This window comes from Marmota monax, unplaced genomic scaffold, assembly GCF_021218885.2.
Source record: "Marmota monax isolate L192 unplaced genomic scaffold, Marmota_monax_Labrador192_F-V1.1 WCK01_AAM20220418_F8-fsc00001, whole genome shotgun sequence".
Taxonomy (NCBI): Eukaryota; Metazoa; Chordata; class Mammalia; order Rodentia; family Sciuridae; genus Marmota; species Marmota monax.
This window is the reverse complement of record NW_026693777.1, coordinates 22,760,469-22,997,699: the sequence shown is the minus strand read 5'-3', so window position 1 is coordinate 22,997,699 and position 237,231 is coordinate 22,760,469. Positions and strand designations below refer to the sequence as shown.

Here is a 237,231-nt window from a genome sequence, read left to right as displayed (position 1 = left end):
ATGGAAAACATGGTGCTAAGTGAAATGAGCCAGACTCAAAGTTAAGGGTTAAATGTTTTCTCTCCTATGCAGAAGCTAGAGCAAAATAAGGGGAAAAAAGTGGAGCGAGGTCCCATGAAAATAGAAGAAAAATCAGTGGAGTAGAGGAAGGGAATTAAGAAGGGGGATGGGAAGGAAGGAGGAATAGTAGAATGAAATTGACCAAATCATACCATGTACACATATAAAACATTGTTATGTATGCCAATAAAGTACCAATTTTTAAAAAAAAGCATTAAGTAAATAGTAGACCAGTAAGTAGAGGAAGAAGAACAGGGAGAGGGAGGAAGGGAGGAAAAAGAGGAAGTACTAGGAACTGAAATGGAACCAAATTGTATTCCATGCACATACGTTTATGTCAAAATGAACCCCAATATTATGTATAGCCATAGTGCACTAATAAAAACATTTTCTAAGAAGTAAAACAGAAAAGGACATAAAATAAATACACAGCAAATATCTGGGAAAGCATGTAGAATTATAGAAACCCAGAATAGAATGATTGAAAATCAAAATAACCCCTGGCTGTCTTCCTATAAGAAGAATTATAAGTTTCAATTTGAAATGTATCTTTCTCAGGAATTTCTCTCTCAGATATTTTTGCTTTAAGGCACAGATTTTAAAGAGTTCATTTTTCATCAACTTGAACCTTGTAGCATAAGCACCTCTTAAATTCAAGCAGGAACACAAGGAACTTAACTGTCAGTGTTCCTTACCTACAGATCAGAGCGAGAGGCTGTTCTGCCAAGTCACAATATTGAAGATGAAAGGAAACAGAGAGAGTACGGTGGTGCCATGAAGTGTTTCATTTTCCTGTTAAGTATGACGTTCTTTAGGGGACCATATAATTATTAGGCTGGGCAGTGTCTCCAGGCAGTTGTGGATTTTGTTACTTTCAAGACTGGATTCACTTAAACCAACTCAAATAGGTGGAGACTCTGTCATTGTCATAACTCCTACTGGTTCACAAACCTAGACCACAGCAACAAAATTCAAAGAACAAGCTCCCTGAAAAATTGGATAAGATCGTTGGAACAAAATATAGCAAGTGGTAATGATGGAGATACCTTTGAAATGCCATTTGTCCTTCGAATAAACTTGAGGAGTAAGCAAAACTCAACCTTCTCAACAGAGGATGAAGGCCAGCCTTAAGCGTTCTTCCTTTGTAACATGGTCACCAACAAGGACAAGCATGGGGCCCGGGGGCCCACTTGAACCACGTAAACTGTGCAATATGGAAGCCGCAGTGGTAAAATGAGTTTGCAAAACCATCAGTGGACATCTGCTGTATGACCAAGCTGGAGACTTGATGATCGATCTAGGCAAATAAATCTTATAATCGTATTTTTAGATTCATAAAAATAAACAAATTATTGATATAAATGTCATTGATTTAAAAGGACATTTTTCAAACATGTGTTAATACTGAAGGACTGACACACCGGAGGATGGTCCAGGGAATGTCATATAGGGTCAAAGTCACTCTTCCCTGAGACTCCATTGGTAGCTATGCCACTGAGAAATAAAAAGTTAACTGTAAAAGCTAAACATAGAAATAGGGGCTTTTAACACAATGAATTTTGATAAGTTCCACTGAATCCTGACAGAGTGTTCTAAAAACCAGATTATTCAGTAAATGATAGGAACATGTTTCTCTAATGACTGTAATCATTATCTCATTAGGGATAATTAAAATAACTCACGTCTGTATTTTGCATCACAGGGTAAACCTGATTTTCACACTCATAACTTTTCTCAAGTCTCCTAAATCTTCCCCCATGTGTGGAGCATCAAGATTCCTATTTTCCACATGAGAGACAGAAGCACAAGGAGTTAATTAGCCTGACCAAGACAACACAGCTAGTAAATGGCCCAGCCGACATTTAATGTGTTATGTAGTCTCACAAGTACGCTTGAAGAGCACAGAGATGACATATATAATAATTTCATTTAAAAGTGTCTTGGGATAAGAAATATGAACACAAAAAAATGTAACAAATACAGAGGTCATCATTTGGCCACATAAGGTCAATACAGAACAATTATTATCACTCATTAATGGAAAATAATTATTCTCTGGATATACCAAATATATTAGAATGTTATTAAAGCTTAGAAAACACTGAAGAAATTTATTGTGTGGCAGTAGTGTGTATTACACATAAACCGAGGGAATGTTCTTGCCTTGGTTGCCTGGCTTTTCTTTTTAAAATTCATTGTCTTTGCGTGGCTCAGTTAATTACACTTTGAAGTTCCATAGTTCAGAGAAGCTTATGTTGCAACTAAGCCGGTTCCAATAGGTTTTTCATTGTTTCTCATAAAGACATGATTTGCGGTTACAATGTTTTCCTTCACACAATGCTTTCAGATGATCAAATCCTCCCCTCAAGAAAAGAAACAAAATCAGCCAAATTGCCAGCATTTGTCACCTCTGCCTCCACTCCAGACAGCTAATTTGCATGTTGCAAAGAAAGCTTTTATTAGCTCTTTTTTTCCCCAGAGCCTTATCTTGATTCCAGAATACTTTAATGTAATCTTAAAATAAAGAGACATACCTCAAGTTCTATGATTTTGATAATGCCCATCCTATAATGTTTGATTTGGGGGCTTTTTGTGTTTTGTTTTGTTTTTGCTACCAGGGATTGAACCCAGAGAAAGGGACATGTAACACTGAGCCACATCTCCAGTCCTTTCTTATATTTTATTTTAGAGACAGTGTCTTGCTAAGTTGCTTAGGGCCTCATTAAGTTGTTGAGGCTGGCTTTAAACTCATGATCCTCCTACCTCAGCCTCCCGAGCCACTGGGATTATAGGCATGTGCCACTGCACCTGGCCCATCCTATAAAGTTCAATGCAATCCTGACACTATTGTTTTCTCAAACTAGATTGTGAAACAATTTATAGGTATTTTTTCAAATTATTTATTTAACAAGCTCTGAAATATCTCTCTAGTACTCAGAATGAGCACCTACTGGGAGTTTTTCCTTGTCTGAAGTTACTCATTGATTAAGTTACTTCTTTTTTAAAAAATATTTGCTTTAGTTGTAGATAGACACAATATCTTTATTTATTTTTATGTGGTGCTGAGGACTGAACTTAGTGCCTCATGCATGAGAGGCAAGCACTCTACCACTGAGCTTCAACTCCAGCCCAATTAAGTTATTCCTTAATCAATATAACCAAGATTCTACAATATTAAATAGATTCATTCAGATTCAAAAGACCCATCAGAAAATTAAATCCTCTAATAGCCTAAGTAACACCTGAGCAGAACCAGAGATGCAAAATGGGGCATTTCTGAAGGGAGATGGGGGAAGGATTGTACATACAGTGCTGGTGTTCTCATTTTCGAACTGAGCCTTGGTGATGCCCAGATACCAGGAAGAAGTTAGCAAAACTCAGAAGGTAAAAGCCATAAGAAACCCCTATCGAGGTACAATTTGAACATGAAGTAGCAGGAAATGGTAGTGGAGAGCAGAACAGACCCAGACACCATGCACAGAGAACAGGCTGGCAGAAGTTATTTTCCCTCCTGAAAGCCTCTGCTGGGGCCCAGCTGAGAAGAGCCAACTGCAGGAGGAAGCCAATAACTGCAGGATGAGCCAGTCCCTTCTCCCACCTCTATCAACCCAAGAGCCTGGTTATCAAAACGGTGGGACACATTCATTAGAAAAGAAGAACCTGTGGGATAAAGGAACAGAGAAGTTCCCTGAGAGGAAGGATGCATTGGGATAGGTTCAGGTAGAGGGCAACAAGGAATTGTTAATATCAAACTGAACACAGGAATTTCTCTGCCTTCAAGCATGTTCAATGTAAGCAGAGTAAAGGTAACAATGAAGATAAGAACACAACAAAAACACAATTAAAAATGAGAAAATAATGAAACCAAAAGCCAATCAACAAAATTAAGGTCTATCCACACTGTTCAAGAACAGGAAAGAGAGCGCTGCAGTTTCTGCCAGCCGTGCAAGCACCGTACTCAGGGCTGAATTCTAGGTTCGAGACGGGGGAAGGAAGCGGTCCATCTCGGTTCTCCACACCGGTCAGACCACAGAGGAGGCCAGCGGCCACCATGTTGGAAAGCTGACGTCATTATCCCTGTTTTCGACTGACCACAGCTCATTCAGCCATAGAACAGGTAATTTCAGGCTGCCATTCGCCTGCGGCTTGCAGACAGATTGCTCGGGCTCAGTGCCTGGGTGCTTCTTAGAACCTGCTCTTATCAGAGCGAGCACTGAGAGCGGGGCGGCCAAGTTCTGGCTCCTGGAACCGCCCTGGCCCAGGGCTGGGGAGCCTGCGGAGGCTGCTTCTGGGAGCCTGCTCTTATCAGAGCATACACCGAGCACGGAGCGGCCGAGTTCCGGCTCCCGGAACTGCCCTGGCCCACGGCTAGGAGCCCCCGGAAACTGCTTCTCGGTCCGGGTCCTGCTGAGGGCTGGTCAGGACTCACCCTTTGCTTTGGTTGCCCGGCAAGGGGAACAAAATGCTGCCATTCACATAGGATACCAACATGGCAGAGGTCTGATGTCATCAGAAAGCGGCGGAGGAGAGAACTTCATCAATACCAGCGGCGACAGAAACAGTTGGTCTCCTGGTAGGGGGGGTGAGGCACAGACACCCGAGTCTCCTCGATTTGTCGTCGAGCCAGAGGGGAGGAGCCGGGCCGCCGCCAGCGCCCGGAGCAGGCCCAGAGGCTCGCTGGCGTGGTGACCGCATGACACCAATTGGAGAGGGGGTGGAGCGGAGCCGCCACCCGTGCCCGCAAGGTGGGCAGACCCGCGACCCAGTGGTACACGGGCGTGGTAGGAGGGGCAGGGCAGAGCCGCCGCCCGCGCTTGCTAGGTAAGCAGACCTGTGACAGACTGGCGGGCCAGGCCCAGTGGCCTGCCAGCGTGGTACACACGTCACCACAACTGGAGTAGGGGCAGAGCAGATCCTTCGCCCACGCCCGGATCAGGCCCTGCCAGTGTGGTGGTCACGTGACCCCAATTGGAGTGGGGGCGGAGCGGAACCACCACCCGTGCCCGCAGGGTGAGCAGACCTGTGACCAACCTGCAGATCAGGCCCAGCGGTCCGCAGGCGTGGTAGAAGGGGCAGGGCAGATCCTCCGCCCGCACCTGCAAGGTAGGCAGACCTGCGACAGACCGGGGGATCAGGCCCAGGAGCCTGCCGGCGTGGTACACACACCACCCTAATTGGAGTAGGGGCAGAGCAGAGTCGCCGCCCGTGCCAGGAACAGGCCCAGCGACCTGCAGGCGGGGTAGTCACGACACCCCAATTGGAGTAGGGGCAGAGCAGAGCCACCACCCGTGCCCGAAAGGTGGGCAGATCTATGACCGACCAGCGGGACAGGCCCAGTGGCCTGCCGGTACAACAGACACGTCACCCCATTTGGAGTAGGGGCAGAGTAGAGCCGCCGCCCGCGCCTGCAGGAAAGATACGCAAGCAGTATGAAAAGACAAGGAAAGAAAGGACCACAAGCAATGCAGGTCAACGCAACTTTAGAAGAGGTAACAGCTGCAGCAGATGGAATGTCAGATAAAGAATTCAGGATATACATGCTTCAGATGATCTGGAGTATCAAGGAAGACATTAGACAGCAAAATCAGACAATGAAAGATCACTTCGACAATGAATTACGCAAACAAATCCAGGAAGCAAAGGATCAACTATACAGGGAGATAGAGGTTATAAAAAACAAACAAACAGAAATCATAGAAATGCAAGAAGCAAAAAACCAACTTAAAAACTCAATGGAGAATACTACCAGCAGAGTAGAACACTTAGAAGATAGAACATCAGACAATGAAGACAAAGTATTTCAACTGGAAAAGAACATAGACAGCTCAGCAAGACTGTTAAGAAACCATGAGCAGAACATCCAAGAAATATGGGATAACGTTAAGAGACCAAACTTAAGAGTCATTGGGATACAGGAAGGTACAGAGCTCCAAACTAAAGGAATGAGCAGTCTATTCAATGAAATAATAAGAGAAAAGTTCCCAGACTTGAAGAATGAGACAGAATCCCAAATCCTAGAAGCCTACAGGACGCCAAATGTGCAAAATCATAAGAGATCCACACCTAGACACATTATAATGAAGATGCCCAACATACAGAATAAGGAGAGAATTTTAAAAGCTACAAGAGAAAGGAAGCAGATTACATTTAGGGGTAAGCCAATCAGGATAACAGCTGATCTTTCAACACAGACTCTGAAAGCTAGAAGATCCTGGAATAACATATTTCAAACACTGAAAGAAAATGGGTTCCAACCAAGAATTGTGTATCCAGCGAAATTAAGCTTCAGGATGGAAGATGAAATTAAAACCTTCCACGATAAACAAAAGTTTAAAGAATTCGCAGCTAGAAAACCATCTCTTCAAAACATCTTCGCCAAAACATTACAGGAAGAGGAAATGGAAAATAACAATGTAAACCAACAGTGGGAGGTAGGACAGTAAAGGGGGGGGGAATAATCAAAGAGGAAAACAAACCATGTTTAGTAACAGAAATAAACAAATATGGCTGGAAGAACAACCCATATCTCAATAATAACCCTAAAAGTTAATGGCTTAAACTCACCAATTAAGAGACACAGGCTAGTAGAATGGATCACAAAACAAGAACCAACAATATGCTGCCTACAGGAGACGCATTTGATAGGAAAAGACATACATAGGCTGAAGGTGAAAGGTTGGGAAAAATCATATCACTCATATGGACTTCAGAAACAAGCAGGAGTGTCCATACTCATATCAAATAAAATAGATTTCAAGCCAAAGTTAATCAAAAGGGATAAAGAGGGACACTACATACTGCTCAAGGGAACCATACACCAACAAGACATAACAATCATAAATATATATGCCCCAAACAATGGTGCAGCTATGTTCATCAAACAAACTCTTCTCAAGTTCAAGAGTCTAATAGACCACCATACAATAATCATGGGAGACTTCAACACACCTCTCTCGCCACTGGACAGATCTTCCAAACAAAAGTTGAATAAGGAAACTATAGAACTCAATAACACAATTAATAACCTAGACTTAATTGACATATATAGAATATACCACCCAACATCAAGCAGTTACACTTTTTTCTCACAGCACATGGATCCTTCTCAAAAATAGATCATATATTATGTCACAGGGAAACTCTTAGACAATATAAAGGAGTAGAGATAATACCATGCATCTTATCTGATCATAATGGAATGAAACTGAAAATCAACGATAAAAGAAGGAAGGAAAAAGCATACATCACTTGGAGAATGAACAATAGGTTACTGAATGATCAATGGGTTATAGAAGACATCGAGGAGGAAATTAAAAAATTCTTAGAGATAAATGAAAACACAGACACAACATATCAGAATCTATGGGACACATTGAAAGCAGTTCTAAGAGGAAAATTCATTGCTTGGAGTTCATTCTTTAAAAAAAGAAAAAACCAACAAATAAATGATCTCATACTTCATCTCAAAATCCTAGAAAAAGAAGAGCAAAACAACAGCAAAAGAAGTAGAAGGCAAGAAATAATTAAAATCAGAGCTGAAATTAATGAAATCGAAACAAAAGAAACAATTGAAAAAATTGACAAAACTAAAAGTTGGTTCTTTGAAAAAATAAACAAAATCGACAGACCCTTAGCCATGCTAGCGAAGAGAAGAAGAGAGAGAACTCAAATTACTAGATACGGGATGAAAAAGGCAATATCACAACAGACACTTCAGAAATACAGAAGATAATCAAAAACTATTTTGAATCCTTATACTCCAATAAATTAGAAGATAGTGAAGGCATAGATAAATTTCTTAAGTCATATGATCTGCCCAGATTGAGTCGGGAGGATATAGACAACCTAAACAGACCAATATCAATTGAGGAAATAGAAGAAACCATCAAAAGACTACCAACTAAGAAAAGCCCAGGACCGGATGGGTATACAGCAGAGTTTTACAAAACCTTTAAAGAAGAACTAATACCAATACTTTTCAAGCTACTTCAGGAAATAGAAAAGGAGGGAGAACTTCCAAATTCATTCTATGAGGCCAACATCACCCTGATACCTAAACCAGACAAAGACACTTCAAAGAAAGAAAACTATAGACCAATATCTCTAATGAACCTAGATGCAAAAATCCTCAATAAAATTCTGGCGAATCGGATACAAAAACATATCAAAAAAATTGTGCACCATGATCAAGTAGGATTCATCCCTGGGATGCAAGGCTGGTTCAATATACGGAAATCAATAAATGTTATTCACCACATCAATAGACTTAAAAATAAGAACCATATGATCATCTCGATAGATGCGGAAAAAGCATTCGACAAAGTACAGCATCCCTTTATGTTCAAAACTCTAGAAAAACTAGGGATAACAGGAACATACCTCAATATTGTAAAAGCAATCTATGCTAAGCCTCAGGCTAGCATCATTCTGAATGGAGAAAAACTGAAGGCATTCCCTCTAAAATCTGGAACAAGACAGGGATGCCCTCTCTCTCCACTTCTGTTCAACATAGTTCTCAAAACACTGGCCAGAGCAATTAGACAGATGAAAGAAATTAAAGGCATAAAAATAGGAAAAGAAGAACTTAAATTATCACTATTTGCAGATGATATGATTCTATACCTAGCAGACCCAAAAGGCTCTACAAAGAAACTATTAGAGCTAATAAATGAATTCAGCAAAGTGGCAGGATATAAAATCAACACGCATAAATCAAAGGCATTCCTGTATATCAGCGACAAATCCTCTGAAATGGAAATGAGGACAACCACTCCATTCACAATATCTTCCAAAAAAATAAAATACTTGGGAATCAACCTAACAAAAGAGGTGAAAGACTTATACAATGAAAACTACAGAACCCTAAAGAGAGAAATAGAAGAAGATCTTAGAAGATGGAAAAATATACCCTGTTCATGGATAGGCAGAACTAACATCATCAAAATGGCGATATTACCAAAAGTTCTCTTTAGGTTTAATGCAATGCCAATCAAAATCCCAACGGCATTTCTTGTAGAAATAGAGAAAGCAATCATGAAATTCATATGGAAAAATAAAAGACCCAGAATAGCAAAAACAATGCTAAGCAGGAAGTGTGAATCAGGCGGTATAGCAATACCAGACTTCAAACTATACTACAGAGCAATAGTAACAAAAACAGCATGGTACTGGTACCAAAACAGGCAGGTAGACCAATGGTACAGAATAGAGGACACAGAAACCAATCCACAAAACTACAACTATCTTATATTTGATAAAGGGGCTAAAAGCATGCAATGGAGGAAGGATAGCATCTTCAACAAATGGTGCTGGGAAAACTGGAAATCCATATGCAACAAAATGAAACTGAATCCCTTTCTCTCACCATGCACAAATGTTAATTCAAAATGGATCAAGGAGCTTGATATCAAATCAGAGACACGCCGTCTGATAGAAGAAAAAGTTGGCTACGATCTACATTCAGTGGGGTCGGGCTCCAAATTCCTCAATAGGACACCCATAGCACAAAAGTTAATAACTAGAATCAACAAATGGGACTTACTCAAACTAAAAAGTTTTTTCTCAGCAAAAGAAACAATAAGAGAGGTAAATAGGGAGCCTACACCCTGGGAACAAATCTTTACTCCTCACACTTCAGATAGAGCCCTAATATCCAGAGTATACAAAGAACTCAAAAAATTAGACAATAAGAGAACAAACAACCCAATCAACAAATGGGCCAAGGACCTGAACAGACACTTCTCAGAGGAGGACATACAGTCAATCAACAAGTACATGAAAAAATGCTCACCATCTCGCTGTCAGAGAAATGCAAATCAAAACCACCCTAAGATACTATCTCACTCCAGTAAGATTGGCAGCCATTATGAAGTCAAACAACAACAAGCGCTGGCGAGGATGTGGGGAAAAGGGTACACTTGTACATTGATGGTGGGACTGCAAATTGGTGCAGCCAATTTGGAAAGCAGTATGGAGATTTCTTGGAAAGCTGGGAATGGAGCCACCATTTGACCCAGCTATTCCCCTTCTTGGTCTATTCCCTAAAGACCTAAAAAGAGCATGCTACAGGGACACTGCTACATCGATGTTCATAGCAGCACAGTTCACAATAGCAAGACTGTGGAACCAACCTAGATGCCCTTCAATAGACGAATGGATAAAAAAAAAATGTGGCATTTATACACAATGGAGTATTACTCTGCATTAAAAAATGACAAAATCATAGAATTTGCAGGGAAATGGATGGCATTGGAGCAGATTATGCTAAGTGAAGCTAGCCAATCCCTAAAAAACAAATGCCAAATGTTTTCTTTGATATAAGGAGAGTAACTAAGATCAGAGTAGGGACGAAGAGCAGGAGAAGAAGATTAACATTTAACAGGGATGAGATGTGGGAGGGAAAGGGAGAGAGAAGGGAAATTGCACAGAAATGGAAGGAGACCCTCAGGGTTATACAGTGGAGGGGGTAGAGAGAGAGGAGGGGAGGGGAGGGGAGAGGTGGGGAGGGGGGAGGGTGGAGGATGGGAAGGGCAGCGGAGCACAACAGACACTAGTATGGCAATATGTAAATCAATGGATGTGTAACTGATGTGATTCTGCAATCTGTGTATGGGGTGAAGGTGGGAGTTCATAACCCACTTGAATCAAAGTGTGGAATATGATATGTCAAGAAATTTGTAATGTTTTGAACAACCAACATTCAAAAAAAGAACTATGTAATGTTTTGAATAACCAACAATAAAAAAAAAGAACAGGAAAGAGAAAATTACCAATATCAGGATGGAGAAAAGATCATAACTAGAATTCCTACTCACACTCAAAAGACCATATGTGAATATTATAAATAATTTAATCCCAATAAGTTTGAAAACTTAAATCAGTCTAATTATATGAAAAACACAAACCCTCAAAGTTTACCCAAGAATAATCTCAATAGCCTAGTATCTGTTATCTACTGAAATCCTGCCAATATGGTTTCGGTTCTGGTAAGGGTCTTCTTTCTGGCTTGCAAATGGCTGCCTTCCTGCTTTACAACTTTCCTCATGAAGAAAACTCCAGATGCAGAGTGATTATTGATTAGCTGTGACAAATATTTAGAAGAAATAATCTTAAGCTCTTCCAGAAAAAGATGACGGAACACTTCTCTACTCATTCTATGAATCCAATCTTACCCAGATGCCAAACCAAAGATAGTGCATAAAAGTAAATTACAAACAATTCCCCCTTGAAAGTCCACAACAAAGGCTTAGATAGCTGACTCCAAAAATTTGTAAAGGGGAAATGACATCATGACCAAGTAGATGTCATGATGACTAAACGTGAAAATCAGTAACTTCAACTTACTTTATTTACATAATTTACTCTAGGTGCTGAAAAATATTTGACAAAATTCAACATCACTTTATGATTTAAAAAAAAAAACTCTCAGCCTACTATGAATAGAAGATGATCTCAACCTCAAAAAAAAGAATATTTTAAATGTTTTGGAGCATTATGAATGTTTGGGTGAAATTCTAAATGTTTGAATGCTTTTGTATAAGATTTGAAACAAGCAATGAATATCTTCTCTCACCACTCCTATTCAACATTGCACTAGAAGTCTTAACAAGTGAAATATTTTTAAAATATAAAAGACATGCAGATTATAAAAAGAAGAATTAAAACCTTTTTAATCATAGAAAACTGATCATGTATGTAGAAATCCTAAGGAATCTCAGAAGTGAATTTAGTAAATGTCATTTCAGGCTACTATAGCAAAATACCACAGATTAGGTGACTTAAATAACAGAAATTAATTTTCTCACAATTCTGGAAGCTGGAAGTTCAAGAAGTTTCAAGCTGGAAGTTCAACCCTCCAGTATGGTTGGGTTCTGGTAAAGGACGCCTTTCTGGCTTGCAAATGCTGTGTACTCGAAGGCTCTTCCTCATTTCATGCATAGGGAGAGAGCAAGGTCTCTGGTGTCTCTCTTTATAGGGGAACTAATCCCATCATGAGAGCCCCACTCACAGGATTTCATCCAAACTAGCTTACCTCCCAAAGAGCCCATCTTTAAATACTATCACATTGGGGGTTAAGGTTTCAATATATGAATGGGGGAGGGCATGATACAGTCTGAAGCAGAAAGATTTCAAGTAATATACAGATATCAATTGCATTTCTCTATAATAGCAAAGAACTTGGAAGTTAAATTTTAAAAAATATATAGTCACAAAAACAATGAAATAAATACATAAAATTTTAACAGATGTATAAGACATGAACCTTGAAAACTAAAAAAACGAACAAAAAAAAACCTGAATGAAATTATAGAGACTTAAGTATAAGAGTTAATTATCATTTTATGGACCAAATAGCTCAATACTAGTAAGTTTTCAATAAGTTGGCTTACAGAATCAACAAAATGCCAACATAAAAGCCCAGCATATATACACACATACACACATATATTTAGGTTTTTTCCAGAACTAGAGAGTCCTAAAATTGATACATACATATATGATCAAATTGTTTTTGAAAAAGTGATAGGGCAATTTGATGGGAAAACACTATTTTTAACAAATAGTGCTGGAGTAGATAGCTGTATGCAAAACAGCATATGTATATGTGAACATTGTCTCATGCCTCATACAATATAAAAAAAAAATTGACTTGAACAGGATCAGAGACCTAAATATAAGAGCTACAACTAAAAAATTTCTGGAAGCAAACAGAAGAAAATCTTAGTGATCTTGGTTTAAATAAAGATCCCTTCCAGAAGACAGCAGTAGCATAAACTACAAAAAGAACAAATCAATAAACTGAAATTCACCAAAATAAAAAAAAATTAAAACCAATGAATTACCATCTCACACCCATTAAGATGGCCAATACTGAAACACACACACACACACACACACATTCACAGAAAAATAAAGTAAGTGCTGGTGAGAAAGTCAAGAAATTGGAAACCTGTACATTGTTTATGGTCATGAAAATAATGCAGTTGCTATAGAAAATGGTATGGAGTCTCCTCAAAAAAATTAAAAATAGAAATACCATTTGACCCAGAAGTCCCACTTTTAGATATATATCCAAAATAATAGGGGACAAGGTTTCAGAGAGACATATGTACAGCCATATTCATAGCAGCAATATTCACAATATCCAAGAGGTATGAACAACCCAAGTGTCTATCAAGGGGTGAACAAACAAAATAGTCACAAATGCATACAATAGAATATTATTCAGGCTTAATTAAGAAGAAAATTCTAACACATGCTACAACATAGTTGAACCTTGAAGCCATTATGCTAAGTGATATAAGCCAGTCACAAAAAGACAAATAGTGTATGATTGCATTTGCATAAAATACCTAGAAGAGTAAAATTCATAAAGACTGGATAGTGATGGCCAGGGGCAAGGGAGAGGGAGTAAAGAGGAGTTATTGCTTAATGGATACAGAGTTTCAGTTTTATAAGATGAAAAGAGTTCTAGAGAAGGTGGTGGTGGTAGTTGCAAAATAATGTGATTGTATTTAATACCACTAAACTATGCACTTAAAATGGTTATAATTTATAAATTTTATGTTATTTTACCACAATTAAAAATTTAAAAGTAAAATACTTGCTCTTCAAAAGAACAAAATAAAATGGCAAGCTGTGATCTTGAAAAAATATTTGCAAACCTATATCTGACAAATGGTTTGTATCCAATATACATAAGAATTTTTATAACTCAATAACCCTCCAAAAATATATAAAATATTTGAACAGCTACTTCTCCAGAGAAGATAGATGAATGGCAAATTAAGTACCTTAAAAAACGTTCAACATCTTTAGTCATCTTGGAAATGTAAACTACAATCACAATGAGATATATCTATTAGATTAAAATTAAAAACATTAAAATTTAATCCTGGCCATACCAACTATTAGCAAGGACATGGAATGAGTGGAATTTATGTGGGAATGTAAGATGGTACCATCTCTTTTGAAAAACAGCTTGGCAGTTTCAGACAAAGTAAAAGATAAACTTAGGATACACTATACAAGGAGAACTAAAAACATGTCCATGGAAAGACTTGTACATAAATGTTCAGAGCTGTTATGCACAAAATGTGTATATTGCCCCATCCCCACCATGGTAAAGCCCTCATGAATGGGTTTAATGCCTTTTACCAGACCAACAGCATGCCAGTGTTCTCCCCCACACCCCTACTCCCGCTCCATCATTCCACCATGTGAAAATGCAATGGTAACTCAACAAATCTGAACCTAGGACTTACAGCCTCCAGGACCATTAGAAATACAGTTCTGTTTTTGACAGGCCACTCAATGTCTATAGTAATTTTTATTGCAGCCTGAACTAAAACAATAAAAACATTATTTGTAATAGCTAAAACCTGGAAAAATCCAAATGTCCATGAACAAATGAATAAACAGAGTATGATATATTTATACAATGTAATAAATTTAAAGTTATTGATCCATGCCACAATGGACAGATCTCCAAACCACTATGCTGAGTAAAAGCCAGAAAAGTTTATATACTGCATGATTTCATTCATATAAAATAATGTATCATTTAAAACTAGAGTGATAGAATCTAGACCAGTAGTTGTCTGTGAATGGGCTGGATGGTGTTATGGTTTAGCTATGAGATGTCCTCCCAAAGGACATTGTGAGACAATGCAAGAAAGTTTAGAGGTGAAATGATTGGGTTTTGAGAGCCTTAACATAACCAGCACATTAATACCTGATAGGGATTAACTAGGTGGTGAGTGTAGGCAGGTAGAGTGCAGCTAGAGGAGGTGGGTCACTGGGGGCACGTCTTTGGGGTATATATTTTGTCTATGGTGTAGGGCGCTCTCTGCTTCCTGGTATGATGTCCCCAACTGCTTTCCTCTGCCACACACTTCCACTGTGATGTTCTGCCTTATCTCAGGCCCCAAGAAATGGAGTTAGCCATCTAGTGGGCTGAGACCTCTGAAACTGTGAGCCCCAAAATAAACTTTCTTTCTCTAATTGTTCTTGTCAGGTCTTTTGGTCACAGCAGTGAAAAGGCTGACTAAAACACATGGAGCCATGGATTATAGAGGAAAGGAAAGAAACTTTGGGGAACAATGAAATGTTTACTATTATTTGATATTGTGAGTTCATACATGTACACTTATGTTAAACTTCATCATGCTATAGTTTAAATATGTGCGATATATTGCACATCGCTTACACCTCAATATAGCCGTATTTTAAAAAAAAACTAAATATGAAAGGGCAAACAATAAAGCTAATAGGAAAGTACGTAAGAAAGATTTTCTCAACTTGGATGCTGAGAAGTCTTTCTAAGTCGCTACCTTTCCCAAAAAAAAAAAAAAAACACATACCAAAAGCTGAAAAAGTTAAAAATTAATATATTAAAAATGTGAATTTTATTAAACAAAGGCACTACAGGCAAGTTAACATACAGGTGGCAGATTTGGAGATGATAATTACAATGTCAAAACCGACAAGAAGTTACTACATAGAATATAGGAGGAATTCCTAAAAATCAACACAATTAAGACAAGCAAATACTTCACAGAAGGAAATATTCAAATGACCACCAAGCATATGAACAGGTGCTCAGTATCACTCTAATTAGAGAAATGCCACAGTGGCAAAAACTCAAAAGTCAAACAGTATCAATAGGTGCCAGAAGGTGGGAGATGGGATCCCTCCTACATGGTTAATGTGATTGTAAATTAATATGATGATCATCCTCATGAGAAATTTGATAGAATTTAATGGAATCAAATACATGTTTCCCTATAACCGTCTAACTTTCTCTTCAGGATTTTCAGAGAAACTCTTGCCTGTAAGCACAAGGAATATATCCAAAGATATTTATAACACAGTGCCGCGTAAGATTGTTTGTGGAAGCAGGAATTAAAGGCCAAATAAGAGTCATCGAAGAGTAACAAAAATATTATTAGTTCTCAATTTTACTTGTAACCAAAAATAATAATGATAATGATAGATTGATTTCATTTAACAAAAGCAAAAATAGGATTTAGATTGGAAAAGGAGGGGACAGTGAGGAAGAAAACATCCTGATCACTTTGAAAATTATTGTTTTTCTTTCCCTGGGTATGTTGTTGATGAGCTGTGGGTGAGGAGTGAGATCAGGCAGGGTCATGTACCCCTAGGGAGCAACTGGATGGTCAGAGAAGACAATTTCAGTTGTTTATGTATTCTCTAGAAGGATCTGGGGTGTTTAAAAGTACACACAACAGGTCGGGTCTTAATGCACCTGTTGGTCACAGGCCCAGGTGTGTGCGTTTCCCTAATTAAAATCCTGAGTTCACCACCAGAAGGACAGGTAAGTAAAACGTGGGCAAGAACATTGCACAGCAACCGAAGTGTGACCTAGATCTATATTTGTTAAGTGAAACCTAGTAAGAAATAGAATATGTAGAACAATAGCACAAAGAGAAACTATAAATACATACACACAATATCTGTCTTTGAGGGATGTATCCATAGGATGTATGAAAGAAGACTGGAGTAGGCACAGGGAACAAAATAGAGAAATGAAATAAAACAAGACTAGAGACCACTTGGCATAAGCAGCCTTGACGGTGTGCTGGGAACAGAGAAGTAGGTTTCAGCAACACCTGAGGTGCAGACCCCATCACAAAAACCAAAGGAAGATGGTCTCTGCCAGGGAAAACACCCCTGGGCATGGATCAATAACGAGAGCTCCAGCAGCTAGGATAGAGGCAGGAGGCTTGACAGGGGACCTGCAGAGAATCCTGCTGGAAGGGTGTTGACAAGGGAAAGGACCAAAGGCTTTGTGGCAATATCATCAGGGTTTCAGGGGACAGCTTTGGAGTCGGAGTCCAGTTCTACCATGTAGTAGGCTGTGCATCCTCAGCCAAGAAACCTAAGCTTCCTGCGCTTCCCAATTCTCTTCAGAACAGATATTCAAGACTCCTCACCTTGAGGGGAAAGAAAAAAGTATAAAGGATTTAAGTGGTTCCTGAAACTAAGATCGATATTTTACCTAAGTTCAGCCTTCACGGCTGCAGGAACTTTTATATCTGATTTCTGCTTTCCACCAAGTGATGTTCTCAGAACATTTTTCTGAAATCTCAGAAGTAAAAGATAAAGGCAGTCCAGGAGCCCCAGCATGACATTTAAATGTTTTGTGTAATCCAATCACTTCATTCAGTACTCTTATTGAGTATCTATCTCAAGATAATAATTAAATGAGATAATGTATTTCAAGCAGATTTCACAGTGTCTGTGACATCATCTAAGCTGAAAAACATGATTGCTGTTGAAATTTTTTGCAATTGCATTAACATTGTTTTTAATCATATTATCATTATGGCCCTGAGACCATGGCTGGAAAGCACATGCTGGGGTGCTTTCTGGGCTACCTCCCTTTTCTCCAGAGCTCTGTTTGGTTTTTTGCTTTTTGTTGTTGTTTTTTTTTTTTTTGATATATCATATTGTTTTCTTGTTGTTGTTGTTGGTGGTGGTGGTGGTTCTTTTTAGTTATACATGACAATAGAATATACTATGGCATAATTATAAAAGCATGAAATATACATTTATTCTAATTCGGTCCCTAGTATTTCACCTTCCCCTCACTTCACCCCCAACCCCTGTTCCCTTCCCTCTAATTTATTGATCTTTCTACTTATTTATAGATTTTTAAAAATTAGTACCTTGTGGATGTACATGCTGGTGAGAGTCACTGTGGCATATTCATATATGTACATAGGAAAGTTAGGTCAGATTTATTCTACTGACTTTTTATCCCAACCCTCTTCCCTTCCTTTCATTCGCCTTTGTCTACTCCTCTGATCTTACTTCTATTCTTTTTTTTATCCACCACCCTCCTAATTTTGGAGCAGCTTCCTCATATCAGAGAAAACATTTGACCTTTGATTTTTCACAGAAATAGAAAAGGTCATCATAAAATTCTTTTGGAAAAATAAGAGACCCAGAATAGCCAAAGCAATCCTTGACACATCATATTCCTATAGGAGCTCACTTAAGTGAGTTCTTACTCACTTAAGTTCTTACAAGATCCCTGCCTTAATCTTATATATTAGGAAAGCCACAGCCAAGTCCCAAAGTCCTGTTCCTATGAATGTGAACTTATTTAGAAATGAAGTCTCTGCAGACATAAGGAAGTTAAGGATCTTGAGATGAGATCATCCTGGATTAGAATGGATCCTATATCCTAAATCCAAAAACAGTTGTCCTTAAAAGACACCAAGAAGTTGAAGATTCTCAGAGGCACACAAGAGAGAGCTATGTGGAGATAGAAGTAGAGACAGACAAAAGCCATGCATCCACCAGCCAAGAGCATCATGGATTTCCCACAGCTGCCAGAAGCCAGAAAAGGTATAGAGTAGATTCTTCCTCAGAGCCTCCAGAATGAATCAGCCCTGCAGACACCTTGGCTTCTGGCCTGCAGCAATGGAACAGAGTAAATATCAGTAGTGTGAAACCACCATGTCCGTGCTGACTTCTTAAGGCAGCCCAGGAAAGTGATGGAGCCATGTGCCAAAAATCCCCTGTTGTGATGAAAATTCAGGCCATTGGGTGTTTCTGCAGCCTGCAGGGCCTCGCTTTCAATCAGCCAAGAGAGCACCAGGAAGTGCTGCCTTGGCCAGAGGATCAAGGAAGTTCCTCTGTGCTGCTGAGAGCCCCCTTTGTATTTCCTTCGTGTTGTCACACTGTGAACAGATAGCCACCTGAACCTCCAACCTTCAGACTTCAGTGTTTATATCACCTGTGCCAGGACAGAGCAGGGAGAGCATGTGATAACGAAGGTCAAAGGAGGAAGGTCAAAGGAGTGAATGAGAAATGGATGAGCCACCTCCCATGACTTCCCCTCCCTCAGCTTTAGCAGACCCTGGAGTGTCACTGGAGAAACCCAATCTGCCAGTATTAACATGTCCAAGGTGCAGGGCCACTTGATTGACAAATATAATTCAGTACAAGACTTTGGGCAAGCATCACTACCCTTAATTCAGAAATGAGAAGTCAAACATTTTTTTTAAGTCTTAAAATTTGGCCAAAGTCATACAGATTCTCTATTTTCAGATCCATTATTTAAACTCAGGTCACGAGGGCTCTAAAGATTATTCTCTAAGTATGTTCTTTACCATACTGGATTTTTACCATTTCTGGATTTTCTTTTGGGAATACCTGACAAGCAGGATCCATGGACAGGTGTAATTCAGATGCATTTTGAGAATGGGAGGTTGCTGTCTTGACCATCTTCCCCGAGGTAGGACCAAGCAGGAAAGATCATAAAAGAGTCACTTTGTCTTTTCTAGTCACACTCACTCTGTCCCTCCAGCTCTGTCAGATAATGAACATAACCCCTTTTGCTTTGATTTCTATGCAAAATACAAGGCATGAAGACTGCTACAGTGTGGATCTTAAATATCCTTCAAAGGTCTATGTCTTAAAGGCTCAGTCCCTGCCATGGCACTAACTGATAACTAGTGGGAACTTCAAGAGTTGGAGGTTCTAGGTTATTGGGGGTACATCATCCTTGGAAGGGACTATGGGATCCCAGTCACTTCCCCACCATGAAGGGAATGGCTTTGCTCCTATATGCACTATCACCATGATGCTCAGGCCCAAAGCAACAGGGCCAACCAAATCATGGACTGAAACTCTAACACTGTGAGCGAAAATAAGCCTTTTCTCTTTATAAGTTGATTACCTCAGGTATTTATTACAGTACCAGAAAACTAACACAAATATTGAGGATGCAGGACAAAATTTGAATATTAGTCATTCCCTAAAGACTCCATGCTTCGCTGATTCTCAAGCTGTCTTTCCTCTGGGATTTTTCAGAACTTCACCTCCCACTTCAATGTGCAGAACACTTTAGGTCCCTGCTCCCTGTGGCTTGGTTTGAGCATATCACTGCTTTTCTAAGAGTTCTTTGCTCAACAGTGTACCAGCTTCTCTAGGTTCCCTAAGGTAGATGTCCAGAAAATGAGGACAGAGGCTCAATGGCTTCTTTTTTCTTTCCCTCCCCCTCAGTTCCCAGTCCAGGCTTTTCTCTCTCACTTTTATCAAGTATTCTGCCCACTTAAAAAAGTCAGCTGATGCTCATTGTATTTGGACTTTTACTTTTTACACTGACAGACCTTAGTGTTTATACCTTCATGGTTTTAACTTATTGATACCTTCATCTGTGCAGAATGGAAGTAGCAAGAGCGCTCTTAGTAATTCTCCAGGAGCACTGGCAAGCCAATGCAATTCTCAGGTTGTAACATTTTGGAGGGAAAGTATCATGTTCATTCCAACCAATGCTGTCAATACACCCTCCAGTGAATACTTTCTCACAAAACCTTCAGTGATAACTGTTCAAAGAGGTTGGGCTATATGTTGGCTGTGCTGAATGAGAGGCAGTGTCAGAGCTTTGAATCCTACAGTGGTCAATCAGATGTCCCCTCCCCCAGGTGTGAGGAGAGCTCCAGAGAGAGTATAGCTGGGAACTGGTCAGCTCCTCACTTGTAGATTACAGAGGAAAGCAGGGAGGGGAGTGAGCTCCTTTGAAAAAGAGGGGAGAGTTGAATGTGGAAGAGAGCCTTAGAGTGCCTTATTTCCCCCAATGCAGGAAGAAGTAAGAATATTTCTACTGTTACTAAAAAAAAAAAAAAAAAAAAAAAAAGGCATGATGCATGGTGCATGACTATAATCCCAGCAATTTGGGAAGTTTAGGCAGGAGGATTAGAAGTTCAAGGCCAGCCTCAGCAACTTAGTGAGACCCTGTTTCAAAATAAAAAATAAAAAGGGCTGAGGATGTGGTGTAGTGGTTAAGTGCCCCTGGGTTCAATCCCTGGTACCAAAAAAAAAAAAAAAAAAAGATTTAAATGGTTCCTGAAACTAAGATCAATAGATCAATGCTTTACCTAAGTTCAGCCATCACAGCTACGGGAATTTTTATATCTGATTTCTGCTTTCCACCAAATGATGTTCTCACAACATTTTTCTGAAATCTCAGAGGTAAAAGTTAAAGGCAAGCCAGGACCTCTGCATTTGTTAAAATGTTTTTTTTTGTGTAATCCATTCAGTTTATTCTGCTCCAGGCAGGCTGATTTTAATCCTCGTATGCAGTCCATTGTGACCCTTCTGCCCACAAAGATAAGAGGAGCAAAGCTTTTACAATAATGTAATATCATATCTGGAAAGGATTCCACAAATCCTCCTGTAAGATTGCTCCGAAAAAAATCCAATTTAGCAAAAGCTTTAAGCACACATGCGCATACACAAGATATAGTATACCTTCAATCTATGAAGCTTATGGTTGACAAGAGGTCAGGGAGAGACACAAACCTGTAATTCCCCCCCGAAAAAAACAAATTTCTTCAGAAGACAATCTTAATTGGGCAAATTTTTTAAATAGACATTGAACAAGTTATTAAATGACCATTAAGGGCTAGGTTGTGGCTCAGTGACAGAGCGCTTGCCTCACCTATGTGAACCCTGGATTCAATCCTCAGCACCACTTAAAAATAAATAAACAAAATAAAGATATTGTGTCCATGTGTAACTAAAATAATGGGTATTAAAATCTTTAGGCTTTCTTTTCTCCCCTATATGTTCTAAATATAAATTTGGGAGATTTACCTGAGGGATTTCCCAATTTTTTCAGAGAAAACAGTCTAGCTTCAGCAAAATCCAGTTTGTTTTCTCTTCTCCTTTAAGATCTATCCTATGATTTCAGAGTAAATTCTGAAATTTTTCTGATTTTTTTAAGCTGGCTCTTTTATGCTTATGGTATTATCCAGATTTAACACAGAATTACCAAAAATGCATACAAAACTACTTTGATGGTTTGCAGATGGACAGCAGTACTGATAAAAAGCAGTGTGCCTCCCTGGGACAGATTTTAACCAACATTATCACAATGACCTTAGTCTATAAAACAAAGTGATCAACTTCCCCCAAAGCAACTGCCCCACTACCTGCTCAGGCTGTTAATCTCTTTCCATTGCCTACACTTTTAATCTGCTTTGTGCATGCCCATAGTTGCCTTTGAGCTACTGGAAAAGAGCCATAGCCATAGAGCCATGTGCACTCAAGGAGAAAAGAAAAAGCTGTTGCTGTGTATAGCAGGGAGGGTTTTCGGGGTTTTTTTAAACAAGGTCATAGAACCTTACTTCTTGTGAGAGCCAAAGAGTAGCATAAACACTTTAAATACGATTCTGTCTTCTCCCTGGAGAAAAATGTATTGCTTATGTATTTGATAGGGATTTCTTTCATGAAACCAAGTATTAATTGGTAACAGAGTTAACTGCTTCCTAATTGATCTCTTGTAAGTCTAGAACTTTATTTGCCGGCATTTGTTAAAGTCTGATTTTTCTCACAGATTCAGTCCACATCTCTTTTTGATCCTGTCACCTGTTCTGCACACACAACAAACTCACTCACTTATTCACAAAAGCTTTCTCTGGGTCCTTGGTCCTTCACCCACCTTCCCTTCCCTGGACCATCTTCCCTCGCCGCGTCTCCTGACCTGAGGCCCTCTGGCTTCATGTCCCAACATGTACTACAGTCAGAAGTTCCTGTGTCTCATCTCCCTTCCAAATGATTGTCTCCAATGCCATCACCCAGAGCTTACAAATGGGCTCTTAGAGTCAAAACATGTAAAGGCCTTGTGTAGCACATAAGACTGTCCAGGTATTTGCACCAAGTCAGCCTTATTAGTAATCTCTCTTGCCTACCACCAGCTACCTATGGACCCATATATATTTTATTTTATTTGGTATCAGGGATTGAACTCGGGGGCACTCATCCAGTGAGCCACATCCCCAGCCATATTTTGTATTTTATTTTGAGACAGGGTCTCACTGAGTTGCTTAGCACCTCATCCTTATTGAGTCTGGCTTGAACTTGCAATCTTCCTGCCTCAGCCTCCTGAGCCACTGGGATTACAGGTGTGTGCCACCATGCCTGGCCCCATATATATTTTAAAGATCTGATTGTGTCCTCTGAGGCAGATTACTTATCTAAGGTACAAGCTTTCTGTGGCTAATTATGCTCAGTGCTAGTTTCCTTTTTAACTGGTAGCTCTCCCAGCAGTTCTTTCTCACACCTCTGTGTTTTGCACACTCTCTGCCTTCTTGGAAGACTCCCTTGTATGACTACCTGTACACTGACTCCCACCTCATTTTAAGGACCCTAAATTAACACCTCTAATCCCAAATTCTCTCCTGACCCCCAAACCATGCCCCCAGCTGCCTTCTTAACAGCTCTACCAAAGGACCCTAGAAGCCTATGACACTGATCTAGATGAAAATGTGATGGTGGCCTCATTTAGGACTAGAGTAGTGAAGATGGTAAAAGAAAAAGAATTTGGGCCCCATTCTGAGAGTCATGTCAACAGGCATGTCAGTGACTTATGGATGCAGGTTAATTCATGTGATATGAAGCCTGACAGGACCCTGAGAACACAGACTCAACCCTCTGTTAATTTCACTCCTCTTTATTAGGATCTGGTTAGACATCCCAGGAGTGTGCCTGCCTATTTAGCATGCTTTCAGCCACAAAGAGTTGACCACAAATCACAAATCACTACAACTAAGGGAACACCAGATAATATATGTTCTTTATGTCTTCATAGACTTTTTTAAGATCCAGGCTCATGTGTCCCCTTTCCTTCTTAATATTTCCACTTGAATTTCTCCTATTTATCTCATCATTAACAGGTCCTAAACTGAACTTTTGTTACTTTGATTTGCTCCTTTTCCATTGTTCCTTACCTCAAATACCATACCATCCTCCTCCAGGGGTCTCCTCCAGTGCCACCCAGGTCCAACTGATCACCATGACTAATAATTCTACCACTAAATTATAGCTTGAAGTCACCTCATTATCTCCATTTCTATGCTACCGCCATTTTTCAAATCAACCTCGTCTCCCCTTGGACTGTGGTGAATAACTGCCCTTTCTTCTTCCACGCTAGACTTCTTTCAATGCATTTTATACACAGAAGCCAGAGTATCCGTTAAAACTGCAAATCTGATTATGTCTCCCTCACTTAAAATTCTTCAGTGCTTCTTACCGTTTATGGAATAAAATTCAAAATCCTCAACCTGACCTACAACACTGTGCATAATTTGGTTCCTGTCTCTCTGACTGAATCTCACAACACAGCTCCCTATGTTCCAGCCACACCGAGTGCCTGTTTCTGCTCTATCCCACGCTGTCAGCTCCTTATCTGTGCTCTCTTCTTCTCCATGCTCAGCACCTTGGCAATGCTCACTGCATACAGTTTCCATTAATATTTATTGAGTGTATAAAGGAATGAATGGGTTTTCAGGATCATAACCTTTATGACAAGAGAAGAGTTGAATCAGTTATGATCCTTTTAGCTGCAAGTAATGGAGGATCCAAATAGCAGAGGTTTAAACAATAAAGAATTTTATTGTATCATGTAGCTAGAAGCCCAAGGATAGGGCAGCTTTGGGTCAGTTATTTCAGCTACATAATAACATCTTCAGGCCTCCAGGCTCATCTCTTCTCCCTGCTCTATGATTCTTAGCAGGCAGCTCCTCCCTTGACAGTCACAAGATGACTAGGGCATGGACATCACTGGGAGATGACAAGAGCCAGCTAGTGGCAGGTGTGTAAACTTCATGAAGCTTTTTTTAATTGTTATTATTAATGAGAAAGGCCTTTCTCAGAATCTTCTCCGCAGAATTACCTTGAGTCCTATAGACCAAGACTGAGTTACACACCCTACCCATCCCTAATGAGATCACCATAACTGATTTGGAGCAGGTGTGATTCATGCCCTGGAGCTGAGAGAAAGTTCGCTTTTCTTGAGCATTCAAAGAAAAAAAGAGCAAAATCAGAACTCTGCCAACGATGAAAAGTCGAAGGGTAGGGAGAAATGAGATGAGATGGACAAGGAAGGGTGGTTGGCCTTGACATCACAGAAGACCATCACTGTCATCACCATTATCATTGCTATGCTCTGATGATGGATAGCATCCCCCAAAGGCCTATGTGCTGCAGGTTTGGTTCCCAGGGGGTACTAATGGGAGTGGTGGAATCTTAAGGAGGTTGGGCCTTAGGGGAAGTCCTTAGGTCATTGAGGGAAGAAGCATGCCTTCCAAGGGGATTATGAGATCCCAGGTTCTCAGGGTTTCTCAGATTCCTGGCTCATAATGAGAGCAGTTTGCTTTACACATCTCTCCACCATTGCTGTCTGTCTGGCAGGCTCGCCAGAAATCCAAAGCCATGGAGCCACCAGATCATGGACTGGAACCTACAATACTAGGAGCTAAATGAAACTTTGCTCTGTATAAGTTCACTTCCTCAGGTATTTCATTGCTGTAGAATGAAGCCAACTAAAACCATCAACATCAGATTGGCCAAACTATATTTCTCTCAGTGAACTCTCAACACTTGGGTCTATTTAAGTAAAAACTTAACATTCAATTCTAAAAACATTTATTGGGATAGCATGATATTTAAGAATATAGGATTTGGTTACATGTGACCCTATTTCAACCAAAGCAATTATAGCTTTTTCGCTATAGTATATTGAGGTTCCCACATACTATATCATTTGAGAAAGGAGTTCTATGGCTGAAAATAAAATTACTGATCCAGTTTGTCTGATATTTTTAAAATGAGAAGTTGAGACCTAGAAAGGTTATATCTTTTGTGTAAGTCACAGATTGGCCAAATATCCTGGTAAGACAGAATATGAACACAAGCCCAAGTCCCTAAGCAAAGCAATATACCAGACTCAGGACTAATAATCAAAGTCAATACCTAGTAAAGGCATACATCACCCCAAATTTGTAGGATGGCTCATGTTAAGCTTCTAGGTGATTATAACCCTGGATCAAAGGGAAACATTTGAGTGTTAAGATAAACAAATATCTCCATCGCTTCTTTCCCAAGCTTCAGATTTGAATTTGCAATCACCTCCTGGTTGTCTCCAAGTAGCCCACAAACACCCCACATCCATACATCTAAAGATTCACCCAGAACATTTAGCCTCCCTTCTCCACCCAGATTAAAATGTCTTCCCATAGATAACACTCAGATGGGCACATTGTCCAGGCCCCTCTTTTCCTTATCTACTCATCTAATTGTGTTGCCAATGTTGTCACTTCTAACACCCAAATGTCTCTTGCATCAATTCCTTTCCACACTATCTCCTGCAGACTACTCTCATCATTGCTTGTCTAATTTTTTGTAGTAAATCTTTTGGCAGTATATCTGCCCCTATAATCCATCTTACATCCTACAACCACGGTAATATTTATTTATTTGTTTGTTTGTTTTAACCAGGGATTGAACCCAGGGGCACTTAACCACATCCACAACCCTTTTTTGTTTTTTATTTAGAGACAGGGTCTCACTTAGAGCCCCACTAAGGTGCTAAAGCGGCTTTGAACTCACAATCCTCCTGCCTCAGCCTCCCAAACTGCTGGGATTACAGGTGTGCACCATCGTGCTGGCTACCACAGTGACATTTCGAAAATAAACATGAAAAGTTATTTTTTCCTGAGCTTCAAGATAAAGTTCAGACTCCTCAGAGAACCTAGCAAGCCCCACCATGATTTGACTCTAACTACCTCTCCAGTCAAATCTCTCAGCCTTTCCTACACAGGGGGAGAGGTAGCCTTACTTGTTGATTTAGGCCTCAGCTTCAGTCAGACTGAGCATGAATCTTGGCTCTGTCATTTACTGAGTTACCTAAATAACTTATTTCACCTCTCTGTGCCTTTGACTTCCCATTGGTAAGATGGAGATAATAATGTTCCTCCCAAATTAGGTGACACAATATACATAGAGTATGAGGAAGGATACACATTGGCACATTGTTAGGTCTCAACTACTGTTACCATCACTAACTTTAAAGTTATCAATTATCTATGAACCTGATGCAATGTTCCTGTCACTTCATCTTCCTTGAATCCCCTTCCTTGTTCTGTTTGCCAGCAAAGCCCTGTTCCCTATTCCAGGTCACTTTACTAGACATTTTTTTATTTGTTTTTAAATTTTTAGTTGAAGATGGACATAATATCTTTATTTATTTATATGTGGTGCTGAGGATCGAACCCTGTGCCCCACACATGTGAGGCAAACATTCTACCACTGAGCCACAACATCAGCCCACTTGACTGGACTCTTAACACTTCAGGAACAAATGATGGAGCCTGTGTCTCCAATCAGTTTTTAAAATGAGATTAAAAACTTACGGAAAACTTATTCCAGACTGCTGATGTTATGCCAGATTCATGGGACCCCAATAGACCTCCAGGAGCCGAATCCGATGCAATCACACAAGAGTCTTTATTGCAAGCTCGAGCCTGGACTCACAACCGTTCCCGACACAGCGGTCCCAGGGAGTGAGTCCCGGTCCTTTGTCCAGTGAGATTTTATAGGTTTTGGGGGGATACTCTATGCATCACAACATCACACAGCAAATCATTCCATACTGCGGGAAAGTCAAACAACAACTCTTAACATTGATTAGCACATTCACTGGTGGGAACAAGTTGGGTAGGGGTGATTGGTCAGTACAAGAGGGAGATTCCTTTGAACTGATTGGTTTAAGCCTCAAGGGGTGTACGTGCTGAACTACATGGTTTCCCAACATGTTATCAACTACCATAAACTACTGGGGGGTCATTTGGTATCCCAGGTATTTTCCCTGTCTCATGCTGATTGGAGGTTGCTAGGGGGGTTGCTATTGGTCCTCACCTAGCCTAACTGAGTCAGGGGCACCTGGCGCTGCAGGTCTCTCCTGTTATTTACGGAAAAACAATTCAGCAGGGTGGGTATGTGCCTAGGAATGCTCTGTGGGTTTTTCCAAGGACCAGGGTCATGCCCCCTTCCTTGGACAGGCTTTGCTCTGAGGTAGAGGCTGGTGTCTCAAAAATGGACTCACATTAGTTTCTCACTGAAACCTCATAAAGGAATTCTTTGTCAATCTTTTATTCATTCATTCATTCAACAAGCATTTATTAAGCACCTATTAGAGTGCTTACAGTAAGAGAAGGGAAAATAAAGATTATTAATACAGGAATTCACAGCCTAAATTCTACAGCAGAGCTGTCCACAAGAACGTCTATGGTTACAGAAATGTTTTGTATCTTCTCTGACCAATATTATAGCCATGAGCTAGATGTGATTATGGAGCATTTCAAATGGGACTCATGCAACGGATGAAATGAATACTTAATTGTATTTCATTCTAATTAATCTAAATATAAGTAGCTATATGTAGCTAGTGGTTACCTTATTGGACAGGACAGTCTAAACCAATATATAAAGAAATTGGTACTAGGTCTCTGAGGTAAGATAAAAAGAAATTTTAAAATAGGTAGAAAAGAGAAATAAAGGAAGAAAACAAAAATTTTAATTCAGAATTTCCACAAATTTTTCTGGGCCTGTTGTTCCCTAAGTCAGTCTTATTTCCAGGTCTATCATTCCCAAGTTCCTGAGACATCTGTAAAATATTTGTGCACTGTTAATTAACTCCCCAATAAACAGATTAATTAAAGAAAGTTATGATATTTTGAGAAATCTATATTTAGGGGACTTTCTAGCACTATCTACCGATCAGATAATAAAGATTATATCAGCCTAAGGATTCAGAGATTGACTAGACCATCAGAAACTATTTTGAGATCTCCAGATTGATATAATTTCTACATACCTTCCCATTCACCCTTCCCATGAAGTTTCCTTTAAAAGAGCCAGGAACCCCAATACATCATCTCGCACTCTCAAGATGGCCCACATGCTCCCTTGAATGTGTTTGCCTTACTCTACCCCAAAGGCCTCTCTCTCTTGAGATTCCCCATATCTTTCCTTGAATATGTATCTACTTTCCCAAATAAACTTCTGTCTATGCTTCTGCATGGCATGTGCTGAAATGTTTTTCCCATCACATAAGCAAAGGTCCCCACTGGTCCTGAGTCGAGTTCTCCCTTCTCTCCAGGAACTTCTCAGACACTTTCTTGGAGACACCTCTTCTCTCATGACACCAACATCACCATAGACAAGGTATCTATAAAGTTAACATTGGAGCACAGAAGAATGAGTGATTGTGAGAATTGGGGAGAAGCTTAAAATATCTGATCATGAAAAATGAGTAGGTTCCAGCATAATGTACAAGGGTGGTAAAATGAAAAAAATAATTAAATTCCTCCAGCCCAGGTAGAATACTAAAAAAGCAGTTGCTAACTCATCTAAGACCTTAACAAAGCCCTTAAAGCTGGGACAGTGTCACTGAATGCTTTCTTTAAGAAGTATATACTATTTGCTTGGTTGTGATTCTCCATGGTACTGAAGGGGCACCATTTGGAGGGAATGGAGAGGAATGAATAAAGATGAGTAAACTATGCCCTACATAATAAGGTGAAATATTCAGTTTTAGAGGAATAGCCTCACAAATTATAAAGTAGTTGTGAATCTTCTTCTATCTTGTAGGTTTGTATTATACTCTATTATCTGAGAATTTGCATTGTTTTCAAGGGTGAGTGTACATTTGAGAAATAAGGACAGCAAAAGCATGAGAGGAAGAGGGAGAAAGAAAACAAGCCATCAATCATTCAACAAGGAGCTTAAAGGGTATATCTGCCCTTTGTTATAATGAAATCTGAAAATGGGAAACTCTGGAACTGGGTAAGGGGCAGAGTTGGGAAGGACTGGGGGTGCAAGGGGTAGAATGCTATAAATAGTGATTATGGGTACTCCCGTGAGATCCCAGAAGACAAGAGGACCAGGAAGGAGCTAGAATGTTGTAGAGATTAGCTAAGTGGTCATGACCAAAATGCTGATAGAAGTGAGGTATATTCTACAGAAAGTTGGGGGAAAAGGTCATCCTTGTTATGAAGTAGAAAAGAACTTGGCTGAACTGTGTGCATACCCTAGAGCAACTTAAAGCAGTGAACCAGGATATCTGGTGGAGGAAAGATGTAAACAAAGCCTTAGACTGCGGCTCAGCTAAAGCCTGTGTAATTGAAAGGGAGGCAGAATGGAAAGATTTGGAGAAGTCTCAGTCTATATCAAGAGTGGGGAAAGCAGCTTGTTCAGGAGAGAAGGGTTCAGTTTGCTAAAAATGATCAGCGCAGATAAAAGGGAGCCAGGTACTAATCATCAAGGACATCTCAGAAATGCTTGTGGCTACTCTTCCCACCTCAGGCCCAGAGGCCTACAAGAACAAAACTCTTTCAAGAAATGGCCCCAGGCCCTTTCTCTGGGCTCAATGACCAGGAGTACCTAGGGATTCTGTTCCCTGCTTTCCAGAAACATGCTCCACAGCTGCTGCACCGATGGTTCAAGCAAATCCAAGCACAGCTCCTGCTGCCATTCCAAAAGGAACAAGAGACCAACCTTGGTGGCCTCTCCATGGTGGTAATTGTGCAGACACACAGAACACAAAAGCTGTACAGCCATGGCGGCTTCCACTAAGGTTTCAGATGAAAGCCTGGGAAGCCAAGCAGAGGCCAGTTGCAAGGTCAGAGTCACTGCCAAGACTCTCTACTACAATACCTAATGGAGCTGCAGGAGGAGGGCTGCCGCCCTTGAGACCCAGAATGGTGGAGCCTCCCGCAGAGTGTGATGCCAGCTTTAAAAGGTCACAGACATCAGCATGGCAGCTGTGTGGGCTGCAACCAGAAAAGCCACGGAGAGAGACAGCCAGGCCTTGGGGACCCATCCCTTTGAGGTAGGAGTTTAGGGACATCAAGATGGTGGAGGCAATGAGTCCACATATCCCTGACACAGGGGGACCCAGTACTATAGCAACTCCCACCACAGGTTCTGTCTTCTAGTTAGGCAAAAATAAAGTATCCAATAGGAAGAAATGAGGCAAGGTATTCAATCAGGACTGTGAGGAGAGAATAAGGCACAGCTCAACATTAAGACAAGATTGAGGATGAGCCAGGAGGACCACAAGTTCAAAGCCAGCCTCAGCAATTTAGTGAGGCCCTGTCTCAAAATTTAAAAAAAAAAAAAAAATTTAAAGGGCTGAGGATGTGGCTCATTGATTAACTGCCTCTGAGTTCAATACCTGGTTTAAAAAAAATGATAAAATAAAAAACAAGACAAGACTTTTTAAAATAAAAAGACAAGACTCACCCAGACATGGGCTTTTGAGCCTCTCTCTGACTGAGCCCACTCCACTCTACAGAGTACCACTTTCACTTTCACCTTTTATAAATCTATGCTTTGCCTGTTATTTCTGCATGTCTTGCTCACTTCTTTATTAGAGATGCCAAGAACCTGAATCCCAACTGGACATCCACCAGTATCACCCTGATCCTATGCACACAGGAAACCAGACTTGGAGGTTTAAGATTTAATATCGACCCTGCTAGGTTCACTCTTGCTTTAGGCCTATTGCTCCTTTATACATCTTTATTTCTCCCTTTTGGAATAGGAATGTTTATTCTATCCTTATCCAACTAATTTATCTTAGAAGAAAACAACTTTTTCTTTTTTTAAATAGGGTCACAAATGCAAAAAGTTTGCTTTGAGCCCCCACATGACACTTTTGGACTTGGACTTTTAAGCAATACTGGACAAGTTAAGACTTTGGAACTGTTGGGTTTGAAATGATTGTATTTTGCATTATGAGAAGGGTATGAACCTTGGGGATACAGAATCCTATGGTATGGATATGGTTTGAGTCTATCCTTCAAATGTTCATGTACTAGAAGCTTGGCACTCACTGTGGTAGTGTTGAGATGGTGTAACGTTTAAGAGGTGGCTTCTAGAGAAAGGCAGTTAGGCCATCAGAACACTGTCCTTGTCCTCAGATGGATTAATGCTGGTCTCACAGAGTTAGTTAGTTCTTGTAAGATTGTGTTGTTACAGAGTAGGGCCACACAATATACCTGGTCCCTTCTAAATGCACTCTGTTCCCTTCTGACCATATTGTGATGTAGTTAGAGGACCTTCTAGGATGCCAGCACCATGCTCTTTGGACTCTCCAGACACCAAAAACATGAACCAAATAAACTTTTGTGTTTTATAAATTCCTAGACCAAGATGTTTTGTTATAGTAAAAAATAATGAACTAATACAGAAGACAGACCCAAAGCAGCAGTGATATCAAGTAAATAGAAAAAGAGGAAACCCAAGACTCTGTTCATAACACACACATGCACATACATACACATACTCACACTCATAATTATTTAAATGCTCACTGGAGGATAATGATCCTTAAGTAGAAAAAAGTGCTAATATTCTATTTTAATAATATAATAAATATTTGGGGAGTGATAATGGGAATTGATCCCAGAGGTGCTTAACCGCTGAGCCATATGCCTAGCCACCGCCCCCCCACTCCTTTTTAAATATTTTATGTAGAGATAGGGTCTCACTAAGTTGCCTAGGACTTCCCTAAGTTGCTGAGGCTGGCTTTGAACTTGTGATACTCTTGCTTCAGCCTCCTGAGCTGCTGTGATTATAGGCATGAGCCACTGTGCCCAACCTAAGAAATACATATCAATGAGCTTATATGCAATATATGTAATATTTGAGAACTATGCCTAAATTCATATACTATAATATCTAATTGAAGAAAAATAGCCATCTGAATTAGTGAAAAATCTGAACATGATTGATTTTTAAAGATATACAATCACATTGCTTTTTAGTAAGTTGAACATGCCTAGCAACTGACACGACTCTGCCAAGGGAAGCCTCCAAGAGCTACGTTAATAGTTAGCTTACTTAGCAACCCTGGCAAAACAAAATGATTTACAAGCATTCTGCTGAGGCACTTAAAAATGTCCTCTTGCTTCTTGTTTGACTATTCATTTAGTATTCTTTGTTCTTCATAAATGATACACAGGTAAACGAGCATTTGTTCAAATTTACACAGTGGTGGATCTAACTTAATGAGATTTCTCTCTATTTATTTGGAAAAACACCACCAGCTTAGTAGCCAACAATGTGATAGACTGGCAAGAAAAAGTGATTTGATAAAATTATTTTACTGAGCTGGTGGACAATGCCTAATTGTCCATGTTCTAAATAATACTGCTGCCTCTCTTATATTCAAAATCTGCTATTGCTACACATTTCAGCTTTTTGGACTCATTCTCCTCAGTTTGATCGATCTTGGAGAAACTGGAGCAATCTGGTACACTGAAGTATAAAGTTAGAGCCAATTAATGGGGGTGTAATGAGAATCTCTATGCTTGTTCATCGGAGTATCTGAGAAGTTCTGCAAATTCCAGCCTCCCAGTATGTAATAGGAGAAGGGATGAGTTGGGAGTAATGGAGTGGGTGGGCCCTGTCACTATCCAAAACGCTGAAATCCACCACATGGAGGTCAAATATAATCTATCAATTATTTATTGTTAAAAGAATGAAATGAACATAACCTGATTTAAGAAAACCACACACAAAGTAAGGAGTCAGTAAACACAGTTCCAGACAAGTTTCATTTGAGACTAAGAGGCAGGTAGAAGTTAGAGGCAGGGTCCAGTGATGTTGGGTGGACCAGTAGTTCTCTGAGTGTGATTCTGAATTTGAATTTTGGTTGGTTTGGTTAATGTTAGTAAGACAAATGCAAAACAATTCATATGTCAGTTGAAACTTCACGGGAGCTGGGCTGCGTGCCGAGCCCTGTCCTCCGAAGGCTGGACTGCAGAATCGAGCGCCTCGGTGGCCTGTTCGCCGCTGCACCTTCGGGCAGAGCCTGCTCTGGGGTCGTTCTGCACCCCCCTGCCAGGAGACCCGTGCTCCGGAGGAGGGGGACGGAGAGCCGCGGCGGCAGCTGCTTGGGCCCCAGGGGCCGGGCACCGGGCTGAAGAGCTGCTGAGGCCAGGGCGGCTCTGCTACGGTCGCAGACGAGCGCAGCGCCCGTGAGCGCGGCCCAGAGACGGAGGCGACGGCGGCAGGGTTTCATTTCTAGAAATCTGGACTGGAAACAGAAGCAGCAGTTTGTATAATCCCAAGAACTTGCTTATGCCAGGAAGCTGTAAGGGCAACATGAATATCACTGAGGAGATCTAACATGGTGGCAGGCGCAGAGAGATCAAGTCTCTGACATCTTCAACTGTGCGGGCATAGGGAGCCGTAAACTGTCTAGATGCTGTTTGCTCAGGATCACTAGGCAATGCTGAGCTGACGTGGATCTGGGGTGTACAGGCTGGGCCCCTCAGAACACACACACAGAGCCCGAATCGGAGGCAATTAAGCTCCGGTTCGCCTGCTTCGTGTGACTCAGCACTAACGATCCCACTGAAATAATTGGCCGGCCCTTAGGAACTTACAGAGGGAAAAGCCAACCGAGCCTTCATAGGCAGTGGCCACAGGACTGAAACAGGGATTGGGAGAGACAGTCAGGACCCACCCGTTGCATTGGTCACCCGGCAAAGGGAACGAACGGTCACCATTTGCATGGGAAACCACCATGGCAGAGAAATGGCGTCACGGGCGGAGGAGATAACTGCATTGAAACCAGCGCGACAGGTGTGTAATCCCCTAGCCATCTCTCTCCACACAGCGGGGAAACCTTAAGGGCCACTCCCAGCTCTCCTGTGAACGCAATAACCAGACCGAGGGAATCAGGAGTGGCACGGGACTCGCGGAGGGGAACTCCTGGCTACCGCTCCCACCAGTGCTGACAACTGAGGGCTCTTGCACCAGCTACCGGGGGCGTAGCTACAGGAGGGCAAGCGAATTCGCTGGGGGATCTCAGCCCCAAGCTCTACAAATTTAGGGTTTGAGGGAGGCAAACAGGGAGAGTGAGACCAGGTGTTCATGAAAACAGGGCTCCCAGGAGCAGCAGACCTGGCGTGTAGCCAGTATTGTGGTGAGTGCCACAGGTGAGCACGGCCTGGCTTGAGGAAACACAAGACAAGGCCCTAGACACTCAGGATTGGAGACCCGCCCAGTCTAGGAGAAAGAGCTGCTACACAGTGAATGGTTCCCACCTATTGAGAGGAGAAGCTTGGCCCAGTGGGCACAGCTCCACCTACTGGAAGAGAAGTTAATAGAACTCTAGGACTGCATTTATTATTATTATTATTATCATTTTTTTTCCTTTTTCGTTCATCTTCAATTTTTATTTGTTGTTGTTCTTTAACTTTTTTTCAATGTTTCTAATTTTTTTTAATTTTTTTATTTTATTATTATTATTTTTTTAATTTTAATTTTCATTTTTTTATTATCATTATTATTTTTGTTAAAATTTTTTTCTCATCTTTTCTTTCTTTCTTTATTATCTAATCTTTGTTATTTTTGTTTCTTTTGTCTTTTCATTTCTTTTCAATTTTCTTATTCCCCCTTCCTTGAATTCTACCTGCTACTCTCATTCTCTTTAGTGACTTCTTCCCTTCCCTTCTAATATCTTTCCTCCCAAGCATCAAATAAATCTATAAGAGTAAACAGAAACTCAGCAGTCAAACAGAACAAGAAGTAACATGAGCAGCATAAAAAAGCAAGGAAGAAAAGGAGTACAAACAATGAAGGACAGCCTAAATATTCAGGAGGACCTAGAGTCAGCAGAAAAATGGTCATATAAAGAACTCAAGGAATACCTTAGACAAATGGAATGGAACCTTAAAGAAGATATGAGACAGCAAATCCAGTGAAAGAACACTTTGAAAATGAATTACATAAACAGATAAAAGAAGAAGTTAAGCATCTTTATCAGGAGATAGAGATTATAAAAAAAAACCAAACAATAATTCTAGAAATGAAGGAAACGATAAACCAAATTAAAAACTCAATTGAGAGTATCACCAACAGAGTGGAGCAAGTAGAAGCCAGAACATCAGATAATGAAGACAAAATATATCATCTTGAAAAGAGCCTAGCCAACTCAGAAAGGCTGGTTAAAAACCACGAGAAAAACATCCAAGAGATATGGGATAACATAAAAAAACCAAACCTACGAGTCATCGGGATAGAAGAAGGTACAGAGATTCAAACCAAGGGAATGAGTAGCCTGCTGAATGAAATAATTACAGAAAACTTTCCAGAAATAAAAAAGGAAATGGATATACAAATTGTAGATGCATACAGGACACCGAGCACACAAAATCACAGTAGACCAATGCCAAGACACATTGTTATGAAGATATCCAATATACAGAACAAAGAGAAAATATTAAAAGCTACAAGAGAAAGGAGGCAGATTACATTCAGGGGTAAACCAATAAGGTTAACAACGGATTTTTCATCACAGACGCTGAAAGCGAGAAGATCCTGGAACAACGTATTTCAAACACTGAAAGACAATGGATGCCAACCAAGAATTCTGTATCCAGCAAAATTAAGCTTCAGGTACGACAATGAAATAAAAATCTTTCATGATAAACAAAAGCTAAAAGAATTTGCAGCCAGAAAACCAGCATTGCAAAGCATCTTGAGCAAAACACTACACGAGGAAGAAATGAAAAACAATAACCAAAACCATCAGTGGGAAGTGCCTCTATAAAGACAGAGGGCGGGGGGAAAGCTAACCATGGAGAAACAAACTAAATTTAAAAAAAAAAAGAAGATAAATAATCAAACATGGCTGGAAGTACAAACCATATATCAATAGTAACTCTAAACGTTAATGCCTTAAACTCTCCAATAAAGCGACATAGGCTGGTAACATGGATTAAAAAAACAAATCCAATAATATGCTGCCTCCAGGAGACACATCTGATTGGAAAAGACATACACAGGCTGAAGGTGAAAGGTTGGGAAAAAATATACCACGCACACGGTCCTCGTAAGCAAGCAGGGGTGGCCATCCTCATATCAAATAAAATTGACTTCAAGACTAAATTAATCAAAAGGGATAAGGAAGGACATTATATACTGTTAAAAGGAACCATTCACCAACAAGACATAACAATTATCAATATTTATGCACCAAATAATGGTGCTGCGACGTTCATAAAACAAATTCTCCTCAAGTTCAAGAATCAAATAGACCACAACACAATAATTATGGGTGACTTCAACACACCTCTCTCACAATTGGACAGATCCTCCAAACAAAAGCTGAATAAAGAAACTATTGAACTCAATAACACAATCAATAACCTAGACTTAACTGACATATATAGAATATATCAACCATCATCAAGTGGATATACTTTTTTCTCAGCAGCACATGTATCCTTCTCAAAAATAGACCATATATTATGCCATAGGGCAACCCTCAGTAAATATACAGGGGTGGAGATAATACCATGCATTTTATCTGATCATAATGGAATGAAACTGGAAATCAATGATAAAAGAAGGAAGTAAAAAGCATACATCACATGGAAAATGAACAATATGTTACTGAATGATCAATGGGTTACAGAAGACATAAAGGAGGAAATCAAAAAATTCTTAGAGATAAATGAAAATACAGACACAACATATTGGAATCTATGGAACACAATGAAAGCAGTTTTAAGAGGGAAATTCATCGCTTGGAGGTCATTCCTCAAAAAAAGGAAAAACCAACAAATAAATGAGCTCACACTTCATCTCAAAGCCCTAGAAAAGGAAGAGCAAAACAACAGCAAATGTAGCAGAAGGCAAGAAATAATTAAAATCAGAGCGGAAATCAATGAAATTGAAACAAAAGAAACCATTGAAAAAATTAACAAAACTAAAAGTTGGTTCTTTGAAAAAATAAATAAGATCGACAGACCCTTAGCCATGCTAACGAAGAGAAGAAGAGAGAGAACTCAAATTACTAACATACGGGATGAAAAAGGCAATATCACAACAGACGCTACAGAAATACAGAAGACAATTAGAAATTATTTTGAAAATCTATATTCCAATAAAATAGAAGATGGTGAAGACATCGATAAATTCCTTAAGTCATATGATTTGCCCAGACTGAGGCAGGAGGATACTCACAACTTAAACAGACCAATAACAATAGATGAAATAGAAAAAGCAATCAAAAGACTTCCAACCAAGAAAAGCCCAGGACCGGATGGGTATACAGCGGAGTTTTACAAAACCTTTAAGGAAGAATTAATACCAATACTTTTCAAGTTATTTCAGGAAATCGAAAAAGAAGGAGCTCTGCCAAATTCATTCTATGAGGCCAACATCACCCTGATTCCGAAACCAGACAAAGACACCTCAAAGAAAGAAAACTACAGACCAATATCTCTGATGAACCTAGATGCAAAAATCCTCAATAAAATTCTGGCAAATCGGATACAAAGGCACATCAAAAAAATTGTGCACCATGATCAAGTAGGATTCATCCCTGGGATGCAAGGATGGTTCAATATACGGAAATCAATAAATGTTATTCACCACATCAATAGACTTAAAAATAAGAACCATATGATCATCTCAATAGACGCAGAAAAAGCATTCGACAAAGTACAGCATCCCTTTATGTTCAAAACATTAGAAAAACTAGGGATAACAGGAACTTACCTCGACATTGTAAAAGCTATCTATGCTAAGCCTCAGGCTAGCATCATTCTCAATGGAGAAAAATTGAAGGCATTCCCCCTAGAATCTGGAACAAGACAGGGATGCCCTCTATCACCACTTCTATTCAATATAGTTCTCGAAACACTGGCCAGAGCAATTAGACAGACGAAAGAAATTAAAGGCATAAAAATAGGAAAGGAAGAACTTAAATTATCACTATTTGCAGATGACATGATTCTATACCTAGAAGACCCAAAAGGGTCTACAAAAAAACTACTAGAACTAATAAATGAATTCAGCAAAGTGGCAGGATATAAAATCAACACGCATAAATCAAAGGCATTTCTGTATATCAGCGACAAAACCTCTGAAACGGAAATGAGGAAAAACACTCCATTCACAATATCCTCAAAAAAAATAAAATACTTGGGAATCAACCTAACAAAAGAGGTGAAAGATTTATACAATGAAAACCACAAAACCCTAAAAAGAGAAGTAGAAGAAGATCTTAGAAGATGGAAAAATATACCCTGTTCATGGATAGGCAGAACTAACATCATCAAAATGGCGATATTACCAAAAGTTCTCTATAGGTTTAATGCAAAGCCAATCAAAATCCCAACGGCATTTCTTGTAGAAATGGAAAAAGCAATCATGAAATTCATATGGAAAAATAAAAGACCCAGAATAGCAAAAGCAATTCTAAGCAGGAAGTGCGAATCAGGCAGTATAGCGATACCAGACTTAAAACTATATTACAGAGCAATAGTAACAAAAACAGCATGGTACTGGTACCAAAACAGGAGGGTGGACCAATGGTACAGAATAGAGGACACAGAGACTAATCCACAAAGCTACAACTATCTTATATTTGATAAAGGAGCTAAAAGCATGCAATGGAGGGAGGATAGCATCTTCAACAAATGGTGCTGGGAAAACTGGAAATCCATATGCAACAAAATGAAACTGAATCCCCTCCTCTCGCCATGCACAAAAGTTAACTCAAAATGGATCAAGGACCTAGATATCAAATCAGAGACTCTGCGTCTCATAGAAGAAAAAGTTGGCGCCGATCTACATATTGTAGGATCGGGCTCCAAATTCCTTAATAGGACACCCATAGCACAAAAGTTGATAACAAGAATCAACAAATGGGACTTACTTAAACTGAAAAGTTTTCTCTCAGCAAGAGAAACAATAAAAGAGGTAAATAGGGAGCCTACATCATGGGAACAAATTTTTACTCCTCACACTTCAGATAGAGCCCTAATATCCAGAGTATACAAAGAACTCAAAAAATTAAACAATAAGAAAACAAATAACCCAATCAACAAATGGGCCAAAGACCTGAACAGACACTTCTCAGAGGAGGACATACAATCAATCAACAAGTACATGAAAAAATGCTCACCATCTCTAGCAGTCAGAGAAATGCAAATCAAAACCACCCTAAGATACCATCTCACTCCAGTAAGATTGGCAGCCATTATGAAGTCAAACAACAAAAAGTGCTGGCGAGGATGTGGGGAAAAGGGTACTCTTGTACATTGCTGGTGGGACTGCAAACTGGTGCGGCCAATCTGGAAAGCAGTATGGAGATTCCTGGGAAAGCTAGGAATGGAACCACCATTTGACCCAGCTATTCCCCTTCTTGGACTATTCCCTGAAGACCTTAAAAGAGCGTACTACAGGGATATTGCTACATCGATGTTCATAGCAGCACAATTCACAATTGCTAGACTGTGGAACCAACCCAGATGCCCTTCAATAGATGAATGGATAAAAAAAGTGTGGAATTTATACACCATGGAGTATTACGCAGCACTAAAAAATGACAAAATCATAGAATTTGCAGGGAAATGGATGGCACTAGAGCAGATTATGCTTAGTGAAGCTAGCCAATCCCTAAAAAACAAATACCAAATGTCTTCTTTGATATAATGAGAGCAACTAAGAACACAGCAGGGAGGAAGAGCAGGAAGAAAAGATTAACATTAAACAGATACATGAGGTGGGATGGAAAGGGAGAGAAAGGGAAATTGCATGGTAATGGAGGGAGACCCTCATTGTTATACAAAATTACATATATGAGGTTGTGAGGGGAATGGGAAAATAAACAAGGAGAGAAATGAATTACAGTGGATGGGGTAGTGAGAGAAGATGGGAGGGGAGGGAGGGGGGATAGTAGAGGATAGGAAAGGTAGCAGAATACAACAGTTACTAATAGGGCATTATGTAAAAATGTGGATGTGTAACTGATGTGATTCTGCAATCTGTATTTGGGGTAAAATTGGGAGTTCATAACCAACTTGAATCTATTGTATGAAATATGATATGTCAATAGCTTTATAATGTTTTGAACAACCAATAAAAAAAATAAATTAAAAAAAAAGAAACTTCACTAGTCCCTCTGTGATATGAATTACTTCTTTGCTGAACAAAAATATAACAATTTCTCAATTCTAGAACATTTTCTCAAATTTGGGGGCTATGACAACAAAACCTCACATTTAAGTTGAACCCACATTAATTAGCATTTATTAACACCTTCTTACCTTTAGACGGACAATCAACAAAACAATAACTTAAGCATTTTTTGCTAATTTCCATGGTATCAGCCATCCCCTCCCCACACACACACACACACATGGCCCTTTCCAGCTACCAACATGATCAGCTATTAGAATAGGGAGGAGAGGAGCAGCAGCACATCATTATATAATTTTCACCATACAGATAAACATAAATAACCTCAAGAACAGAGATAATATAGAGTGGAATGATGAGGATGTGCTCATTTTGTGTGTTTATTTCTTTTGTTTTAAATATACCATCATACATCATGGGGACACATGCTGTGAAATGAGCTGTTAGGCAATTTCATTGTTGTGCAAACATCGCTGAGTGTACTAACACAAAGAAAGATGGCTATACCACTACTAGGTGATGTAATCTATGGTACCACCATCATCTCTGTGGTGTTCATTGTTGATCAAAATGTCATTAGGCTGTGCAGCACTGTAATTTATTTCATTGTAGGTTTACATAGTTCAGTTTTTCTTGATGGAAATATTTTACAAATGGCTTAAAAATTACCAGCACTTTAACAACCAGCTCTCAGGGCCCGTAGTTCTACCTCCAGCCTACCACTGGTCCAGGTATGGCCTAAATATGTAAAATATTATCGTGACTAATAGAAACATGTGATCCACTTGGATTCTTCAGTATACAAATATGGATGAGCTTCAGACACTTCAGAAAACAGGGACCTGTAGGAAAGAGACTCAAGGCCTCTCACCCGCCAAAAAAAGGAGAGAGAGAGGGGCTGGGGTTGCAGCTCAGTGGTAGAGTACTCACCTCAGATGTGCCAGGTCCTGGGTTTGATCCTCAGCACCACATAAAAATAAATAAATAAAGATATTTTTAAAATAATAATAAATAGATAAAATAAAGATCATGTTCAACTACCACTAAAAAGTAAATATTTAAAAAAAAAAAGAAAAAAAGAGAATTTTTCTTTTTTTTTGAAAGAGAGAGAGAGAATTTTTTTTTTAATTTTTTTTTTTTTTTTTTTTTTTTTTTTTGTGGGAGCAACATCATTTTTCTTTATTTCCCAATAGGGTTCACACCAATATAGTCTCTAAGAACGTAGAGAAATAGCTGTTTCAAGTTTGGTTTTAGAAAAAAAAAAACTTTCATAAGTTTGAAAAAAAATTTTTAATTTGTAAATGGACATAATACTTTTATTTCATTTTTTAAAAAAAATTTTGTGTGGTACCAGGGATCCAGCCCAGTGCCTCACACATGCTAGACAATCGTTCTACCATTGAGCCACAGCGCTGGCCCCTTTTCATCAGTTTTTGACTTCACATAACAGGCAACTTTGTGGACTACTCACTTCAATCCATATTGTGCCTGGAAAATGAGACATATAGTTTTTGTAAGCCTAGCTAGCAGAATAGTTTATTTTTTGAGTTCAGCAGTCAATCATTTTACGTTGTTTTTTAAAATTTTTTTTTTTAATTTTTTATTGTGGGTTGTTCAAAACATTACAAATTTCTTGACATATCATATTCCACACTTTGATTCAAGTGGATTATGAACTCCCACCTTCACCCCATACACAGATTGCAGATTCACATCAGTTACACATCCATTGATTTACAAATTGCCATGCTAGTGTCTGTTGTGCTCCGCTGCCTTTCCCATCATCCACCCTCCCCCCTCCCCACCTCTCCCCTCCCCTCCCCTCCTCTCTCTCTACCCCCTCCACTGTATAACCCTGAGGGTCTCCTTCCATTACCGTGCAATTTCCCTTCTCTCTCCCTTTCCCTCCCACCTCTCATCCCTGTTAAATGTTAATCTTCTTCTCCTGTTCTTCGTCCCTACTCTGTTCTTAGTTACTTTCCTTATATCAAAGAAGACATTTGGCATTTGTTTTTTAGGGATTGGCTAGCTTCACTTAGCATAATCTGCTCTAATGCCATCCATCTCCCTGTAAATTCTATGATTTTGTCATTTTTTAATGCAGAGTAATACTCCATTGTGTATAAATGCCACATTTTTTTTATCCATTCGTCTATTGAAGGGCATCTAGGTTGGTTCCACAGTCCTGCTATTGTGAACTGTGCTGCTATGAACATCGATGTAGCAGTGTCCCTGTAGCATGCTCTTTTTAGGTCTTTAGGGAATAGACCAAGAAGGGGAATAGCTGGGTCAAATGGTGGCTCCATTCCCAGCTTTCCAAGAAATCTCCATACTGCTTTCCAAATTGGCTGCACCAATCTGCAGTCCCACCAGCAATGTACAAGTGTACCCTTTTCCCCACATCCTCGCCAGCACTTGTTGTTGTTTGACTTCCTAATGGCTGCCAATCTTACTGGAGTGAGATGGTATCTTAGGGTGGTTTTGATTTGCATTTCTCTGACAGCTAGAGATGGTGAGCATTTTTTCATGTACTTGTTGACTGACTGTATGTCCTCCTCTGAGAAGTGTCTGTTCAGGTCCTTGGCCCATTTGTTGATTGGGTTGTTTGTTCTCTTATTGTCTAATTTTTTGAGTTCTTTGTATACTCTGGATATTAGGGCTCTATCTGAAGTATGAGGAGTAAAGATTTGTTCCCAGGATGTAGGCTCCCTATTTACCTCTCTTATTGTTTCTTTTGCTGAGAAAAAACTTTTTAGTTTGAGTAAGTCCCATTTGTTGATTCTAGTTATTAACTTTTGTGCTATGGGTGTCCTATTGAGGAATTTGGAGCCCGACCCCACCGAATGTAGATCGTAGCCAACTTTTTCTTCTATCAGACGGTGCGTCTCTGATTTGATTTAATATTTATTTTTTTTAGTTTTCGGCAGACACAACATCTTTGTTTGTATGCGGTGCTGAGGATCGAACCCGGGCCGCATGTATGCCAAGCAAGCACGCTACTGCTTGAGCCACATCCCCAGCCCAAGAGAGAATTTTTCAATTATAAAAGGAAATTTATTTCAAACACATAAAGGAACATCTATATTTAAAGAAGGCGATAAATAGGTGTCTTTTTTAAATATTTATTTTTTAGTTTTAGGTGGATACAATATCTTTATTTTACATTTACGTGGTGCTGAGGATCGAACCCAGTGCCTCATGGATGCTAGGCAAGCACTCTACCACTGAACCATAATCCCAGCCCCTATGAACAGGTATCTTGCAAAGAAAAACAAATCCATGGCAGGAAGTTTTCCATTTAATTTTGAAGAAAAAAAATCTAAGTTGTGATCAGGAAAGGAAAGGGGAAAGATGGAGAGCTAGGGGAAGGAACACAGTTAACTCAGTAACTCAGGAAAGGCCACTTCTGCTCAGCTTTGTTTACAAATATGCTTTAAAAAAGAGAGAGAGAGAGAGAGAGAGAGGAAAACTTACACTTAATGTTCCAATTTATATAGCTGTAGTCCCAATATAGTTTCTGCACTTGACATGGCTTTAAGTCACTGGCTAACCTGTCTCCAAGGTCCAGACTAGCTGGTCACAGTTTCCAAATGGCAATTCCATGTGCCTGTCTGTTCAGATTCCAGAGGGACTTAGTTTCTGCTCAGTCGTTGGAATGGTTAGATTATTGCCATCCCTCCACAGGCAAGGTGACCAGCTTCTTATGCTCAAATGTATCATTCTAGCCTTTTAAAAATACTTTCCCCGTAAATATGTGCAGTGATTTTAACAAAGGGGCTTTGCGTTTTTCCCCTCGTGTAGAGGTAATGATAAAAAAGACACCTGAATTGGAATCACAAACTACTCCTCAAAAGGACATCAAACTACTAGAAATATCATTCTGGCATTTGATTTGAACAAAAATAATTGGGCAGGGAAGATGAATTATGAACACAAATGATGCAACATTCCAATGCAAAGCAAAGGGTCTTTGCTACCAAAAAACGCCCATGGCTTTAGACCCTCCAGAAACCATCCATCTGTTATTTAAACCTAAAGATTCTATTAGCTAACTTATACAATAATTTTGTTAATAACCTGAGAAGTTAAAATCTCGAATGTGGCAAGAGCAAACCAAGAGAGCACATTTACTTATTGGTACAATGTTATAAAATCATTTTTCCTGGGTAGCCCTGGTTAATAAATCTCCAAACACTAAACTGTACTATCTCATCCTTTGAAAATCAATATGCACATCACATTTGGCTGTATTTCACCAACAAGGATCTCCAAATTTTATCTTTGAATATACAGCCTTTATTTTTTGTTTTAAATAACAATAATGCAACTGACTCAAAATTCTTATCTACTGGAAGTAAAAACCTAGATAAAAAATCAATAGTAGATTTGGCTTCAAGAATAATCATCATGTCAAAGACTACCCAATCCTAGAATTTAAAATATTGATTTGTTGTGTGCTATTTTCACAGCATGCTTATATACACATACACATGCTTATGTGTATGTGTGTGTAACATATATACATATATATGTTATACACACATATTTCTGTTGAAATAATAATATCCCATGTTCAAAAATTGTATCCCAATATATGGAGAAGAGTAAAGTAAGCAGTGCAAAGCAACTTACTTCTTCCTAAAGATGTATTATCATTTCTACACTTTAAGAAATCTGGTATTTTGTGTTTATGAGCACTAGATGTGAATGCTGTACCATTGCCTAGCAGTTTTATTTTTTAAAAAAATGAAAATAAAATGTTTAAGAGTGACCTTTACTCCTACAGAGAATATTAATAACCAAAAAAGCATAGGATTAGATACAAAAGCACTAAGGATATAGAAAATTTGGGGCACCAAGGACCGCTTAGATGAGACTTGCAGTCCCCCCATCCCCAGCACCTACTCATCTGTAGACAGGCTGCCAGCTGCCCAGTCAAGCCCCATTCTCATCTTCTTTCCTGCTAAAAGAACTGTTATATTCACATTGCTAAGCTGTGGAAGCAACCTAGATGCCCATCAATAGATGAATGGATAAAGAAACTGTGGTACATATATACAATGGAATATTACTCAGAAGTGAAAAAATCTGCTCCATTTGTATTAAAAGAGAATAAAATTATGGCATTTGCAGGTAAATGGATGGAGTTGGAGAAAATCATGCTAAACAAAATAAGCCAATTCCCCCCCCCCAAAAAAAACAGGGTCCTAAAGTTTTCTCTGATAAGTGGATGCTAATCCATAATGGGGGTGGGGGCATGGGATGGATGGAGTGACCTTAGATGGGGCAAAGGGGAGGGATGGAGGGGTAAGAAGGTAGGAAAGATGGTAGAATGAGACAGACATCATTACCTTAGGTAATGTATGATTGCATTTCCCTAGGTAATGTATGATTACCCTAGGTAATGTATGATTGTACGTGACCCTACTTAGGTACAACCATAGAAGTGAAAAATTCTGCTCCATTTTTGTACAATGAATCAAAGAGCTTTCTACTGTTATGTTTAACTGATTAGAACTAATAAAAAATATTTTTTATATAAAAGAACTGTTAGTATTTGGAACACCACATGCCTAAGTAAATTTGTACTTATCAGCCTCCTCTGGAGCTAGGGGAGCTTCAGTGACAATCGGAGCTATGGGAAGTAGGAAGTGTCACTCACTGGGTGGGACCTCTGAGAAGGTTCTCTAAAAGGATTCACTCAACTGGCACCTGGTGCTTATTCTTTAGTCTTTAGTTTTGTCTCAAGACCCAAAGACCTCGAGGTTGATAACCCATGCTTTTCTAAGCAAAAAGACAGAGGAAGCCAGGTCCCTTATCACATCACAGAACCACCTGCAGCCCACCGTACCCACTTCCATTTCTTCATTTCATGAGAAAAACAAACAAACAATAACAAAAATAATTAAACCAGTCTGACCTGGATTTCCTGCCACATGCAGGCGACCTTAAAAAAACAACAACAAAAAAAGTAATTAATAAGAAATCAAAGCTCGATGGCTGAGAACAATTGTCCAAATGAGAACCCGACGGAGCTCAGCCATCGGCACCATCGTCCTGGTCTGCAGCGTGCCTGGCTGAGAATCCCTCATTAACTCTCACGCAACTGCCTACTAAACATGTAAGAGAACCGGAGAGAAAACTGGCTGGCCGTTGTTGTTGGAACAATTTGGGAGGGACTTCAGTGGACCGGAAGGCAGCTGCTGTAGGAGCAGGAATGATGGGTGTTTGTTCGTATATCTTTTAATGCGAAAGCATAGGTGACAAAATAGAAGGTAGAGAAGCAACCATCCCCCTGCCACTATCATCCACTGCTCCTTTATTTCCATTTGAATAATTAAATTGGATGATAAAAAATCCAACTAAAATGAACATAATAGTACAGGCAGAGCTCCATCCAAGGGTTGGAATGATATTATTAAGTCTCATTTCCTCTTGGTCTTTGGGTTCTGTTGGCTGAATGGATCTCAGGCTTCCTGTGGTGGCCCTCGAGGTCTTACTGGCTCTGCTCGGGTCACATCTGATCTGTGAATGAATCCCCGCAGTGCTTTGGCCAGGCCAGAGCCACCTGCCTCCATCCTGGAGCCAAAAAGAAAAGCACAGGACTGAGCGGAACAGCAGCCTTCACTGCCAGGTTCCACCAGCAGAGACAGGAGCCATGTGCAAAGCTGTGCCTGGGCCACCACCTCTGTGGATCTCCTTTTCTAAGAAAGCATCACTTTGGGCAATCAAGCTCTAGCGTCAATCCCTGTTCCTGCTTCCTGTCAGCCCTGGAGAATAGAGAGGAGATTGTTCTCTTAAAGAAAAATTGAGTCTGGCACCAGACAAAGGGGCAGACAACATAGGGCCTGGCAAAAATAATGTCAGGTGTACAAATTGACAGGTCAGTGGCAGCATCTTAGAACAAAGCAGCCTGCATGGGAAAGAAACATCAATTAGGGAAACGCCTGTCAATCAGCAGGACCCCCTGGCCAATCCTGGAGTTCAGCCAACTCCCCTGACCAACTCCAGCAGGACAAGGGACTCTAAAACACCTTTTCCTGTCCCAAGCCCTTCCCTTCCTGCCATGAGCCCCATAAAAGTCCAGTCTGGTCAAGCTCCCATGTGGTTTCTCCTCAGACCCTTCTCCTGTCCACTCTGTCAGTCTGATCCAGTTCTGCCTGAGAGTGATATTGAGAAACTGATGTGACTCCATTTTTGAAAACCCAGCTTCTACCTCAAGGTCTGTCCAAAAGGAGGGGGTTTGACCCTTGTCCTTGTAAAAACCCACAGAGCACTCCTAGGCACATAGCCTCCCTGCTGATTTGTTTGTCTGTAAACAACAGGAGAGATCTGCAGCGCCAGGTGTCCCTGATTCAGTTACTCTAGGTGAGGACTCATAGCAACCCCCTAGCAACCACCAATCAGCATGAGACAGGGAAAATACCTGGGATGCCAGATGACCCCCCGGTGGTCTTGGTGGTTGATAACATGTTGGGAAACCATGTAGTTTAGCATGTACTCCCCTCATGGCTTAAACCAATGTGTTCAAAGGAATCCCCCTCTTGCACTAACCAATCACCCTTATCCAACTTGTTCCCGCCAGTGAATGTGCTAATCAATGTTAAGAATTGTGGTTTGATTTTCCCGAGGTATGAAATGATTTGCTATGTGATGTTGTGACGCATAGAGTATCCCCAAAAAAACCTATGAATCCTCACTGAACTAAGGGCCAGGGCTCACTCCTTGGGACCCCTGCGTCGGAAACAGTGTGAGTCCAGGCTCGAGTTTGCAATAAAGACTCTTGTGTGATTGCATCGGATTCAGTTCCTAGAGGTCTACTGGAGTCCCACGAATCTGGCATTACAATATCTCAAATAAAGCCTCTTTCAGCGGCCTTAAATCTGCCTCCGTTGGTTGCTGCCCACCTTGCCTGATCTTACACAAGTGTGTTTTTGTAGGCCATGTGTCTTTTTCCTATTATCTGCCTCCCCAGATCAGAAATTCAGGGTTTGCACTGGTAGAAAACTGAGCAAGTCCCTCTCCCTGAGACACCACTGCCTGTATGGCTCATACAGTACTACGTGTCTTCTGGGTATATCAGGCTACTGCTTCAAGGAAACAACTAAGTAGATGGAGGAAGAGAGCAAGAGGAAGTATTTCATCCTGAAAGGCAAAACCCTGAAGGGAAGTAAAGGAAGGGAGAAACCTGGAAAAGAAGATGTCAGGGATTATAATTCTTCATGTGCCACAATGATTTAGTACAGTAAGATCCCCCTCCACCAGGCCATGCCACACCATAGCAATGCCCACTAGACACAAGAATCCAGCTGGGAGAACCACCTGTCTGTAGCTAGAGGATGGTGTCATATTTATCAGGTAAACAGAAACAAAAGGTAAGCCAGGGACACACACCAATTTCAGACAAAGACTTAAGTAGCACAAAGAGAGGAATTTGAATTGACAAATGGACCAAACCACCATAAATTTTTATAAGCCAACTAATCCAACAAAAAAGTACTATGAATGAGAAGGAAAACCAATTTAAAAGATTATGAACAAAAATAAAATTACTAGCCAGGCATTATGGTGCATGCCTGTAATCCCAACGGCTCAGGAGGCTGAGGCAGGAGGATCACAAGTTCAAAGCCAGCCTCAGCAACTCAGTGAGGCCCTAAGCAACTTATTGAGGCTCTGTCTCTAAATTAAAAATATTAAAAATGGCCTGGGGATGTGGCTCAGTGGTTAAGCACCCCTAAGTTCTATCCCTGGTACCAAATAATTAACAAGTAAATAAAATCACTACATATCAAAACTTATCAGCAATGCAGTTAAAACAGTAGAGGACTGGTTTAGTTATTTATTCCATGATGACATATTTTTAAACATCCCCAGGAAGGACTTTTTAAAATCAGTTCTCTCCCTTTTATCTCAATCAAGTCTTTGGCCCACTGTATTCTTTATCTTTCTCTTTATTGACTTCCAGGCTACATTCTACTTAACACCTATATCATTATTTATTAATATGATCTCACTAATCTATTCTTTTGACTTTTATTTTTATATATTTTATTTTAAAGGAGAATTGATGGATAAGAAAATATCAGGCCAGGGTAAAATATCAAAAGGTCCACGCCTTTGGAGTTAGAAGGCAGGGCTGAGAAAGAGGCAGCTGTGCCAGGTGTATGTTTGTTAGCATTGGTTTAACAAATTACCACAATCTGGAGGCTTCAACTGTTGGAACATACTGACCCCCAGTTCTGGAAGCCAGAAGTTCAAAATTAAGGTGTTGCCAGGGTTGGTTCTTTTTTTTTTTTTCTTATATTTTTAATTTTTTATTGTGGGTTGTTCAAAACATTACAAATTTCTTGACATATCATATTCCACACTTTGATTCAAGTGGGTTATGAACTCCCACCTTCACCCCATACACAGATTGCAGAATCACATCGGTTACACATCCATTGATTTACATATTGCCATACTAGTGTCTGTTGTGCTCTGATGCCTTTCGCATCCTCCACCCGCCCCCCTCCTCACCTCTCCCCTCCCCTCCCCTCCTCTCTCTCTACCCCCTCCACTGTATAACCCTGAGGGTCTCCTTCCATTACCATGCAATTTCCCTTCTCTCTCCCTTTCCCTCCCACCTCTCATCCCTGTTAAATGTTAATCTTCTTCTCCTGCTCTTCGTCCCTACTCTGATCTTAGTTACTCTCCTTATATCAAAGAATACATTTGGCATTTGTTTTTTAGGGATTGGCTAGCTTCACTTAGCATAATCTGCTCTAATGCCATCCATTTCCCTGTAAATTCTATGATTTTGTCATTTTTTAATGCAGAGTAATACTCCATTGTGTATAAATGCCACATTTTTTTTATCCATTCGTCTATTGAAGGGCATCTAGGTTGGTTCCACAGTCCTGCTATTGTGAACTGTGCTGCTATGAACATCGATGTAGCAGTGTCCCTGTAGCATGCTCTTTTTAGGTCTTTAGGGAATAGACCAAGAAGGGGAATAGCTGGGTCAAATGGTGGCTCCATTCCCAGCTTTCCAAGAAATCTCCATACTGCTTTCCAAATTGGCTGCACCAATCTGCAGTCCCACCAGCAATGTACAAGTGTACCCTTTTCCCCACATCCTCGCCAGCACTTGTTGTTGTTTGACTTCCTAATGGCTGCCAATCTTACTGGAGTGAGATGGTATCTTAGGGTGGTTTTGATTTGCATTTCTCTGACAGCTAGAGATGGTGAGCATTTTTTCATGTACTTGTTGACTGACTGTATGTCCTCCTCTGAGAAGTGTCTGTTCAGGTCCTTGGCCCATTTGTTGATTGGGTTGTTTGTTCTCATATTGTCTAATTTTTTGAGTTCTTTGTATACTCTGGATATTAGGGCTCTATCTGAAGTGTGAGGAGTAAAGATTTGTTCCCAGGGTGTAGGCTCCCTATTTACCTCTCTTATTGTTTCTTTTGCTGAGAAAAAACTTTTTAGTTTGAGTAAGTCCCATTTGTTGATTCTAGTTATTAACTTTTGTGCTATGGGTGTCCTATTGAGGAATTTGGAGCCCGACCCCACCGACTGTAGATCGTAGCCAACTTTTTCTTCTATCAGACCGCGCGTCTCTGATTTGATATCAAGCTCCTTGATCCATTTTGAATTCACTTTTGTGCATGGCGAGAGAACGGGATTCAGTTTCATTTTGTTGCATATGGATTTCCAATTTTCCCAGCACCATTTGTTGAAGATGCTATCCTTCCTCCATTGCATGCTTTTAGCCCCTTTATCAAATATAAGATAGTTGCAGTTTTGTGGATTGGTTTCTGTGTCCTCTATTCTGTACCATTGGTCCACCCACCTGTTTTGGTACCAGTACCATGCTGTTTTTGTTACTATTGCTCTGTAGTATAGTTTGAAGTCTGGTATCGCTATACCGCCTGATTCACACTTCCTGCTTAGCATTGTTTTTGCTATTCTGGGTCTTTTATTTTTCCATATGAATTTCATGATTGCTTTCTCTATTTCTACAAGAAATGCTGTTGGGATTTTGATTGGCATTGCATTAAACCTATAGAGAACTTTTGGTAATATCGCCATTTTGATGATGTTAGTTCTGCCTATCCATGAACAGGGTATATTTTTCCATCTTCTAAGATCTTCTTCTATTTCTCTCTTTAGGGTTCTGTAGTTTTCGTTGTATAAGTCTTTCACCTCTTTTGTTAGGTTGATTCCCAAGTATTTTATTTTTTTTGAAGATATTTTGAATGGAGTGGTTGTCCTCACTTCCATTTCAGAGGATTTGTCGCTGATATACAGGAATGCATTTGATTTATGCATGTTGATTTTATATCCTGCCACTTTGCTGAATTCATTTATTAGCTCTAATAGTTTCTTTGTAGAGCCTTTTGGGTCTGCTAGGTATAGAATCACATCATCTGCAAATAGTGATAATTTGAGTTCTTCTTTTCCTATTTTTATGCCTTTAATTTCTTTCGTCTGTCTAATTGCTCTGGCCAGTGTTTCGAGAACTATGTTGAACAGAAGTGAAGAGAGAGGGCATCCCTGTCTTGTTCCAGATTTTAGAGGGAATGCCTTCAGTTTTTCTCCATTCAGAATGATGCTAGCCTGAGGCTTAGCATAGATTGCTTTTACAATATTGAGGTATGTTCCTGTTATCCCTAGTTTTTCTAGAGTTTTGAACATAAAGGGATGCTGTACTTTGTCGAATGCTTTTTCCGCATCTATCGAGATGATCATATGGTTCTTATTTTTAAGTCTATTGATGTGGTGAATAACATTTATTGATTTCCGTATATTGAACCAGCCTTGCATCCCAGGGATGAATCCTACTTGATCATGGTGCACAATTTTTTTGATATGTTTTTGTATCCGATTTGCCAGAATTTTATTGAGGATTTTTGCATCTAGGTTCATTAGAGATATTGGTCTATAGTTTTCTTTCTTTGAAGTGTCTTTGTCTGGTTTAGGTATCAGGGTGATGTTGGCCTCATAGAATGAATTTGGAAGTTCTCCCTCTTTTTCTATTTCCTGAAGTAGCTTGAAAAGTATTGGTATTAGTTCTTCTTTAAAGGTTTTGTAAAACTCTGCTGTATACCCATCCGGTCCTGGGCTTTTTTTAGTTGGTAGTCTTTTGATGGTTTCTTCTATTTCCTCAATTGATATTGGTCTGTTTAGGTTGTCTGTATCCTCCTGACTCAATCTGGGCAGATCATATGACTTAAGAAATTTATCTATGCCTTCACTATCTTCTAATTTATTGGAGTATAAGGATTCAAAATAGTTTTTGATTATCTTCTGTATTTCTGAAGTGTCTGTTGTGATATTGCCTTTTTCATCCCGTATGCTAGTAATTTGAGTTCTCTCTCTTCTTCTCTTCGCTAGCATGGCTAAGGGTCTGTTGATTTTGTTTATTTTTTCAAAGAACCAACTTTTAGTTTTGTCAATTTTTTCAATTGTTTCTCTTGTTTCGATTTCATTAATTTCAGCTCTGATTTTAATTATTTCTTGCCTTCTACTTCTTTTGCTGTTGTTTTGCTCTTCTTTTTCTAGGATTTTGAGATGAACTATGAGATCATTTATTTGTTGGTTTTTTCTTTTTTTAAGGAAGGAACTCCAAGCAATGAATTTTCCTCTTAAAACTGCTTTCAATGTGTCCCATAGATTCCGATATGTTGTGTCTGTGTTTTCATTTATCTCTAAGAATTTTTTAATTTCCTCCTTGATGTCTTCTATAACCCATTGATCATTCAGTAACCTATTGTTCATTCTCCAAGTGATGTATGCTTTTTCCTTCCTTCTTTTATCGTTGATTTTCAGTTTCATTCCATTATGATCAGATAAGATGCATGGTATTATCTCTACTCCTTTATATTGTCTAAGAGTTTCCCTGTGACATAATATATGATCTATTTTTGAGAAGGATCCATGTGCTGCTGAGAAAAAAGTGTAACTGCTTGATGTTGGGTGGTATACTCTATATATGTCAATTAGGTCTAGGTTATTAATAGTGTTATTGAGTTCTATAGTTTCCTTATTCAACTTTTGTTTGGAAGATCTGTCCAGTGGCGAGAGAGGTGTGTTGAAGTCTCCCATGATAATGGTATGGTGGTCTATTAGACTCTTGAACTTGAGAAGAGTTTGTTTGACGAACATAGCTGCACCATTGTTTGGGGCATAAATATTTATGATTGTTATGTCTTGTTGGTGTATGGTTCCATTAAGCAGTATGTAGTATCCCTCTTTATCCCTTTTGATTAACTTTGGCTTGAAATCTATTTTATTTGATATGAGTATGGACACTCCTGCTTGTTTCCGAAGTCCATATGAGTGATATGATTTTTCCCAACCTTTCACCTTCAGCCTATGTATATCTTTTCCTATCAAATGCATCTCCTGGAGGCAGCATATTGTTGGTTCTTGTTTTGTGATCCATTCTACTAGCCTGTGTCTCTTAATTGGTGAGTTTAAGCCATTAACATTTAGGGTTATTATTGAGATATGGGTTGTTCTTCCAGCCATATTTGTTTATTTCTGTTACTAAACATGGTTTGTTTTCCTCTTTGATTATTTTCCCCCCCTTTACTGTCCTACCTCCCACTGTTGGTTTTCATTGTTATTTTCCATTTCCTCTTCCTGTAATGTTTTGGCGAAGATGTTTTGAAGAGATGGTTTTCTAGCTGCGAATTCTTTAAACTTTTGTTTATCGTGGAAGGTTTTAATTTCATCTTCCATCCCGAAGCTTAATTTCTCTGGATACATAATTCTTGGTTCGAACCCATTTTCTTTCAGTGTTTGAAATATGTTATTCCAGGATCTTCTAGCTTTCAGAGTCTGTGTTGAAAGATCAGCTGTTATCCTGATTGGCTTACCCCTAAATGTAATCTGCTTCCTTTCTCTTGTAGCTTTTAAAATTCTCTCCTTATTCTGTATGTTGGGCATCTTCATTATAATGTGTCTAGGTGTGGATCTCTTATGATTTTGCACATTCGGCGTCCTGTAGGCTTCTAGGATTTGGGATTCTGTCTCATTCTTCAAGTCTGGGAAGTTTTCTCTTATTATTTCATTGAATAGACTGCTCATTCCTTTGGTTTGGAGCTCTGTACCTTCCTGTATCCCAATGACTCTTAAGTTTGGTCTCTTAATGTTATCCCATATTTCTTGGATATTCTGCTCATGGTTTCTTAACAGTCTTGCTGAGCTGTCTATGTTCTTTTCCAGTTGAAATACTTTGTCTTCATTGTCTGATGTTGTATCTTCTAAGTGTTCTACTCTGCTGGTAGTATTCTCCATTGAGTTTTTAAGTTGGTTTATTGCTTCCTGCATTTCTAGGATTTCTGTTTGTTTGTTTTTTATAACCTATATCTCCCTGTATAGTTGATCCTTTGCTTCCTGGATTTGTTTGCATCATTCATTGTCGAGGTGATCTTTCATTGTCTGATTTTGCTGTTTAATGTCTTCATTGATACTCCAGATCATCTGAAGCATGTATATCCTGAATTCTTTATCTGACATTCCATCTGCTGCAGCTGTTACCTCTTCTAAAGTTGCATTGACCTGCATTGCTTGTGGTCCTTTCTTTCCTTGTCTTTTCATACTGCTTGCGTATCTTTCCTGCAGGTGCGGGCGGCGGCTCTGCTCTCTCCTTATTCCAATTGGGGTGTCGTGTCTACCACGCCGGCAGGTCACTGGGCCTGTTCTGGGCACTGGCGGCAGCTCTGTTCTGCCACTACTCCAATTGGGGTGACAAGTGTACCCCACCGGCAGGCCACCAGGCCTGATCCGCCGGTCGGTTGCAGGTTTGCCTACCCTGCAGGCGCGGGCGGCGGCTCTACTCTGCCCCTACTCCAAATGGGGTGACATGTCTGTCGTACCGGCAGGCCACTGGGCCTGTCCCGCTGGTCGGTCGCAGATCTGCCCACCTTTCGGGCACAGGTGGAGGCTCTGCTCTGCCCCTACTCCAATTGAGGTGTCGTGACTACCCCACCTGCAGGACGCTGGGCCTGTTCCTGGCACGGGCGGCGACTCTGCTCTGCCCCTACTCCAATTAGGGTGGTGTGTGTACCACGCCGGCAGGCTCCTGGGCCTGATCCGCCGGTCTGTTGCAGGTCTGCCTACCTTGGAGGCGCGGGCGGCGGATCTGCCCTGCCCCTCCTACCACGCCTGCGGACCCCTGGGCCTGATCTGCAGGTTGGTCACAGGTCTGCTCACCCTGCGGGCACGGGTGGCGGTTCTGCTCCGCCCCCACTTCAATTGGGGTCACGTGACCACCACACCGGCAGGGCCTTATCCGGGCGTGGGAGAAGGATCTGCTCTGCCTCTACTCAAGTTGGGGTGACATGTGTACCACACTGGCAGGCCACTGGGCCTGACCCGCCAGGCTGTCACAGGTCTGTTTACCTTGCAAGCGCGAACAGCGGCTCTGCCCTGCCCCTCCTACCACGCCCATATACCACTGGGTCGCGGGTCTGCCCACCTTGCGGGTGCGGGTGGCGGCTCCGCTCCGCCCCCTCTCCAATTGGGGTCACGCGGTCACCACGCTGGCGAGCCGCTGGCCGCGGCCCGTCTCCTCCCCTCTGGCTCGACGACAAATTGAGGAGACTCGGGTGTCAGTGCCTCACCCCCCTACCAGGAGACCAACTGTTAATGTTGCCGCTGGTATTGATGAAGTTCTCTCCTCCGCCGCTTTCTGATGACATCAGATCTCTGCCATGTTGGTGTCCTATGCGAATGGCAGCATTTCGTTCCCCTTGCCGGGCAACCAAAGCAACGGGTGAGTCCTGACCGGCCCTCAGCAGGACCCGGACCGAGAAGCAGTTTCCGCGGGCTCCTAGCCCCGGGCCAGGGAAGTTCCGGGAGCCGGAACTAGGCCGCTCCGTGCTCGGTGTAAGCTCCTATAAGTGTAGGCTCCAAGAAGCAGTCCCCGCGGGCTCAGTTCCGGGAGCTGGAATTCGGCCGCTTAGTGCTTGGTGTATGCTCTGATAGGAGCAGGGTCCAAGAAGCAGCCTCCGCAGGCTCCGCAGCCCTGGGCCAGGGCGGTTCCGGGACGGTTCCGGGAGCTGGAACTCGGCCGCCCCGCGCTCGGTGTTCGCTCCGATAAGATCAGGTTCTAAGTAGCACCCAGGCACTGAACCCTAGCAATCTGTCTGCAAGCCGCAGGCGAATTGCAGCCTGAAATTACCTGTTCTATGGCTGAATGAGCTGCGGTCAGTCGAAAACAGGTATGGTGACGTCGGCTTTCCAACATGGTGGCTGCTGGCCTCCTCTGTGGTCTGACCGGTGTGGAGAACCGAGATGGACCGCTTCCTTCCCCCGTCTCGAACCCAGAATTCAGCCCTGAGTACGGTGCTTGCACGGCTGTCAGAAACTGCAGCGCTGTATCCCTGCGTCGCTATCTCCTCGTTTCCCAGCGCGCGCTGCAGACTCTAGCCGCGGGGCGATTTGCTGAATAAGCAGTGTTACCCTCCGTGCGACAAACCTCTCGCATTTGAGTCCCCGTAGCCGATCCTCGTGCGATGGAAATCCTTCCTCCAGGTTCCGGAGCACCCCACTATTGCTGGAAATTCCTAACAAGATATCCTTTAGCCGTCCTGACTTGTCATACTCCCACACAGTGAAGCAGCACACGGGGGCAATGCACTCCCCTCGCCGCCATCTTCCTTCTCCAGGGTTGGTTCTTTCTGAGGGCTGGGAGGGAAGAGGCTGTTCCAGGTTTCTCTCCTTGACTTGTAGATAGCTGTCTTCTTACTGTCTCTGCACTTTCAAATTTCACCCTGTATAAGGACACCCCGTCACACTGAAGCCAGATTTAAAGACAGGTAGTTAGTGTAGCTAGGTAAATCAGGTCTGAGAAAATGGAGACTGATTTGAGTCCGGGGAAGTCAGAAACCACACCTGGGAGATTGAAATGTCAATGTTCCCAAAGCCTGGCCTAGAGTTAATTAATTCGCCCTGGCTCCCTTCTGGCCCAGATCACACCTCCAGGCCTCTTCGGCCCACCTGTTCCCCATGCTTTTAGCCTGCTCACCTGCATTCCCCATTACACATGCAGAATGAGGGAAAAGATCAAGATAAAGGAGAGGAATATAGAGGGACAAAGAAAACTTTAGATATAAAAGGGATGGACTTCCTCATCCCAGGGATTCAGCTTTTTGGGGCCCCTTCTTCCTCCAGGGAGAAGTCTTGTTTTACTATCCTTTAAATAAAGGCTTTAAATAACTTTCTAGTCTCCACTTGTCTGGAGTGCTTCTCTGGTGTTATACTTCAATTCGAGGAAAGAGTAAACTTTGGTATCAATATTGGATGAACACCCACTCATTAATGACCTCATTTTAACTGGAGTACCTAGGAAAGGACCTTGTCTTCAAACAAGCTCATGCTTTGAGATGCCCAAGACTAGAACTCCAGCCAATTTTCTTTCTTTCTTTTCCTAAAAATGGGGAGATGTCTCAGGGGAATATAATGCAGCCCATAACAGAAGGGGTAGTCTTTCTGAGAATGGACAAGAGTAGAATTGGTGCTTCCTATTGTCCACTGCCAACATCATGATTTTGGACTTCTGGCCCCAGAACCACAAGGTAATATATTTCTGTTGTTTAAACCACTTGCTTGTGGTACTTGGTTAATAAGTCACTTGTAATCACCAAAATTTAGGACACTCCAAGGTTTTGCATTATTATCCCTCAGTTCACACCACCTATCTCCCCTCTCAAATAACTCAACTACATCTATATTTTCCTATCATATTATGAACTGTTTGTCCATTAAAATTCACTTCTTTTTAACAAAAGCCAAACATCACCCATGTGCATAAGAATGGTTTATAGCCTCAACTGTTTGTTACAACTGGAGCCACTAAGTCCCTTCCCAACTCTGAGGCCAAACTTGGTCCTTCATGGAAATATGGGAGTCTGTCCTCCAATTATACATCTAGTTTCACTCATGGAAAACTTTAGCTTGTCAGTAATTGATTTCCTGCCTTTACATACTGAGTCCTTGTGACTAGATCCCTATATTGGACCTTTACTGTTCTTTAACTCAGTTCCCAACTTACAGTCTAGAACCTCACAGCAGAGTTATTGTTTTTTCTCTTCAACAATAAAATTTCCAGTGTCTGAATTCTCTGCCTGCTATCTCAATTTACTGAAGAAATTATATTCTTGCCTTGGACTTCATTCTCCTTAGAACTGAGTCATTGATACAGTTGCCAAAGCTTTATACTGTTGAGTGGCTGGTCCTCTTGAACCTCTACCTATTGTTGGTCCTGTCCCTACTTGGATATCCTAGCACCTGTATGTGGAAGGTATTTAAAAAAATTATTTTTGCTATTTGAATTAACTTTTGTTGGATCTTGAATATTAATGCATGTTGCTTTTTTCCCATTAAAGAACCAATATGACAACACACAACCTCCTTCAGACTCACATTACTTGTCTACCCACCCATGAAAAGTCTTACTTTGCTCCCATGTTCAAATCTCTGGCTTTTGTTGGAATGGCAAATGTCTCCAGATTTGAATTCAGACTTGTTTAGACTAGGATTCATATCAAGTCACTTCAGCCCTAGTTAGACACCGGACCCCTGGTGTTCATTATATTTGCATTTTATGAAGTAATAGAAACTGTTCCATCCTAAAATAAGGAAATGATCAAACATCCATCAAGTAACATTTACTACCACCTTCCCTTAGAGTGGATCAAAACCCATGATCACAGAATCACTTCAATGAAGTTCAAAGAGTGTGTTCATTAAAGGGTTAACTCAGACGTTTTGTATTCCTGAGGATTTTGGCCAAGATGCATCGGTTTGACTTGTGGAGGAGGCCTGCTGTTGCGTGCCTGAGGTCTTAGGCTATTCTGGCTCTGTTTGATCTCACAGGGACTACAATCTGAGGTCAGACCCGTGGGTGCTGAGTACCCACAAGACTAACCTGAAACACTGCAAAGCTCAACACCCTGGGCACCAAGGCTCAGGTAGGCTTTCCCAGTTGGTCTGTTTCCCACATGTTGTCTCTGTGTAATTCCACTGGGAAGGGCTACCTGGAAACCATGCCTAGCTTCTCACAGGCTTCACCCATTTGCTTTTACCTTTGCCAATTTTAAACTGTATTGTTTCATTGTAATAAACAGGACTTTCCTAAGTCCTACAAGTCCTTCTGGCACATCATCAATCTGAGTGTGATCTTGGAGACCTCTGGCTCAGAGCCACTTTGAGTGAAAAAATCAAGATAAGTCAGAATGACCAATTCTTTTAGTTTCTTTATACCTATAGTGCCCTTTCAAAAGAAACTAACTTTATTTTTAGAACCACACACGCCAAACAAAACAGCCTCTCAGGAAAAACCCTCAGAGCCCAACTGCCACCACCGGCTTTCCACAAGCCTCTCTCTCTCACACAAGCTTCTCTCCCCCTCCCACAATCCTCCTGCTCTTGAGGCCGATTGGCTGGGTCACGTGGGCGGAGCCAAAAAAGTCCCCCAATGAGCAGCTCCGTGGTCTGAAAGGGCAGGGAAACAGTCCAATGAGCATCACCGCAGAGGAGCCAATCAGCTAGATGTTGCTGGGGCCGAGGAGCCAATCAGCTAGATGTTGCTGGGGCCGCTGTGAGCCAATCATCAGCCGGCAGCTGGAAGTTTGCTGGGGCCCCTTTGGCTGTGGCTCTCAACACTATAGACTTTGGGTACTCAGAATTCTCATAACTTTTAGATAAATTTACCCTTTTGCCTTGGATTTCACTTCTATATCAAATCTAAAAAAAGAAGAAAAAAAGACTATCTAGAAAAATTTTAAATGCCTAAATATATTAATCAAAAATCTTAATTAGCCTCTACAGATTCAGCAAAAGGAAATGCTCACACATGTGAGAAGTACATTCATTCCAATACTACTTGTAATATTAAGCCCAAAAAAAAGGAGGCAATTTATGTGTCCTTCAACACAGAAAGATTACAATACCTAGTAGATTATCCTTACTATAAAACATTGTCCAATTAAGAACAGATAGAGTGTAATCCAAAAAAGATTGTTGGGGATAAAAGAAAAGGATACAGAATACAGCTCATTTTTTTTAAAATAAATAAATAAATAAATAAAATTAAAATTTAATGCTTTCATTTACACATAAAAAAAACAACCTGAAATTTGATCACGCTGACACCAGTAGTACCAGGGAACAAGAAAGGAAAGATGGAAAAAGAGGAGGTATCTTCAGTGATATTTAAATATTTTCAACTAGCACATCATTTTTTTTTAATGTCACAGATTTTAAAATAGTGAAAATTGCAACTTTTAATCACTTTGCCTGTATGTGCAATGCCAAAACCATCTGGTACTAGTCAGCACAATTCATCAATGTTAGAATTAGTATAGCATTTAGCTCTCCCTCTCCCTCTGGGGAAATCCCACCTGAGCTGCACTCCTGGTGGAGCAGATGGGATCTGGCTCACCGGGTGTGAAAACAGGTAGCTGGAAGGGAACTGACAGACATTCAGCATGAGAACCAGGCCACCAGAAAGTGCTCATTCAACCTTATAATACTTCATCACAAAGGTCTTGAAGCTAAGTCCTAGTTCACCTGTGGTCATGGAACAATAAGGGAAAGGTAAGAATTCCTCCCCCTTTCTCTACACCCTGCAGGGCTGTGGGACTGAGTATGGGCTGACCATTCAGGTAATAAAGAGCACCTTTCCTGATTCGTTTCTCCTTGGCCACTTAAGAATGCAAGTCCATTACCACTTTAAATCTGTTTTCCATGTCTGTAACCAAGGGATCACCAATGATGGTCCCTAGTATCTTCTACAGCACTACAATGCTAATGTGCTATCACAATAAGCTAGCTCCACTGACCTTCACCTAAACACACCTTTCCTTCTGTATGGCTACAGCATCCAACCAAAGACCCTCACTGTTCCCACAGAGAAAGAAGGGGTGGGTTTTTATAAAGATGCCTTGAATCCTATTGTTATGGGCCAGGCTACATGGGCAATGACCAAACAGACTCCATTTTACTCTGAGACTCCATGTCATGTAAGAAATGCTTCTCCCATAGGAACACCCTGCCTCTGTACCCATCAAAAGTTGCTGAGCATAGCACGTTTGGCAACACAAAATGGCAATTCTTATATAATGTGAAATTGTTCTCTTTTTGGTTCCCATTTTTCTTGGACAATGTACCCTGTCAGAGAATGATTGTCTAGATATTAGTGACCATTCTTTTACTCAACTAGGGTCATTTTGACCCACTGCCCCTTCTGCTTATGATCTCATAATGTTTGTTTATGGTTTTGAATCATAGCAACAGCCACTTATGATGAATGTACTGATATGATTTAAAAGGTGTGCTCTAACCCCTGGAGGAGGTCAAAGGGTGTAGACTTGCAGCTTGCTTCTTGGTCAGCCAGCTGGTGAATCTGAACTGCCAACTGAAGAATAAAGATGGTTCCTTCTCCTGCTTAAAGACCGACTTGGTGATTTATTGCCATCTCGCCGTAACATTATCAGGCAAGGATCATAACCCATCATACCACTCCTCTTCTACTAGGAAAATGGAGAAATAAGTTAAATGCTCTTACATATTTAAAATAAAGCTGTCCACTTCTTTTTAGCTGAATTATGCAATTCTAATTCTGATGTAGCAATTTGTCTTTTGAAGTCTATCAAGAAGATGAATTAAAACTTTGATTAATGAAAAGCAAATGTTTCATATTTATATGTCCTCTTTAATCTTTTGTACAAAAAGGGAGGGAACATTAATCTCTGACAAAAAGAGGAATCCTCAGTGTGGACAGAATAAGGAATAGGTCTTGACGTTAACAGAAAAGTAATTCAAAGAACTGGTGATCATTTTTAATTTCTAGCACCAACTCCTAGATATCCCTTACATTTATTTTTGTCTCTCAATTTGAAATCTTGTCAGGAAATACAAGAAGAAAAATATTCACTTATAGTCTTCAATTTCCAGAATAAATTGAGTCTCATTATAAAATGTCCTTATTTTTCTATTGCAATTAATTGGCTCGCAAGGCGGCCAAGGGCACAAAATTAATGGTTCACAAATGAGGGCTGCTCTGCATGGCAATGACCACCCCACCCCAGACATGACATAGCATGACCCAAGTAACCAGCTCTGCAAAATAACCGTAACACCCATGCTGTGCCACTGTTTTCAAAAAAGCTTAGTACTATGAATAATTGCATCCTTAAATGTAATAAGTATACTATTTTACTGTTGAAATTGTAAGTCCCTAAAGGTGAGGGTCATGGGCAAACGTTGGCAAAATCTGCTCTTTAGCACTAACTGCATAGGCAATGGGCACCATATCAACATTTATGGTGTCTTTGAAACTTTTGTTCTTCAAAATGTTTGCTGAAGGAATTAATTTTTAAGTTGAACACCAATAACACTGGGAAAAAATAACCTTGAAAATCATACAGAGAGCAACTCTGAAGGTGATGTTATTTAAATCTGAAATTTAGCTAGTGAGCACATTCGTGGAACAGCTATGAACCAACAGATTGTTAAAATCTGAGGTAGGCACAAACAGCATATATGACAAGGTCCTTTTCTTAAAGAAATTTACCATTTATCTGGGGTACAGAGCATAGGAGGTAACACTGTAGTTTGCTAAGGAAAGGTATAAACTTCTCTGTAATCAAATGAAGAATGTAAATGCCCAGTTCATCAGAGGATATGCAAAGCACCCTGGAAAGTGCCAAGCATGTATGGCCCCATATCAGAGTAGCTTGGTTAGGGGTGACAGAAGACAAATAGGAACATTTTGTGACAGGGGAAAGAACAAAGGTCTCAAGCTTGGAGACTAAAATTTTAAAGACAATAGGGAGGTCAGATAGAAGTAGAAATAAGTAACTTTGTGGTTGGATCTTTTGTTGCCTGGGGCACTGAACAAGAAAGATGCTGTGGATGATATTGAAAAGTACCTGGTCTAGACACTTAGAGCAAAGAGAGGAGGAATGACATTAAACCTTCACTTTATCAAGAGTATTTGTAGAATGTTTGGGGTATCTTGTGTGTATATTCACACTTTGGTTCCACTTTGGAAATGTTAACCATTATAGAATGGTTAAGAGAAACACTATTAATTCTTAAGATCTTCTGTGATTAACCCCAGGCGGTCACTTCTCAAACTGGCTGGTGTGACCAAACACTTGTAAATAATTATACCACAGCCTAAATCATATAGAAAAGGAAAGGGGTGAAAATTACTTATATAAATAAATCCTTGATCTCAGCTTATTTTCCTATTTCTTTCACTTAAAATGAATTTAAAGCCTTCCAAACACAGTCGTAATGGAGAAGCTGGTGTCAAATTACAAAAACTTGAACATAATATTTTCAAATAGCCACTTGTAAGGATTGGAGAGCAGTTCATGAAGGCAGGATTTCAGGGACTTAAATATATAAGAGAAGGAAGGTAGAACTCGTGGATTTATAGAAATATACAACACACCAAAACTGAATCATCAAGAAATAGAAAATCGTTTAGATTTTAGACCAAAAACAAACAAGGAGACTAAACAAGTAATCAAAAACCTTCCAGTGATAAAATGTTACACTCATACTTTGCTGGTAGAATGGCAAATGGTGCAACCCCTCTAGAAAGCAATATAGAGATTCCTCAGAAAACTTGGGATGGAACCACCATTTGACTCAGTTATCCCACTCATAGGTTTATACCCAAAGGACTTAAAAACAGCATATTATAGTGACATGGCCACGTCAATGTTTATAGCAACTCAATTCACAATAGCTAAGCTATGGAACCAACCTAGGTGCCTTTCAACAGATGAATGGATAAAGAAAACGTGCATATACACAATGGCATATTACTCAGCCATAAAGAAGAATGAAATTATGGCATTTGCCAGTAAATGGATGGAACTGGAGAATATCATGCTAAGTAAAATAAGCCAATCCCCAAAACCAAAGGCTGAATGTTCTCTCTGATAGGCGGATGCTGACTCAAAATAAGGATGGTGGGGTAGGAAAGAATAGAAGTGCTTTGGATTAGATAAAGGGGAATAAACGGAAGGAGAGGGAATGGAAACAGGAAAGATATCAATTGGACATACCCTTCCTTTGTTCATATATGAATACATAAGCAGTGTAACTCCACATCATGTACAACCACAAAAATGGGAAGTTATTCTCCATGTATGGATGCTATATCAAAAAATGTTCTACTCTCGTGTATAAATAAAAAATTTATATTTTAAAAAAAACTTCCTATGAAGAAAAGCGTAGGACCTGGTAGCTTCACTGATGATTTGTACCAAGCATGTCAAGAATTAATATCAATACTTCTCAAACTCTTTCAAAAAATTGAAAAGGTAGCAACACTCCCAAACTCATTCCAGGAGACCAGCATTACCCTGACTTCAAAACTACACAAGGATATTATAAGAAAAGAAAATTACAGGACAATATTCCCGATAAAAATAGATACAGCAAAATACCTACAAACCAAATCTACATGATCAAGCAGAATATATTCCTGGGATGCAATAAATAAATGTTATATACCACAATAACAGAATGAAAGTCAAAAACCACACAATTTTATCAATAGGTGCAGAAAAGGCATTTGGCAGAATTCAATACCCTTTCATAATAAAAACTCTCAAAAACTAGGTACAGAGCGAATTTATCTTAGCACAATAAAGTCCATATATAACAAGCCTGTAGCTAACATCATACTCAATTGTGAAAAGCTGAAAACTTTTCCTGTAATATCAGGAGCAAGATAAGGATGTCTAACCCCTTCTATTCAATATAGTATAAGAAGACCTAGGCAAAGCAATTAGGCAAGAGAAAATACAAAGGACATTCAAACCAAAAAGAAAGAAGGACGACAGTCTTTGTTTGCAGATGGCATTATCCTATAAATAGAAATTCTAAAGATTTCACAAAATAAAATGTAGAATTGATAAATTAATTCAGTAAAGTTGGAAGTTATAAAAATCAACATATGAAAAATCTGTATTATCTCTATAAATTTACAATAAACTAATCACACGCACGCACGCATGCGGACACACAAGAAAGCAATGCAATTTATAGTAGCATCAAAAAGAATAAAAGAATTAGGAATAAATTTTACCAAGGAGGTAAAAAAAATCTATATACTGAAAACTTTAAAACACTGATGAAAGAAATTGAAGTAAACTCAAAAAATGGAAAGATAGCCTATGTTCATGAATTGGGATAATGAATATTGTTAAAATGTCAATACTATGTAAAGCAATCTACAGATTCAGTGCAACCCCTAATAAAAGTCCAGTGTGATTTTTCCAGATAGAAAAAAAAATTTAATATGTATAGAACCCAAAAGACTCCAAGTTAATCAACAAACCTGGAGGCATCCTGCTACCTGGCTTCAAAATATACTTCAAAGCTGCAGTAATCAAAACACCTAGACCAATGAGAAGGACTAGAGAGACTGGAAACAAATCCACATGTCAATAGTCAATTAACCTCTGATAAAAGTGCCAATGATACACAATGGGGAAAGGACAATCTCTTCAATAAATGGCATATAAATGCATATCCACATGAAAAAATTAAATTGGACCCTTACACACTATATGCAAAAAGTCAACTCAAAATAGATTAAAGATTTACATTGAAAATCTGAAACTTAAAACTACTAGAAGAAAAAAACAGGAAAAATTTTGGTCATTGTTCTGACAGTTATTTTTTGTAGATAACTCCAAAAGCATGGGCAACAAGCAAAAATAGACAAATGGGATCTCATCAAACTATAAATCTTATGCACAGCAAAGGAAACAATCAACAGAATGAAGAGGCAACCTCGAGGTGGAGAAAATATTTGCAAACCATCATCTAATAGTTAACATCCAAAATATATAAGGTGCTCAAAGACCTAACAGCCAGAAAATAACACTATTCTAAAATGAAAACAGGACTTGATATTGACATTTCTCAAAAGAAGAGAGAAAAAATGGCCAGCAGATACATGGAAAATGCTCAACATCACAAATCATCAGGGAAATGCAAATTAAAACCACAATGAGATATTACTTTTCGCCTGTTCAAATAGCTATGATCAAAAAGACAAGAGATAATCCATGTTGGCAAGGGTGTGAAGAGAAGGAACCGTCTTTACACTGTTTGTGGAATATAAAGTAGTACATCCGTTATGGAAAACAGTAGGGAAGGGCCACAAAAAATAAAAGATAGAGCTAGTATTTGATTCTGCAAACCCAAAGATATATACCCAAAGATTAAAACCAAAAAATATATACCCAAAGATTTGATTTGATTGATTTGATTTGATTCTGTAAACCCAAAGATATATACCCTAAGGAAATAAAATTAGTATTTTGAAGAGATATTTGTACTCCCTTCTTCACTGTAGTAATATCCATAAGAGCCAAGCTGTGGAATCAACCTCAGTATCCACTAACAAATGAAAAGGCAAGGAAAATTTCACACACACCAGCAAATGCACATATGCTTACACACATAGTGGAATATGATGAGGCCTTTAAATAGAAGGGGACCCCATTATTTTTAACAACATGAATGAACCTGAAGTACATTACACTTAATGAAATAAGCCATGTACACAAAAGACAGACACTACATGATCTCACTTATACATGGAATCTAAAAATGTTGAATTCCTAGAAGTAAAGAGTAGGATGAGTGGTGGTTGCCAGGAACTGAAGAGGTCAGATGGAGAGATCCTGGTCAAAGGGTACAGTTTCAGTTAGACAGGATAGATAAATTTCAGAGATCTATTGTACAGCATGGTGACTGTAATCAGTGATAATTTATTGTCACTTGAAAATTGCTGTCGGAGTAGATCTTAATTTTCTCTATACACACACAAAAGATAAACATGTAGATTGATAGATGTATTAATTAACTTGATTGTATAATCATTTCACAGTAAAAATTGTATAATCATTTCACAATAAAAAATCATATTGTTTACTATAAGTATACATAATTTTATGTGTATATTACATCTCAATAAAGAAAAAAATCATAGATGGCAGCCAGTTATAACATTTTTAATAAAAGCATTGCTGCTATTACTTTGAAAACACAGCAAATGGGAAATGATATTTTCAGTCTAAGAGGAAAGAGATACAAATAGAAAATCAAAATTAGTTGCCTTTTAAATTTTAAAACTATGTCATCATTAGCATCAATGAGGAATCATTATGAAACCATTATTTATTTTGCTCTTTCAAATTATAGGAATTATCTAGCTCTAGTTACTTTAAAAGGCCTAGTACACCAACACCCTATAGAAATATAACATAAGCGACTTTTCTAATAGCTATATTTTTAAAATGTAAAAGAAACAGGTGCAATTCATTTTAATAATATCACAAGTATTCTCATTCCCACATATAATCCATGTAAAAATGTTAGAATGGATATTTTTAATATTTATTTTTTTAGTTATAGTTGGATACAATACCTTTATTTTACTTATTTTTATGTGGTGCTGAACATCGAACCCAAGGCCTCACACAAGCTAGGCAAAAGCTCTACCACTGAGCCACAACCCCAGCCCTAGAATGGACGTTTTCAAACCAAGTTTTCAAAACCCAGTGTATATTTTTAAACTTACAAAACATCTCAATTTGGATTAACTACATTTCAAGTGATCAAGAACCACCTGTAGCCAGGCACAGTGGCATATACCTGTAATCCCAAAGGCTCATGAGACTGAGTCAGGGGGATCTTGAGTTCAAAGCCAGCTTCAGCAAAAGGGGGTGCTAAGCAATTCAGTGAGACCCTGTCTCTAAATAAAATACAAAATAGGGCTGGGGATGTGGCTCAGTGGTTGAGTGCCCCCGAGTTTAACACCTGGTCTGCCCCCACCCAAGAAAAAAGAACCTCCTGTGTGTAGAGGCTATTGTACTGAACCTCAGCAGACAGCACAGGTCTATAAAGAAAACCAAGTAACAATGAGCACCCCTGGTGGCCAAGCGAGGCATAACACAGCCGTGGGAGAAACTGTGGAGTGTGAAAATGTCCATTGCAAAAATTTGTAATACTGTGGTTGGGTTTATTTTTTTATCCTTATTTATCAAAAATACACAATTATGTTATTAAGTGTATTAAAAATACTGCATTTGGGGCTAAATGATATAATATTTGGGACTAGTATTAAAATATTTCATCAAAAAAGTAGGAAGAAAATAAAACACTTCAAAAAATAATTGCCAATCTGAGAGATTTTATTATTTTATATTCTCTATTTGTATGTGCTTGAAAATGTTCACATTAAATGATTTAAAAGTAATATAATTTTTTAAATATAAAGAAATGTAAAACAATACTACTATTAATATAGAATTTTTAAAAGTTATAGCATTTATTATTACATTGCACTAAACTACATAAAAATGAACACTGTCCTAACCACAAAATGAGAACAATTAAGTCATTCATCTAAGACTGTAAGCCAATTGTTAGAATAGAAATTTAATAGAAAGCTTATGGACTCTTCCAAGCTTTTATCTTCTAGAAAGTAAAACAATGTAGAAAGGGAATCTTAAATTAGAGATGAAATAAAATAGGGATGGAGAAAGGAAGAAAAGGAGGGAGGGGAGAAGGAATGGAGGGAAGGGGAGAAGAAGGGAAGAAAAAAGGAAAGGAACTATACAGATTCTCAAGAGTAGAACACTATTGATTAGATTTTCTGAACAATGGATATTGAGGCATTGAAACTGCCAGGTTTTTTGGAACATTTTTTAATGAAAATAAATTGAGAACTTTGAAGCCCATATATCATAACTTATCTTTATTAAAAATCAATTTCATCCTTAACCTGATACAGAGCATCTTGCTTAACGGTGAAAGACTGGAGGCTGCCTCACAATCAGGAAGGGAAAGGGATGTCCCTCTCACCAATTCTATATAACGTTGAACTGGAGGTTATATCCAGAGCAATAGGCAAGAAAATTTTAAAAAGTCATCCAAATTGGAAAGAAAGAGGTATAACCATCTCTATTCAATGACAATACAACATGTTTAGAAAAATCCTGAGAAATCAACTAAAAAACTATTAGAACCAATGAGTTTGGCAAGGTTGCAAGACACAAGATCAATATACAAAAACTAATAGTGTTTGTGTACTGGAAAGAAACAATCCAAAAATAAAATTTTTAAAAATCCATTTATATAGCTTCAAGAAGGATAAAATACTTGTGATTAATTTTAGCAAAAAAAAAAAAAAACATGCAAAACTTACAGTGTGAAAACTACAAAAATGCTGAAAGAAGTTACATAAAATCTAAATAAATGGGAAAAACATCCATGTTCGTTGGTAGGAAGATGAAACATTGTTAATGTCAATACTCCCCAAACTAATCTGTAGATTCATACAATCCCTTGTAAATTCCCAAGAGCATTTTTTTTGCAGAAAACTACAAGTTGATCCTAAAATTCATATGAAAATGCAAGAAAACCAGAATAGCAAAAACAATCTTGAAAAAGAAGAAATTTGGAAGACTCACATTTCCTGTTATTAGTGCAGTCATGTGTTGCTTAAGGAAGGGATACATTCTGAGAAATGTGCTGTTAGGTCATTTCCTCTTTGTGCAAAACATCATAGTATGTACTTGCCTGAGCTACATCACTAAGTGAATAAACCTGATGGTAATGCTATTGTATACACTGCCCATCACTTAAATGTCATTATGCTATGATTACTGAACTTATTGCCAATCAACCATAACAAAAACAGTGTAGTACAGGCACAAAGATAGCCATACAGATCAGAGGGATATAATTAGAATCTAGAAATGTGGTATTCTAGGGGCTGGGGTTGTGGCTCAGCAGCAGAGTGCTCACCTAGCACATACGAGGCCCTGGGTTCAATCCTGAGCACCATATAAAAATAAATAAACAAAATAAAAGTATTGTGTCCAACTACAACTAAAAAATAAATATTTTTTAAAAAAGAAATGTGGTATTCTAATCCTATGGTCAACTGATTTTCAGTAAGTGTGCCAAGATAATTCAATTGGAAAAAAAATAATGTCTTCAATAAATAGTGCTGGAAAATCCACATGCAAGAGAATGAATTTGGACTCTCAACTTCACACCTATATAAAAATTAACTGAAGGGGATCAAAGACTTAAATGTGAGAACTAAACTAAAAATTTTTAAGAGGTATAGGCATGAATCTTTGTGACCTTTTAATCTTGTTATGACACAAAAGCACAAACAAGAAGAAATGGATAAATTGAAATTTATCACAATTAAAACTTTTTGTCCTTCAAAAAGTTTTATCAACAAAATAAAAAGACAATTTTAGAATTGGAAGAAATATTTTTAAGTCATATTTGCGAAGGGAAAAGTATCCAAAATATATACCCATAACTAAACAACAGGCAAATGATCTGAACAAACATTTTCCCAAAGAAGATACACAAAAAGCCAATAAACACATGAAAAGATGCTCACCATCATCAATCATTATGGAAATGCAAATCACAATTCTAGAGTATGACTTCACACCCACTAGAATGACCACAATAAAAATAAAGTATTGTGGAAGATATAGATAAATTGGTGCCCTCATATATTGTTGATCAGAATGAAAAATAATGCAGTTACTTTGGAAAACCATTTGGTAGCTATTCAAAAAGTTCAACATAGAAGTCAGGCAAGTCGTACAAGCCTATAATCCCAGTTACTAAAAGGACTGAGGCAGGAGAATTGCAAGTTTGAGACCAGCCTCAGCAACTCAGCAAGACCCTGTCTCAAAATAAAATTTTTGGAAAAGGATAAGGGTGCAGCTCAGTGATAGAGCACTTGTCTAGTATGTGTGAGTCCCTGGGTTTAATCCCTAGTATTGGGGGGTGGGGGGGAGTTGAACATAGAGCTACCACATGATCATCCTGCAATTCCACTCCTAGAAACATCTAAGAAAATTGAAAGCATTTGTCTATGCAGCAACTTGTATGTGAATGTTCATAACAGCATTATTCACAACAGTTAAAATAACTAAAATCAGCATACTATAGTGACAGGTCACATTAATATTTATAGCAGCACAATTCACAATAGCCAAATCATGGAACCAGCCAAGGTACCTTTCTGTAGATAAAAGAATAAAGAAAATGTGGTATGTACACAATGGAGTTTTACATAGCCATAAACAAGAATGAAATCATGGTTTCTGTTAGTAAATGGGTGGAAATGGAGAACACCAAGCTAAGTGAAATAAGCCAGACTCAGAAAATCAAGGGCCAAATGGTTTCTCTCTTATTCAGAAGCTGGAGCAAAATAAGGGAAAAGGTAGGAGATATTATAAAGACATAGGGAAGATCAGTGAAGTAAAAGGAGATCAAGAGGGAGAAAGGAGGGATGCGAAAGGGAGGAAATGTGGAATGAATTTAAAAATCACATTCTGTGCATATGTAAATATGTACCACAGGGAATTCCACCTTTATGTGTATGTATACAGCACTGATCAAAAATAAATAAATGGGCTGGGGATGTGGCTCAAGCGGTAGCATGCTCGACTGGCATGTGCGGGGCACTGGGTATGATCCTCAGCACCACATAAAAAAAATAAAGATGTTGTATTCGCCGAAAAACTAAAAAATAAATATTAAAAAATTCTCTCTCTCTCTCTTTCTCTCTCTCTCTCTCTCTCTCTCTCTCTCTCTCTCTCTCTCTCTTAAATAAATAAATGAGTGAAAGGAAGATCAACACAGGAGAACCTTGAAAATATCATACTAATTTAAAAGATACAAAGGGCTACATCTTATATGATTCCATATAATTAAATATCCAGGCTGGCAAGTCTGCAGCAATAAAAAGTAGACTAGCAGAAGCCAGGAACTCCCAGAGGAGGAGAGATTGGGGAGTGACTGCTAATGGGCATAGGATTTCTTTGGGGGATGATGGAAGTGAACAGCGGTGACATTATTTATAAATAAGCTAAAAACCAGTGAATTGTGCACTCTAAAAGAAAACTTATAGTATGCAAATTATATCCCAATTTTAAAATTAATTCCAGATTTACCAGATTATACCTTAGTTTCTATAGAGTATATGTACATGTACATTGTAAAAAGTATATGTACATTGGTTCCCTGCATTTCCAAAAGCTGAGATACAATCTGTTTTTGTCTGAACCCTTTTGCTGCATTTCTTAAAAATAACTGTTGTTCTTCACCTCAGTTGAGGTCTTTGGAATATGTTTGCAGTTCTGGGAAATGGAAGTGATATGTGAAAATTGATGAGCACCACATTATCACTGACTCTGTCATGAATAAGCAACCCAGAAGAATTCTGAATTTGGTAGGAAAACAGCAGTCTTTTAGTTCTGAATCTTCCCTTTATAAAGACCAGCAAGGAAATGAAAAATGAACTCTCAAACCCTGTTTTTCAAAAAAGTATGAGAGGAAAAAAAAAATTCAGAAAACTCCAAATTGCAAATAATTACTGCCAAAGGTAAAGCAGAACAGGAAGTGAGGAATGTTAGTCTAAAGAAGGGCTACAGAGAATAATCTCAGAAAGAGCCAGGAAATCTACAAAATCACAAAATGGGGGTGGCCTTTGAAGACTTGGGCTCTATCTCTTGTTGGATTATCTTGGTGGAAAGCTGAAGGCTGTTAGACCCATGCATACAGGTGGATTCCACAGGAAGGCCACGGGCTGTCTTTGCTGCAGCAGCAGAAGAGGAAGCCCTGGAATTCTGAAGCCTAGAACTCTACCCTGGTCTTGCCCTCCACAGGAACCTCCAGCTCAACATCACAAAAATACATCTTATTAAAGTATAAACAGAAAAAAGAAGTATGCCTCCATTGACACAGAGACACTGCAAGGGAAATTGTTTGAAAAGATGAAAAAGAACAATATCACCTTCTTACAGATAGTGAAAATGCCAGAGAAAGCACTGAGGAAAAGCAGATGAAATGTAAAATATCACAGCAATTCAAACTATGAAGGAGAAACAGCAAATCTCTAAGAGACAGCTAGGCCAGAGGAACTGACCATAGATAAGAAACTGAAAGAACTTGGGCAGGAAAAATATACAACTATTTCAGAAAGAAAGACTAAATTACAGGGAATACAAGAAGGAATAGACGCCTTAGAAAACACAGTAAGGATATAGAGAACAGAAATAAGAAAATCAAAGTGCAAATAAAATAGAAATAGGGACAGGAAAGTACTACGTAATTTTTTAGATTATATAGAAAAATATGACAAGAAGGAGATTATTTATATACAAATATAAATGGAGATAAAGATCTCTCTCTCTCTCTCTCTCTCTCTCTCTCTCTCTCTCTCTCTCTCTCACACACACACACATTTATATAAAGTTTTTCAATAAAAAAAAAACTTTCCTGAAATGAAATAAAGAAGGAAGGAAGGAATGAAGGGAAGAAGGGAGAGAAGTTGGCACACTGAGTAGATAGAAAGGGTACCCGAAGAATCAAGGGAAACTGACCCAGAATGGTTAACACTGAGACATATCCAATAAAATTATTTGAATTTTAAAATAAGAAAAATAATCCCTTGGGCAATCAAGTAAAAAGAACAAGTCAATTATAAGAGAAAGAAATCAAGCTAGTTCAGGTTTATTGATAAAAATAACATCCAGTGAAAGCTACAGAAGACAAGAGAGCAGCACCTTTAAGATATTTGTGATTAAGAGGGTAAAAGCCAAGGATTTAGAATCCAGTTCAACTCTCCTTTAAGTACAAAGGCCACAGACAACTACAGTTGTATTAAAATTTGTTTGCTGTTACTATGTTGAAATTGCTGAGGCTGAGTACTTTACAAAGGAAAGAGGATTTTTTAGCTCACAGTTTAGAAGTTCAAGGGCCTGGCACTGGTACAGGCTTGGCCCTGGTGAAGACTTCACAGTGGATGGCATCCCAGTGGTGATCTGGAGAAATTGCTTGGTGAGATAGGAAGCCAGAAAGGAGGTAATGGCTAGAAATGACCTCACATGAAGCACCCACCTCTCAAAAGTCCTACTATCTCCTACTCTCACCACACTGGGACCCACCCTCCAGTACATGAGCCTTTGGAGGAAAACCACATTCAAACCATAGGAATAGTTAATCTTCCATACCTTTTATTTATTTATTTATTTAGCAGTAGATCTATTTGACAAAATTGCTGCAAACACTGAATTAGCAAATACTGAACCATTATTCCCAACAGGGTTAGGTTCCTAAAGGCCTCCAGTCACATTTCATCAACTGACCAATATATAGCCTTGTTTTCTGTGTGCTTCTGCTTAAAGACTCCTTAATAATATGTATAGTTGATTCGTTAACCATTACCTCATAACTAACAACCATATAACTCAAGCTGAATAAATTTCATCTAACACATGTATCCATAGGGTACCTCCCTGCTTTCTTGTACTCAGGAACACTAGCAAGGTCTTCAGCACTATGCCTGAGGGCCATTTTAAACAGTGAAATCACCAACAAAACCACAAAACTTCAAAAAAATTTATCACTAAATTGACCATGCAAAAGATATTTACCTACAATACAAGAGTTTAGGGGCATGAGTCCGGGGATGCAGACCTCAGCTGAGACAATGTACACTGGACACCTTGGGCAACTTAGATTTTCTGTCACTCTAAATGTGTCTGTGAGTGATGGATGAGATATGAGTGAAGGATGGATTTGAAATTGCAAATAACTTCAGAAAGCAGCTCATCCTCAAATACAGAATCCACAAGCAATGAGGATCCACTTGCATTTTGAAAATTCAGGAGCTCAGGAAATACTGTTCGCAGGGAAGTTTCTTAAGGAAACCACTAGAGGAAAAACTCCAGCAAACAAAAATATAAATTGGATTAATTAAAATTTGATGGTAATTGGAGGGGCAGAAGAAGAAAATAAAAATTAATTTTGCTATTTCTCATGTGGGAATGGTTACTGTTTTAAATGAGAAAGGAATGAAGCCATTAGTAAAGGTAATCCCTGGGTTAAAATGAACACTTCCTGTATATGGAGGCGAAGGAAATAAAACTGAAAAGGCATATATAGTAAAATCCTTTAAAACTCTTACACATAAACACAGAAAACATAACTAAACAACACAAATGTCGAAGCATTAGTAATCTACTAAGAGGAAGATCTCTTCCTCTTAATAGATAGGACCACAGAATATAATCTAATTCTGTACCATATATAAGAGATATGCCTAAAACTAAACAACTTTACAGCTTACAGATAATAGAATGAAAAATACACATTTAAAAACAGAGGTAGAGAGCTGGTGGTGTAGTTCAGTGGTAGAGTACTTGCCTAGTGTGTGTAAGGCCCTACCGTTCAAAGGGAAAAACAAAAACAAAAAAAACAGAGGTTGAGATTGTCATATTAAACAAGGTAGAATCCAGGTCAAGCATCCAAAGAGACAAAAACCAGCACCATATTACTAAGGGTACAATTCACAATGAAGACAGTAGCCACGAATGTTTGTTCAGCAATCAAGTTGAGTTTATTAATACCACTGTTGTAGGGGAGACCACACTCCATGGAGTACTATATAAGTAAGTTAGAGGATTGGGGTCTGTTAGGTAATTAGGAGGCAGGTTCAAGAAAGTGTGTTTTGATCTGAACCAGGTGAGATCAGAAAGTGGGGCGGGGGTGCTCCTGTAACCAGGTATCATGATGATGTTTATCTGGGAGGCAGGAGGACCAAGAAGAGCTAAAGATATAATGAGCAGTAAAACAGCATTCACTCATGTTAGTGGGCAGAGGTGACATGTGGTCATTTTTCTTATAAGCACAGGCTTTTATTTTTATCATTGCTCACACACAATAACAGAGTGGCCTTGTTTTTGCCACTTTAATGTGGATAATCTATGAAACTAGGGACGTTCAAAGCAGGACAGGTAAGGACAGGTACAAACTGACATCTAATAGGGACTGCTGTTCTTCCTCAATATGCATATACTAAAAAACAGGGTAGTAACTTTCATGAAACAGAAATTACAGGTCAATGACATATGAAGGCACTAATGAGAGGAGACAATTTACATCTCATGGTCTAAGATAGTTAATTTGAGCAAAAAATAAGACTAGAAAATACATTAACAACACCATCTATCATGTAGAGGCGATGGATATACACCAACTTTTGTATCTGAAAATAAAAAACATACCTTATCTTCAAGTGTCCCTGGAGCATTCATGAAGATTGATTACAAATCAGTCCACAAAGAAAACCTTAGAAAGTCCCCAAAGAGAAGAAACAGCACAGAAAACATATTCTCATAATAATTTATAAACTGGATGCTAATTACAAAGGTAAAAAAAAAAATGAGAAGACTGTTCCAGTCTGAAAACAAAAATATAAATCCCTCATCTTTTAAGTCAAACAGCAAATGCAAAAAAAAACCTACAAAATTTCTAGAAAATAATAGTAATGAAAATAGGATACTTTAAGGATACTATAAGGATACTTCAGGAAAAAAAAAGAACTAAAGTAATACTCAGAAGAAAATTCATGGCTTTAATACTTAAATCATTAAAATAATTATAGCTTGCAGCTCAAACATTTTTAAATAGCAAAATAAGCCAAAAGAAAGCTATGGGATGAAATTAACAAAAGGCAAAGGCAAAATGGAACAAAATATCAATTGAACTAATACTTAATAATGATAATAATATTAAGAGCTACTATTTACAAGTACTGTACTCAACCCTGGGAGCACAGAAATGCAAAACAGTTCCTGACTTGATGGAATTTTCCTAATTAGATTCCTTTTCATAGATATGTTTTACAAGCATCATATATTGATACTTGACACTTTATAATGACTTTAATAGCCCAAAAAAATCTTTGTTTTGATTGTCACTGTAAAATACTTCTGAGATGATTCTGTAAACTTTTATATCAGCCTTCCCAGACAGAATCATAGGTTCTGTATAAATCTCCCTTTTTCTACCCTCAGTGGTTAAAATATATGGAACAAAAGTCTCTCTCTCTAAAAATGCAAAATTGGCTACTGCCCATGGGGGAAAAGTTCCTGCTTTCCAGTACCTTAATGTGAGATGGAAAGAATGATAGATGGATGGATACAGAAAGGAAGGATAGAGCGAGATTTACTGTTCATGCTTTATTTTTCCATTGTTGTCTGAAAGAATATGAGTCAGCTATACAATTCATTTAAGCAAGAGAAAAAAAAAAAAAAGGATTTGAGAAAGTCCTGGAAATGAACTCAATAATCAAGAAAACAAAGCATGTCCTTCCCACTGGGTTTTCCCCATCAGTCTGCAGGCATGCCTAGAAATGTACTCGGTGAGTCACTACTGTCTTTGCAAGGGTTGCCATGAGCCTCACCAGCAGTCCCATGAGGACTGTGGGTAAGGCAAGCAGTGCCCAGGGGCCAAAAATTGGTATATCCTACAGAGTTTCCAAGTTGGTTCCAAATAGATCAACCAGGACAGCCAACTGGTTCAAAGGAAGACAGGAAGTGATGTGAAGTGGGTCTGCAGATGTGAGAGGTAGGAAGAACTCACTGAGAAGATTCTGGAACATTCCACAGCTTTCTAGGTACCACCTCCCCCTCTAGGGTGGCATGCTTGGTGGGGGGAGGCAGCTGAAAGCAGTTAAAGCAGTTAAAGGACTCCTCATTTCCATCTGGTGCATCAGGAAAAGGCACACTGATTTTCAGGAGAACCGATATACCATAGATGTCAAGAATACCCCACCTGTTGGTACAGAGCCTCTGTAGGCCTTGGGGTCCAGAGATAAAGTGATAGGTGAATAGATGGATAGATGGATAGATGATGGATAGATGGAGAGAGACAGGGGAAGGGAGAAAAAGAGGGAGTGGGAGAGAGAGAGATATGATAGATAGATGATAGATAATTTTCCTCCTGGGCTGAACCTCTTCTCAGCCTACTACCCTCTGTGCCATTTCCATCAGCATCCATCCTGGATCTCGGTTATTCTGGTTCCCATTCACTTGTCAACCTGATATGTGCTAGCTTTTGCCCCCATCATTCCAGATCAAAATACATTTAAGGTGTACAACATGATAGCTTGATGTGTACACACATTATGAAATGGTGATTGTCACAATCAAGCTAACACATTCATCATCTCAGATAGTTACCAGTGCCTCTGTGTATGCGTGTGCATGTGTGTGTGGTAAAAATACTTGGACCTCGGGCTAGGGCTAGGGCTCAGAGGTAGAGTGCTTACCTAGCATGCATGAGGCACCGGGTTCGATCCTCAGCACCACATAAAAATAAAATAAAGATATTGTGTCCACCTATAACTAAAAAAAAAAAATACTTAGACCTACCCTCTTAGCAAATCTCAAGCGCACAGAGGATACCCCATGTCCTTAATCTGCTCCGATGACTCCGGCTACCTACCTATGGATAATATCCAAATTTGCATCCCCCTGTGCCTGATTTCCGTTTAATCCCATCATTTTGATCTCCTGTAGAAAGGGACAGGAGCATGGCAGCCAAGAGCACAGACTCTAGACTAGGATGCCTGGGTTGTGTGGCTGTGGGGACGTCATCTAATCTCTGTGAGAATTGGAGAGGGGCGGACTAACAATACCCACTTCGTCAGATCATTGTTCAGATTAAGCTAGTATGTATACATAAAATACCTAAGATAGTGCGTGAAACATGATAAGCATGATATGTTTGCTATTTTTTTTAATTGGGCATCATTTTCTGGAATTTCCTGTAAACAGCTCAAGTTTATTTACAAAATCTATCTCCCATACACTCATTTCTCTCCATCGCATGTGCCAATACTCTATCCACTTCCAACTGTCTGCTATTTCAACTATCAGGCCATATTTCTTTCTCTGGTTTTATTTCTGGCATTTCTTCCCTACCACCCCTCCCCTAAGCCTTGACTGCACAATAAAAACTAAAATCCAGATTTTGGTTCCTTAATCATGTCATGTTCTTGCCTCAGAGCCTTTATCTTTTATTCTGGCCAACTGTGCCTGGAACCTCTTCCTCTTTTATTCCTCTCTACATTGAACATCTAATCCCCACTCCATAAAGGGCCACTATGCGTGGTCGATCAGGTTGTGCACTAAATAATTTGGGGGGACTCCAGTCACACTTTAGTCCACACAACCAGAATCCCTGGAGTTGTGTAGTGTCTGTAGTTATATATGATAGCCCTAGTCGACACTGCCTTTTGCTCTTTTAAGTCCTTATTTAGAGGTTTCTCTTTTCAGTTCTTCTCAACTCCTCTTCTGGTCAAAATGAAAGCCTGTCTTCTGCAGGGCACAGTGATGCACGCCTGTAATGCCAGTGGCTCAGGAGGCTGAAGAAGGAGGATCACAAAAGCCAGCCTCAACAAAAGCAAGGCACTAAGCAACTCAGTGAGACCCTGTCTCTAAATAAAATACAAAATAGGGCTGGGGATATGGCTCAATGGTCCAGTGCCCCTGGTAAAAAAAAAAAAAAAAAAGCCTGTCTTCTGCCTTCCTTTGGCACCCCATGCTATTAATCACAGCCCTTTCTATGAAATATTGTAACCATCTCTCCTTATATTAGCACCAACTAGACTATCATAGATTGAACAAGTTCAAATCAAACCCACTAAGTTCTCTTCATCCCAACCCCTTACCCAGTCACTCACTCTCCAACACCCAAACTTCCCATCAATATTCTCTATTTAGATGGAACCATTTATTCACTCAATTTTTCAGCACATCCTCTGACAAATTTCTTGTCTCCCAACCATGATTTGTTAACACACATGGCATTTTATATAGATTTCCATGCTTTTGCATTCCAGCCAAGTTATATTGTAATTGTTTCTTTTTGTGCTAACATCTCCAGAGACCATGAAGTTAATGAAGGTATAGCATCACCTCCTTGTGACAAGAACCTGACATAGTCACTAAAACTGTGCTACATTAATATCTCTAAATATAAAATAAATATACTAAAATAATTCTATGGAATTTAGGATAAACCATAAATCCAAATGAGCTATTGCTAAGTTACCTAATTAATTCAGATGCCTTGAGACTTTTACTATTTTTATTGTGTTTAATTCATTTAAAATAGTGGTTTACATTCAGAAAAATATAGAATGGAAATTTTCTATAATTAAATGAACATCTTTCCCCTATGAGCAAAAAGTAATTTTAGTATACACTCACATATGTCACTATTTGCAAAATCTATTTCAGTACTGAACATTTAACTGGCATAAAGTAAATATTGGCAATTATAGAAAGAAAAGTAAGTTGCTTTGAAGAACACTATAAATAGTAAAGCAATTCAAAAATAAAATTCAAATTCCAAAAAGTATTCCTATCTATAAAATGTGCTTATCACTTTTCTAATAATAAAATATTCTTATTGCTTATAGATGTAAAACCATAAATGTTTCTTTTTAACAATAATGCATGTCCTCCAAAAATGGAAAGAAAGGGGAAAAAGCTATCTATCATGTTTGAGTCTGGGCTCTGACACTAATTTGGGGATCTCGGATAAGTCAAATTAATCTTTCAAAGATTCAGTTTCCTTACATGTAAACAAAAAGAAATTAATAATAATTTGATCTCCAGAAGTTAAATATCAAAATTAAATGTGACTTGGTATATGAATGCTAAACTTTAAAGTGTTAGATGACCATTATTACCACTGTTTACTTTATTCCTACTGGGCAAATTATTTTCCAGAGAATGACTCAGTCCCCAAATGAATTGGGTTCTCATATTCCTCTGCCCCTTTATTGCTAGAGTTCACTCTGGAGGCTAAAAGTGGCAGTTTCTTGAAAGAGAAAAGAAAATAAATTAGTATTAGATGTCCTTTGTATTTGCACTAGACATTTTAATAATTTTTCAAAAACAAAGTCATAGGAAATCAATACTCCAAGTCACCAAATTATATAGAACAGGGGTCAGCAAAGGTCTTCTGTAAAGTCCCAGATAGTAAATATTTTTGTTAGGCTTTGAGAGCCATATGGTCTCTATCACAATTACTCAGCCATTGTGCAAAAACAGCTACACACAATATGCAAATGAATCACTATGTGTTTCAATAAAACTTTATTTATGCACACTAAAATTTGAATTTCCTGTAATTTTCACACATATCTTAGTATGATCAGACTACAACATACTGAGACATATTTTGATCAGGCTACAAAATATATTGGCCTGGGTTATTTATAAGCCACAGATTTATTGCTTACAGTTCTGGAAGCTAGAGTCCAAAATCAAGGTGACAGCAGACTGTGTCCGTGAGGACTCCTTCCTCGTGGACAGTTCCTTCAGTGAACCCTCACATGGCAGAGAGAACAGACAAGCTTTCAGGCCTCTTTTACAAGAACCTTAATCCCATTTATGAGGTCTCCACCCTATGACTTTCCAAAGGCCCCATCTCTTCATCACATGAGAATCAAATTTCAACATATGAATTTGGGAGGGGGGGCACAGACTTTCAGACCACAGCAACATGTCATGAAATATTGTTTTTCATTTTGATATTTTTCAATTATTTAATAATGTGAAAACATATATTTTGTGGGCCATTCAAAAACAGGCAGCAGATCAGATTTAGCCTGTGAGCCAAATCTCAGTATAAAAATAACACCGTATATTGTACTTTGGGACATTTTTTTCCTGATAAAAAAGTAATGCAAGTTAATTCCTTTTGCTGTAGTAATTTAGCCACGGTTGGTAGTTTTCTAAATTAGAATAGTTTTCAGATGATATTACAAGTAAAATTCCTGATTGCTCCTGGGAGCATTGCCAGAAAAATTTGGAGGTACAATTCTAATGGAAGTCATCATCTGTATTAACTCAAGGTCCACCATAGTGGTATTTGTGCATATCTTATTCTAATGGAAGTCATCATCTGTATTAACTCAAGGTCCACCAAAGTGGTATTTGTGCATATCTTATCGCGAATCATCTGCCTTTGGGCATCTTATCACAGACCCTGGAAAGGGTTACATATTTTAAATGTTTATTATACATTTGCATCTGCAAAATCCTTGCACACTTGTCATGTATTCCATTTCCCAGGCAACATAAAGAGTATGGTTTGGAAAATCACTCAAACCAGGATTGCTATGCTCTGAACTCTTCTTCCAGAAATCACCAGTGGAAATATAATCACCCTAGACAGCCTTAGTACATGAAAGCCTTTTGGAGGTGATGAGGCAGGAGGGCAGAGAGGCTCCAGAGTGCCCTGGCTACCATGTGAGGTCACAGCAAGAAGAATCCACCCATGAACCAGGAAACAGGTCCTCACCAGACACCAAATCTGCCTGCACCTTGAATTTTCCAGCATCTAGGACAGAGAAATAGACTTTGGTTGTTTAAAAGCTACAATATTATTTATACCCACATACAACTTTATTTCCACCCAAAGACAGGGCTTAATTCCCAGTTTTTCCACTTAATAGCTGTGTGACTTAAATGGATCTTGTCAGATCCTTTAAGCTTAATTCTTCATTTGTAAAGTGAATAAAGTGATTAAAAATACTTGCATGGTCATTGAATAGTGAAAGATCACATAGACAAAGCACCTACAGCAACACATGGTTTCTTGTCCTCATTCTATTTCTAGTTTCAAAAACTCAAAACCCATCTGTAACTGCAAAGTGAAATTCCATCTTTTATTTCTCCTTCTGTTTGCCATCAGTATGATCATATGAAAAACCACTAATGTTTCTAAAATTCTTATCATATTTTATTATAAATTATCACATTTACCTATCTTTAAAACTGCCTTCTAACTATAATCCCAGTGGCTTGGGAGCCTGAGGCAAGAGGATTGCAAGTTCAAGACCAGGGTAAGCAAAATAGCAAGGCTCAAAGCAACTTGGTGAGACCCTGTTTCAAAATGAAATAAATAAATAAAAAGTGTTAGGGATGTGGCTCAGTGGTTAAGCTCCCCTGTGTTCAATCCCCAGTACCAAAAAAAAAAAAAAACCTGCCAAGTGTTGGGGTTGTGGCTCAGAGGTAGAGCACTTGCCTAGCATGGGTGAGGCACTGGGTTCGATCCTCAACACCACATAAAAATAAAATAAAGATATTGTGTCCACCTATAACTAAAAACCAATTATTTTTTAAAAATGAAGCTAAGTGGTCATTTTATGAAAACATTCTGGATACATCTATCCTTTATGCAAAGGAATTCATAAGAACATATAAGTGTTAAAAGTAAGTGTACAAAGTGTCAAAGTTTTCAGAAATTATGCATACTCCCCTTACGGAATATTAATATCCTTTAAATTTGTTGAAAGTATAAGTCTTCTTTGCTTTTTTTTTAAGATGTACTATTCTTTATAATGTAAATCTTTCCTGTCTACTGGACACCAAACCAAAAACTTGCTGAGAATTTCCATCATACTGAAAAAAACTGATAAAAATAATCTCCCACCATTGAAGAGACAGAATATGGACATATGGCCTATCGGTTATACTTGCCTAGCGCCCTGCTGGTAATTTACTCCTCTCAGGCCAGTGTACAGGTTGACAGCAGCTTGTGAAGCCAGACCACCTCTGCTCAAATCTCAGCTCTTCAACTAGTAGGCTGAATAACCCTGTACAAGTTAAGTCACCTTTGCAATGCCTTGGGTTCCTCCGCCATCATCAAAGGTTAAGGATAGCATTATCACACAGGATTACTCTGTAATCCTGAGAAGCCTGAGTGGGGACTTCAGTTCAGATGGCTTATTTGGGAGGTACTCCAGGGAGATGGGAGAGTAAGGTAGCTGAGGGTGGGGGTACGCCACACCTACTGAAGATGCACTGTTAGACTAGTTACCACTCTGAGCAACTGCAGCTCACTCCCAGAGGGACTTCTGAGGAAGCTTATGCAATGGCCCTCAAAAGCATGCTTCAGAAGGATGAGGAGCTGGGGCACTTATCCACTAACTTCCTCTCCCCATTTGCTGAGATTCACTCCTGGGAACCTTGACTTCTCTGCACAACAGAGGCTTATGTGCTGACAGAGCAGCCTTCCACAGCTTCAGAGGAATCACTGAGGCAGGAAAGCGGAGATATGTCCCTCGAGGTGGGATGATGGCAATCAGCACCGAACTTTTCACCACAGCTGCACTAAAATCAAGCTGAGCTAGGTGATGTGGCATGAGTTCATCAATTATCTGGTGTGATGTAAGCTTAAGGAGTGGGAAATGGTGACTGCTTAACAGATTGTAACTAGTCGTAATAGTAGCATCAGAATCAACACTGAGGTGTCAGAAAGGAGAAACTGGTGCATCCTTTGGATCTTGAAAACTGAGTAATAATGGACAAACACCCAGCCTGGAAATGTAGGCAAGCATACAAGGAGCAGAAAGGCACAAAAATAATGGACTCAATTAATATTGCATGAGGTTCCAGGTGCCCGCAGGATATTGTGTTGGAGATATTAAACAGGAAGACAAATTTGGTTTGGAACTCAGGAGAGAATGAGCGAGAGCCAGAGGTGGAGACTTGGGAAACATAAGTATCTACATTAAAGTTCAAATATTGACATGTGAGGAAGACAAATGGAATGGCGAAAACAGGGGTAAGAGCAGAACCTTTGACAATAATGGTATTTAAGGGACCATGAAGGAATGTGATGCTGGGAAGCAAATGCAAAAGAACAACCCTATCAGGGAGGCAAGAGGCAGGCAGGAGAGGGTGGATGTCATGGAAACCAGAGCAGAGATGAAGAGAAAACTTCCCAGAAGGAGGGAGTTTTCAACAATGTCAAATGCTGTACAAAACAACATGAAAACAACTTAAAAACTCTCACTACATGCATTTTAAAAAGATGCATTTGCCTTCTTAAGAAATATCATTTTAATTGGAAACTTTAGACACAAGAAGAGCATTGCATAAAAATTGAGACACAGGAAGACCATTCAAATTCAATTCAACACAATACACTTTTATTAAACACCTGTAGTGTGCCCAGAGCATAACTGAGACCGATTACCTACAAATCATGTAAAATTAATAACGATCCTTTACATCTGTCCTTCTCATCTCTTTTGCTTCTTGAAAAGAAGGTTCCATATGTGAATGGTGTGTGATAGGAAGCTGACCATGGGTTTCACCAATCACGCACACTACTTGGTCGGCAAGCATTCCTGACCACTCTTTCTCTGCTAGAATGCTAAGCATGTCATCGGAACAATGGATTCAATGCAAGCCAACCTCATTATTAATACGCCCACTGCCTTTTCCAAACATATGCTTAAATATCTTCTTCATTCTAGGATTTGCAAAACAAGAAGCCTCGCTTGTTTCATTGCCATAATAACCAATTGTCTTTTAGCTTTGTGGTCGGGAGGCTGTGGCCACTAGGTGGAGAAAGACACCCAGGGACCCCCTAGGCAAAGACGTGAACTGAATTTTTAGCTCCCCAGATTCTCTTAGTAACTCTCTACACAGTAGGTTAGATTAAGTCGTGAACAAAAGGCATCTCTATGAATGGAGATGGCAAGTATTCCATGCACTCGGGGGTCATTACTATTTTCCCTGGAATCTATGCATTCACTTTTCAAGAATGAGTTCTGTGCTCTTCTGAGCAAGATAACCCTCAGAATTTGAATTAATGAGTCTTATTGTTGTGTCTCTCAACCTTTAGCCTCCCGCACAGCCACAGGGAATGCAGCTCAAGCTATCTCTTTGAAATAAGATTCTGCCCCTTCATCTCCTCCTCCAGTCGCTGCACCACCCTCAGCTACCACCTTTGCCCTCAGAAAACATAAAGAACTGACCATACCATCCAGAATGGCTGCATTCTTAATGGGACCTCAGAAGGACAAAAGGCCTTAGGACCTAAAGGAAGAAAACTCTTAAGGGTGAATTTGAGAAAACCAGAACCAATAGTCCTGACCCATCCTAAGACCTACTTCCAATCAGTAGGTTGCCCATTATCTTTGAATAACTTAAACAAACAATATTTTATAAAAACATCCGATTCAAAAGACATTTATATTCAAGCAAATTTGAGAAAATAAAGAAACACCTTTTTGCAATAGGTTTTCTCTCTCAACTCTTTAAATCAGAGCATGATCTTGTATTTTTTTTCCTAATGTTTTCCTGATTACACGTCTCTCCTGTTTTTAATCCTTAATTACTTTCATAAGAGACTTTAAATATAGACTTTAACCTTCTCTTCAAATAAAGTTTTATATACTTATTATTTTCTTATCCTTCATGTAAACAGTTAGGCATGTCCAAATATGTACACTTTTTACTAGAAAAAGGTTTTCCTGATTTCCTATTGATCAACATTGGCAGAGAGGAAAACAAACAGTCATAACTGTTTCACAGATACGATTATCTTCTTGCCCAGCAATATTCCATCTTTGTGTAAATAAAAACTGAAAAGATAAAAGTGTTAAGAAGGGATGAATGACATTAGGAAGAGGGAAGATAAATATAAAAAAGGCAACTGAGTGAGAAAGAATCTAATTCTGGTCCTGTCATCAGAGTACAGGACACTTCCGCCTGGAGAAAGAATTACCTTCCTCCATGTCTCCTAACGATGGTTGATGGCTTCCAACCTAACTCTTCATGCTTGTCTTATATCAAGACCTTCCTGAAATACTGATCTCTCATTGTCAGGGCTTATACGAGAGGTTAGGACAGTTATTAGCCCAGTCTCAAAATTTAGACTTTTCACTTTATCTCCAAATGAGGTTAAACATTTAGTTACAGAAAGATAGAAAGAAGACTGAAAGACCATACAATTTTGAACTTGGGTCCCTACCAGGCTCCCCTGGAGGGCACCAGGATTTCATGAATAACACAATCATGTCGTGTGATGCTTTGTGTGTCAGCCTATATGTTAACAGCATTTACTTGTTAACATGCGCTTATGTAAACCAGATATTTTGTGAGAAAATAGAGAATCCCTCTAATAAAAACAGAGGAACCATTCACAAACCATTCCACTACACATTCTATTTGGAGCTTTGTAAGAGCATATCATACAGTATTATATGATCCCATTTGCAATCCTCAGAATACCTTATAGCAAAGTCCTATTACACCTAATTCACAGATGAGGAAAGTGAAGCTTAGGTTAAGTAGTCAAGCACATACTACTAGTATATGCATGAGCCAGGACTAGAGAGAACCCACTCCTGGCTGTCACCAAAGCCATGTTCCGTCCCCTCTAGACCACCACCTCCCAGGGTGAGTTAATTTCCATAAAGCGACCCTAATGTTTCAGGAAAATCACCAGGAGGTCTTCAAACTCCTACTTAGTGATCGTCCAATCACATATTAAATTCTTCCCCTTGGTCCACACTGCCCATATATTAAATGACATTGAGGAAGTGAGGTGGCCCAATTTGTCCCAGAGCGGAATGCTCGTACAAGGGCACAGTTTCACTCAAAGCCTAATGTAGTGACGTGAGCACTGCTATTTGATTTGCCTGTGATCCTACATCCTTTCCCCAAACTTCATTCTTAACTCATTGTGGACGTTAGCCGTTTTTTGTCTTTGTTTTATATTATGATCTAGTAAATGGTGTAGTTATGGCTCATTCTTCAATTTTTCTCTGCATTCCCATTTCCTAAGACTCTAAAGTACAATGATTTTGTCCAGAACTCTCTCAGAGCCTGTGAATTGCCAGACTACATCAAAACCTAAAGTTATACAAGCTGTCACCCTAAAACCAGAACAAAGTCAAGTCAGAAGACAGGAGGGTTTGTTTTCAGTATCTCTCTCTACTTGCTCTGCCTCTTCTTTTCTGCTCTCCCTGGTCCTTTTTTACACCTCCATTCTGCCCTGGGTTCCTGCAATTAGTAAGATAATGATATTACTATCTTACAACCATATGTGTTGGGACTGTCCCTGTCCCTTGTTCCTTCAGAGGACTCCTGGGAGAAGTAAAGATATTGGTAGAATTTCAGATATGGCAGAGAGATATTTTCAAGAAAGAGTGTCCACTGTGATAGTAAGTGATCATTTGCTCACACAGGTTGTTGTTTCTTAGAGCTAATTTCTAACATCTATGGCCCAGTGTGTGCCTTCTTCCCTGCAGCAGGATGAAGCAACATCAAGGAAAGAGCAGACAGAAAATCTGACCCACCCAACATAGAGAACTCAAGAAAAAGTTCAGCCCAGGATGCAGAAGCGAATGTCCAGAAGATTTGAGGCATCAGATAAAGGAAACGATCCAGGCAAGCTGTCCACTTCAGGGACACACTCCAATTGGCAGGCAGGTGGAACAATAGGGAGATTCACCCCAGAGCAGGGCACATGCAGAGATCCAAGCGGAAAAGAATCTTCAGGGAAACAAGGAGCAGCGGCCAGGCTAGGGAGCTGGAGCACTTCTGGAACCTGCGGCACGCCCGTGGCCAGACCAAGACAAGTCCCTGGCTCAAAAAGGACCAATACACCAGAAAGATATCAGAGATAGGAATTTAGCTAAGGAAATAAAATAAGATAGTGACACAGCCACATCAATGTCCATAGCAGCTCAATTCACAATAGCTAAACTGTGGAAGCAACCTAGATGCCCTTCAATAGATGAATGGATAAAGAAAATGTGATATATATTATATATTATTCAGCATTAAAAGAGAATAAAATTATGGCATTTGCAGATAAATGGATGGAATTGGAGAATATCATGCAAAGGGAAGTAAGCCAATCCCAAAAAACCAAAGCCTGATAAGTGGATGCTGATCTATAATGGGAGGGGTGGGAAGTGGAGGAACTTTGGGCAAACAGGAGAGAAAGGAGGGGAGGGGATATGGGGCCAGTAAAGATGGTGGAATGAGATAGACATCTTACCCTAGGTACATATATGACTGCACATATGGTGAGTCTCTACATTGTATACAACCAGAGAAATGAAAAGTTGTACTCCGTTTGTGTACAATGAAATGAAATGCATTCTGCTGTCAGGTATACCTAATTAGAACAAATAAAAAATAAACAATTTTTTTTTAAAAAAGAATCTCTCTCTTGAGTATAAGTGGAAGGCCTGGATCTCAAGAAAAAAACAAAAACAAAAAAACAAAAAAAACCTCCCTGATTAGAATGGAGATACAAGTTCAGAGCCAGACTTGTTACTTTGACCCTCCCTGGACAGAGTCCTGCAGACTTTATGGTTTGCAGTCAGGATGGATCCGTCTTTGAGACTGGGTGAGACTGGCCTAAATGAGAAGGCAATAACTCCAGGGAAGAGGTCTAAGATAAGGTCAGGTAGGGCCCATATGACCCTTCATGCTACTTAGCAAAAGACTTCCTCCTATCCAGGCCAAAATAATCCTGTGGGCACAGGGTCTGGCAAGTAGACAGCATCTTTGTTGTTTAGAAATAAATACCACTCCCACTGGGGCACAGGCCTATGTGAGGCATAGCCCAATGTGTGGATAGCAGGCTAGATGATGGCCTCCTACACATTCCTCAACCAGCCTCCCTTGGTCAGTAAACAACCTGTCAAACCACCCCCAGTAGACCTGGAGGGGACAGTGGATCCACAGAGGAAGAAAGTTCATTCCAGAAAGGGCAGGGGAAGGTTTTACTTCTCTAAAGTACAAAGCCTCCTCCTCAAGCCCTCTGGGACCTGAAAAGTAGACTCAAGCAGAACCTGCATTCGAAGCTAATCACCGGGCTTCTTTCCTCCCAGGAAGTTTTGTACAATCTGACTTTACGCTAAGAAATCTGAGAAACTCCAGAATAAATGTTTTGGCAAAAACATTAGTACTTCACGACTTTCTTCTCATGGTCGAGTTATGCTCCGGCTGTTTTTTCCAGGCCTTCATAGCAGAGTTTTTTGTTATCTGAGACCAAGTGGAAGATAAATTGGACAGAAGTACCATTCCGAGGCCAAGTTGTGCACGGCACTTTTTTTTTTTTCTCTAGAAGTAACATCTGGTTCTGTGACTTTCATCCCCTTGGAGACTCCACGGCTGTGGACGTGGCTGGCTGCTTGGCTGGCTCTGCAGCTGTGGGGCTGCATCCCAAGTCACATTTGGCATCGGCTGCAGCTGCACAGCATCTGACTTCATCCTTCCACATCCCCGCCTGTCTTTTCAGGCGGACCCCAAAGAAGTTACAGGAAGATTCTGGAAAAAGATGGGATGGTGTCAGCATTCTGGCCCTCAGCTCTTGGTAGACACTGAAGTGAGACCTGGCCACGTGGGAACTGGCATTCTGTCACCGTGCTGTCGTTGGGAGATGAGGTTTAATCCCTTCCATCAGGCAGGACCCAGGGGAGCTGTGATTGAGGTTCCTTTCTCAGGGGAGAAGAAAATAAAAATCTCTTACGAGAATGAAGCCTTTTTTGTCACTGAAGCCAGAAGGGGAAAAAATGAAGAAAGAAGCTCACAAGGATATTTAGGAGAGAAAGGAGACAATAATCCCAAAGGAATCCAGAAATACCTTTAGATTGGAAGGACTCAGCTCCAGTAATTCTTTGAAAACAATGTCTTCATTTTTCAGATTATATGTACCTATAGAAAAAGAAATGTGTCTGTGTGCGCTGCGCGTGTATGTATGTGAGTGTATTATAGAGGGAGGGAGGGCCATGGGGACATCTCCTTCCTGCCCTTTTTTCTAGGTTGCAGAATGATAGGGGTTTCTCCTCTTAGATTTGATCATACATGATATTAAATTATATAATTTTTGCCATGTTATTAACATTCTTCGTAACACTTTTTCATGGAAGCTTAATCAAGAAATTACATCAATTTTCTAGATCATTCTAAGTGAGATTCAATGAACATTAAAGAGACATTCTAAAGGAAGAAACAGAACCAGAAAAAAACTTAAAAATAATTAGGTTTGAACAACAGGAAGGAAGAAAATAGCTAAACCCAAAGGATTATATCACCTGCAGACTGCGGGTATGGCAATACCAATGGCAGAGTTACAGAGGCCAGAAGGAGCCTTCAAGGTTACCTAGTTCCTGGCTACCCAAAGTGTGGTCCATGAGCCATCAGCAACAGCATCGCCCTCACCTGGGAGTTATTAGAAAAGCAGGATCTCATTCTCCACTCTGACCTGCTGAGTCAGAGTCTGCATCTTAAAAGGACCTTCAGCTAGTTTATATGCACAATAAAGACCAGACTCACTGGTCTAATGTAATGCTTTCCCTGGCCAGAGAGACACAGTCTAACCAAAGTTATACAGCTAAATAGCAGAGATGGTCTCTGTTTCCTTCCACTAAATCAAAATTTTTCTTATTCAACTAATAAGAAGGAAGAAGTAGAGGAAGAAGGAGGAGGAGGAGGAAGAAGAGGGGGAAGAAGAGAAGAGGAGGAGGAGAGGAAATATTTATAATTACTGTGTACCAGAAATTATTCTAATTGCTTTATATAGAAATTATTCTAATTGTTTTATATTTAATCTTTTAAACAACCATATTAGTACCTCTATTTCTTTTTTATTTTAAATTTTAAGTATTTTTTAAGTTGTCAATAGACCTTTATTTTATTTATTTATATGTGGTGCTGAGAATTGAACCCATGGCCTCACACATGCTAGGCAAGCACTCTACCATGGAGCCACAACCCCAGCCAGTACTTCTATTTCACAGATCAAAAAACTGTGTGTTCAAATAACTTGACCAAAGTCACATGGTTAGTAACTGGCAGAACTGAGATAGAATCTCAGGAGACTGGCTCCACAGCTTTTCTCCTAACTGCTAAACTGAACTGGATGGATGGACAGACAGACAGATCAATGGACCCTTTTGCTACACTTTAACCTCTCAGTTACACTGACAATTAGCATATTTCAGTACGTTAATAAAATACTTAATCATGCTAGAGACAGTATGCATAGTGATATGAATTTGAATCAAAGAAGCCTAATTTCAAAGCCCCCTTTTGCTCTTAATCAATCAGTATACCAGAACTGCAAAGGAAAACAGTACACTAGAGTATTGTACCTAATGGTTAAAAATCATTATCAGACAATGTAATGAGTTTTACCTTTCCAAGGAGTTGGCTGAATGTTAAGCACCAATCTATGGGGCTTCTCTTTTCTACTTCAGTATTTGCTCCCAATTTACTCATTCACTTTAATCTTTATCCTGCCCATAATTAGTTATTATGGGATTACTCGGGATATTGTGATAATCAAAACAGACAATCTCTTTGGGCTGGGGTTGTGGCTCAGTGGTAAAGTGCTTACCTAGCACACATGAGGCACTGGGTTCGATCCTCAGCACCACATTACAAGAAAAATGAAATAAAGGTATTTTGTTCACCTACAACTAAAAATATATTTTTTTTAAAAAAAGTCTCTGCGCTTATAGGATTTACAGTCTAGGAGGAAAGGCAGATTAAATAAATAATTGCACAAGCATATTTTCAATTCCAAGTTCACACCTAGTTCACCCTCTTCCACAGTTGCCTCTCCACCCAAATACCATGCTGTTTGCAAATATTCACATTCTTCCAATGCCTAACTCCTCCAATTAAATTCAAGAATGATACTAGTTTCCTACCACTGCTATAACAAATCACCACAAGATTACTGGGTTAAAAATAAAACAAATTTATTATTATTATTTATTATTCATTTAGTTCAGGAGACAAGAAATCCAGAACAGATCTTACTGAGCTAAAAGCGAGGTAATGGCAGGACTGTGCTCCTTTGGGAGGCTCTAGGAAAGGACAGGTTTCCTTTCTAGAGGCTGCTCCAGTCCCTTGGCTTGTAGCCTTCGTATACTGGCCATTTAATCATCCCAATCTCAACTTCTGTCATCACATCTCCTCTGACAATTCGTGAGCCTCCCTCCTTTATTGATAAGGATCCCTATGATTACATTGATCCCACCCAGATGAGCCAGGATCATCCTCCATCTCAAGATCCTTAATTTAATTGTATCTATAAAATCCCTTTTGACTTGAGTAGTGACATTACTAACAGCTTCAGGGGATTAGGATGTGGTTCTCCTAGGGGCCATTAATCTGCTTGCCACGGTGTTTTCCTTTATCTCCTTGCCCTGTTCCTGGACTTTATCAATATATTCCCTTCATCCTGTTACCCACTGTGTCCTTCTCATTCTTTCCCTCATAACAAAACCATGTCATGATTCTAGTAACACATGAGCCAAACAGGAAGAAGGAAGTATTCTGGGTCAGCCCTGAGCCATGACTTCTCCACTGGAGCCTCACCTTGCTTTTTTTTATTATTATTTTTTCTTTTTCAAACAAAGCTTTTGTCTTGAATTTGATTTTCTGAAAAATCAAAACAGCACATTTCCTGGTTCAGAATGTGCCTCCAGAACAATAGAAAGGCTGTCATTTTTTCCAGGTATACTTTAGAGAGGAAAAAGTTACATAGAAATAGTTCATGAAATGGGATAGCCATTGAGAAGTCAATTAGGAAAAATGTAGCAAGAGTAAATGCAATCCCCCAAAAAAACTAATCTTAAAAAGCAATTAGGAATGGGCACAAACAGAGGCACAATGGTGAATAATGAGAAGGAATATAAAACAAACTAAATGCTCAAGGTTACAGAATTTCATGAATTAATGTCTATCTGTGCAGTGATTCACTATGCAGTCTTTAAAATAATATTGTAGCACACATTATGTGATATGGAATGATATGGAAACAGGGCAGTGATATTAATTTTCAAAACATGACATTATGGTTAGCTATTATATTATATTATATCTACCACAAAGATTTGGGGGTAAAGACTTTTTATCTGTGGTTTTCTAACTGTCCCACAATAACTGACACCACTAAACATCAGGGTTTACTGATGAAATCATACAAATAAATAAAAACTTAAAATAACAATAATAACCAGCATGCATTTAGTTCTTTGCACTTTGAAAAGCATAATCTAACTCAAATTTCATATCTGTAAAGTAATTCCTAGCCAGGAATATGTATATTCAAAACAATCAGGAAGAATCCACACAGCATACATAGCAAATACAAGACCACCCTTCTCTTCCTGGCCTGCTGTACTTTTGATCATCAGTATTGTGAGACATTTTTCTGTTGGTCTCTAACACTTCTTCACATCTTGCAAAGAGAGATACTGATTCTCTTTGTTCCAGGCTATCTTTTCAAGATTGTTTGTATAGCAAACATCCTTATAAGACAGAGATAATATTTCCACATGGAGCTAAGAGCAGGTATGCTACAGCCTATCATAAAAATATTTGGATTCCCTCAGCTCAGCATTCCTTTCTTATTTTTTTTTTGGTAGTGAGTTTTTTTTAAATTTTTTTATTATTAGTTGTTCAAAACATTACAAAGCTCTTGACACATCATATTTCATACATTTGATTCAAGCGAAATATGAACTCCCATTTTCACCCCGTATACATATTGCAGAATCACATCGGTTACACATCCACTTTTTTACATACTGCCATACTAGTGCATGTTGTATTCTGCTGCCTTTCCTATCCTCTACTATCTCCCCTCCCCTCCCCTCCCCTCCCATCTTCTCTCTCTACCCCATCTACTGTAATTCATTTCTCTCTCTTGTTTTTTATCCCCTTTCCCCTCACTTCCTCTTATATGTAATTTTGTATAACAATGAGGGTCTCCTTCCTTTACCATGCAATTTCCCTTTTCTCTCCCTTTCCCTCGCCCCTCTTGTCCCTGTTTAATGGTGATCTTCTTCTCATGCTCTTCCTCCCTGCTCTGTTCTTAGTTGCTCTCCTTATATCAAAGATGACATTTGGCATTTGTTTTTTAGGGATTGGCTAGCTTCACTTAGCATAATCTGCTCTAGTGCCATCCATTTCCCTGCAAATGCCATGATTGTCATTTTTTAGTGCTGAGTAGTACTCTATTGTGTATAAATGCCACATTTTTTATCCATTCATCTATTGAAGGGCATCTAGGTTGGTTCCACAGTCTAGCTATTGTGAATTGTGCTGCTATGAACATCGTTGTAGCAGTATCCCTATAATATGCTCTTTTAAGGTATTTAGGGAATAGTCCAAGAAGGGGAATAGCTGGGTCAAATGGTGGTTCCATTCCCAGCTTTCCCAGGAATCTCCATACTGCTTTCCAAATTGGCTGCACCAATTTGCAGTCCCACCAGCAATGTACAAGTGTACCCTTTTCCCCACATCCTCGCCAGCACTTGTTGTTGTTTGACTTCCTAATGGCTGCCAATCTTACTGGAGTGAGATGGTATCTTAGGGTGGTTTTGATTTGCATTTCTCTGACTGCTAGAGATGGTGAGCATTTTTTCATGTACTTGTTGATTGATTGAATGTCCTCCTCTGAGAAGTGTCTGTTCAGGTCCTTGGCCCATTTGTTAATTGGGTTATTTGTTATCTTATTGTCTAATTTTTTGAGTTCTTTGTATACTCTGGATATTAAGGCTCTATCTGAAGTGTGAGGAGTAAAAATTTGTTCCCAGGATGTAGGCTCCCTATTTACCTCTCTTATTGTTTCTCTTGCTGAGTAAGTCCCATTTGTTGATTCTTGTTATTAACTCTTGTGCTATGGGTGTCCTATTAAGGAATTTGGAGCCCAGCCCCACAATATGTAGATCAGAGCCAACTTTTTCTTCTATCAGACGCAGAGTCTCTGATTTGATATCAAGCTCCTTGATCCATTTTGAGTTAACTTTTGTGCATGGCGAGAGAAGGGGATTCAGTTTCATTTTGTTGCATATGGATTTCCAGTTTTCCCAGCACCATTTGTTGAAGATGCTATCCTTCTTCCATTGCATGCTTTTAGCCCCTTTATCAAATATAAGATAGTTGTAACTTTGTGGATTGGTCTCTGTGTCCTCTATTATGTACCATTGGTCCACCTGCCTGTTTTGGTACCAGTACCATGCTGTTTTTGTTACTATTGCTCTGTAGTATAGTTTGAAATCTGGTATTGCTATACCGCCTGATTCACGCTTCCTGCTTAGAGTTGCTTTTGCTATTCTGGGTCTTTTATTTTTCCATATGAATTTCATGATTGCTTTCTCTATTTCTACAAGAAATGCCGTTGGGATTTTGATTGGCATTGCATTAAACTTAAAGAGAACTTTTAGTAATATCGCCATTTTGATGATGTTAGTTCTGCCTATCCATGAACAGGGTATATTTTTCCATCTTCTAAGATCTTCTTCTATTTCTCTCTTTAGGGTTCTGTAGTTTTCATTGTATAAATCTTTCACCTCTTTTGTTAGGTTGATTCCCAAGTATTTTATTTTTTTTGAGGATATTGTGAATGGGGTGTTTTTCCTCATTTCCGTTTCAGAAGTTTTGTCGCTGATATACAGGAATGCCTTTGATTTATGCGTGTTGATTTTATATCCTGCCACTTTGCTGAATTCATTTATTAGTTCTAGTAGTTTCTTTGTAGACCCTTTTGGGTCTGCTAGGTATAGAATCATGCATTCCTTTCTTATAACAGAACTTACTGGATGTTCAGACATCCTCTCACTCTCTGTGCATCACCCTATGGGAACTGGGACCTGGTGAACTGACATAAATGTGCTGATTCTCTGGCTACTGCTACTGCTGCAAGTAATAAATTATCCTTCATCTTTGATCAAGGAGTTTCGTGTCATCTTCCTGCATCCATGAAGCTGTGGCAGACTAACTTGGTAGTTTGCAACCGGAAAACCTCAAACACTTTAAGATCTTAGACAACCAAGTAAGTATTTGGGCTTCACTTTCAAATATGTTTTATCCACCATTCAGTACTGGTTGAGCCCTGGAATCAGTCCCACAGTTATGTGTAAAACAGTACAACCTCTCTCTGCTTTCCAGCCCCTTCATCCACTGTCACTTTCTCAACAATGTCCAAGGATAGTAGATAAGAGCATAATTTTGGACCTTGCAGTTTGCTTTTGTCTTTAGGGTTCTTCCCAGATTCCAATCCACCTGACCAACCCACAAAGTCATCTAGTGCTTGACTGATTTCTCCCCATGCCTACATCTTCTTATATGGCAGGTTTTCTGCTCCATTTTCCCAAACCTAGGGCGGTGACCTGCCCCAATTAAGAAGCTGCCTCACTTCTCACTTACCCAGGGCTTCAATCTATTCTCCCCTCTTCACTAGCTCATGTAACAATAATAATTTTACCTGGGCTTTTTGTTGCCCTAGAAATGAATCTTTCCTCTTCTCAATCATAATCAGAAGTAGATTTTCAATCCTGATTCTTTCTGATGTACACCTTTGCAATATAACATATAGAAATTCCAAAGGTATTTTATACAAATATTCAAGGGCTGCACCAATGTTCTTGGGTGCATGTACCCAGCTGTGGTTCAACAATACAGAATATTTTGACATAATTAATAAACCATAAACATTCAACAGTATAAGTTAAGGATTATTGATAACTCCTAGCAAGGTCAATCACTAATACTCCACAAGGATTTTTTTTACTTTGCATAAAATGATAAACATCAGTGACCAAAAAGAAAAGAGAAATTCTAAAGTTAGATTCAATTGCATGCTTGAAACTAAAGATAGATAAGAACTATAGAACTGATATTTAGAAAAGGCCTTTTTAACATTGTATTACTGAAAAAGACTTTAAAATACTGAAGTAGTTTTTGAAAGTCAATAATTCACCACAACTGGGATTAGCCACCTTCAAAATTTGGGAATTTATCAGTACATTTAGAAAAAGCTCTTTAAAATGTGCCAATATTTGAAGCATTTGTATTTCACTGAGAGTGGAATTATGTGTAGAAATGCCCAGGGATACACTTATGGAGATGTCATTTCTGGTCAGATCAGAGGCTGTAGCAGAGAAGTACCAAAGCTCTTTTAAATACCCCTTTCCATAAAATGGGCAAAGACAAATCCCACTCTGATTTTCAAAATTACAAATTCTGATGATCAATAACAAAAAAACCTTTTGGCCTTTTCATTACTACTCACTACAACTTGACAGTATCAATTGAAAACTTCTTTCTTCTTCACTGTAAAATTCATTTCTTGAATAAACATTTATGAGTGACTACCATGTGCAAAGCATCAATTTGCATCTTGGGATATAAGAATAAATAGAATACCCTCTTTACCCTTGAGGATTTGGGGACTAACTTATCTCAGGTTTCCATCTGGACTTTCACTTCTTCTCAACGTCCTTCTCTTCCCACCCCATAGTCCCCCTCCCCTGTCATCCCCAGTGAGCCTTTCTTCCACTGTGAACTGCTCTCACATCCCTATTTGATACAACACTATCTCCTCTGTCTTGCCCTAGACAGTCCAAATGCCCTGTTTCTCACCAACTGTCCCCTCAGAGGCATCCCAGCCCCTATGACCCAGGTCTTTTTATTTAAGAAAGATCTTCCCCTGGTTACATCCTCCATGAAGTCATTCCCAACCTCAGCTACCCTCTCAGGAACACAACTAACAAGATTAACTAATTAGGCTCTTCAGTCTTTGAACACACCAAATGTGACACATTATACCACAGGAAGCCAAGGGTATGTGTCACTCATTCTTATTTAGTCTCAGTCTAATCCTGCACACTTCCTGTCCTGACCTTCCCTTAGGGTAGAATGAGAATGGAAAGAGATCACTGAACCTCTACAGCTCCCATGTCAATTTCAGTTCTGGATCAGATGCTCTCTCAGATTATAATCTCCCTAGGTGCTCCCTAGTCCTGATCGATTTTGAGAAGTAGAATTGCCTTGTAGTGGTAAATTGTTTTAAAAAATGGCCTCAACAGTAACTCCCATCCTATTTACCTTTTGCAATTAGAGTTTCCCACTATTCTCATAAATCTGTGGAGTCTCCCCCGAAAACTGCACTTTTAATTGATTTTACTAAAAGAATGCAATAGAAGTGAGGATGTCTGATTGCCAATGCAGGCTCTTGGAAGCCTTGCAGCTCTTGGTTTCATGCCCCCAGCATATTCCCTCTTTCAATGCTGCCTTGAGAACCCCATCCTGTGGAGAAGCCCAAGCTGATCATATGAAGAAGTCACAAAAAGAAGAATCAAGTCTCCCCAGTTGACAGCTCCAGATGAATCCAGTCTTAACCAATCTGACAGCTGAACACAGCCCCATGCATGGGCCAGGTGACAGAAGTACCACCCAGACTACCTAAAGAAGCAGGACAACTATATGTTGAAACAGTTGTTTTACAGTAATAGAAACTGAAACAGCATTTGAGGTCAGCTTCTCTGGAACAAGACTTTCTGGTTTCGAATCCCAGGTCTTCCCCTTACAAGCTACACAACCATAAGAAAGTTATACAATATCTCTGTAAAGCTCAAATTCCTCACTTCTTCCAAACCTACAATTTTTGGTGGGTATACAACTGCCCAGGTAGACCCAGCTTTCTTATACTAGTGATCATGTGACCAAGGCATGTGAGCAGAACAAATGTGTACATTTCTTGGTCTACACTTAAGATGTTGGGCATATACCTCCTCATACTCTCCCATTTTCAAAGTACTAGTAAATAAATAGATATGTCCACAACCTATCTTTAATCATGAGATAATGGAGATGAATGGGACATAGATTCCTGAATGACTACATGGAATAGACCTGCCCACCCTAGTCCCACCAGACTACAGGAGAGATATAAGCCTCTATACCCTTTAAGCCACAGTATCATTCCATCTTGATGTTATAAAACCTTATTTTTTTTTCTTAATATGCTCTCTGTGCCTTAGTTTCAAATAATATTTGAGGTCAATTTGAAATTGACTGATATTCTCTTCAGAGTAGAAAATAATAGGAACATTATAAATTTATTAGAGTTTTCAATACTCCCCTACAGTAAAAGTATATTATTTCAATTGAACACAATAAGATAATATAACAATGTTAAGCAAGAAAATTTCTTATAATTTGTTATGTATTCCATAATAAAATGTTTTTGTAATTTTGACTTTAGTTGAAAAATATTCAAAGAGCACTCAAAGAATTCATCCTAGTATTAGGATAAGATTAGTTGCTCATGTTAGCAATGCATATTTCTGAAGTGTCCAATCTTAATACTTGACCAAATGAGGTGATGTTTTAATTAGGACATTCAATATTTTAAGTCTATTAATGCTAAATAAGGTGATTGGCTTTTACCAGTTGATACATCATTCAAGAGCATCAGGACACTTTGCTCTCTATTTTCTGGCTCATTCCAGTATCTCAAGGGTCAATCATGGAGACTATTTTTAAAGCAATCTCACTCATTTGATAATTAAACAACTGGAAATATAAGGAAAAAAATGGATTGTTTATGAGAGAATTACGCACAAATACTTTATTTAAGTATTCATGATTAAAAAAAATTCTCTCTGAAATCTCATATTTAGCATTATTCTTTTTTTTTCTTTTTCCATATTTTTAATGGTGCATTATAGTTGTGCATAGTAATGGGATTTGTTGTTAAATATTCATACATGCACATACTGTAACAATGTAATCTGGCCAATATCATTTCCTAGTATTTCTCCTTTTCCTCCCCTCCTCTTTCACCCAGTCCCTTTCGTCCACTCTACTAATCTTCCTTCAATTTTCATGAGATCTGTCCCCTACTTTTCTTTTCTTTTTTCCTCTTTGGCTTTAAAATATGGAAGAAAACATACTACCCTTGACTTTCTGAGTTTAGCTTATTTCTCTTAACATAATGTTGTCAAATTCCATCCATTTTCATGCAAATTACACAATTTCATTCTTCTTTTTGGCAATAAGACTCCACTGTGTGTATATATATACCATATTTTATTTATTCTTTCATCCACTGATGGACACCTCAACTGAATTCATAGTTTGCCTATTGTGAATTGTGCTGCTATAAACATTGGCATGCATGTACCACCATGATACACTGTCTTTAATTTTTTAGGATAAATATGGAGGAGTGGTTTATAGCTGGGTCATATTGTGGTCCCATTTCTAGTCTTTGGAGGAACCTCCAGATTTGATCATATAGTTGTTCTATTTTTAACTATTTTTACTAATCTTCCATAGTGGTTGTATTAATTTACAATCTCACTAACAGTATAAAAGTGTTATTTTTTTCTCCACATCCTCTCCAACATTTATTATTGTTTGTATTAGCATCATTCTTACACAGCAGAGTTTTGGTAAATTTTGTGCAAGCTTTGAGCAGATGTGAGACAAGACAAAATGTGACCGAATGTTACCAGAGTAAAAGAAAATTACAGAATTGTGCTAATTTATACTCGTCTGCCAAAATTCATATTTGGTGATTCACTAGAAGTTTATAAAATTAAAAAAAAATGGGTAAAACATGCATAAAGCCTTCCACAAGTATGTTGTTTTTTCTCATGTTTTTGTGGTTGTTACAAGTTTTTTAGTAACTGATGCCATGCCTAAATAAAACGAAAACAAGCTGTTTATTCCTTCAGATAGATACACCAATAGCTAGACAGATGTGGATATAGGTTCTTGATATTTTAAGGTCCATTTTAGTATCCTAAGGTTGATAAGTTTGGAAGTTAAGAGATAAAGAAGAAAAGTCAATACCTAATTCCAGAATCCTTGTGAAGAGGGGAGAGAAGGCAATGTCAATTTATGCAAAATAATTTGGATATTAAATAAACTCTTTTAAATTGAGTCATGAGGGAGAGCAGAGATGGTACAAAGACTAAATGTTTTCTTATGTCTACCAGAATGGGCTGGAAACACATCAGGAATATGGTCTTATCTCACTACCTTCCAACCTACACCTCAATATGATTAAACAATGCTCATGATAAGCTGAACAAATCACAACACCAGGTTAAGTCACCAGCTGTGAGACTCCTGATGCATCCTTCTCCTGGCAGTTAGCAAACCAGCTTTCAAGTTAGAGTTGTTGCTTTGGGGGTAAAGGTTTTACTTTAAAAACAAACTTCTTGGAGAAGACGAAGATGGCGGCGAGGGGAGTGCATTGCCCCAGTGTGCTGCGTCACTGTGTGGGAGTATGACAAGTCAGGACGGCCAAAGGCTATCTTGTTAGGAATTTCCAGCAATAGTGGGGTGCTCCGGAACCTGGAGGAAGGATTTCCATCGCACGAGGATCGGCTACGGGGACTCAAACGTGAGAGATTTGTCGCACGGAGGGTAACACTGCTTATTCAGCAAATCGCCCCGCGGCTAGAGTCTGCAGCGTGCGCTGGGAAACGAGGAGATAGCGATGCAGGGATACAGCGCTGCAATTTCTGCCAGCCGTGCAAGCATCGTACTCAGGGCTGAATTCTGGGTTCGAGACGGGAGAAGGAAGCGGTCCATCTCGGTTCTCCACACCGGTCAGACCACAGAGGAGGCCAGCGGCCACCATGTTGGAGAGCTGACGTCACCATCCCTGTTTTCGACTGACCGCAGCTCATTCAGCCATAGAACAGGTAATTTCAGGCTGCCATTCGCCTGCGGCTTGTGGACAGATTGCTCGGGCTCAGTGCCTGGGTGCTTCTTAGAGCCTGCTCTTATCGGAGCGAGCACCGAGCGCGGGGCGGCCGAGATCCGGCTGCCGGAACTGCCCTAGCCCAGGGCTGGGGAGCCTGCGGAGGCTGCTTCTTGGAGCCTGCTCTTATCAGAGCATACACCGAGCACGGAGCGGCCGAGTTCCGGCTCCCGGAACTGCCCTGGCCCAGGGCTAGGAGCCCGCAGAAACTGCTTCTCGGTCCAGGTCCTGCTGAGGGCCGGTCAGGACTCACCCGTTGCTTTGGTTGCCGGGCAAGGGGAAAGAAATGCTGCCATTCGCATAGGATACCAACATGGCAGAGATCTGATGTCATCAGAAAGCGGCGGAGGAGAGAACTTCATCAATACCAGCGGCGACAGAAACAGTTGGTCTCCTGGTAGGGGGGGTGAGGCACAGACACCTGAGTCTCTCTGGATTTGTCGTCGAGCCAGAGGAGAGGAGCCGGGCCTCCGCCAGCGCCTGGAGCAGGCCCAGCGGCTCGCCGGAGTGGTGATCACGTGACCCCAATTGGAGAGGGGGCGGGGCGGAGCCGCCACCCGCGCCCGCAAGGTGGGCAGACCCGCGACCCAGTGGTACACGGGCGTGGTAGGAGGGGCAGGGCAGAGCCGCTGCCCGCGCGTGCAAGGTAGGCAGACCTGCGACAGACCGGCGGATCAGGCCCAGGAGCCTGCCGGCGTGGTACACACATCACCCTAATTGGAGTAGGGGCAGAGCAGAGTCGCCGCCCGTGCCAGGAACAGGCCCAGCGACCTGCCGGCGGGGTAGTCACGACACCCCAATTGGAGTAGGGGCAGAGCAGAGCCACCACCCGTGCCCAAAGGTGGGCAGACCTGCGACCGACCAGCGGGACAGGCCCGGTGGCCTGCCGGCGGGGTACACTCGTCACCCCAATTAGTGTAGGGGCAGAACAGAGCCGCCACCAGCGCCCAGAATAGGCCCAGTGACCTGCCGGCGTGGTAGTCACCACACCCCAATTGGAATAAGGAGAGAGCAGAGCCGCCGCCCGCACCTGCAGGAAAGATACGCAAGCAGTATGAAAAGACAAGGAAAGAAAGGACCACAAGCAATGCAGGTCAACGCAACTTTAGAAGAGGTAACAGCTGCAGCAGATGGAATGTCAGATAAAGAATTCAGGATATACATGCTTCAGATGATCTGGAGTATCAAGGAAGACATTAGACAGCAAAATCAGACAATGAAAGATCACTTCGACAATGAATGATGCAAACAAATCCAGGAAGCAAAGGATCAACTATACAGGGAGATAGAGGTTATAAAAAACAAACAAACAGAAATCCTAGAAATGCAGGAAGCAATAAACCAACTTAAAAACTCAATGGAGAATACTACCAGCAGAGTAGAACACTTAGAAGATACAACATCAGACAATGAAGACAAAGTATTTCAACTGGAAAAGAACATAGACAGCTCAGCAAGACTGTTAAGAAACCATGAGCAGAACATCCAAGAAATATGGGATAACATTAAGAGACCAAACTTAAGAGCCATTGGGATACAGGAAGGTACAGAGCTCCAAACCAAAGGAATGAGCAGTCTATTCAATGAAATCATACGAGAAAACTTCCCAGACTTGAAGAATGAGACAGAATCCCAAATCCTAGAAGCCTACAGGACGCCGAATGTGCAAAATCATAAGAGATCCACACCTAGACACATTATAATGAAGATGCCCAACATACAGAATAAGGAGAGAATTTTAAAAGCTACAAGAGAAAGGAAGCAGACTACATTTAGGGGTAAGCCAACCAGGATAACAGCTGATCTTTCAACACAGACTCTGAAAGCTAGAAGATCCTGGAATAACATATTTCAAACACTGAAAGAAAATGGGTTCCAACCAAGAATTGTGTATCCAGCGAAATTAAGCTTCGGGATGGAAGATGAAATTAAAACCTTCCACGATAAACAAAAGTTTAAAGAATTTGCAGCTAGAAAACCATCTCTTCAAAACATCCTCGCCAAAACATTACAGGAAGAGGAAATGGAAAATAACAATGAAAACCAACAGTGGGAGGTAGGACAGTAAAGGGGGGGGGGAATAATCAAAGAGGAAAACAAACCATGTTTAGTAACAGAAATAAACAAATATGGCTGGAAGAACAACCTATATCTCAATAATAACCCTAAATGTTAATGGCTTAAACTCACCAATTAAGAGACACAGGCTAGTAGAATGGATCACAAAACAAGAACCAACAATATGCTGCCTACAGGAGACGCATTTGATAGGAAAAGACATACATAGGCTGAAGGTGAAAGGTTGGGAAAAATCATATCACTCATATGGACTTCGGAAACAAGCAGGAGTGTCCATACTCATATCAAATAAAATAGATTTCAAGCCAAAGTTAATCAAAAGGGATAAAGAGGGACACTACATACTGCTTAAGGGAACCATACACCAACAAGACATAACAATCATAAATATATATGCCCCAAACAATGGTGCAGCTATGTTCATCAAACAAACTCTTCTCAAGTTCAAGAGTCTAATAGACCACCATACCATTATCATGGGAGACTTCAACACACCTCTCTCGCCACTGGACAGATCTTCCAAACAAAAGTTGAATAAGGAAACTAAGAACTCAATAACACAATTAATAACCTAGACTTAATTGACATATATAGAATATACCACCCAACATCAAGCAGTTACACTTTTTTCTCAGCAGCACATGGATCCTTCTCAAAAATAGATCATATATTATATCACAGGGCAACTCTTAGACAATATAAAGGAGTAGAGATAATACCATGCATCTTATCTGATCATAATGGAATGAAACTGAAAATCAACGATAAAAGAAGGAAGGAAAAAGCATACATCACTTGGACAATGAACAATAGGTTACTGAATGATCAATGGGTTGTAGAAGACATCAAGGAGGAAATTAAAAAATTCTTAGAGATAAATGAAAACACAGACACAACATATCGGAATCTATGGGACACATTGAAAGCAGTTCTAAGAGGAAAATTCATTGCTTGCAGTTCATTCCTTAAAAAAAGAAAAAAACCAACAAATAAATGATCTCATACTTCATCTCAAAATCCTAGAAAAAGAAGAGCAAAACAACAGCAAAAGAAGTAGAAGGCAAGAAATAATTAATATCAGAGCTGAAATTAATGAAATCGAAACAAAAGAAACAATTGAAAAAATTGACAAAACTAAAAGTTGGTTCTTTGAAAAAATAAACAAAATCAACAGACCCTTAGCCATGCTAGCGAAGAGAAGAAGAGAGAGAACTCAAATTACTAGCATACGGGATGAAAAAGGCAATATCACAACAGACACTTCAGAAATACAGAAGATAATCGAAAACTATTTTGAATCCTTATACTCCAATAAATTATAAGATAGTGAAGGCATAGATAAATTTCTTAAGTCATATGATCTGCCCAGATTGAGTCAGGAGGATATAGACAACCTAAACAGACCAATATCAATTGAGGAAATAGAAGAAACCATCAAAAGACTACCAACTAAAAAAAGCCCAGGACCGGATGGGTATACAGCAGAGTTTTACAAAACCTTTAAAGAGGAACTAATACCAATACTTTTCAAGCTACTTCGGGAAATAGAAAAAGAGGGAGAACTTCCAAATTCATTCTACGAAGCCAACATCACCCTGATACCTAAACCAGACAAAGACACTTCAAAGAAAGAAAACTACAGACCAATATCTCTAATGAACCTAGATGCAAAAATCCTCAATAAAATTCTGGCGAATCAGATACAAAAACATATCAAAAAAATTGTGCACCATGATCAAGTAGGATTCATCCCTGGGATGCAGGGCTGGTTCAATATACGGAAATCAATAAATGTTATTCACCACATCAATAGACTTAAAAATAAGAACCATATGATCATCTCGATAGATGCGGAAAAAGCATTCGACAAAGTACAGCATCCCTTTATGTTCAAAACTCTAGAAAAACTAGGGATAACAGGAACATACCTCAATATTGTAAAAGCAATCTATGCTAAGCCTCAGGCTAGCATCATTCTGAATGGAGAAAAACTGAAGGCATTCCCTCTAAAATCTGGAACAAGACAGGGATGCCCTCTCCACTTCTGTTCAACATAGTTTTCGAAACACTGGCCAGAGCAATTAGACAGACGAAAGAAATTAAAGGCATAAAAATAGGAAAAGAAGAACTTAAATTATCACTATTTGCAGGTGACATGATTCTATACCTAGCAGACCCAAAAGGCTCTACAAAGAAACTATTAGAGCTAATATATGAATTCAGCAAAGTGGCAGGATATAAAATCAACATGCATAAATCAAAGGCATTCCTGTATATCAGCGACAAATCCTCTGAAATGGAAATGAGGACAACCACTCCATTCACAATATCTTCAAAAAAAAATAAAATACTTGGGAATCAACCTAACAAAAGAGGTGAAAGACTTATACAATGAAAACTACAGAACCCTAAAGAGAGAAATAGAAGAAGATCTTAGAAGATGGAAAAATATACCCTGTTCATGGATAGGCAGAACTAACATCATCAAAATGGCGATATTACCAAAAGTTCTCTTTAGGTTTAATGCAATGCCAATCAAAATCCCAACGGCATTTCTTGTAGAAATAGAGAAAGCAATCATGAAATTCATATGGAAAAATAAAAGACCCAGAATAGCAAAAACAATGCTAAGCAGGAAGTGTGAATCAGGCGGCATAGCGATACCAGACTTCAAACCATACTACAGAGCAATAGGAACAAAAACAGCATGGTACTGGTACCAAAACAGGCGGGTAGACCAATGGTACAGAATAGAGGACACAGAAACCAATCCACAAAACTACAACTATCTTATATTTGATAAAGGGGCTAAAAGCATGCAATGGAGGAAGGATAGCATCTTCAACAAATGGTGCTGGGAAAACTGGAAATCCATATGCAACAAAATGAAACTGAATCCCTTTCTCTCGCCATGCACAAAAGTTAATTCAAAATGGATCAAGGAGCTTGATATCAAATCAGAGACACGCCGTCTGATAGAAGAAAAAGTTGGCTACGATCTACATTCGGTGGGGTCGGGCTCCAAATTCCTCAATAGGACACCCATAGCACAAAAGTTAATAACTAGAATCAACAAATGGGACTTACTCAAACTAAAAAGTTTTTTCTCAGCAAAAGAAACAATAAGAGAGGTAAATAGGGAGCCTACACCCTGGGAACAAATCTTTACTCCTCACACTTCAGATAGAGCCCTAATATCCAGAGTATACAAAGAACTCAAAAAATTAGACAATAAGAGAACAAACAACCCAATCAACAAATGGGCCAAGGACCTGAACAGACACTTCTCAGAGGAGGACATACAGTCAATCAACAAGTACATGAAAAAATGCTCACCATCTCGCTGTCAGAGAAATGCAAATCAAAACCACCCTAAGATACCATCTCACTCCAGTAAGATTGGCAGCCATTAGGAAGTCAAACAACAACAAGTGCTGGCGAGGATGTGGGGAAAAGGGTACACTTGTACATTGCTGGTGGGACTGCAGATTGGTGCAGCCAATTTGGAAAGCAGTATGGAGATTTCTTGGAAAGCTGGGAATGGAGCCACCATTTGACCCAGCTATTCCCCTTCTTGGTCTATTCCCTAAAGACCTAAAAAGAGCATGCTACAGGGACACTGCTACATCGATGTTCATAGCAGCACAGTTCACAATAGCAAGACTGTGGAACCAACCTAGATGCCCTTCAATAGACGAATGGATAAAAAAAATGTGGCATTTATACACAATGGAGTATTACTCTGCTTTAAAAAATGACAAAATCATAGAATTTGCAGGGAAATGGATGGCATTAGAGCAGATTATGCTAAGTGAAGCTAGCCAATCCCTAAAAAACAAATGCCAAATGTTTTCTTTGATATAAGGAGAGTAACTAAGATCAGAGTAGGGACGAAGAGCAGGAGAAGAAGATTAACATTTAACAGGGATGAGATGTGGGAGGGAAAGGGAGAGAGAAGGGAAATTGCATAGAAATGGAAGGAGACCCTCAGGGTTATACAGTGGAGGGGGTAGAGAGAGAGGAGGGGAGGGGAGGGGAGAGGTGGGGAGGGGGGATGGTGGAGGATGGGAAGGGCAGCGGAGCACAACAGACACTAGTATGGCAATATGTAAATCAATGGATGTGTAACTGATGTGAATCTGCAACCTGTGTATGGGGTGAAGGTGGGAGTTCATAACCCACTTGAATCAAAGTGTGGAATATGATATGTCAAGTAATTTGTAATGTTTTGAACAACCAACAATAAAAAATTAAAAAAATAAAAACAAACTTCTTCAGTTCACTTAATATTTATAAAGGAAAGATTATAACTTTATAGTAAGGAAATTTGGCAAATATCATCTGATCAAGTGACCACAGGTTAACATCTTTTTCATAAGAATGCTACCAAGAATACAAGACCTGAAGATAACCTTATTATGCATCTGAGTAAACATGAGATAAACCTAGAGACATTTTATTAAACACTGACCTACATTCTCCAAAAGTGACAAATGGCTTTAAAGACAAATAAAGGCTAAGAGACTTTCCAAACTAAAGGAGGCTTAAGGAGACATGATGGAGAAAATCCATGCATGATCCTAGTTTAGATCCTCTATTGAGAGGGTAATTGCTACAAAGAAATTTAAATATGAATTGTACAGGATAAAATGGTATGATAAAAATGTAATAGTTACTAAATTTGATCATAGTACTTTGGCTTTATAAGAGAATGTGTTCATTCCTAGGACATACAAGCTCAAGTTAGGAGTTAGTGAACAAGGACATACAAGCTCAAACAGGAGTTAGGGAACACCTGGTTTTAACATATTCTCAAAAGGTTCAGAAAATGTTAAATAGATGTAAAGAAGTAGGTATGATAAAGAAGATGTGGCAAAATGTTAATAATCAATGAATCTGGATACAAAATTTGTGAGAGTTCTTTGTATGATATTTCAATTCTTTAATTTTAAAGTTGTTTTACATTAAAAAGTGTTTAAACTTTTTAAATATGAGGTTTTAAGTCTCAAAAGATCATAAAAGTTATCATTAGCTTCCAATACCCACTATCTTGGCTAATAAACTTACCAGTTCTGGAGCAAAAAAAAAAAAAAAAAGATGTTTATTTTTTAGTAAACTAATTAGATAATTAGAACTACACATTAAACTGACCATCTTAGGTGTTGTTATATTTGTCCGAAGTAGATATTTTTCAGAGCTCTTCTCTTTCACAGTAATTTCACTGGAAATATCTAAGAAGAGGGAAGTTTTGAATAGACATTATCAACCCTCAAACATCCAGAAAGCTAACCTTTGAATATCAGAAATGCCTACTATAATAAGCACTCTAAATCTGAAGATCCATGGCTCTCCTATGAATTTAATCCCTCAGTATTAATGCATCCCTGTTATATGTCTGGTACCATGTTATCTGTGGATCAATCTAAATCACAACCATAGTTTTTGATAAAGACATGCTACTCAGCCCAGACCTCTCTCCTGAGCTGCAAATCCACAGGGGTCACAGCCCACTGCATAGTTCACTTGGATGCTGCATGAACATCTGCATCTGTACCTGCCAGACTGAATGCTTAATCTCCCTCCTCCAAATCCATGTATCCTTCAGCCTTTCCATATTGCAATACATGTTGAACCTCTCTGGTCAATTCAGAGAGAAACATCAGGGTCACTTCTGCATATGCCATCTTCCCCCCACCCACATGCAATGAGTTGCCAAGTCCTCCTGATTCTATCTCTAACTATATTTGTGATCTATTAACTTCTCCCATTTCCATCTAATAGAGGCAACTAATCTTGCTGACTGAAAGCACAAATTCTCAAATAAAATGACATGGATTGAAATCCAAGCTGTGACCTCATGACCGTGTGATCTCAGTCAAGTTATTTTGCCTCTTGTCATCTGTAAAATTAGGACCAATAATCATATCTATATGATAGGATTCTTATAGTGAGTCCTCAACAAGTCATAAATCTTACTGCCTCCTTTGCCACCACTAGTCCAGCCATCATCTGTTCACTAGACTAGCCTTTCTGGGTCTCCTAATCCCACATTTGTCTTTCTCTAATCTACACAACTACTAGCAGATCTTCACAAAACACTATTAGAAGCATGCATTCCCCTGTTTACTGCTTTTCTGCAGTTTCCCATTGTTCCTGAAGAAAATACAAACATTTCCCCAAAGCTACCATGTCCTTGCATGAACTAATCTATTATTTCTCCAACTGAAGAACATATTGTGGGTCCCTCAGTTGGCACACTGCTATCAAAATGTTAAAAAGAGAGAACTAAAGTCTCATCCAAATATTAGGTAATGAAAACATCATTTAAAAATAAAAATGATAGTGGATATACAGAAGTGAGAGAGAGAATATGGTTTGACATCTTCACCCAAGGCACCCAGCTCCACACATATTTAGTTCAATTTCCATCCACAGGTTAGATGGTTTATTTTCTTATGATTTATTTTTAATAAACTACAAAATCTTAAATCACAACTGCAGATCATCAGGAATGCCAATCTAGAGTGAATCTCTCAGAGAGCTCATAATTAAGTAGATAATCCAAAAATTATAGGGTAATTTTTCACTGAAGTTCACTTCCAAAGCTGTCAGATGTTGAGTCAAAGAGCATATCACACAAAAAAGCTGAAAGGTGAGCAATATGAATCAGCTCCCAATCCACTCTGACAACATTCAATTTTGGCAGCATTTCTTCTGGGCCTATAGTAGCATTTAGATACAGTTTTCAACTCTCCCTAAATAATATATTATCACTTTTTTTCTGGGACAAGAGAAGTACATCATCATGTGCTAGGGGGAAAATAATCAAATTCTTAGCAATCAAGGTCACTTTTCACTCTAGGTCAGTCTTTGTAACAAATCCTGTTATTTTACCCTCTACATTAAATATCATGATGTGCCATCTTTCCAATAGATCAGGTTGTTTGAGATTATGAGATGACTGAAACACACCACTTAAGCAAACCACTTTGAAACATATTCCAGTGACACAATGCTGTCATCAGATCATCATAAAGAAATTTTTTTTATCTCTTCCCTCACTGCAAAACTTGTCAGCACCTTTCTTCTCATCAGCAATTCTCCATCTCCTGTGTCATTATTTTTTTCCTTTTTATTACATCATTCGTATCAGCATAAAAACATGCTGTAATTTTTTCCTCAAAAAAAATCCAGTTACTCTGATCCCTCCTTACACCTCAATTTTACCAAAACCACTCTTGTCAAAAGTACCAGTCACCTCCACATTACTAAATCCCAATGGTCAGCTCCCCTCATTCTTGAACATCAGCCGCATTGGGTGGAATTTTCTTTTTTAATTGACACATAAAAATTGTACATATTTATGGAAGATCACCTGATGCTTTGATGCATGTGTGCATTACTTAATTTTCAAATCAATAAAAGTGTATCTATCTCCTTGAATATTTATCATTCTTTGTGGTGAAAATATTAAAAATCCTTTCTTCTAGTGTTTTTTAAATATATAGTACCTACTTCAAGAAACACTTTTCTTCACTTGGAGTTTTAGTCCACTTTATGTTGCTATAATGAAATGCCTGAGATCAGCTGATTTGGATATAAAGTATAGAGTTTCATTTAGTTTGTGGTCTAGAGACTAGGGAGTCCAAGAACATGGACATCAGTTCAGCATCTGGTAAGGGCTTTCTTGCTGCATCATAACATGGTAGAGGGTATTATATGGTAAAATAGAGTAAGCATGGTAGCTCAGGTTTCTCTTTTGTTGTTGTTGTTTTATTTTGCAGTGCTGGGGATCAACCAGGGCCTTTCACCCTCATTAAATGTTCAGACTTCAAAACCCCTCCTCTCTTCTGGCCAGTTATCATTACCTTGCTATATAGGCTTCTTATTTTCCCATAGCACTTATCACCATTAAAATAATTTATGTGTTTACTATGTTTATTATTTATCTTCTCCCACTAGAATGTTAGCTTTGAAAGAACAGTGATTTTTTTATATGATTTGCTCATGACAATATACTGGGAATACTCAATGAATATCTCTTACAGAAATCAACAGACCTATAATAAACTCTTCTAGACATTTTCCTATATATTTATACTATATATTTTAAATCAAATAAACAATATTTAATTCTATAAAGACTTGAAGAACAAGTGAGATATGGTCTTAAGATTCAGACTTGAACTTGAATCTCTGCTCCATCATTTAACCTACCAGTTGTGTGTCGTTGGGCCTGAACTTCCATTTCCACTTAAGAAAAATGAAAATCATGACCCTCACCTCTCTGATTACTGAAAGGATTAAATGTGATAATTGCATAAAATTTCTCAACATCATGCCTAACACTTAATAGTTGTTCATGAAATGTTAGTGAGCTTCATTTCCCATTTCTCCTTCTTCTTTGATTCCAGGCACAGTGAAGGTTGTCTAGTGAAGGTTGAGTAAGGCTGGAAAAGAATTTTACTAGGTTGAGAAGGGTTTGGTGGCCAGGTCCAGATTCAGCCATGATAACTACCTTAACGTTGGAGGAGAGGATGGTAGCATCTGAGCAGAATCGACCATACTGTATTTAAAGGTTCAGCCTACTGCCTCCTAGAAGAACTTTCTCTGTCTCAAAATGCTCATTTGGTTTTTCTGTGCATGACCCTGAGGGAAGCTGTGTTATAGCAGCATCAATTGTAGAATCATTTCTGAGGTTCAGAAAGGCTTAAGGAAAGACAGTGGAAAATCTGTATTTCTACAAAAGCTTATCAAACCAATTGAGCTGTCACTTCATCTATGGAGTACCTTCTTTCAGTTTATTCAGCCCTGGATTTAAGACCACAGAAGGCTAGATAATCAGGCTTCACAAATCCCATGCCCTCCACAAGATTTGAAAGGCCATCTATTCTAAGAAAGCTTTACTCAATGACATAAAGAGAATTCCAAAACTTTTTAAAAAGATATTCAGTCCAGAATAATTTAAGATTAAGGTTTATATTGATTCTGGTGGTCTAAGAAATACTAAGAACAAGTACCTGAGGCAGCTACTAACTGAACAACAGAACATCAGACATGAACATAATCATTCTTCTAAGACGCCACAATATTCGTCAAGTTGTCTTGGCCCAGAAACAGTACCTCTTATGTTTTCATGTTGCAAAGGATGTGATGGCTTAATTTTTAAAATATGTATTATGTCCAAAATATATTTTGGAAGAAATAAGAGTAGATAAAATGGTATTTAGTTACCCCCATCAATAGTAACAAAGGTAGTCAACTTATCTGGTCATGAGCTTTTATAGCCCAAATAAAAGGAAATAAACATTTCCTATCATGTGTCAAATTTACCTACCAGGAATAACAAAACAAAACAAAAGGTTAGATAGCTCCTTTTCTATATCAGCTCAAGATATATGTAGTTAAAGATGTAGTTATTATATCCAAGCAATGAAGTTTCACACTTACAAGCTCAACCCTGTTTTGATTATGTAAAAGATAGCCAGGAAAATTGGGGGAAATGTTATTTAAGTGTCATCCTTAATTAAGGAATGGTTGACATCAGCTGCAGAGATTAACATAGCCAATGCAACAGTGCAAGTTCTATAGCCAGAGGGAACATTTGAGCCCTGGCCTGCTGCTTTCTGGCTGTATAAATCCAATTGCTCTGTTTTAATTACCTAATCTGTGAAATTATTACTTGAGGGTGTTAGGGTCTGTAAACAAGTCAAGATGGCGCCTGGCATTTTGCCAGAGGGAGTGGTTTGTGAAGTAACGCCAGCGAGCCATTAAGTGTGGAGATTCCTTATTGGTTGACTGCTGTATCTAGTTTATGTTAATTAAGATAAGCTGTGTGGAATGTATATATACCCCTCCTGTCCTACAATAAACGGCTTCCACTCCTGCTGTATCAATCTACACAAGTTGCTCGTCACCTCCCGGCTATTTTGCCCAGCCAGCCGGGCTGCAGCATGAGGGTACCTATCTTATAGACTTTTGATAGGGATTAGAAGTGTTAACGAATGCCAACACATAGTTAAGTAGTGGATTGTTAGCCATTATTATGATTGTCATTGTTATGAATACTACTACTGCAAGGCTAGTATTACTAGTACAATTTCGACTATTTTTCAGTCTTCTAACCTCAATATCATCAAGAATGAGAGATGGAGATGAGAGTTTCCTCTCCCATCTCCATCCACCATTTGAAGCCCTGAAGTTTGATGGATACCAGAGGTGGGGCCTGACTGACTTAAACCCATCAGCATATCTCAACCCAAAACAAAGAAATCTGGTCCTGTGCAGGAAATGCTAAGATGTACATTCTCCTCTTTATTGGGCTGAAGATGTGAAGCTTACCTCCATTGTGGCTGTGGGTGACTAGAGATGCCAGGTGTCCACTTGCAGAACCTGAGAATGGAGCCAGACCAGAATAGGAAGTCAGGAATGGATCTTAATGGCAACATTGAGTCCTGGATCCGCCAAACCCAAAGCCAGCTTCCCTGGACTGTCCAGTCACAGGACCATAAATCCCTGCTATTGTAGAAATGTTTCTGTTCACCCCCACACGTATGCACAAAGTCATATGTTGAAGCTCAATCACCAAAGCACTAGTTTTAAGATGTGGGGGTCTTTAGGAAGTGATTAGGTCATGAGGGAGGAGTCCTCATAAACAGGATTAGCATCTTGAGAAAGAAATCTAAGAGAGCTGGTTTCTCTTCCACAGTGAGAGGACACATAGAAAGTACCTCCTATGATGAACAGGCCCTCACCAGACACTGAATTTGCTTACACCTTGATCTAGAACTACCCAGCCTCCAGAACTACAAGCAATAGATTTCTGTTGTTTATAAATTACCAAATCTAAGGTATTTTGTTATAGCAGCCTGAATGGATTAAGCCAATCTCATTTAACTTAAGCTAATTTAGATCCTTTTATCTTTTCTTTTTATATATTCATGACTATATTCTATAAAGATGTGATTAGTATGCTTTTATTTGAAAGACAAAAAGTCATTATTTAATGAGAATCTATCAGGAGCCCACACAAGCCAGGGTTCAAGAGACTTGGACCTAGGTCTTAACCATTAAATACTAAAGAGTAGATTTGAGGAGAAAATCAACAGAGATCATCCTCACATGTGCCAGGATGCTCCCGCAGCTTTCATAGCTGGCTTAAGCAAGCATAAACTCGTTAAGAGAGTCATCTCTACATGCATTGTCTCAAATATCACATGGAAAAACACAGTTTACCCAAGACTTCCCATTTTTCCTTCATGCATTATTCAGGGCTCTTTCAAGTGCAAATAATGGAAATCCATTCCAAATTAATTTAAACCAAAAGGGAATGCATTGGCTCATTACAAAGGGAAACCCCAGACTATATAAGAAATAGCTGGGTCAAGGGCTCAAATAATGTGATCTGGGATCTGCTTTTCATTCTCTTTCAGCTGTGTTTTTCTGTAGCGTAGTGGTAAATATTATGGACTCTGGAAGCAGGCTGCAAGGTTTAGAATTTTGGGCCCATTACCTGCTAGCTGTTTTATACAAACCTTATCACCTAACCTCACCTGTGCATTTTTAATCATAAAATGAGGATAGGGAGGGGTGGGGCTCTGGGGATGGGAAGAACAGTAGAATAAGACAGACATTATTACCTTATATACATGTATGATTTTTTAAAAAAAATCAGAGACCAAAGGGCGGGAAGCAGGGAGGCAGTGGGGAAATGCTGAAGAGAGTTATTGGCCAAATTATACCGTTATATCATGTACATGTACAAATGTAACAACAAATCCCATCAATATGTATAACTATTATGCACCAATAAAAATGTGGGAAAAACATGAAGATAATAATAATGTTTACCTTCTAGGTTTTGGGGGAGGATTAAATGAGTTCAAAAATATAAACTACTGTGTCATGATTCATGATTATCAGCTTCAGGCAGGCACTTTCCATCTGGTGGCAAAGATGACCCCCAACAATAAGTTTATGTGATCCTCAGTGTAAGAAATTCCATGGGACAAGAATACCTCTTTCCGAAGAATTTCAGGAAAACCCCCAGATATAATTCTAAGTTGTCAAACCTAGCTTGTGTGCCCACCCCCAGATTGCAGGGCTGGGTGACAGCCCCAGCTGAACAGCTTGGACTGAAAATCCCTTCCTCAAAGAGAAACTGAAATGCTATCACCAAAAAAAGGGGGAAGAAATCATGGGCAGAAACAACCAACATCCACTACAGAACCAACTACATCTTGATTACTAAAATAGTAAATAATGATTGTTGCTGTTTTGCATGGTGAACAATGGAGTTCATGAAAAGGACACAGCCTATGAGCCCTATTTTTAAAAATTCCTTTATTGCTTGGGAACATGGATTTAATAATTATAAAAGTCCTTTTACAATTCAATGAGATTGAGGTTTAGAAAGATTTTGAAACAATAAATAAAAATAGGAATAAATCTTTGGGTATCTACATACAGAGTGGGTACCTATTACTATGAAGGTTCCACATTCAAGATAACAAATGATGCTACTTTGGGTTTTGCTACACTTGGCATTAGCTAATGAATGCTTTATAGATGTGGGCAGTTTTAAAGGATCATCTTCCTTTTGATATGGAAGGATGAAATGAAGGTTGGATAAAAGAGTGTATATGAAATTTATAAAAATCAAAATATTTCCAGCATATTGCCTGTCCTCTCATTACACAGTCACTAAAAATTAATTTTGTTTTATCTAATAAAATTAAAGCAAAAAGAAGTTACCTTCAGACTTTTAGAGTAGGCAAGAGATACATTTCACAAAACCAATTATAATTTTTTTTAATTTTCCAAAAAGGGAGGTAAAAATACCAAATAATCTCCAAATATAATATGGTCTAAAACAATAGAAGCAAATTTTAAAAAAACCGACTATTTAACACTGAAAAACCCAGAATGCTTTCAATAAAACAGCACAATAGTAAATAGAAAAACAACAAAAAAAAAGGAAGTATCATAAACTTGACTGGAAAATAAACACATTGCAAGAATGCTCCATCTTGACAATAAAGGGATGGGGAATCTTCTCTGGGACTTAGCCTGAACACTGTTCAGTCTTCCATACTAAAAGTTCATCCATCCTCTCTTTCTCTTTGGAAGATTTTAATTCTCCCCCTTCTTTTGTCCTAGGAGTTTTAATAGATTTGTTTGATGGTATTTTCTTGATTTACCTTCTTCTTCCACTTATCCCACTGAGAGTCAATTCCAAAATTTTTTCTCACAGTCCCTACCATGTGCAAGTATGAAATCTGAGATTTGAGCTATAATCTCCTTTAAGATAAGATTGTCTTTATGACTCTCTTTCTTCTGAAGCAAGTGAATTGTAGATACAGATTAACCAGCAAATGAGCTGTTCAAATAGTCTAACCAGACATTTCCATCCACAGAGAATATGTTTTCTTCCTTATTTAGTCTTTTACCAAACAGAGGGTTAGTAGGTATCATGCAGGTTCTCAGGAGGACTCCTTTTGCATTTAATCCCGTCATAACTAAAATGCATACTTGCATACCAGAGAGCCCCATTTTCCCAGTCATTGTTGAGATGCTTGAGGTTTTCAAATTTTCATTCTATATATTATTTTTATATGACATTAATGCTATCAATGTGTCCAAAACCAAAGGCAAGTTTGAGCTGTTTTCTAGCAAAAGTAGAAATTCTTCACCGATCTTTCTCACTTTTAAAATATATCCCATATACAAAAAAGAACAGTAGACTATGACATGGCCCTGTGCCCATAGAATTTCAATCTCTGGCAATTATACCATTGCCCACCCAGACAATGACCAATCCAATGAACCTAGCCTTCTTGGATTCAAATCACTAAATAGAAAAGCAAACACCAAAGATCTCTGTTTATGTCCAAGAGAGCTATTTCTACAAGCTATTTCTATTCATGGCATTGAGGGAAAAACAACCCAGCACCATCTCAACCTCAAATCTTCTGCCTTTCAAAACTTCTCATCTGGAAGATCAAGAATCAGTGGAAAGTTCTCTCTAAACTGTTATTCATCTCCATATTTTCTGGATAGGAGGAATTTGAATGGTTCCCTAATTTCTGGTTTTCTATGAAGACCAAAAACACCCAATGGATAACCCACAAGACTCTCTTCCTCTTAGACAAGTTTTGGTATTCAGAGTTAAGCTATGAAATATTGCAATATACAAGAAACACACACAAAGCTCTTTATCATTACTGACCAAATGGGCCTCTTTCTTCCTAGGACCGAAAGGAGTCCCACCCACCTAAGATTGGCAAGCAACCTATTTCTCTTGGAATTAATATATTAGAGGAGAAAAGAGAAATCCTCCAAATAGGAAAAAGAAAGCCATTTATAGAATTATGAAAAGATATTATCCAAGAAACTGTGGCTGATATGGTATATATATTATATATATGACATTATACTAGTGCATGGAATGGGCAATAGCCAGAGACTGAGTACATGTGACCTAACAGATGACAAATAGACACATGAGCATGCCTGATGGCAATGGCTCACCCACCTTGGGGAGGGGCAGCTCCAGTCCAGGGCAGTCCTAGGATATCCTGTTCAGTTTAACATCCTCAACTGATCTTGAAGTTTAGTCTCAGAAGGAGAGGTGGAACAGCACCCTTAGAACTTGAAAACACTGCCCCTCTCAACTCACACCATACCCACCACCATCAGAGATCTGACTTCAGATCAGCCCCAGAGAATGTCTTCCCCCAAGTGGAGGTGACCCCTGATTCTACTGAGCATCCTGGTACCATGGAAACCATGGCACATCCCACATTCCTAAAACTAAAATCAAAACATTCTCCTCCATACAGACCAGTCCAAAATCCGAGTTTCTAATCCAGTTGCATTACTTCCTCATGTAACTTCTAGTTTTAAGCATAAAAGAAAAGAAAGACCAGGGAAGTTTAAGCTCTTCTACTGAGTTTTCTCTGAAAACTGGAAGCAATCAAAGGAATCAGAATTTTATAAAAAAAATAAAAAAAAAAAAACCTGCTGGCATTTGCAGAAACTCATGGGAAGCCAAAGCTCAGAGGACAAGAGGGATTCAGTGCTTAAGATCTCTTGGGAAAAGCAGAAAATATCACCCAACAAGATTTCACCACATGCTGGTAAGCTTGTATAAACTTGGTGGTGAAGTAAACCAAATAATTAATGGCTATGTAACCACCACTCAATCATTTACATGGCCCAAGACCCAAAAGTACAGGCATCTGGTAGAGTATTTTACACAGTGGTCTTCATACCACTTCCAAACTTAGTATATGTTTAAATCTTTGGAATCAAAGTATATTCTTGATCATTCTACCTGGGCAAGCAATCATAATTCTATGGACTCCCAGACCTCTGAAAACAATGCTGAATTGTTTTTAAGAATTTGTTATCCTGGTTCATGTCAGTCTTTTGATATTTAAATATTTTAAAATATTTATTCTCATGGACAATGTGATCCCCTTTGCAGGCTGAGATATTAAGATTTTAACTTTTGTCATTTTTACTAGGATGTCTCAAAAGTTTTCTTTCTCCATAAATATTAAATTTAAGAGGCAGTAAACAATGATAAAAAAAACAAATCTAATCTGAGAAATAGAGCTAACATTCTCTATAGCCAAAACCAATCTTTGTATATAATCCAATCTGGCAGATTGCCAATCCTTTGAGTTCAAGATAAAGGACCCATAATTAGCTGCTTCAAATCTCTCAACTGGCTCAAATCACTGTCCACATAGTAACCAGAAAGGACTTGAATATTCTTGTCTGATGGTGCAAGGTCTAGGTTATACACAGATAGAGCAAAAATTCACCTCCATCCAATTTCTCAGTTTTTTTCCTAGACCAACTTCTCAGTGCACAGGAGCATGTTTGTGGTGTAGGGACACAGGCTTTTAGTTGGCCAGGCTGGGTAATGATGTTTCAGTGCTCCATGAATTAGGTATCATGCCACATTTACTGCCCAACCTCAGGAGTAAGGTCAAAGTTCCACCAAACACATATCATCACACTGTGCTCAGAATGATCTTGTTCATCTTCAGGAGGGATCCTCAACACTGCCAATCACTTCCTCACCTACACAGACTGATTTGGCTACCACATTCATACTCAAGCCTTTTTCTAGAAATAAAACACATATTTTCAAATTGCAATTTTATTATCACATATTCCAAGTATTCTAGGAAGACTAAATTAAAGAAAAATTTGTAAATCACATGTAATCATACATGTCTTCAAATGCTTCAGATTGGCACTAAACATAAACCATTCAACTTTCATATTGCAAATATTCAACTTTCATATTGCAACTCTCTGGTTATCATTCAGACTATTCATCAATATATGGTTCCCAACACATGGTAGGATTAAACTTCTGATCCTCCTGTTGAACCCAGCACAGACATATCACTGGCTTTAGTCAATAGACATGAACAAAAGAATAATGTCCAGGAAGATTTAAGAATCAATGCCTCTACCATACTCATTTCTTCTTCTGCCTCACTGATCATCAACATTCTCAGCATGACTACTTTACCAGCCTAGATCCCTGAATAAAGATGACAGTGATACAGAACAAAAATACAAGGTGAGCAAAGAAATACATGTTATTTTAAACCACTGAGGTGTGGGGATTGTCTGTTATTGCAATATAACCTAGCTAACATACCATAACCTAACTGAAACACCATTCCTTTTTAGGAAAGAAATGTTGGGACACTACACATTATGGAAAATGCTACTCTGATCTAAAACAGAAGAAATTTGGTACTATATTAGATGATGGTATATGTATGATACGTGGGTATAAATATTATAGATAACCACTTATGAAAACAGACTTTTCCCACCTTGCCCCCACCCAGAAAAACTTTTTTATTTAATTTTCAAAGCAATTAAATAATGTGAATCCTTCAAAATCTCAGAGAAATCCATTTGTCAAATCATTTGCAGAGTACCACTTCTTTTCCAAGACCAAGTACATTAATCAAATGCAGAACTTCAAAGGGGCTTCATTTTGAGAGACCCAACCGACAAATAAATTAGCTGCCAATGACTCCTTTGTAATTGAAGAGGGCCAGCCTGATCCAAGGGGAGAGGACTAAATCAAACACGGGATCCTCCAAGCAAAAACAGCACTGGGGACCCAAATCAAAAAGCCATCCTTCACCCTCTTGTTTCCAAAGGGTGTTAAATAGGAGCCAAGCGCATGTGTGTTTATTTACTAATAAGAAAATGCAAACATCCCACCTCTAATTGATTTCTTATGTGCTACAATCATAAAAAATGTTAGTGTCTGGAATACATATCTGAGCATTGCCCTCCAATGTGGCAGCTTGTAAACCTGATCACATGTACTATAGGTACCTATGACCTATAATAAAATTTTGCTTTTGAAACTATGAAACTCTGGAAAATTGTCTTCTTTATTGCAAAAAGAAATCTCTTGAGGGTTCTCATTTTAAGAAAGTAAAAGAAAAAACTGTCCGTTTTTAATTTGCAGAGCTTTTCACTGGTGATTCAGTGAGGGATGATGTCATATGTTATCCTTCAGTTGCTGGTGTGGTTCTCTCTGCTTACTCAAACCGTTCCCCCTGTTTCTGTGGCAGACAGTTCTCCGGGTTTCCATCCTGTCGTCGGCTTCTTCCCAGCCAGCCACAAGCAAACAGCCTGACTAGCAGCGGGCAGAACAGGAAGTCTGACCGCTCGAGTCTGCAATGGGACCCCTAGTGTTTTCCCACTCCGTGTCCTGGCATCCTTCCCCAGAAGTACAAACACACACACACACAGAGCTCCCATTGTTGCAGCCCTCCCCAGCCCACTGATCCTAATATGGAATGCAGCAGGAAACCCATGATTTCCTGATACTCGGCAAGCTGGAGGAAGCAGGGGGAAATCTCCATTTAAAAGCGCAGCTTTCCTCCATGTTAGATGTGAGGTGGAAAATGGGAAAGATTTAGCAAAATTCCTCCGTGCCTTCAGCCAGGCTGGAGAGGGCGAGAGCAGAGTGAAACCCTCAGGCTGCTGAAATTTCTGAGGTGTAGGGAAGCCTCTAGAATTCTACGGGAAGGAGCGTTTCCTAAGTGGAACTGATAGGGAAGAGGAATAGACCCTTTTAATAATTCCCCCAAGTGTGGGCTCCCTTACTTTACTAGAATGGTAAGCAACAGGGCATCCGCGCGCCTCGGACATGCCTGCATGATCCAAGGTAGCCAAAGTAAGGCAGGGTAACTCCAGCCTGGCGCTCACTTCCCACCGCTTCATGTGCTTTGGAAGCAGGAGCAGCAGCAGCAGCTGGAGCCGCAAGAATGAACTGCAAAGAGGGAAATGACAGCAGCTGCAGTTGCAGTGGCAACGAGGAGAAAAAGATGCTGAAGTGTGTGGTGGTTGGGGACGGTGCCGTGGGGAAAACCTGCCTGCTGATGAGCTATGCCAATGATGCCTTCCCGGAGGAGTACGTGCCCACTGTGTTTGACCACTATGCAGGTAAGAAAAAGTGGGACTCGTGCATCCAGATGCACAGCGTGGGAGGCCAGACCCCAAGTTCAGAGGGACCTGGCTGAGTTCGGTGTCAGTATTAGGCACAGGCCTGGCAGGCACTGTGGAGATCACTAAAAAGTACAATCAAAGACTTTGCCAGAATTGTGGGGAGAAGGATTTGTGCATCAATTTGTATTGTAACACCACCCCCAATCAAGGCAAATGAATAACCCTTGGTAAAATACTCTGAACTGCCCTCTAGACTTTGGGGCCAGAGATTTAGTCATTTGCTTGAAGATTCATCAACTTTTTATTGTGAACATTTTAAGATATAGTGTAATTGCATCACAATTTTTCCTATCCCAAAAAAAAAAAAACACCACTAAACACACAACTGATGAAAGAAATGTCTTGCTATGTTTCCTCTATTCATCTCATGCTGTTTAGAAATGAAAATGATAAGATTAATAAATAAAACACTCAACTTTTCTATAGTACTTGGTACCAAAATACTGTACTTTCATTTTCTTGGGATTTTAGATGGAGAGAAAAAGTTTTTGAAGTTTTGAAATATTAATTAGGTAATCTGTATCTCAGATTAAAAGAAACATTTCTAATTGATACATTTTAAAAAATAAAAGTACACATAAAATTTGAATCTCTTAAAGCATGTCCTGAAAGGACAAAATTGAGCATAAGTTCTTTTAAGGCATGACAGTTAAGATACCGTAGTGACGACTTCTTTCAGTGGACTTTCAGCTTTTGTTATTCTAAAGTTAATAGGTGTTACTTGTCAGTGTGATAGCATGATCTGAATTTTCCAATTTTGATTCTGACTTGTTCCCTTAATTTTCAAAACAAATATTATAAAGTTTCTCACATGCAAATTTGTGAGATACTTCAAATGTACAGTTGCGTTAGTTTTTGAACAGTGTTCAGAATGGTGACTCGTCAGAGATTTGAGATTTCATAAGAGGAAAATTTTTCTTTTCTTTGCCTTGGCTTTGGATCAGTTTCAGCAAAGAGGAAATGGCCCACAGGAAGCCAGTTTGAGTGTTTGCTTGGCTCTGTGGCCATTCAAAATCCTCCTTCTGTAGGAAGCAGCTTCCCTTCCAGAGCTAGATGGTCACCTAAGTCTTCCCTTCCTCAGGCACATATATAACTTGCAAGAATATTACCCCATAGCAGCAGTGAGTACAGGATCCATTTCCCAGCAACTTTTCTACACTTGTTGAAACTATGAGAAAATTTTAATGCTGGGTCCCTTAAGCTTTGCTGAAAATATAATAACTATGCCCAGAAAAGAGCACTTTAATAAGAGCAGAATAAAGAGAAGAGCAGATAAACTTTTATCTTGAGGGAGAAAAAAGACTAATTATAAAATTTGTGGCTCTATGCCTTCAGAAAGTTACTCAGAAACTGTTCTTGAAAACATCCGAGCAAAAGTTATTTATGCTATATCTTCTTTCTACCATGAAGTGAAAAGTGGCTAGCACCTTATTTCAGAAACCTTTAGATCAAAGGTAGAACTCAAAATCTTCTAGAAGGAGAGACTTCAAATGCTTAGAAAAATTATGTATCTCTTGGGTGAACCAATTACAGTGGTGTCAGGAAGAAGATAAAACCATCATTAGAAATAAAGTTGGCCTATTAAAAGACACATTAGAGATCAAACCAAGGCTGAACTATGTCTAGATTCTGCTAGGATCCAATTATTTTCTATTTCAATTATGTACACACTTATTGGGGTTTGAGCATCAAAACATCTCAGACTTTGGCCACTATATTATTTGAGCACCCAGAAAACCACAACTACTGTACCCAGAGCAATCCTTTGCATTGCAGGCATTCCTAACCACGATGGCTTTGCCTTACACTTTGTACTTCTTTAAATATGAAATCCTCTCCTGCACTTTTGGTAAGGTTAAAAAGGAAATAAAGGTGTGTGCCCCATGCATCTGGGATCATAATGAACTTATCACCTCTATTAGCAGAGGACACTCTCTATCACAAACATTCTAGCTGCTTTTGCCACCACCCTCCTCACACATGCTCTGGTTGAACATAAATCCATACACAGTCACATGACAATCTACAATCAATTGTCAAAGATTTAAAGGCACTCTTCTCCATTTAGATCCAATGTCCAGTTCATGGGTTCTTCTGACCCACTCTGAAATGACAACCTGTAATTGGGCTTCTGAGTCCTTAAAAAAAGATGGCAATTGAAATCAAAGATCGGCCTATCCCTTAAAGACTTTTCCCTAATAACTAATGGCTCATCCCAGGAACACAGAAATATAACAGTAAGGATAAAAGTACAACATACTATTCTGGATACAATATGATAATGAACTCCAAAGTCAGATGACCAGTTCTAATACTGGCTCTGTCACTACTTATTCTGTGGGCTTTGAGCAAGTTACTTAACCTTTCTGTACTTCAGCTGTGACAAGAGTAAAAACAGGGACAATAAAGGTATTTAAATTATTTGTGAAAACAAAATGAACTATAGCATGTGAAGTTCTTGGAACCTCATATGTGAAAAGCAATAGTTTTTTCAGCAGTTATTATTAAGAATAAGTTATGTACACTTTTGTATCCCCCTATGAAAGTAAATTAAAATGTAACTAAAAGTAAATGCTCTGTCAAGGGAAGATGTAATATCAAGAATATTCTATAGAAGAGTAGAATATGGTGGAGTGCATTATTGTCCTTACAAAACAATTACTATGTGTGCTGATAGGTGGTAGCTGTGTATCGAGTTGTAGCAGTGGAATATTAACTTGGGGGGGGGGGTGGAAATACCAATTTTACATAAGTGATGGAGAAAAATCAACAAACAACTAGAAAAATAATTTTTTAAGTTCTATGAATCCTTGGTTTGAATCCCTTCTTTCTAAATTCAAGAATCCAAAAATACATCTCCTCCATGTAGCATTCTTTGACTCTCTAGGGACATTCCCTGTTCCGTCTTCAGTCCATCTCCGGAAGTGTGTTCACATCTCTAGGGCACGACACCATTGTATCCCAATTTATGTGTTTCCTTATTTTCCCATCCCCCACTTGCTGTGAGCCCCTTGAAGGAAGGGACCATGCCTCGCCAAATCCAGTCGTCGTTGAGGTCTCTTGGAAGCCATTTGTGTGGTTTATTACTCTCCTTCTTAAAACACTTTCTGCCCTTTGTTTCTGAGACACCACATTCTGCTGGTGTTTAGCCCACTTACCAGCAACCTGTCTCCATCTGCTCTGCCTCCACCTCCCTCTCTTCCCAACCACTAAATATTAGCATACCTCAGTATTTAGTCCCTTGGTCCTCCTATCTACTGAGGCTCATGCCTGGTTGATGGTATCTAGTAGATGACTTCAAAATTCATTTACATACTAATAACTCCCAAACTGATATCTGTACCCTCAGAACTGGGAACACTCAGATACCCAACTGACCATTTGAATATCTAATGGGCATCTGTCAAACAGAAGTTTTCACTGCCTCCAACTCACTCTTTCCTACTCTTTGCCTTACAAGAATATGACCATTACCTTCTATGCAGTGACTGAGAACAAGTATTATCCTCTTTCTTTCTTCCTTTGAAACACCCTCATATCTCTCCATTCAAATCATTAATTATTATACCCTGCTCCTACCACTGAATTCAACATCTCAAACCTGATCACCAGCCACCACCACATCCTCTCTCATCCATACTACAATAATCACCTCCAACTTCCCTCTTACAATCATGCTCCCCCTAGAGTCAATTCTCCACCCAGCTGGCAGAGGGACTATCCAGAGCCTCAGCTCCCTCCAGGGATTCCCTCAGTACTCAGACTCCATCTTTTGTCAGATGTGCAAGGCACCCCATGACTCTGTCCCTGATTTCTCTCCCACCTAATCTCTGAACACTCTCCCCACACTAGCCATCTCTCTATTCCTCAAACATGCCAAACACCTTCTTTCCTTGAAGACTTTATACTTGCTCTCACCTTGCCCTGACACTCCCCTAGAGCTTCCTTAGCTTCAGTTATTTAATACATGTGCCTCACTTGACCTTCTATTGGACCTCACACTCACTTTGACCTTCTATTTTGCTGCATCTTTCTTCATGATATTTAATACAAAGACATTATATATTTATTTGCTATCCCCAGCTTCTAAAAAAGTGCCATCTGACAAATAGTAGACTCTCAATAAATAGTCATTGAATAAATTAATTAGTATGTCTTAATTTTCTTGGTCCCTCCAGCATTTAGATAGTTCGTGGTCCATATGGACTTTGAGGAAAAATGAACGAATTGTAGTCCAACAGATATCTCTTTAGAAATAAACTTATAAAAACATTTATTAAGTGATTATATTTTTTGAACTATTTTGATCATATTTTGGATGATCATTTTATCTATACTGTAATTGTAAAATGGTATTAATTGCCTTGACAGATCTGACACTTGACAGATCTGTCAAGAGTGAAACTCCACAATGTGTAAATGTCACTTGTATTCCTCCATTTGCATTACTTTGGATAGCTTAAACTTTGGATAGACCACTCAAACTCTTGTAGTTCTATAGAGAGCACATTTCAGAGTCACCCCAAATTTGACTGAGGGCTAGGACTACAAAATAGCTAGATGCAGTGGGTCACTCACATTTGTTACACGTATATCTAAAAAACATCTCTGGGCCCCGCTTCCTACTTGCTCTCAGGAGGATGCAAGATGTCTTCACAACTTTAAGCCTTCAGTTTACCATGGGCAATCACATTTCTCCTCCCATCCTATCCTGATCAATAGCTTTGAATTTCATCGTGGAGCTTTTCCTGACAAAATCTCTCTATCTATTAATGTGTCATGTAACGTATGACATAAGACTTGCATTTTTAGTTTAGAGGGATTGTATGTTGAATAAGTGAGGTTGAGCACATGGCTTTTATGTTTAAGCATACAGGTGTGTAAATAAGCCAAATCCAGCTGAAAACCATTTATTGATATAGTTGGACTTAACCTTTCTACTGTCCTTTGAATTAAAATGTATTTTGTCTAAGGATCTTTCTCCAAAACCCATCCCTCTTAACAGCTCTTCTGTCAAAAACCGTCAAATTTGAAAATTCACTTTAAGCCAATATTTGCGAACCCAGACAGCCTAGGCAGGAAACTAACACAATTCATGGAAAAGAGGAAAATCCAGCTACCCTATCAGCTGAGTGAGGTACCAAACAAAGCTGCTTTCCTAGAGAACTGAAAACCAGGGCTAACTTTTTCCACAAAATTGAACAGCAATCAGCCAAGGTGGATACAGTCACAACCACAATGACCAGAGCAGGTGGGAAAACTATGTCCAGTCCACAGGCTGGGGGGATGGGGTGGGAGTGGGGGGGATGGGAAATGACATAAAAAAGGTATGAGTGAATAAAAACAGAGTCCCAGGCCTACGAAAACTGTGACACAGTACTGCCCATGCGAGAAAATTGACTCAGGAGTTTCTCCTTTCCTCTTTCTAAGATGCCAAAGAAAGAATGAGTTTTATTTTTTTGTAAGCTATAAGAAAACCTAAAGCAACTCTCACGGGACCATGAAATAAATCACCAGTTTCTTAACCTTAATTAAAAGTATACAAGAAGTTCATGAAAGAGGAAACAGGAGAGGGCCACCTTCTAAAACCCAAGTCAATAGATATCCCATCCCACCTCCCAGTGTCTCTTCCTGAGGCAGGGTGATGTGGGTGAAGGCTGTTTCTGGTCTCTGGGAAGCGACCCTAAAGATGCACAATGGCAGGAATCATAGCTGCCCTATAGTTCCTTCCACAGTCTACCTTGTGGTGCTTAGGAGGGCAACTTTCTCCTGAGGCTTCCAGAGTGGGAAATGCACTGAGGAAGTGAAATGTCCTGCAGAGATGATACATTGTGAGCTTCTTTTCCTGGGAGTAAGAAAAAAAGACTAACAAATGATGGGGGCAGAAAGAGAAGTACATATCTGTGACCAAAGTAGCATAAGGAAAGAGCAACCACTTCGGGGTTGGACACTGCAATTGCTCATCCCCCCTGCACTCCACATTTCAGCTTTAGCCAGCAACACACCGAGGGCAGCAACCAACTCACATTAATTTAAAAGCCAACGTTAAAGTATACTAACCTACTGTAACAAACTCACACCTGGTAGACAGGTGCCCTCTGAGCAAGACTTAGCTCTACCCAGCCTGGCTCCCTTCGCTGTGCAGGTTAGGAACTGCCTCGTAAAGCTGACCTTAGGTAAACAACTCCTGGGACAGCTTTTATTAAACCACCCATGTCTCCCACTTCTTCCTGTGGGGCAAATAGCAAATATCACTTGGAGTCAGCTCAGTACATTGAACCCCAGTGTTTTGAGATCCAATGTCCTGTTCCACAAAGGCAACATGAAGGAAGGCAACGAACATAAGGACAGGGAAGAAAATTCAAAGAAAGAGGCTCCCTCATTAATCCCAAGCACAAAATCCACAAGGATCTATGGAAGTCCTACCCCTTGGTGTTAAGATGCAGGTTCTCATGTGCTTGAAGTTTTATTTTCCCACAAACAAATACTTTCTGGGTTAGTTAGCAGAAACTGAATATTTTCTGGGGATAAATCTCATCATGAATTCAATAGGGGCCAACTCTGAGTCACAGAGTAGCCTGACATTGTCCCTGAGTCCACTGTAAGTCCATCAACTTTTTAGATGTACCCAATTTTCACAAAACAAAAGGATATGATTCATGTGCATTTGCTCAGCCTCTTGTTTTGGCCCATCGCACAGCTTTAATCTATGGCATTCTTTGCTCTCGAACAGTATCCCTTTCATTATTACCACATATGCACACACAAGCAGTGTGATGGTTTGAATCATGAGATGCCACTAGAATATACGTCAACCAAATAACAAGAGCTATCCATTTACACAGTGTTTGCTATGGATTCAGGCATATTTGAAGTATTTTTTTCATACATTAACTCATTGCCGTCTCACAATGATCCTCTGAGATACCATTGTTTTCTCAGTTTTACTGTTGATGAAACCAGCATACGTAAATATTAATCAATTTTCCAAAGGTTAAAATTTCTAATGGAGAAAATGGGAACCAGAGAATAATAAACAATATGAACAGTTTGTATAGGTTATGTTTTTATAACTAATAACATTAATTTAAAAGCCAGTGTTAAAGTATACTAACCTACTGTAACAAACAGACACAAACACGTAATGGATTAACTTAGTGGGAGGGTATTCCTTGCTAATATTATGTTCCTGGTCCAGTATCCAAGTCAGCAGGGCTTCTTTCCTCCATATGGTCATTTAGGGACTCAGAATACTTGCCTTTGGTGAACAGACCAGCCTTTAGGATGGATAGCTAATCTACATCCTATAATCCTAATGAGAATGAGCACAAAAAATCTGGAATGAAAAAAAGTTTCGTGGACCAGTCCTGGAAGTAACAGATATCATTTCCAGTCCCTCTCCACAGGAGATAATTTAGTCAGAAGGTCACACCTCATTTTAAGGGAGGCCGAGAAAAAGACAACCTACCTGCCCCCCAAAAAAGGAGAGAATGGATTTTGATGGTAATGAGCACTCTCTCCAGCCACCAAATGTCCTTATGCAAATTCACCCTTCTCCCCAGAATCCCACTGTGCCACTGCTACCATGCCAAAGTCCGGCGTGAGTAGGGGTACATCGACTTCTCGATTTGGTCAAGAGGAGGGTCCTTGTTGTCCAACAAGAGGCCATTTATCTAGGCCATCTGCCCAATCACCACTTATACAATGGTAGAATAGGAAAGGAAGGACCAAAATATTCAGTGCCCACCCCTCCTTTAGAAAGAAAAGACTGAAAGGCACATAGCAATAATAGAATCCTAATGGCAAGCATTGGGATTCTTCATTGGGAAGGTTCTTGAATTGACCCTGATGCTGTGGTCTGGGAGAAATACCTTTCTTCCTTGTCCATTTCCCTCCATAATCCACATTTGAATTGGGCCTTGGGAGCTGCACAGCTTTCTCAGTCTGCTTCTTGCTTGTGTAATTTGGGGGGGCTCAACTGTCATTTATAGTCATAAGCATATTCAGTCCAATCTTGGAGTTTCTTAGGAAACACAGCTCCCTCAAAATCTTACTAAGCTAAGACTCATAAGGTCAAAGATCATCTGTTTTCTCTCATATGTGGAGAAGAAAAAGGAAAAGAAAAGGGGGACTGGTCTCATGAAAACTGAAGAGAGATCAGGTCAAGGGGAGGGATGAGGGGAGAGAAATGGGGAACTACTGGGTAATGATATTGGCCAAATTATATTATTATATGGTCTGCATGTGTGAATATGTAACAAGAAATCCCTCCATTATGTATAACTGTAATGCACCAATAAAAAATATAGAAAAAAAAATTTAAAGAAAGAAAAAACTTACTAGGTTAGCTGGGCATGGTGGCCACACCTGTAATCCCAGCTACTCAGGAGCCTGAAGTGGCATGTTCACCATTTCAGGCCAGCCTAGGAAACTTAGCAAGACCCTGTCTCAAAATAAAAATTTAAAAAGGAAAAAAAATAAGCAATTTGTACAGTAAAAAAAAAATTATACTGAGTAAATAGATGTTCCTGAAAACAATTTCTCATAGCATTTTTTAAATTCAATTCCTCTTACTAAAACTGCTAAAGAAATAAGGACCCTAAATAATCTCTTTACATTGCACCATAGACTTAAATTTCAATTTAAATGTGATACAATTAAACATAACATAAAGAATTGATGTTCTGACTACATGGCTAAATCAATAAAAATACCACAGGGGGAAAAATTTTTTTTTTTAATTTTTTAAAGGGCTAGGGATGTAGCTTAGTGATAGAGCACTTGCCTAGCCTGCATAAGGTCCTGCATCCAATCCCCAGAACTGCAAAAAAAAAAAAAAAAAAAAAAAGGGGAGGAGGAGGAGGAGAAGAAGAAGAAGAAAAAGAAAATAATGCTCACCAAGCTTCTGATAAGTTACTGTGCTGACAACTGCATCTAAGACCAATGTGTATCTTTTTTGGATGTAATTCTTAAATATGTTTAGCCTGCTTCCTTTTGCTCTCAAATTAACAATAGCTACATGGTGTCTGAAACAGTAGGCTTAGAGGGTATGCAATACCCATCTTTGACAGACAGAAGGTTCTCCTGATTTAACAGACATCTTCATGGATATTTGCTGCTCAAATTCTTTCTTAATTGTATATTCTATTTGTGAGGAATTCAGAAACAATGGATTTTTTCTTTAAAATCTGTAAGGTAATGTCTATCAGTCTCTGCTTTAAAAAAGCAACCAATGCAGCTCTCACCTTTCTTTAATGTCTTACTAAACATATGGAGTACCAACTAACATACACTGACATTCTGGCTGATTCAATCTTTTCATAGAGTGCTCTGAACTCAGTAGGAACTAAGTTAATCATCCAGGTTTCACTGACAATAGTTTTACAAAATCATCTATCCAACCTGCTCTGTTTTCTAACCATCTGCCACATAACAGCTTAAGCCAACAGCATGCTTTTTAGGTTTTTGTAATGATGGTATCACACTACAGGAAAGCGAGAATGCTATAACAAATAGACCCTAATATATGATGGTGCAAACTGTTAGAATCCTATTTCTCAATCATATAAGAGACCTGGGCAAGTATTCAGGTTAGTGAGATGGTTCTAGTTCATGTGGTCATTCAGGGATCTACTTCTTTCCATTTTTGACTTTTGACTCTGTCATCACCAAGTCCTTAAGGTTCTCTGTATCTAGAGAGCAGAAATTGGAAGACTATGCAGTCCCACACATGACATGCCTCCCTTTTGTTCACATCTTGCTGAAGAGAATGTAGACTGTGGGCCACACATTTCAAGGGAGGCCAGCTATATATCCAAAGAAGGGACAAACAGATTTTAATCGACACTTAGTAATCTTCACCCCAGTCACTATGTTGAAATTGCTTCTATCAAACACAATAGTCACATATAAACAAGACAAACTGCCCCAAGCACCATATTGAATTAGCTATTCATTCAATATAGATGACATACTTGTATTTCCTAGACTTACTTGGTCATGAGGGGAAAAATGGTTGTCAAAAATGCAGATTCTTAGGGGCTGGGGATGTGGCTCAAGCAGTAGCGCGTTCGCCTGGCATGCGTGCGGCCCGGGTTCGATCCTCAGCACCACATACAAACAAAGATGTTGTGTCCGCCAAAAACTAAAAAATAAATATTTTTTAAAAATTCTCTCTCTCTCTCTCTCTCTCTCTCTCTCTCTCCCCTCTCTCTCTATCTTTAAAAAAAAATGCAGATTCTTAGATCCATACCCAGGCTGCTAAGCTGGACCGTCTAAAAGAAAGAGCTGTGACTATGAATTTCAATAAGCATCTTGAGCATTTCTTATTAGGTAGAATCTGTGAAACTGTCATTTTGTAGTTCAAAACCACTTGAATATCATAAATCTATATAGTTCAAGCTAGTATAATTTAGGAAGTTTGGTAAACCTTTCTTTATGCTATGAAGATGCCTATAAATCAAGCCAAAAGGAGCAATTCTATAATCAACCATCAATCAATAAAAACCAATTTAAAAGCATAGATGCATATAAAACTCCTTGACTTGGGAGTTTCTAACAGATTATGTGAAACAGAAGAGGCCTTTAGAGTCTGACAGAAACAGCTAGCAGATTCCTAAATGAGGAAACAGGGTGCTCTCAAAAAAGATCTGTACCCATGGCTGGGACATGGAAAGAGACCCTGGAAAGAAATGAACTCAGAAAACAGAATCAGCAAGTATTGGGAGAGGGATGGTGCAGGGAGGGTAGAGAAGCCTCCAAATTCTGAATAGGGCACATGGGAATCATCAAGCCTAACAGAGGGAGAGTGATCAGGCCAACTTGGGTGCTTGGAGTAAGTGCTGACCTTGAGCATGACCTGCAAAGCTACATGAGTGTGGATTCCTGTTCCCTGAGACTGCTGCACATAAAAAAATCAGGATGACTATAAAACCTCTGGAGGGGTCACCAAGGGAAGTTAGAAAACACCTATTCTCCTGGGAAGAAGCAAAGCAGTCTTAAACAACAGGAAAGAGTCTGGAATCCTTGGGGTGGTTTTAGTGCAGTTCTGTCTTGGAAACTATTATTGTTCTTCCATATCCATCCAGCCCTGTGATTATGAAATGAACAGTAAACATCTGTTTCCCCTCTGCAAACCCTTCTGTTCTGCTTCATGCTTTGACCTAACATTTGGAGGGAAAAGAGGAAAAAATAAAACTGGAAAACCTCCTACAACATAATTTCTCTGAGTCCAAAAAGGCCTCCACATATGCTCCAATGTGGTTCCCGAAAGAGAGAGTGAACAAATCCTGGAAGAGGCAGAAATTGCATAATTGGAACTCAGCCACCCTTCTCTGGACAACTGATGACAAGCCCTGCTGCTGGTGGGGACCAAGCCTTCCCTTGGAGTCTCTCAAGCCATCTTCATACAAATTGGTAAATCAGGCCTCCAAACATGACCCTACTTGCCAGCAAGAGAACACAAAGATGCTTTGAGGCCCAAGCCAAATGCTCCATAATAAACAAAACTGGTTCCTGATCTTTTTGCAGTAATGGTCACAGTTAACAAATAAAAATATTAATCAGCTAATATTAAATAGCGGAGTAGGCCCTTCTGACCTCTGCTATCACGCTTGAGCTTTGTATTATCTCTGAGTAGTAGAGTTCACAGGGGAGGAACTGGAGCTCAGAGGAGCCACCTGTCCAACATCACATGGCTAAGAAGTGGCAGAATTGGGATTCAGATCTATCAGGTCAAGTGTTACCTCCTCAGTGAGGCCAGACCACCGTGATGAATTTGGGTTCCTTTTCAGAACTTGTTTATGTACTCTTTAGATTTTATCTTGCTTATTTAAATTGTCCAATGCTATTCTCGCTCTAAAATATATACTTATTGAAGGCAAGGTTCTCTTTTATGTCCCCAATGCCTGGGAATGAGCCTACAATACAATAGCCATGGAGAAATGTTTATTGAATGAGCAAATGAATGACAAGCCAACAGCCCCACTGTCTTGGCCATGAGTCTTCACTGAAGTTAATACCCTGTATGAACAGTCAGGATCATTTTATATATATATATATATATATATATATATATAAATTATTTTATTCTCCCACATCCTAAAAAGATACATCCTGACCATCAAGAACATACCTTCAAAAAGATTGCATTGGCCTTGTTTAAAATTCATAAAAAAATAATTTTGGTATCTTTAGGGGAAAAAAATCCAAAACATTTTGCTTCCAGTCAAATTTCAAACTTGTGAGTTCTGAGTGCTTTAAATAGGCATAAAGTTGTTTTCCTAACTCTATTAAGGATTAGTTTTTATCTCTGTTTTTCTTATGCTATATCCTAAGGCAAAAAAAAAAGAAACTTAATTCCTTAAGTATGTGCTATATAACTTTTATTTCAAATAATGAGATTAATTAGGAAGAAAATAGCAAGCAAGTGATCTCCTTAATATTCACCATGTACAAGCCTCTGAAGAATTATGAGTGATGTTTATAAAATGCAGCTATTCATTTCTTAGAAAGTATAGCAATTTTCAGCTGGTATGCTTGCAAGAGATGCAATGAATATGTTCATCTACACTAATAATGGGGCACTTTATACTTGTCAAAGCAAGAGTTATTAGGAGAAAAGAGGCTGTGCTCTCTCCCCAGAATACCTTCCCTCTACTCATATTGGATTAGTATGAACTAAGAGCCCTAAATGCTTCTCTCCTCGGCTAAAATGAATTTCAGATGACATTTGTAATAGTTCAAGCTGGTAAATAAGAGCCCTAAGAATTTTCCATTCTAAACATGCTTTTAACCAAACTTTTCAAAAAAGGCAGAGAATGGATGCTAAATCTCAAGTGTCAGTATTAGGCATAAACTTTGTGGTAGAAGTTCTGCCCTATTCATTTCATTCATTTATCCCTTTAATAACACTCCCATGCTATATTCCTTCTTTTTGATTAACAGAATCTATCAAGGCTGCAGACCAGAGCCATTTCCTGTCCCTCAAGCTCAGCAGTGATAGAGAAAACCCCATGGTTATTCCCACAATAATGGCACTTCATATATTTGAAGATCAAGGAAATTTTCATCTTTGTCATCCTCAGACACCCCAATTCTTCCAACTCCCTTTATATTTCATCTATTCTTTTCCCTTCTATAATGGGAAGCTTCTCATGAATTTACTTCTAGTGACTTACAATTTGCACTTCAAACACACCATAGCTTCTGCAACTCTTTGGGAGAATTGGGCAGCCTGTCAACATGCTGAGGTACAGTCCTAACAGGATGGTGAAGCCTAGACTAAACAATCTTTTAGATCACCTCTATCTTTTGCTTTTTTCTCTTGGCATTCAAATTAATTTAGGTCAACTTAACCAACAGTAGCGAACTGAAGTCACCAATATAAGAGTATTACATTTCTCTCCCAATATTTTAATATCAAATTATCCCCAGGTCTATCTACATCATAATATCATGCTAAGGTTTTCCAAAGACATGATTTGTGTGGATCTTAGAATTAATGTAGCTATGAGACCTTCATATAAGTGCAAGGGCCACACCTGAAAGGACACTCAATCTTGACTCCTTCAGTTGAGGCTTTTTTTTTTTTTTTTGGGTGTTATAGGAGACATTGTGGTCACCATGGTTACCATGGATCACTGTGTTTTACAGTACTGAATACTCCTGTCATTTGAACAAATACTCTGGTCTTACTGGATCTCATGTATAGTAATTTGCAAACCACCCTGAGTTACTCTTCTGCTTCACTCACTTCCCACTGGTTAACACATTAAAAGCTTCTTGAGGATATTGTACTCCAGCCAAGCATCCTATTGAGCAACCTCATAATTACTACAGACTTCTAATAGTATATTAAAGATATTTTCTATAGTGGGGTGATCTAGAACTTAGTGTATTTTTGTGGATCCAGGTTGAAATCTTGCACTCCAGACTATAAACAACCCAGAGGCACTTACAAGAGACCATGAATTATTTTGAACCCTACTATTTTATCAACTAACCTTAGGTATAGGAATACCTGCAATAAAAAAATTATTTCAAATTGCATCTTTTTCTATATTCAGGCCCTCGAGTAATTTCCAAAACTTCAAGTGATATCCAGGTGTTCATTCTATGGTAGTGGAAAAGAGTAGCAGGGGGTTTGGGGTATAGATAAATAAATGCTTTCAATGCCTCATACATTTGGAAAAACACATTTCATTTGCCTTCCATGTCACAAGGAGTTGGTAAAGCCACCCCATTTTCTGGTATCACTACTACCTCAGTTTTCCCATCTTTCACCATCTCATGGGTAACTCATGAGCCTTTCTCCCGTGAAATGAGAATGGGACCTCTGGCGGATGAGAAACAGCTCCACTATGACACATGTCCAGTTACTGCCACAAATCCTGCAATGGACTCAGACCCAAAGGAACATGAAGCATTTGGAAGGAAAGAATGATCAATCCACAGTATAATCTATTTGTTCATTAAAAGATGCTAGAATTTAAAAAAAAAAAAAATGGGCACCAACAACCTTTAAACAAAGTATCTGATGATGGTAACTGTTTCCCCTCATGGTTCTTAAAATCAATAACCTGCTAATCAAGAAAGATTGTGCTTGTTCTTATTTGGTCTTTTTGTGCTCTTTTGCTCCTTTTCTAAAGATTCCTAAATTTTCTTTGATATGTGCATAAAGAGTTTTCTTCCTTTGGATTTCCTCTAGCTGAATTCCATGTCTTCTGAGAGAGAGGTGGTGATATAGCAACTGAGAGGTGGTGGTATAGCAACTTGAGGAGCAGCTCCTGATATGCCAAATTTCATGCTAATGCTATTTAATTTTTTTCCTTTATCAAGGAAAAAAAATATTCAGAAAACATTTTGATGGTATATGTGAGAATCATAGAAATTCAGTTATGGAAATTATGCTCTGATGCAAGGAGAACTAGGAAGGACTGCATATTTCTTCTTTGGTGAATTAATCAGGAATTCAGAAGATATAACATGAGCCTGCCCCAGAGCAATGTCTATCAAATCTATGGAAAGAAAAAATTAAGTAACAACTTTTCCTGTGATTGTTCAAGGTCAAGGTTCTTTTGGCCTCAGTGTATTTTTTGTTCTTTCCTACGTTTTTTATTTGTTCTAATTAGTTACACATGACAGTAGAATTCACTTTGACACATCATACATAAATGGGGTATAATTTCTCATTCCTCTGGTTGTACATGATGTACACCAGTCATGTAGCCATATACACACATAGGATAATAATGTCTGATTAATTCTACTACCCTTCCTTCCTTCAGACCTCCTCCCCTCCCTTCACTCCCCTCTACTTAATCTAAAGCAATTCTATTCTTTCCTAGCCGCCCCCCACTCCACTTATTGTGAATTAGCATCCACATATCAAAGAAAAAATTAGACCTTTAGTTTTGGAGGATTGGCTTATTTCACTTAGCATGATATTCTTCAGCTGCATCTATTTATTGGCAAATGCCATCATTTCATTCTTCTTTAAGGCTGGGTAATAGCCATTTGATTTGCATTTCCATAACTGCTAGATATTGAATACTTATTTCATATGACCATTTGTATTTCTTCTTTTGAGAAGCTGTCTAGTTCATTTGCCCATTGAGATGTCTAGTTTTATTTTGTTCATTTTGGTGGTAAGCTTTTTGTATTCTTTACATATTCTGAGTATTAATCCTCTGTCAGAAGGGTAGCTAGCAAAGATTTTTCTCCTGTTTTATAAACTTTCTCTCTACACCCTTGTTTCCTTTGCCATGCAGAAGCTTTTTAATTTGATGTCATCCCTTTATTAACTTTTAGTATTACCCCTGAGCTTTAGGAGTCCTATTGAGGAATTCATTGCCTGCACCTATATGTTGGAATGTGGATCCTACATGTTCTTCTGTCATTTGCAAAGTTTCTTCTCTAATTCCTGAGTCTTTAATCCATTATGAATTGATTTTTCTGCAGGATGAGAGATGTGGGTCTAATGTCATTCTTCTACATATGTATATCCAGTTTTTCTAGCACTGTTTGTTTAAAAGGCTGTCTCTCCTCCAATCTATGGTTTTGGCACCTTTGTCAAGGAGGAGATGACTGTATCTGTGTGAGTTTGTCTCCGTGTCTTCTACTCTGTTCCATTGGTCTACCTGTCTGTTTTTATGCCAATACCATACAGTTTTTGTTAATACAACTCTGCAGTATAATTTGAAATAAGCTATTATAATGCCTCCCACATTGCTTTCTGTGGTTTAGAATTGTTTTTGGCTATTCTGGGTCTTTTATTCTTCTATAGGAATTTTAAGCCTTTTTTCCCTAGTTCTGTGAAGAATGCCATTGGTATTTTGATGGGGATTGCATTGAATCTGTATATTGCTTTTGGTAGTATGGACATTTTAATAATATTAATTCTACCTATCCATGAACACAGGAGGTCTTTATACCTTCTAGTGTCTTCCTCTATTTCTTTCTTTAGTGCTATATAATTTTCCTTGTAGAAGTCTTTCACCTTCTTGGTTAGATTCACCAAGGATATTGTCTTAAACTATAAAATGTGGTATTGAGCTGAGTATAGTGGCTCACATCTATAGTTCCAGTTACTTGAGAAGCAGGAGGATCATTTGAGCTCATGAGTTCAACACCTGCCAAGGTGCCATAGCAAGACCCCATCCTCCCAAATAAATCAATCAATAAAAAATTTAATATAAAATGAGGGATTTAAACTAGACAGGTTTGAAGATGACATTGCCATGTAATTTCCAAAATGATAGCAGCATCTCCCTTCAGAGGATCTGAGATGATATTGGTGTGAGAGGATTCACTTTGCAAAGAGAGTGGCCTGGTAGTATATTGTCTCTGAATATCAAAAACAAAACAAAAGCAGAAGCACTCAATTCTTTCAAAAAGCATTTGTTATCTTGCCCTTGTCAACTTTATCTGGGTAACACAGAGGAGTAAAAGGCAGGTGAAGAAACAGAATAGTCCTTCCTGCTCTCATCTCATCTATAATTGTTGAATGACAAGTGATAAGATTGAGCCAGAGCAGAATTTGGGGTTCATGGACAATCATATAGACCTGAGATTTATTTTCCATAGAACTCAAAGGTGCAAGTCACCTGTGGTATTCCATCTTGGAGGTACTTACTCCAGGTTTCATATACTCTGTTGGGTATGGTTCAGAAGTAAAAATTGAAGGTCATTCACCTGGATTATTGGTTCTGGAAGGACCTATTATGTAGGAAAGAAGTCCAATCATCCCCTGTCATTAAGGCCCCACCAATCTTCCCTGTGTCAACTATGTCTCCATGGATAGATAGCCCTTCGTTGGTGTCACAGATCATCTTTATCTCCTCTTCATTCAAGTTCTGCATTTATGCATGATATATTTAGCGATTGCCCTTTGCTGCCATCATCTTAAGTGATCCACGAAGTTGAACAGAAGGGGGAACACATTCAGTGAGTTGAGTATTTCCCAAAAAACCATCCCACTCATTCCATCACCCACTCTATCAGTGTTTCTCTTACAGGGAGATTACTACCTGCAGAGTTTCATGGAAAAAATTGTGAAATATTCACAGTGATTAACTTCTATAACTACCTCCGCAGATTGGTAATGGGAAGGATGATTTCAATATAAATATTCCAGCATTGAATTTTAAGGCTACTTTTAAAAGAATGAAATAAGTGCAATCCAATTCATTGTTGTTCCTGAGTATGTACGGGAGAGACAGAGACAAAGACACGGAAACACAGGAGTTGTACATCTCTTGGCAGAACAAGGAGATATATTAATGTATTCCTCAAGTGTTACCCTCCAGTGCCCCTACATAGCTCTGTTTTTTTCAGATTAGGGTGCAACCTCATTCTTTTTTTTCTTTTTTTTTATTGGTTGTTCAAAACATTACAAAGCTCTTGACATATCATATTTCATACATTAGATTCAAGTGGGTTATGAACTCCCATTTTTACCCCAAATACAGATTGCAGAATCACATCAGTTACACATCCACATTTTTACATAATGCCATATTAGTAACTGTTGTATTCTGCTACCTTTCCTATCCTCTACTATCCCCCCTCCCCTCCCCTCCCATCTTCTCTACCCCATCTACTGTAATTCATTTCTCTCCTTGTTTATTTTCCCATTCCCCTCACAACCTCGTATATGTAATTTTGTATAACAATGAGGGTCTCCTTCCATTTCCATGCAATTTCCCTTTTCTCTCCCTTTCCCTCCCACCTCATATCTCTGTTTAATGTTAATCTTTTCCTCCTGCTCTTCCTCCTTGCTCTGTTCTTAGTTGCTCTCATTATATCAAAGAAGACATTTGGCATTTGTTTTTTAGGGATTGGCTAGCTTCACTTAGCATAATCTGCTCTAGTGCCATCCATTTCCCTGCAAATTCCATGATTTTGTCATTTTTTAGTGCTGCGTAATACCCCATGGTGTATAAATGCCACATTTTTTTTATCCATTCATCTATTGAAGGGCATCTGGGTTGGTTCCACAGTCTAGCTATTGTGAATTGTACTGCTATGAACATCGATGTGGCAGTATCCCTGTAGTACGCTCTTTTAAGGTCTTCAGGGAATAGTCTGAGAAGGGCAATAGCTGGGTCAAATGGTGGTCCCATTCCCAGCTTTCCCAGGAATCTCCATACTGCTTTCCAAATTGGCCGCACCAATTTGCAGTCCCACCAGCAATGTACAAGAGTACCCTTTCCCCCACATCCTCGCCAGCACTTGTTGTTGTTTGACTTCAGAATGGTTGCCAATCTTACTAGAGTGAGATGGTATCTTAGGGTGGTTTTGATTTGCATTTCTCTGACTGCTAGAGATGGTGAGCATTTTTTCATGTACTTGTATGTCCTCCTCTGAGAAGTGTCTGTTCAGGTCCTTGGCCCATTTGTTGATTGGGTTATTTGTTATCTTATTGTTTAATTTTTTGAGTTCTTTGTATACTCTGGATATTAGGGCTCTATCTGAAGTGTAAGGAGTAAAAATTTGTTCCCATGATGTAGGCTCCCTATTTACCTCTCTTATTGTTTCTCTTGCTGAGAAAAAAACTTTTTAGTTTAAGTAAGTCCCATTTGTTGATGCTTGTTATTAACTCTTGTGCTATGGGTGTCCTATTAAGGAATTTGGAGCCCGACCCCACAATATGTAGATCAGAGCCAACTTTTTCTTCTATCAGACGCAGAGTCTCTGATTTGATATCTAGCTCCTTGATCCACTTTGAGTTAACTTTTGTGCATGGCGAGAGGAGGGGATTCAGTTTCATTTTGTTGCATATGGATTTCCAGTTTTCCCAACACCATTTGTTGAAGATGCTATCCTTCCTCCATTGCATGCTTTTAGCCCCTTTATCAAATATAAGATAGTTGTAACTTTGTGGATTAGTCTCTGTGTCCTCTATTCTGTACCATTGGTCCACCCGCCTGTTTTGGTACCAGTACCAGTGCAACCTCATTCTTAAAAGATGACTTTAACATGTTTTGTTTTGGTATGAAGCCAGGCACAGTGGCAAAATCCTATAATTCTAGCAGCCCAGGAGGCTGAGGCAGGAGGAGTGCAGGTTCAAGGTCAGCCTTAGCAACTTAGTGAGATCCTGTCTCAAAATAAAAAATAAAAAGGGCTTGGATATGGGTCAGTGGTTAATTGCCCCTGGGTTCAATCATTGGTAACAAAAAGAAAAAAAAAGGAAATAAAAGAAAAGGTAGTATAATCCATGAAATCTCTTTTAAAAGTGTTTATAATCTCTTTTCATAGTCCATATTCACTCAACCCTGAGAGCCTCTAAAAACATTTCATTGAATTTATTACCACAACTCTCTCTAATGTAATTTTGCACTGAAATCAAGTTTCTAGGAAATTACCTGTCTCTGTGACAACTCAATACTGCAGGGGTCCCCAAGCAACTTACCTGCGTTATCCAAAAACACCCAAACATCACAAATTATATAATGTACATAAAAGCATTTGTGTGCTTGAAAGCACTATAGAATATTATGTCTTTTTAGTAATAAATCACTTTACTTGTTAAATGCACCATGAGTGTAGAATGACATAATGTATAATCAGCCACAAGCTACAGTAAAATCATAAAACCAAAGACATCCTCTTTTTCCAACAGTACATCCCTAAGAATGTAGTTAATCTTATTTGTTCCTTCACACATGCATAAGCAATAGGGGCTCAGATCTGAAGGTCTCTGCTTTGTGTGCTGTAACTTACACACACAGTCTTTTGGTTCCTTTTATGGGTAGAAATGCCTCAGAGCTGTTGGCATTTTCTCAGCAGCAGTGGGGTTGGGGGAGGGGATCTCCACAGCACAGATCACCCAGCTGCAGTGCTAAGAATCGTTCCTAATCAAGCATGTAAATCCATTTTTATGACCCTAAGAAGACTCACAATAAGAACATTAGGATATTAAAACACTCTATTCTAAAGACATAATTGTAATTGTACTGTTTACTGTTGATACTATACCTCAAGCAATGTGTTGCCTAGTGAAAAATCTAGGCCTGCTTTATAGGCCTGCTTTATACCAAATTCAGAGTACTTACTATAGTAGTTTCCCTTTATCTATGGAGGATATATTCCAAGACCCCCAGTGGATGCCCAAAATTACATATAATATCAAATCCTATAAATACTATTTTTCCTATACATACATGCCTCAGATAAAGTTTAATGTATAAATTAGACATATTGAGAGATTAATAATAACTAATAATAAATAGAGCAATTATAATAATAATGTACTATAATAAAAGTTATGGGAATGTGGTGTGCCTTTCTATGTCTCTATTTCTCTCTCTCAACATCTTGTACTCTACTCTCCCTTCTTGTGATGATATAATACAATGCCTACATGATCAATCAAGTGAAGGGAATGATGCAAATATTGTGACTTAGCATTAGACTACTAGGTAAGGGTTACTTGAAAAAGTAACTGCAATATCACAACAGTCTGATAACTGAGATGGCTACTGAGAGACTGATGGGAGGGTGACATAGACATTATGGATACACTGGACAAATGTGTTCTTCACCTCCTGGGAAAGACAGAGTAGGATGGTGTAAGATTTCTCTTACTCAGAATGGTATCCGATTCAAATTTTATGAATTATTTATTTCTATAATTTTCCATTAACTATTTTCAGATTATGGTGACCATAGGTAACTGAAACCACAAATAGAAAAACTATTAATTAAAGGAGACTACTATAAGTAAGCAGTTCCTACTAGAACAGACCAGAATTTGATTGGTTGAAAGATCTTTGTTGTGATTGTTTCTTTCATGATTTTCCTAGAATTCTGTGACTTCTGAAGTTAGTGCTTAGTTTTATCCTACAACCCCACTCAGAGAAACTCTCACTAACCTCCAACTTCTTTAACCTCTCAGCCCCTTTGAAATTTTGAAAGTGACCGAGATCAGTTTTTAAGAAAAGCCATTTATCACTTAAACAATCCTTACCACTTATACAACTACAACTGATATGCTTTTTCAAAATAGTAGAAGTTGACAAGGGGGAAAAAAATCCCTTAGAGCAATATAAATTGCCTCTACCTTTCTAGATAATGGTTACATTTACTATCAAGAAAAGGAGAGAAAATCACTTGTAAATAATCTCATCTCGATTTTCATAAATATTGAAACTTCTCATCTCTCAAGAAATTTCAACTCTAAAAATGCCTTTTGATCATTTATGAAAATCAATTTCATGTTTTCATTTTTACCTCTATAAAAATAATAATATCTCACTGGGACTTTTGATATGATGATGATGATCTAAATCTAGTTTTCTCCTCTCTTGTATTAAAAACTATCTAAAAGAAAAAATAGGAAAAAATACAAACTATATTTTCAGTAAAAGTAGAATAGATTCTAAGATATTTTGAAAAATGGGCCAAAAACAGCAGAATTCACAGAAGAGACCATGAAAAGAAGTAGAAAAAAGCTGAGGAGACAGAGTTCTATGGGGGGAGGACTTGGAAACTATAAACAAAAGTAATCCTTTTTCTGGAAGGGAAAAGAACTATATCCCATGTATATAAGAGAGATGGAGAAAAAAGATTAATCTTAGAGGTACCAGCAGCCTCCATCTGCCTGATTCAGATCACAGATGCTAAGGGTATCAGGAAGAATAATGCAAATAAAGCCATATTTACTGGAAGATATAGGTCTCTATACAAACTGAAACAATAAGCCTTTTTATTGTAAACATTGGACAGCTGGAATACAGGTTAGCCCATTACAGATAGCCACTTAAAAACAGCTGGTACGGGGAACTTCATTTTTTATATAATAATCCATTTTTAAAATAAACAAGCACTGCACCAAATCATAAATGCTAAAAGAAATAAAGAGGAGAAAGAACAGCACATTTCTTAACTGATGAGGCTTACTCGTAAGGAAAGCAATGCCACCTGGCAGATGGTTATTGTGAACAAACACTTTGCTGTAACAGAAAAAGTTAATGAAAAAATCACCTCTATTATAAAAGATCAGGAGGCAAAATTGCAGGAAATCAAGGCAGAAATGGAAAGACTGCTGAAGAAAACTGGAGTGTAGGCTATCAGAACCCAGAAAACAAAAATTAGAAGGCAAAGTAAAACCATCAGAGAAATGAAGATAAAAATTGGAAAAATCACAGAAACAAAAACCCTGTAGAAAACACATAAATATATGAAATGTAAGCAAAATTTAACATAAGTTATTTAAAAGGATTAGAGAGAAAATTATATATGAAGTAGTATACAAAGTAAATATAAATATACATCATAAATAAAATGATCCATGGACAATTAGGCAAAAGAGATCCAACATATGTATAATTTTCAAATGATTTTTTTAAATAATAAAAGCAAAATAATGTCAAATAACAGATAAGAATAATATTTTTGAATAAAAATGTCCTAGAAGGGAAGACACAAATCTACATTTTGAAAGGATTGCTCTAGGACAATTGACATGAAGCACAACACTAATAGAATTCCTAGGAAAGCCAAAGAAGAATTGCTTTGAAAAGAAGATAAAAGGATCAAATTACTTAATTAAAGGGAAACAATATGTGGTCCTAAGTTTTCTCCCCAGTGCTAGGAGATAGTGAAGTAACATTTAAGGATTATCAAAAAAAGAAGGTTCTTAATATTACCATGTTTATATTCAGTCCAATAACAACACTTCAAGTAAAGGATAAGCTGATTTTTAATGTGCAAGAATTTCAGGAGGGCTGGGGATGTGGCTCAAGTGGTAGCTCGCCTGGCATGCACGAGGCACTAGGTTCGATCCTCAACACCATAAAACAAAAATAAAATAAAGATATGTGTTCACCTAAAACTAAAAAATAAATATTAAAAAAAATAATTTCAGGAATATTGGTGTCATGAGATTTTCTTCAGGGAGTAAATGATTATAAATCAAATTTCAGGCAACAAAGACTAGGGAATCTGCAAAACAGCACTAGAAGTTTATCATACATATTTTTAGCAAAAAAAAAAAAACTGATGTAACAGATGTGGAGATTAAACTGGCAGAATAGAATGTAACTATAATAGCTTTTCCAATATAGAAATGGCACAATTAACAATTGGGAACAGAAAGAAGAAATAAGTGGGAGTGATACATACGTATACATATATATTACATATTATATGTGTATAATACACACACACACACACACACACACACACACACTCACACACAGATGTGTCTCAATTACTTTCTCCATAAAAACCAGAAGTGAAACAAACAAAAAACCAGAAAGCTAACCAACTTAGTACCAACTTAGTAATAGAAATATGATAAATCCTAAGATAATACTATCCACCAAAATTGGGCAAGGCAAAAAGGAAGAAAAGAAAACAAAGAAATACGTTAATTGTATTATATTAAAATGACAAGGAAGAATAAGTGCTCTCTAAAAAAATTAGATGAAGAAAAGATTACTTTATATAAAATTGACAATAATGAAATAATCCCTTATACAAAACTATAAAGATTCCTAAATGTCAAAACTCACCTGTCAATCCTGTGAAATCTAAGGCATACAGAAAGACAAAAATGAGAATTGAGTCAATGTAGTCAGCTATCTGGGATGTCCCACACAACTGCAAGCTAGTCTATCATGAGACAGAAAACAATAGCCCAGCAGATTCTAGTCAATGCACAGAAATATGAGAGAGAACAAATTTTGGTGAGGCTTGTTATGCAGCAACACGCAACTTAAATGTATGGATATTTTCTTGATATATCTCAGTCCAAAAACTAGGATCAGGTTTAATGGAGAAAGGCTAGAAATTAGTGAAAATACTGAATTCAGGAATACAGATGGGATTCCCTTATTATCTTTTGTTTGTTTGTTTGTTTGTTTGTTTTAATTAGTTACCCCTTATTATCTTTATAAACATTTTATGAGAGGTATAAGATGTCATTGGACAAGAATGCAACATTAAAGGTAAAAAAGATTGAGAAAGAGCTAGAATTACCACTTTTTGCAAACAATATACCTGGAAAAATCAATTTAAAAGCTATTACAAAAAATGTTGGGCTGGGACTGTAGCTCAGCTGGTGGAGTGCTTGCCTGGCATATTTGAGGCACTGGGTTTGATCCTCAGCACCACATAAAAATAAAATAAAGGTATTGTGTCCATCTACTATAAAAATATTTTTAAAATGTTTACAATTAGGGAGATATTAAATTTATAAGCGATAGCCAATACATTTTTCATATATGTGCATCACTTAGAAAAATGTAGAAGAAATTACTCCATTTAAACAAAAAAGGATTAGCTAGTTAAAAATAATGCATAAGATCTTTATAAAGAAAATTTTAAAATATCCCTAGACATCAAAACAATTAGAACAAATAGAAATGTCTACCAACACAACAAAGATGCACTCCTCACTAAGTAATTTATATATTTAACACTTTCACAATAAAAATTCTAACATTAAAGTTGATACAGGAAAACAAAACAAACTGGAATTGCCACCAAAAAATCTAAAACAAACAAAAAGGAACAATAGCTCTATCAAATTCTCAAGCACAATTATAAAATCTCAGGATTAAACAGTGTAGAACTGACACATCAACTGACATCTCATAGTGCAGTATAGAAAATCAAAACTGACAAATGGGAGTGGAAGAAAAACAGATTACTCAACAAATCGTTTTGGACCACCAGATCTAACAAAGATCTGAGTTTAATAACTCACTCAACTTGCAGAGTATTAAACACCAGAGATAAATTTATAGTGAAGCTAATAAAGATTAAGTTGCAGAGACCCTCATTTTAGGGCTACCTTCCAAGGTTTGATGGCTCTAGAAAGGTGCTCACATGGCCACATGCCTTTGTAACAATTGCAGAAGATACTTTCTAAGCTACTTAAGTGTTATAAGATAGTTCTTTCTTGCCCCTCTTACTTTATCATCTTCTTATCCTTGAATTCATGGGATGTTTTAGAATCCAGCTAAGGGAAAGACAGGTTGCAGCTTAATAAATTTGGGCTGAATCACTTCTGTATATGTGTTAGCTAGTTTTATGTACAGTTATTGCTGATCTTCCTAGTGTAGGAGTGACTGCCAGGAATATGCCTAAGCTTAAATACCACACTAATCAGTGATGTAAGACAAAAATGGGAGTCAAATATTCTACTGCCATGTGCAAATTCGATAAACTGCAGTTGGTTGAAAATTCAGAATATCATGCTTCTCATTCAACATTGAAAAGCAATAGTAACTATGATTTCAGTAATTATAATAATTATTTAAATATCTATACTTTTCAAGTAACAAGGCTTACTCAGTTGGTTGTGTGATAAAACAGGAATCATTCCGACCCACTTTCACAACGGAGTTTATCCCCAGCTCTGTCTGATGGACAAGGAAACAGTGAATTACTACTAGTCTTACCATCTCTTAAAAAGGACATAGTTTCATGAATTTTCTTAAATCTTCAAAAGGCAAGGCAAGTAGCCAAAGATAGATAAGATATTACAAATTGAGAAGAATGTGAGGATCATGAGACATGGCCAAAAGCATAGCCTTTGAACTCAGGAAATAAGTAATTTTCTGCCTAATCCACAGAGACAGAAAATATATTACAGATGCTTTTCAATTCACAATGGAGTTGCTTCCCCCCCAAAAAAATCCCTCATAAGTTGAAAGGCAGTTAATACAACTAACCTACAGAACATCAGGGCTTAGCCACACCCAGTTTAAACCAGCCCAGGACAGTACACCAGCCTACAGGTGAGCAAAAATCAAGTGATACCCATCTATTGTACAACAAGGTGTTGAATAGCTTATGTAGTTTATTGAATACCTGGATCCTAAACATATTACTGACATGCTACCCAAGTGTTGGTTATTTACTTCACAACCTCATGGCTGCAGGGAGCTGCAGTTCTATGCCCCAGCCCAGCAACCAGAGAGAAGGCTGTACCACATGTCACTAGCTGAAGAAAAAATCAAAATTCAAAGTATCATTTCTACTGAATGCATACAGCTTTCAAAGCAGCATAAAGTCAAAAAATCAAAAGTTGAACTAGCCTAAGTCAGGGACCCTCTATAGGGATTTCAATGGACTAGGGTAAGGTGAAATGTGGTGCGATTGTTAATACGTATAAGATTCTTTTTGGAATGCCTGAAATATTTTAAAATCCATTATAGTAATGGTTTCAAACTCTATACTAAAAACTATTGAATTGGATACTTTAAAGGGATGAATTATATGGTATGTGAATTATATCTCAATCTTTAAAAAAACTGAAAAAATGTATTAGTCCTCTCCTATCTGCTCCCAAACCCCCCAGGAGAAGCTGAAATTACAGCCGCTACTAACCTTACATATACCGTTTTTTTCCTACCTATATACATAACTATAAAGTAGTTTGTAAATTAGTAAAATGAATGGTTAACAATAATAACTAATGGTAAATAGGATAAGTCTAAAAATATAGTGTAATAATGGTTACTTAAACTTACAAATTATTTATTCCTGGAATTTTCCACTTCATGTTTTCAGATCATGATGACCTCAGATAATGAAATCACAGAAAGCAAAACTGTGGATAAAGAGGCACAACTGAAATTGGAAATGAAGGAAGTGAAGATGATAAGATCCCTTTGAATGTAAAACTTAAATTCAAACCAAATCATAGCTAATACCTGAAATAATGCTAGAGAAATCTTTGCTTCAACCCCTTATATAAATTCATCTAAGTTCTCAGTTCCTAAATGCACAGGTAGGGTTTTATCTAACAGCTACAGTATCAGCTGGCTACCAGGCCAAATCACTCTTGGGTCTGTCCTCATCTCCACTGCTGTTGTCCTGACATTCACAGACACTTCCCCGACTCTTACAACAGACTTTTAACCAGTCCGTGTTTTCCCTTTCCATTCTCCAAAATCACCCTCAGGGAGGTTTTCTAAATAAACCAACTACATCAATCTTCCAATCAACAGCACTCAGTGTCTCCCAACCATTTCTAGAGTAGAGGTACAAAGTTCTAGAAAGACTCAAAATGCCCATAGGTTCTGTGCTCCTCTTTTCACCACATTCCTGCCCACCACCCAGCGTGAACCCTAGGGTTGGCCAAATTGCACTACATGTCGTCTGCTGCTCTTGACTCCATGATGCTGCCAGTTAGTGGTGATGAATCCTGCTTCCTCACACTCTGAAGTCTAACGTTAGAGAAGCACACCAAGGCAAGCACATAAAGCAGGGCTTGTTTAAAAACGGGTAACGTAGACTTCTCTCTGGAGGGAGAAGGGGGCCATAGATGGTATCCTGGTATCCCAAAAAGTGAGTGCATTCTGCCTTTTTTTATATGTCTTAGGCTTCCTTTGTTCTGCTCTTGTCCCCTTCTCTCTCTCCTTCCTACATAGGTGACTAGGCCCAGGAGATGCTCCGTGGGATGGCCAAATGGTGAGAAGCAGATGGGCCAGAGGGGCCAAGATGGAAAGGGGCATAATTGACAACTCCCTGGAGGGAGGAACAATCCCTGGGACAGGTTACCTTAGCAACAGGTTGGAGCAGGGGCAGGTTCTTGATAAGGGTGGAGGAAGGGCTCTGAAGGGATTAACATTTCAGTCCCTCAGGAGATGGTCTCCAACTTCCTGGGACTCAAATTGGCCTCCCTGATCTGACCTGACTCGATTTATCTACCTATACTGACTGCCTGTCTAATTGGACAAAGTGCCTACTATGTCTAACTGTCCACTTGTAAAACTCCTGTACGTCCTTTAAGACATGACTTAAACTTCACTCCTCTGTGCAATCTTCTCTACCTCCCTCTATGTTCTCCTAGGTGATTCCTGTTCATGATCTTTACTCATCTAATGATTCCACAGATATTTACTGGGTGGTTGATGTGGGGCAAGCACATGGCACCTCCTGTGTATCTCTTTATTATGACAGATCTATACAGCTAGAACTTTGTACATTGTTGCCTCTTCCAGCTAAACTGTGACCCCTCGAGAAGAGGGATCATGTTGTATTGTTCCTCCTTACATTGAGCCCCTAGTATATCACCTGTCATATTGTAGGTACTGAAGAATTCCTTGGATAAATAAAAGAGAGAGAACTAAAGAGATTATTTGAATATTGACAGCATTACCTTCATACTATTCTTTTGCTTTCGTGCAAAAAAACTGACATGAAAGATATACATTTTGTGTTAGTAACAGAATGCCAGTTTATGGTTGTTCAGATCCAAAGTAGCTGGATATGTAGCCAGGTAAGGTGGCCCATGCCTGTAATCCCAGCAGCTCAGAGGCTGAAGCAGGAGGATCTCGAGTTCAAAGCCAGCCTCAGCAAGTTAGCAAGTTCCTAAGCAATTCAGTGAGACCCTGTCTCTAAATAAAATATAAAATAGGGCTGGGGATGTAGCTCAGTGGTTGAGTGCCCCTGAGTTCAATCCCCAGTACTAAAAAAAAGCCACAATAGTTGAATATGTGATATTCACATACACACACATATATTTGTACATGTGAGTTATTATACTTTCATATTTGAACATTAAAACATGTAAAATAAACCATTAATATATGAGAATAATTTGTCTCAATTCTGAGTTTTCACATATATTTTTTCCAAAAAAAATGTGATTTTATACATATGAAAAAAAATACACAGATCTCCATTACACTATGATGTAGATAACTCTTTAATTCAACCACAATCTCTCATTTAAGTCCCAAACCAACATTCCAGATCATTGGCTAAATATATCCACTGAAGGACAATGACCTGTTAAAGAAGTTAGTCCCCTTCTGCTCGATTTTAGAATATCTAAAAACCAGTAAACTTGGAAAAATTATGATCCCAAAATAGTTGTTTTCCGCCAAATTCCTTCTGTCCAATCTAAATCTCTTGGGGTTTCTATGCTAACCTGAAAGCGCTTTGGTGAGTATCTCTTTACTAATATACCAAACTAAGTTCTTAGGGCTCTCTCTTGTTTTGTGACTCTAAATTACCAAAAAGGCATATCAAGGGCTGGGATTATGGCTCAGTGGTAGAGTGCTTGCCTAGCATGACGAGGCACTGGGTTCAATCCCCAGCACCACATTAAATTAAAAAAAAAAACTAAATAAACAAAATAAAGCTATTGTGTCCACCTATAACTAAAATATTTTAAAGGCATATTGATATTATTACTGGTTCAAGAATATGATACAATGCACAGGAAAACTTGCCTGGACTCCAAACACAGGCAATGTTATAGGGGAAAAAAAGTAAAGAGACTGTTATAGATTAAATACTATACATTTTAACCTGATTGAATCCTGACTTTTTTTTTATACTAAGGATTGAACCCAGGGGTATTCAACCACTGAGCCACATCCTCAGCCCTTTATACTTTTTACTTTGACACAGGGTCTCACTAAATTGCTTAAAGCCTTTTTAAGTTGCTGAGAGAGGCTGGCTTTGAATTACTGATCCTCTTGCCTTAGCCTCCCAAACTTCCAGGATTACAAGCATGTGCCATCATACTGGACTGGGTCCTGATTTTAAAAGAAAAAAACAATTAAAAATATTTTACAGGCAACTAAGGACAGTTTAAGATGGAATAATTTAGATTGTATTAAGAAATAGATGTTAATTTTCTTGGATATATGTTAATGCTATTGTGCTGATATAAGAGATTGATCTTATTCTTAGGAAATTCCACTAAGAATTTATGGAGAATATGTCACCATGTCTATAATTTACTTTCAAATTGTTCAGAGTGGTGAGGAGACAGCGCGGGTATTGGATGTGTGCAAGTTTCGAGAGAAACTTTGTAGCAAAATAACTGCTGAATCTAAGTGGTAGGAAGGTATTGGATATTCCTAACATTCTTTTAACTTTTCAGTGTGTTTCAAATTTTTCAAAGCAAAATATTGGAATAAAAATCCTCTTTGAAGGAAGATTTTTTTAAAAATAACACCTGTTGCCAGTCCTACAACTAGCACTTTCTCGAGACTCTCATTTGGTATTGGTAAGTCTGTTTTTGGTGACTAATGGTACAAAGATGCCAGAGTTTGTTTCTAATTATTAACTTTGGCACTATGTTTAGATCAGAAAAGTACCTTCTATAATCCTACTCTAGAGTGTATCAAATAGACCTGAGTTTAGAATTATTTTCTCCTGCGGAGGAAAGGGCAAAAGGCAAGTTTATGACTTTCTCTCATGAATGCTTTTTTGCTTGAACAAGTATTCCCCAGGAGAAAAATGTACATATGGAAACACGGAAGAAGTTCCCCTTCATAAATACACCTCATTATTTTAATGTTGTAAAACCTAAACATGGCATTCACAGAGTTTAAGTCATTTCTGGATTTTTCCACATATGTCAAATCTCTCCTTCTGTGTCCATCTCTTCTTACTCTGACCCCACAATTTTCCTCTAGGGCCAGTAAGTTCCAAGGATGCTACAGGTTCGAAAAGAGGATGAAAGTTTCAAGAACCACTTACTATAGTATCTTTTCTATGAATTAGACCTCCTCAACAAGCCCTGTTGTGTGAACCAGCTGTGGTGATAGATGACCCAGCTAATGCCTTTTGGAATATTCTTTCCCAAGTCTATATGTGGCATGGAACATTTTCTAGTAGCCAATAAGCATTGAAAGGTCCAGAATTATCTTTTTACTTTTTTGTTGTTGTTGTTGATCTTTTTAGGTATACATGATAGTATATATGACATATTATACATGCATGGAGTATAAGTTATTTTAATTAGGATCCTGTTCTTGTGGATGTACATGATGTGGAGATTCACTGTGGTGTATTCATATATGAACATAGGAAAGTTATGTCTGATTCATTCCACTGTTTTTCCTATTTCCATTCCCCTCCCTTCCTTTCATTCTCCTTTGTCTAATCCACTGAATATCTATCCTACCCACCCTCTTTGTGTTAGCATCTGCATATCAGAGAGAACAGTTCTGGAAATCCATATGTAGCAGAATGACGTTTAACCCCTCTCACCCTGCACAGAATTCTCTCTTAATAGAGATTTGAAACACACACACACACACAATTTATCCCAAAAGACTTTTAGCAGATGTTTCATGAGATATAATTTGCCTATAAAAATAAGAGAAAATATGAGCAAGAGAAAAAAATTCAGTTTCCCCCCACCTTTTTTTTTAACACTGAGCTTGGCCCTACTGGGAAACAAGATGACATAATCTAAAAAGTATGATCTGACAAAACATTAACCAGCTCAAGTCTATTTCATGAGCAAAGACTTTAAAATGTAAAAAGGATAATTTTCTTTGGTTTCCAAAGTCTTCTACACAATACTTGAAACAGTATGAATGTCAGATCAATTGCAATCCCTAGAAATTTTTAAATTTTAAGTATTAAAAGTGTCTGCTCTTGAGAGTCATTATCATCTCTTAAATCCTCCTAGTTTTCCTCCAAGGCCAACAGCAGGAAAATGGTGTGTGACATGCTTTCTGTTAGCCATTAGTCAAAAACTCCAATTACACACTTGTGAAGTTTCCCTTTAACTTAAAACGTTATGGTTCCAAAGGGCAATTTCTTCATCTGGTTTTCCAATTAGCATCCAAATATGGTACACACAAGAGATAAAACTGAGAAATGCTGATGAAATTTTAGCTCTACATTTTTATCAATCTGATTTTTGTTACGGATTTCTACTGGATTTGAAGATTAGACTCAATTAATTGATGTGTAGCCTCAGACTCTCTTCCATCACACCTGGTCCACATAGTGAGATAAAGGGATTTTTCACATGCTTCTCATTCTTTAGCAAGTACAACTTAGATGCGAAAGGAATTTTTCTTGCACTTAAGCCTGGCTGCTCTCCCACCCTGCTCTGTCCTGCTGGTCCTGCAGCTGCCGAGCACTGGCAGGCTTCAGACCAGATTCGCCACACTCCAGAGTCACGCTAATGAGTTCACCTCTTGGCTCAGGTTTCCACCAGCCTTGAATCATGGCTTAACCCAGCGAATCTTTCACATAGGGAAGAAATTTTTCTGAATAACTCATAAGTGAGAGATGAGAAAAAAATTGTAGAGTTCAAGTTTATTTAGAAATCTGAAGTCAAATCGATTTTAGAAGTATTATAAGAGGTAATGCTGCATTTTTTTCTAGCTCACTTGCTTTATTTCCTTGTTTTCTTCAGGCATATGAGAAAAAAATGTAGTTAAGACCAGAGGAATTTTAGAGAGCTGTGTAAATTGTTGAAGCAAAAGTCATCATCAGCCTGGTATGAATCTAACTCTAAGAGATTCAGGAGAAAGTCTTAAGCCATTTACATGTAGCTGCGTGTGGGAGAACAGAGAGGGACCATCCCTAATTCTAAAATCAAAAATCGGAAACGCTCCCAAACCTGAAACTTTCTGAGCATTACATGAAACCACATGTGGGAAATTCTGAAGCACCTCAACTCATGTGACAGATCATAGTCAAAATGCAGGCACACTACAAAACATCATATAAAGTTACCTCTGGCTTGCATATAAGATATATATGAAACACATATGAATTCTGTGTTTAGACTTGGGTCCCCACCTCAAGATATTTCATTATATATGTCAAAGTATTCTGAAATCTGAAACACCTCTGGTCCCAAGTGTTTCAGATCAGGGATTGTCAACCTCTACAGGCATGAAGTTTATAAAGTTCTGCTGGTGCTTCTGGAACTATCAGGAGGATTTTCCTATATATCAGTACATATTCCTCCAGGTCCTGGTAGGTAAAGTGATTTCTTCATTTCTCCATTTCTCCAATACAATAAACAATACAGCACAACTAGGAAACATGACATGGTTACATTACATATGAGCAAGCAACAGAGTGAATTACACCCCATGCTCACAACTATAAAACCAAATGGGCATATCATGCCCTAGGCTGGGTGCTAGGGGAGTAGAAGTCCAAACTTAGCCCATGGGTCTTTCTGGATTATTACACATGGCCAAGCATAACCTATTTTAAAATGAACTTTCATGCAATAAATTGGACCCATGTTATTAGAGAAAAATTAGGATGTCCCATGGACTTTTCATGGTTCCCACATTATTCTAAGAACATTTAAAGTTGGGAATATAAATACTTATTATTGACTCCTTTGGGAAATTTCAACGGCTTTCAGCTTTTTTTGAAGGTTGCTTTGACTAGAACTCATTAACTGGGTTGTCAGACCCTGATTTGACTGATCTACTGCACCTATGAAGTAGTTCAAGGGAAAGAAAGACAGGCCAGGGTATTTTGACTGTAAGCAGCATTGCAGTAGCCACAGCTATCTATTGCAGGACAGAGAAACAGACTTCTCTAAAGACGATTAGAGGAAGGGAAAGAGAAGACTTTTTACCAATGTATTGTGAAGTTTTCTGGAATTAAGGGCAGAGAAAAGAGGAGGTTATGAACCAAGTCAACCCTTGTGAATATCTGAATCTCAATACCTTTTATTTTTAGTACTGGGAATAGAACCCAGGAGGCACTTTACCACTTAGCTATGTCCCAGTCCCTTTTAATTTTTATTTTGAGACAGGGACTCTCTAAGTTGCTGAGGTTGGTCTCAAACTTAGGATTCTCCTGCCTTAGCCTCTGTTGTCACCTGGATTACAGGTGTGCACCACCACACACCTGGCTTGAATCTCACTACTTTCAATCCTTGGAAGCAAGGATCCCAACTTATATTTCCAGTGTAAAGTATCACAAAATTTTATATTTTATCTCATATGATAAGTACTCCAAAAATTTGGTGCAATGATAAAATGAATAATTTGTAACATTGAAAATAGAGTAAGAAGCTGGATTTGATCAATAGGAACCAGTGAAGGCTGGTGATCAGACAAAATCATAAAAAGTTTTCATAATAATAGGATATTGGGGCTGGGGCTGTGTGGTAGAGCACTTGCCTGGCATTCGTGGGGCACTGAATTTGATTCTCAGCACCACATAAATAAATAAAATAAAGGTAATTGTGTCCGTCACAATTAAAAATTTTTAATAGGATATGAATAGACTTTCTAGAATAGTCCAAGCATAGTTGTATTTTTTAAAAAGAAGGTAAATATCCTGTCCGTTTGGAAGACACATATTTATTATGGTAATCAAAACTATTAAGTGCTTTTTGGCATGAGATACTTCTATATTAACTGCTCTGCACAGCAATTTGGACTGAAATCTTCTCCATTCCTTTAGGAATTATAGTCTAATTCCTGCAAATCCTGCTACAGTACAACATAACAAATACTTGCTGGTTGATTGATCTCAGAGAAGGGGGGAAAAAAAAGATCTGGCTGAAGAAGTAGAAGGCTCCAAGCCACAGAAAAGAAACAGTGAATAAATACATGTTAGAATATTCACACTGAATACAGGGTAGAAACAGTGAGGGAAAGGAATGGATGATCAATACCCAGCATTGATAAACTAAAATTTAAAATAAAATTTAAATTTAATCGAAAATTTTTTTAAAAAATAAAATTAAAAAAAAAAATCAACCCCACAAACTACAATATCATTTCTTTTACATTCTTGTTATTAGGTCACCCAAGAGCTACTTCATAAATGCCAACTGGTCTTTGCAGAACAAGTAAAAATATATCGAAATCAAGTTATGTCAGGATTTTTCCCCAGGAAATTAGGTTTTTCAAGAAAAATTATTCAACTCATTTAATATATAAACTGAGACATCAAAACAGGATTCCACTGCATTTGTTTTCCTATTTTTTATAATAGTTCCATGAAGTAGAAACTGTAATTTGCTAAGAATGTGTTCAACAGTGGACTAAATATAAAAATAAAGCTTTCGATAACAAATTCAACCCCTGGCAAGCCCTCTCCCAATATTTCTCTTGCTTTCTTGCCCGAGAGCTCATGAGACATAATAACTAATATAAAGAAATGCCAGGTGATGAGAACACTGCCCAGCAATGTTCCTCTGAGGGTATTTTTCGTTCTGGGGTGGCTCACAAAATGCTACCACTTGGTGGGCAGGAGTCAAGTGTGATGGGAAGTCCCACCATATGTGTATTCTTTCCATAGTCATTGGAAGCCAACATAAATAAAATACGGATTTTAAGCAACAAGTTAAAAATACAATGTCATCCTAATAGTATTGATCATCCATCCTCTAAGCTTTCTGGGAAAGCAAGTACCAAAAATCATTTGCATCCTCCTGAGCCTTTAATATAGCCATAAATACTCAGAGCACCAAGACAGGGAGAGAGGAAAAGATTTCTAATTTCATCAAACTTGCCCGTTTTATTTTATATCTTAAACAAATACTTGTTCCCCTGTCTCTTGGCACACATTCAGAAAGATGACCTGCCAGTATTTTTTGGTGGCTTCAAGGGAGAGTTTAGGATTTACTGATATAAAGGAAAGCAAGTATAAGAAAAGGACACTCCTATTAACTACTGTCCTGTGCTTTTCTGCAGCTTTACAGACGACAAGGACATCAATATCCTTTTAGCTTTGCAAAGCAGTTAGTGGCATTGTTAAGGGGCTAAGAGGACAAAAGTGCAGGTCAGCTCCCAGAGCCAACTAGGAAATCAGCCTGAGGCCTGCAGAGTATCTTCAGGAGAAAAGTCCCTGCAGGAACTGGTTGATCCAGTAGCTAAATGTCAAGCTAATTTATATTCAGGCCAGGAGACTCCATGGAATAAAGAAAAATTAATAAATGGTATGAGGATACCATTTTTAAAGACCACATTACCCTCAAGTGAATTAAAGGGTCATGGGTGAAATCACCAGAACCTCTGGAATTTTCCCACCAAATGCCATTCTGTGGTGGAAAATGACTGCAAAGCAAATCCTGTGGTAGTAAGTCCAAGGGAAGTGAGTGGCTTGGAATACTGGGGGCGGGCGGGGGGTAGGGTGGAGGAGAGGGGCAATGGATGAGAATGTACCCAGCAATGGCACGGACAAAAGTTCAAAGAACACATGTAGCATTTGTTACTAAAACAGGTGATTCTATTAACCTCTCATCCTTTGTCTCATCATTTCTAAGATGGGAATGAGAGCTCTGATCTTGTAGGTTTAGTGGGAGGAATATGTAAGATACTATGTGCTCAGAAAAAATGCTTGGCAATTGGCATATTGCAAAAAAAATTATCTTTAATAGTCTTGTGAATGTGGGATTCTATCCCATAAGACTTCCATCTTTGTTTTAATGTCAAATGAAATTCTATTTGGAGGTATTGTTGGGTGGTGTTGATGTAGCAGGAAGAAGCACTCTCTCCACTTCTTACCATTCAGACAGAGTTTGAAAAGCCAGGTTCCAACAGAAGAGTGCACACCAGCCCTGTCCATTTCTTTTTTTAAAATATTTTTTTTTAGTTGTAGATAGACACAATACCTTTATTTCATTTGTTTGTGTAGTTCTGAGGATCAAACCCAGTGCCTCACATGTGCTAGACAAGCGCTTTACCACTGAGCCATAGCCCCAGTCCCCTGTCCATTTCTGATGGGCCCATCATCAAGTTCCATGGCTAGCCCCTCCTATTCCCCATTGGTTTCTGTGCCATGATTCTCTTTCGACCATTCCCTACTCCCATTTTAAGTGAAAAATTTATAAGCTCTTCCAATGTTAGAAGTTATGCTGAGTGATAACCCAAAGATGTAAAATGGAGTGGTCTCAACTGTTTGCTACATGCAATATTCTTTATATAAATGGAAAACTCTGAAAATGGCTAAAATAATAAAGTTCCCATTTTCTATTGAGTTTTACGGTTTAAGTCAACATGTTGGATTATCTATGTCACCAATACAAGGAAACTACTAGATTCAGAACCCAGGGGAATGCATACTGTGGGCCCAGAAATATTTAAGGTGGAAAGATGGACAAATAGAGAACTATACCTTCTCATAATTTTTTAATTGAATTTTTCTTCAATTCAATTTTCTTTCAAAGGAAGGAAAGTGACCAAATAAAAGTTCAGGTTTTCACCATCCTAATCTGAACAAGTCTTTCTAAAATCCAAGAAAAGTATTTCTTCTCTTAGGTCTTGAAGGAATCCAGTAGGTGTCACCATCAACAGGTCCTCATTGTAGTGATGGACCCATTAGCAAGTACCATGGCTAGTCCCTCCTATTCCTCTGCTCTTTGGAGTGACATATGACATGGAAAAATATTTCTGATGAACCAGAAAGGATTTGACCCAATGACACACATAATCATGAGTCATCTCCATTAGGCTGTAAGAGTCCAATAACTCTTCCAAGGCAAATAGTGCCTCCTGCACAATGTACATGATGCCTATCTCTGACCCTATGTCAATGGTTAACACAGTAAAAATCACACTTTATAAATGAATTTCTGTAACTAATGTCAGTTGATTAACAGAACACATACAGCATTTGTTTCTAAAACAGGTGATTCTATTAACTTCTCATTCTCAGTCTCTATCAAGATGATAGAGCTCTGATCTTGTAGGTTTAGTGGGAGGAATATGTAAGATACAATGTGCTCAGAAAAAAATGCTTGGCAGTTGGCATACTGCAAGAAGACATAAATTTTAGCAACTATTATCACTATTATTATTATGGTTTCTCATGAAGCTATTAGGGGCATTATCAAGGTATCAAATCAAAGTAATGTTTAGTAGAAAATGATGAGTTTTATAAATTAACAATGGCTACCATTTTTGAACACCAATCAAGTTTCAAGCATTCTTAAGCTATTTGTACCCAATATCTCCAATCCTTACAATAATATCAGAGTAAGTATTAATATCCCAATTCAAAATCAAGAAAACTGAAATTCAAATATATTAAATAATTTAAAGGTCATAGAACTACTTAAAATTAATTTTTGACAAATAAAGTAGTTGTCAGGTCTTAGCTTTGGTTTCATTGTACTAACCTCTGATTGTGTCCACTCACACACAGTTGTTTGTGTGTACATGTGTCACACACTCCAAGTGCAGAGCACATTGAAAGTAGCCTGAGCTCTGGAGTCACATAAACATGCCGCAGTCTGGCTGGGCACAATTCAGGAGCCACTTGTCAAAAGAAACGAACTTTATTTTTAGAACACACACACACACACCGCACCACACAGCTCTTTAGGAATTCCTTCAGAGCCCAACTGCCACGACTGGCTTCCCACAAGCCTCTCAACCTCCCCCACTCCTCCTGCTCTTGAGGCCGATTGGCTGGGTCGCGTGGGCGGAGCCAAAAAAAGTCCCCCAATGAGCAGCTCTGTGGTCTGAAAGGGCGGGGAAACAGCCCAATGAGCATCACCGCAGAGGAGCCAATCAGTTGGCAGCTAGAAGTTTGCTGGGGCAGCTGTGAGCCAATCATCAGCTGGCAGCTGGAAGTTTGCTGGGCCCCCTTCGGCTGTGGCTCTCAACATAAACATGAATTTAAATACAGTGTCTAGGATTTACTTCTGTGTGACCATCTTTGTATATCAACATCCTGAGCTATAAAAGTCACTGAATAACGAAAAGCCAAACATTTCCCATCACATCTTTGGAAATATAAAACCCAAAGCAACCATTTTGTTCTAAAGAACTCTGTGTGCATAAACTTTCCAGCACTGTTGTTTCTGAGCTTTACTTTGCCTTACCTTTAAGTTATCTCAGTATCCTCTCAATAAAAAGTTCAAGATTGGCTTACCTCATTAAAAAGAATGTCAGAAAACAGCTAGCTCCATCAACAACAGAGGCATATTTTTAGAGGGGAAAAATGGTTTTTTAAAACTGTACAAATCTGACCTACGTATCAACCAGAACTGATTTCTTCATGGGTAAATGCTTACAAAGAGAAGGGTCTGGAACTCTTCTAAGCTCCATAGCCACCCTCAGGACGGACCTCATAGAAGATGTCCACAGTTGTAGTAACTCAGACCATCAGAGACGTCCAAAGAAGGGAGGGATTCGAATCGGGCTTTGAATATTCAAACAGATCAGGATTCTAATTCTAGTTCTGTAACCTAATATCCATGTTACTATTAGATGATTTATGACCTCTTCACAAGCCCAAAAGAGACCCCTAGTGCAAGGATTCCTGATATTTCAAAGAGCCAGCTCAGGAGTGTCTCCTGCTTCCCCCCTTCCCGAGCTCTCTCCTGGCAACAGCCAACGGCCTGGGCCAGGCTCCAGGGAAGGGCAACACCCCACGTCTGCTTCCCACCCCCTGCTCAAGCACGGGTCCCCCTCCCTTCCCCCTTGTCTTCATAGCTAACCACACCTCTCTAAACCCCTGACCTTTCTACCCAGTCTTCAGAATACTTTTCTTTTAGTCTCAGGCAATCTACCTTCTCTTCCATTTCTTAAGTGAAAAGCACAACCTGAAATAATAAAAATATTAAAAATTAAAGTCTTGGGTATTTAGAGAAATTGAGCTTAATAAGAAGCCTGTGACATCAAGAGCCTTGTAATATCCAGAGTTTTTTTTTTTAATAATCTTTACAAAAACCACATAGTAGGGAAAACCTAAGCTCTGAAACCAGACAAAGCTGTGCTCCATTTACAGTTCCAACTCTTACTATTAGTACACTCTCAGAAATGTCATGAAGCCTGAGTACCCTTTTTCCTTCACTGTTAAAGTGAGAAAATAAACAAAATAATTTACATGAAGCACTTAGCAATGACTACATGGTACAAAAGAATGCAGTAAATGTTAGCCCTTATAAATATTATTTCCCTCCTCTGATTTATTGCACCTTGCTTTTCTTTGACCATTAGGTTTCAGGATTAAATTTTAACAATTTTTCCACTTTAACAATATGTGGGAAAAACCTCCTACTGTTTCTTATATTTATTTATAAGAAGTCATCTTTATCATGGGCTATTGTGGGCTAGCCTTGAAATTTCATCACTGAGCCGTGGTGGGGTAGGAGGATGAACATATTCAGGTTCCAAGTTCAATTTGACAAACTAGATCACAGCCTATATAGGGATTTATAAAACAATTTTTTGAGGCAGACCTTAGTGGAAATAAACACATTCATTTATTTTAATTGTTCCCTGGGTTCCTACCCAGATCCATGTTACAAGTTTCAAGACAGAATTGGAAAGAGCTGCAAAATATGTCTAGGATCAGGAAGAATCATAGTTAATCAGGGTGACCTACAGGAGACATACGAACCTTGGCCTTTATGTGGATTGAAGTGACGAGTGTAGTGGAGAAGAGAGTAGCCAAATAAAGACTAAGCAAAAGTTGGTGGCATTATGTTGAAATAATGCGGGGTTTTCCTGTTGTACACACTCAGTGGTATGTAGACTCCTCAGCCCTGGTAAGTCTCCGAAGTGGTGGAAATGACAGGGATAGGTTGTGACAGGTCTCCAAGCATGGCTGCCTACTCACCAAAAGTTCCTGAGTTTTCAGACAAATAAATCTGAAATTAAAACCTTTTCTTTTTCTTCTGTTTCTATTTCCTTCTTTTCTGTGAGCAAGACTCTAGTATGTTCTAGCCATACATAGTCTAGCCATAGACTCTAGTATGTTCTAGTGAGCAAGGGGGGGTCAAGGGGATTGAAAACTCAAGAAACTAATCTTAAGGAAAGAAATAAAAATTTTTCATTGACGGAGAAGAAACTAATAACTTTTTACTAGAAAATGCAAACTATTCTTATTCTTTAAAAAGTGAATTTTATCTGTGATCTGAATGTGTTCTTAAGTAAAATCATGACACAGGCTTCATCGTGATCATCAGACTTCTGGTAGGACTTATGAGTAATTAATAAATTGTAATGTGGACCTGGGATGAGGTATGTCAGTCTTGAGTCTTGTGTCTCAATGTAGACATACTTTCCTTCATGATCCAGTGATTCTACAAATTCAAATATGGGCAAATTTTAATATTTATGTCAAGGTAAATAAAGAGGAACATTTGTAAAGCTGAGGAAATAATAAAATACTTAGGTTTGGGAACTCATTGACTTACATGCCTTAAACCTGAGTCAGACTTCCCTGGGTACTAGTGTTATGGAAAAAGAATTTGCTCCCTCCCATCCATCCATAGCCAGACATTATTCATTACTGCACTTTTCCATTTTAGCTCCTTTTGTCATTGTAAGGTAATCAGAAGGGAATTCCATATTTTGCTATTTTGAGTAGATTTCAGAGACAGAAAAATCCTGGGAGTTTGGCCGTTAATATAATGGTCTTTTTCTTCGGTGGTTATATAAACTCAACCCTGACTTCTATTTCCTAACATTGTGTCCTTTCCTCTCTTCACCATTTTTTCATTTGACACATGTTTATTTGCATACTGGTGCCACAGAGTGAATTAGGCAGACACAGTATCTGTTACTGTGAGTTATGGGAGTAGTCCAAGGTTCGGATGAAGCCTGGTGCCTTGCTCACAGGACACCCTTCTGCCCTGGCCTTCTTGGGTTTCTTTGCACAGTTCCAAGATGGCTGCCAGCAGTTCCTGGAGCTACTCACTCACTTCTAGTCAGAAAAAGACGTCTTCCCTCCATGGCTCAAATAAAGGACCTGGAACAAAATCTTGCTGATCTGTATTGGTCTGACTTGGGCTATGTCCCAACTCCTAACCAAACAGGGACATAGGATATGTGAAAGGTGTAAATTAATCAGAGTTTTCACTTTCAACCAGTCAGAGCCTATTCCATATGGCTGAGAAGCTTGGGCACTTTTAGGAAGGAGAGGAGGGTACAGAGTTAAATGCTGAAAGGAACAAGATATGTAGGGTCCCTGTCTTTACAGAGCTAATAGCCTCTAAAGAGTTGGTGGGTTGATGGGAACTCGCCAACTCAGTGCATACGTGAGTCACTTCTGATGCCCTGGGAATCTTCCCAGAGCAACAGGATGCAGACTGGAGTTCTGTTAAAAACTACCACTGAGCAGCCACCATATGCTCAAAGCTGCTGGCCTCTGGCAATGATTTAGAGGTGAAACCTTTCGTGTCCAATTAGCCTACACTTTGATTCATGCCGCGCCTAAGAATTCATCCTTATTTATAAAGTTCAGTGTTTCAGATAAATTTGACAAGAGCTGCTGAAAGTTAAAGTGTTTGCAAGGATGTTAGTTTCCTCAATTAATCATGATTTAATTTTTCCCATGTAGAGATGGTTAGAGAAAATCACAAATAGCTGGATTCAAACTTCCTGTTAGTAGAAATATTCTTCCTCTACCTTGTTTTCCACCTTGAATGCTGTTTTTAATTCTAACCTCACACTTCATGCTTCATCACCATCTGATGCTCTCAGTCAGTGCGTCTCAACCTTGGTCTCACAATGCAATCACTTAGGGAGCTTTAGAAAATATCAATGCCTGGGTCTCAACAGATTCTGTTGTAATGGGTCCAGGGTGCTGCCAAGGTTAACAATCACTGCTACAAGCAGAGCCTTGTTACAGATGGAGATGTCTCCTCGGCAACATGTCAAATTTGCACATGCAACTACTTTAAATGCTACAGCCAATCAGTGAGGAAACAAAGTTGACCCAAGATCCAATCAAATGCAGAAATCAAGAGAAATGCTCTCCACAACAGCAAGCCAACCTCTCTGTGCACACTTCTGTCCCAGCAGACACACCTCCCTGCTCTCCACTGGAGATGGTGGTCTGAGCTACCATCAACTTTTACTGCACCCAAGCTATAAAGCATGCAAGCTCACTGCCTAGTTCATTACATTCTAGCCACACCAGCCTTTCTTTTTATCAACATCTTTCCCATCTCAGGGCCTCTGTATATGTTGTTTCCGCTGCCCAGAAAGTTCTATGAACACTCACCTGACCTCTTCCCACTGAACATAAAATACTCTTCACCTTGCTCACTCAACTTACTGCTCAAGGGTTCTGTTTAAATGTCACGTCCTCAAAGAGGTTGTCCCTGGTATCTCATCAAGAGTAAGCCTCCTATGCTGACTCATAATGGGGATGGGGCGGGGGAGCATGGGAGGAATGAAGGAACTCTAGATAGGGCAAAGGAAGGGAGGGGGTACAGGGGTAGGAAAGATGGTGGAATGAGATGGTCATCATTACCCTAAGAACATGTAAGAAGATACGAATGGTGTGAATCTACTTTGTGTACAACTAGAGACTTGAAAAATTGTGCTCTATATGTGTAATATGAATTGAATTGTACTCTGCCTCATATATAACAAATTAGAATAAATCAATAATTTAATTTAAAAAAAAAAAGAGTAAGCCTCCTGACATTCCCATGGCCCTCTTCATACTTTCCTAGTGAGAGGTTATTTGTACAGTATCTGGCTTCCCCTTCAAACTGTAAGCTCCCTTGTCTTTAGGGTAAATCCTTAATTTACCCTAAAGACAAGAGTAATTCTGTTCTGCTCACCCATGCATGCCCGAGGACCCAACCTTACCCCTGGCCCACAGCAGAGGCTCAAAAAATAATTATTTAGTTTACATGAAAGAAATGTTCTATTCATTTACTTCTGCTGAGAAACTTTATAAGAAATAGCTTATGAAATATCTAGCCATATTCACTCAAGATATTTAGAACACTGTCCACTACATTATATAAGAATTCTCTTAAAAAAAAATCTTTGAAAGGAGCTTTTCACAATTTTTATTTTTCTTGTGTATGCAGTTGGTGTTTTGCTACCGTATTCATAAATCATGAGATTCTGATTCCATAATGATTCTATAAATCATTCACCAATCAGTTTTCTCTCTTTCCTTTGACTGATTAGGAAGCTCAGAGCCAAATTCATGGACCTCGCCTACCCCAGCCCCTGACAGCACCAGAACAGGCTCTCCTGTGATGTATTTTGCATTCTAACCTCTCTCCAGTTCCATCTAATCCACCCTGCCTTTATTTGCCTTCTATTCCTTCTGGTTAATTGAAATATATTTATAAGCCACCTTATATACTCTCTGGAACTAAGTGAGGCATAGTAAATAAGTAATAAAAATAACTTATTCAGGGAAAAGAGAAAACACATCTGTGTGATAGATTGTGTTTCAGGGGATTCCAGAAATAATATCTCTTTCCCCTGCTTGAGAGAAAGAAAACAGTGTCAAACAGAAACAGTGTGAGCCTGGGCACATGCGCAGCAGTGGGCTTCCTGGTCCATCACTAAGAGTTGTACACACCAGTTACTGCTCCCAGCACAACCAGATAATTCTCTCTACTCCCCTGGGGCAAGTCAAACCAAAAGTGTCTTTACACAGAAGCATGAAACCAGGAGAAAAGTTATCCTCTCTTCCCAAATATCATCGACTTCATAACATATATCTCAGCTAGGAACTATTTACTGTGTTTACTTCCTAATGCTGCTGTAACAAATTGCCCAAATGTATTATTTATGGTTCTGAAGGTCAGAAATCCATAATGTATCTCACTAGTCTTAAAGAAGGTGCCCTCAGACTGGATTCTACAGACTCTGGGGAGGATCTATACCTGGTCTTTGCCAGCTTCTTGTGGCTGTCTGCATTCCTTGGTTCATGGCCCCTTTATATCACTCCAACCTCTCCTTCTGTTCTGATATCACCTGCTCTGACTCTTGATACTTCTGTTTCCTTCCTCCGCTTATATGGAGCTCACCAGATAATCCAGGATAATCTCTCCTACTCAAAATCCTTAATTTAACCACCTTCATAGTCCCCTTTTGCTATATTAGCTTCTGAGAATTAGGATGTGAGAGCATCCTTGGGGATCATTCACCTATCAACACAGTTTCACTTAACAATTAGGTGTCTGAGGATAAGCCAAGGCATGAACTTAGGATGTGGTTAAAATCCTAGCAAAGAAGTATCACCACTGTGCAATACTAGCCATTTAAGCCAGTTCATGAATTCAAACAATTCATCCCAAAGACATGATATAAAATACTTTTCACCCTGGCAAAGTAGCCAAAGGTTGTTTCCAAATGCTGATTTTTAACTCTTTAAAAAAAATCCTTATTGCTTCCTAATCAATAGCCCTCTATCATGCACTGTCATTCCTCCTGCCTGAAATCCACCATGCTTTCTGATGTCCCTCAAACCTTCCCCACCCACCCAAAACTGCAGAACAGAGTCATGAAGATGAGATAAGCAGCATCTCTTAAGAACGTGAAGCTGAGATAATACTTAATAGAAAGATTAGGAAATTTTGGTAACCTTTCAAATGGGACTTGACGATTTTTAGACAATTTTTCCAGTCCTTCTTTAGCTTCAGGTATTTACATATATTCATCACATATTCCTCTTGCCTTTCCTTACTTTTTTAATAAACTCTAAAAAGTCCAGACCTGTATCATTCTCAAGAGGAATGCCCTTCAGGATCCAGGGTCATGTCACACAAAGGGTCACTCAGCTGCGTTTTTGCCCTTATTCCAGAGCATCAGGCTGGCATTTGCCTGAATGTGCTGATTCATAATTCACCCATCTGCTAAAAGTGCCCTTCTCTGAATACAAGAGCACACAGGTTTAGATAATATTTTAAATCGTTTCTTTAGTAGTCTCTTTTATTCTTTGCTTTCCTTCTTTCCTGCCATCCTCTGCATCCCTCTAGCTATTTTTAGGCAGGTCAGCACTTATTGATCTGTAAGGCTACTCCCCTCTTACTGTTTCTGAGATCACATGTGGAAAACAAGTAGCGACAAATGCCACACCTCGTGGTGAGCTGGAAGACCTGAGCCATGCATCAAAGTCTAAAAGAGAAAATGTTTTGCTGACACTTGAAGTATCAACAGAATATGATAGTTTAAAAAAAAAAGTTTGAATTTGTCTCAAGATGTTCATTTATACTCACTATTTTTTTTTTAAGTCTGGAACATAATTAGCAGATGTGCTCCGCTATTTCTCTCTTTGCTTCCTGCCTGGGGAGCAGAGTGGCCGTAGCTCTAGCACTGTTCCCTGTGGTGCAGTGGGCAGCACAGTGCGGAGCCATGGCAGAGCCAACCCCTTGCAGAGGTTGGGGTCAAGGGCTTGAGTTGCTCCCCTCAGACCCTGAAACTGACCATTTCAATGGCTGCCTTATATTCCACAAGGCTGTGTCAGAGGCACCTAGGCTTCCCATGCTGGGATCTAGCCAAACACTCCATCACTGTCTATCTTGGAGTGTGCCCAAGCCATGGCTCAATGGCCTTCTTGTTTTCTAGAATTGATCAGTTTCAATTCAACAACTGTCTCTCCTGGCATCCACACCAGAAAGTATCACCAGCACCTTCTGCTGTGATTTCCTGAGTGCTGGGAAAGCTGTAAGACTCCACGCACTCCCCTCCCACCTACCAGATGCTCCTGAGATCACTATTTGCGCTTGATCAGTTTGCAGTGATCCTGTTTGAGGCAGATGCCCTCCTGGAGACTGCAGAGGGACATTTATATACCCATTAACTGATCATCCATCACTCATAAAGCATTAAGCTGGGCCTGGGAGGGGTTGTCTTTGTAAGGAGTACATAGTCCTGTGAGTCACTAGCCATTTATATATATGGTACCTCAGTGGGTGGGAAATAAGAAAACAGGAGAGATTTGGGTAAAGAAGAAGAAGTCAAGATGCCAATTTTCAGACTGCAAAGGAGAAAATCGGGTGAGAAAACTCACCCAGAGAAGATGAACTAGTTGACATCACCAGCTGCCCCTACAGCCATGTCCACACAGCCGTTACAGTGGACACATGGACACACAGCCAAAGCAGGTATTCCCACGGATCCAAAAGCACATTTTTAAAAATTAGGTCGCAGAACTTCAAAAAGACACTCAGAAGTCTCCATATAAAAGAAACTGTTGGGTTTTTGTGACCATCCAGCCTGCTGGGTACCATCTACTGAAATATTGAAATAGACAACTAAGAAAAGTGGCCCTTCCCACGGTGTCCTTTGCCCTTGTCATTTGTCTCCCTCTCTTGATTCATGCTCTTGGATTTTGAGATCCACATCCCCTCCGTGATGACCCAGGGGAGCGAGACAGTCCAAGCCCCAAGATGGCTTGTTTATAATTTCATCTCTTTTATCTCTTTTTGGCCAAAGTCCCTCCCATGCCTCAAATCCCCACTGGGGAATCCAGCAGCCCTCCCAGGAGGCGTTCCCTAGAGGACCCTAAAACCCCTTGCAGGACTCCTCCTGGACTTATGCCCACACCTCTTGAGTTTCTGAAGACTAGTGAAGGGGCAAATAATAATGAGTACTTCAGTAGGGTCCAGATCCAATATCCTGTCTGCATTTCCTCTGTGGACTGTACTCCCCACTTTCATACATATCTGCCAACCATCTGGGGGGCTCAAAGAGGTTGTAGTTAAGGGGGCATACTCTCTCAGACTCCACTGAAGGATTCTTCCTTGACCCCTGTTCCAAGGGTTCTTGGAACCCTTGTCTTGGAGCCACATCTCTTGGCATCTTCATAAGTGGCTCTTGCCTTGAACTTCAGCGAGAATGTTTCCTCCACCATTAATAGAAGGATGCTTTGTGGCATGGGTGGTTATGTCTTTGCAAATCAATGTAGCATCTTGATTTTTTTTATTCAACCTCATGCTTCCAGTCCATGCCCTGTATCACTTATCCCCTATGCTATCCACCAATTGGCAGCTAGCATCTGTCATTCCCTAATGAACTCTGTGACCGAAAGTATTCTACTTATCCATTTGTTGAATCCCTAAAGCAGGCCCCATACTCCACATCTGTCCTCTGGGAGAGAGCTTGTGGCTCAGACTGCACAGTCGCACCATGGACCCCATTAGAGACCAGTGAATGAGGGGAGAGAGAAGCATGAGCTTCACAAGGTAGGGGTGCCTGGCCACAGTGAAGATAACAGATGTGCCACTGTGGCCTTCCTCACTGTACCAGCACTTTGCTCCTCTGTGACACCCTTGGTCTAACCTTGACCCTTTCCCATCTCCTTCTTAGAGGACAGGGTGCAGTGGTGTGAGAGTCCAGCCAGAAAAGAACAGAGTACCTTCTGCTCTCTCCTCACCCAGTCCCAGGCACCCCTGAGAGCTCTCTACACCAGAGCCAACCCCAGGGCCATATGCTCTTCTGCCACAACCAGCTCCAAAAGTTTAATAGTCCTACAAAAGTGATTTGGGTTTTCCTAGCTGACAGGTCATAGATCAAGACTCTGGGATGTCCAGAGAGGCCACACATCCGAGCGTTCTCTACATAACCAGGTCAGTTTAGTATGACAATGAAGAGGTCACAAAAGCTGTGAGCCAGGCCCAGAAAGTCCTGGTGTCCAGATTAAACCAGCTGGCTGAAACTGCCTAGCACAAGGTCTGTCCTGCAATGGGTCACCCAGCTTCCACAGATTGACTCAGAATAAGCCATTCCCTCCCCCTGTGCTCCCTTCCTTCCTCTTCTTCTTTCCCTAACCCCCTCTTTTTCTCCAGAAAATTTTTTTTCTCCCTGATTTTTTCACAAGCTTGTCATTTCTCCATAGTCCTGGCAGCCACTGGATACCACCCTTCACCACCTTACTGCTGTATGAGGACCTGAGTGACAGACTTCACAAGGAAGGGCAGAGCGGATGATTCCACACCCTCCACACAGGGCAGTCCCCCTCACACATACATCCACATGGCTCCTCTGGCATAACTTGATTTTGCCTCTGACCGACTAGTGACCAGCTCCAAGAAGGCACCATCCAATCTCCAATTCCTTTTTCTACCTTCAGCCTTTCTCAGGTCAAGCAGAGCCTGCAGGAGAGCTGGCCTTGACAGCATCCTTTAAACTACTTGGGAGTTGTACTATTAGTATAAAAGAATTTGGCAAATGATCCCTTGACCTTTTTTTTTCTTGGGGTGGGGGGCTGTATTACAAATGTTTTAGAAACACAAGAAAGGGTACTAAACTTTAAAGGTGTATCATCTTTCCCAGCCCCCACCCTGCGTATTCCTGCTGAGGAAAAAAAAAAAAATACATCAGGTTCCCTCTCTCCCAAAGCCCAAAGGAAAACACAGAAGTACCGGGCTAACCCTCAGCTATACTGTGCTGCCAGAGAGGTGAAAACATTGACAGGAGGACTGAGAAGGAACAGAGGGCAGAGGTGAGGCGCCAAAGCTGTGGCAGGCTTTGTAAAACACAGGGAAGAAGATGGTTTTCAGAAGCCGCGGGATGGTTTATGACTTGAACCCTCCCTTGGTGTCTTTATTTTCAGGAAAGATCAGACTGGTTTACAGGCACTTTGGGCAGTTGGTCCTGTGTCTTCCTGAATGTAGAAACACCTTGGGATTGTACTGTATGGATCCCCACTTATATTCGAGTTACATTTTAGAAATTCCTTTAAACACACAGATAAATCAAACTTTACCTAAAACATAGCAACAATAACAAAAAAGTATCAGCAAAAATCAAGAAGAACGATTCAAAGCCTCAGATTACTAATCCATCAACACAACTGACCCCAGTGTCAAACACTGCAGGAGGTATCTTCCTGGCTTTGAATGACAGTGCATCCCATAGACTCTGATGGTAGGTGACATTCAGTGTGTCCCTTATGAGTTTGAACCTCACCTTAAAGATAGGATGGGCTAACCAGGCATGTATGCTGCTGATAAGCATCTCTAAAAGCATATGTTTATTTTTAGGTGGTTTGAAGAAAAACAATTGGGGAAAAATATGTGAACAAGGAGGTAAAAGCAGTAGGAGTTACAAACTATCAGCACACACTTAATAATTAAGTTACAAGAAAAAGATAGTCTCACATATATTTATTGCAGAAAAGATCCAAGGACTGTTTTACCTCAAATTGTATATAATAAATACATAATACATATATACATATATATGCATACCCACACATCCTCTTTGGATCACAATTAGTTATCAAATAGTAGTCAAATATTTCTTGATGGACTATTTCTTGACAGACATTAAGAAATGAAAAATAAGGCTATCTCATTTTTACCTGCAAAGAACTCCTATTTATTACCTGAAAAGAATTTCTCTTCTGGTTGGGGATATTACAATGAAGATAAATTAAATAAAGGGGAAAAAACACAATTACATAAAATTCCTAGGACTCTGAATGACAAAAAGCCAGGAGAGTACATACAATCTTAGGTTAACAGCCATGCACAAAAACAGAAAAATCACTTAATGTTCTCCAAATTATCTTGCAACACTTTGGAAAAGAAGTTATTGCGAGCAGAAACACACACTCTAAATATCACTTGGCTAGTTTATCTCCCTATGCCCAGACATTGTCAATAAAGGACTGTATCTGGGACCAATTTACTGCTGTTGTCTTTACAGGCCATATCCTTCTTTCTCTTTGCAACTAATACATTGTGGTAGGCTCCAGCGTTCTCAAATGCACAATATTTTCTTGGTACCTTTGAAAAGCCAGTATAGGTAGAACATTAGTGGTTCATCATAATTCTCTGAAAAAGATGAGTTTCTCTGCAACACAGTTTATGAACCCTCGCTGTTGCACACCTATTCATCACACTCTCTCCTCGTAAAACCACTAGCGTGGTCCTACAACCTAAGATAAATCTGGATAAGCCTAACACAAAAGCTTCAGAGAGCGAACCCCAGAGAAACAAGAGAATTCATTCAGATGACATTTAATCCAATCTATAGCTAACAATAATAGCAACATAATAACACAATTTTTGAGCAATATTTTTTATTGTTTTAAATATTTATGGTATCAAAGTATGGGAACACAGTTTTCCATACATATTTTACATACACAATGCAGAATATTTTCCTAATATCTAGACATGATATCCTCAATATTTTACCATGTTCCTCATTCTTTAAAAGGTCCCATGGTAAGCGTGCTCTGTAACTGGCAGGACCTTTCCTGCTTATTGAATGGTAGGTTGCCTCCAACTATCAGCTATTATAAACGTGTTGATGGTGAATATTCTTATATGTATATATCCTTGCACGCTTGTATGATTATTACTTAGAATACAAAAAAGATTGCTGAGTCAATGGGGGAGGGGAAATGTCACGTCCAGGCTCTTAATTTCTATTACTAAATGGTTTTCCAGAAAACTTGAGCAAATTTATATTTCCTCCAGCCATATATGAGTGCCCACATCTTCATCCACTCACTGGTACTAGGTACCATTCCTTTATCATTGCCAATGTGATAGACCAAAGATGATGTCTTTGTTTAATTTAAAATTTTTTTTTGTACTGTAGCTTTAACTCAGGGGTGCTTTACCACTGAGCCACATCTCCAGCCCTTATGTTTTTTATTTTGAGACAGGGTCTCACTAAGTTGCTGAGGCTGACCTTGAACTTGCAATCCTCCTGTCTCAGCCTCCAGAGCTGCTAGGATTGGTGTGTGCACCACCATGCCCAGCTTAATTTAAAATATTTTTTACTCCATATTTATTGGCATGTCATGTTTGTGTGTGTGTGTGTGTGTGTGTGCGTGTGAAATGTCTGTGATGTTTCCTTATTTTCTTTTTTAATTTTTTATTTAGTTGTAAATGTACACAATACTTTTGTCTTATTTTTATTTTTCTGTGGTGCTGAGGATTGAGACCAGTGCCTTACACATGCCAGGCAAGCGCTCTACTGCTGAACCACAATCCCAGCTCCCTTATTTTCTTTTGAAGTAATCATTATTGATTACAAAATGTGCTTAAGTATCAAAGATAATAACTTTCTCTGACCATCCATATATTGTGACTATTTTTTCAGAACATATACCTTCCTTTTTTTTAAGTCAAATATATCAATCCTTTTCCTTTATGTTTTTTTTTTCCAATATAGAGCTCTCACCCTAGAACAGGAGCTATTTTAACATTTCTTTTATGTATCTCAGCAAAGTGTTGTGCTCCTTTTCCATAAAGGTCTGGAACATTCCGGGACACTTTATAGTTTTTGCTGTTATTGTGAAAAGGATACTTTCCACCATATTTTCTCAGTAGTTACAGCGGGTACCTGATAGAATTTTTATGAGCCTAATAATTCTTTGAAAACTCTTAACAGGAATTTACTGGCCTACCGGATCATCACCTAGGTGTTTGAATTCCTTAGTGACCATTTCTGGACAAGGACAACAAGCACTGTTCCCTGCAGGCTGCCTTGCTCTTGCTTCGTGTGTTGATTATGATCAAGAGAAGAAGTGTCTGAGTGGCACCTGATACATTTTCAGTTTCTCCCCATAAGTTATCTCATCAGAGTTATTATGATTCTCATCTTAAAGACGCGGGAACTAAGACTTAGGTCTGAATCACTTGTCTCGAGATCTTAATAAAAATGCAGACTTCTGGGCCCTAACCAGACCTATTTCCACAGAATCTTAGGGGAGGTTTAAAACCAAGAAGCTGTTTTTTAACTAGCTTCCTCTAGTGACTGCTATGAAACATTTACAATACCGAATCAAAGTTACCATGCAAAGTTTTAGCCTTTAAATCAGGTACTTACTCTGCTCTACCTCAATGACAACTTACTTATTTTGATTTTACAGCAATGTATAAGTATGACTACAGGAGCTGGTATGAGTCTTTAAAATATTTATGCAGAGGATCTTACAAAAAGCACACTGGTTTGTGGGCCATGGCCCCTGTAAGCATATTTCAATTAAAACCCAATGACTTTTTCCCAGAGTCTTACTTAAAAAACAATTTCTCTGTACTCCAATGCTAATGTCAGACTGGCCTGGTTGCTATGGGAACCTCAGGACAAGAGGTAGAGATCCTGCCTCGCTGGCCCAGAGTTGAAGTTGGCTAGAAAAATAGAGTGCAGCCATGAGCATGGATGCCACCCAACAGAGCCATGTTTTCCTGGTGCCCCTCACAACAGGTACACCAGCTCTAGTGTAGGGGGTCTGACTGGGGACCCCATCCTGCCATTTAATGTCTGTAAAAGCTAATGGTGACCTTTTGGGAAATGCCAAAGACTTGCCTGAGATAAAGATGCTTCAAAGAAAATACTCCCTTTGGTAGGAGTTTAATGCACATGTCAGTCACTCAACCAATGTTTAAGGAGCTGCATGCCCAGTCACTACTAGACACAAGAAAAAATAATATGCAGCCTCTTTGTGGGAAAGTAAGCATGAGACAGTTGGGTGGGCATCAAGGAGGGATTATGGAAGTAAGTTTTCCAAGTGTGGAGAAAGTTTTCCAGAACTCCTTTACCAGAATTCCAGAGGGAACAGTTTAAGCAAAGACATCATGAATATAATAGGTTGCAGAAAGTTTGGATTCTGGGAAGGATAAAAATACATATATAAAAGAGAGCGAGAAAGGCAAATCAGGGTCCAGATTCCAAGGACTTTGTATGCTCTTAGAAGATATTTGGATTTTTATCTTGCATTGCCTCTGGGGACACTGAGAAGGAAGCAGACTAGGAGCCTTTTCCAACTGATGAGGTTGGGAGTTATACGGGGACCGCTCTAGGAGGGCAAAGAGGAGGGAGATTCTGAAGACACTTAGCAGGTAGAATTGGCAGGATATGGACAAAAATGATGTTGAGGAAGGAAAAGTGGAGCCAAGCAAGACTGAAATTCCAGAATGTGGTTGTCCTGGAATTGTGGCTCGCTCTTTGGCTTGGCCTCATCCCCAGTCAGTTTCAAGAGTCCAGAACTGAGAAAATTCTCCCCACTCTCCCTCCATCATCAAACAAGTACTAACAAGGGAAGACCTTTCCTGAATTCGTCCCACACCCAAACCAGGGTAGCATCTTTCTAGGAAACTCTATTCCCATAAATACTGTTAATTCAGGGGCTGGGGTTGTGGCTCAGTGGTAGAGCACTTGCCTAGCATGTGTGAAGCACTAGCTTTGATTCTTGGCACCACATAATAAATAAATAAAATAAAGGTCCATCAAAAAATTACTGTTAATTCAGAAGCCATCTGCTCAGTGACACCACTTTGGTGTACAAAATTTTCACATTCACCATCTTCTTTGTTCCTCAAATAAACCTCAATTTGCCAATAAGAAAACAGTGGTTTAGGGAAAGCTATCACTTGCCCAAGGTCCCAGAGTTTGTTCACAATGAATCCAGGGTGCCATTCTACTCATCCACCTTAAAACTCAGGGAGGTTAGAAAATGGCACGACATCAAGTCAAATCCTACTGGTCACAACAGAGGTGCCTGACAGGTAAAACAAACAGGACCAAGGCTAGAAGGTACATGGCAGTTATGTTGCCTGTTCAAAGGACTTGTGCCATCGTGGGATGAATAAACAGTTCTAAGGAGAGGAAGCCTTCAGCTCAGAACCCTAGTGGATTCTCAAGAAGCCTGTTTGGTTTTCCCCTCATCATTCGGAATCCAGACCTCAGGCCAGCACATTAAATAAAAAACTTCCCCAGTCACCCTTTTTTCCCACCACACACAGAAGAGAAATCCTTTGCCAGAAAGGAGCTGGCTGAGGCAGGCTGGTTTAGATGAGCGAGAAGTTGCTTGAACAGGTTTAAGAGGAACACAGGTGTTCCCCCCTCAAAGAGGAATTTGCTCTCATTCATATTTAGGAAGATGCAGTGTTTCTGGTTTCCTATGAACTGCTTTCTAATTTCCTGTGATTTGTGGGGACTTCCCTGGTACTTCTGTGTGGATCCTTGATAAAATGCACACACACATTTGTGAGGCTTCAAACAGGTAGCCAGCATGCCCAAGCAGCCTATGGGGGTGGACGCCGGAGCAGGGTGGGTTGCTGTCCCAGGAAGGATCTTCCAGAACACAAGGAAGGACAGAAAGCTGGAATGAGGGTGAGTTCAGATGGAAAAGGGTCAGTGGATGCTGCTGAAGTTCTCCAGACAGCAAAAGGCAGGGGGAAAAAATGACTTCTCATTTAAACCCCCCAGTTCTTAAAGCCCCTTAGACAGAGATAACCTGTTGTGATGATTGTCCCTGCCTTTTGAACAATCTTTATGCCCCTTTAGAGTAAAGATGACTGGTTCATTTTCAAGTGAGACACAGGCCCACTGACTGCTTGCCCAACATCTCACCACACAGGTAGCAAAGCACAGACTTGAATTCAGACATTAGGAAAAATTATCTGCAAGTTGGATATAAGGCCATGAGCATTTAGGATGGCCTTTAGATGCCCTGCTGGGTATTGTTTAACACATCTGCCTCCAGGATTAATTAATTATCTAGGGGAAGGTAACTAACTTTGTTTCATTCTACTAAATGACTAAAATTTCATCTGTGAGGTTACATGCTAACTTGTAAATATTTTGGGGAAGAGAAGCAAATAATTCCTATTCAGTCAAAAGGTTATCAGAGGTTATCTTTTTTATAGGACAATAATCAGTTTTCTATTGAACCCAGCTATTTTATTCTACAATTGCTTTTTATGTCCCTATAAATACTTAGTTCCTCAAACGCTCTTTGGACAAGATTTGCCATCTTACTGGTTCACTCATTCATGAGTTCATGAATCTTTGGCATGTGCTTCTTTTATATTTGTATGACAGTCATGTTTTTAACTTTTTAAAAATTCTGTTTCTTGCTACATTAGAAAGCTAGCATTTCTTCCTCCAAAATAGCTTCTTTATGGCACCACATACCCCTCCTAGGGGACACTGGACACAGTGATACAGACAATTGACTGTGTGCAAGAACTGAAGAGTATTTGAGGGCTTCCTCCTCACTGACCCACATGTCCACCATTAGGGCTTTCCTGGGATTCAGCATGTTATTCCCTTCATTGATTTCAAAATCCTGCTCTTGGCAGCTGAGACAGGCCACCACCAAATGAGGAAGGGGCTTTGAACTGGTTCTCTGGGCAACTGACAGACTGGACCAATGGTCTGAGCTGCCTACAGGGCATAAACAACACCTCCTCAACCAATCTGCGAATGACACCCGGTTTTGTGAGCTCACTGAAATGCTCAGGGAAGGAGGCTTAGTTCCTGCTTGGGATATTTTTCCTCTGGGCAAAACTAATTGATCCACCAGAGAGCAAACCCTTGACTTCGGCTTCATTAGTCCCTCATAGCGCCTCAAAATTAACCACTCCAATTCACTCAAAGAAAAAACACAAGGAAGCAAAGAGTTTAATGGGATTTGAGAAAGAAGGCCTTCGTTTTACATACTTAACAGGTCACTGACAACTCTTCACACTTTACTGAGAGAACCATCTGCGCTATTAGCAGGTCATTTGACCTCCTCTCTTTAAAACCTCTCTGAGCTCAGAAAACAACTCTGATAGCTCCCAGAATAGAAGGTGGTCTGGGATTCTAGCCTGACCACTGTCTGCCAGGCAGATTTGCTGGCTATAGGCGTCTCCCAGCAGTTAGATTCTTGCCAGGAGTATCAAGCTGCATTCTGCACCTTCTGAAAGGCTCTGTCTGCCCGAGTTGCCCCTGGTGCTCCATCTCTGTACTTTGTATTCAGCATCGACCCTATTCAGAAGGAACCGTGCTGTGCAGTATGGAGCATATTGGATACAGAAATTCTGCCCTCAAGGGTCTTTCTATCTAGCAAGGATATAAGACAGATCACATAGGGTAGAAAGTGACTAGTCATTCACAAATATTCAGATCCCATTATGTGTCAGTTAATATGAACCAGGCATTCAGTGGAAAGCAAGGGACAGTGCCCTTGTCCTTTAAAATGAGTTCGATAAACATTTGTTGAAAAATTGTTCAGCACCCATAATAAACAGGCATTCTTTCATTTAATTTCCTCCTCTCGAGTTCTTTTAGCAGATAAGGAAGTGAGGGCTCATAGATGTTAGGTGACTTTCCCAAGGTCACTTGCATGGTGACTAGTAAACAGGATTCAAATGCAGAAATGTCTGACTTGAAAGATGCTCCTCTTTGAACCTTACTCCATTTCCCATTAGCATTTTATGGATGCAGCTTCCCTCTATGCAGTTGTGGCCAGTGCCTTTCCAAACCAGAGAGCCTCATGGGACACAGGTTGGTAAACAGTATGGCATCCACTGCTAGTCCCAGATAAGGACTCACAAAGACACGACTGATGCACACAACCCACAGGGACGCTTAAATCCATCTCTGGTGGTCCCTTGATGTCCTCTGGCATAAACTATGATCCACTTATTTTCCTTTCAACAGAATGGAAGAATGCAGAGGCAGAGAAGAAAGTGTAACGTGCCTTCTAGAGACAGGGCACAAGTTCCACACCCTTCCTTTGGATTCTTTCAGCAGGGCTGACCCCACACAGAATGCACAGTCACTACACATCATAGCTGAAACTCCAACGTGGCTTCCTAACCAAAAATGGTATTCTCCCCGCTACCATCATTTTGCATTAACCCAAAAGAATTGTTTTAAATCCTTCTCCTTTACAATTTTGAGAAAAAAAAAGGAGCAATTTGGGTCTTTCACATCTGAACAAACCTGGGTTAGTGATCTAGGACAACCTGACCCTGTATACCCAGCTCTTCAGCTCCCCCCAAAGCACCCTTGTAATTCCAGGTGATCCTTTAGGACTCAGATCAGTCATCTCCTCCAGAAAGCCTTCTCGGATTCTGCATGTGTACACACACGCACACAGACTAGTTTTCCTGCTGCAGGCTCTCACGCCCCTCCACACTGCCCTTGGCATAGTGTATGCTTCACTGCATTGTGCCCAGGCCTTCCCAGTAAAACACCTGTCTTCATATTCTGAAAAAGAAGGAACTGTATCTGGTCTTCTATTTCCAACAGTCTAAGGGTCTCAGGAACAGCTGCCCTGACCTGCTTGTACCCAGTTCCCTAGAGGCATGAAATTCCATGTTGTAATAGCTGGATTTCTTCCCTTCATTCCTAATCCATGACTAGGCAGCCAACCGGTCATTAAAGAAAATCATTTGGGCAGATTTAAGGAACATCTGACCCAGCTCTCTTCTGCAAGTATATACAAACAGGAAAATAAAACAGGACAAAGAACTTTAGGCCATGTGGTTTCACCTTCATTTCCATTACCAGTTTAACCTACGATCAGAAGTAAAAATGTTTAAATGCCTTTCCTCTGTCAGCATGGTAACCAAGATTCAGTGGAGCTGGGTTTACCATTTAAAAATTCACTTGGGTGGCCAGAGTCATTTTATCAAGCTGAACACAGGTTAATCTGAGTAAATTAGATAGTTTCCTGTGTCTGGGCAGACAGTACCTTTAAACAAGTGCTTCTCAAAGAATGGCATTAAGAAATGTTTTACAGGACTAGGGATGTGGCTCAGTGGTAGAACACCTGCCTAGTATGTGTAAGACTTTAGGTTCAATCCCCAGCACTGCAAAATAAAGAAGAAAGAAAAGAAATAGAAGTATTTTGCATACATTAAGCCCATGGACCTAAAAATAAAAGTAAGACTCAGTACCAAATCAGCAACCCTGAACAGCAGACTAGAGAACCTGGCTGGCACAGATTAGAGATATGGTTATAAAAGACTGCTATTCAGTTTATCTTTCATTTCCTGCACAGCTAGTGATGGAGGAATCGCAAATCATATTATCATTGCACTTACACACTTTTTTAATCAACTAGAGAAAAGAACACACTTTCCTTGATATTTTATTTCCTATTTCAAAAAAATTGATTTTTCTAGAAATTTAAATTTGCTCTTTCTATTCACCAAGAGAATTGTCTAACTTCTGCATTAAATCTGCTCAATCTTGGTTTAGTTTCAAGTTGAGACCTTATTTCATCTCCAGACATGCACAGAGTGCTTGGTATCCTATATTATTTCTCACTCTTGGACACAATTGCTTAGCGAGGCAGGAAGCCTGCTGGGTAAATCAAACCGGCTACTTTTCACTCTCTAGATTTCCTTTAGGTATGTGAAATCGAACCCATACAACATCTCCTCCTGCAATCAAGATTCAAAGATCATAATGAATCCGTTGAACTAAAGCACAGGGATATTTTTTCTATGTTTTTAATCAAGTTTATATTTAACTAGAAATTTGTTTTTAAATAAATGCTAAGCTTTTCTCATTTAATTATTTGCTTTGCTTTGTAGACTATAAAATACGGAGATGGGTTAATATTCTTTGTGTTCTGGGTTTTATTGACATTTCAAAGGCAGATAAAAGCTGAGAGATTTCTAACAGAGGAGTTGTATACACAATACTGTCTCCTGAAAGGTGACTCAAACCAAAGAAGACAATGACCTAACTCGAAAGGCGTCCAGCTTCCTTTTTCTTCCCTCAGGAGCATGATATTCTAGAACCCAACAAGGACCAAGGAGCAGCCTACAGAGGGCCCTCATAGCACCAATAATATTCATCTCAGTGGAGAAATTTGGACTTGGCTCAGACCATCTGCTGTCACTGCAGCCCAAGGTTGCCTTTCATTTGGAAATCATGCTGTCAACTTGGTTTAGAATAAACATGGGTGAAGCATATGCTTATCCTTGCTGCCCAGAGAGATGTTGGCATGAAGAAATGGGAAGGCTCCTGATTGAAGCTTGTGTTTATAGATTCTCCTCTTCTCTTCTCCCCTAGTTACAGTGACCGTGGGAGGAAAGCAGCACCTGCTCGGACTCTATGACACTGCAGGACAGGTACATTTTTATTATCTGAATCCATTAAGGGCTAGGGAAGGGGGTGTATGAGAAAGAATGGTCCATTTGGCTAGGCATATGGGGACTAACCGCACTGGTATCACCCATTCTGATCATTTGAGGCCAATTTATTTTCTACCTAAATGACAACCAAAATCACATTTCTAATATTTTTTTAAATTTATATTACAAAAATCTAATTCATTATTATAGCCAAGGTTTTGATAAATAATGATTTAGTCATTTACTGACGACCATCAATAACCAAAATAACATATTTGTTCAAGAGTTTTGCAGTTTCCTCCCACCAAACCTAGTCCTGATTCAGGCTTAAGGGGATGATCTCATAAATTTTAGTTTTACTGTCTTTTCATGTTATTTTCTTTGCCCATCCTTCATTCGAATTGACTAATGGACTATGAAAGGGTCTAAAAAGAGCCTGTGGAGGAGGCATCAGGAGGCAGGAAGACAACAGATTAAGTGTTGGAAGAAAGGCCAGGATTCTGGATATTTTCCAAAGTGAAGAACTGGGAGTTGACTCTAAATTCTCTAAGATTCTTGAAATACTTCCTCTCTGACAGCAATGTTTCCTCAAGTTGGAGAACCTGGGCAAACAATAATGTAAAACCATGGACTAGAGTCCTCAGCTCTTAAATGGTACCGTCTACTTGGGTAAAAAGATTGGATGCCCTTGACTGTCTGTCCTTGTGCCCTGCACACACATCCTTATGAAGTTTCTGATGCCCTGAGTTCATAGGCTGGAGGAGGGGAAGGTAATAAGCAGTTGGTGGCTGTGGCCCAAATTCTTGGATAGAGCTTGTTATCATATGTTGCGGGTCATTGATTTAGGTCAAAATCAGCGGGTTGTTCAGTCTGTCCAAATTCATATATTTTAAGTCCTTTGGGGTAAACATTTGACCATGTTATTTCCCACTGTGGGTTTCCTGGTAATGATTACTTATGCATTTGCCTCGCCCTTTTTGCACAATTATCTGAAGTTATGGCATTTTGCTCCACTTGAAAACTCCCTGCTAGAAAATAAATAAGTGAAATCTTTGCGAGGAATTCTGTGTGCATCTGCAAGCACCACGGTATAAGATGTATGTGGGACGTCAAAGGCTGGTGTTGTGCAGGCTAGGATGGGGACCTGGGAAATCTAGCACCAGACTCAAGGCTCCTAGGAGCATCTGATTTTCTCTCATGGGCAGATGGGAGTGGAGGTGACCTCTCACATCAACAGTAGGACCCGTAGCTACAAAATGATGCCCACCTCCCCCACCTACTCCTCCTTCCCCCCCACCCCCCGTTTTCATTAAACTGGAAAAATCAGTTTGGCTCCTCTTCACGAAAGTTCAAGGACCTCAGTACAGGTTGTCTCCTCCACCATAAAGCAGTCCAGCTGCAGTGATGCACTGTTTGGGGGGTGGAATTGCCAACTGTAATCCAATCACATAATCGTTGAGGTGTCCCATTCATCAGGGATACTTAACCACTGAGCCACATCCTCAGCCCTTTTTTGTATTTTATTTAGATACAGGGTCTCACTGAGTTGCTTAGGACCTCAATAAGTTGCTGAGGCTGGCTTTGAACTTGTAATCCTCCTGCCTCAGTCTCCCAAGCCACTGGGATTACAGACAAGTGCCACTCTGCCAGGCTCATAGTCAAATTTTATGTATATAATCCAGTTTGAAAAGTTCAATACGAGGATTATTTCATGACGCTGAAACCTGATTCCCTTGCTTTCTCCAAAGCCCTCTATGCCCCTGGTGCCCATCCCATTTTCCCCTTTTCCTATGACAATTTTTTGCTCCTGTACATTAATTGCCCCCAAGAACCACCTCTCTAGGCCTCTATGCAATTTCAAATCCAATAATACTGTTTAAAAGCTCTTGTGGAGTTTAATTATTTTTTCCCACTGCTCTTGTCCTTTATAAATTTTTAAAAAATACTATTAGTATAAGAGTCAAAGCTATCAGACATTGTAAAAATATCATTAAACTCCAAATCAAAGCAAGTAGATTGGCCTAGACCTTTGACACAGAAATGATAAATACTGATAATAGAATAACAAATGGGTTCTAGATATTTCTTCAACTTAACTGTGACTTTAATGCTTTCCACCAGTTATTTTGAAAGCTCAGAAGGGGACAAGGTTTATAGTGGGTATAAAGTACAGGAAAAAGGAATCAGAATAGCTCTTAAGCTTTCTTCTAGACCTAAAAATTCTATGATTAGGACCTTTAAAAAGATAACTTCAAGAAAGCCTGAAAGAACTTGAGTATTAAGCAAAAGGATGAGGCCAGACCCAAGGTAGAACTTTTGGTAGAATTCAAATCCTGGGATGTTATACTGAAGGATAACCAATCAGTTATTTTCTAGAACAGTGGTTCTCAAACTTAAACACAAATAAGTCACCTATAGGGCTTGTTAAAAAGCCAGACACTGGACCCACCCCCAGAATTTCTGATTCTATAGGTAAAGTCCCAAAAATTCTCATTTCTAGCAGGATTCCTGGTACTGGTGCTGCTGGTCTGTACAGCATACTTTGAGAATCACTGTTCTAGAAAATTGCCAAAGTTTGATCCACTGACCAGCAGATCAGCATCACCAGCAGTATATTAGAAATGCAGACTCTGGGACTTCTCCCCAGTCCACTGAATTTGAAAATTCACTTTATATGCACATTAAACTTTGCAAAACACTTACTCTTGAAGTCTTTGGTAGTTGAAGCCCTGTTCCCAAAGTTGATTCCTGTGATCCTACAATACAGCCAAGAAGGCTTTTAACAAATTTAATTTAGAAGCATTGTTCCAAAAGTTCCATTCCCAGTCCTAGGTAGGATAATCCACCCCTCCTTGGTTAGATTCTAGTGAATGTTGCTGAGGTCTCATGACTAGGGAATATCTAACTAATTCAAGATTACGCACTTGGCCAGTTACTAATGAGGAACAAGAGATGATCTCAAAACCAATTGATAATCCCTGAACCACAAAAAATGAAATAAGTCTCTGAATCTGGCTATGGAGTTCCATCTTGCTTGAATAATTAGATTTTCTTACATGAATAAACCAAAGAGCAGTGCCCCTCGTTTTTGTCTTGAGCTAACCATGGGCCAGAGTTGACAAAAACCACCTTAAGAAGCAAATGCGTTCTGAGAGGTAAAGTGACCGGAACTCATTACTTCTACCCACAAAGTCAGCCTTGCACAAAATCGTTTAACCTGGTTCCTCCTCTGCTGAGGTACTCGCCTGCCTCAGGCATGGCTGCCGCAAAGCCCTGGCTCCAGTCACTCCTGCCCCTTCACAGTTCAGCAGAGCACTTGATAAAGACATTTTATAATGAAGTCAACACGCAGACGCTGTCAGCACGTGGCAGCTGCCTCCTCAACCCCCTGAAACAAGCTAATATTTGGACTTTGAGCAGAGCCCTTTGAAGATAAAGAGTCTTCAGAACTCTGGTTCATCTGTTGGGTAGGATTCCAAACATTAGGTTAGACAATGAAGTGGGGGGATTTACCTCTCAGATCATGCTAGGGAGGGATAAGGCCAATCCTCCAGCCAAATCTATTTAGGTCAAGCCAACTCATCCTGCACGGCACATGCCTCTTGCAGTGTGTTGCTGAAAATCTCTCTGAAAAGGATTTCTAGAGCTCAGATCTTGCACTCTGCTACAGAAAGAGTGCCAGAGCTGACTTCCATGATGTGCTCTAGGCAGACCAGTTTGTTTATAGCATGTCGTGAGAGATCAAGGGGAGAGAGGAAGCAAACCCTGGGCTTTCACAGCCTGAGGAATGCCAAACTGGGAGAGGGGTCTTTCCTAGGTCATGCTTCAGACCCACCCACGGCGGGTCACCTAGAGCTGGAGCCAGCAAAGGTACCAAGACGCCTTGCATCCCTCTCATCCCCCAATGTGAGCACACCCTGCTCAGATTGTGGCCTCTCGGGCCAAACTCCAGGATGGAAATATCTCAAAGACAGCATTTGCAAAAGTGGCAGGTAGCAGCACTGCCAGAAGTAAATGAGCATCTCCTGGTATCAGGAGCCAGGGGCAGCCTACGGTCAGTCTAGCCAGGCACCAAGCTTCCCAGCAGGGTAAATCCAGGAGTTTTCTACACACCAGCCTCACACAGTAGCGGGTGCATGTGGTGCTACCACCAGTAATTGTGGGAACAGGAAGCCATCAGCCCAGAGCCTCACTCACTCAGGACTGGAGGCCGCACTTCTCAACCAGAATCTGATTTCTGAAGCTCCTCTTTCCCCTGAGGGCTGAAGAAGCCCACAGGCCAGCAGGAGGGAAATACAGCTGGGGTTCATTAATGGCAACCCAAGGTCCACTTGGACACACACAGGCCTTTCTCTTAGCTATTGGCTGACCCCATGGAGCCATCTGGAGCACGGGATCTGGCCTCAACCCTCTATGGAAAGTTTGCCTGAAACCTCAGAACAAATGTTTTTCCCTCAATAAGCAACTCAAACTTCCTTGTCACAGGCATTTACTGCAGTTTCTAGAAGGATGCATTCGGAGGATTAGGGAGCAGTTAGCCCACATGACAGGTTATTGGTAAAAGTAACCTGAGGACCAGATCTTACTTCTCCACAAACTATGAAAAATGAAACTGGATGGAAGTTGACGGAGAGACGCAGAGTTTACAAACATTTGGATCTCATTACTACTCAGTTCAGAAAAAGTCAATTTCAGAGTGAGCCCTGGTATCCAGTGAGGGTAGGAAAACAGCGCCAAGAACTGCAGCTGTTGTTGACATGGATGGAGGATGGACTGTTTTACTCAGTCATTAAAGTGCTTACCATGCTCAAGACACCATTCCAAGTAGTGTACAGATATTAACACACTTTGTTCTCACAACAACGCTATGAGGCCAACACTATGATCATTCACATTGACTGATAAGGAAACCGAGGCAGAACTTACCCAAGACCACATCATAGTCACAGGCAGGGTAGGCATGTGAACCTGGAGAATTTGTTTCCACAGCTTATGCTCTTCAGCACCATCCTATGCACCCAGCCCATACACAGCATGCCCAGGTTTTCTAAACCAAGCCTCCCTTATGGGAGAATATGAAAATGAGATGGTGCTGAAAAAATCCAGAATAAATGTCACTAAAACCCACAAAGAATTGGAAGCGGAATTCTCTTCCCAGTTGTTTAATGTGAGTCTGGGCCAGGAGCCGGGCTCAGCGCAACTCTTCTTGCTACTCAAAGTGTGGTCCCTGGACCAGCAGCATGGGCATTATCCAAAGACTTGTTAGAAATGCAAATCTGTGGGCTTTACTTCAGACCTGCTACCAAACAAGAATCTGCACCTTAACAAGGATCCCAGGTGACTCAAATGTGTGTAAAGTCTGAGAAGTGTCTCACTAATCCACCACCTGTACCACCTTGATGCAGTTGTTCTCAAACATTTTTAGGACCCAGGTGTTTGGCCTATCTGCTACTGAGGCTTCCTCTGAACTTTTAAAATAATCATCCATAGTCCACCCCCCCAACCTCAGAGCATCAGGTACACCTTCACAGTGGACACTCTCTTTGTGACAACAAACCATGTTATATGGAATCATGCAACAGAACTTGCTCACGGGGTAAAGTTGGGTAAAAAACACTCAAAAGCCCAAAATCCCCCATCCCTTTGCCCACTTTAGCCCTCCAAAGCCCCATCAAGTGACTCTTGCAGGTTAAAACATTGTCTCTTTAAGAAGCTCACAAGAACCTATCTTTCATTCTCAATTTCAATATAAGAAGGGGCCTTAATAACAGCTGGACCATTCAACCCCTTATCAGAGCCCCTTGACATCATATTTCCACGTGATCATCCAACCTAGGGTCAAAGTGTGCTCCATCACAAAAATCATTCCAGCTCTCATCTGGCATCAGTTCAAAACCCCAACCTCCCACCACCAAACCCCCCAGTCCCAAGGGAACACTTACTTTTATCAATCCTGAACACCTGCCATGTTTCATAGCCATTGCCAAGGACCAGCCCCTACCAGCCCAGGTAAAGCCTTCTCAGAAAGTATTTTGGTTCTGTAATCCTGTTTAAATCATTCAATGTGTGAGTCCTTAGTTTCTGAAACTATAAAATTGGCAGGGGTGGTGGGTGGGGATAGCAGTAACCTGTGCTTCTGAAACTTATGACCCAGGTGCAGCAGCTTCTCCCCCAGCTTCATCTTCAGGAAGACTGGATGAGGCCTGAGAAAGCATGCTAATCATCTTCCAATGACGCCCATGCTGCTGGTCAGGGGGACCACAATTTGGAAACCACTGCACTAACTCATGTCTAAGGTGTCATTCTGCAGCCTTGACATTGGATTTTTCCAATTCAGTCAGTTAGAACATTATCAGACTAGCTAACAAAAGGCAAGCAAAAGTGCACCCCATTTCACATAAATGGGATGTTTCGTGCATTTCTTTTCCCAATTCAATTGCCAGTTCTCACTTACCGTGTATAGTTCATATAGCATCCCTGACAGTGCTACACGTTCAGTGACAACAAACCATGTTACATGGAATCATGCAACAGGACTAAGGTTTCCTCGGATCAGAAACACACTTCTCTCACCTTCCCACCTACACTTAGCCCAGCGAACCCTGGTCTTTAACTTTTGCATAATGTAAGCATAATGTATCTGGTAGCTGCTGAGTAAAGAATCAAATAAACATGATTCTTTCAGACCTGTTATTTGCTCCTACCTAACCTACTTTAGACATTTCTCCCAATGGTGTTTTGTTTGGATTTTAGGCTTTGGGGTTTTAAAATACAGTGTCTGCTGCCATCGTGTGGTAGTTTTGAGCAGATGCAGCTATCAAATACACAACATACCCCATGGTCTACCACTTAGATCCCTGGGTAACTCAAGAACTGATTCCTAGATAACGGAGTTTAAGAAAATGCCTATTCTGTCACTTAAAATTCTGAGCTGTAGCAATAGTGTGGTCACAATTAAGAGCCAGATCTGAATGCAGCTGGATGCCTCCTTCTGGTATTTAACAACTCTGTTGCATTCGTCCATTATGGAAATTCTCTAAAAATGAACTTAATTCTCTCAACCTTAACTTTTTCTTCTATTGATGGTGCCATATTTCCAGTGCCATTGTGAAAGTTCAATGAGACAGTTCATATAACTGCTTGAAACAATACCTGGCCCTTAGCTATGAGCCCTCAACGCAGCCTCAGTTGATGGTAAAGATGATGCAAATCGTTTGCCATCAAGTCCAGGCACACCCCAGGCCAAATGATGCAGGATTTGCAGGTAGTATCGTGCCCAGTTGTAGTTTATAGCCTCAGATTTCTTAGCATGCTTCTCTCAGAGGGAATAGTCCAGAGAAAAAGCAGCTAGGCAGGGAGACCATGGGAGAGAAAGTCTGGTATTTGGGGCTAGATATATAAAGAGGAGAAGGTAGTCCCACAAGATGAACTGTCCCGGCTGCCTTCCCTATACCTCATGCAACACAGGGGGAGATGTGGGCACAAGTCACTGAGAGGCAGCCTGGCCCAACTTCCCAGGATGACTAATGTTTATTCATCAGTGCACTCGACTTTCAATCATTTGCTTTAGTAGAAATGTGGTAAAGGAGCCCACAGTAACAGAGTTGCTATTGGTTGGTTGGTTGGTTGAGTTTTTAGGATTCTATTTTTCTCCATCCTTGCCATCTTGCATTGCATCCTATTTAGGTACCTAAAATCTTTGCTTAAGTTTTAATACTATTAGCAGTAGTAACTGTGGTGGCCATGCATACTGAACCCCTGGGTACTCTGAATAGCCCAGTGATAGATCAATGCATTTCCACCAAACAGATGACCACGCTTTGCCTTCTAAGGTTACTGCCTGTCACATATGTGTATATGTGTGCACATGTGTGTACTCCATTTTATAAACACTTTAGAGTCAATAGAAAGATAATGAGGTTAATATTAAAAATATGGAGAGGACATATTAAGTTTTTTAAAATAAGCACCACAAGAGTATGAACTGTATAATCAAATTGTTTTTACACTAACCATGTATATATTATATATATCAAATGTTTGGAAGGATAACGTTAGGCATTTATCATCTCCCACTAAAACAACAGATGTGGAACCAGGAATCTTTCAATCAGAAACATATTCTGATCTGGAAAGTCCATGGGAAAAAAAAATCTGGTATTTTATTTATTTGGCCACACTGTGGTATTCAGGAAATCTTAGAAATAAATTTGAAATTCTTAGCTCTGAACATATTTCTTCAAAAACGATGGTGTCTGAATTGGCAACAACTCTTTGTATTTTAGTTATCTTATTCTAAATTAAATTTGAAAACATTTCGTTTTAATTACATAAGGAGGGAATTTCTTTGTTTTTTTCAACCACCTATTAATTTAAATCCATATCACATATAACAATTTCCAGTGTAACAGGAGAACTGCACTGATTCTTATTGGATTATACCACTTAAATGGGCAAACGTTTGAATACATAGAAGCAGGGTAGAAGGTTGTTATCAGGGTGGGGGAATGGGAAATGCTGGTCAAAGGTACAAAGTCAAGGTTAGAGGATGAATAAGCCTAGAGAGAGAAATGAACACAGCATGAGGACTACAGTTAATAAGATCTGTGTTGTATTCTGGAAATTTGCTAAGAAAGTAGATTTCACATGCTGTCATCAATTAAAAAGATAACTATGTGAGGAGATGGATATGCTCAATTACTTGACTGCAGAATGTGCACGTATAACAAAACTTCATGTCGTACACCTTAAATATATACCATTAAAAAGTGAAAAATCAGCCAGGCACAGTGGCGCACACCTGTAATCCCAGTGGCTTGGTAGGCTGAGGCATGAAGATTGCAAGTTCAAAGCCAGCCTCAGCAAAAGCAAGTTGCTAAGCTAAGCAACTCAGTGAAACTCTGTCTCTAGATAAAATACAAAATAGGGCTGGGGATGTGGCTCAGTGGTCAAATGCCCCCTGAGTTCAATCTCCGATACCAAAAAAAAATGGTGAGAAATAAGTGGATGAACTTTGTGATAGGTAAATCATATCTCAGTAAAGCTGCTAAAACATTTTTTAAATTCATCTTAAATAAGGGTGATACAAATCTCTATCTGCAACAAAAAGGGGTTCTCCTGTCCAGTGGCTCCTGTATTCTTCCTATAACATAGAGAACACTAGACCAGAGCCGGGGAGGAGGGGGATCACAGTGCCTATAGTAGAATCTTCACGGTATCACTCCCAGGAGCCACTTTACAGCTGTGACCTTTACAGCTGGACACACTCTCATCTGCTCTTCCCGCAGGAGGACTATAATCAGCTGAGGCCGCTCTCCTACCCCAACACCGATGTGTTTTTGATCTGCTTCTCGGTTGTAAATCCTGCCTCTTACCACAATGTCCAGGAGGAATGGGTGCCGGAGCTGAAGGACTGCATGCCTCATGTGCCTTACGTCCTCATAGGGACCCAGGTTAAGATGCGGGTGATGGCAGAGTGGGTGGGCTGCAAGAAGAAAAGACCCTTTAGGTACATCACCAACACTGTGTTCTACCAAACACTGAGAGAGAGGGTCTCGGGACATGTCCCTCCTATGAATGGAAGTTCTTAAAGTGTGCATGAGTAAAGACTTGGAGTTGAAAAGAGAACAGCTATTTAATATGAAGCACTGTTTTAATATGGTCTTTAAAAAATAATCTGTTTTTTAATAACAAAGTATTTTTTTAAATAGACATTTCTCCAGCCCTGAATCAGAGTAATAAAACAAGGGCAGTAACTGCACATATCTAATACTTTTGCAGCTAAAATCCACAATTGTTTTAAAATTCAAAATAGGTGTGGGTGTCAAAATGACCCTGGCAATCCAAATGAGCACATATGACAGAATTCCTTGAAAAGAAAGAATTCCTGGAAATGGAAGACAGAAATTCATGACTTTATTGTCTTTAAATCCCTTGATCTTCAGATCTTAGAAATGAAGCTAAAACACACATGCCAGACCTTTCTGGACTCTAAAGACCTTTAAAGTATTTTGAAAGCTAATGAAGTTGCATAGTTTGAATTTCTGAGTCAGTTGCACAAATGGATCAAAGATGGTCCTGATTTTTTTTTAATATTTATTTTTTAGTTATAGGTGGACACAATATCTTAATTTTATTTTTATGTGGTGCTGAGGATCGAGCCCAGTGCCTCATGCATGCTAGGCGAGCACTCCACCTCTGAGCCACAACCTCAACCCCTGTCCTGACTTTTTGTACTTTTAAAAGGATTTTGTTTTTTGCTTTCTCAAAACCTGAATTACTATTCCAAAGTCATAGGAATGTAATGACTCTGGGGACTTTATGGTTTTCCGTTTCATATGCTGTTTCTTTCTATTTCTCACTTTACATTCTGCTTGACAAAGAAAAATGTTTAAAAACCATAAAGAAAAACATCGCCTAAGGAAGACATGGACCGATACAGAGTGTATGTGTTTATTTGAACAGAGACAAAGTAAAATATTCATTTATCCATAGATCCTGGCACACAATTGATGCTTCCGCTCTGAAAGACAATCATTTGTTTTTGTTGTTGTTGTTTTTAGTGTTTTTTTTAGATGTTGATGGACCTTTATTTTATTTATTTATTTGTTTGTTTGTTTTTATGTGGTGCTGAGAATCAAACCCAGTGCCTCACATGTGCCAGGCAAGCACTCTACCATTGAGCCACAACCCCAGCCACAGCAAAATTTAAAGGAACCAAAATACTTTATTAAACTATCAAACCTAACAAATGCTCCCTTCAAGGCAGTTCTGCTTTTGAAAAGATGCTTCATTAAGCCGAACCCTTTGGAAACTCCTCCTGGGGACCTGCCTTCTTGAGCATGCAGTCCATTTGTTAGAAGAGTCAGAGAGGCAGCAAATCTTCATCCATTTGAGGGTGAATATTTGATATGGAAAAGCAAAAAACAGTGTCAGGAAATAGGCTATTAAATAATGAGTAATAGAAATTGGGATCTGATAAATCATCCCTGAAAGGTAACAAAAGCGTCTGGTTCTTGTATGTCCTATTAGTGGAAACTGCAAATAAATACACAATTTCAAAATCACTAGACACTAGTATCACTGGAATAAGCCACTGCACTCAGAGCAACTGCTCTGAAGGAGCAAGTGTAAGGACATCCAGGTGTGGCCGAGTGCAGATCACTTTACCTTTTCGACCTAACCTGAGCACACACACATGCTTTCTTAAAGAAAATTCAGCAACTTCAAAGATGTTCAGGAGAAAGAAACTATGTTGGCAGAGTTTAAAATATTTGGCAGGCCCTGAAAAAATGAATGACTTTGTCTCATGTGTGTTTCGCCAGATTGATCTCCGTGATGACCCCAAAACCTTGGCCCGCCTACTATATATGAAGGAGAAGCCGCTCACTTACGAGCATGGAGTGAAGCTTGCAAAAGCGGTACTGTTAATTTTTAATTCAGCTTTAAGTGGTTACTAGAAAAGAGCAGGGTGTGTGCTTTGGGATGGGCAGGTTCCATAAGGGTGTGCTTTAAACTGCAGCATGTTTAGAATCCTCTCTCTGCTTTGTATCCTCCCCTCTGTTCTAGAAAGACTGGAGGGGCCATTTGGTTAGTGTTCCTGTCAGCCAGTATTGTCTGTTTTTCATTAAGACAGAAACTCTGTGAATTTAAACAGCCAAAGCACTTACCATTTTGATTTAGCAACCTCTAAAAAGAGGTTACCCTACAAAATAGTTGTCATATTTAGAATGAATTAAAGGGAGTCATTAGATGTCTGTTTGTAAATCTCAGTGCTTATTATCAACATAACTCATCTAAATGACCCTTGCACGGTATTTTGTGATTTTTCTTGGAAGAGACTTAGATTCAGGTTATATTTATACACTATTTCTCATTATATAATGAGTAGCCACTTAGAAAGGCTGGGTTGTGTTACAACAGCATCTGGAAAAAAATAACATACACCAAAAAGTAACTAGTTGGGGAATCTAAGCAGTTGCTCAACAAAAAGGCAGCTTACCCAGAGCTGAACTATTTTCATAGACCTTTTTTCAGTCTTGAAATGTGGAGTGATTTTGTTGGGAGAAATGCTTCAGCAAGTATTTGCCAGACACCAAATCTCTACCTCTCCATTATCACCAAGATGTGTGCAAAGCAGCCAGTAAAATAGACACAAGAAAACGGAAGTACTTTGTGCAAGAGAAAGCTTATAAATCACATTTCCATCATTTGAATCCCTTCCTCAATGATTTAGTCTCAAACTCATCAACCCAAGTAGGAGGCTTTAAATTTTTCTGTTTTACTTTGTAAGTAACTAACCCTTCTAGATACATGCCCCCCAGCAGCTCATCGCCCTCTCTAAGCTAGTGGAAAATGAGTTCTTCATCAATAAAAATGTACACATTTCTCATATTAAACCTTGTTTATAGGCACCACAAAGGAATGTGATATACTTAACTAGAAGCAAATTAAATAAAATTGTGTTTTTATGGAGCAATGCATGAGAACGTCTCACGAACATGTGAAGTCCCCACTCCTGCACAGTCATATCAATGTCACCAGGACCAGCCACTCAGAGCTCTTAGGATGCTGAACATTTCACAAATTCCACCTCACTGCATACTCTCTTTAGTGGACAGTGTTCCTCTCATAGTACAGGTGAGGAAATAGTGTCTTGGAGAGACAAGTGTGTTTGATTCACACCATTCAACCTACCAAAGTCAGAAATCCTAGTGGCACACGCATGTGATCCCAGTGGCTCAGGAGGCTGAGTAGGAGGATCGTGAGTTCAGAGCCAACCTCAGCAACTTACCAAGGCCTTAAGCAACTCAGTGAGACCCTGTCTCTAAATAAAATACAAAAAAAAAAAAGGCTGAGGATGTGACTCAGTGATTAAATGCTCCTGGGTTCAATCCCTGTTTCCAAAAAAGAAAAAGATTCTAATCCAGCTCTGGGGACATTGTCACCTGAGCACCTGACCCTGTGTAAACTGTCCATTCTTCAACCATTTACTTTTCTTCTGGGAAAATAAGTATGGATAGATTCTGCTACCTTTTCCCTAAACATTCTGCTTCAAATGTTCTCATTAACACTTGTGAATACATAGCCCCATAAAAACCTGGGTGGGTTCGGAGCAGGAGGTCCCCAGCGGCTCAGCACCAGCTCCCTACAGGAGTTTGGTCTCCTTGCTCCCTGCCTCTGAGCCTGTCTTCCACCTTCGACCTGACAGCTGCCACTTCTCACTTCTCACTTGCCCAGTTGTTTCTTCCCTCTGAAAAGAAGTCGCTCCAAAACCTCCCATCTCATCTCAGACTTATTTCAGAAACAATGGCTGAGTGCACCACTCCATCGCCTTCTGCGAGCTTCTCCTAGCAACTGCTCTCAGGTACAGAGAGAATCGTGTTTCGCTTACAAAACCCAATTTAGAAGAAAACCAAGCGAGATCTTAACTTGTTTCATCACAATCCGTGTAATTACAGAGATGCTTTAAGTTTTTCTACTCTTTGACTTTTCTGTCAAGTAGTTTATGGTAACAGCCAGTGTTTATGGAGTGTTTATCATGCACTGGGCCGCATGCCAAGCACATCACAGGCTTCGTCTTAATTAATCCTCACAGCCACCGCCCCCCCCAGGTGTGTGTGTTGTTATTTCTACTTGCCTGGAGGAAACTGAGGCTCAGAGAGGGGAAGCGCCCAGCTAGGAGGCCGCAGTGCTGGGACATGGGGCAGTGCTTTAACCGCGGTCTCTTCCGCATCCTTCCTAGAGCCTGACATGAAACCCTGAGTTTGGGGCGTCTGTCTTCATGTGCAGAAGACTCTGATTTCACTGTGCAGTACACTCCTCAAAACTTAAAATGCTTTGCGAATTCAGAGTTCTCATACCTGATTCTTTTTGTTTGGTGTTTTTCATCCATCATCTCTTTTTTGTCCCAAAGGCCATTTTATTTTTAAAGGATGTTTTCATAACATCCATATTTGCCATCCTTCACACTCCAAAGCCAACCACGTTCACATAAATATTTTGCATCAATTTCTAATAAACATTCATTGTTACCCTTTAATTTGTTCTATCCTTCCTTGTCTTTCAATTATTGTGTCTCTTAAGTTTCAGCCTACACATGCGCAAAGGTCCATTTTACTACCAGATTTTTTTCAATAATAATTGATTAAACACCTACTATGTGCCTCGTGTTATGTTACACATTAGCTCTAAGATTATGGTACTCTGTGCGTTCTCTGTCTCAGTTCCATTCCATACAACCTAAGCAGGATTTTCTAAGTTCAGACTCCCTGAGGTATTCTTGACATGTTCCTATTTTTCTTTATTCTCTTTGGCCTCTCTTTGCCCTCTCCTGCCATGGTCTTCCCCTGGTATCTTTTGTTCTTATTGTCACTCTAACGTCATACCTGTTACCTGTTGGGTTTCTGATACACACAGGTAGAATTTAAAGCAGAAAAAAAAAATGCTATAACAATGTTCAGTCAATGTTAATCAACTGGAGTCTTTATACCCTCCTCCTGAATGCAGGATTTGTAGCTCCTGCCTTCCTGTTTGCCCTGCGGTCTTCAAAGGCCACCACCTCACCACTGGTATCTGAATGCCTGAGGCCCACAGGCTGGAAGAGGAGGAGACACGTGAATGCAAATTCTAAAGCAACAGAGAGCAGGGAGTGACTGACATTCAGAGAAGGAAGATTCAGAGATTTCTTGAAGCAGTTGATATCTCTGTCAGGCTTCATGAAGGATAAGGATGAGTTCATGCAGTAGACAAAATTAGGGGACAGGAGACAAAAATTCCAGACCAGTACCTTCAAGGGCATCCTTTAAAGCACAAAGAGCAAAGTGGCAACTGATGGGCCAAATTTCACCCACAAATATCTTGATCAGCCCCATGGGTACTTTTAATGCAATCCAGGGTCAAACATTTAATCACTTTGGAAACTTTGCATAAATATATGTTGTTTTGGCGTCTTAAAAAAAAAAAAAACTTTCAGAATGCCTGGCAACTCTGGGACAGTATTTCCTCATCAACTGAAACTTTTAAATAGTCAGACAAGGAATGTACCCTTCAATCTACCACAATCCCCAAAGCTGAATGGTTAAGATTCTGGCTCAGAAAATGGACAAAGGCTAATTTCTGCCCTTTCTTAGTTGTATGGACATAAACAGGTACTTTAACCTCTCTGGACACCAGTTCTCCGGGCTATACCTCCATCTCCACCCTTTTCTTGAAAACATGTCAGTTTGGTAAAGCATGCTCCAGATTGCTAACATGTGGATCTAAACAAGACCCTGTATCATGAGGGTGGTGATAGACTTGCCTTGTAAAGTTCTCGTGGTGGTGAAATGCAGTCATGTTCCCCAAGCTCTGGGTCAGCAGGCTATGGCTGTTAAATCGGTGCAGCCCTTCAGACAGCTGGGAAGGGCTCTCTGCTTTTATCTCTTCCAGTTACTTTCAATCCAACACTACTACATATCCCACCGACACCAGGACGATCCAGAAGAATGAATGGTTTTCACTTGATTAGTCATCAAGGTCATCAGTGGGCTTGTTGTTGTTGTTTAATTCCTTCTTGTCAGACTCTTGGATCTTCTGTACCTCTGTGGCATGTTTCCCAGCTTTTGAAACAATAAGCTTTAACCACTGTAAAAGTATCAGAAAAGGGTTCTCTCTGTTGATATCCTCAATCTCCACCTTTTTCTTGAAAACATGTCAGTTTGGTAAAGCATGCTCCAGACTGTTAACATGTGTATCTAAACAAGACCCTGAGCGCTTACAGATGGATTCTACATATTTCACTGAGTAGGTCATTTTGTACCAAGAAACAGATGAAGTCACTGCTGTAAGAAAAGCCATATTTCTATGAGCCAGCTTTCCATTTCACACCTTTGAGAACATACATTATTTTTCCTCCCCGCAATCCCTCTAACAGGGGCTCTGCCTTTTCCCTGAACCAGGATGAATTCTTCTCTCTGACCCTCAGAGTCCTTGAAACGTGGTAACAGTACTTACCTCATAACTGGGTTCTGTTTCTCACACATACTTCCCAAATCACACCCCAAATCTCTTGGCTACTTTTCCTGGAACTATCGGTACAGCCTGATGTTATGTTAACCTTGTTACACAATAATGTCTTTATCTACTATTTCATTATCTTCAGTAAAGTTGGAATTGGGAGAGACAAGTTTGGGCTCCTCCTGCATCATCAAAGGCAAACTCTAACAAGCTTATCCACAGCACCATGGGGACAGAGGACAGAGTTCCCTGCCTATCTTGCAGGACCCCCAGTGTAAACCTGGCTCAACCAGGCTCTCCTGAAATTTCCAGAATCAGACTAAGGCTTGTGATCATTAGTGGGGAGGTTTCCCAGATAGAACATTACCACAGCACTTTCTAGGTATTTTTTCAGCATGACTGACACAAGCTGTCCCATTACAAGCAATAACTCAGCTGGCACATTGGTTGAACTTCCATCTTAACCAATTAGCGTATCAAGTACGGACACAATCCATCCCGCCCCCCAAAAAGTTGACATTATTAGGAAATTTTTCTTCACTCTTTATTCCCCTTTTGTACCCTACTATTTTTATGTATTTTCTTTAAAAGTTATTTCCTAATCTAAAGGCCGATTGAAAGCCATAAAATAGGCTTTCCATCGATGATTTCAATACCATGCTTTTGGTATTTTCATTTGGTTCACACAGTGACTAACATCTATTAGAGACATTAGGAAATAGTTTCTGGACCCAATCAAAACAAAATTATTTCATTCTCAGTCTCTATAGCTGTGGCCTTTCAAATAAGAGAGCAACCTGGTTCACTAAGTGTCAACTTGACCATCTTCTTGCAGAGCTGAGCCATAAAGGTTACAGTTACGGTCATGGAACAAGGAAAAGAACACATATCAAGAGACCCAGAGTTTAGGTCTAATTTTTCACTTTCTAATTTAATCCCTTCCTGGGGCTGTTCCCACTCTTGTTGAAGCTAAACCTCCGTTTTTCTTTAGTTCACACACTGCAGGTAACAGTCAAATACATCCTATATCAGAAGGCACACAAAAGGTTTTAAAAATTGGTAAATATTAATTAAAAATGTAGGTGCTAGGGTTATGGATCTATGGTAGAGTGCTGGCCTTGCATGTATGAGGCCCTGGGATTGAGACCCTAGCACCAAAATAAGATAATAAAATTCCCAATTTCCAACTCCTCTTGAAAAATACAAAAATGGGCAACCATCACCCAACATTCTCACATGGAAGCAGAATAAGACTGACTGCCCTAGAGGTGACGTGTACTTTACAGTCAGTCCACCATAGTTCCCACTTCTCCCTATTGCCTCACACCAGCCCTGATTTCCTTACTTATGTAAATTATTGGTCCTAATAGACCTATGATTTTGCTGCCCCATTTAGCCATTTATCAGCTATAGTTTCCAAGAGCTTGCCATCTAATCAACCTCTTCTTGAATCTGCTTTAATTTTTTTCGAAGGTGGTCTCCTAATGTGAAGCAAAAACTAACACATGTATTTCTCCAGATGTCCTTAATAATAAGAGGCCAACATCATGTTGTTGGCTCATACTGAGCTCATGAGCCATTTCTATCTCAGGTCTCCTACATTGAGGCTGACTGCCAAACCTGGTCTTCATGGCCTGTGATTTTCTTAATGAGAATCTATAGCTTTGGCCTGAATGTCTGTTTCTCATAGGAATTTTGTGATTATTAAATACACCATGGAATGACATCATTACAAAGTTTTCAAGTAAAGCCCCAAACAAGTACCAAACACTTACCATTTACATATACAGACTGTGCACTAATGAGGAAGATGTCTCCCTCAGCAAATGTATCTTATGATTTTTTAAAAAATATTTTTATATATTTTTAATTTCTTAAAATTTAAATTTTTAAAATTTTTTTTAAATTCTTAAAATGTTTTTAAAGTATGTTGAAACCAAATGATAATGCCAATCAGATATTACCTTCTTGAGAGATAGCTTATCCAAAGTATTTTAATCAAGGATGACCTAGAAATCCTATGCACTCTTGTCAGCCAATGTTGATTCTGCTTTACTTCATCCAGGAGATGCATTTCACTTGAACTTGACTTCCACACTGCAAGCAAAAGAGAGGGTGCTAAAAACAATATCTTGTGGTCCTGTTGTTCACAACATACATTCAAATCATATCACAGTTTCAAATCCTCTCCTATTATATTTTCCTGTTAGGAAAAAATGTTGGTAGATCATTTTCAGAATTATTGTTTACCAAAAACGATCCACAACCATTTATTGTTAATATAAGACTATAAAAATAGAAAAATAGAAAAAGATTAGGATTGCAGATGCGAATTGAAATGCAGAGGGGAAAAAAAAAAAAAACATAATCCAGAACAATCCCCAGGCTGCTTGTAGGGCAGGCAGAGGTAAGGCCTGGCTGGGCCGAGGGTTGACCCACAGAGCTTTGCCCTTCTTTTCCTGCTCAGGCCTGTCTCTCTTTCTGTATTTAAGATCGGAGCACAGTGCTACTTGGAATGCTCAGCCCTGACTCAGAAGGGTCTCAAAGCGGTTTTTGATGAAGCCATCCTCACCATTTTCCACCCCAAGAAAAAGAAGAACCGCTGCTCAGAATGTCACGGCTGCTGTTCCATCATCTGAAGCTGCTGGAGACTCGCCTCCACCCCACCCAAGGGTGCAACAGCAGCCAATCTCTGCCACCCAGCTCCAGCCAAAAAGGAGGGCAGGACCAGAAATGAATTCCCTCGCACCAAGGCCGCCCCACCTGTGAGCTCCCCAGCACAGCCTCCCAGTCAACCAACTGCCACGTCCCCTGTCCCCCGTCCCCGCCCCGGCCAGAAGCACCCACGCCGCACCCCGGACGATAAAGCGGAGCCGGATTTCAGACAGTGTCGCTGCCGAACACGTGGGGAACAGCCAAGGGCCATCTCGCCCTTCACCTGCCCCTCCCACAAGCACAAAGCTGATGGGAGAGGAGGAGCTCAGTTCCTGTATTGGTGGCCTTACATCTTTTACAAAACTCGGGAATATAAAAAACCAACGTTTTCTTCTGAATCTGCTGTTTTACCCATGAGTGTTACGTTCCTTTTGCATTATTTCAAGAAATTTCCTAATTTTTTCAATTCACTCAGGCCTTACAAATCCATACCAAAGCAGCCTAAAGACAAGATGGTTGATGTTCGCTTCTATTTTCAGCATGTTTCTACCAAAGTCATTGGAACCAACATGTACCTCTGAATGCCTGATTATAAGAGAACTTTAAAACTTTTCAAAATTTACAGAGCAATACCTTTTGAGGGGAAAAAAAAAAACCATCTGAATTATTTTGCAGATCCACATTTTGGCCAAAAATTCACTGTAAAAGGGCTTAAGTTGATAAGTGACTTGCTTTTTTCCACCTACTATTGCCAGCCAGGGCAAACTAAAAATGAACTGAGTTAAGAAAGAAGTAATTCTGCTTTCCTTCCAAATGGCATGAAAGAAGGGTATGGCAGAACCCATCTTTTCAAATATTAAGCAAAATGGACTTCCCTGCTTCCTGCTCCCCTCCACCATTGCATGTTCTTTTCCTCCTTGATTTTACACTTTCTCCTGTGCCCAATTCCTTTGTTCTTCCCAGTCATAACCTGACCTAAAAGAAAGAGCTGAACATTGGACATGAAAAAGCAAGTGTTTCAAAAATCTCCCGGTTCAAGCAAAGTGCCTCGATTTTTCCACTTGATTAGACAGACCGAAGGTGCTTCTAGCTTGCACTATGGACGCTCCTGTTCCATTTAAATGACATTTTCCAGTTACAGCAGGCAGTAAATTACTGCCTCTCTCTCTCCATATTCATTATTCTAAAAGTTTGTCTAGGAACCAGGTTTGTGAATACCAAGCTCTGAATCCTTTTTCCAAATGATGCATTCCAAGGACTTTGGCTTAGGAGAAGAAAAAGCTCACAGTAGGGGGATCTTGTGACCTTCCTATATGACAATTCCAAACATCCAGAAATTCTTGCGTCACAGGGAGCTACTTCCTCCCTTTTAATTAGAGAATAAGATGGCTTCTAATTAGTCTTATTTGCTTTCACGTGCCCTGGAATAATCCAGGTAGTCACTTGATCATTTTATATTATTGCATAAGCAAAGCCTGTTTTTGCAGTATGAAATATATCAAATTTTTTTTCATATTCAAGCTGTTGAAAAAATCCAGTGTTTCTGTCCCTTCTGCTCCTAGAAGAACCACATAGAAAAGAATTGTATTATGAGTCTTTTCTCTTAAGATCTTTCATGATACCCCTTCAGTCTTTTGTTTTTATTGGTTAATTGGTTGGTTAGTTTAGAATTTCTGAAATGTGTTTTCCTTTCTTCCACATTGCAAGTGCTATTTTTCTTTTCTCCCATCTAATTGCTAGCATTTTCTTAAACACACACACACACACACACACACCACCTGAAACAGGAGCTTTGTAAGTCAAAGCTTGACATTTAGAGAACATGAGGACTTTCTGCCTTTGTAAATGGAAATCAACCATGTATGAACTATAGCTGCAGAGGTTATGAGTTCATCCTTTACAAACAATAATGAGCATTTAGCCCTGTAATAAAGGAAGTGTTGTTAGTCAGTTTTGTTACATTATTGCATCACTACATCTTGCTAAAAGGCCACTCCTTACTTCTCATTGATGTGGATGAAAAATTGAAAGCAGTACATTAGCTCCACCAGAGAGAATTTTCCAGATGTGTGCACAGGCACATAGCTCCCCAGGTCATCACCTCCTTAGTGGGCCACTGGGATGAAAGCGTTCACAGTGGGAAGATCACTGTCACACAGAGCCGGAGCCTGGACAGAGAGAGACTATTGGTGTCGGAATGGAATACAGACTCCTCCAAGAGGCCTTAGGAGTCAATTACCAAGTAGAACAAAGCAACCCAAGTGAGTTAGCATCCCACCAGATCAGTCATTCATTCCCTCTTTTATGGCAAGACCTAATTCATTTCACCAGAAAGTGGTTTCTGCTGTAAGATGAAATGGAATGCTCTGAAACCACAAATATAAAAAGACATAGAAATCGGAAGAAGGATCTTTAATGGTCCACGCTGTCTCCCAAAGTCAACAAATGGCCGCTGATCTCCATGTGAGGACAGAGTCTTAACTTTTCAGAGCTAGAAATGGCCTCAGAAACTGTAGTCCAGTCCTTCCTGCACAGATGAGAAACTCTACTGCAATGGCCTAAGAGAGGTGTGTTGTGGCAGAGCCAGCACAGATCTTGGCTCTTCTGCTTCCCATCCAGTGCCCTTGAGCCTCAATTGATTCATTAACACACACATTAAGTTGGAGTTTTGTAGGCACATCATTGGAGTTATATCATTTATCCTACAGATCTCATATAAATATTTTTTGACCATATAAATATTCATATTATTAATAATAATTACAAAATTTATAAAGACATCTAGAAGGTAGCATCCAATGTGATAGATTTTTCACCATATGGAATGCATTTGACAGTACTTTATTCAAGCAAGCTAAGAAAATAATAGTAGAAGATGAAATCTTTAAGGTTACTCTCCAGATACATTTTGAACACACAACTTCTTATAGTTAAGCCACTATAAATAAGATAAGCCATCAAACTACTAAAAAACTGTAGACAAGAATTCAGTCTATTTTCTAATATGCCTGAAATCCAGGGTAATCAGCAATGTAATCCCAATCTAATGGTTCAATCAATAGTTTGACAGATTTTTCTTTTTTGCGGGGGGGGGGGGGACTGGGATTGAACTCAGGGGCACTTAACCACTCAGCCTCACTAAGTTGCTTAGGGCCTTGCTAAGTTGCTGAGGCTGGCTTTGAACTTGTGATCCTCCTGCCTCAGCCTCCCAAGCTGCTGAGTTTACAGGCAAGTGCCACTGCTTCGGGTTTGACAGATTTTTTTTTTTTTTCACTCAGATGTTTGATTGGTTGGTTGATGGAATTAATGGACTCCTTAGGCTATTTCAAAAATACAGAAGGACTAAGACACAAGTCAAAACCATGGTCCACATAAGAAATCTGGTCTGATTTCTGCCAAGAAAAGTTAGACAATTACTAAAGGTGAGAACTTCAGCAACATTAAACTAGGAAGCACCAAGCTGGGAGGTCAAAAGTAAGTCATACACATGTGGCAAGAAGGCTTTGGTACTGAGACTTTGATGGCAATATGTCTGTTTATGATATGCAAAGTATCTTTTGGAAGATGTGCAATCCATCAGAGAAGTGGGTGCAACCACACACAATGTTCATTAGACCCCCAATAGGAAAATAGTATTAGAATGGTAGCAAAAGAACACTCACAATTACACTCACAATTTTAAGAGAAAATAAAGAAAGCTAAATCCAAAATTCGAAAAAAATTGGTCAATGTTTAAAGTTGAGCATCTTCAAGAATAAATACATTTACTGTCATGTAACTAAAAATAACAAATAAAAACTTTTTAAAAGAAGAAAAAATATATTTGACTTGAGGCAAGCATCCCCAGATGCCCTATGACATTCATAAATGCAAACTCATTCATGACACCAAAGAGATTCCAAATTGAGGGTTTGTTTTAAAAGCATACTTGACATCATGCTGGAGATTTTTATCTAACCAGTTATATGTTCATTTTTAAAACCCACCCTTGTTTAGCTGCCAGGATTTGAAATCTGCATTCACTCTCAACAGAGAGAACCAGAGGGCACCAGCTGTTTGGAGAGTCACTGAGTATGCTGTCCAAGTATCAGTAAGAAAACTGCACAAGATAGCGTCGTTTCCAGGACCCTTAGAAACAGAAAGGAAAAGAGAAGATCAGGGAAAACTAAATTTCTTAGGAAAGAAGTTAGGAATTTTAGAAAAAGGTAACAGGATGGAGAGGAAGCCCCAACCAAACACAAGGCAGAACACACACCTGAGAATCCTCCTGGAGAGTGGTTGACTTCTGCCTGGTCTCTAGAGGCAGAGGGAGGAATGGACTGTGATTGTGAAGAGCACTCCATGATCATCAGGGCTCCTCGGGTCACGATCCTAGGGGATTCCACTCATGATTCACTACAGATGAGTAAAATTCTTGACCATGTTCTTTGGGTCTTTAATAGCAGGATGGGAGCTCAGCCTCTCACCATCTCTGTTTATATAGAACATGCAGTCAAGGAAAATCAAGAAATATGATTGAACAAATGAAAGTTTTCCTGAGCTTGAACATGACTTAAGAATCTGAAAAGGGTGAACTTTGGAATATCTGGAAAAACAAATTCCTTGTGTGAATGGTATTTATGCATCTTCAATGGGGTATTTCCAAAAGAAAGATTGTATTTAATAGGTACAAGTGCAATCGCATATGATAAAGCAATAATTTATGGTGCTTCAATGGCCAACAAAGACCAGAGCACCAAGCTCTATCTTCAGCATCACTTCAGCCATCAGGGGCTCCGCTGTGCTCTTTGGGTGTCCCTTGGGGTCAGGGAAACAAAGAGTCAAAGAGAGTTTGGCTCGTCTGTGAAATGGTGGGGTGCAAATCACCAACAGTTTTTGCCTTTGAAATTCCACTACAGGAAATTAGAGTAAAAACTGCATGATTAATTTTGGTCACAATATATTTCTTCTCCCTTATGGGGGATATGATGTCAAGAATCAGGGTTGCTTTGGTGCATGTGTGTTTTAAACGCATCCTACCCTGGAAGTTTTATTTGGTTCTATGAGTTCTGCTATGGCTCAGAAGCTTTGTGAAGGCACAGCTGGAGTAATTCTGTTATGTTTTTAGCTATGTCCTCCAAGTCTCTCAGTAACATAGTTTGCTGAATAGGATTGATCAGGATTATAGGGGATGTAATGTCTAGGGCATCAGGAGGAGAAGGTTCCCATAGTCACGCTTAGCTTCCCTGGGACCCGTACAAGGCAGTCTTTAGTTTGTGAGTTCTTTGAGGGGTGGGGGGTGGAGAGACGGCTTCTGAGTAGAGCTGTGTGTTTGGGACAGCTTTGTAAATACACATCTAAAATTACCTCTACCTAGTGTTGTTTAATTTTTTTTTTAAGCAGACTCTTTTGTCCTCAAGGAGTCAACAGGCAAGAAAGTTAATGAATTCTACATTCTCATCACCTGGTTACACTGTCTTTCTCTCTGAGTCAACAGAAATTACTGTTTAAGTACATCTCGGCAGAGTTTTTTCTCAACTGTAGCAGTTCGTGTTCTACTCAATGTAATCTCTACAGTCAAGGGAAGGACAGCTGGTCGGCTCGCTGGCTGGTGTTCCTACAATCTGCGTCTTATGTAACGGCTATTCTATGTACCTTGGTCATTATTAATGGAATGTTATTTCATGTACTCTTTAACCTTGCAGTTTATTTTGTGTCATGTTCTGATTTTCAAATCATTAAATAGTCTTTTTCCTACTCTCATTTGTGAGTCATTTGAAGGTGTCTCCAGCGATCACTTGAGTAAACTGCTTTCCACAGGCTTCTTATAGAATGGGAAGTTGTCTGGCCTCTTGCTTCTCAGAGTGTAGTCCGGGGCCCAGGAGCATCAGCATCACCCTGGAGGCACTTAGGACCATACAATCTCAGGCCTAGTCTAGACCTACTGAATCAGACTCTGCATTTTAATAAGACCCCCCTCCCCCAGTAATTTGTATGCACATTAAAATTGGGGGAGAACTGGTCTATGAGATGGTCAAGTTCATTATTAGTCTCTACATCCAAACACAGAGCTGCCTGATGAAGACCCCGTCAACTTAGCCTCTCAGGCTAAGGTAATGTCTGGGGCACTATAGTCAGCAACCTTGCTTATCACGTTTAGCTTCCCTGGGACCCTAAACAAGGCAGTCTTCAGTTTGTCAGTTCTTTGGAGGGAAAAGAGACAATTTCTGAGTAGAGCTATGTGGGTATCCCCTAAATTAATATTGAGTCATTTTCATTTCTTGGATGAATGAAAGGGCTGTCAGAAGTCCTTTCTTTTTCTTGTCATGTGCTACCCAGCTGCAGTAAAGGAATATGCATATTTTGGAATTGAGCAGAAAAGCAGCATCTGGTTTGAAAGGTCTGCTAAATCTAAAGTATTTCTGTTCTGAAAGCCTTTGGGGTGTTTACAAGGGAAAGAGGAAAAAAAATGTCCTTTAAAATTACTTTTCCTGAAGAAATAAGATTCATACCACATGAAATTATAAACTTACAAAATAAACATAAAACAAATTTCTAAGGCATAAAACATTTAGCAAAGTTTCTGTCTTCATTTGCTTAGGACACGGAGCTCTAAATTTCAGATGGGGACAAAGGACCTATCCTCTGGAGAGAGCAGAGATCCATTCTGTAGACTCCCCTCTCCATCGCCTTAAGCACAGACCAGAATCTAGTCCCTTACTCAACATGTCTTCACTAAGCATCACTGTGGACCATGCTGTACAGAGCTCTTAAAAAATCACACACACACACACACACACGCCCAGTGAAGCCTATGGTTTTTTTCAATCTCCTTATTGCCAAAGAAATTCTGAATGCAAATCACACCTACCTTCAGACAAATCAGCAAGAGTACAAGAGGGACCACTTCCTACGCAAATGGCCTACCTAATTAATTCTCTGGCTAGGATGTCAGTGATTCGATCTCAGAATGAGGACCTGACAGCACTGAGATGGCACCATCACTAAGGGACAGCCTCCTCTGTGAAGGGCTGTCCGCCTCCCCCTTCTGCAGCAGGCTTCCCTTCAGACTGTGACAGAGACCCCACTTTAGTGCTTGCAATCAGGTGTCTTCCTTCAAGCCCTAAGCAATAGGAATCCCACCTATGTCCTGGGAGGATCCCTCTCCTGAGGAGCTTTTGAACGGGACACCTTTTACCTCTAGGAGCAGCTTGGCTACTCAAAGCAGCCAACATTCTCAGAAAGCTTTGATCAAATCCAAAAATTTGAGGATCTTAACCAAAGATTATTTCCATTACTGCAAATGGATCCCTGATTTCCTGCCTGTAAACTGATGCAAACTGCCAAAAAGCACTTCTTACACCAAGGACTGCACGTCCTTCCACAGCCTGGCAGGCCACGTGGCACCCCCTTCCACCCTTCCTTCCCCAGGCCACAGGGGAGAGTTCATTTTAGCCTTTTCGTGAGAAACTAGGAAAGGGAGAAAACTCTCATCAGCCTTGATTTCTCTTCAAGAATCCTTTTACTTGTAATTTTTAAGAGTTTGATTCCTAGTCCCTTCGCTGTGACAGTGAAGTCCCAGTCTGAGCTATCTGAAAGCCTCTCTTCTTTTGAATAGAAAGGTTTCTACTGAATAAAACACATTGGAATAATCAAGCTTGAAAAAGAGAAGCACCCCCCCTCCCCGCCCATCAGGGCCCTCTGGTTTCTTCTCCCTCATCTGCAGTTTTAAAGCGTGGAGACTGGTGTGAGTGAATTTATGGTCCCTTCCCCCTTTCAGCTTTGTCCTGAAGTTGGCTGAGCTGTTGTCAATGCTGAATTGCACAGCTTATTTCAATTGGACTTTGTTTCTAAAAAGCTGGACCCGAAAACAGAACAAAATCCTCCTCTTAGAAACATTTCCAATGTATTTTACAATGCTGGGTGCTTTAATTCCACTCAGTAAAATCTGTGCCCCAACATATTTTAATTGTAATGTGCAGAATCCAAGAAGAAATGGAAGATGGGGGGTCAGAACAGCCTGGAAGCTCAGATCACCTGACTTTGATGGCTCTCCTCTCCACACAGGGACATCTTTGGGACCTTTCCATATATAACACAGTAAAGCCAAGAAAGCATGACACCCGTTCACACATTTCATTCAGAAAGAAATTGAAAGCTAACAGGGTTAAATTCCCATTTCAAGTGCAAAATCCTGGTGTACACTTCCTCAAGATAACAGTGATTCCTCAGTATCTTTTATTGTATACATATAGGGTTTGTTTTCAGTTAATAAATGTCCTTTCAAATCATTCCATTGTATTTGTGGCTTGGGGATATTCACATTTATTCTTTGGTTGTAATCCTCTCTTCAACATCACCAAAAAAAATTACCATGATGGCTTTTGGTATTATTAATATTCTGGTTAGAGCAAGATGTTTTTTGGTCCCCTGGAAAATGTCTGTCTGGGTTTGGGGAGGGGGCAGGTTGTTTGTCTTTGGCTTGACATGATTTTCCAAAAGTCACAATGGCTCACAATCAAGGCCAAAGCATATAACTTATCCTTGTGTCAGGAAGCCACTTTTTTTTTAATTTAATTATTCAGTGCATGAAAGAAATTGTACAGCTGGAGGAACTTAGGGACAAAAATAAAGCCAACAAGCCTGGGAAAGTTTCACTTCTGATAATGAGAACCTGGAAGAGAATAGAATGATCCCTCTAAATTCCTTCTCGAGGGAGACAAGTCTGCCTGGCATTGTCAATTATAGCGCCCTGCACCTGCCCCCCTGGCTCCTTTGTCTGTTCTCTATTTCTTGCTCCTGTCTCTAGATACCACCTGCTCAGAGGGCCTTGGCCCCTCCTTCAGACCCTCCAGTATCCCACGAGCCACCGAGCCTTCCCCAACTTCCCAGTTCACAATTCCAAATAATTCCACTCCTTAAACCAAAGGGAGATTGTTCTGTAAAAGAAATGCCAGAAGATTCATCTTGCAATTGAGGAACTTGATTCTTGTAATCCAGGAGACTGTTTCGCCAGTAGAAACTTGCAACAGAAAAAAAAATCGAAGAGTTTGCTAAAGAATGGGTTTAAAAGTTACCTCTTAATAGTTTGCTTCATGCTCCGAAGAACAGAGCCCAAAGGATAAAGCACACATTATTTTGAAGAAAGAGTCTCTTGGATGAAGAAAACAGTCCTTGTGGAAAATTTTCTGAATACAACTTTTCTCATCAAGACTAGATTATTTTCAGTTAGATATACAGTTCATTTGTTATGTCCGAAATGATTTTATTACATTAAGAATCTAAGTAATCTGGCCGGGTGTGGTGGCACATGCCTGTAATCCCAGCGGTTTGGGAGGCTGAGGCAGGAGATCATGAGTTCAAAGCCAGCCTCAGCAAAAGCAAGGTGCTAAGCAACTCAGTGAGACTCTGTCTCTAAATAAAATACAAATAGGGCTGGGGATGTGGCTCAGTGGACGAGGGCCCCTAATTTTTTTATGTATATAATCTGAAGAGTTAATTGGGCCACTGCAGAAGAATTTGGTACTTTCCTAGTGGCTCATTCATTTCCTAACCCACGGAAGAAGGGAAGTGTGAATCACCACTTCAGGTAATGGATCTAATCAAGTCAGAAATATAATCGGCTATGAAAATTTATATTCTCCATTCAAAAACAGTCTCACAGAAAAAAAAATCCAGGAAGACACCCCCGACACACATACACTCCTTACCTTTCATCAACTACAAATAAACATATTTTCAGAATAAGGAGTTACTGACCGTTTACCTAGAGCCACCCTAACAGGCCTGCACCACCAATGCCCACCCAGTTTTCACACAGCCTGGGCAACAAGCACAGAGCCCACCACCCTCGTCTCTGAGTCCCCCTTGAGTCTCTGCTTCTGTGCTCATTGCCTTCTGTTGTAACATTTGATTTGCATTCAGCAAAACAGCATCTTCCTAGAGGTTATAGAAGAAACCAGAGAAAAATTCCAATCCTCATAGAACAACCCAACCTTGCCTTGAGCCACCTCCAGGAAGGACTGAATAAATGCTGATCAATGGTGTGAGATCCTCGAACATCAATACATTCCAAGACTTCTCCAAGCAGGAATGACTTGGAAGAAGCATTCCAAAAAACCCATCGGGCTGTAGTGGAAAAGGTTTGGTTCTTGGTCAGAGAAACCTGACATGTGCTAGTGTTTAGCTGTGTTACTTTGAGCAAGTTACTTGACCTCTCTGGGCTTTGGTTTCATCCTCCATAAAATGGTAAATAAAATAACAGTGTTTACTAGTATGGTTGACAGAGAATAAAGAAGAATTAGTATAAAGGGTCCTGCTTACAGTAGGGGTTCCATAAATAATAATGATATTTATATCTTTATTTTCCAGTGCTTTGCACAAAATTAGACTTAATAAATATTTGCAGAAATGAGAGGAAGTTGTAGAAGGGAAAGCAGAAAGAAGAAACAAAGAGGGAAGAAGGCCTTTGAAAGACATTCAAGTCTAGCACTCATATACATCCTGACAGATATTTTCCTCTTTTTTCATTAATAACTTTTCTGGTTACGAAGCATATTTACTATCAAAGTTTTTTGAATGGCACAGACTAGGAGCACCACGGACCACGCAGCCTGCAGGTCACAGAGCTCTGGTTTGCATTGTAGCCCTGCTGCCTGCTACAGCAATTAGGTCCACTTTACCTCCTACGGCCACTTGTCACCCGTGGTCTCTGCTATCCCAGAACCCCATCACCTCTGCCCACACCAGGAAGCCCAGTTCCCTAGCAGCTTCCCCAGCACCAGCCCCAGGCTACAGAGAAGAGCCACCAGGGGACTGCCCTCCAATGCAGCGCCCCCACTGGGACGTTCCTTCTGTTCTACTGAAGGGCGAGTTCTCTGAACCTTCCTGGTGAACATGGCCAGCTGCAGTAAATCCATTCCAGCAGACACCCTTCTGTTCCCCAATACTCTTCCAGGACAGTTCAGACATCCTCATTAATGCCAGCCACCATTTCCCCAGGCTTGAAGGACCCATCCCAATGGCACATTGGGACGAGATCCTGCAACCTTCCAATGATGGGAAATGCTGAGGGCACCCCCATACGGGTAAACTCCTCTCATCCAGCCACATACTGTGCCACCTCCTCCTCAATCCCCATGGTGCACTCTCAAGATCCAAGATCAAGGACATCGGCCAATTCCTCCTGGTTACACTGTGACATCCTGATGCTCCTTCTGTGGAGAAGCTCCTTCTTTCCTCACAAGGCGAGCCTTTCCCCAGCCCGATCGTCCTGAGACTAGACGCTAATTATTCATCTGGAACAGCGGGGACCGTAGACAGTTTTTGAGAAGGGCAGGCATCACCTCCTAAAACATCTTCCTCAGATGGGGGACCCTTATGGTCTCCAAGGAAGAGCAGGTGAGCCCCTTCCACAAGGAAACCTCAACACATCCACCTAGCTGTCCCCATTCCAGGTCTCTGGGCACCTTTCCTTCCCTACTAGGACTATGTGATAAGTGCAGGAGATCTTCCAGGGTGGCAGATTCAGTCTTTTTAATAAATGAGCCATAATAATGAAGGATACAAATAATAAATGCTGGTGAGGTTGTAGGAGAAAACAAGCTTACACACTGTTAGTGGGACTGTAAGTTAATACAACCACTAAGGAAATCAGTATGGAGGGTCCTCAAAAGACAAGGCATGAAACCGCCGTATGATCCAGCTTTACTACTCCTTAGTATTAATCCAAAAGAATTAAAATCAGTATATTATAGCAATGTATACATATGTCCATTTATAGCTGTGCAGTTCACAATAGCCAAACTATGAAACCAACCTAGACATCCATCAACAGATGAATGCAAAAGAAAATGTGGGATACATACACAAAACTTACGTAGACCTAAAAAAGAACAAAATTATGCCATTTGCAGGAAAGTGGATGGAATGGAAGAGGATTATGTTAAGCAAATAAGTTAGACTCAGAAATTCAAGGGTCATATGCTTTCTCTTATATGGGATGGCACCACTCAAGTTCAACCCATCTCTAGGAACCTTCTTTAGGATTTTCTGAGGCTGTTCAGAATTTGAGAAAAGATGCTTCCACTGGAGAGAAAAAGGGGAATAAAAGGGACCTCAGGAAAATAGAAAAGAGATAAGTAGAGTCCAGGAAGGAATGGGGGTGGGGAAAGTAGGGAAAAGGGGGCAGCATTTGAGAAGGGCAAATGTCATCATGAAAAACACCCTCCTCAAATAGGGGCCCTTTATGGTCCCCAAGCAAGGTGAGTCTGCAATGACCTGCAATTGTCTTGTGTACATGGACACACAGGCTACAACGAGTCTCACTATTTTGTATAATCAGAGTGCACCAATAAAAAATAGAAAACCAAAAAAAAAAAAGTCTCATATTATATCAGGGGTCCCTCTCTGTCATTCTCCCTAGAGTATGATCACCGCTCCTTCTCTCATTCCTTCAGCCTAGGGTTGTCCAGTGCTTCCTCCAAGCCACAAGTGCCTCGCCCTGCTGTGGTTCCCTTACTCTGCCCACACACTGATAAACAGCCTCTTCATTAAATTCTCCTGCACATCCCATGCATATGTCCTCCAGGACACTCACCGATGCTGCAATCATCTTTTCTCAATTTCTGACAAGATTCAGAAAATCCTAAAGGAGGTTCCGAGAGACGGATTGAAAACACTTGAGTGGTGCCATCCCATGTTGCTCCAATCATCACCCATGGTCCCAGCAAGGACCACAGCACTAGACTCCCTTTTATGGCAGGGGACCGTGGGGGACGGATACCAGGGATTGAACTCGGGGCACTCAACCACTGAGCCACATCTCCAGCCCTTTTTTGTATTTTACTTAGAGACAGGGTCTCACTTTTTTTGTATTTTACTTAGTTGTTTAGGGCCTCCCTAAGTTGCTGAGGCTGGCTTTGAACTTGTGATCCTCCTGCCCCAGCCTCCTGAGTTGCTGGGATTACAGGTGTGCACCACCGCACCCGGCTGGACTCCTCTTTATGTAGTGACTTCCTTTCCTACCAAAAAGGGTTGGGGTGAATTGTGCATGAGCCCTTTGTTCTCAGACATTCACTCCCACATCCTGGTGCTTGACCATCAATCTCAACATTTGCTCCACTGTGTTTTTCATGGGGATTCATTGGTTCTTCTTTCGAGAAGACTCATGGCTTAAAGGGCTACAATGGAAACCAGAGCACTGTGTTCCAGGGCTGCATATTATACTACCTTTGGCATACCCAGAGTCATCTCTCTGTGCCCCTAACTGACCATGAAATCCGAAATTAACACTTCAGTGAAAAACCTCATAGTTCCTTCGAAGCATTCTTTGTAATGTTAGAGCAAGCAGAGTTAAGACTAAAAAGACTTTTACTGAAAATTTGTATGAATTCAAAAGACAGAGAATGCACTTTATTGGCATTAATATCGATTTTCTCAGCATATTATGAAAAGTGAACAAGGTTAAATTCAACCCCCAAAATGACAGAATGAAAGACATTTGAATAAAATTGGAGTTTAAGAAAAGTCACAGAACCAGCTGCATTAAGATTTTGGTGAAGGCAAGAGCTAGACAATCATAGACTTTTCTCGTCTGAGCCCACAGTGCAGTTTTTACCCCTACAAATGTAAAATTTCTGAATTTAATAAGTTACAATTTAAATTTAAAATGTGCTAAGGAAGGAAGAATATTTGTAAATGACCATTTCACCACAGCTTTGGGAGAACATCACATCCAAAAACATGAGTTTCAGAAGTTCTTATACCTAAATGATAGCTTCTAGCTACATATTTTTCTAGATTTTTTTTAAATCACAAAGTAGGCTCTTTATAGTAAGGATCTTACAGGAACTTAAGGAATGTTTCTGGGGAAAAGAATAAGCCAAATCCAACCTTCTTTGAGCTCTTCTCTTGATCAATTCCCTGCTATTTATCAATCTGAGCAGTCTGTTTCCTGGGTAGATAATTGCTCATTTAAAAATGAATTGGAACATTTTTCTCTAAGGAAACTTTCTTTTTGGGTAGTGAAGACTAGTGAGTGCATTGGTTTTGATAACTTCTAGCCCTTTCTTCCTAAATCTAGTCAAAGGTCAGTGGTTAAACAGAACATAAGACTTTTAAAAGACTTTACAGCCCCATTTCCCAATTCTATCCAATGCATTTAAGTCAATGCCATGTTATCAGCCCAAATCGGAAGATGATTGTGATATACAAACTATGTTCCAAGACTCAAGGCAAAGAAAAACTAATTTGTAGGTATATGAACTAGAGAAATCAATTCTGGTAAAGGAACAAATATTGTTTTGCATTTTCAATGTAAGTATACTGCATCCAGGCCTTGTGCCTAAGCTAAGGGAGACAGGTGACCACCTCCACAGGTATGGTCAGATTAAACAGTCCTTGAATGAAGCCAGGGGTAGAGCTGCCTGGGTCACCCATGCAGGTAGGTCTGTGAGGCTTGAGGCCACCAGCTGCGTCCTGCAGACCTCGTAGCTTCAGATGGTCTCACACTCCGTGGTGGCAGTGGAGCAGGCCCCGCAGTCACAGCGGACGGCCACAGGGTAGGTGTAGAAGGGGTCAACTCCAGGGGCACAGTTAGGCAGCTTGACGGTCACCTGCTTGGTCTCGTTGTAGGTACAGACGCGATGATAGGCTTCAATGTAGGGGGGTTCCAGAATGGGTTTCTGTCCCCATAGGGAGAAAAGAGAGAACCCATAAACATACCATCCTATTTCATTTCCTGTCATTACCAGACATCAGCTTGGTTTTTATTTGTTTACTTATTGTTCTCCCTCCTCCCCGTACAAAGAAAACTCCTGAAAGCAGGAAGCCGATTTTGTTCACTGCCATATCCTGAGCTCCTGGAAGAATCTACAGCACACAGGAAGTGCTAGGTGAATATTTAGCAAATGAATACTCTTGGCCAATGTATACCTGCTAACAAAGTGTCCCTTCTTCCATATAACCCTGTAACAGCACCCAAGTGATCCTCCTGAAACATCACACATGGCCTCACACCCCACACCCGCCCACTCAAAGCCCCACTCACTTCCCATCTCAGTTAGTAAAAGCCAGAGAACTGTGATCTCCTGCCAGCTCCTACATCAGTCTTCCCTACACCTTCTGTGACAGTCCCACCTTGCTGGCTTCCTCACTAGGCTCCAGCCACAGGGGGCTCTATCATTCCCCAATCCAACCAGGAACAGTCCCAGTGAGGGTCTTTGCATTTGCTCTTCCCTCTGTCTGGAACATTCTGCCATAGGATTTGCTCCTTGGGGTTTTGTTCAAATGCCACCCTCTCAGGGAAGCCTTTCCTGACCATGCTATTTAAAACTGTAACATCCCCCCTCCACACCCTAGAGCTTCCTCTTCCCCTTCCTGCTTTTTCTCCTTACATGACATCTCAGGTATTTTATTCCTTTGTGTGACATTTCTCCTGCTCTAGAGAGTAGGCTCTCTTAGGATAGGTATTCCTGCCTATTTGCTCCCTATGGTACGTAGGCAGGTACCTGGGAGGTTCTCCTAACTGTTATAGAGTCAGCAAAAGAAGAATGCCAGGCAGTTTCCTGAATGTTCTCTGGGCCACTCTGATAAGCAAAGGACTCACTTCCTTCCTTCACCTTGTATTAACCTTGAATTCAAAGACAATTTTGATCAACAGAGCATATGGGCCAGAGAAAACTCAGTACAAGGTAGTAGTTAAAAATCTCCAACCCTTACATCGTGTGCATGTACAAATATGTAACAAGTAGTAGCACTATTATGTATAGTTATAATTATAATACACCAAAACCAAATATGGTCCTCTTCTATTCAAGAAGCTAAAGCAGGAAGATCAAAAGTTCAAGGCTAACACAGGCAATTTAGCGATACCTCCTATTCCAAAATAAAACAAAAAGGGCTAGGGGTGTGGCTCAGTGGTAGAGTGCATGTGTAGCATGCACAAGGCCCAGGGTTCAATCCCCAGTGTCACAGGATGAAAATGTGTGTGTGTGTGTATGGGTGTGTGTGTGTATGTGTGTGTGTGTGTATGCATGGGGAAAAAAAAGTCAAGGGGAAAAAATCTTGAGTCATGTAGGCAGACCTGTCAAGCTTGATTGCCAGATCTACAACTTGTTGAGTTTCAACTAAACTCCTTGAAGTCCCAGCGTTCCTATCTGTGAAACAAGACATCCGCCTCATGGGACTGTTGTAGAGATAAGGTGAGATGATATGTACCTAGCACAGATAAGTGTTCCATAAATGCACTCTGTCATTAGAAGTCATGGCAAAAATGATAACAATCTGTCAAAGGACAGTGTCTTCACTTGTTCTAGGCAAAAAAGGTAAGTGAATGGATGAATAGATGGATGAGTATATAGATTGATGATGGATACACAGATGATAGATACCCAAGATGAAGTCCTTGCATGATGATGAAAATAACAACCTTGCCTTCAACAATGATCATGTAGAAGAGCTAAATTTGTCCTGGGCCATTTTCTCCTACCTTCTTCCATTTACTCTGTGTCCTCTTACCCTCAGTATTCTAGGAACATGGGCAGACCAGACACTCAGCTACATTTGTATATCAGATAATTAATACTTTAGTATAAATCTTCCCAAGCAATATTTGGGACAAACTTATGCTAAAAATAGTATTTGTTGTTTTATCTGAAATTCAAATTTATCTGGGTTTCCTGGTTTTTTTTTTTTTGTGTTTGTTTGTTTGGTTGGTTTCACTCTGGGGTTTGGGGATTGTTTGGGGGGTGGGTAGAAATCGGTGAGTATTTTGGTTTAGTTGATTCATTTTTTGGATTTTGGTTTTGTTTTGCTTTCCTTTTGCTAAATCGGGCAATTCTAAACCCAGGTCAAAAGAAATCACTATTTGCAGCAATAGCTTCACTTCAAAAGCAAGTTCAGTCACTTTGCTATCATGAACATCCTTAAATTCAGACATGTTCCCAATACGGCTATTAAAAACCAAACAACAAACAAACAGTGCTTTTAATCTCAGAAACCTCCGGTTGCTAGGAAAATGAATCTCATATCTGTATTTATTTCCCTAGGTAACCTCCATTTTCCTAACACAGTAAAGGCACAAACAAAAGTTAGCTAAAATTAGGGACACTCTCCTTTCTTTGTCTTGGTGCTTCCATTTCTCCAGTGAGAGCACAGTCCCCGACCTCCTGGGGGTGACCATGATCCAGCTAAAGACAGTTGCCAACATGTGAGAGAAGAGAAGATGGGTTGAATGCAGAGAAACAGGAGTCTGAGGATATGGTACACAAAGAGCTGCCACTAGCCCAGGGACAAGCAGTGATCCAAAGGTGGCACTGTCAAGCCAAGCCCTGCACATGAGAAGGTGCCCAAGTTCCCTGAGTTCATTTGATGGCAACAGTTACTAAGAAAAACTGAGTTTCACTTGGCTATTAGGTCTTAAGCTCCTGAATGATGTAAAGATGAAACCAATTTGATGGGGTAGTTTCATTTAATTTGTAGATTTCTGCATCATAACCTGATTCCATTCAAAGGGTCATAATTTTATTTAAGCAATAGCAGTTTGCTCTCTGAATCCCTGAAAAATGCCTGTTTTTTCCTAAAGGAAGAGTCCTTGGGTGGTGCTCACATGCTTCAAAGCTGACTTCCATTAGACCAGAGGACAGACACCTCTAGGAAGAGGTCAGTCCTTTCTGATCAAGAAATATTTATTGAATACCTCACCCATGCATGGTACTTTGGCAAAGCTATGAAAGTTGCAACCATGAACTTCTGTCCTCAAAAACACTTAAAATCATGTGTGTGGTGGGGGAGGAAGTCAAACAAAAGGTAGAATATAGTCAAGGAATTGCCACGGAGCCAGACAAGGCTCAGAGAAGAAGTTGGCACTAGAGTTCAGCACTGAGGAATAAATATGATAATATGACAGTTGGAAATGAGATGGGATATGAGAAAAAGATCAAGATGAGATTTTATGAGGGTTGTTTAATAAAACATTTAAAAATCAGCCTGACAAAGCCAAACCTAAGAATACATGAAGTCTCTGGGAAAGCAAGCAGATGCCATATTGCTGGACCTTGAAAGTTGGTGACTGAATTGACAGCAGGGGGTGGTCATTAAAGCTTCAGAGCTGGGGGTGACAAGATCAGAGCTGGTACTCCTTCAGTTGCCAACGTGGGCCTTGTTTAGAAGAGTCAGCTAATCACTGTGTGGTGTGATTTGGTGGGTGCTCGATAGCTCTCTTCTCTTCATCCCTTTAACCAGCTCCTCGTCTGAGTCCAGTAGGATTTTAACTTTGTTTGAGATTTTTATCCCCATTTGAATTGAAAGGCCAGTTCTAATTGAATATAAAGGGGCTTCATAGATGTGTCTATGATGATCCCTGAGGGCCCCAGGGAACTGAGGGGAGCAGGGCTACAGAGGCAGCACTGAAGGAGAGGCCTAGGACCAGCCCTCACCTGCCCCACAGCTTAGGGCCTCTTTCGTGGCAGATGGCTGATTTTATCATAAATGAAGGAATACAGGAAGGAGACTGGGTCACAGGCTGGAGACAAGAATTTATTCCCAACCTGCGGTGACTCTCCTCATGACTTCGGAGCCTCTCATCCCTTCAATCCTTCCTTGTGATTTGTAAAATGGGTGAAATAGGAGCACATTTTTACTTCCCTGAGACCACAAATAAAGCTATGAATCTTATCAATGCTGTGTTACGGGGGCGACATCATGCTTTCCTGATCAGCTTTACAAGATGCTGTAAGGAGAGGGCAGATGACCCGGTTCTACCTCCAATTACTGAAACGGGGAACACTGTTTTAGAATCGGGCCTGAGCGGTCACTAGCTGAGCCACTTACCTCCCAGGTCTCACAGCGACCCCAGCAGGCATCCGTGGTGATCCGAAGGCCCCTGCAGCCCGGCTTCTTGGCCAGGAAAGTAAATTCCCTCACAGCACAGCCCACAAAGGTACGCAGGTCCCCACTGGAGGTGCTGAGGACAGAGCCACAGCCACAGAGGAGCAGGAGGGCTGTGGCACCAAGGAACAGGTATGCCAGCTTCATGCTGTTCCTCCCGAGAGGAAAAGAAATCAAGTTTAACAAATCCAGCTGCCCTCCAAGGGGTAGTCACAAACACGTTGGCTGCTATCAAAGGGACCTTGCTCTTAGCATTTCAGGGAAAATGGGCCAAGAAATAGTAAGTACCTACAGACTCCAAGACAGGTGCCCAGAGTTCTCTGTAACAGAGTCAGTATAGATTCCCTGGACCTTTCTGGATATCCAATCCTAGACATGCATTCTAAGACTTTTCCTTACTGCAACCCAAGTGCTGGAGTTGACTTGTATGTTAAAGAAATTTGTTTCTTCAAAATGAACACCAAACATGAATAACAACAAAGGAATTGCATATCTTGACATAATACATGAATACATGTAAGTTATTTTTATGATGGTCCAGGGTATTTGGGTCCCATGCTATATGCTTTGATCAAAATTTTAATTTTGGTGTCATGCATGGGGAATGATTGGGAAATAGATAAGTAATAAAAGTAGGCCCTGCACATGTTGTTACTAACTCAATCCATCACACAACGTGGATATGCAGAAGATTTTATGAAACCAGGCACCTGTCTTGATAAAAATAAAATAAAAACATAAAAATGTGTCCTACTTGGCAACAAATTGCCTCTGCTCTATGCTTCTGCTCTAATAAGCACCTCATTGTGGTTCAAATTAATTCAAATGCAGAAAGCATTGGAGTATTTAAAAATGATCCCAATCTGCTGTCAAGTCTATCCTCTCTGGATAGGATATCTGAATGATCCTCTAGGATAGACTAGGATAGCTTTCTGTGGTCTAGTAACCAGAAGGGGCCCTTCATGCTTGGCCCATAAGACAGACCTATGTGGATGTTAAACTGAGGGTAGAAAAGCCATTTACAGAATTCCCCCACGTCCTATTGCTTAAAATGGAATGCATTTCCAAATCTGTTCTTCCAGATCCCACCTGTCACCATGTAGTTTCTCTAGGCTTCCCGTTGGGAGGAATGAAATCTCAAAGTGGAGAGGCCCTTACCTGATCTTGCTGGAGCCAACTCTTCTGACACTTAGAGGTGACACTTGTACCCAAGGTTTTAGAAAGTTGTAATGAGTGGTGAAGTTAGCTCTGGGTAAATGTCTCTCCCCTCTGTTACTGGGCTGCTTAGTGGCTCATATATATAGGAAAGGTCTTGTCAATCACAACAAAAGAGAGGCAGATCCTTACAGGAACTACTAAGCACATCAAAGCCATGGAATATAAAGCCAGTCTCTATTTTCCAAAACTGATTAACTTAAAGGGTGTTGTTTTGTTTCTTCACATCACCTACTGAAACAGAAAGTTGCCCTGGTGGGTGACATAATCCTAGGGAAAGAGTCAGAGGTAGTTCACCTGGTTTTGAGAGAACAAATGCAGCGGGACATGATGGATTAACTTTTCCTTCATGGTAACTTTTCAAAGTTTCCTTTAAAGCAGGGAGAAATTACCAGCAGCTCATGGCAAACTTTTTCCTTGAATTTACCATGTGCTTCAATACTTTGAAAAATAACAAAACATTAATGCTTTCTGGAAAGAACATGGGAACCTAACTGGAAGATGAAAATCACAGTGAGAACAATTTTTGAAAGCCTTAAAATTAGTTAAGTAGTAGATATTATTAATAACATTTTTAAATGACTCATATAGGAAAAAATATGAATTTTCATTTTTTTCCATATACTTTTTAGTAGTTTTCACATTTTCTACATTGGCAAGATTTTTACTATAGAAAATCAATTAGTATTAATATTTTTAACTTAAAATAAAGCAATGTTTATGTGTTTGTACTGTACGTATTGCTCTACTGGAAATGTGCCATTAGATTTCTGGTCTTAAAAGGTTAAAATAAGAATGGAATAATTTTTGTGAGTATAGAACGTAGTTTATATTCCAATCTGCAACAAAAACATGCAAATGGATTAAAAATCTACTTGTTTGTGGCATTTTTCTGGTTGCTCTAAAAAGTCAATGAAGCAGACATCATCTATGTCCTTAGGAGTTTTCATATCATAGTAAATCATGACATAGTCAAAGACATTTAATATGCATATTAAATAACTAATGAAACTAAACAGAAGTTAAAGCATCTCTATTTTTTGCAAAGAAAGTTATTCCTTAAGTAAATGTATTCATATAAGTTTTGGATTTTCAAAACATATAGCAACACTCAGTGAGTTCATCAATGTACCGCCCTGTCTCCAGAATCTGATTACCATATGTATTTTAAAAACAGTGGAATTAGGCTTGAAATAAAGGACTTTCTGTGAGTAGCATACATGGGGCACCATGGGGACAGACTGCTGCATGGTGTGATCTCCCTGTCTTGCTAGGCAAAGAGTTAGCTGCACATTGAGAACCATTTCGAAGAGAGCTACTCAAGCCTCTTAGACCTGAAACATATGTACTTAGGTCTGCATATCACAAAATAAAGACAGGCAACAAAGAGAGGTCAAGAGCAGCTTCCTTTCACCATTCCCAGCCGCCTTACAAAGCAGAGCTCTGGCATCCTTGCCTTCTGCCCCATCAGCATTAACCTTACAATAATGAGCATCTGTTCCCTACCAGGCACCAGCAGTCTGCTGTGCTCTTATACACGGTATCTCTACACCTTCCAAAAATTTGTGTAAGTCAATTATAATTTCTCCTTTTTACATTGGGAGAAGTAGAGACTCGGTCATCTTGTAACCTGCCTACTTCCAAAGCCTTCAACAACACTGGGGAAAGCAACTGGGTTTATTTCATCTCTGTAACCAACTACTGTCAATCCAAGTATCTGTCTGGAGCACTGCATCAAGAAGGTGACTGAAATCATTCTGCAGGCAGAGAACAGTGGCTTCTCAGACGCATTATGGCTGCAGAAAAGGGCAGTGGTGTATGGATGCCACCTTTTGCAATCCTTGCCCTCTGCCGTGCCATGCACCCCTCCACAGGCAAAGTGAGAGGTGGCAGCATGACTGCAAAGGCTTCTTAGGGCCCCGATTCCTACAGGATATCTCGGTACCATGGTCTGTGCACCTGCCACCTTTCCAGTTATACTAAGCTTTTTGCTTTCTTGAGGTAGCAAAGATATAACATCTCCAAGCACAGGCTGGGGAGAAGCCTCCCTCACTGAGCTCCATGATCATCTTCACATGGATTCATTATCACCTTGGAGGACAAATCAGAAGACACAAGTTAACTAGGGGTAAAGAAAGGGAAGAAGTGGTACTATGGCTTGGATATAGTTTGAATATATGGCCCCCACTAGTTCAGGCATTAAAATGTAATCCCCATTGTGAGATATTAAGAGGGTAAAAACTTAATCTGACTCAAGTGTTTAGAGATGAGGCCTTCAGGAGGTGATCGGATGAGATATGAGTGGAGCCCCCATGATTGAATTCTAGTGGCTTTATGAGAGAGAGAGAAACCAGAGGACACACATCTGCATGTACATTCCCCATCTCTTGTCATGTGATGTCCTGTGTCACCATGGGATTCTGACAAAAAGAAGACCATTACCAGATACAGCCTCTTGAATTTGCATCTCCAGAACTGGAAGCCAAAGTATTATTATTATTATTATTATTTTAATAATTCACTTACCCTATGGTATTGTGTTATTGGCAACAAGAAATGGACTAATAGAGAGGGGTTGTTGTAAGCAATCATCTTGAGGTCTGGGGGAACAGGACAACAGAGGAGGAATGAGCAGAATGTCAGAAGGAGTGGCTGAGCACCTGAACCTAGTCCCCAGGGGCCTCACTGTGTCCTGGGGATGGAGGCATTGAAAGAGCTTGAAAAATCTCCTGTTCCTGGCCCAGCCGTGCTGATTCTCAGTGGCACGACTTCCTTTACCTTTGGTGAGTTGCTTCTCTCAGCCTCACTTTCCTCATCTGTAACATGGCTGGTTGAACCCTACGACTTATAAGGTGCTTCCCAGCCCCCAAATTTAAGGATTTGTAAACTCTTTTATGAACAGAAGAAGCTGAGGGCAAATCAGATGGAAAATCTGAGGGGTCATTTGACTACAATAAAGTCATCCAATTTGGGTTCAAATCTTGACTCTGCCAATTACCAACTTGCTATCTTAGACAAGTCTTGTAACCTTTCTGAGCCTCAGCTTCCCACACATTAAAACACCTCCTTGGCAGGGGTCACGTGCACATCCCAGTGCTCGATCAGTAGTACACAGGTGCGTCTCTTTCCTTCCCAGGAACTGCACCACCATTATAAGAAATCAAAAGCTGCCAATAGAAAGTTTGATCACACCAACAGTTATTACCCTGATTTCAATGGTATTAGATGTGGGGAGAAATGTAAGTCTGAGAACAGGGGACACAAAGTGGTTGGGGACTGTAAGACCTCAGCAGCACTCCAAAACAAGGCCAAGGGTGTCCCAACTTGCTTCCCCCACTCAATCTGTGGTGCTTTGATCTGACACTAAAATTAACATGATTTTTGGTAGGAGAAAAAGCTTGAAGGATTAGATTTAATTTTTAAGGTCCAAATTTTTTATACTTTGGGGGTGGGGTGCAAATTTATCATAGTTGCAAAATTCAATATAGTAATAAATCTTCACAAATACTAACAAAGAATTTCAGTTTTGACTAAATATGGGGTCCAACTGACTAAGCCACCAACACTTACTGAGCACTCCACCCCCATGTTCTGCAGGCACCAAGGGAAGGCCCAGAGGAAATAAGTTGTTTGCTGCTTCCCTTAAAATGGTCCCTTAAGAGCACAGAAAGCTGCTCCTGCTCCAAGGTAGCTTTCCCCATTTTCCTCTCAGAAAGCCCAATGCTCTGCCCAAGGGTCAAATTCATTACCATTATGCCTCCTGTGGGTGAATTAAAAGCCACAAGCAAAGCTACAAGTTTCAAGGAACTAATAGAACTAATGATTTTCTTCAAACAGGTACAAGAAAGGTCAGCCTTGGATCTTGCAGAGTTGTACATTGCTTTTAATATCTCTTATTTACAGGGGAAGAAAACTTCTGGGTTTGCAAATGAAGATGAATGGTGAAGACGCAAAAGAAATTAATCTTATTGGAAAGCCATTTCTTCCTCTGAAAGCACTAGGTATTTTTGGCTCAGTTCCTCGTGTTATTGACTTAAAGAGATAACATTTGCCCTAGATGATGGTGTTGTTTCCATGGTAACATTTTTTCAACGAGACTAAAAATAATGAAGCCTGTGTCTGATTTACTAGGACAAGTCAAGCCTTTCTCCACGAGTGTCTGAAAGAAGTATCTGTCGGTTGTCACAGATTTATTGCAAATTAAAGGGCACATGGTTTAGGCGCTGAAGTGAAATGTTTTTATTTCCGCCTGACTCTTCCACTTTGGAGTGTCATAGATTTGCAGGGCATGGCAGACACATGCCTAATAGAGAAGAACAGAGAGGAGTTTAATGAGTCACAAAGAAGCATTCTTCATTTCAAGTGCATCCTGTATTCTCATTGGAATGCGTCTGCAAAGCTGCTGGGTCCCCAAACCCCTCATTTGTAACTCCCCAAGTAGTCACACAGACAAGGCCAAAGTTGTTGTTAGCAAGCTTTGAAGCAACAGCACTCCATATGTTAGCTATTGAGTTTGTTCCCGAAAAGTCCTGGGATCGAGGCCCCAGAGTATGCATACGTGTCTGTTTGTGCCCATTGCTGAGCACAGGTGATGGAGTAGGGTGGTGGGAAGAGGGAGAAGAGGAAAGAAGAGCTGGTCCACTCTCCAGAGTATTCGTTACATCATTTAATAAATACATATTAAGCAACTACTGTGTGCAAGGCACTGTATTGTTCTAGGGTCAATGGGTTCATAAGAAAAAATTGAAAGATAATGATGTTGGACAGCTTGAGGGTGGGAAGAGCTAATTAACAGTAATCATAGATTTTGTTTCTTTCTCTCTTCTTCCTTCCTTTTTTCCATCCTTCCATATATTATTGATCATTTCATTGAGTCTTTCCATATGCCACATACATAACAATTAGATATGATGTAAATATGCATAGAGCTAAGAACCCAACCTCAAAGAGCCAATACCTAGTAAAGATGATAAATAAATCAGCATGCATATGACTAAGAAATTGCATTCTTGGTCATTTATCCCAGAGAAATGGAAACTTAGGTCCACATGAAGGAAAAAAAAAAAAAGAACACCTCTCCTCATTCAAAGCAACTTTATTCATAAAAGCCCAAACCTAGATACTGCTCAGGTATCCTTCAGCAGGTGAATGGTTAAGCAAACTGTGGTGCACCCATGCCATGGGACACTACTCACCAATAAAAGGGAAAGAACACACAACAATTTAGATGAACGTGGACTGTGGGTTTAGCCCAATGGTAGAGCCCTTGCCTAGCATGCACAGGTCCTGAGTTCAATCCCCAGTTATCACCAAAGGAAAAAAAAAAATAGATGAATGTCTCAGGAGTTATGCTGAGTTTAAAAAACTAATCCTGAAAGGTTACATACTATGTGACTCCATTATTGTAAATTCTTGAAATGACAAACAAATGAAGAACAAACTAGTGTTTGCTCAGGATTAAGGAGGGCTGGAGTCCTGAGGGATGGGGCATGGTTATGAAAGGGCAACATGAGGATTTTTGTGATGATGGAAGTGTTCTCTGGACTATGGTGATGGATACATGAAGGAAACATAAAACAAAAATGTACAGAGATAAATGTACACACACAAATACAAGTAAAACAGGACATCTGAAAAAGACCAGAAATTGTATCAATGTCAAGAGCCTGGTTGTGATATTGTACTATAGTTTACAAGATGTTATCATTAAGGAAAACTGGATGCTGGGTACATGACTCTCTGTGTTATCTCTTAAAACTGCATTACCTCAAATGATTTGATTTTAAAATATCAACACAATGTAAAATGTGATAAATGCTATGATGAAAATGAAAATAGGATCTATGGACGCTCAAGCAGAGGGTGGGAAGATATGTTGTCAAGAGAAATTTCCTAGAGAGGTGACTCTGAAGGAAAGTGAGAAGATATTCATTCCAAGCAGAGGAACCCACTATAGATCAGGGCCTTTGTCTTGTCCGCTGCTACTTCCCCAATGGCTAGAACACCGCCTGCTGACAGTTAAGTATCAAAAACCATTTGTTGAATGAATCACTGAAGACACAGTGAGTTCTCAGTTCATAATGGTGCAGCATGGTGTGAGCTCAGGAAGAGTCAGGGAAGAGGAGGGCAGCCACTGGTGGAATGCAGATTGGGAACTGTGGGAGAACCTGTGGCCTCAGAGGGGCAAGAGACTGGAGCAGAGACCAGCTAAGGAGAGCCTTTGACCCAAGCTGTGAATGTTAGACACCCTTCAGGATAATCCCACATTGACCGCAGAGGCAGCACTCAAGCCATAAAGAGAGTATTAAATTTTCCAGTAGCCACATTAAAAAGGAAACATGAAACAGGTGAGATGCATTTCAATACTTAATCCCAGTGTGATCAAAATAAAATTGATCTTATTTAACCCAACATTCTCCAAAATGTTCACATTTTAACATGTCATTAATATAAACAGCTACTGGTGAACTATTTTATACCCTTGACATCCTTTGTTTTATGTACTAAGCCTCTGGAGTCTGAGGTGCATTAACAGCACATATAATCAGCAGCACACCTCATTCACAGTAGTTGCATTCAAGTGATCAAGAGCTATGCATCGTGGCTGTCATGGTGGACAGTGTTATGCTCAGCAAAATTCCTTCCAGACCCTTTTCATATGGCATATTTATTAATTTTTCCACAACAAAATCCTATAAAGTATTAATACCTACCTTTCATGATGAGGAAACTGAGGCCCAGAGAGGTTAAGCAAATTCTCCACACCTCCCAGCTAGTAGGTGATGGAACTAGGATTCAAACTCAGCTTGGACTGCCTGATTTTGGCTGTATCTGGCAGCTTCAGACACTTTGTTCCAACGAGAAACCCATAAGGGGATTATTAGGTCAGCCTTACAGAAATATCTGAACCCAAGCCAGCTGAGCCCAGGCTGCTGTGCACGTAAAGTTTCAAAGCTTAAAGCAGCAAGGAGTCCATGAAACAGAATGTTTTTCAGAATGTATCAAAATGCTTATTTATCCAGAACGATGATTTCTGATCTGCTGAGCCTGATGACTTCCTTGAAACTCTCCATCTTTGGAAACATGCCCGTTTGCCTGACTGAATCACTGCTTCTTACCTTAACATAGCTGAAGAGGCTGCATCCAATTGAATCAGAGAGATTCCTCCCAAGTAGAGAGGGCCCTCACATTTAGTGAGCAATGAGGCCAGAATAATAATCAGGTCCAGAGAAGGGAAACTAATATAATCAAAAAGATGGAGCGATTTCATCATAAAGGATAGAATTTGGGGGGAAAAAATATCACCCAAGCTGGACAGGCAAAGGCTGAGGAGAAGGAAAATACCAAAAGAGGCCCTAAAGCCATGAGAGGGGTGAGTATATTGAACAGCAGCATTTTTAAGACTGATCTGAGGTCCAGTTCTGCCTACCGCTGTGGCTCTGGGGTCCTGGAATCATTGTCTGTTGAAATCAGTCACCCTCCTTTGTAATGATGGCCAAGATTAAAGAGAGGTAGGTGGAGACTTAAGAGCCGAGCAATGTAAAAGCCTCAACCCCATGACTGAGTTAACAAGCCCGGATGGAAAACCAACAGAGGCCCAAACACACAGCCTAAGCCCCCAGTGGGAAGCATTTCAACATCCAGTACCATTCATTGATGTCCTCACCATCCACTTCTGCTCCTTACTCGGAGGTCACAGAAACACCCCGATGTCCTTATGTTCCAAACAAAGCCCACTGTCTATCTCTTCAGACCCCTTCCTGATCCCTTCATCTTGCATTTTCCATCTCTATAAATGATACCACTGGATTCATTCTAGACACGGTCCTGTGACATATCCTGCACCCAGACACACACACACACACACACACACACAGCTCGTCAGTTCTTTTTCCTGAACACCTTGAGGCTCAGTCTCCCTAATTCAGAAACATTGAAGACCCTTCTTACTGATACCTCTGACTCCTTGTCTCAGTCCCCTAGAGCTAGAATCTTCTTTTGTAAATGTGATGCTGACCCTAGTCGGTAAATTCTGGCTGAAACTCTTCACTGTCCCTGGGCACTCAGGATAAAAGAGGCTCCTCAGCCTCTACCCCCCTCTCCCCCAGCTCATCACCCTCTCGCCTCTGGCCTTGACACCTGCCCTTTCCTTGTCACAACTCCTTCCTCTATATCACCCCCACCTATCATCTGGGACCTGGCTTAGCACTGCCTCCCTTGGAAAGTCCCTCTGATCCTCCAAGTCTGAACTGGGTGCCCATGCCACCTGTGATCCCGAGCGCCTCTCCTATCATGTCTCCTTCACATCACCTCATCACCAATGCTCACTTGTCTCTGAATCTACTGGACCACTGGCTCCACGTAGCTGTGTGTGACTTTCCTGCTCACCCTATGTCCCCAGTGCCTGCCCACAGTGAGCAATCAACATCTAAGTAAACGAACAAATAACTCAAATGATTGTGGACAACACCAAACATTTTTCTCCTGATTTAAAACTTTGTCAGTCTCCGTGAAAGTTTGACATCAATTTCCAGAAGAGTGAACCGTTAGTCTGACAAGATTTGTCTCCCCAGATCTAAATGAGAACCTAGTGGGCCAGTATGGGTGTCACCATGGAATGGCTGGCGCTATAAGGTAGTGCAGCATTTGTACAGCATTTGTACAACTCACCCAGACAGCAGGGACCCTGGAAGCCCTGGCCCAGGCAGCTAGGTCAGCACCCTCTCCCCCTCACCTCCTTTCCCACACAGGACATTAAACCTGGTCACTTCCACCCACACCAATGTGAACAGATTCGCCTGTGTGTGGACACTCATCTGCCTCTTGGCATTTTTAGGTACCTTGCTCAATTTGGTTGAGTTTTGTTACTAATGTCCATTACTTAGGGAGATAAAAACTAAGCATTTTTCCCTCTTTGCAACTTGAACTATCTCATCAAGGAAATGCAGAGAGTATGGAAATTAGATTTGATTGACAGACAGCTATTTGCTTCCATCACGTTGCTATTCTGTAGCTCTGTTGGGATTTAAAAAAAAAAAAAAGAGTTTGGGCTTTTCTGACAGCCTGATGGGCAATAACATAATTGTCATAATCCTCTACCCTCAGGGGCAAAAGTAAAGAAGGAAACTTCATAATGAAATTACTGTGCCTCAAAGATGTCGCCACTAGATTCATCCTTTTTGCATTGTTCTTATCCAGGGCTCTGGAAACAAAATGCCTATTTCAGGCATGCCTGGCACTCTTGTTAATGCTCTGTTTTCTGAATTGCCTTGAAGATGGACGAGGCCTGTGGCAGCCTAAGCCCAAAGTGTGAAGCCTTAGGAATACCGGCAGAATACACACACACACACACAGGCTCGGTTCAACTCTATTTACCAGACAAAAATATAGATCTAAAACTTGATTTTTTAAAAATTGTAGTGCTCTTTTATATGCTCATCTTTTCCTTCCAGTGTTATGATCAGGCTTGGTGGGGGAACAGGAGACTTATCTCCATACTCATTTTTCCCCAACAGGCAAAAGAAACAAAGAGGGACTATTTGGCCTCTGTCTCTCTGCTCCACACTCCTACCTTAGTTTCCTACCTGATTGATGAGGTTGGGGGAATGAAAATGGTCACAGTGGTTCAGCATCCCGCAGTCTGGTCTACATTGGGATGGATTGGGCTGCAAGGTACAAGTACCAGCCACTGAAGGTGGCGTGCTATTTTTAAGTTTAAATAACAAGAAGCCCAGAGTCGGGAAGATGGAGTATGGTGTTGCTGCTTGACAACATCATCCAGACCCAGGTGCTTCCCTGTTTTCTGCTCTGCCACCCACAAGTGTTGACAAGCCTCCCAGCTCAGACATGGTGTCCTGAAGCCACAATGTCCAAAAACAGAAATGAAAGAGAATAAAGGGAAGATAGCATCTTGTCACAAGCATCTCTCTTTTAAGAAAGAAAAGATCTAACAGAAGTTTCCTGCAGATTTTTTTTCTTTAATAACTTTTACTGTTTAATGCAGATTTTCTCATTAATCACATTGGGCAGGGTCAGGTCACCTAGTGGTGACCTGCTGTCAGAGAGGCTGAGAATGAGAGAGACCACAAGCATTTCAGCCTGGAGAGTTGGGGACCAGTGCTGCTGGCCAGGGAGCAAGGCAGGGAACTTCTGTAGGGTAGACAACCACCAGCATCTATAAATTATGCAGGTTCAACTCAGGGCAAAGGCCAATCTGACTGCCTATCAAGCTGTACTCTCTAATTTGACTTCACTCAATAAGAAAGTCAATATTTTTTTCTTCTCCTGTCAGATCCTCGCATCTCACTTTCTTGTTTCCAAGCTCTGAGCAAGCAGAAGAACAGGACTACTTATCATCCCCAAATACCAACAATTACTGCCAGGAGCACTGTTGATGGCAGAAAATCCACCAACCATTTTGAGTCTCATCTTCTTTATCTAGAAAGCACCTTTGCTTTTTGGCTTTTTTGTTGGAGGAGAGCATTTCCAAGCCCCTTCCAGTCCAGATAGTCTGTAATCCCTTGACATTCAAATGTCTCCAAGCAGAAAATCAAATCACAAGTAACCTAAGAAGTGTTGAGAAAGGAACAAATTTGACTCGCATTGGCCTTGGGGATTCAACTTTGCACTCTGAACTTTGAAGGCAGAATCAATAAAATTAAGAACCAGCAAATGCGCTCCAGCATGTTATTGAGTCTAACCATATAATGGACTTACAAGAGTTTAGGAAATGCTGTCCTCTTTGGAAATTATTATTTCTCTGTAGAATAATCTCTAATGTCTAAAGAGTATAGCCCTAACACCACCTTGACATAACTTATAAAAAGTCTTTCCCAGCTAAGCTTCAGTCTATGTCCATACACACTCAACGATAATAATAACAGCTAATATTTTTAAAGTTGTGCTCTGTGTTCAATACAGATAAAGCTTTATATTGTATCATCTCTCTTAATCCTCATAACAATAATGTTACAATGTCGTCTCAATTTTGAATACAAAGAAACTGAAGTCAAATAACTTGCCAAGATCTTACTGCTGAAAGTGTTGGAGCCAGAATTTGAACTTAAAGACTATGTATTCAGAGCTTGTGCCCTTAGCCACTATGTTATATTGCTCTTGTAGTATTTAAATATTATTTTAAAATGTTTATATTTCTATTTCTGCCATTAATCCAGATGGGGAAATTTTCTCTCTATTCCCTAGTAATTATACCTAATGTCTAATAGACACTTGATACGTGAATGAATGAATGACTTGTTGCATGGATTTCTCTGTTCTTTGAGTTCACTCTGCTCTGTTACACCACTGTGCCCTGGCTTATACTACTCTGTCCAAAAGATTCCTACTTATCCTTCATGAACATGTCCAAATGTCATACCCCTGCTGTGTTCCTCATATGGAAAAGGAACTTGAGTGAGAACGGCAGAGACTTATTCATGAATTAGGATCAGCTAAAAACAGCCCTAAAATATCAACAATTTAACACAGTAAAATGGCTCACGGTTAGCAGAAGCCATGAATAAGACTCTGCAATCACTTAGGGAGAGAGGAGCCAGCTAATGGTGTCACCATCTTGGAGATGTGGCCTGCATCACCGTGGAAGGGGATGAGAACTATTATAGAATTGTGTAAGCCTCGAACTAGCACAGAGCTTCTACCCACATTCCATTGGCCAAAACTCAGTCTCATGGCCTTGATCTAACTGAAAACAAGGCCAAAGAGTGAGGTTGGCCTGTATACCAGAGAAGATGGAATACAATTAGTGAACACAGTATGTTCCCACCATTGCTCCCTTCACTGTAATCCTGATTAATACCTTCCAAGGTTCTAATGGAAACTGTTTTTACCTTAGAATTCTATACCCAGCCAAACTTTCAGTTGAGTGTGAGAGTACAATAAAGAATTATTTGCCAGGCGCTCTTACATTATGCCAAAAAAGGTATTGTTGGACATTTTACACATTTTTCTGAACTCAAGATGCACTAAATCCTTCTCATTTAATGGCTGCATACCCTTCTCAGAAATATTTTTGAGGGCACAGTGGCATGAACCTGTATTCCCAGCTACTTGAGAGGCTGAAGTGGGAGGATTGAAAGTTCGAGGCCAACCTGGACAACAGTGAGACCCCATCTTTTCTTTTCTTTCTTTTTTTAATTATATTTTTAATTGTAGATGAACACAATACCTTTATTTTATTTATTTATATGTGGTATAGAGGATCAGATCAAGTGCCTCACATGTTCTAGGCAAGCACTTTACCACTGAGCTATCACCCCAGCCCGAGACCCCATCTCTTAAAACAATAAAATATAGGGCTGGGGCTGGGGCTCAGTGGTAGAGCACTTGCCTGGCATGCATGAGGGGGTTTGATCCTCAGCACTACATAAAAACAAAATAAAGGTATTGTGTCCACCTATAACTAAATACACACACACACACACACACACATATTTTTAAATAAATAAATAAATATAATATAATATAACATAAAAATGTTTTAAAACTTTTTGAGTTCAACATGACTTTTTGGTGAGCTCATGTTGACTGTCAAAGAGTATTGCCTCCCTAACTACTCATGCTCACATCAAGATTACCTTTCTAATTTCAATAACTCATCTTCTGATGTTTTTTTTAAAATTTGGGCAGCATTTGTTGATCTCTTGGTTCCCTTGCTGCCCTATCTCAAAAATTCACTAGCAATAGTTCTGCAGAAAGTTCTTAAGCCCTATTAGAAGGCCATTTGCCTGGTCTAGATCCATGAACATATTCACTGCATGTGGGGGTTTCACTGTCTCTTTCAACAATATCACCCTGAGGTTATCTACTGAGCACCATTGTAGTGACTGGTACAGTCCCTACCATTGAGGAGCTCTTAGTCTACAGGAGCAGATAAGCCAAAAATTACAACAGTGATAAACACCGTGACAGAAACGTGCAAAGGGGACTGTGGATTTGGAGAGGCACCTAACCTAGTCAGGGGAGGGAGAGAAGGCACATCTTCTGAGCAAGCGAAGAACTAGGATTGAATGTGCACAGAGAATAAAAAAGGCATTCTGGGCAAAGCATATTTAAGGACTCAAAAGTGAAGAAAACTCAGGGAATTGAAAGTCATTCAGGTAGGGCAACGTGACAGGAGATGGAGGGTACACCCAGAGGCAAGCAAGGGCAAGGATCCACTAGGAACACACTAGAGGATTTCATTCAGAGAAGTAATGTGATCAGATGAGAGTTATAAGTAGATCCTTCCAACCAGAGGGCTGAAGCATGTGTGGTAGATGATGGAGGGTGAGATTGGTGGGTAAAAGGGGAGGGAGCAACCAAAATCTAACAGGGAGGTGGACTCAATAGGATACAGTTATAAAGGAAGAAGAAGGAGCAGCTATCTCAGGCAGCCCATCGGGTATTGACAGCTAGGTAGGGAGCTGCACCACTGTCTAGCAGGGAACCTGGGGGGAACTGGTTTGGGGATAGCGGAGTTTACTTGTGCTAACTTTGAGATATCTGTCAGACACTGGAATAGACATACCTCTTTATGGGAACATGCAGGTCTGCCATCCAGAGAGAGGTCGGGGTGAGAAGACAACAGTGCCATTTGCATGTGGAGGTTGTAGAGTCCTTGGGGATGAATAGGATCTCCCAGGGAAGATGTGCAGTAAAGAAAAGGGACAAGAAGTTGAATGAGGAGCCCAACAGCTTAGCACCCAGCTAACCCTGGCCCAAGTGTTTATCCCCTTAGGATCCCACCATTCCACCACCCAAAAAAACTAATTTTTCAGTCCATGTATTATTGCCCCACATTAGACATAATTGATTTGAAGGTGGAGACCAAATTTTATTTGATTTATTATCCACAGGTTCAAGTGCACAACTAAAAATATTTATATGCTTAATACATGCTGACTAAATAATGATTGTATATTCTATAATTTCTTGAAGAGGCAGAAAAATAGCAAGTCTAACATGCTTCAAATTAACAAAGTATGAGTCTTAGCACATGATTCAAGAATTTTTAATCTAAGAAAAAACACACCTCTTGTCTCTGCCCCTCTTTCTCTTATTTCAGAGCAGAAATCTGGTTTTCTACAGAATAGGGCTTAGCAGAGCCTATGAAGGGAATCGGGGGAGAAGAGATGGAATAAGGATGGTTACTGGATGCAGGAGATACAGCTGAATAGGAGGAATAACTTAGTGTTCTATGGAACAGTAAAAAAACTATGGTTAACAACTATTGATTGTATTTTTCAAAAGGGCGAGTAAGAAGACTTTGAGCCAGGCACAGTGGTGTACGCCTATAATCCTAGCAGTTCGGGAGGCTAAAGCAGGAGGATTGCAAGTTCAAAGCTAGCCTCAGCAACGTCAAGGCTCAGTGAGACCCTGTCTCTAAATAAAATACAAAATAGGGCTGGGGATGTGGCTCTGTGGTTGAGTGGCCCTGAGTTCAATCCCTAGTACTTCCCCACAAAAAGAAGACTTTGAATATTATCAACACAAAGAAATAAGAAATGTTTGAGGTGATAAGGGATGCCGGTTGCCATAATCTGATCATTGTACATTGCATACCTGTATTGAATGCCACAGTGGACCCCATAAATATGTATAGTTACTATGTATCAATCAAAATAATTAAAATCTGGTTTCTAGACTTTATCATGTGCTTCCCTTCCTCATTATGAAAACAGGAATATTTTCAGCTTCTGGATTTCCCTGGTTCACCTGAACTAAACATTAGAACCACAGGCATGGTCTTGACCACTTTCTGCTCTCCCATGGATCCTCCTCCACCCTCCCTGGAGCAATTGCCTTTCGATCACCCCTGCTAGAAGAGAGTTTATAAAGCTGTGGCTATTTCAGATGAACCTCTTCCTGGGGACAATTTACTGACGGGTTACAAAGTACTTTGATTTCATGGGCTGGGGATGTGGCTCAAGCGGTAGCATGCTCGCCTG

At 39.7% G+C, this 237,231-nt stretch overlaps 2 protein-coding genes across 3 annotated transcripts; one reads left to right on the top strand and one right to left on the bottom strand.

Moving 5' to 3' along the window:
- Positions 1-122,880: 122,880 nt before the first annotated feature.
- Rhoj (ras homolog family member J) lies at positions 122,881-226,934 on the top strand. 2 transcript variants are annotated; one of them, XM_058584606.1, is made up of 6 exons: positions 122,893-123,417; positions 123,538-123,744; positions 183,492-183,550; positions 192,841-193,005; positions 194,878-194,973; positions 202,042-207,946. In XM_058584606.1, exons 2-6 carry the CDS (start codon positions 123,567-123,569, stop codon positions 202,186-202,188), a joined length of 645 nt encoding a protein of 214 aa, XP_058440589.1. In that variant the 5' UTR covers positions 122,893-123,417; positions 123,538-123,566; the 3' UTR covers positions 202,189-207,946. The 2 variants fall into 2 exon arrangements, with proteins under 2 accessions (XP_046317209.1, XP_058440589.1); XM_046461253.2 differs by lacking the exon at positions 202,042-207,946 and adding an exon at positions 226,190-226,934 and having other exon boundaries at positions 122,881-123,744.
- On the bottom strand, positions 215,571-225,804 carry Gphb5 (glycoprotein hormone subunit beta 5). The gene is made up of 2 exons (XM_046461254.2): positions 221,015-225,804; positions 215,571-216,867 (listed from the first exon to the last, which is right to left on the bottom strand). Exons 1-2 carry the CDS (start codon positions 221,216-221,218, stop codon positions 216,679-216,681), a joined length of 393 nt encoding a protein of 130 aa, XP_046317210.1. The 5' UTR covers positions 221,219-225,804; the 3' UTR covers positions 215,571-216,678.
- Positions 226,935-237,231: the final 10,297 nt, after the last annotated feature.

Coding starts and splice junctions, on each gene's coding strand:
- Rhoj (XM_058584606.1), top strand. CDS start 123,567: ATGAACTGCAAAGAGGGAAATGACAGCAGCTGCAGTTGCAGTGGCAAC. Junction 123,745..183,491: donor TGTGTTTGACCACTATGCAG/GTAAGAAAAAGT, acceptor CTTCTCCCCTAG/TTACAGTGACCGTGGGAGGA. Junction 194,974..202,041: donor GAGTGAAGCTTGCAAAAGCG/GTACTGTTAATT, acceptor TCTGTATTTAAG/ATCGGAGCACAGTGCTACTT.
- Gphb5 (XM_046461254.2), bottom strand. CDS start 221,218: ATGAAGCTGGCATACCTGTTCCTTGGTGCCACAGCCCTCCTGCTCCTC. Junction 216,868..221,014: donor GTCGCTGTGAGACCTGGGAG/GTAAGTGGCTCA, acceptor CTATGGGGACAG/AAACCCATTCTGGAACCCCC.